Source organism: Ooceraea biroi, chromosome 9 (assembly GCF_003672135.1).
Source record: "Ooceraea biroi isolate clonal line C1 chromosome 9, Obir_v5.4, whole genome shotgun sequence".
Lineage (NCBI taxonomy): Eukaryota > Metazoa > Arthropoda > Insecta > Hymenoptera > Formicidae > Ooceraea > Ooceraea biroi.
Genome location: NC_039514.1, coordinates 15177057 through 15379556, shown reverse-complemented (window position 1 = coordinate 15379556; position 202500 = coordinate 15177057). Strand labels below are relative to the sequence as shown.

At 40.0% G+C, this 202500-nt stretch overlaps 23 protein-coding genes across 39 annotated transcripts; 8 read left to right on the top strand and 15 right to left on the bottom strand.

The window, feature by feature from the left end:
- The first annotated feature begins 14215 nt into the window (after window positions 1-14215).
- On the top strand, window positions 14216-25061 carry LOC105279466 (myc-associated zinc finger protein). 2 transcript variants are annotated; one of them, XM_026972283.1, is made up of 4 exons: window positions 14216-14737; window positions 18828-18884; window positions 23229-23946; window positions 24046-25061. In XM_026972283.1, exons 1-4 carry the CDS (start codon window positions 14362-14364, stop codon window positions 24683-24685), a joined length of 1791 nt encoding a protein of 596 aa, XP_026828084.1. In that variant the 5' UTR covers window positions 14216-14361; the 3' UTR covers window positions 24686-25061. The 2 variants fall into 2 exon arrangements, with proteins under 2 accessions (XP_026828084.1, XP_026828085.1); XM_026972284.1 differs by lacking the exon at window positions 18828-18884.
- Window positions 25062-50032: 24971 nt separating this feature from the next.
- Window positions 50033-66331, top strand: LOC105279467 (solute carrier family 26 member 10). 3 transcript variants are annotated; one of them, XM_026972113.1, is made up of 15 exons: window positions 50033-50155; window positions 51085-51112; window positions 57838-57951; window positions 58465-58626; window positions 58933-59043; window positions 59208-59383; window positions 60624-60791; window positions 61431-61535; window positions 61638-61771; window positions 62711-62873; window positions 63463-63639; window positions 63747-64019; window positions 64421-64594; window positions 64763-64889; window positions 65253-66331. In XM_026972113.1, exons 1-15 carry the CDS (start codon window positions 50108-50110, stop codon window positions 65429-65431), a joined length of 2139 nt encoding a protein of 712 aa, XP_026827914.1. In that variant the 5' UTR covers window positions 50033-50107; the 3' UTR covers window positions 65432-66331. The 3 variants fall into 3 exon arrangements, with proteins under 3 accessions (XP_026827914.1, XP_026827913.1, XP_011337568.1); XM_026972112.1 differs by lacking the exons at window positions 50033-50155; window positions 51085-51112 and adding an exon at window positions 55527-55664 and having other exon boundaries at window positions 65253-65431; XM_011339266.3 differs by lacking the exons at window positions 50033-50155; window positions 51085-51112 and having other exon boundaries at window positions 55592-57951.
- Window positions 66332-73150: 6819 nt separating this feature from the next.
- Window positions 73151-75375, top strand: LOC105279470 (signal peptidase complex subunit 1). Of its 2 annotated transcripts, XM_011339274.3 has the most exons (4): window positions 73151-73335; window positions 73620-73679; window positions 73770-73948; window positions 75242-75375. In XM_011339274.3, the coding sequence occupies exons 1-4, from the start codon at window positions 73162-73164 to the stop codon at window positions 75255-75257; spliced, it is 429 nt and encodes a 142-aa protein (XP_011337576.1). In that variant the 5' UTR covers window positions 73151-73161; the 3' UTR covers window positions 75258-75375. The 2 variants fall into 2 exon arrangements, with proteins under 2 accessions (XP_011337576.1, XP_026828239.1); XM_026972438.1 differs by lacking the exon at window positions 75242-75375 and having other exon boundaries at window positions 73174-73335; window positions 73770-74412.
- Window positions 75376-75709: 334 nt separating this feature from the next.
- On the top strand, window positions 75710-79683 carry LOC113561437 (uncharacterized histidine-rich protein DDB_G0274557-like). Its single transcript, XM_026972663.1, has 4 exons — window positions 75710-75806; window positions 76506-76585; window positions 79206-79270; window positions 79419-79683. The coding sequence occupies exons 1-4, from the start codon at window positions 75710-75712 to the stop codon at window positions 79681-79683; spliced, it is 507 nt and encodes a 168-aa protein (XP_026828464.1).
- A 170-nt stretch (window positions 79684-79853) lies between these two features.
- On the bottom strand, window positions 79854-81836 carry LOC113562607 (high-affinity zinc uptake system protein ZnuA-like). Its single transcript, XM_026972440.1, has 2 exons — window positions 80656-81836; window positions 79854-80542 (listed from the first exon to the last, which is right to left on the bottom strand). The coding sequence occupies exons 1-2, from the start codon at window positions 80703-80705 to the stop codon at window positions 80410-80412; spliced, it is 183 nt and encodes a 60-aa protein (XP_026828241.1). The 5' UTR covers window positions 80706-81836; the 3' UTR covers window positions 79854-80409.
- Window positions 81837-81852: 16 nt separating this feature from the next.
- Window positions 81853-84639, bottom strand: LOC105279468. Its single transcript, XM_011339272.3, has 2 exons — window positions 84347-84639; window positions 81853-84173 (listed from the first exon to the last, which is right to left on the bottom strand). Exons 1-2 carry the CDS (start codon window positions 84537-84539, stop codon window positions 83977-83979), a joined length of 390 nt encoding a protein of 129 aa, XP_011337574.1. The 5' UTR covers window positions 84540-84639; the 3' UTR covers window positions 81853-83976.
- A 262-nt stretch (window positions 84640-84901) lies between these two features.
- LOC113562606 (ctenidin-1-like) lies at window positions 84902-91431 on the bottom strand. Its single transcript, XM_026972439.1, has 3 exons — window positions 87485-91431; window positions 87006-87067; window positions 84902-86774 (listed from the first exon to the last, which is right to left on the bottom strand). The coding sequence occupies exons 1-3, from the start codon at window positions 87500-87502 to the stop codon at window positions 86498-86500; spliced, it is 357 nt and encodes a 118-aa protein (XP_026828240.1). The 5' UTR covers window positions 87503-91431; the 3' UTR covers window positions 84902-86497.
- A 1826-nt stretch (window positions 91432-93257) lies between these two features.
- LOC105279471 lies at window positions 93258-98186 on the bottom strand. The gene is made up of 4 exons (XM_011339276.3): window positions 97786-98186; window positions 96861-96910; window positions 95697-96029; window positions 93258-95154 (listed from the first exon to the last, which is right to left on the bottom strand). Exons 1-4 carry the CDS (start codon window positions 97795-97797, stop codon window positions 94332-94334), a joined length of 1218 nt encoding a protein of 405 aa, XP_011337578.1. The 5' UTR covers window positions 97798-98186; the 3' UTR covers window positions 93258-94331.
- Window positions 98187-106036: 7850 nt separating this feature from the next.
- Window positions 106037-109103, top strand: LOC113562605 (acanthoscurrin-2-like). Its single transcript, XM_026972437.1, has 3 exons — window positions 106037-106261; window positions 106577-106638; window positions 106758-109103. The coding sequence occupies exons 1-3, from the start codon at window positions 106220-106222 to the stop codon at window positions 107173-107175; spliced, it is 522 nt and encodes a 173-aa protein (XP_026828238.1). The 5' UTR covers window positions 106037-106219; the 3' UTR covers window positions 107176-109103.
- Window positions 109104-109141: 38 nt separating this feature from the next.
- On the bottom strand, window positions 109142-112604 carry LOC113562664. The gene is made up of 3 exons (XM_026972662.1): window positions 112525-112604; window positions 112457-112476; window positions 109142-110177 (listed from the first exon to the last, which is right to left on the bottom strand). The coding sequence occupies exons 1-3, from the start codon at window positions 112602-112604 to the stop codon at window positions 109378-109380; spliced, it is 900 nt and encodes a 299-aa protein (XP_026828463.1). The 3' UTR covers window positions 109142-109377.
- A 773-nt stretch (window positions 112605-113377) lies between these two features.
- Window positions 113378-114960, bottom strand: LOC113562608 (the record flags this gene model as incomplete). The annotated part of the gene is made up of 2 exons (XM_026972441.1): window positions 113378-114808; window positions 114893-114960. Coding segments are annotated over 2 exons (204 nt in total), but the record flags the coding sequence as incomplete, so codon positions are not given.
- A 2713-nt stretch (window positions 114961-117673) lies between these two features.
- Window positions 117674-121465, bottom strand: LOC113562663 (mucin-5AC-like). Its single transcript, XM_026972661.1, has 2 exons — window positions 121410-121465; window positions 117674-120614 (listed from the first exon to the last, which is right to left on the bottom strand). The coding sequence occupies exons 1-2, from the start codon at window positions 121463-121465 to the stop codon at window positions 117674-117676; spliced, it is 2997 nt and encodes a 998-aa protein (XP_026828462.1).
- A 1885-nt stretch (window positions 121466-123350) lies between these two features.
- On the bottom strand, window positions 123351-126436 carry LOC105279473. 2 transcript variants are annotated; one of them, XM_011339278.2, is made up of 3 exons: window positions 126331-126436; window positions 124513-124589; window positions 123351-123880 (listed from the first exon to the last, which is right to left on the bottom strand). In XM_011339278.2, exons 2-3 carry the CDS (start codon window positions 124570-124572, stop codon window positions 123617-123619), a joined length of 324 nt encoding a protein of 107 aa, XP_011337580.2. In that variant the 5' UTR covers window positions 124573-124589; window positions 126331-126436; the 3' UTR covers window positions 123351-123616. The 2 variants fall into 2 exon arrangements, with proteins under 2 accessions (XP_011337580.2, XP_011337581.2); XM_011339279.3 differs by lacking the exon at window positions 126331-126436 and adding an exon at window positions 126010-126309.
- A 1790-nt stretch (window positions 126437-128226) lies between these two features.
- On the bottom strand, window positions 128227-130132 carry LOC105279475 (palmitoyltransferase ZDHHC3). The gene is made up of 6 exons (XM_011339284.2): window positions 129998-130132; window positions 129710-129895; window positions 129464-129600; window positions 129308-129392; window positions 128916-129131; window positions 128227-128833 (listed from the first exon to the last, which is right to left on the bottom strand). The coding sequence occupies exons 1-6, from the start codon at window positions 130076-130078 to the stop codon at window positions 128672-128674; spliced, it is 867 nt and encodes a 288-aa protein (XP_011337586.1). The 5' UTR covers window positions 130079-130132; the 3' UTR covers window positions 128227-128671.
- A 521-nt stretch (window positions 130133-130653) lies between these two features.
- On the top strand, window positions 130654-137811 carry LOC105279474 (vacuolar protein sorting-associated protein 26B-like). Of its 2 annotated transcripts, XM_011339281.3 has the most exons (7): window positions 130654-130741; window positions 133683-133854; window positions 134000-134143; window positions 134651-135045; window positions 135132-135238; window positions 135395-135621; window positions 135754-137811. In XM_011339281.3, exons 2-7 carry the CDS (start codon window positions 133852-133854, stop codon window positions 136012-136014), a joined length of 1137 nt encoding a protein of 378 aa, XP_011337583.1. In that variant the 5' UTR covers window positions 130654-130741; window positions 133683-133851; the 3' UTR covers window positions 136015-137811. The 2 variants fall into 2 exon arrangements, with proteins under 2 accessions (XP_011337583.1, XP_011337585.1); XM_011339283.3 differs by lacking the exon at window positions 130654-130741 and having other exon boundaries at window positions 133685-133854; window positions 135410-135621.
- An 837-nt stretch (window positions 137812-138648) lies between these two features.
- Window positions 138649-147912, bottom strand: LOC105279476 (eIF-2-alpha kinase GCN2). Of its 4 annotated transcripts, XM_020031718.2 has the most exons (15): window positions 147635-147912; window positions 147168-147455; window positions 146898-147067; window positions 146526-146787; window positions 145901-146446; window positions 145420-145794; window positions 144772-145314; window positions 144460-144614; window positions 143826-144268; window positions 142579-142855; window positions 142349-142495; window positions 141976-142270; window positions 141349-141831; window positions 139050-139957; window positions 138649-138960 (listed from the first exon to the last, which is right to left on the bottom strand). In XM_020031718.2, the coding sequence occupies exons 2-15, from the start codon at window positions 147222-147224 to the stop codon at window positions 138834-138836; spliced, it is 4788 nt and encodes a 1595-aa protein (XP_019887277.1). In that variant the 5' UTR covers window positions 147225-147455; window positions 147635-147912; the 3' UTR covers window positions 138649-138833. The 4 variants fall into 4 exon arrangements, with proteins under 4 accessions (XP_019887277.1, XP_011337587.1, XP_011337588.1 ...); XM_011339285.3 differs by having other exon boundaries at window positions 141976-142495; XM_011339286.3 differs by having other exon boundaries at window positions 141976-142495; window positions 144793-145314.
- Window positions 147913-149999: 2087 nt separating this feature from the next.
- Window positions 150000-152162, top strand: LOC105279477 (eukaryotic translation initiation factor 3 subunit I). The gene is made up of 5 exons (XM_011339287.3): window positions 150000-150182; window positions 150814-151060; window positions 151138-151418; window positions 151507-151707; window positions 151859-152162. The coding sequence occupies exons 1-5, from the start codon at window positions 150180-150182 to the stop codon at window positions 152105-152107; spliced, it is 981 nt and encodes a 326-aa protein (XP_011337589.1). The 5' UTR covers window positions 150000-150179; the 3' UTR covers window positions 152108-152162.
- A 912-nt stretch (window positions 152163-153074) lies between these two features.
- Window positions 153075-168687, bottom strand: LOC105279479. Of its 5 annotated transcripts, none has more exons than XM_026972436.1 (10): window positions 168524-168687; window positions 164054-164285; window positions 161214-161313; window positions 158029-160362; window positions 157856-157944; window positions 156837-156974; window positions 155950-156126; window positions 155570-155692; window positions 155277-155381; window positions 154832-155146 (listed from the first exon to the last, which is right to left on the bottom strand). In XM_026972436.1, exons 3-10 carry the CDS (start codon window positions 161281-161283, stop codon window positions 154832-154834), a joined length of 3351 nt encoding a protein of 1116 aa, XP_026828237.1. In that variant the 5' UTR covers window positions 161284-161313; window positions 164054-164285; window positions 168524-168687. The 5 variants fall into 5 exon arrangements, with proteins under 5 accessions (XP_026828236.1, XP_026828237.1, XP_011337592.1 ...); XM_011339290.3 differs by having other exon boundaries at window positions 168529-168687; XM_011339291.3 differs by having other exon boundaries at window positions 168541-168686.
- Window positions 161320-167528, top strand: LOC105279478. Of its 2 annotated transcripts, none has more exons than XR_893939.3 (2): window positions 161320-162257; window positions 166071-167528. XR_893939.3 is itself a non-coding variant. In XM_020031723.2 (2 exons), the coding sequence occupies exons 1-2, from the start codon at window positions 163514-163516 to the stop codon at window positions 166203-166205; spliced, it is 444 nt and encodes a 147-aa protein (XP_019887282.1). In that variant the 5' UTR covers window positions 163060-163513; the 3' UTR covers window positions 166206-167528. The 2 variants fall into 2 exon arrangements, 1 of the variants encoding a protein (XP_019887282.1); XM_020031723.2 differs by lacking the exon at window positions 161320-162257 and adding an exon at window positions 163060-163822.
- Window positions 168688-169124: 437 nt separating the features above from the next.
- Window positions 169125-170149, bottom strand: LOC105279480 (uncharacterized protein KIAA1143 homolog). Its single transcript, XM_011339292.3, has 3 exons — window positions 169936-170149; window positions 169654-169786; window positions 169125-169536 (listed from the first exon to the last, which is right to left on the bottom strand). Exons 1-3 carry the CDS (start codon window positions 170044-170046, stop codon window positions 169358-169360), a joined length of 423 nt encoding a protein of 140 aa, XP_011337594.1. The 5' UTR covers window positions 170047-170149; the 3' UTR covers window positions 169125-169357.
- Window positions 170150-171150: 1001 nt separating this feature from the next.
- Window positions 171151-174604, bottom strand: LOC105279481 (RNA exonuclease 1). 2 transcript variants are annotated; one of them, XM_011339293.3, is made up of 10 exons: window positions 174399-174604; window positions 174146-174303; window positions 173920-174077; window positions 173581-173839; window positions 173192-173390; window positions 172848-173067; window positions 172629-172773; window positions 172299-172549; window positions 171697-172054; window positions 171151-171459 (listed from the first exon to the last, which is right to left on the bottom strand). In XM_011339293.3, exons 2-10 carry the CDS (start codon window positions 174269-174271, stop codon window positions 171193-171195), a joined length of 1983 nt encoding a protein of 660 aa, XP_011337595.2. In that variant the 5' UTR covers window positions 174272-174303; window positions 174399-174604; the 3' UTR covers window positions 171151-171192. The 2 variants fall into 2 exon arrangements, with proteins under 2 accessions (XP_011337595.2, XP_011337596.2); XM_011339294.3 differs by having other exon boundaries at window positions 174485-174604.
- Window positions 174605-177530: 2926 nt separating this feature from the next.
- On the bottom strand, window positions 177531-186242 carry LOC105279488 (6-phosphofructo-2-kinase/fructose-2,6-bisphosphatase 1). 2 transcript variants are annotated; one of them, XM_011339302.3, is made up of 7 exons: window positions 185969-186240; window positions 182090-182517; window positions 181593-181964; window positions 180555-180656; window positions 180250-180484; window positions 179665-179792; window positions 177531-178562 (listed from the first exon to the last, which is right to left on the bottom strand). In XM_011339302.3, exons 1-7 carry the CDS (start codon window positions 186045-186047, stop codon window positions 178506-178508), a joined length of 1401 nt encoding a protein of 466 aa, XP_011337604.1. In that variant the 5' UTR covers window positions 186048-186240; the 3' UTR covers window positions 177531-178505. The 2 variants fall into 2 exon arrangements, with proteins under 2 accessions (XP_011337604.1, XP_011337605.1); XM_011339303.3 differs by lacking the exon at window positions 177531-178562 and adding an exon at window positions 178705-179469 and having other exon boundaries at window positions 185969-186242.
- Window positions 186243-188420: 2178 nt separating this feature from the next.
- LOC105279487 (probable serine hydrolase) lies at window positions 188421-190537 on the bottom strand. The gene is made up of 3 exons (XM_011339299.2): window positions 190180-190537; window positions 189744-190041; window positions 188421-189659 (listed from the first exon to the last, which is right to left on the bottom strand). Exons 2-3 carry the CDS (start codon window positions 189892-189894, stop codon window positions 188809-188811), a joined length of 1002 nt encoding a protein of 333 aa, XP_011337601.1. The 5' UTR covers window positions 189895-190041; window positions 190180-190537; the 3' UTR covers window positions 188421-188808.
- Window positions 190538-202500: the final 11963 nt, after the last annotated feature.

Genomic DNA, 202500 nt, shown 5'->3' with positions numbered 1-202500 from the left:
TTGCCGAGCAACGGGTGATGGTCGGCGAAGCGATGTGCTCGAGTCGAATGGAGAGCGAGCGAAACGAATAATAACGAAACGGCCGACCCGGCCGGTCCTGAATTTCGCCACGGGCTCGTGAGATCTGGCAAAAGGCTCTGCTGGATTGCCAGATTATCGAGAGACGTCCCTCCGCGGAAAGGAATCGCTGACTTTCCAAGATCTTCACGTGCTTCCATGTTGCAGAAGCGGTTGATTACAGACAGTCGAGTCCCTCTTCTGCAAAAGAACGCCAAGATTCAGCAATTGCTTAAAAATGTCCGACTCGCTCGAAAAGGATAAAAGAGACCGTCTAGCGATAGTACGCAAGTTTTACAAAAGAACGTTGAATTTTCTTTGAACATTGACATTGATACAGAAATGATTTCTTTATTCTTATTTTCCTTATTCGTATTATATAAAAAAATAGAGAAAAATGTTGGGGCACCAATGCGTTCGAGGTGCCATTCCGCTGAAATTCGCCCCTGCGCAAACACGCGGAAAAAGCTGGACGTGCTCATGGCAGACAGAGAAAGAGAGCTCGCGGGTAACAATAATGTACGATACATTCCAATTTCGCTCGAGTGGTCGCCATTTTGTTAAGGGTAGTTCCATTAAGCAAGGGGGCGATTCCGAGCCGTTGTTCCGAATAGCGAAATGACGCGTACGTAAATATATATTACGCCGTCTCGCACGCGGCCAGGTTTGGTTCATACAGAGGGTTTCGTTCCCATCTGTGTTAGTGTTATCTCTGGAAACACCGAGAGGCGCAAAGGGTAAAAGTCGAATACGTCATAGCACGTGGGTAGTATGGATTTCATCTCTGCGAAGAAGCCATGCTGCTTTTCTTGCCAAGATTCCCTTATTTTAGCCACTAAATGAAAAATTGGAATGAATTCAGATGCAATAGGAAATCGAGAGACATGGCTTCCATCGAATTTAATCGTATTACGTCTATTTGGATATTGAATTTATCTTTATTTGATATAGAATTTTATTGAAAAGGAGGATCGTAGGTGGGCAGAGATTTGATCGGTCAGAAAACGGAAATAGCGATCCATTACGAAATCTTGTATTCAGCGCGAAATATATCTATTCTGTCATAATACTAATTGTAAGATAATTTTCATGTCGACGAAATAATCTCGTTTATTATATATACGTTTAAATACTATATATAGCTATCACACAGTTGAGAATTTACTAATCGGAAAAAAGCTTTTAGTAAAAACGGTTCTTCATTGATCACACTTAGCAGAAATCGTTTATTTATTCCATACAATTAAATTATTAAAGTAATCGATTATATTGAATAATCAAACGAGTTTTAAATTTGAAGTGAATATATCAATCTATATTAAACACCCGAGAGAAAGAGAAAGAGAGAGAGAGAGAGAGAGAGGTATTATTATGTTCTGTTTAACGTAATACTTTTTATTTCAACTCAAATCTGTCTGGTGACGTATACAAATGGCATATAAACATGTTGCAGAAATATAAATCATTGAATAAATAATAAAACGACGTTAATAATGATGTTAGCTTGCGGTAAACTTACAATTCTATTTCTTTTTCAAGCTTTTATTCCTTTTGTACTCATCACTTTTTCGCTGAGACACTCTCCCAAGTAGCGCCGTATCACGGGGATGATTTACCCCTGAAACTGTAAATTACGTTAGATAATGGCTCACCGTGAAACTCGGGACTTTAAAGTTGGGCCGTAAAATTTAAAACTTCATTTAAAACGCGATAATATGGAGATAATGATTACGGTCGACTAATCAAAGATCGCCAGTTGGTTCAAATTAATCCTTTTCGTGGACGCGTTTTAGCATAGCTATGTTAAAAGAACTGATTAGTTCAAACATGCGTGAAATGAAAAAGAAAATTTTCGTATCTATTTTTCGCAAGACTTGAAAAATACTTAATAATTTTGTATACGGAGATTAATATCTAATATCGTATCATAATTATATAAATAATAATAAACGTTATCATCAACACTCTAATTAAAATAAATTGAGAGCAAGAAGATATATATAAAATATCAAAAGAAATGGATTTGCTAAAGTTATTCAGAAATTTGTCAAGAATAAGAAACTTTATTGGAAATATGAGTTGATATGTTTTAAGAACCAAGATAATGACAGTCGGAAAGAGGGCTCTTCATCTTGAATATAATTATTCGTCCGCCATTTACTCCAGACAACGAAAGATTCCAAACTATCCCTGTCTTTCCGCCCTATAAAATTCGGCCACGATTATATAATGCATTCGCGTATTACGGTATGTTGTTAAAGACGTTACAGTGAATTAATTATATCATCAAAAATAGAATCTCTTGAATCAACAATTCTGTTACTTTTTCTGTTTAAATGTTGGTATCAAGGTGTTACAATGATTAAAATTAACATTTTGTAGCAAAATGCACTATCTTCGAAAGAAAACTGAAGAATTGTAAAAAATATTCTCCTTGATAAATTACTCGGCGCAAAGGATTATGTTTGGAAGTACGCGAAATCAATACCTGCAAATCCATGTAAGACAACGGGTCTTTAAAGGTCCTTGATATCCACGTCAGTATCTCGGATTATGACGTCAGAAGCATGGAAATACACGAACGATCTTTCCGACTTACATTCACGTAAAATGTTCTTATATTCCTCTATATTTGTCGTATCTTTCGCATACGTCGTACTTTGAGTGCGACATAAATTGAGTTTTGGGTAACGACGAACTCAAATAAAATACAAATGGAAACCGAGCAGCAGTAAAAGTAGACAGTTTGCATCTCTCCATTTCAGGTATATCTACAATGTAAGTAGATTCCTAGAAATTATCGATTTTTTAAAGTTTTTGCATATCGTGCAATATGCAAAAAGCTTCACTGTGAGATTAAGGAAACTAAACGATATAATAATTTATTATCAATCTTTGTTTCTTTCAACTTTCTTATTTCATTATTTACTCTACTCTAGTTCAAAGGATCGACAAATCTCGAATACAAAATGTATATCCAATGCAATGATACGCAAAGAATATTTTCGAAATAAACTGTCATGTGTCCAATAAAATGACATATCTTTTTAGAAAACTTAATTTTCGTTAAAGAATTGATCCCTTTGCGACTTATATTTCAAGAAAAGCTGCTCCGATGATACGCCACGTCTACGTGTACATCCTCGTACGATAAACTCGGGCGTTTCATGTCTCCCCGCCTGTTCTTCTAAATCCGTCCGATCGCTTATCTCTCCACCGCCGCATGACATTTTCCCCCGTTACCGCTATATCTCTCGCGGTCCGGCCCTCTTCTCTCCTTACGCATAAATTTATATCATCCGACACAAAGACCTGACCTCCTTCGACGGTACAAAGTGCGCGGGGCGTCGCATTATCGTCGAGGCTCGAGAACGGGGGATGATTCACCCTAGAACTGCGGAAGGGTGCTCGAGAGAGGGATATAGTCTCAAAGCGGCGTTGCCAGAAATGCACGATTCTCGTATAAAGATTCTTTGACTCGAAATTTCTCAACAGATCAAGTGCCGAGAACGTTCATCGTGCTTCTCTACTATCGTGACGACTGCATTAAACGTCTCATTATTTCTGATTTTAATATCTAATTTTTATAATTTGTACAATGAAATCTTTTCGTTTATTTACGCATATTTTTATTTTAATACTGTCTTAATGAACAATCACAGAGAGAAGTATTCTTTCTCTTCGAGACTGAAAATATCTGCATATCCAAAATTAAAATTGAGTTTGAAATTTAATCTGCACAAGGCTTTGAATGTGAAATTCGACGAATGTAATATTAATTCTTATGCTGCGCTGCATACGTTAGCGTTCGAATATCATTCGAATATCAGTTACAAAAATAACGCATCTGCCACGACTGTCGTGTGAAATCGATCATGGACGTGATTTGCACCATTCTCGGCAGTACAAATCACGAGCGCACGCACGGGGTTGACTTTAAAAACATCACGGGGAAAATACGCGCGCGTAACATCCAGCGGGATCTCAATTCCTATCCCTGTACGTTCCAGATTCGTAAATCGTAAATCCGTCGAGTATATATCGCGATAAAGCGCTGCAGATACGTCAGCGTTCCCCCGCGCTTGTATTGTTTTAGAACCCCTATAACAGTTGGTATGCGACACGGAAGGGTGGGACGCGCGCAGGGTGGAGACGAAATGCTCTTCCATCCCCGCTATTTAGACTCCTCAATATCTCCGACAGACATCTTGAATTACGATACCGGATAAAATTGTCAGATAATAATTGATGCAAATAAATGTCATATTAATTTCTCAAATAATATTATTAGCGAGATATTGTACATTCGATTTACGCGTTGCAGTGAAGCTTTTTGCATATTGCAACCATGCAAACGCTTTTTCGTCAACAAAACGCTCCGATTTGATAAAGCGAGCTGTCAAAATGTGACAGAATATGCGTCACAAAATAAGTGAAAAAAAGGTTTAAAAAAATAACGTGACATTAAAAATATTGTTTGAATAATTTTCTTTTTATTTCGAGGCGCAGAGTGAGCAGGTGCACGTCGTATAACGTGTTGAAAAATTAATCCTCGATCGTTTTAATTGAAAGAATCGATTCCACCTCAATTCGCACTGCGATATTTACGTTGCGCAATCATTTCGAATCAAAGGATCTTTGTCCATCATTAATGCCTCCGGCATTATTAATACCTTCGTGCATTACATTTAAAAGTGTAATGACTCACGTTTCCCTTCTTCTCTGCTCTTTCCTTACCGTCCTTTTAACGGGTTTCATCGCGACTCACAAAAGTCCGCGTATCCGGATTCGCCCCCTTGTCGTTCTTGATTTTGCGAGGAGAAGCCAGTAATGTATGCCGATCGATAATTCCAGACATTATCGCGATATCGATCCAGCGATGGACGTTACTTACCGTTTAGGAATATGAATATAAGCTTTGGAGTACCGTTGTTCCCAGAATAACAACGACAATTTAATACTTCAAACGGCAGATGCGTGCTTTTCTCGATGCGGAAGAGCCTCGCGTTCCATTTTTCCGGATAAGTAGATTAAGAGATGACGCAATGCAGTGGCAAACTCAGTAAGATAAATAATGCATAATGAAGCGAAAAGGAGAAGCGAAAGGTTTGCTCTCCCAAGATTTTACCAGGGAGAGCGTCATATTTAATGTAATACTCGGGAGAGGAAATATTGTCCTTTGGAAGCAAGGCTTCCGAGGACTCCCGTTCGCTTGTTATTCAGGAGCTATTGCTTTATCTCGATGCTTTTGTTATGAAAAAACCCACGAATTAACATTCAAATCAGTTTGGTCATGTCAGCTACGTGTTTCCCTGTTCCCTAAATTCTCCAGCATTACGATAATAATATTTTATGCGCGTACATTGATATAATACATTATTTTTGCCATATACTCAATGTTATTATATTTTAATACATATCAAAAAATTTTAAATGCATTATTTTTAATACAGAAATATAAATAGAATACACACTATAATAATAGAAATTAGTAAGACAGAGGAAAAAGTCAATAGTATTGTATACCATGTAGAGAGTATTTAATTCGAATATACAGACGTTATATAGACATATAGATATATATTCGAATAAATAGATATTAAAAAAGAAACCGCCTTTTAATACGCTTCTCGACAATTTCGTCACGAACTTTCCGTAATCGTTAAAACCACAAGAAATGCCCAAGACGCTCAAGCATCGTTCTTTTTCATTCTTGCGGAAGCATTTGGTGCTGAAGAGAAGCCGCAGTCCTAAACGATCAAAGGTAGGGAACCTAAACTGTCAAAGGCATGCACAAATTTTCGGCTGTTTATTGTTCTTTATCCATCGGACGAGGAGCAATGGCATGAAAAGCTAGAGAACGCAGAATAGAGTCAATCGCCAAACTATACATGCGGCCGTACATACACGAAGCGTCGGGCTTTTTTATCCTTTCTTCGATATAGCGGGACGTCAAAGTGTTTCGCGATTGAAATCACGCGAACCGTGCAAGGCAGCCCGTATAACGTGCATACAACGCCGGGCACGACGATCGATCTTTCACATAGTTACCCGAAGTTTGGCTCAACCCAGCAGCCAAAACCTTGAACGCCAAGTTACCCCGAAAATGCCCAGTTCAGCTGCAAATCATTCAATTAAATTATCGTCAAATGCATTGCCTATATATTTTCGATATTAAGCGACTTGTGTTGTTCAACAGATTTGATGACTGAATTTCTCGGTTTTCGAGATTTTGTAAAAAAGAGGCAATGATTTGCTAATGAATGATCTTCTAACAATAAGTAAGGAAATATTCTTTCTTGTAAATTGGACTGCTTGAAGATTCATAATTTGGTTGAGAGAAATTAATTAAATCGACTTATTATTCGTTTTTTTTCTATAATATTTTTGTTAATTTTCTATCGACACGAGGTCTGCCAGGATGTGCAGGAATATGATCGCGACGACCTGAAAGTTTACCGAGCATTGTTCGGAATAAAATGCTCGACTTTTCTGGCGCAACTTACGAGTCAAAACTTGAAATCCCCGTTTTTACATTTAAGCATCGAATGCAATGCAGTCGTGAAGCCAACAAAATCCGAACGACGAAATCAACTACCTGTAGATAGAATACAAGTCAAACAATTTGTTGACGACATCAATGCGACGACAATGCTGGTGCATCTCAGAGCATCGATTTTGATTCATTTCTGATTCAATTTTTTTCACAGAGCAATGTTACGTCTCAAGACACATCAAAGAGACTCAAAGAACAGTGCACGTATTATAACATTAGCTATTGTTTTCCTTTTTTAAAAGCAACACTGATATTTACAGACATTACTAATTCACAAGTAAAACTTGAAAGTTTTTCGTGGCAGCTATGACAACAGCATTAGTATCATTGTATGATAAAGGATCAAAATAATTAATCCTGTGTACAAGACGGCGATGCGAAATTTCGAAGCACGTAATATACAGGCCCTTTATCACACATCCCGAAGGGTAACCGTAATTGAAAAGGGCGCGTTAGTTACCGATCCTTCTAACGAGGGAACGAGCGGAAGCGTCAGGATAGAGAAATTTCTCCATGTAGAGAAATTTTCCGCGAAACACGCCGGACTGAAATCAAAATATTTGCGCAGCTTCAATTGAGGGTGGCACGTACAGGGAAGGGAAAGGGGAGCGAAGTATCGAAGTTCATATCTCGTTACCGGACGCTCTCTTCATAACGTCCGAAGCGAATTCAGTCTTTCACATCGATGGCCCGCCAGATATCTCGAAGGAGATTACGAGACACGAGCGAATGGCGTGTCGTCGGTATGATCAGTATCGCTTGGCGTGGGCGAGCTGATTCCGTTCGTTGCACAATCTCACCCCGGTTCGTGTACCCCCGCGGTGCGAGCGGCCGAATCGGGATCTAAATCGGTGCCTCGTAAATTATTCGTCGCACGCATACATTTCGCTCGATGTTAACTTACACGCGCACGGCGCGAAAGAGAGAAAGAGAAAGCGAAAGAGAATTACACCTAGAATTTGGTACAAATGTACTTTCTCTCCACGCATCGTACGGTGCAGCGCACTCACCACATTGTTTAAGATTGACAACCTAATAATAACGATATCAATAATACAGGATCAAGTGTGCACAAGCATTACGTAATTATGAAATAAAATTACATTAACAGTACAGTTACATTATAGCGCGATTTGTTCTTTATAATCTTCTGTATTATTGATAATATTAACTTCACTTTCTTTTTTTCTCTTTTAAGGAGTCAATAAAGTTATTATCGTTGTCACAATTTTTATTATTTTCCCTATGAAACTATACTAGTTAGTATACAGCGAATGTCACGGGGGAAAATGCGGGTAATCGCATTAACGTGCTTCAAAGTACCATGGTGGAGGTTTTAGGATAAATACCCTACGTGACCGAGCGAGCTCGCGTCCGTGTAAATAATTCAGGCACCTCGGTGTGACCCCAATACTTTACGATAAGCTGGTCTAATTAATAACGATTTCGCCTAACCCGTGTCGCGAGGTGAGAGGTGCGGCCATACAAACGATAAAGGCTTATCTGCTCTTTGTGGGCGCGCATCGTTTGGCGATAGATTAACGCTGATGACTCTCTCTCTCTCCGTTTGAAGCCTGTCCTGGAGCAAGATTTTAGCGGAATAATATCGCATGATAGAACGGCTAGAGAGAGGCTGTCGCGCGGTATTACGCGAGAGATAATGGGATCGCGCGATAGCTCCACGAGGTGGAAATAATTCTTTGTCTCAATGGAGAAGTTCACGTCGTGTCACTTAAGGGGGGAGCCTGCTTTAGAACGCTGAAAATAAGGTATATTTTACGAATTGTTTTTGGAGAAACTATACAGCGGATCATTATAAAACTTTGATGCATTTATTAGTACATGTTTAAAGATAAAAAAATTATTTTTTTATTTGAATATATCGCTTGTAGAGGTCGTCCTGGAGAAATCTTAGTGCAGCCACGTCGCCGGCATTGCAAATTGGTGAGCATTCTCCTGCCTCCAAATTTCGTCTAAACTGAAAAATTGAAATATCTTCTCGTTATTTATGAATTCCCATCGTCGATGAACCAAAGAGAGAAGAAAAAAGTTGAAAAGTGCCAAAATGGTGGAGCTTAGAACACAAAAGTACGATTTTTAGGCAAAGTTTTTGAACTTTTTCATGCAAAAATAATTGTTTAACTTAATGTTTTTATGAATATTAAAGGTTCATCAACCATGGGAATTCATAAATAACGAGAAAATATTTCAATTTTTCAGTTTGGATGAAATTTGGAGGCAGGAGAATGCTCACGAATTTACAATGCCGGCTGCACTAAGATGCCTCCAGGACGACCTCTACAGGCGATATATTAAAATAAAAAAATAATTTTGTTTATCTTTAAACATGTACTAATAAATGCATCAAAGTTTTATAATGATCCGCTGTATAGTTTCTCCAAAAAAAGTCGTAAAATTATACCTTATTTTCAACGTTCTAAAGCAGGCTCCCCCCTTAATTCTCTCGCTTGCTATGCGCGCGGGATAAGATCGGTGTGGATTTCTCCGTCGGCTAAATTTAAATTATAAATAATAATTGTTAAATCTAGATGTAACTAATGAGAGCAATCGTATTCTTGAATTGATATAACTGGGTTTGAGTTATTTTATTATATATTATTCCTGAAATCGAAGCAGACAGACTCGGAATAGTTTAAAACATATTACAATACATCATTTACACGCGAGGATTCTTAGATCAACCTGCATAGAAAAAGGATCCTTCTATCCGCACGAGACATCTCAATTATTCAAGAGCGAATTATTCAGCAGCAAATGTTATTCGCAACAGAAATATTTCCAGTCCTCTCCATCGAGTTTAAACATCGCGGTACTCTTGCGCATTTAACTGTGTCGACGGAACAGCGTCGAGAGGCGAGGATCTGCAGGGGATGAATAAATTCCACGGGCCGGAGAGTGAGGGGGTGGATCGGTGCTTTTATCCTCCGGGAAATAAGAGCGCGCCGCACATTCCTCGTCCCGTTTGTCCCCCGTTCTTCTTCTCTGTCTCTTTCTTTCGTCTAAATTAGCTTCCCCCGCGCTTCCCGTATCAACTCTCCTGCTCAAAAGAGAAGCGCGCGGTACGCGCCGCGATAGCTGCGGATCACAAGATCGGATAAAATTGCGTCGAAGGAAATGAGGGTCCATACTGTCATCTCCCTCTCTTGTGTGGTATCGCGACAAGAACGACTCTTGATCAATCTGGTGCATCGGCACAGCGCGTTTGGACGGAAACGCATTTTACGACGAACGCAACACCGCACGTAACACCGTTGCTACCCCACAATCGGCTGCGGATCCTCGCTTCGTATTGAAATTCCAATTCCGCGCGCGTGCTCCACCCCGAAAAAGGAATTCCGTCGTCGTGGCGCCGAGCATCCGCGGCGCGTGTATCCGCCGCGGAATTCGGCATCGACGAGAAGGACGCGCGTCTTCTCCCCCCGGCTCTCTCCACTTCTCGTTGTCGTGGGTCAGCAGCAGAGACGAACCGGGGGCCCCGGCAGCAGGGTTAGATAGAGGCCCGAGCGGGATGATATTCGATACCGTGAAGGAGGGGACGACGAGATCGCGCGCGCCGCGCGCGGGGTGGCGCTGGTGCCACCCTAACGTGGCACGTGGGGCTGCTACCAGGTGTTGCCTGGACGTCGGGTCGATGCCGAGTACCAGCGCGCATGTGCGACCGTTACCTCCCCGTTCGTCCTCCACCATCACCCCCATCTCATTCTCTTTCTCTCTATATTTCTTCCAAATCTCTCTGTCTTTCTCTTTTCCTCTCTCCTCTTCCTTTCCGCACTCTCCAACATCCTGCTCGCCCCTCACGTCGCTCTTCCCTCCGCACCTACGCCGCGCCACCCTCGTTTCTCCGCGTTTCCGCGCGAGGGGAGATACACCCCTGCGCTATGTCGCCCCCGACATGCGCCACCCTTGCACCACCACCACCACCGTCGCCAACAAGTAGACTACGTATATCGCCGTGGCATCACCACTATGCAGCCAATCTTTCGTAGGAATTACTGTCGACCCTCTCGCTTCCCTTCTGTCTTTCTCTCTATTTTTGTCTCCCTCTTTCTTTATCTTTCTCAAGGAAAAGAAGGGGTTTACGCACTCGTCGTAATATCAGGAACGAGGCTCGGGAACGTGGCACCCCAAGCAGCTGTTTCCCCCTTCGATTTTTTGCCGGGGTGTGTTTACGCGCGTGTGCGTATAACATGTATGCGTGCATGTTGCGCCGGAAGCGACGCGATGCGATAAACAGAACGGTGGAGTTTGCGAGGAAGAGATTTACAGATAGCTCGCGCGCGTTGCGTAGCGCGAGAGGTCATCGACCGGATCGAGAGTCTTTGCCGGTCAACCGGGGGGATCTTCGTATTCTCGACCGAAGCCTCCCCTGCGAAGTACCGCGCACATATTACGACTGTCTAGCAGCAGCGCTTTCATCTGTTTTGGATGTATTCTTGTCCGCAACTGTAGAAAATTACTGCAAATTACAGAGAATCATAGATAACGATAGCAAATGTTGCGGTGTACATTGAGACTGTCATCGATTCTCTGCGAGACAAACTTGCAACGATATGACTGATACGTTTGAAAAAATAAAATGTATCATTTGTATCGGACATTTCTTAAGGAAACAAGGAAATGTAAGATTCAACAATAGAATTATTATAATATATAATCATATGTAAGGTGCGATGAATAAAATTGCGAGGAGTCTCAATTCAGGAAGCCGCTCTTGTTCTGACATATAAATGCGATCACAGAGGGAGAATACAACGTATTGTGACTGCGGCTACCTATTTTACATTTTTCCAATCTCCTTTTTAAATCAGCCTAGCCGACCTAGTCTCCAGTAGCGAACCCCAAAAATACGCGGTGGAACATAAATTCAACTTTACGCAAAGCACGGTGGCCGCGTGTGTGCACTAAGAATACGAAATCACGGTTTATACGGTAAAGCGAAATATCGTCGTTACGATACACAGTTTATGCCGTTATGACGTAACATGCATTGCCATTTCTAGATCTGAGAGCAATTCAAAGATTCGTTTTTAATTCAAATAAAAATCAAACTTTATCGCCAATAAATTATCATATTAGACAAATTATTATGAATATCAACCAATGAAATAGCTCTCTTTATCAAAGTGCTCCTCAATTCACGGGAGTAGCACATGACTAGTACATAATTGGCTGCGATGGAATATAAATATAATATAAATCGGAGTTATATTCAGATGAAATATTCAACAGACAACCGTATGTTCTCTTAATGTGCAGTGTACGTTTCATTCGATGCATGACGTATCTTTTTAATAGAATGCATGCTATTTTTTACTTACAATCATTCGAAAAAACTTTAATCATTAATAATTATAAAAACAATAGAAATAATCATAAATAAAAATGATCATAAGCAATGCGAATTCGTGCAATACCGGTCATCAAAGCAATCACTATCCTCTCTGACTAAAATATTATATTAATAGCTATTTCGCATATACAGGGTGTCCCGGGTTTTAACCGACAAACTGCGGGAGCATATTCTACTAGTGGAAATAAGAAAAAATTCTTATATCGAGTTTGCTTAGAAATGCTTTATTACAAAGTTATAAACCAATATTGAAAAGAAATATCAGATAAGTAACAACGGAACATGGTGTAGAATTTGGAAGGTCGAAGACGTTTATGTTACGTGTATTCACATGTATTCGTGTTCACTATGTTGAAACGATTCAGTATGATTGTTACTTTCACAACAGTAGCCGTTAGATTTCAATCGTCGTGTCAACTAGCGATTACTATCAGAATGCCAAAAGTGTTTTCAAATGAGGAATACACCGATATTCATTTCGTGCACGGATTCTGTGACGGAAATGCACGAGCTGCCGTACGAGAGTATCAACGTAGATTTCCTAACAGGAGAGTACCAGATAGATTTAAAGCAACGAATTACTAATTCAGTTACTGAGATGCAACAAAATTTTCAGGAATGTCGTACCGTAACAAATTCTGTACTACGTCGATGTCTAGCTCGTATCGATGTGCAAGGACAACATTTTGAAACGCGTCACTAATCATTGCGTAGATAATTTTTATTTTTGTGAAAAAATCCGTTGTTACTTATCTGATATTTGTTTTCAATATTGGTTTATAACTTTGTAATAAAGCATTTCTAAGCAAACTCGATATAAGAATTTTTTCTTATTTCCACTAGTAGAATATGCTCCCGCAGTTTGTCGGTTAAAACCCGGGACACCCTGTATGTCTAGAAAGCTGTTTACATGGATTTCTTTTCTGTCCATTCCCACATTCCCAGGCCTTCGATAAAAACGTTCAACTGTGATATCGCGCGAGCGATTCACGTCCTACGCCACTGGCAACACACGCTCATTCTCGTGGCACGAGCGCGTGTCACATACGCACGACCACAACGAGCGACCTGCAGGAATCGAGAACCGACATCAGCACTCCCGAGGGGTGGCCGTGCAACCCCTCACGCGGACCGTCACCGTCAGCAGCAGCAGCAGCGGCAGCAGCGCCATCCCTCGATTCCGCCCGTAGGGGAGCCGCAACGGAGGGACGCCGGGGGTGCTGCTGACTGGTCGTGGCCGCAACGAGAGACGAAGACAACCCTATCAGAGCAACTAGGGCAGCAAGCACCACGGTGGAGGGGCAAAGGGACCGAGGGGACGGTAACGCAGAGCGGCAGCGCCACCGACTAAACAGTCGCACCCCGTCGTCGCCGTCGTATCCGAGGCCACCCCCTGTCACTGGCGAGAGCCGCGACAGGGAGCGACCGAAAGAGTAACGGACGGGCGGGCGGACGGACGGACGGACGGACGGTCTTCAGTCAGTCAGTCAGTCAGTCAGTCGGTCCACTCGGCAAGTCTAGGGGCGCAGGGGAGAGCCACCCCCAGACACCACACACCTACACATCCACATCTACACATCTACATACATACACGCACGCGATCAGCACGTCACAATAATATATACATCGTATACATATACGCACAGTACGTGCGTACTGTACACGCACGTACGCACGCATACATCCGCAAGTGGAACGCGAAACGGGTACGGCGGTCCGCACAGGAGTCTCTCGACGACCAACCCCCTCGGGCGGACGGAGGACACCAACGAGAAGCACGCAAGATCGCGAACCGCGCTGGCGGGCTGGCATGGTGGCGGTGGTGCATCCGCTTAAGGAGCCGCCCTCGCCGCGCCGATGACGAGGCCGCAGGTCTCGCACCAGCGCGCACCACCACGTAAGGCGAAGGCGAAGGCACGAGCGACCAGCGAACGGCCAGCCAGCGGCCGAGGCGGTCTTATCGTCCACCGGTCCGACGGGCCGCAGTCACAAACGGCCGGACCGGGCGACGGACGGTCGCGACGTAGACGTCGGCGTCGCAGCGACGACGACGACGACGGCGACAACGTACGTATACGAGGAGGAGGAGGAGGAGGAGGAGGCGGCGGAGGTGGCGGCGGAGGCGGCGGTGGTGACGGTGAAGGAAACGACCAAGGAGGAGACGCAGCGGCTAACCACGGGGACGTGCGCGCCGTAATCGCGCTCCGTGACGACGTCGGTGGTGCGGTCGGTGCCGCGGTTGTTGGTGTCGGTGTCGGTGTGACGCGCGGGTGTACCACCAGCAAATCGTCGTCCCTGGTGACCGGACGACGACCGTCATCGCCATCGGCGGCATCCGGTGTCGGACGCTGCGGGACAACGGAATCGCGTCACCACTATGCCACGCTGTCTCATGGCGAAAAAGTGGAAGTGGAATCAGTGGCAGGCCCGCGTGGACGATCAGCCGAGCGAGCAGAGAGACGCGACGCCCGGGGCCGGCCTGCAGGAGGCGCAGCAGCAGCAACACCAGCAACCGCAACCGCAGCAGCAACAGCAGGCACAGCAGCATCACGCGCTGCATCAGACCGCGGACGCGATGGAGAAGCGACAGCACAGGCATGAACCCGAAGACGAAGAAATCGACGTGGTCGGAGACGTCGATAATCATCAGGTCGACCATCAGCAGACCTGTTGGGGGCCGCACAGTCCCACGGCGGGGGCCACGGCCCCTAGTCCGCCGCCCCTGAACGCATCCGGCGCCCTTTACTATCACGGTGAGTGAGGGCCCTTGGAGATCCTCCCTCTTTCTCGTTTCCCAGCGGGAACGGTATGACCGCGTCGTGCCGATCGCCCGTTTTCGTACGCGAATACGCTTGTGGGTGCAGGGTCAAAGGTCGCGCCACGCCCTACACCAGGAGGTTTCCCTCGGGAACGTTCGCGGAATCCGCGATCGAAGGGCGCGCTTTGTCTCGACTGTCCTTATTCTTCTCTCCTTCTCTCTCGCTTTGCCTCGTTCTGCGATGGCTGCGGCTTCGAGATGGCACAGCGGAGTCTGGCCATGCGTCGAGCACGCAGGATGACACACCCGCCTATTAGACGGCCGCGTGCGCGCTACAGACAAATTGCGGCACCCGCTGAAACGCGTCGTGATTACCCGATGGATATGCGGAAGAAGATGGATACAGCCCGTCGAGGGGGAAGAGGTATCGCGCGCGATCGGCACGACACGGTATTTCCGCGACCTGTGGGAAACCGCCCGCCAAAGTCGGCCATGTGTCGCGTACATGTACATGACGCGTACATGGCGACACACCCCCGTTAGATCATCGATTACGCCGACGAATGTGCGGTATCCTTAACATTGAGTTATGATCCTGATAAATCCCGATGTGTCCTCGATATTAGGCCAGTTGTAGCAGCAGCTATCTCGCATCTATCGCGCTTATTGAGCCCTCAATCAGACGGGGTGGAAACTGGCTGCGTCGACGTCGACCCGTCGTGTTGTGTAACTACTGTTATCCAGAATGGTCGAATTGCTTTTGTGACGTAGACACACCGATGAACACGCCTACGACAGTGGATCATGCCACGTCGTTATTTGCCAAGCGTTCGTTTTTATATTTATACTTCGCTGTGCATAGTAACTTCGTGCAAACTTCACAGGAATTACGTAATCGTGCTAAATGTGAAAAAAGAACTTCTTTCGATCGAAATGATTCTTGTGTTATCGATATTAAATTAACCTCGATTGGGAAACTTTCTAAAAAAAGTGATAAAACGAACCTGATTTAAATCTTTCATTTACAATTTGTTATAAGGATTCTCACATCCGCATTATGTTCTAAAAAATATTATTGCCACATTTTCGCGTGAAACACGTGGAAGAAACTTTAATTAAACTTTAATTCAAAATTCAAAGTATAAAATAGAGAAAATGTATCGTACAATACATTTACAACGGTACTTACACGAACCTACTTTACAAAACTTGGACGTATGTAGAATTTGCGTGCACGAGTTCAATCGTTAAAGCTTCGATCGTCTATAGGTATTCTTGAAAGCCAGGACAACAGAGTAACAACCTCTTTTATCTCATTTATGCTGCTTATGGACAGTAAAGTGCACACCTGTTCGTATAATAGTGCAAATGACATTACGTAACAAGTATTCTTATCATTGCCATAATGTCTTTTATGCCATTATGATTACAATCGATTTATTACGAATTATGAATTTTACGAATTGATTTGTTCACCATTGTATTTAAGGGGGAAACCTGCTTTAGAACGTTGAAAATAAGGTATAATTTTACGAATTTTTTTGGAGAAACTATACAGCGGATCATTATAAAACTTTGATGCATTTATTAGTACATGTTTAAAGATAAAAAAAATTATTTTTTTATTTGAATATATCGCCTGTAGAGGTCGTCCTGGAGGCATTGTAAATTCGTGAGCATTCTCCTGCCTCCAAATTTCATCCAAACTGAAAAATTGAAATATTTTCTCGTTATTTATGAATTCCCATCGTCGATGAACCTTTAATATTCATAAAAACATTAAGTTAAACAATTATTTTTGCGTGAAAAAGTTCAAAAACTTTGCCTAAAAATCGTACTTTTGTGTTCTAAGCTCCACCATTTTGGCACTTTTCAACTTTTTTCTTCTCTCTTTGGTTCATCGACGATGGGAATTCATAAATAACGAGAAGATATTTCAATTTTTCAGTTTAGACGAAATTTGGAGGCAGGAGAATGCTCACCAATTTGCAATGCCGGCGACGCGGCTGCACTAAGATTTCTCCAGGACGACCTCTACAAGCGATATATTCAAATAAAAAAATAATTTTTTTATCTTTAAACATGTACTAATAAATGCATCAAAGTTTTATAATGATCCGCTGTATAGTTTCTCCAAAAACAATTCGTAAAATATACCTTATTTTCAGCGTTCTAAAGCAGGCTCCCCCCTTAAGATTTGACAATATTTTATGCATAATATTAGGTGTACAAATAAGGTTTCATCGTTCTCATCAAAATTTTCTTTATTAACAAACATTTAAGGAAGCAACATTATTAGTTAAAATATTTTCCTTTTGCATTTACAATCTTTTACCATTTCGGGCAAGAGATGAATTCCCCGACGAAAGAATGAGTTGTCTTTTAAGGCGATAAAGTCATCGACCCATTTTCGGATCTCAACCGGATTTTCGAAAACGTGTGCCAAAGAGGCCGTGCTGCATCGACCGGAACAAACGGTTGTCGGAAGGCGCAATGTCTGGAGTACACCGGATGCGACGGAACTTCTCATTTGAGCTCCATTAAAGTTTGCGGTCGCGACAGCAACATGTGGCCGAGCATTGTCATGAAGAAGGATGATTTTACGATGTCCTTGACCAGTAAATGGTCTCTTTTCGTCTAAATCAGCCAAATGGTTTAATTGTTGACTGTACTCGTCGTTCTGCTGTAATCGTTTCACCTTGATTCAGAAGCTCATAGATACTTCTTTCATATCCCACCAAATATATAGAGAAGAAACTTATGGCTATAGATATTGCGTTATGGTATCGATAAGGCTGGTTGGCCACAGTCTATCCAATGTTTTCTGTTTTTGGGATTGCCATGATATATCCGCTTTTTATCTCTCGTAACAATTTTCAACAGAAAACTCTTTTTCTCTTGTTTAGCAATCAACGAAAGACAGATGTTTGATCTGTTGCCAATCGCTATTCGGGCAATTCATCTTCTATATCTTTCCAACCGGTTTTACTCGATTGGAATTGCTTGTTGAGTTACTTCTAGCTGCTGCGCAAGCTATTCTAGTATTTGATAGAGTCTTTATTCAATAACACGTCCGATTCTTCATCATGCACCTTTTGAGACTGTCCTGAACGTTGGTTATGCTTCACATCGAAATCATCACTTCCAAGTTTACGAAACCAATCACAATATGTAGTTTCGGTCAGAATATCTTTGTCATAAATATCACAAATGATTTTCCTTGCTTCGGTAGTTTTATTTTATCCTGATGAAATAAAAGGCATACAGTATCGGATATGCACCTCTTCGTGCTCCATTTTCAAATAAATTAAAAAAAGTAGAGTTATGCTAACAGATATGAAGTCGTATGTCCAAAAGCAGCTTGGCTAATATTACTAAAATAAAAATATTGCTTGGAATAATTTACCACAATATTTTCTAACAGTATCTAAAGTTGGTGACGGAAACTTATTTGTACGTCTAATATTTGCAAAATAAGAAAAAATTTTACATTTCAAGTATTTATGCATACTTTATTAAACTTTACTGAACGTTAATGCTCACAAAATATTAACGTAAATATATAATCCCCGCAAAGAATTCCAAAAAAGAAATTTATATAAAAGTGACCACGGAAATAAAATTTCCAACGAGATAACAAATTGCAATCACGCAAGAAAGCCGTATGTCCATTAACAGGTTTTTTCGTCCTTGATTCTCGTATGATTAACGATTGGTTTTCTCTTTCTGGGTAAAGTAATGTGTTATATGATAAGGTCTCGCAAGTTCTGATCCGTGAAATCCGTGAAACAAAATGCGAAGCAGTTAACAATACTTCTTTCAGTGGAAGTTATCTTGAGAAGGAATCTATTTGAAGTATACGAGATTTGCTTTATCAAAGCTTTAGATGTTTCGTGTTACGTATTTTCGCAACATCGTAAACATGAAATGCTTATTTCAAAGCACGAGAATCAGAATACATTAACAAGTATTGTCAGATAATTTAAGACAAAGGTACGAGAATATAATTCTTTTTTGATTAGATGATACGACAGATGAGAAGAATGATTATTTATATATACTTGCTGTTTGTTTTGCGCTCGCAGGATCAATAAAGATCAGAGGCGATAAACCTACGGGAATGTGCGGAATGTTCATTCAAGGTATATTAATATGCTTTCTGGGCTATATCTGTGATCTGTGATAGATAACGTAGATATAGAATCCACCTAGAAGTCATAGATAATCCAACGCCACTTTACACCGCTCTATGTAATGATTGTATTATCTTCTAATTACAAGATAAATCAAATAGAGCTAGCAGTTACGTCATCAATCGATATAAATGTAATTTAATTGGACGCGGCTTCTTCAAACGTGACAAAAACAACTGATTCTCACTTTTATTCTCGACCAATAACGCAACGAGTTTAATTAAAGTTACCTATCGATAAATTAATGTAATTATACAATAATACTACAAGTATAAGAACGGAACTCTATAAAATACTTTTATTTATTTTATTTTTCATACTCTTTCTTTTAAAAATTATTTTGTCAATTTTGCGTTAAACAGATGATAATCGCGATCAATATACTATCGCCGTGTCAATTAATTATAATCCAAATATAAAAAGATAATAATAATCAATTATAGGTAATTAATTAAACAGCAAACCGTGAATTCTATCTGTTCCCCGTTTTAATGGCATCGCACATCCGGCACGTTTCCACCTTTTGACTTTCGAGGCACTCGAGAGAAGAGAGCCAGATCAAGAAAAGAAGCTCAACGTTCACGTTAATCGTAACGGAGATTTTTATCGGCCTTTAAAAGGGCCTCTAGAATCAACGGACTCGTAGGAGCGCGTGCGGAGCGTTCATTCGCCGTTATTGATTCCCCCCTCCGTCCCCATGCAAACCCCCCGGCACCCCCGCTAACCCTCTACTCTATCCGGCCCACCGCACAACTGCGCTCCTTCTGTGCCGTTGATGAAATGCACTTGCAGACACGGCCGCTCGCCTTTACCCCTGTGTTGACTTCCCTTTATTTCAGCCAATAATAGATACGCGCCAGCTGATCGATCGCATGCGCGCAGCACACTTCTCTGATTTATCGCAGTTCCGTGTCCTTCCCTTAAGACCCCCTTCCTCCTTGCGAGCTTCCAAGTTGAGAAAAAGTCTCGTCGAAAGAGAGCTTTCTGTGAGATACGCGTTCAGTGATACTCTTCGTCGAAATCTGAAGCGATCTTTCACTTAAAACTTCTATTAAATGATTTCGATATTCTTAAAAATTTTAATTTTAACGATTTAAAAGATATTGTGGTTCAAACATTTAATATCAAAATTTTGAAAACTCGAATAGAATTTCGATAACTTTTGTTTTGAACAGAGTTTGTTAGAGTTTTAATTTTATGACGCAAATATAGTAAATTCGAGATATTCTTAATCATTATAAGATTCCTGAAGTGTTACGGTGTCTCTTCGCGAATAAAATAATCACGTTTTCCACTTTATTTACAGGGAGATTTATTTATGTTCTTCTTGATCTAATTGAGATCGCAAATATAGAGTAACTTGACTAGACGTTTATATCGCTCAAAGATAAAATCGCTCATTAATTGCTTCCTACGTATGGTGCTCTCGCTGCTTACGGCATGGACTTTCGCGTTACATAACACTGCTGGACGGCACGCGTATCGATTTCACGGCGCAAAACGTCGAAAGTCGTTCATTGCGTGCTCTGCCGCATTATCAGAAGCAATAAAAGAAACACGAACGCAGTTTAAACGGTATCAATAACTAACAACGAGCTAACATTCGAGTGTAACAAATTGCGAGTAGCAACGGTTTAAAACTCAAGATGTGCGAGATGCCAAGATGCGTGTGAATTTTCCTATTATTCCAAATTTATTTATACATCGAAGTCACATGTTAATTTGTTTCTTTTCTTATATCATATTTGTTGTAATTTGATATTTAATATTTAATATAATAGCATCGAAAATAGCGATGCTTAAAGACGTCATTAAGTGCGAGGCGCTATTCTCGTTTTGTCTGGATTTCTCCCGTACCACCCCTACGAGAACTTCCCTCTTCATCCTGGACCACCCCGTGCAACAGTAAGCGACGCGCAACAGATATGCACCGCGTTATTATACAGCCCTTCCTCCCCGTCCTCACGTGTCGCGCTACCACCACCGGTGCACGTTCCTCCGGCACCCGACTTTTTTCCATCCTTCTTTCCTCCCTTTTATGCCCGCTAATGACCGTACACGGTAGAAACAGCTGGCGCACAACAGGAAATGAAACGCTACGCAACTCGTGAGTGATTCACGAACTGAAATATTCGTGCCGCCGAGAGAACGAATGGGATGTTACGCGTACCGCGCCCTCGCGCTACCCTTTTATACCTCACGGGTGGTTTCGCTTGAAAAACTTCTCGCGCGATTATTATAAATTGCAGATAGCAGCTGCTATCCAACTTATAACGCCTAACTTTCACCGGGAACTCTTCGAGAGACATATCTCTCGATACATGTAACGTTAAACACGCTCGTCTGGTTTTTTCGTGATCTATTGTACGTTGCTATCCAGCTTGCCACATAATAAATTACAAATAGAGATATGCATAGATATATAGAAATCGACTATTAGACAGGAATATCTTCATTAAGAATTCTCGAAAATGCATTAATGGCAATGTATATAGAGTATTGGCTTATACAGGGTGTTTCCTAAGTAAGTAGACAAACTTAAGGAGGATATTCCTTGGCTTATTTTAAGAAGAAAAGGTCATGTAAACATATGTCCTACACTGCTTTGTTTTCCAAAAAAAAGTACATTACTGTTTTCGTTCAATTTTCGTTTATTATAGAACAGTTTGTGTTATTGCAAATGAAACAAATGAAAAACAATAGTAACCAAAAAGAAAAATTATAACGAAAAAGAAAATAGTAACTAAAAAGAAAAATAATAACATCACAGTAACTGCTGAAAATGTTCACCTGCGGCCATGATACACGCCTCAACTCTCCTTTCCATTGATTGACGTACACGCTCAAAAATACTTGGAGTGTTACGTATTCTTTCACATCCATCTATTATGCGATTTCTGAGATCTTCTTCATTTTGAATAGGTGTAGCGTAAACTAAAGATTTAAACTGTCCCCATAGAAAAAAATCCACTGGATTTAAGTCTGGGGATCTTGCAGGCCGCGCGGCGCAGTCTGAAACGAGTGTTCGCTTGCGGCGCCGCGAGACCATCCCCACTCCATCCCCACCGCTGTTGACTCGTACTGCAAAAGCACGCTATCCGAAAAGTGAACGAAAACAGTGATGTACTTTTTTTGGAAAACAAAGCAGTTTAGGACATATGTTTATATGACCTTTTCTTCTTAAAATAAGCCAAGGAATATCCTCCTTAAGTTTGTCTACTTACTTAGGAAACACCCTGTATATATATATATATATATAGATTTCATTTTGCAATCATGATGCAATCTATTCTTAATGAATACTTGTTTTATTACGTTCAGGAGCAGAGCGCATTACTAAACCGCTCAATTTTTCTGTCACTCAATACGATTAATTCTTTCACACAAATAAAACGTAAAATTCTTCAAGAGCACACCCTAAGTACGCTATTACCTACATATACAGGGTGTCCCGGGTTTTAACCGACAAACTGCGGGAGCATATTCTACTAGTGGAAATAAGAAAAAATTCTTATATCGAGTTTGCTTAGAAATGCTTTATTACAAAGTTATAAACCAATATTGAAAAGAAATATCAGATAAGTAACAACGGAACATAGTGTAGAATTTGGAAGGTCGAAGACGTTTATGTTACGTGTATTCACATGTATTCGTGTTCACTATGTTGAAACGATTCAGTATGATTGTTACTTTCACAACAGTAGCCGTTAGATTTCAATCGTCGTGTCAACTAGCAATTACTATCAGAATGCCAAAAGTGTTTTCAAATGAGGAATACACCGATATTCATTTCGTGCACGGATTCTGTGACGGAAATGCACGAGCTGCCGTACGAGAGTATCAACGTAGATTTCCTAACAGGAGAGTACCAGATAGATTTAAAGCAACGAATTACTAATTCAGTTACTGAGATGCAACAAAATTTTCAGGAATGTCGTACCGTAACAAATTCTGTACTACGTCGATGTCTAGCTCGTATCGATGTGCAAGGACAACATTTTGAAACGCGTCACTAATCATTGCGTAGATAATTTTTATTTTTGTGAAAAAATCCGTTGTTACTTATCTCATATTTGTTTTCAATATTGGTTTATAACTTTGTAATAAAGCATTTCTAAGCAAACTCGATATAAGAATTTTTTCTTATTTCCACTAGTAGAATATGCTCCCGCAGTTTGTCGGTTAAAACCCGGGACACCCTGTATTTCCTTGCCCCCTTCTCCCCCCTCTCTGTTCCTCTCTCTCTTTGCGGATGAATCTATCATTTCAATATACGCTTTTTTCCTTTTTCAGGTTACACACACGAGGCATGGATCAACCACGAGGAGCCGCCCAAGTACGCGACGCTGCGCTCTGCGGCGGAGCTGGCGCGTCCGGTCGTGCCATCGCCGCCACCCCCGCAGCAACAGGAGCTGTCGGTTCCTGTAATGACCGGTCCGAATTTGCACCAGGCGACGTCGCATCAAGCAGCGAACCCGAATCCGTCGTCCTCGTCGTCCTCGCCGTCCGCGTCGTCCACGTCACTGTGCCTGCCGCCGCGCAAGAGTCTCTCGATGTCCTTCACAAGTACCGGCACGGCGCTTTCCTTGCCGCCCAAGAAGAAGGATATCTACCGTCCTTACAGCCTGCAGCCGATCTCAGAGATTCGCACCTCTGCCGAGGAGGACCTGTCGGCCGCGCAGGCCATCCTGGATCTCAGCGCGTCGCCTGCCGCGCCCACGCACTCCGTTTTCATTCATACTTTGTCACCGCCGCCGCCGCCGCCGCCGCCGCCACCGCCGCCACCTCCGCCGCCTGCCGCCGCAGCGCCGGGTGCAGCAACGCAGGAACAGCAGCTGCAGCCAGCGCCGACCGCGAGTGCGCAGTCCATACCGGTCTCCGTGCTCGTGCCGGTGCCCAGTTCGCAGATCGATCAGCTGCGCCAGCATCAGGAGCAAACTCCGCCGCAGCCGCAGTCGCCAGCGACCGCGGAGGCAACCAGCGGCGGCAACTGCAACGTCGGCAAGGACAGGTGAGTGCGCCGATCTTGCTTCACTTTACTTCCGTTTGAAAACCGACTTTGAAATTATAATTTCGTTAACGCTATTATAATTCTGTTTGATTCTGACAGCACCACTGGTAATAAGACTGTTGCTTACACTTACGAGGCCTTCTTCGTGTCCGATGGTCGTTCCAAGAGACGCGGTGGCGGCAGCAACGGCGCCGCCGTGCCCGAGAAGGAGGCGGCTCAGCCGGACAGGCCCAAGTTCACGTGCACCGAGTGCGGCAAGCAGTACGCCACGTCGTCGAATCTGTCGCGGCACAAGCAGACGCATCGCAGCCTCGACTCGCAGTCCGCTAAGAAGTGCATCCACTGCGGCAAGGCGTACGTCAGCATGCCCGCCCTGGCGATGCACGTGCTCACGCACAAGCTCGCCCACAGCTGCGGCGTCTGCGGCAAGATGTTCTCGCGGCCTTGGCTACTGCAAGGTCACCTGCGCAGCCACACCGGCGAGAAACCGTACGGATGCGCCCATTGCGGCAAGGCGTTCGCCGATCGCTCGAATCTGCGAGCGCACATGCAGACGCACTCGGCCGATAAGAACTACGAGTGTTCGAGGTGCCACAAGACCTTTGCCCTCAAATCCTATCTGAACAAACACCTGGAGTCGGCGTGCCTACGCGACGAGGAGATGCAGCAGCAGCAGCAGCAGCAGCATGTCTGTAACAATACTACGCAGCATCAACAGAACACCAATCGAGGCTTGTAGCAGCGCAACGAGAAGGAGAGCAACAACGCCACGAGGATCGAGGAAACGATAGAAAGCTAGCGGTGTCCTCCTTGATAGCCGCTTGATCGTCAAGGGGCGCGAGGGATACGAAGAGCGAAGGAGGGGATTAAGGTTTGCCGTAGATTTTAAGTAGAAAAGTGCCAGTAGAGACAGAAATGAGAGCTAGAGAGGGAGAGAAAGCGAAAATGAGCGAAAGGAAGAGAGAGAAAGGGAAAGGGAGAAAGAGAGGATGAAATCGAAAGGGAGACGAATATAGAATCTGGAGGAAAGAAAGGGAGCAAGAGAGTGGGAGAGTGTGAGATTACTAATAATGTCTAACATTAATAAAAACGTCCAGTAATGTTAAGAAGTAAAAGAGAAAAAAACCACGTCGAACGGTGACGTCCACACTGCAGAGTCTAGTCACTCTAGTCGATTATATACCTATTACATTATATGATATTATATTATATATATTATATTATTATATATATATAGTATATATATATTTACTATAGCGCGTACACGCGCGCGATTCTAGTCCGCGAGCTCGTTACGAAGACATTATTTATTAATACTTAGCTGCCTAAATTAAAGAACGGGGAGTCAAATTTAGGAGGAGATTCGGGATCCAGCAGGACGAATTCACGACGGATCCATTCGCGCGGTTCACGGACCATGCTCGTTCGATCGTCGGACGCGTAATGTGACCTCGATACTTCTCGCGTCTGCTACCGCGACCAATGATCGAGGCCAGTCACCTTAAACGTCGAGATTCACAGGTGTGATTGGCGGTAACTTATGATTAAACAGCGAAATATAAGATCGTTTGAAAAAATTGCGCATCAGTCGCAAGAAAACTGAATAACTGCATTGCGACATTATCATTTGAATAATACTCGCTAACCTTTTGATAAATGGCTCATGCACTAAATCTTTCAGAGCGGTTGATTTTGACGAAAAGTTACTTGAAACAATTTGCATAAATGTACCATAAAATAACAACTTGAGGTAACAATAAGTGTTATCAGTTCAATGGTGTAATGTATTAGGAGTGTGATTTAGTTTTGAGGGTTTTGCAATAAATGGCTGTAGTGTCAGTTTGTTCCAATAGCTGTTTCCGATAACTGTTGTTTCTTACAGCGTTGACATTATCCACGACATTTAGTAGCATTATAGCAATAACAGTCGTGTTTGTATCATCGTAAAAATGCAACTTCCGAAACAGCATTTTCGACATGCGTTGCTTTTGTTTTTTAATCAAAACAAAACTGCGGCTGACGGTTATAGAATTCTTGTGGAAACTTGTGGTGATTCTGCCCCATCAATTAAGACGTGTGAATACTGGTTTAGACGCTTTAAAAGTGGTCATACTGATGTGAAGGACGAAGAGCGCTCGGGACAACCAAGAAAGCTTGAAAATGCAGATTTGCAAGCATTATTGCACGAAAATCCAACAGAATCCACTTCAGAACTTGCCAGAGCATTAAATGTTGATCGTACAACAGTTACCAAACATTAACATGAAATGGGAAAAATTCAGAAAGAAGGGAAATGGGTTCGACATGAATTATCGGAAAGTGCCATTGCGAACCGGTTGAACATTTGCATTTCGTTGATCGCCAGGCAAAAGAAGAAGAGTCTTTTGTCTCGGATCGTTACTGGGGATGAAAAGTGGATCTATTTTGATAATCCGAAACGCAGAAAATCATGGGCGGATCCAGGCGAACCATCAACATCCACTCCGAGACGCAATATTCACGGTTCAAAAGTAATGCTCCGTATTTGGTGGGATAGTGTACTATGAGCTGTTAAATCCGCATGAGACTGTCACGGCTGATCGTTATCGACACCAATTGTACAAGTTGAAGCAAGCATTGGACCAAAAACGACCAGCAATTGCGAGTAAACGACGGAAAGTGATTCTTCTTCGTGACAACGCTCGACCTGACGTTGCGTTATCAGTGAAACAAACACTATTAGAGCTTGAATGGCAAGTCTTCTCCGGACATTGCTCCATGCGATTATTATTTGTTCCGGTCGATGCAACACGCTTTAGAGGATACACACTTTCATAATTTGGAAGAAGTGCGAAAATTCGTCGACGAATGGATCAACTGAAAAGAAGAGTCATTTTATCATCGTGGAATCCATCTCTTGGCAGAAAGATGGGAAAAAGTGATAGAAAACGAAGGAAAATATTTTGATTAAGGTATTCATTCATTATCATATTTAAATACATGCGTTTTTGAGCAAAAAAACCCTCAAAACTAAATCACACCCCTAATACATACTGATCAGAAAAATTGTTGGAAAAATGATTCCACATCTTTTTGCAGTTCTCACGTCGAATTGGATTGTCAATGCATACCTGTGCACGCACGATTGTACGATTTATGTGCTGAACGTAATTGATAAAGCACGTTTCTATCGATGAAACGAACGATCGTTGCATCGACGACGGAGGAGAGAAAACAACCGCTAAAAACGGGGGGAAACGGTCCCTCGATCGGTTACGATCGCAGATGCGAGCACACGTACGTGGTGTATCGCGTAAACGGATTCGCACGACGAGATTCATTCACACATACATGTACACACATACACACGTACACATGCCTACATACCCCACGTACTTAGAGCGAATGCGAATAATAAGCGCGTAACATTGTTATACACACATATTTTATAGAAGCAATATAAGGAAAAAAATAATACGACGACACGTACGGTCAAAGCAATGTTTCGACACAACGAATTATATAATTATACATATAGAGGCAAACATCGAAGTTTTAACGAAGTTTCTGGAGCAACAACCGATAATATGCTTCAATATAACGGACAATGATCGCTCAATCCACACCCCCCGCGTGTAATATATTTTTCGTATTCAACATCTTCAATCGAACATATTTATTAAATCAAATCAATATTTTCAGTAAATATGTTTCTCAGCTATTCTCTATGGTAGTTTAAAAAATAATTTTTACTACGATACGCAATTACGTTGTGATATAGTAGCCTAATTATTTTCATATATGAATCTATAGATTCAAATTTGCATTATAATAATAATAGAAATTGCTCCTATTGGCATTAATTGGTAATATTCAGGCAAAATTAATGAATTCCACGTAGTCTGCTAATTGCACAAATTGTGCTGCATTCAATATTTAATCACGTTTACGAAAGAATCATTAATCACGTCCGCGTGACGAATATGCACCAATATATATATACATATGCAAAATAAGTTTAGATATTGAATTATATTATCAGAATAATTTCATTTTACGCTTTCGTAATTAGATCATGGTACTGCAACACGTTAATAATCGCATGCTAGTCGATAATCATTAATTTCGCGGTGATGCAGTTAATTTCAACATTTAAAATCAATAGCAATTTAGGCGTGCGACATAATATGCTTGTTTCATCGTAAATTTACTATAATTTCATACGTTCCACCAACGTGAAGAAGAAACGCGACAAGCGCGGCCGATGGGGTGTGGAGCCGCGTTTCAGTCTCGCCCAGCCGAAACGAATAATTAAACTAATAATAATAATAATCAACGGCCGACGAGCACGCGGGCGATCGGCCCGATTTTTGTTGCAGCGATCGTATTATCCAAGTGCAAACACAACATATTTTGCATGTATGTACAGTAGAAAAAGATAAAGAAAGAAAGAGAGAAAGAAAGAGTAACCTCGCCGCCAAAAGTCGCAAGGAGGAAAGTACCAAGCAATATTTTTTCGCATTAGCTCGTTCGTGGCCAGATCGATCCTTAAGATCGATCAGCGATGTTTGACACGCGCGCAATCGGCAGCTTCGTTCAATCTTTTTCGCGCATTGCGCAGTACTAGCCACCGTTAAATAGACGCCACGCTGCTATTAACGCATATACACGTATAATTGTACGGCTGTAGGAAGAAAAAGAAAGAGAAAGAGCGATAAATGAGCAAGCAATATCGACTTACTCGCGTAGCACACAACGAAAACCCGTAACATCGCGCGCCACCCGCTCGACGTAATCCCGTAATTTCCTTGATCGTCTTGCCCACGCGGGCTGCATTCATTTTACGTTATTGTATTATATCATTTGCAGTATTATATTATTGTTGCATTACATTGCATAGTTTGTACCGCGCGTTTGTCTCTTGCATAGCGCGCGGGTGTCGTTAAGGCAGGAGCATAAAAAGATGCATAAGGAATTTGATTGGTCCATAAGCACGTGCATAAGGAAATGGACCAATCAAATTCCTTATGCATCTTTTTATGCTCCTTAACTTTCGATAAACAGCGTGATTGTCTTTTGTTCGCTGGCGTAATGATTTGTTCCTGTATTTTTATTACCGGGTTGTCAAGATATTGCATCGCGTGAGGATATAATGTTTGTAGCTTTCGTGCACAAATCGTGTTTTACGACGTGCGCGAGAATTCTTTCAGATGTACGAAAATGTGTGAATTTCGATTACTCTCATTTCTCGGTTTCATGATTCATTGCTGCGTTCTACGCGCGTCATTAATTTCTTGGCAACCTGTTTTATGTATTATTATGTATTAGTTTTATTATTATTGATATTATTTTTATCATTATTACTTATTATTATTTATTACTATCGCTATTAGCGTTATTATTATTGCGCTAGTACAACGACTCGATACAACGATCGACATCCATGTATTACAAGTGTAAAAATACTCAAGCAAGTGTGCAATTTCCGTTCCGATTTATAAAAGAGCAAGAACGCCGTCACTCCGAGCGACTTTACCTAAGCCTAGTCTCGCGTGTACAGTAATTAGTCGATACACCCAAACTTCCGGTTCGCGCTTATGTATATGCATAGCATACATTCATATATTATACATATGCGTATAAACAGAACGTCCTCGCTGATGGTGGAGATAAATCCCGAAAGAAACACATTTTCGACTTTATCAAAAAAGGCGACGCAGTTAATAACCGATCCTTTAACTCTACTCAAAAGTTGCCATTTTATTCCGTTCTGTTGCAATATTGCTAGCTGTACTTGTTTTAAAATTCTTCAGTCTCATAAATTTTGTCAACTGTATTCAATTTCTCAGCAAAATAATTATTAACAGATGGTCGAAGAAAGAATTAAATGAACAATACAACATATATTTTGTATTTATATATACAAGGACTTGTTTATAAAATTAGCCAACTGTGCACGAAGATTTACGTTTCTTTAATGTCGATTTTAAATGCGAATTTCGGAAACGTGTTGATTTGGATTTTACTATCGCGAGCAGGACATCCTGTACATAGTCCCAAGTCCATAGTTCGAGCGTGTATAAAGACAGAAAGTGCTCGTCAGACACTTAAATTATGCGAAGAAAAATAAAAGCAAACCGGAGCTTTTTAAAAGGGAGTTAAGAACGAAAGGGAGCATATCGACTTGTTTTCGCACGATTTGTAGATGAGCGTAGAAACCGAACAGCTGTGAAGCGCCGATTCCAGAATGACAGTCGGTGGCTATAGTCGCAATTAGTGGACGGCGAGGGTTCGTTGCGGGAATTGCGCCGGTTCGTTAGACAGTCGTCTAGTCAAGTTCCTCCTTTTTGTTCTTCTTAGTTTATTTTCTACGCGATTAATTGTTACGCGATAAAAGAGGAGGAAGAGTCATTTCCGCACCGCGGAATTCGGTCCCGCCGATTTATTTTTCTAGACCGTTTAAGCGTAGAGATCGCGACTGTAGGAATGAGATTTGTAGGAGAACAATTAAAGAATTTATTAAAACCACGAATACCTTCCCTCCCCGCCCTTTTCGAAGATAGGATGCTGCTTAATTCGAATTTAACTGTTAAGAAACTATTAAGAAACTAGAAATTATCCTGTGATCAACTCCATTACAATTTCTCCCCATTTTCGCTAAAATTAACGATCTCATAAAATTGTTCGTCGACGCTTACGCGGTTCTTACTGCAGAGTGACGTCACGTACTCAATCGAAACACCAAATCTTTTTCTATGATCTATACGAACACACACATTCTTATTCTTTCTATGAATCTTTAATCTATCTAGCGTATCTCAATTTTCTCGATTTCCTCTGGACTTTCCGAAAATCTGACGCGGCGATCGCCATACCTTGCGTTTCTCTCGCTGCACTTTCGCGAATATACCATTGCCTTAAAAGTGTCAAGAGAGAGAGAGAGAGAGAGAGAAAGAGAGCGGCTGCTCCTATAGCGGATTTCACGAGCCTCGCCGATAGTTCGGAGAGGAACCGTTCTCCGGTTTTCAAGCTCAACCCTGTTATCGTCGACGTTAGTTAGAGGTGCTCAAAAAAGTGTGTACAAAAAAACATAAAAGAGACAGAATATAGTTAAACGACACATTAAATTTGATGGTATATTTATTGATAAAAGAGAGGCAGATGCGGCGGAGATACTTATAGCAGTAGGGGCTCTAATCGGCCGTAGAACAGGAAAATTAAACGCGTCTCATTAGCCGACGCGATTGTAAATAATCTCTATCTTACTCTTGCGCTCTTTAATCGCGGGATTATAGTGATATACGTAAGACGTAAACTTCTATGCTGTTATACTGTACTATATCGATACTATATATACTCGATTGCGTCGGACGAAGGGCTCTTCTGCATAAAAGCGCACTATCGACGCATGTATGGTTATCTATTTTTTAACTATACTTTAAAAAATTGAACAAATAACATACCTAGTCACAGTTGATAAGATAATCGGTTACTAGAGTCTCTCCGTTTTGCAACGTTTTATCACTATTATTAATGATATACGAGATTTTCTTGAGAGATTCAGATGAAATTAAATCTTATATATTACATTAAGTTTATTAATTATCTATATTATAGATGTTAATCAAATTTCGTCACTAGTGGCGGTCGCACGTCAAAGCTCAAAGGGCTCTTATCGCTTTCGTGATGACGATGATGATGCAAGTAGATAGAACGCACGAGAAACGCGCGGGCATCGTCGCACAACAAGAGACCACTTAAAATTACATTTGTACAGTGCATTATGCATTAATGAGTATTACTACAACGTAATGGTAACGGTACCTAGCAGTCCACGCACCAAAGTTAGTCTAATCGCCCGATATATATCGTCTATAACGATTAGCGGCCCGGCAGGAGGGACGAAACGCGCGCGCAAGCGGAGAGCCCTTTCGTTCGACTCGGAACTTGAATCCTCCTCTTTCGTACTTCCCGCTTCGATCTGGAAAATCTTGGCTCCCGAGGGAAAGCCTTCTCATGGCGTGTTCGAGAGAAGTCGAGGTCGGAAAAACTCGACGTTGATACGTTACACTCTTCGTGGTACCACATGCATCCGCTTCTGCGGGTAACAAAACTGCAAGCGCGCGTGTGCGGATCTCGCGATTCGCGCAATTAATTCTTTTACGCGCGCACGCACATTGTACAACGAATACACATATAATACACACACACATTCACATTTTTCCACGCGACAGTCCTCTCGAGACTACTCTGCGATTTCCTCCTACTCTCCTAGCCTCAAGTCCTTGCACTTCCGTGATTTTAAGGTCGCACGACCGGGAAATTTCGGTCGAGCTGTCGTACGCTCCGATTGGCGAGCCTGCCGCGGCGGCGCGAAAACGGCTTTCCGCGCGCTTTCCCCGCTCGTACGCTTCGTTCGTTCATCGTGACCGATTTTCGCACACTCGTCACTCTCGTGGGATTTCCTCTTGTGAGTATGACCAACTCGTTTCCGCTTAATCACACCCGCGTCCCAAGAACCCGACGGAATTCCGGTTGCCGCCGTATTTTTTATCAACCGCTCTCAAATCGCCGCTTAATCTCAGCGTGATATAAATTAAAGCCCCGAATCTCCCTTATCCCCCATCCTCCCCCATCCCGCTGGTTGCCAATGAAACCCGACATTGTTTTAATTCACGGGCGCATCTCTCCGGGGCGAGTTCGCGCTCGCGCGTCATTTTGTGTTTTAATCTACTTTTGATTTAACTTTAATTTAGACCGCGCCGCACTCGGCCGTCATTTCGCTCCAATTTACCTTTGATTTAATTGCAATATCCGGCCGCGTCGCGCGCCCGCCCACAAGCGTCCTTTTATATATGTATATTTCGATTTACCTTTGATTTAATTGCGATTCCGTTCACGCCGTTTAGCCCGTTTTAATTCGCGAGGTCACGCACGCGTTTGTATGAACGCGCGTTTCCGTAAACGTTGTCACGAAACTACCCTTTTCCCATCCTCTCGTTCGCTAGCTCGCCGTATTGAGTGCGTTTTCGCGAGCGAGACGCAGAAATCGGATTCATCAAGCAGAGTCTTCGTCGAATTAAATGTTGCGCGATCATGGCATTTATTGTGATCGTTTAAGTATGGCATCTGACTAAAATTATAATAAAATAGAATTGAGAAAGATTTAAAAAACCACGCCTCGCAACAAAACCGGCGCGATAATAATCGCTCCTTTTGGAATCAAACGTTGGCGACGTCAAACTGGCGGAGGCTGCGATCTCGAGCGAGTTTTTTTTATTGAAAAAGGAATCCGATTCACGAATCCGACTTGGCACTCGCTCGGCATTGCCGATCGATATCGTCGCCGTCGATACGTGTCTCGATGCAATCCGTACTAATTGGCGGCGACTTGACAAGCTGCGTAATTTCCAAAAGACACGCGACACATGGATACGCGCACACGCACCTACACATGCACCATCCATCGTAAACGAAGATCGCATGACACGTGGCGCGCGCTAAACGACGAGTAATTCCCATGTCGTTTTGCTGGTGACGAGCTGAGCGGCGCGTATCCCGTAAATCGATACTTTTGTACACTACTACCGAAGGCAGAAGACAATGTAACATATTATACGATCGAGCGCATGCGTCAATGCTGTCCGTTGCGCTAACATTGAATTGAAAAATTTCCTGTAACACTGGAAAATTTATCCTTTCATTTTCAGAATTCATTGAACAGCTTACGCAGGCGAATCGTTATCGCTCTGTACCTTTTGCGGGGCGCGATTTAAAAATTCTTTTTTCTTTAATTAAGAATGAAAGAAATCGATGAGTCTCCCGAGTCGAAATTTTGCGCCTACTTTAATGCTTTTAGCAATCGCACGAACCTACTTTTAGGAAAATAGAACCTAGAACTCTTACATTGAAACTCAAACTCCTACAAACAGATGTTAAGATGCTATTTTGACCCTGCAGCATTCGGCTGTAATCTTGATCGTAACCTGCTTTGACGCTCTAGCGGCAAAAAAGGAAATTTCGGACATATTTTAGTGTTAAAGTAGTAGCTAAATAGACGCTGAATAACGCTTCGGATGAAGAATTCGAGGTTCAATGTAGAACTAAAATTTCGACTCGGGCTGTGTCACGGAATATCCCGAGTCGAAATTTTGCGCCTACTTTAATGCTTTTAGCAATCGCACGAACCTACTTTTAGGAAAATAGAACCTAGAACTCTTACAATGAAACTCAAACTCCTACAAACAGATGCTAAGATGCTATTTTGACCCTGCAACATTCGGCTATAATCTTTATCGTAACCTGCTTTGACGTTCTAGCGGCAAAAAAGGAAATTTCGGACATATTTTAGTGTTAAAGTAGTAGCTAAATAGACGCTGAATAACGCCTCAAATGAAGAATTCGAGGTTCAATGTAGAACTAAAATTTCGACTCGGGCTGTGTCACGGAATATCCCGAGTCGAAATTTTGCGCCTACTTTAATGCTTTTAGCAGTCGTACGAACCTACTTTTAGGAAAATAGAACCTAGAACTCTTACAATGAAACTCAAACTCCTACAAACAGATGTTAAGATGCTACTTTGACCCTGCAACATTCGGCTATAATCTTTATCGTAACCTGCTTTGACGTTCTAGCGGCAAAAAAGGAAATTTCGGACATATTTTAGTGTTAAAGTAGTAGCTAAATAGACGCTGAATAACGCCTCAAATGAAGAATTCGAGGTTCAATGTAGAACTAAAATTTCGACTCGGGCTGTGTCACGGAATATCCCGAGTCGAAATTTTGCGCCTACTTTAATGCTTTTAGCAATCGCACGAACCTATTTTTAGGAAAATAGAACCTAGAACTCTTACATTGAAACTCAAACTCCTACAAACAGATGTTAAGATGCTATTTTGACCCTGCAACATTCGGCTATAATCTTTATCGTAACCTGCTTTGACGTTCTAGCGGCAAAAAAGGAAATTTCGGACATATTTTAGTGTTAAAGTAGTAGCTAAATAGACGCTGAGTAACGCCTCAAATGAAGAATTCGAGGTTCAATGTAGAACTAAAATTTCGACTCGGGCTGTGTCACGGAATATCCCGAGTCGAAATTTTGCGCCTACTTTAATGCTTTTAGCAGTCGTACGAACCTACTTTTAGGAAAATAGAACCTAGAACTCTTACAATGAAACTCAAACTCCTACAAACAGATGTTAAGATGTTATTTTGATCCTGCAACATTCGGCTATAATCTTGATCGTAACCTGCTTTGACGTTCTAGCGGCAAAAAAGGAAATTTCGGACATATTTTAGTGTTAAAGTAGTAGCTAAATAGACGCTGAGTAACGCCTCAAATGAAGAATTCGAGGTTCAATGTAGAACTAAAATTTCGACTCGGGCTGTGTCACGGAATATCCCGAGTCGAAATTTTGCGCCTACTTTAATGCTTTTAGCAATCGCACGAACCTACTTTTAGGAAAATAGAACCTAGAACTCTTACATTGAAACTCAAACTCCTACAAACAGATGTTAAGATGCTATTTTGACCCTGCAACATTCGGCTATAATCTTTATCGTAACCTGCTTTGACGTTCTAGCGGCAAAAAAGGAAATTTCGGACATATTTTAGTGTTAAAGTAGTAGCTAAATAGACGCTGAGTAACGCCTCAAATGAAGAATTCGAGGTTCAATGTAGAACTAAAATTTCGACTCGGGCTGTGTCACGGAATATCCCGAGTCGAAATTTTGCGCCTACTTTAATGCTTTTAGCAGTCGTACGAACCTACTTTTAGGAAAATAGAACCTAGAACTCTTACAATGAAACTCAAACTCCTACAAACAGATGTTAAGATGTTATTTTGATCCTGCAACATTCGGCTATAATCTTGATCGTAACCTGCTTTGACGTTCTAGCGGCAAAAAAGGAAATTTCGGACATATTTTAGTGTTAAAGTAGTAGCTAAATAGACGCTGAGTAACGCCTCAAATGAAGAATTCGAGGTTCAATGTAGAACTAAAATTTCGACTCGGGCTGTGTCACGGAATATCCCGAGTCGAAATTTTGCGCCTACTTTAATGCTTTTAGCAATCGCACGAACCTACTTTTAGGAAAATAGAACCTAGAACTCTTACAATGAAACTCAAACTCCTACAAACAGATGTTAAGATGCTATTTTGACCCTGCAACATTCGGCTATAATCTTTATCGTAACCTGCTTTGACGTTCTAGCGGCAAAAAAGGAAATTTCGGACATATTTTAGTGTTAAAGTAGTAGCTAAATAGACGCTGAATAACGCCTCAAATGAAGAATTCGAGGTTCAATGTAGAACTAAAATTTCGACTCGGGCTGTGTCACGGAATATCCCGAGTCGAAATTTTGCGCCTACTTTAATGCTTTTAGCAGTCGTACGAACCTACTTTTAGGAAAATAGAACCTAGAACTCTTACATTGAAACTCAAACTCCTACAAACAGATGTTAAGATGCTATTTTGATCCTGCAACATTCGGCTGTAATCTTGATCGTAACCTGCTTTGACGTTCTAGCGGCAAAAAAGGAAATTTCGGACATATTTTAGTGTTAAAGTAGTAGCTAAATAGACGCTGAATAACGCCTCAAATGAAGAATTCGAGGCTCAATGTAGAACTAAAATTTCGACGCTGAGTAACGCCTTAAATGAAGAATTCGAGGTTCAATGTAGAACTAAAATTTCGACTCGGGCTGTGTCACGGAATATCCCGAGTCGAAATTTTGCGCCTACTTTAATGCTTTTAGCAGTCGTACGAACCTACTTTTAGGAAAATAGAACCTAGAACTCTTACATTGAAACTCAAACTCCTACAAACAGATGTTAAGATGCTATTTTGATCCTGCAACATTCGGCTATAATCTTGATCGTAACCTGCTTTGACGCTCTAGTGGCAAAAAAGGAAATTTCGGACATATTTTAGTGTTAAAGTAGTAGCTAAATAGACGCTGAGTAACGCCTCGGATGAAGAATTCGAGGTTCAATGTAGAACTAAAATTTCGACTCGGGATCCTTGGGGGAAAATGCGGATATGCTGGCGGCATTAATGCTAAACACCGTAACGCGCACGATTGTTCAGCGGCCGGAAGTGAAACTCGCCTAAGGCGGCGACGAATTTCGCACGGCGAGGAAAATGCCATTCACCCTGCCTGCGCCCCCCGCCGGTTTTTGGGTTCACCACCGAGGAAGGGAAGCGGTTGCGCCGCAGCGGAACTTCGCTCGAACGCGCGCGGAATTTGCTCGGCTAAACATTAAATCGATTGGGCAAATTACATAGTTACTGTGGCTAACTATCGGTCCACTCGATGATTGTGATTAATCCTGCAGCCGACTGACCAACTAACCGAGCAACAAATCAACGCAGTTTGTCATTGCGACGAACGTGAGCGATTTTGGCAGCCGCTTCCTTTTTCTCGGTAGATTCAGATTCCTCTCGCAATAGATTCTTTTCTTAATTAGACAAAGCGAGAGAGCAATGCTAGGCACGAATGAAATAAACGCACGACACACTTTGCGATCCTTCCAAAAAGAGCCTTGATCATTTTTTCATTTGTTAGCCGTTCAAGTTTTATAATTATTCAGAATATTAAGTAATAGAAAATATTGAACAGTGTGCGTGCGAAACATTGCAAGAAGAACAATGGACCGAATTCCTTAAAGGAAAAATCAAATATTTCATAGGAAATATTACAGCACAAATATTATAGTTATGGTGACCAAACTACGATTAATAAGCGGATTCGAGGAAAGTTGCTGCATTAGTAGCACATCTGGAAGAACTACTCCTCAGTTTACTTTCTCGCAATCAGTTTATTTTGAACGCCGTATGAGATGCGAGCACGTTACGCGTTTCGGTTGCATTTTACATCGCTAATTACACATCGTGCCATAATCAAGGCGTGAAATAATATTGTGTTAATTACTTCGCAGATATTCGCAAACACTGTGTCCGATAGTCGGAATAACTGAAGCACTAATGCGCGTTATATAATTTACATTGCATATTACTACCATCTATCAGTGTCATTATAATGTAATCACCATTTACGCTGACATTTCGCAGGATTACGCGTGCGATAGAATGGAATCCTGGCAAAATTGAAAGGCCAGACATAGATAGATCTGACTTTTGCATAGCGAGGAAACATCGAGGTCCAATTTAATCCGTAACGTAACAGGGATGCTTACATTCATGATGCAATATTGATAATGTTAACTATTATATGCTTGTTTCAAACGTGTCAATACTTTGCGATGCTATATATCATTTATAACAATGAACGAAAGCAACAATAGAATTAACGAGAAAATCCATACGTAACGTAAGTAAAACCTAATGTATAGTATAATTAATTTCAATGTATTTTAATTATCGCGTAACGTTTGTCAGTCGTTATTATCAGAACGGATTATTAAATATTAAATTAATTTTAGAGTATTTAATTTAAAAATGCTCAGCATATTGGCGACAGTTTGAAATTAGAAATGTATCGTAAGCATCCTTAGGCGCGAGGATTCGCGTTGCTCATCGAACTTTCGAAGATCCCGGGTCTACTCCGGGCCCTTCTCCGTTGACGGTAAAATGCGCTTAACAGCACAACACTTAGAGATCGATGTGTTCAGAATCTAGTTTAGTGTTAAGTACATAACAAGCCGCCGTAATCAAATCCCCCCTATTGATTAAGACGAGAACACCGAACAAGGCTAATCAGTCACATCTTAATTCTCAGAAATCCTAAAAATTCTGATGAATCCGGAATAAAGGCTGCTGCCTCTAGTTTTCTATCTGTCGGATTGTCAGAAATGGCTCGAAGATAATTGCGGCGACCGCGTCACATGGCGAACAGATTCTCTGTGCGCGCGAAATAAATTATTATTGCCCTCAATTAGATCCGGAAACTTGAAACTGATCAAATATAGCAAGAGAGATGGACTCGCTCGCTGCATTATTCAGTCTTCGCCAATTGATCCGCGAGGCGCGAGAATACGCTCGTCGTCGCGAAAATATAATAACTTCCGACAAAGAGGACGACGGATTATCGCGCGGCCCGAATAATCGATTCCGGGTAGAAACTTATCCAGTGACGGCGTTTCCGAGACGTCCGCAACGACGTACGTGGTACGATGGAGAAATTATTAGATTACAGATGTCTATCGCGATGGTGAGCCGTTACCTCACGCGATTACGCGCCGGAACGGAATATTCGCGTTATGCGATTGCGTGAGCCTCCTCGTCGCTCTATACGTTCGTTACGACATGGCACCGCGGCCACTTCCGGTTCTGGTGTTCATTTCGCGAATTATCGCGGCGAGTCGAGACGATCACGAAGGTGGAAATCGGAAGAGGAAACCGACAGAGGAAAGGAAAGAGAGAGAGACTTCATTTTCACGCGGGGTGAAAGTCACGGGCGGTGCGCCGGGAAAATCGAAAGTCGAGGCGATAATTATCCCACCGGGGATCGATTCGCGTTCTTACGCTCAATGAATACTGAGAGAGGCACCCGTGTCACACCGGAACATTAATGGAGAACGCGTTATTTCGCGGACATGCATCGCCGACGTATTGCAGCGACATTCAGCACACGATATACGCGTGGATTCATCCGATTATACATGCATACACGTACACTCACACAAACACAAAAAACATAGACGTACGTATATTAGGACGACTCGACTATAAAGATATCATCGATATCGCAAGAATATTATTTAATATCGTTATTATTAGCATCGGTTTCAGTCTCGTCCGCGTTTTCTTTCCGCCGCGTAATGAGAGAAGAATATGTATATAAATATATAAATAAATGAATATATATATAAAATAGGCGATATATACATACACACATACACACACAACGATATGTCATGAGTACTAGGATGTAGCGGTATAAAGGAATATTTAAACGAAATCAGCACTTAAAGCGTATTGTGTAAGCAGCAAGATGAAGTAAACTATTATAAATAATGTTATACTGGCGAGAGCTGGGTCCCCAGTCGGGCCAATATTCGATAAATATCGGCGTGAAGATCTTTGATTTACTTTTTCGTCGATTATATCCGATAAGTATACCGTATATGAGTTCATTAATGCGACATTAATCCGCATTTGTCGGTCAAACAACCGGTTTTGGTTATTCCTTATTTTTGTTGCTAGATGATGATGTTGATAACAATATCTTGCCCGTGTCGAGATCTTTTCCAGTAAACTCGAGAAAATGTCAAAAGTATGTCACATGTACATAAAAATATAAAGAAATAAATCAAATATCTCTTATCGGCGATGAAAAAACTCTAAATGGAGATACAATCACATGACATTTTCTTAAATGCACGAATCAATTTTCATTAATTAAGATACTGACAAAGCTTTTAAATTTGAAAATTCAAGAACGTCGCTTACGCTGACAAACTGAAATTACATATTCTGACTATCCGTAAAATTGACACATTAATAAAATAAAAATTTCAGGAACTGGAAAAGGTATCCCGCGCGAATGCAAATGGCAACATTAATTCGTAAATACCACAGTTTCCGTAAATATCGGGTTTTCGCCGGAACGTAGAAGACTTGTGAGACGAGACACATGAAAAATGGAAACGTCATTTATGGTGGATTAAGCTTCGAGAGAGTGCATTCGCCAGTTCGGTCATGCATTTCGCAGCAAAGGAAACTTTAAGTAGATAATGGGCGTTCGGTCGACCCAAGTTTCGGCGCCGGAAACTGCGCGATATTTACGAAAGTTCGTCCCTTATTTTCGCAAGAATGGTAAAGAGTGCATCTCCCACGCTCCTCGAATAGTCTGATCATTTCGATCATGCAGCTTCGCGACGAAGCGTGCCGTGTGTACGTAGTTTCCGACATAAACGCACCAAATGAACACCAAAGCAATTTTTATCCGAAACGATCGAGAGGAGTTTTGTTCATCGCGCGCGAGTCCACGCGAGAGACTCGATTTATCCTTCAGCGAAGCCGAGTAACTCGCGCGTCAAACCAAAAAGCAATAACGAGAATTAACGAGGGCGGAAGAAATGAATTATTTCGCGGTCGGTGACGTTCGCATTGCGAGAACGACGTTACGGATCACAATAAATATGTCTCGGCTGTTTGCGAAATTCCTCCCGATAAATTATGCCGATGAGAAACGCAGAACACCCTTTTGATACTCTTCAGAACGCGCGGGCGAGTAATTGAGAAACTCACGAAGCTCGTCTCGCGTCTAGTAGAGCGACCGTTAACGATCGCGCTCGAGAATCAGGGCAAAGCAATACTCGACCTAGAATAATTTTACGTGTAATGTCCAAGCGAATGTACAAATGCCTGAGCCAATCCAAAGCGCGGAATGTTTCGATGTTCGGTTACTTATCGGATTACTTTTTCGGCGATTGCGATTTAATTTGACGGCGCTAAGAAAGCGGCGTTCCGGCAGAGGATGTAACAACTATTCAAGTTGATATTTGTATATTATGAGAGAAAACACAATTTTTTAAATAATATATGAAATAGATCTCAAACTTTATACAAAATCTCTCTCGTTAATCGTAAATAATATATAGATAATTTATTCTCTGATATATTGTATTATATTTACCAGTATTTTCCAGCTTATGGAGCAACAATAAGCAATAATAAACGAGTATAAATTTTTGAGAATCAAGTGTGAGTCAAATGAATTTAATATGAATTACTACACAACGCGCCGTCAAATTATCTCGCGATCACGCGAAGTTTCCGTTGCTCTTGCGTTACGAAGAGCGCGGCGAATGCGATCGAGAGAAACCGAGATCGAGGAATGCAGATACAGAGAGGGAGAGAGACAGAGAGAGGAGAGAAAACCGTGATCGCTCAAGGATGGAGAAAACGAGTCAATACCGAGTCAATAAAATCTTAGTAGGCGACGTAACGAATAATAGTGATATTAAGTACAAAGAGGCGACAAGAAAGCGAGGACGATTCGCACGAGCGGACTGTTCCGATCCCCGATCTCGCGCGTGATCTCGATCGATTCGCGCGCGACTCCGCGCGAGGGGCAGAAAATAAAATAAATAAAATAAATAAATAGGAAAAACGAGAACGAGAGAAAGAGAAACGCGCGTCGCTCGCGCCGCGCTTTCGGGATGCCTTAAGCGAGAGCCGAAGATCGAACTCGGTTTCGAGAGTGTCCGGGACGTTGTCGGGGCGTTTTAATGTTATAATGTTAGATGATTAATAGGGCCGGTTCCTTGGAAATTGTCAAGTGATCACTTTTCGTACTTCGTGTCGTGGAAATGTCTTCTACACCTGTCGTCGTTTACTGTGCTGTCCACTTTGTCTGTTCATACGCGTGTCTGGTGCGTGGATATGCGCGTCTGTACGCACAAGTGTGCATGGGTGAGTGCGTGCGTGCGTGTAGATGTGTTTCAGGCAACGGCTGTTTGGCTGATCCGGAAAGCGCATAATTAAAAGGAACGTCGGGCGATTTGTGCCCGTCGTTAAAATTGCACGCGCTCGCGTACACGCGTGGTAACGCGTTTACGCCCGATAATGAACGGCCGCTCGAGCGCTCGCGCTGAAATTAATCGCGGCGTCCCTCGAATGACGGAATAAACGAGGGGCGAGAGATCGATGGTATCCGGATGGCGTACGCGTGGACACCAAAGGGAATTACAATGCGCTCGTAACTGAGTTACCGCGCGTGTCTGCCACGGTCTGAATTCGCGTTGCGAGGCCCTATCGTTAGCGCCCGGTTCCATTCCGGAAGTGTCTCAAGCGGATTCGCAAAGGATTAATCACGTGTCCAAAGTGTCTCAGCGCGCACTCCGACGCGCGATTATCTTTCGCAAGAGAAACTTAATTGTTTGCATCAATATGCACATGTACACGTTACATGTGCCTACATGCAGAGAAGATTCCACATATTTCTTGTTTTCGAAATTATTGAACATCTATGGACGATAAATTGAATCTGTCTATTGACTCTTAATATTGAGTTTGATTACTTTAATTAATTTGACTAAGTTAATATTAAATCTGCCAAGATTTCATTCAATTGAAGTTTATAACCGTTTCATTTAAACGCGAAAGAGGAATCTTTGTCATTCGACGCGTGGAACCGGGCAGGGCGCCCCTTCTGTCTATTACAATATAGCTTTGTCAACACGAGCCTCTTCTTCCAACTTTCATCTTCTCAACGCTCTTTTCTCGCATTACTGAAAGCTCACAGAGTTCGTGTTAATCCAATTAAACGTGATCTTACATTGTTGTTAGTGGTAAGGTACGGGAAGCAGATAACACAACGACTAGGAAGCAACAAATTCTACAGAGTGAGATTTTCCCTTACTCGCGTGAGGGGGACGGAAGAGTGAGAGGGAGAGAAAGGTGGACAGTGAGAGAGAAAGAGTGAATGTGTGTGAGAGTGAGTGCGCGCGCGCGCGAGAGAGAGAGAGAGAGAGCGAGTGAAAGAGCGCTAGCGGAAAAAAGAGGAAGAAGAAACAGAGAAAAAGTGCCTATACGCCAGTAAATTATTGTTTAGCGTGTTTAATGCGTTTCATGCGAGTACGGGCAGTGTCAATTACAGGTTTGAAGGAACTGCAGACGACGCTGAGACAAAAAGCAAAAGCAATAACACACGGCTCCCTATGCAAAACGGCAAATCATTTCGGCCATAGCAACAAAAAAGTAACGCGACTCTCAATTACCGGTTATCATTATCACCGTTATCGATGATGAAACCAATAATTACGAGCTGCTTGTCGAACGGCGCGAAAGAGGGACAAAAAGACACAAGTAACGAGGATGATCTTCCTGACCCCGTGATGTATCAAAACTATTTATGCTCCGTTATCTTTCTCAAATCTTGAACGATCTCGCACGATTTCATAGATGCACGTTTACGTAACAACAGTGAAACCGGATTCCGGTACAAAAACGTTTTCATGTCTTAAATTTCCGACAGATTTCATTCCGTCTTTTTCGCAATTTTATCCATGTATTTGCGTGACGAAATCTTACGTAAACTCACACAAGGCCGTAAAAAATATCCGAGTCGCAAATGTCATCGTGCTTCTTTGACGTTCTCCGTTTCGATTTCTCGCACATAAGAGAGTTCTCGCGCGTTTCGCCTGATTTCATCTTTCGGCTGATTGCAGAAAGTTGCATCGAGAAATCCGTATGAATCAGAAACGAAAATCACGACATCCTCCCAGTGAGGAAGGGAGAGTGGGATCGTCCTCATTGATTCGGCGCGATAACGAGTAAACAAAACGGTCGCGACACCTTTTCAGGATGGATGTGATATACAAGGTGAACCTTACCTTACGCATATAGATATTGATAATGTACGTATTGTGATAGCTCTCCGTGAACCTACATCGAAAAACCGAAAAAAAGAAAGAGAAAATAAAATTAATTCGCCAGTCCGAGTAACCCCGCGTTCCCCTCCATCCCAAGTACGACTGATATTTACAGGATATTGTTCCAATTGGATGCTCCCAAGGAAGCCGGGGTATTCAAAAGCAATAACTTCGTAGGCGGTCGCGCGTCCTCGATGAGGCGCGCCTCCGATATAATATAATTAATAATTAAATTAAAGAAAGGAAGGGAGAGAGAGAATGAGAGGAATGCCAGAGCGTAAGAATGAGCCAAAAATGGAAGAACGAATTTTGAACCCACAATAGTCTCCAGCCTACGATGGCACAGCCAATCACGATTACTCACGTACACACGCTTAAACGGTCGAATTAGCTGCTGGAAATGTGCGAAACAGAAAAGCAAGAGAGCAAACGCAATAATTAAGTAATAGGTCGCATAAAAAGCGGAATGAGTAAACGCCTGTGAACGATGAAGAGAACTTAGTGAGCCTAACGAGCACGATTAGTAGGGAACTAAAGAGTAATCGAATTAAAAAATAATTAAAAATAGTGTCGCGAAAGAGAGAGAAAGAAGCATGGATGCTTTGATTTCGGGGAAGAATGCAGGAAATGCGAGAAACGCGAGAAAGTCGAGGAAAAAATGACGAAGAGAACGAAGGAAGCGAAGAGAGAATTTGCACATGCGTGTATCTCTGAGAGAATGAATATGCGTACGTGCGTGTGCATGCGTGTACGTGTGCGCACAGGTATCCATATTTTATAGCTTTTACTTAAGAACCGCAGCACACGCGCAGAACATGTAAAGTTAACTATATATTTATAGAAATGCATTGGAGAGGTGCGCGGTTATTACTGACAAAATTATATTGAATTAAATAATAGAACGTGATTAAGTTAATCACGGTTTATTGCGTGCGCACGTACGCACGTGTGGGAGAAAAAACGAGAGAGAGAGAGAGAGAGAATGCGTACTTTAACCGCTATATAGTGCGTTCGACTGGAAGTCGCAAATTGAGAATTACGACCATTATTACGGTTATCATTATATACGGCAATGATAACGGCGAACGAAATTATTATTATTATTATTATCACACTACTCCCATTATTACGAGATTACTTATTACTTAGTGATGAGGAAACTACCAATAAAATATACCTTGCATGATTACGTAGGGCTATACTGCCGCCGAAGCAATACAAAGAGCAATATAAAGTTAAAACGAGCGTAATTAACGGCGTAAAGGTACTAAAGGTAAATTATATATACCGATAACGAAAAAAAAAAACATTTCGTAGATAACGCGCCTACAATCGACACTGTACACGAATGTACGTTGCACGTATTCGAACGTACACAGACGCACACACAAAGCACACGCACATGTACATGACACACGCGTATGTACACTGCGCACTCGTGTGCACGTATGTATGTGCATATGCAACGACACATATAAAAGAATCCACGGTACATTTGACACGTACAACACATACACACTGAACATACACGCAGGCATTAGTTATGGCCCTTAACTTATTCTGACCGTAGTGCTAATTGTACTTAGCATTTACGTAGATGACACTAATTGCCTAGATTGACCAGCCTGGCTGGCTATTATTGCCGATTGAGACTTCTTTCGACGGGAATAAACGTCGGCGCGTTTAGCACGTAGAGAGCGACGATAATAAACATTCCAGACGATTGTATTTCGCCTCCGAGGTAGTGATATAGAATTATTGTAGAATTGCTAATGTATTTCACTCGGTGCCTGTGACAGCTGGGATCGCTATCTGTGCTTATTGCATTCATTCTCGGGGACTTCAGTTTCGGCTAAATCATAAAAATAAACAAAAGAAAAGAACAATGAGACAATTGTGACATTTCGAGTAGACGCTCTTACTCGGCGAACTCGCAATCTCAGAATCGCGGCGGAAAATTGAATCGACGTCGTACAGCGGAAGCGCATTCTTGGCTTTTAACGAGGACGCGCGAAAATGAAATCCAATTGAACGCTACATTCGCAACGAAAGGTCTAATGACAAAAAATTCAAGATGCACGACCGAAGGACGAGCAAGGAGGTTCCGATCGTCCTTTCGCGGCCTTCGTAACCCCGGACCTCGCACGACGGCGTCGACTTTAACATCTCGGAGCTGTAATTCAATTACGGCGGACGAGCGACGGCAAATCGATAATATCCGACAAGAGTTAGTCTCCCGTTGGTACTTCGATAATGGGAGACTCGAAATTACTTTAGCCTCTTTAAAAAGCTCTAAGAAGCCGCGCCGCGTACGACGCGATTAACGTTATCGTCACAGGCGATTCGCCGCGCGCGCCGAGATACCCAAGAGACCCTTGCCTTGATCGGCAAGCCGAGCTGTTCATGGGTACCAGCTGGAACACGTAGTATTAGCATGGTGTGGAAACCGATAGTGACGCTAGATGAAAATTAGCTTTAAGCTTCTTTCTCGCTAAGAGAGAACCTATTATTGTAACGGATATTTACATACATTTGTATTATTTGTAAACTAGCGCTAATATATACAAAACTCCAATTGTGTGTGCATCGACACGCGAAACGAGAATCCTAAATTCACCATCCTTCTCCCTGTCCTCCTTCCTCAAGGCAACCTCGACCTTCAACCTTTTCCCACTCAGCTTCCTCTCACCCGTCTTTCCGCCACCCCCTGTAAACCTGCCCCTCTTACTGTTCGCCACGTTCTCTATAGCGGGCGCTCTATTCTTTCTTTTTGTATAAGACTAGTTCGGTTCCTTCGTTCTGAGATCTTGCTCTATAACGTTTCATCTATATAACTCTCTGTATATCGGGCCTTTTCTCCAATTGAAGGAAAAAGAATAAATGAAAAGAGGAAGAGAGACGAGAACACAATGACCTTACCTATCCCGACATGCTTCTCATAGTGTTGGATGGTAACGTTACAAGACAAAAGGAAAAAAAAACGTTAATTGAGCATTGTTATCTATGTAATACAACATAGGATGTTTTGTATTATATTTTCATAATAAATAGAAACGTAGAAAAAGACGTATTAACCACACTCGTGTCATTTGATCACTCACTCGACCCCCTTGCCGTCCTGATCCCTTGTAACTGTGTCTCTTGCAGGAGAGTTACATGGAATTGCTGTCTTATTATATTGTAATAATATTATATTATACTTATCATATTTAATCAAAATATGTTAATCAATTTAGATATCAATCAAGAGATATCTGATGCAACAGTTAAGAGTCGCGAAAAGATCTTTATTTTTAATTAAATTAAATCTAAATTTGATTAAATAAAACGTAACTCACTCTAAAGCAGTTACAATTAAATTGTGGTTTAGATGATTTAATTAATTACACAGAGAAAATAAGAGCATTCGGCAGAGTCGCAGAGCAGACATCTACCGCCATGTGGAACAATGTTTTATTTGCTAATTGTATTGTGCGAATGGAATATAAACTATCAGAAAACAAACAGTCTCGATCGTGCCACGTACGAAAAGCGACAAAAGAGACATGGGTTGGACAGGTAAGCCCGTTATACGAAGGGTTACGATCGATTTTGCTGTTCCGAGTCGACGGTGAACGCGCACGGTAACAGACGCGAAGAAAAATAGTCTGTATTTCCAGCGTTCACCGAGGTCGAATGGCATTTCTCAGAAAATTCACGACTTTCAACTGCAGCGAAAGAAATTAGGACGTAAACGACGACGTCAATATGCCACACTTCACGATACTTCTTCGATGAACTAGATACCGTTGATTGCGAATAAGAAATGCAAGCTGATTTCGAAACATCATGTATCGTAAGTATGTAATAAAAATGTATTATTTTTAGAAAAATATAGTCTAGAAAAACTTTCTATCCTTAGAGTTCTAAAAATTAAATTTTGCATGTACACGCATATATTATATCTTTACATGTTTTCTTTAATATTTTAAGATTTAGAAGCATTTACGAGAGAATTGGACTATGCGCGTATCTTTCGCGATTTTGATTACTGACATTAAGTATGAATAAGTGTAATCCACTGGTCAGTTTGTCAATTGTATTCCACGACATTCAAACGGGAGTTAAAAAAGAATTTTAGAGAGACGAAACTAGAACAACGCGCTTCTGGGCTCAACATGCATCGAGCTTGATGTTCAGGCACGTATTATTGGCTCAAGCTCGAGAGGCTCTGCGAAATCTATAGAACCGGTCACGTATCAGCTCTTTCATTATAAAGCAACAGCTTCCGTACCTTCCGATGGTGGCTAACCAGAACAAGTGCGCGAACGTGTTGTGCTTCGTTCGGCTTTCGCCTCGATTCGCGGCAAATTCCGTACGTTTGCATTTATATCCCGCTCGAATGTCATTGCGAAACGAAAATTTCTGCACAACTTCTGACGCCATGCATTCACGCCACAATTCGCAACTCATTGTGCGATCTGCGATAATAAATAATTATTTATTATTGCCTGAATTGATCAAATTGATTTATTTATAGCATTTCTTATTTTTTAACAATTATTGCAAATTCGTGACGTTCCAGTTGTCCCGAAATAAACATTTGTCCCAGATTCATTGCTCATGCAAAGTTTTCTGCACATCTTGTTTATTATTAATATGATTTAACTTAAAAAATTATATATTTTTTTATTATATTTTTTGGCCAGTGCTATATTATATGTAAGTCATACACATTTTATAGCTCTAAAAACTGAAAATTCACCGAAAATATGATAAAAGATAATATGCACTTTTCTCACTTCGAGTTTCAGATGCATCTCATATGACGCTTCCATTGTAAGGGCTTCCCTTGACCTTTCGTGCGCGCCTCGTTCCGGACAACGTGTAAAAACAAATTGCGCGCAGGCATCGGAGGCGCCGTGAAATTTATCACGGCTGATAAAAACGGCAAACAAGTACGCATAAATAAATCGCATTGTTGGCGAAATGAGGCGGCGCCGCTGTGCATATACGTAAACGCGATAAAAGCTTATATTGACTACCGAATATAGCGTTGCACCATATTAAACGTAAACTATTATGCATCACATTGTTAGTCTAACTAAAAATATGTCGCGCCACTTTACAATGTCACCACAATTTTTCCATTAGATGCTATCCTTGGTGTATTAATCAACGTATCGATTTATTAAACAATTCGATTAATGCAAAATTGCTGAGTTAACTCATATTACTAAATACCAGTTATCTTATTGTGATTAATATCTGATACAATTTCCTGCAAAGTACTTGTGTATTTATGATTAAAATATAGCAAAATGTTGAGATTGACGTATGCAGATCAAATAAATATACAAATAAATCTCCCGAGTTTTTCTATCGTGACCATTATGTCCGATCGCAAGAAATCAGGGCAAAGACGAATAATTAACTCGCAATGGAAATAACGTTAAAAGCGATGCGCAAGATCGAGTGAAACGTTCGTTAAACGAGAGGTCAAGCACAATCATCATCTCGCGGCTGTTCGCGCATTTACGGATCTTCCAATTATCTCCTTCAATGAGCATCGTGCACCGAACGCGCGCCGATCGGTGGCGCATAGTTTGCGACCGGATTGACGAGAGGAATTTATTTATTACCTGACGCAAAGGTGTACAAAGTAGGACAGTGCCATTTGTGACGATCGTTCGTAAATCATCCGGACGCTCGAAAGATCGGGCAACCGGATAGATCCCGAATGCCTATTTTCGTTAGACATCCCTAAACAGACACGGTAATTTTTCCGCCAACGGATCGTCCCATCGTACGTTACTATAAATAATTTGCGGTGCCGCTGCGTGCGATGCAACAGCCCAATGGGGATCTCCAAGAACGGCGTCAAGTCGATCAGCGAGGAAGATCTGGTACGTAATGCCCAGAAGGGCGACAATTCGAGCGCGAAAGGGCAGAATTCCGGGATCCCCGAAGTACGATTGACATGAACATCGCAGTCGATGACGATTGACGTAATTACGCGAATAACGGATAATAAAAAATAATGAAATATAAATGACTATTATATATCTGAATAATTTGAATAATTGCTTGTTCTATAAACGGCCCATTAAGCGCGACTTTCCGATTGTTTTAATTATATTTGTTCGTTACACGAAAAGGGCGTTCAATTGTTATCACAAGGTACGGGAATAATTATTATGCGGCGCAGGCCGCACACGGCCCTAAATCTGGGATATGAATATAAGCGCCGAAAAAGTACATAGATTTAGATTTGGATCACTTCTGTGTACAGTGACCAAATACCAAACACGCGCATTGCTCGTGTGTCCTCGCGTTAGTATTGTTTCAACATTTGAGTACAATTATCAAACCGATCATTTGCTCACGCAAAACGTGATGTCAGATCGAAGTACTGGTTTAAATATGCGCTTTCAAGTTTCGATTTAATTTGAAGCACAAACTAGAATTACGCCAGTGTCCGTTAGTCTGGTGTGCAGAAGGTTCGTCGTATCTGTCAAATACAATGTAGAACCAAATTGTATAATTTCTAATTAATTTTTGGCAATTAAAATATAGTCATCAGATTGAAAAAATTACTATAAAAGAAAATAGAATAAAAGAAGTGAATAAATCAGTAATTTGAAATAACGCAAAATTTAAAAGAAGCGACAAATCTCTGAACTTGATATTAATCTATATCAAATGATGATTCGTTCTTCGTTCATAATTATTAATTCGAGTTTTGCGAATTTATAGATTATAAATTTATCGAAACTTTGCCTCTACATTTGCACAATATGTTACCAGCATCTCAAAATATTTTTTTCTTTTTCAGCTGAGATGTACCATGGCAAACAAAGGAGGTACGTTCCGCTTGAGATTTCGCCGTGACACAGATATTGAGGGAAATTAGCTCTTCGATTAATCGCCGCAGGCAATGTGCATAGAAAAAAAAAGAAGAAACACTCGTTCGCGTATCAAACATTATAGGAAATACCTTGGCATTAACTGAATGCATACAAAAACAAAGAATTTCAAACCGTGATCTGCATAATTATCAATAATTTCTGAATTATCGGAAATTAGTCTATATACTAATCAGGAATCGTAGATTCTCCAATAGAGATTCGTTGGAACTTCCAAGTGATTTAAATATTAAATCGTAATCACGTTTTAATCATCATTTCAAGAATACAATACGTACAAAGATAGAATTCAATTCGCTCATTTAACGGAGCGCTTCAGGGAAGAACCGTGGTCAGTCACACTGCACATGTGTTTCCTCGTATCTCATGTCAGTGAACAATAAACCGCTTTACATATTCAAAGATAAAATATACATTTTTGAAAACTGTTCTGAAAATCCGTTTGATAACATGGTGTTTATGACATTATTTTGTTATTTCGGGCGTATCTCGCTGCGATTTCGCGACACCGCGGACGAAAAAGCTGAAATCCCCGGTTGTAATCGCGTGTTGCAATCGCTCTGTTTACCCGTGATCTCTCAAGATCAAGAGAAATCTGACCGATACTCATTGTTTCACGGGGAGTAGCGGGAACGCCTTCAGTACCGATTAGAGTAGTAAAGCGAGCGGCAGCGAGCGGCAGCGAGCGCGGATGCGGCCGACGAAAGATTCCCCCCAAATTTCTCGATATCACGAGAGCCGAGTTTCGTCAGGCAACAAGTAACGTACTATGAGATAAACCTGGCTGTTCCATAGTGTTCACCTAATTGTAAGCTTCGTCTGTGCTATTTGTGATACGGCGTGATCGAGAACGAGCGACACGCGCGAGCAGCTTCAATTCGGGTATGAATCGGCAAAGCGAGCTTTTGGACTGACGATAAACAATCGTATTATTTGGTTCTCCTCGTGGTATTTATTTGCTTTTATTACTTTCTTCTTTCTCAAGTACTTGATCGAGCTGTAATTACGGATTCTCGGTAAGAAAAGTATAATATAATCGACATCGATCCGATTGCGGCTTCTAAAATGAAGATTTGTTGCAACAATTCGTGCAATTTTTAATTTCTTTCGGTGAACATTCACGGTTGCTACAAGAAAGTAAGAAAGTAGCAAGATTGTTAAAGAATTACCCGGAGTTTCAAGTAAAATGACATAAAAGTCTAATAGCGATAAGAGGCTCTCGAGGTATCTTAAGATATCGTCGCGCGAAAATCTCATAATGTTCGTCACGGTAGTTAATGACAGCAATTTGATTTCACGTAGATAAACGCAGCGCAAACATCAATAGAAACGCGTTAGAGTTGATACGGACTAATATATTGTGACACAGACGCGACTATCGAAATTCCATTCTAATTATTGTACTTAATATATTTTTCTGCTTTAACTCGGAACTCCCGTACAATACGTGTATACTGTCAACGTCTGCACACTTCTGCGCCTATTGCCGGGTAATTATGAATATACAATTCTACATACATATTTATAAACAAGTTAGCGTATATTTCATACACGCATTTGGATATTTATGAGCGCATATTCGTTATCCATCATTTATGAATACACGATCTCAATGGAAATCACTGGTTTCGCCTATGCGTAATTCCGTTAAGGGGGGAGCCTGCTTTAGAACGCTGAAAATAAGGTATATTTTACGAATTGTTTTTGGAGAAACTATACAGCGGATCATTATAAAACTCTGATGCATTTATTAGTACATGTTTAAAGATAACAAAAATTATTTTTTGATTTGAATATATCGCTCGTAGAGGTCGTCCTGGAGAAATCTTAGTGCAGCCGCGTCGCCGGCATTGCAAATTGGTGAGCATTCTCCTGCCTCCAAATTTCGTCTAAACTGAAAAATTGAAATATCTTCTCGTTATTTATGAATTCCCATCGTCGATGAACCAAAGAGAGAAGAAAAAAGTTGAAAAGTGCCAAAATGGTGGAGCTTAGAACACAAAAGTACGATTTTTAGGCAAAGTTTTTGAACTTTTTCACGCAAAAATAATTGTTTAACTTAATGTTTTTATGAATATTAAAGGTTCATCGACGATGGGAATTCATAAATAACGAGAAAATATTTCAATTTTTCAGTTTGGATGAAATTTGGAGGCAGGAGAATGCTCACGAATTTACAATGCCGGCTGCACTAAGATGCCTCAAGGATGACCTCTACAGGCGATATATTCAAATCAAAAAATAATTTTTTTATCTTTAAACATGTACTAATAAATGCATCTAAGTTTTATAATGATCCGCTGTATAGTTTCTCCAAAACAATTCGTAAAATTATACCTTATTTTCAACGTTCTAAAGCAGGGGGGGAGCCTGCTTTAGAACGCTGAAAATAAGGTATATTTTACGAATTGTTTTTGGAGAAACTATACAGCGGATCATTATAAAACTCTGATGCATTTATTAGTACATGTTTAAAGATAACAAAAATTATTTTTTGATTTGAATATATCGCTCGTAGAGGTCGTCCTGGAGAAATCTTAGTGCAGCCGCGTCGCCGGCATTGCAAATTGGTGAGCATTCTCCTGCCTCCAAATTTCGTCTAAACTGAAAAATTGAAATATCTTCTCGTTATTTATGAATTCCCATCGTCGATGAACCAAAGAGAGAAGAAAAAAGTTGAAAAGTGCCAAAATGGTGGAGCTTAGAACACAAAAGTACGATTTTTAGGCAAAGTTTTTGAACTTTTTCATGCAAAAATAATTGTTTAACTTAATGTTTTTATGAATATTAAAGGTTCATCGACGATGGGAATTCATAAATAACGAGAAAATATTTCAATTTTTCAGTTTGGATGAAATTTGGAGGCAGGAGAATGCTCACGAATTTACAATGCCGGCTGCACTAAGATGCCTCAAGGATGACCTCTACAGGCGATATATTCAAATCAAAAAATAATTTTTTTATCTTTAAACATGTACTAATAAATGCATCTAAGTTTTATAATGATCCGCTGTATAGTTTCTCCAAAACAATTCGTAAAATTATACCTTATTTTCAACGTTCTAAAGCAGGGGGGGAGCCTGCTTTAGAACGCTGAAAATAAGGTATATTTTACGAATTGTTTTTGGAGAAACTATACAGCGGATCATTATAAAACTCTGATGCATTTATTAGTACATGTTTAAAGATAACAAAAATTATTTTTTGATTTGAATATATCGCTCGTAGAGGTCGTCCTGGAGAAATCTTAGTGCAGCCGCGTCGCCGGCATTGCAAATTGGTGAGCATTCTCCTGCCTCCAAATTTCGTCTAAACTGAAAAATTGAAATATCTTCTCGTTATTTATGAATTCCCATCGTCGATGAACCAAAGAGAGAAGAAAAAAGTTGAAAAGTGCCAAAATGGTGGAGCTTAGAACACAAAAGTACGATTTTTAGGCAAAGTTTTTGAACTTTTTCATGCAAAAATAATTGTTTAACTTAATGTTTTTATGAATATTAAAGGTTCATCGACGATGGGAATTCATAAATAACGAGAAAATATTTCAATTTTTCAGTTTGGATGAAATTTGGAGGCAGGAGAATGCTCACGAATTTACAACGCCGGCTGCACTAAGATGCCTCAAGGATGACCTCTACAGGCGATATATTCAAATCAAAAAATAATTTTTTTATCTTTAAACATGTACTAATAAATGCATCAAAGTTTTATAATGATCCGCTGTATAGTTTCTCCAAAACAATTCGTAAAATTATACCTTATTTTCAACGTTCTAAAGCAGGCTCCCCCCTTAAACGCGGTCTTTTTTTTATACACACGCACTGATCTTGGATCTAACGATTAAGGAGAACGAATACGAAGGACGATGACGAACTGGTGCCAACGACACGTGACGTAATCTTAATCGATGCTTTTATTAATCGCCACTTTATATCGCGTACGCACTCGATTTGACATGGCACGCGGAAGAAAGAGTCGCAAACAAAATATAAAAGCGCAAAGGCCAGCAGCGTGTCCCAAAGTCGTTAATTATCATTGACACTAATGTAACCGAATTGCGACAGTGTCGCTGAGAACAACACGTCTGCTGATTCTACGCGGTATCACGTGATATCACGAGGATAACAAAACAGCACGTCACACGGCGAACGAATCTTTTAATTCGTGACATATTGCACGATAGAGTACAAGTATCTAGGATAGCGTATATGTGCTGCGGGACGAAAGAAAGAGAGAGATCAGAGAGAGAGAGAGAGAGAGAGAGAGAGAAGGAGAAAGAGCCGCGTGTTGCATTACGCGTCCGTTTATCGCTACGTGCATTCGCGATCCGCGTAACCACGCGCGCGTTCGATTAATTGTCGAATCGGCGGCGATCGGCGCGCTAGAACCTGTACTAACCGGATCCCTAATTCGACCGTCGACATTCGTCCTCGCTCAGCCGCTCAGTGCCGTTTTTTATCTCTCCCAGTGAAAGCTATTAATCGTTATGGTGAGTGGACGTGGTCAATGATCGTCGAATAGACATGAGGCGAGGCTAATCCGGCCGACTACCGCGCGTCCGCGGCTTCTATTTCGTAAGAGACGCTGATATGTAATCACATATTCCGGTCCGTTTTACAAAAAATCGCCATCTGTTCATTAATTCAGCGCGGCATGTATCACGTCAAGACTGCAAAAATCACGCACTGTTTTGAATCTCTAAGAAAAGTAAATACCGTTAAATAATTTCGTTGTTAAAGACGTAATTTAACTGCATAAATGCAGAAAGCACTTTGTTAGAAAGAAACGCTTGTTAAGTACCCGCGAAAATGTTTGCACAGATTATGCGCTTATTGCGCGTATCTGAACGGTACCAAAAATTCAAAATTTTATTGAGCCTCGCGAGAACGTAAATAACAAAAATAAATGTGTGACACGTGTGAATTGCATGGTGCATAGTTCTTTATTTAACCTCACGTGATGTTTAGTGCGAGATAAGTTCTTCCCTCCCGCCGCGATTATTCGCGATTGCATAGCGTTATTTGGAAACCCCGAGACGTGTATCCGTTCATGCAATACTGATCGCCTCCCCGCAGCCGTAATCCGCTTATTTTAGCTCCCAAAGCGATTAGCCGCGCTCGGCCAAACTCCAATAAGGAACGTAAAGCATCGAGGTAACGAGCCGCACATTATCGTCAGAAAAAATATTGAATCTGGATGAATACCGGCTTGTAACTCGCAGAGACGCACGCTTAGCGAGATTCGGATCTCTTATCAAATCTAGTTGGTGCGAGAAAGTCCGCTTATCACATCGCGAGTAGACGCAGCCGCGAATTAATCGGCGGTTATTTCCGAGAAACGCCTCGAGAGACGGTTCCACGATGTCGACAGGTAGAATGTGCGACGGAAATGTATTAATTATTAATCAATTGGGAAGGACCGACGATCGTACGAGTGTAATGTGCGCGAGTAATCGGCAGCCACGATGACGACCGTTATCAATGAACGTATTGTGTTATCGAATTATTCGTGGGCAACCGTAATTTCACGTTCGAGACTCTTTCGTGACACAATCACGTCGCGGTTATCGGCCACTTCGTGTTGGCGGACTTCGAATTCGACTAATTTCTGCTTATGTTTATGATATTTTGCAGCTTTAAGTGATTTACGTGATATTATTAATACCTGCGTAGCTGTAATCTTTCAGTCACCCGCGCGTTAATCTCTTCCCATGCGAGCGCGCGCTGCAATTCGATTCTCCAAGAAACAATTGTCCCAAATATTTGCCGATATAAATTGTCAAGCAATCGGATCAAACAATCCCGTCACGTGATCCCGTCGCATTATCGTTTGCTCGATCAATTTCTCCGGGAAATGCCAGCCACGTGCCATGCGAATCTAATCTCCTCACAATACTCGTTTTGGTTTACATCAGGCAAACGGAATTTGCTTGCGCCAACCTTTGCCCGATGGAAAATGCGCAGGGCAGATTGCGCTCGCCGTTTACCGCTGCTTCCCTACCAATTAATCCGTGCGATTAAATTAAGTCTCGACGAAGCGCGCCTCATTAAGCACGAAAAGTACGCGACACCTGACACAACGCGCATGGATAGTGTATGCAGATGCAAAGATTTTCCGTTTAATCGGTGTAATCCGACAGCTCGAGTAAATATCACGTCGATATCGAGATATATTGAACATTCGTATTATATACTTTGTTATCTCTGATAGCTCTACTACGAGCAATCTAAAGTCATAAATTATTAGAAAAACATTTCCTGCGATTCTCTGTACAATTCTGATTTTGCCGTTATACAAAAAATATCCCAAGAATTAATCTAAAATGTGAGAAATATTTAAGATACTGAAACACAAATAAAACTTTACGTTTAATTCGGATTCAGTGCCCGTGATTCGTCAAAATAATTTCTCACCTTTTGGAAATGCGGCAAAATTGTTAAATATGGCGCATTTTATTAAAATAATTAATAGATTTCAAATTACAGCAATCAAGTTGGAGCTGTTTTGTCAGTCGTGTTGTTCGACTGTGAATGTTAGCAATGTTAATAACCCGTTTGCTCTCTAATTAGCTCGCATCTGCCGAATGATACGTGACGATAAAGGCTCGCGCGCGCACAAAAATCCACAAAGTGTCATCTCGCTCGATTGTTACTCGTTTGCAGACTACTTGAGCGACGACATGTCAACCACCGGCCCGGAATTATCGGTCAGGCGACCGGTCTACCTGCAAGACGAGCTTAATCACTTGTGCAAATACGTCAAGCCCAAGAGGATCCGTGAGTATTGAGGTCTATTCGCGCGGGAATGTAGACGCGCGTAGACCCGCTTATTTTCCTTTCACCGCGCACCCGACTTTTGCTCGCGTGTTTCCTTGGGGAAACCGCTTCTCCATTACTACAATCTACTCGAAACATTGGCTACATTTTATGCGTCAGTAGAACCGGTTAAAGTTGACAAATCGATTGCGAAAGAGCGTAATGAAGTTTCCAGACGAAGGCCGCCTTCGAAAAACTAAACGACTTCAATGTGAGGAAATCAAGAAACCTCAAATTTATGAAGTTTAATTACAAAATTGTAATTATCAAATTATGATTCTTTTTAATGATTATATTGATTCTCAATGTTAGTAGAGAATTTACAGTTACATATTTCCAAAGTCCGCGTTAAATTATATGTAAAAGATTTTTTTATCTTTTTTTATATTTTTGAAGACTATTAATCCCTATGGAAAAGTGAATGAGATATTTCGATTGCGTGGTCTCTTATTTGATCTAATTATTCCTTTATAGTCAAGAATGAAGTGTCAAGACGATGTAAGACGATCAAGCCGATCAAGATTTTGAAGAAGTCGATACCCCTCATTGATTGGCTCTCTTCGTATGACTGGAAAAACAATATTCTGGGCGATGTTGTCGCTGGAATTACCGTAGCCGTGATGCATATTCCGCAAGGTGCGTTGCAACGAAATGAATTAAAGCATTGTTACAATAACTAAAAATTAATTATTACTTCCTAAAAATGGTATACCATTAATAACTTACAAAAATTACAGAAAGCATTGATATGTTCTGTCTGTAAAATTTAATTTGCTGCATCTTTGCGTTAACTTGTCTATTTTATTAAAATAATAATCTCGTTCTTTTTCCGTAAAGTCCAAACTGCCTTATAATAATTTACTTTCATAAAAACAATGACTGTTGCATTATTAATAATGAAAGAATGATATATAATATGTCAAATCGGTTTCATTTTTACAGGTATGGCATACGCTATTCTGGGCAACGTTCCTCCGATCGTCGGCATGTACATGGCATTCTTCCCGGTTTTGGTGTACTTTTTCCTCGGCACATCCAGACACAATTCCATGGGTAGGTGTCGGGCATAGCGAGCCATTAACTGGCAAAAGGCCAGAATGCTATTTAAATTAATGTGAAGCTTTGCCGGCGCAGCGTTTATTACAAATTTTCATCTAGCTGCCGCTTCACTCGGAGGGTCTCATAATTATGCGGGATTGCCGCTTTTGTTAATTAAGGTACGTTCGCGCTTGTCTGCATGATGACTGGGAAAGTCGTTACGACATACAGTTCCGCTGCAATTTCGACAAATAACACATCAGCCGAGAACGGGACCTTAATTTCCGACGTGAACCATCAATACTCGCCAGTGGACGTCGCAACCGCAGTCACATTCACAGTCGCTATTATACAGGTAGCTGCATCGAACACACAATGCGCTTAAATTCATGTACTCTGCGAACATTACGATTCTCCTATACAGGGTGTCCCGGGTTTTAACCGACAAACTGCGGGAGCATATTCTACTAGTGGAAATAAGAAAAAATTCTTATATCGAGTTTGCTTAGAAATGCTTTATTACAAAGTTATAAACCAATATTGAAAAGAAATATCAGATAAGTAACAACGGAACATAGTGTAGAATTTGGAAGGTCGAAGACGTTTATGTTACGTGTATTCACATGTATTCGTGTTCACTATGTTGAAACGATTCAGTATGATTGTTACTTTCACAACAGTAGCCGTTAGATTTCAATCGTCGTGTCAACTAGCAATTACTATCAGAATGCCAAAAGTGTTTTCAAATGAGGAATACACCGATATTCATTTCGTGCACGGATTCTGTGACGGAAATGCACGAGCTGCCGTACGAGAGTATCAACGTAGATTTCCTAACAGGAGAGTACCAGATAGATTTAAAGCAACGAATTACTAATTCAGTTACTGAGATGCAACAAAATTTTCAGGAATGTCGTACCGTAACAAATTCTGTACTACGTCGATGTCTAGCTCGTATCGATGTGCAAGGACAACATTTCGAAACGCGTCACTAAATCATTGCGTAGATAATTTTTATTTTTGTGAAAAAATCCGTTGTTACTTATCTGATATTTGTTTTCAATATTGGTTTATAACTTTGTAATAAAGCATTTCTAAGCAAACTCGATATAAGAATTTTTTCTTATTTCCACTAGTAGAATATGCTCCCGCAGTTTGTCGGTTAAAACCCGGGACACCCTGTATATGTGGTGTTTCTACACATTATTAACTTTATTCCCGCGCTTTCTCTCTTCTCAATCAAATTACTTCAATTAGATTTATCTTATTAAATTTCAAAAATCAGATCAGAGACTGGCAACTCTTGTCAACAAAATTAATAAAATTACGATTCATTACGATTTATAATTAATTAGTTTAATTATGTAATCAGCCTTCTCACATAAGATACTTTAATTCAATATATCATTTCGCGTGTTTCAATTTTCCACCCGACGACATGTTTCTCGAAAAACGTCTAATTTCAGAAGTCGCAACGTGTTTAACATTTCTGGTCGGTGGCCTATTTTAATTATCGTTCCTGACGTATATATTTGCACAGTGCATTTCGTCCTTCTCTTGACCTCCCACAGCATCACTCAAAATCTCTCGTCTAGTTAGGAATGTACGTGCTGCGTTTGGGCGTAATCTCGTCTCTCCTCGCGGACAGCCTCGTGAGTGGATTCACAACTGCAGCAGCAATGCACGTGTTTACATCGCAAATAAGGGATCTCTTCGGGCTAAGCAACCTGCCGCGGCGTAAAGGTGCATTCAAGCTTATCCTCGTGAGTACAACTAAGTTTTATTTAGCGTTGCAAATATTAGGCGATTCTGTTCTTATTAGATACATATGTATTTTTTCTTCTTCTTTCTTCTTTTCCTTTCTCATCTCTTATGTCACCAAACGAAGTATTCGCTAAACATTTAGTCATGACAAACGCGATCCGTAATATAATTCCGTGTAATCTGGTTGTAATTTAAATGCCAGGAGAAAGTGTTGCGTAAGATATACGAAGATTATGCGACGTTGTAAAAGGTCAAGGCTGATATGCGCGTTGCGTTATATCTCTTTATAATCACTCCGTAAAGTTTTCCCCAAAAATAATCGATTATTAGTTATAATAAATATGTATTTATATAGAGACGTTATTGTGATAATGTCGAGAAAATAGTTATTAATATTAATCAAAAATTTTGTGAATAAAAATGACATCTATGTGCAAATGTAGATTAAAGTAAAAACGCTATTGCTAATTTAACAATATTAATAATTACTTGCATTTTTATTTATTCAAATTAAAACTTTTCATTGATAAGGCGAAAAATATTACTTGTTTCCATGAAATTCTTAAAATATCACTTTTATGGTGATGATCCGATGTGTATCTTGATTGATATTAATATTTGTTTTATTAATTTTTCAGACTTATGTAGATGTTATCAACAGTTTCAACAGCGTCAATACAACTGCTTTAATATTGTCTTGTATCACTATCTTAGCACTTATTTTCAACAACGAAATTCTGAAGGTTAGTAGTATTACTGATTACGTTTGACACATACTATACACGTCAAACGTAATATTTCAAAATCGAGAACATCTTCTAAAAACATATTAATTTGGATTTTAGCCAAGAATCTCAAAGTTGTGCCCGTTTCCGATTCCGATAGAAATGCTTGCAGTAGTGATCGGTACTCTAGTATCCATGCAAATGAATCTCGCGGAAACGTACAACGTGATAACAGTCGGTGATATTCCAGTCGGGTAAGTGTATTTTTTGTGCAGCATTCACTCGATTTATCTTTCACAGCTCTTAGTCAAAATTGTGATTTATTACACAAATATCGATGCCTTTGTTAAAACATTAATCATGATCGAACGAATGCATCGAACATCATTGAGTTCGTTAGAGACATTTTTTAACAGATTGCAGCAAGCTGTGAAAGTGAAATATTAAAGTAAACTTCAAATTGCGTCATAATATCACCTCTGTGAAGTTGGCCCCCCTTCTTCAAAATTTTAAAAAAATAAGCACAGTTCTGATTGCCCCCCGAAGAGTTCTAGAGTTCTCAGTCCTTTTTAGAAAGAGTTCTGCCATTTAAAGTAACGAAAACACCATTTGAAACACCGGGGGGGCTAACTTCACGAAACTGAAATTCAAACGGCTATAACTTTTTTGTTTTTAATTTTAGCGCTTTGAACCTTAAGAATAATTTGTAGAACTCTTTGGGGGGCCATCAGAACTCTCAATAGAACTCCGGATTTCCCAAAAAAAGTTCGGACCCAGAACTTTCAAAGTGCCAGAACTCTTTTGTTTTCGATTTCAGAGCATTGGTTCTTAGGGATAATCGGTAGAACTCTTTGGGGGGCCATCCGAACTCTCAACAGAACTCCGGATTTCCAAAAAATAACTTTCGGACCCAGAAAAAATTCAAAGTGCCAGAACTTTTTTGTTTTCGACTTGAGCGCATCGAGTATTAAGGATAATCGTTAGAACTCTTCGGGGGGCTACCAGAACGCTCGACAGAACTGCGGAATTATTAAAATAATTTTCGACCTGAGGAACTTAGAAATTTTCTTTCTTTCTAAAAAGGACTGAGAACTCTAGAACTCTTCGGGGGGCAATCAGAACTGTGCTTATTTTTTTAAAATTTTGAAGAAGGGGGGCCAACTTCACAGAGGTCATAATATCAAGATTTTCAGGTTGCCAGTCCCGTCGGTGCCGCCGTTGTCCCTTATACCCGACGTTTTAGTAGATAGCTTCGTGATCACCATGGTCGCTTACACGATATCGATGTCGATGGCATTAATTTTCGCGCAGAAGATGGGTTACGAAGTCGACTCCAATCAAGAACTAGTGGCGCAGGTAAATCTTGTACCCAACATCAATCGATGCATGCAGATTTCGTTACACAACACCAATCGACACTAATAGATATTTCTAAATGTTCTAAAACAGTTCTAGAATTTCTAAAAGTGGTCACGATCGGCATTCTTAATCAAAATACTAGTCTTTGCTTTTCATTGTGCATGCAGATTGCATGCTCGCGATGCTTCGTGTATTTTAACGTTTCCGTTCGAATAAATCAACATTAATTAACGTCTTTATATCTCTAAACATGTAGGTGTATTCGTAACAACCCAGATAACATTTTTTGCTAAAGCAAAGTAGTGCAATCTATTTGCTGGCAATTATTGCTGTCATGTTGCTACAATAATGACAGAAATTAACTTTTGCCACACTTTTGTTGACATAATGCCATAATTATATATTTTCCACCGCAGCTGTTGCCCCAAAGGTGCTGTAAAGTTGCTGCTTTCGTGTTTCTTTGCTACCAATATTGAAACAAATGAGGACTCACCTCGTTGCCATTTTGTTTGCAACATTTCTGAGCAATTCTTAGCAAAATACTTGCAAACTGTTACGTGGGAACAACGAACTGGAATGATTCCAGGGTCTGGGAAATCTCGTGGGCTCCTTTTTCTCCTGCATGCCCATCACGGCCTCGTTGTCCAGATCACTGATCCAGCAGACTGTAGGTGGACACACGCAGCTTGCGAGCCTGATATCGTGCGGGATCTTGGTCAGCGTATTGCTGTGGATCGGTCCGTTCTTTCAACCGTTACCACGAGTAATTATTCTTCTTTATTATTCCTGAGTTGATGTTCGATCGATATCGATGCAAGATTTAACAATCGGAAATTTAACTGAAACATTTATATTGCATCCGCTACGTAGTGCGTGCTAGCGAGTATAATCGTGGTGGCGTTGAAAGGAATGCTGATGAAGGTCACCGAGTTCGTCAGATTCTGGAGACTGGACAAGATTGATGCGGGCATCTGGGCCGTCACCTTCGTCATTGTGATACTCTTCGATGTTGAGTATGGATTGCTGGTTGGCGTGCTACTCTGCATCGGGAGACTACTCGTTCTTGCGGTGCATCCTTACACGTGCAAGCTCGCTCTTGCGCCCGGTACCGAACTTTACTTGGACGCCAAGAGATACAAAGGGGTACGAACTTATAATTCCAGCTGTTTTTCCCGATGTCGTTTTAGTTCCGTCTCATTCCTGCTGTCTCTTCGTGTTCTAATACGAACTTCTTGATTCCTTGTTCGATGATTTATTTCTTCCGCGAGGAGCATCATTTTTAATGACTTTTAAAAGTAAATTTTAGTGCAGTTTGGACTTTTAATGAGTCACAAGATTTAACAAAAATTTTCGTGCAATATATAAAGTTAGAACTTCCAAATACTTCAGTAATTTTGGTATTAAACATAATTTTACGAAATTGTTATTTATTAAGTAATTTAAGATCGTTAAAGAGTAATTTAAATTATTTAAACGATAAATGAATGATGAATAATTGTTAACGAGAGTCAGGTAAAAAACAAATATTACATAAATATTTTTAGACTGTGGAAATCCCTGGCATCAAGATCTTCCATTATTCCGGCAGTCTGAACTTTGCATGTAGACAATATTTTCGTGAAGAGGTTTACAAAGTTGCTGAGATCGTACCTCAGAAGGAACTCAACAGGCGACTGAAAGCTGTGAGCAACGGTATCGATGCAGAGGAAATTAAAAAGGTAAACCTACGTATAATTATTTTTTAAAAAGGCAAAAGAATATTGAACCGTATATCACAATTTTTACTATATTTACGATAATTAATTATCTTAGAAATAACTCATTGCATTGTCTAAGCGTCTTATTTAATGTATTTTACGATATTTTATTATATATTCGCTTTACAGCTACGTATTCTCATTCTGGACTTCACCGCGTTGTCGCACATCGACCTGGCGGGCGCAAACGCATTGCGAAACATCGTCGCCGAGTATAGTGGCATAGAAGTATCCGTCTACATAGCGGGTTGCTCAGGTGAGTCAAATTTGAGATCAATTTCCGCCGCTTAATTGATAAATGCGCAATATTCATAAATTTATGCACTATACGGAGTAAAAAAGCAAACTTACGATACGTTATCGTGCACAATATCCCCTCCTAATTATTGATTCTAATATCGATCCCTTTAATACATCCTATAGAAGAAAGACCAATTTCTCATATTTCTGTCATTGCAAGAAAGTCCACGGATGATATTTTTACATTTACATTTAGTATATCAAATATCTATAGTTAATACAATTTTGTATTTATTGAAATTACCAAAACTTCAGGATAATAAAACTGATAATGTCTGAAAATCTGATGGAAGTCCTACTAACGAAATTGCAATCGCAGGTCCCGTTTATGAGACCATGAGAAAGTGCAACCTGACTGAGCAGAACGAGAATCACTTCTTTGCCATGTTCCCGACCATCGCCGACGCGGTGCATTTCGCGCGATCCCATGGCGAGGTGCCGTCGACGCCGGCATGGAGCACCCAAGCCTACGACGAGAACTGCATTAGCAGACTTTGAGGACTTTCGCGGCGAAAGCTCAAGAACGTTTCACTCGAATACACCACTTTTTCGCTCGTTATCGCGAATATTTATACGTGCCTTGTCATTAATATTCACACGCTACCCGATGCGGTTTCTTTATTTGCGGGAGGTAGTAACATTCACTGAAATATTGACGATCCGATTACTACCCTCTGTGAAGCTTACTTAGCAGGATAAAATCGCCGAGTCTCTCGAATTTCGCATTCATGCAACGACATTGCATTGAACGTTCGGGAAAGCGACAGGAAACATAAAACTGATTTGCAGAGGAAACTCGAATATCTAAAGATAAAACTTGGATCTCATAAATTGAGATCGATGATTCACATATTTATATAAAAAGTAATACATGAACGCATTGTATCATTTTATAGACGACGTATATTTAGGAGGCTATTGCTGTTTTCTCATACGATTGTATGGAATGAGTCAAACTATTTTAGGAACTGTGAGAAGAATACAGACTGCAGAATTATTTGATATATTGAAACAGATTCTAAAGATTGTATTGGCAAGGTATAAAAATAAGGATTAGACATAATTTGATCGGACACAATGTTTCATTTGAAGATCTTACTAAAAGTCTAATTATAATAACTCATGGCTAAAACAAACCATATTATTATTACAATTTTCTTGTAACAGATCTTGTTATCGAAAATAGTTTAATACTAAACTTTTTATTGCTTGACGTTTTATTTGAAAGAAAGAAAAGAAACGAAAGCATGTGAATAATGTTAAATTAAATATTTTTGCTTGAATTGGAACGTATTAGTAAACATAAATGTGAACAACAGAAATGTTAGTTGTTTAACTGCAAGTCAAGATAAATTATGTTAAATATGAGATTCTGAATAAAGAAGTATTTATTCAAAATTGTCTTATTTTATTTTCTAAAATGCATCAATAATATAGATATGTAACAAGTTATCGTTGCTCATGAATATTCAGTTACTATCAGTATTAAGAGACTGCGCACAATTGCGTCACATACGTTCCAAAACGTGACATGTTGCAAGTTTTGAAGAGTTATTGCTTATTATGTGTCGACTTTTATCTGTAGAAAATTTTTTGATAACAACAATTTAAAAATAAGACAAACAAAAATAGCATTATTTGCATGTCCCATTACACGTTCTAAATTCATACACAATAACTATAAAAATTTTATCATTTGCACTTAATTTTGCGGGAATATTTATATAACTTTGCATAAATAACTGTGTATATCGTAAAATTAAAATATAAAGATAAATTAAAAATATATATTATAAAAATATATATATATATATATTGGTAGTTATAAATCAGTTCTATTGAAATTTAACGATTCAATGTTTAATGGCATCACGAAATATGCTAATTGAATTCAATAAGATTTGCGCTATTCTTTCATGTATTTCTTTTACCGTATTCGCAACGCATGGTTATATACGATTGGACGTAGTCCAATGATAAATACTACTAAAGACCAAGTGCAAGGCTGCACGGAGAACAACGTGTGATATATATCTTTCTTTCTATTACCTACCTTTCTATTACCTGTTTTGATTAATTTTCTGCTTGTATTATGCGTATGATAATGTTACACATGTAATATATATTACATGTATAATAATAATAATATTAAACATTTACATATACATATATACAGGGTGTTTCCTAAGTAAGTAGACAAACTTAAGGAGCATATTCCTTGGCTTATTTTAAGAAGAAAAGGTCATATAAACATATGTCCTAAACTGCTATGTTTTCCAAAAAAAGTACATCACTGTTTTCGTTCACTTTTCGGATAGCGTGCTTTTGCAGTACGAGTCAACAGCGGTGGGGATGGAGTGGGGATGGAGTGGGGATGGAGTGGGGATGGTCTCGCGGCGCCGCAAGCGAACACTCGTTTCAGACTGCGCCGCGCGGCCTGCAAGATCCCCAGACTTAAATCCAGTGGATTTTTTTCTATGGGGACAGTTTAAATCTTTAGTTTACGCTACACCTATTCAAAATGAAGAAGATCTCAGAAATCGCATAATAGATGGATGTGAAAGAATACGTAACACTCCAGGTATTTTTGAGCGTGTACGTCAATCAATGGAAAGGAGAGTCGAGGCGTGTATCATGGCTGCAGGTGGACATTTTCAGCAGTTACTGTGATGTTATTATTTTTCTTTTTAGTTACTATTTTCTTTTTCGTTACTATTGTTTTTCATTTGTTTCATTTGCAATAACACAAACTGTTCTATAATAAACGAAAAGTGAACGAAAACAGTGATGTACTTTTTTTTGGAAAACAAAGCAGTTTAGGACATATGTTTATATGACCTTTTCTTCTTAAAATAAGCCAAGGAATATCCTCTTTAAGTTTGTCTACTTACTTAGGAAACACCCTGTATATATATAAATTTCACATATATAAAATAATAATAGGTATAGACATTAACAAAAAGATCACATAATTTATATAATAATGAAAAAAATATTTATATGCAAATTATTTTATTGCGTTTATAAAATCCGTTTATTGAAGTGAAAACGGCGATGTACGAGAATCGTAAAATCGTACACACATCTGAAACTTCAATTTCGCGTAAACAGATAAACTGTTGATAGAATATATTCAATAAACGCATTTTATAATTCGAGGCGCAATGGTAACGGCATAGCTACCGGAATCGTTTGTTGGCTGGTATTCATGGTCGACTCTACACTCCCGATAAGCAACTGGGCTACTTTTCGCATTCCACAAGCTGTACACGAACGCTAGACGCGTTAATGGAATCGGTGTTTTCCGATATTACGCGCATACCACGCACTTTTCGCGGCGAAAATCTGCGAGGAGCACGGAAACGTCTTAACTCAATCATGACGCGATAAAAACTAATCATGGCGGCAATCTTCTCAATTCAAATCTGCCTCGGTTACGTTGCGATTCGATCGCGATATTAATTAATTCGCTAGAGTGATCACTTAGTGCTCGATTTCGATATTTGCGTAAATTTTGCGTATATTTAAAGCATTTTTAATGCGTATTATCATGCAAATCGTGCAGAACTAACTTCTCGGATTATTTTGCGCCGCCGCATTATGCATTAAGGCGCGCTACGTCGCGCGACCACGACATGCGACATCGAGATTCTTACGCCGCAGCGTCGTATCTGGAAAATTAAAATAAATGTATTAATATTAGTTTAACATGTTAATACCGTGATTAGAAATTAATTAACATACAATCAAAGAGTGAACCCAGGCAGCACATGTTAGCTTAATATATTGGGTCATTAAGTATGAAACTTTACAAATGTAAAAGCGCCATCTTCAACATTTGTTATCTCAAATTTGGCGCCAGACGTCAGTATCAGGTTAGGTTAGTGTGATAGATGTATGTTCGCTCTTCAAATGTCATATTTGTTTGTTCAAATATCTTCATTAGTTTTATTGGTCGATTCTTTTTTATAGAACTATGGAAAAGTCCAAAATTCGTGTGATTTATGAATATGAGTTCCGCCGTGGAACCACAGTGTCGGAGACGGCTCGTAATATCAACGCTGTATTTGGTGAAGGTTCAACTACTAAAGCAACGGTGGGCAATTGGTTCAAAAACTTCAGAGATGGAGATTTCAGCCTCGCTAATGAGCCACGTGGAAGACCAAAGACGAAGGTGGATAATGATCACTTGAGAGCCGTAGTAGAGTCCGATCCATCTCAAAGTACACGTGAATTGGCATCGATATTCAATGTTTCCATACCCACCATATTGGTTCATTTAGCTGCAATTGGTAAGATAAAGAAGTTGGATAAATGGGTCCCGCACGAATTGACCGATGCGCAGCAGGCGCAACGTCTAGAGGCTTCCCTTTCTTTGCTTTCCTGTCACAAAAATGAATCTTTTTTTAATCGAATTGTGACCTGCGATGAAAAGTGGATACTCTACGACAATCGTAAACGCTCACATCAGTGGCTGAACGCTGATGAACCACCGAGACATCACGCGAAACCCAACATTACACAGAAGAAGCTTATGGTGACTGTTTGGTGGTCCAGGCCAGGTGTTATCTACTACAACTTTATGAAACCTGGTACATCGATAACGGCTGAAGTATATTGCAAGCAACTGGACGAAATGATGCAACAACTTGCTATTAAACAACCGAAATTGGTCAATCGGTCAATGCCAATCCTGTTGCATGATAATGCTCGACCGCACACTGCACGACTGACCGTGGCAAAGCTACAGGAGTTGGAATTGGAAACTCTCCGTCATCCACCATATTCACCAGATCTATCACCTACCGACTATCACTTCTTCCGGAATTTGGACAACTTCTCGGTGGGAAAATTCTTCAATTCTCAACAGGCAGTCGAAACAGCCTTCCGCGACTTCAGCGATTCCCGTACTCCTGGCTTCTATAGTAGAGGCATAGACCAACTACCACTAAAATGGCAGAAGTGTGTAGATAACATGGGCGCATACTTCGATTGAAAATAAATCATGTCCACGTGCCAAAAAATGCAAAAGTTTATGTTCTATTTGTAAAGTTTCATACTTAATGACCCAATATGTTTCTTAGACGTATCTAATGTCTAAGAAACATAACGTACCATTTAAGAAACGGTTTAAATAGAAACCGTTTTTAGACCTCAATTTTAAAAACGTATTTTTCACCTTTCCACAGAAACGAAAAATGTGTTTTATTAAATTGATTTGAAATTATATAATTAATATAGAAAAAATAGTAATTTCTACTTACTTTGCGGGTATTAATTATTTTTACATCATACGTTTCAATGTACTCGATTATGGAACAAGAGACAAAAATCAACACAAGTGTGTGCGATTCCCACCTCTGATTCACCAAGCGACCGATAGATGGCCAGGCCAGACGTGACGTTCTCGCAAGTAACATTTGTGTTATCACCTTGTAAATAACCATCCGGAAAACCGATCCAATACTCTTTTCTTCTTCTTTTCTTATGAAACTTTTGAGATCACTGTTACTTGAAGTGATATTTCAAAAGAGTGAGATTCCACTACACGAAATTTAGAGAGTAATTCATAAAATATAAAAATCTAGTTTTTCACAAAAATGTGACTTAACTCTGTCTATCTTTGAGGCACTGATATATAGAATGATAAATATTTTTCTGATGGTTTCTGAAACGTTTCTCCTAACGTTTTTTCGTTGGACATTTTTCTGCTAAATAAACGTTTCAATAAAATGGTTATGAAACGTTACGGCAAAACGTTTATGAAACGGTTTTGAAACCAATGTGTGCTGCCTGGGAACCATCGTTTTCTGTCAGAAGTAAATATACTTCGCGCAAATAAGTGAGAATCATTAACGATGACAAAAGTTAGGTAAGAGCTTCGTAATTTCTTTTTTGATCTTGATTTCGTTTCGTCATTCAAGCGCACCGCGGCGGAAGCGGGGAAGCCCGGCGTTGCAGAAAAATTGATGTTTCGTAATTCGTAATATTGGGTTGGCAAATAAGTTGGTTCGGTTTTTTAAGGTGGAATAAAATACAATTTTTTTTATACACAAAATAAATTTTAATCAATTATATATTGACCATTGTTATTGATGACTTCTTGCCATCTTTCCACCAACTTCATTATGCCGCGTTCGTAAAACATCTGAGGCTTATCGGCGAAAAACCAATCCAGGTGTCTTTTGACGTTCTCTTCATCCTTGAAGAATTTTCCGTTCAAAGAGTTCTGCAACGACCGGAATAAATGATAATCGGAAGGGGCCAGGTCCGGTGAATACGCAGGATGAGGCAAAACATCCCAGCCAAGACTGAGTAATTTGTTCCGAGTTGTCAATGATGTGTGAGGTCTGGCGTTATCGTGGTGGAAGACAACACCTTTTCGATTATCAATTCTGGACATTTTTTGCGGAGTGCTTGGTCCAATTTTGTTAACTGCGAGCAGTATGTGGTTGAATCAATCGTTTTGCTTGACGGTAACAGCTCGTAGTAAATGACACCTTTGAAATCCCACCATACGGAGAGCATGATCTTCTTCGGATGCAATCCTGCCTTCCAGGTTGTTTGTGGTGGCTCGCTGCTGTGTCCCCATGATCTTTTCCGCGTTACATTCTCATAGACGACCCATTTTTCATCCCCTGTCACTAACCACTTCAAAAATGGATCGTTTTCTTGACGTTTCCGCAGCAAATCGCAGATGGATATGCGAGTGGCCAAGTTGGCCTCGGTTAATTCATGCGGCACCCACACATTGAGCCGAGAAACGTATCCCAGTTGGCGCAAATTGTTTTCTACGCTTGTATGAGACATATTAAGTACTGTAGCAATCTCTCGCACCGATTGGGATGGATTTTTATCGATGATAGCTTTGACATTACTTGAATCAATCTTGATCGGGCGACCGGAGCGAGGCGCATCATTGACGTCAAAATCTCCAGAACGGAATTTGGCGAACCACTTTTGACATACGCGTTCTGTTAAGGCATCATCTCCATAAACACGGCATATCTTTTTATGAGCCTTTGCAGCTCGTTTGCTCTTCTTGAAATAATAGAGCAAAATATGACGATAATGCACGTTATTTCCTTCCATTTTTACAGCTACGCAGCACACACAATATTGATGTTAGTCAAACCTAAATTTACAGAAAGGTTATGTGAAACATGTACTTTCAAATGCACTCTGAAGTTGCGCGATAGTGTCGAGAAAAACAAGAGTGAATTGGAAAGAAGTTGCACCGAAGCAAAAACCGAACGAACTTATTTGCCAACCTAATACAATGCGATTGCCAATGTCGCGGCGTTTCCATGCGGTGCCAATCGCGCTCATCGCCGGCGCGCGCGCGTCTCCATTAATTTGCTCGTTGCAAACGCGCGACTGCACCTCGGAAAAAGTGCGTCGACATGCACCGCGCGGTGTCAGGGTGAGTCGCTAATCGTCGACGACGACGAGAGAATATTTATAAGGTTTCGTCCGTGGAAAGATGCCGCGCGTAGAAACGCCGCAAATGCGATGAATGCTGGTTTTCTAACGGCTAACCTGCAAAGTGTTCGTTTTCGCCGAAATCAGCGTCGTCGCAGGATTCCGATCGCGCGTGCGCGCGTGATCGTGTCGCGTTCTCGAGCGCGTTGATCCTGTCCATCGATTAATTGATCCACGAGTTATTCACGATTTTAATTTACCTATTATTTACATTTACAGAAACGGGATGATTCATCCGTCGGGATAACAAAGCAGAAATAGTGTAAATTATAAATGGTGAGTAATGAGAATTTAAATATCTTCTGTATAATTAATGTAATCCAAGGCTCGTAATTCGCGATAAGCCAGCACGCAAGATAGTCATGGTGATATATGCGAGTCATAAGAAAGAAAGAGAGAAGAATATATTTTAATAAGATATGCATGGTTATTATATTTTACATGAAATATTTGTGTGCATATAAACTTTTTGTAAACGCGATAAAATAATTATGTCATGTCGCGCGAGATACTTTCTCGGTGGGAATTTCATGTATTCGACCGCTACACTAGCTGCACTCGTAATGTCAATGTGTTATAATGCAACGTATCTATGTATTACATCTCTAAACGCGTTAAAGTTGCGACGTGCGCTGCACAGGAAAGCACGCATTACGCGCTAATCGATCGAAGCGAGTCGAGACGAAGTTAGCAGTCTGCTTTTGCCGCTGCGAAAGCTATTTTTAAATTTGCACTGCTCCGCAGCCATGAGCGCGGCTTTCACAGCTGCGCGTTTGACGCGTGCACTTTGTACACACTCGAGCCCGAGCATCCGTGTCGGTGCGGTCAGTGTTCGGCCTTTCTGGGGAACGCCACGTCTGACGCGCTTATTTACGATGAACGCGTGGATGCAGTACTTCAAGTCCGTTCCGACGCATATGGTAAGCGACAAAATCCCCAAACGTTTATATCAAACGTGCTTAACTTTCGTGTCGTGCAGCAAACTCGAAGCCGCACGATTCAGAGGTTAGGTTGTCCTGTCCCGTATGCCAACGTGTAATTGCAACTCCCACTTCCAATTATTTAATAAAAGAATTTATTAAATAATGCATCATGTACAGAAGCGAATTTGTTACGTTTGATATTTGCGTTTAAATCTTCGTCACTTTTGCATTTGTGTCAAATATTCCTGACAAAACTGAGCTATTTGTGATATTTGTTTCAGGATTATGATGGCCAAGCCAGAGCGGAGAAGTTATCGAGAATCATAATAACGTTGTTTGGTGTAAGATGTTATTTTAAGACCTTCCGCAGCATGCATGCGTACATCAATCATTGCAGATAATTGTAGCATGAAAATTAAATGTTCTTATAGGCGGTTGGCTTGATCTGGGGATATGTTATTCAACAATTCTCACAGACGATATACATATTGGGCGCTGGATTTCTCATGGCAGCATTGATCACCGTACCACCATGGCCAATGTACCGCCGCAAGCCACTGGAGTGGCAAAAATCGCACTCTGAAGTTACCACCAAGCTCAGAAAGAAAAAGTAATTACGGAACATGTTCTCGATATCTGAAACAAAGTCTAATATAATAAACTGTACAATCTCGTTCTACGATGTGAATCTGATTGTTGAAAATGGAAATATCCATGCATATGTTTCAGAATGCGTTTTTTTACGCGTTTGTGAGAGACAAATACTTTTAATATGCGAACACAGTTGCTTAGCAGGACAATTATGAATGAAAGATTTAATATGTCTTACAAAATATCTTCAAATCTGTTGACTGTATAGACGCAAATTGCAGATTAGATAGTACATTTATATTTATTATAATTTATGTATATTAAGAAATTAGCAACATTCATATAAATACAAATAATGATCTTTAAAGTTCCAAAAGTTTGCTGACGAAAAAATTTTAAAAAATATAATTAACTTTAAAAATATATAATTTACTTAACCATAAAAAAGTTTTCTTTAGATACATTATACGCAATAACAACTTTCTTGTTGTCTTTCACTTATGTAATATACTCACAATACCATTTACCCAATCCTCTTCATGAAAATGATGAAATGATTATCTCTGGACATTTGCTATAATCAAATCGTCATTAATTTAATATAATTCAATAAAGGAACAAACAGAGCGCGCAATTTGAATTATGCAATAAAAGGACCGTACGCATGTAGGAAATCTAGTAATGACCTCAACGTAAAACATTTTAGTTCAATAAATAGTTGACGTATTCGGCAAGTTAATCTATTCGTACGAATCACATTCGAACTGTTTCTTATTTCTAAAGCGCTTGTAGTAATTACTATTCTAATACTATGTAAGCGCAGAAAGTACGAATCCGCGAATCGTATACATAATCAAATAATTACCCGGCATTACACCGCTTCAACCTCGGTTACAGTTACAGTTACATAAATAAAAAAGAAAAAACGAACAGGCATATTATCTGCAAGTATTTCGCGTCAGGCGGTACGGCGTTTCCCTTCCGCACAACGGAACCGCTCTTATATAACACCGCGCTCCAGAAAAAAGCGGTAGCTACGCGGATCCGGTATCGCAAATCGTCGGTCAATCAAAGTGTCCCTTGCGTCGATTACAGCACGCCACCGCCTCTTAATCAAGAATCGCTGGACTCGTTCCAACAGTTGACTTTCATCGATCCTGTCATCCATTTTCTCCGATCGTGGATTGACCGGGTCATCGTTTCTCACAAAGCGCCACGTTGATTACACTTTCACTCTCTCATTATTTGAATATTATAAAATAACAAGTATACGCCATGTGTACCGCAAATATATTGAATTTGCATTTTTCAGGTTTTGCTGGAAATAAAATGCAATCAAAATCTGCAACAAATTCACAATAGCTTCACAGCGTAAATTGGGACTTTAGTGTCTTCACTTTGAACATTATGTCACGACAAATCCTTATTAAATCATGTGTTACTGTGTGAATTATGTACTCCTTTTCACAGCAGGCAATATATGCGCATATTAGGCGCATATATTGCCGATTGTAAATCATGATGAAGAAGTTGAGATTATAAGAAAAGCAAAAGTCGCTCAGCACTTTTGCATTTCCATGGCATCTCTTACATAATCGGACTACTGACTGTGTGACTACCGACTGTGTTGGTGAATTCACTGAGCGACGCGAATGCTCGCTCTTCAATCGCTTCTTTTATTTTGATTTCTTTCTCTTGCTCGCGCGCCCCATACCGAGATACGAAAAGTTGCGCGTTTATGCGCGTGTAAGAGGGTTACGAAACGCTTTCTCCCTGTATGATGGATATTTTAAGTATGCAACTTGCACCACTTCCTGTAACACCAGTGGGCCCGCCGGTCCGCGATCAGAAAAAAAAGGACAATTACAGCGGAGCATGTAATGTACGACACGGTCTCGATCATTACCTTGGTCTTAACACTGAATCGGACATTTAGAGAATTTCGTAATTGCTCTGAAAGCGGAGAAACCAACAAGAACGGTAGTGATATTACGCACGTTACCGGTCTCGTGTATCAAGAAATCTAAGATTCTGGAAAGAAACGTACTAGTTACGTAGTTACTATTCGTTCAGATATCGTAATTTTTTATTTTGTTACAACAGAAAATTTTCGTACGTTAATTATCTTCAAAGATATAATATAATTAACAATTAAGATTATTTTCATCAAAGTAGAAATTTGATATACGATACCGAATGCATGTTCAGCGTTAATCGCGATAACGTTTTTCTTTCTTGCATCATCTGCAATTTATTCCGAGAAATGTCTTAATATAAATCCGTTGCGGAAGGGAACACCAATTTATTACGAGGAAATTCTACGTAGAGCGATTATGTGCGTGCAACGCGCCATTTCTGACGCATTAAGCAAATAAGACATTCATCATTATGCGTGCTCGCGAACTTTCGCTCGTCTAATGTCAGGTTGCATTTACGGTGTTAGAAATGGTTAATTATATCGAAATTTCTTCTAAATTTTCGATATTTAGAAAGATTCCGCGCGCATTATATCACCCGCGATTACGATGTATAATCGCGATATCATGTCACATTTAAATAATGAATTTGCATTTCAGACAATCCTAACTTGTTACATCGAAACCGACGAGAAGCGGGTTTCTCTTCGAAATCAGCAACTGTTCCAGCGACGCAATCCGTGAGTAAGATTAGCATAATTTACTGGTGCAGGTTCGATGACTTTCATCATGTTTCTATGTAGGATAAAACTAATGTTTCGTTGTACAAACCATCAGTTCCTTTCGTTAATCTAAATAAACTGTAATCTCTAAATAGACTGTAACAAAATAATAACGTAGTGCAATTATTTAAATTTCACTATAATTATAATAGTGAAGTTTTGTTCGTGTTGCATGAACTTTTCGTGTTGGTTCGTTCTACCAACTTCTATTCTTTCTCTTTTTCTCTCTCTAAGTATATACGTAGTGTAAAAGTCTAAAAAGTTCATGCAATACGAACAAACCTATTAATTGTAATGATGAAATGTAAAAACTATGCATAATGAAAGAGAAAGACAATATTGTTCTTCAATCAGCAATGGTATCGCCCTGATCAAAATCGTCACATTTCGAGCTTAACGTAACGAGAATTAATTCAGTAAAACAGATCCACAAATATGTGCGAGTTCTGTTAATTTGGAATAAACAGTTAGTGTAAACAGTTCGTCTAACAGGCAAGGCCAACACACAGCCAACTTTCAATGCCGTTAAGAGTTAAGCAATATGATGTTATCTAATCAAAATATACGACTTTTTATGCATTTCATAATACGGGCATGACAGATATTACTAGCATCTATTTCGCATCTAATTGTTTATTTAGGTCACCACTAATTTGTGACTCCCCAATTAAAGATTTACTTCAAGGAATTTTTATGCACCGATTTTCGACATTATTTGTGATTTTGGATACCTAATGGAAAAATACCCCGAGAGGTATCCCGGCATTGGTAGCATTAATTTACTCTAATTCTGTATCCTATTAAGACGAAAATGAGCTATATGAAAAATATGAGATAAAGACACTTTACAATGCATCCTTAACGCAATCAACTTTCATTTATGTTAATTATATATTAGCCATAAAACGTACACTCTGCGAGAATATATTCTGCACGGATCAATTTGTTTCGCTCGAGCGTGATGTAACGCAGATCCCAGATCAATTTTATAATATAATTTTGTATAATTCACCAATTTACAAACTAACAAGATGAAATTTATGTTTTCGGATCTCTCGACTTCGCACTCTCACTTATTTATTCACTCTTGCGGAAGCATTTCTCCCGCACACATATGTATTTTTATTATATCATCATAACGAATAATTAAGATATATTATGAACCTGTAATTATATTGACGACGAAAACAAATGATCGGATAATAATAATAGTCTAATACAAAACATTAAATTATTATTTAAATGATATTATTTTACTAAAGCATACTAGATATTATAATCAGCGATGAGCAATTCACTATACATCCTTATAATAACATATTTATATTATATTATTATTAATATCACACCGTATTCAAAAAGAGACCACTTAAGAATAATCTGAATCTAATAAACAATTTTGACAAGTAGAACAATTTTGCATTCTATCACAAGTCACAATCGTCGCAAATTGATGCACACAAATTTTTCCGGCAAATATCATTTCTCTCGAAGTGTGTATCACCAGAATGTCCGAGCAAAACATCCAAGACTTGTTTTTACATCGCGGAATTACGTAGGAACGCGATCGTCCCCGCGTGCGGAACTCGAGCGGATTTGCACGCACCTCGAGGCGAGACGCAGGTCGCACACGCCGTACGCACATCGGACAGTTACGCAGCTCCGAAACGAACGTAACGCGAGCCTCGTGTTTCCTTGCTTTTACGTAACCTGTGATCCCGAGCCACTTTGCTCTCCCACCCCGTGCAATTTCACCGGGTGGTTTTGGCTATCGCCGTGGACTGTCCTTTATAAGCGGACATCCCCGACGGTGGAAACGTCAGAAACGTATCGACCTCCGATAGTGAACGCAACGCACGGTAGTCACCGCAGTCGCGAATTTTTCCGGAGTTTTTACAGTTAGAAGACACAGGCCGAATCGAAGATGCGCTCCCACACTATCGCCGTGAGTGTATATTATATAAATATTATACGTACATACATTCGTGTATGTGTTTATACATGTAACATTACGTTTATCATCTTGTCTTATTTGGAAAATTTTTTCTTAACAATTTTATGGTCGCCAGTGTAATTTGATTGTAATCCTGCTTGTCGGAATATTCATTGCGTCATAATGTGCGCGGATTCTGTGACTTCGAAAATTACATTAAAATTTGAAATTATGCTCTAAAGATTTTCATATAAATTTCCAATTAATCCGTTTTACGCTAATCAAATGGTAACGGCTACCATCGATCACATTCGAATATTAAAAACTGCGAGGGAGAGAGACAGAGAGAGGGAGAGCACTTCTCTTGCAGCATTAAAAAAAAATTAATAAGAAAGAGAAAATTGATTTTATTTATAAAGTGTCTTGAATCTAAATGAACGACGCTTGTCGCTGTTTAAATTAGAACCACGAAGCTTTTACATCGCTATATAAAATACCGTTACGCATTAACAGAGCCAATGAGAATGATGAAACGCGGATAAGAAAGAAGAAAGGAAACATTGTGCATTTAAATGATGTGTGTTGTCATGTTACTACTACGCTTTCGATATTACAAACGAACCGCAATTCCCTTTCGTGTTGCAGTTGCTCGTGTTCGGAATAATAGCCGTGGCTTTGGCATCGCCGATACCAGGCCATCATGGTCATCAGTAAGTAAAATCTCAAACAATTTCTACCTTGCAATTCTTCACAAGAATTCTACTTCTCTCAAAAGGAGAATTGCACTCGCATAATTAAAATAAACGGATAAATTCCGAAATAATTAAATGTTACAAATACGTAAATACGTGATTTCAGCGAGCACCACATCATCCATGTACCTTACCATGTACACACAGTCCATCATCATCACGTGAAGAAGGTTCACGTGCCGGTGCATCATGTCGAAAAGGTGCACGTGCCCGTCCACATCCCGGTGCACCATGTTGAAAAAGTACCTGTCCCTGTACCCGTACACCATGTCGAAAAGGTGCACGTACCCGTCCCAGTTGTCCAGAAAGTGCCCGTACCGGTGCACATTCCTGTACATGAAGAGAAGGTGGAAACTGGTGGGTGGTGGTAGAGAGTGCTTTGATGTCAGCATCGATTGTTTTAGGTTTGTACTATTTTTCCATGACATGGACAATGTTTGCATTTAATCTTTGCGCGAATCGCAAATAGGAATTAGAGCGAGACAAAAGACGTTTTTACGCCAATTTGTACATCTTGAATATTTGTTATCGAATGGCTTCCAGGTTATCGTATAATAAGATTCCGAGTAACAGTTGATAAAATCCATTCTCTGTTGCGGATCCGATGATAAGAGGTTTCTCGTCGAATAGGAGAGGATGAAATCAATCAGTACAAAATCACTCGAGCCGCATCATGTACTTACGGCATTCTAGCATAAGAACCAAATACTCTGTATGCACGCGTGTAGTCAGAATGAAGATACTTGTACATACTTTTTCATCACGTTAAACTGTCATTATATTTTTATACAATAAACGTTTATTAAAAAAATAACTTGTGCGAATATATATACATATATATTTCCTTCGGTTTTTCACTTTTCGAAAGAATGTTACAACTTTTTAGAATATACAGATTGGATTGCAAAAGAATTGCAAGAAAAGAGAAAAGAGAAGTTGGAATGTGGAGAGTTACAGTTTATAAATATAATTTATTTTGTAAAATTAACAATGAATTAACAATTACAACAATGAATTAACAACAAACTGGTCGTCATCATCCAGTGGCATGATTATATAACAACTTCTTTAATCACAAGGTGATTGTACGATGTAATCTACCAGCCGTCGTGTTCCTCGTGCCCATGATGATCGTCATGATCGTCTTTTTTAACTGGTATGTAAATCTTCTTCACGTGCGTGTGATGATGCTTATGAATATGCTTTGGAACATGGATGATGAAGTGCGTGCTGAAAAAAATTTGCATTTCCTCAAATTCACCCTTACATTGAACCTTAAAACTGCATTATCTCCAAAAAACAAATGATGAATAACAATAATTCAATAAATAATAAGAAATTACTGTTCGTGATCATGATCGGGATGCGGGATCGCTGATGTTAACGCCGCCATGACAACCAGCAGGAGTAGTATCTAGAAAAGGAAACAGCGGTTGATTAGATGCAATTAATCTTCACAAATCGTGAATAACGCGAAAACAGACTAAGATGACGGTGTTTCGCGAAATATGACTGCGTATCCTGCGAAAACTTCTGCAAATCTTCGAACTTTTAAAAGAAAAGAAAAGATGGAGAGAGAAAGAAAATGATCACTTAGCGAATCGATCGACGCGTGTTCGAGGCAAATGTTTGTACCACGGATTGAACAAATGAGTGTCACTGAACCGTTATTTACACTCAAATTTCGACACCCACTCGGAGCTTGTTCATGTTTCCTCGCGTTCCGTGCACGGAGTGTCCAATTCTTCTGAGACTGCGGCCACGCGAAGACTAAAATTTCCTTTCTTGAGCAGCCTTATAAACGGAGACGTAATCAGTGAACGGTGCACAGAAAACGGTTCCTGGGTGTACCTCGCGTTGCCCCACCTGATATCACTCTCACTTGAACAGTTACACGAAACCACACGGCACGATCTTGCGGATGTATCGTAAGCGCGATTCTCGCGGACTTCCTGTCGCGGACGTCGGATATTTACGCTTCAGTTACTTCCGTGCCTTTCCTGCAAACGTGGTCCCCCCATTGCGAATAATCTGGTTGGTTCGGAGGCGTCGAAATGCAGACGCGGGAAAAAGCGGTGCCGGATGCGAAAGACCACAGAATTTCACCATCTAAGGGAAATCGGCGCGAAGTAACGCAAATTTCTCCAAATAATGAAGGCGAATGAACTAATTTAATTTCATGCCAAAATACCATCATAATAACAGCGTCAGGAAGTGAGGGCTACCAATGTAAAACCGGAAGAGAAACGCAACTCGTCTCGTGTCGCATCGCGACGCTACGAATTGCAATGATATCGGTACGAATGCACGCATCTCGTTACATAATCGCGATATTTCCAAGAATTCTTATTCAATTCCGCGAGTAGAGGGAATTTCAATTACCAACTCTTATTTAAGAATAAGAATATTTAAGAATAAGAGTTAATAACCTAAGGGTTATTAACTCTTTACCATGAATTTTTTGCGCTTGAACGGGTGCAAGGTCTATATCTACAGTTTTGTTCCGCAGTACATTAATGTACACGCATACGGGTGAAATCGCGCCTCGTTTATCACACGATTGGTTCTTTCACTTTCCGGTTACTTTCCATTTCGAACTAATCCGACGCGTCTTTACGATCTCATAAATATGGACTTTATTGTGACGTTAACAGATGTTGATGATTGAAGCGCTTCGGTAAATGAGCACTTATTAGGAAGTGAAATTTATATTCAACACATACATTGTGCACCAAATGATTATTACTCCCCGCTACACGAATGCGAATTAATTAATGTAGCGGTGCGTCTTGTATGAGAAGGAAGGTTATTCTGAAAGTAAGATTGATGCTTTCGATATAACTTATTTGAGAAAAAGCTTACTTTTACTTCAATTAATTGCTTTTTTGCCAGTTTGAAGAATAACTTTGCATCGAATATATTCTTAAGTGAAATCCTTTGTTAAAATGACAGGACACATGTGTCCGGATATTATATCTGGATAATCCTGTGATGTATTGAAACATTTTATGCATTCACGTACGATCGTGTTATTATAGAATAATATTTAATAAAATTGAAGTTTTGAAATATTAAGTACATTATCGCGTTAAATAAATGTTCTTTTATATCAGTGCAGGACGTTTATATAGCCGATGTATGATTATCAGTCATGTTTAGTTACCAGAAATGCAAGCATCACGGATTGAATATTGTCAGAGGCGGAATGCTTTATTTATTTTATTTACTATCACATTTTCTTTTATATAGAATCGTGTAGAATCTAAACCATATTAAATCATATAGAAACTAAATAAGAAACGATAACAAGAAGTTATTTAAACTATTCACTCAGGAATTTCAAACGTTTTCTCCAAACTATTAATCCATTCAAGAAACTTTTTATATTTTTTTAGTTTAGATATGACATTATACATATTCATACATAATTCTAGAAACAAACTAATTAATTTCGTCGATTCCTTTGAAGGGAAGATAAAACAGCATATTAAAAATGTACAAAAATTTTATTGGAGATAACACCATACATATAAAATATTCTATTTACAAAATATATTATATACAAATATATATAACATGTTACTTTGTGTATACATTCGAATCAGTGAATCGCAGTTGCATTTTTACGGGACACTAATTGCTAAGGTGAGCGAGGCACATGAGAATTTAAATTAAGATGCCAAATTTAACAATAAGGTATAAAAATATATGAACACGGTCACAAAATTATAAATTATGACGATGTGCACTCGATTGGTATCACAAACTGGCTAATTGCTTCATAATTTTCCTTATAGACCATTTTTTAACTCACGTTACATATTTCTATAGATATTCTTATACACAATTATTCATTTCTAAAATTTTTATCGACATTAAAATGAATAATTTAATATTTTAAAATCACGTGCCCTCAGAAAGTCGCGATTTAAGGTAAGCGAGCTCAAGTATCGTCAACTAATATTATGTAACGTATTCCTGCAATTTTATACGTATACCGTCATTAATTCATCGCGTAAATTAGTTAAATGAGTTATCGTCTATCAACAATTTATCGATTGATTTGTTCATAAAAATTTAAGAAATGAAATCGTCATAAATCGTCATGTCAAACGTATTTGTTCAGTTGTCGTCTCTTTGAATAGCAGTCTATAATACGATATCAAAAATGTTAACTTACTTTCTTCGACATCTAAATGTTCAAGAAACTATTTTTAATGTCTGTAGTCGTCACGTCCATGTTCTGAGGTTTCGCGAAAAACGTAAAATTTTCGCGATATGAGTATTAGTCTTGTTCGTCGTCATTAGTTACGTCCGTTTGTGAGTTTTCTATAAAATTAATATAAAATAATTGTATTCGATATATTTTCGTCTTCAGTATTATCTATCAACAATTAATGATTAAAAACAACCACAAGCCCGTAAAGAAACAATTACAGTATAACAAAGCTCGAAGAAATCAAAAAGATATTAAATTATCTTTCACCATGAATCGATTTCATGAATGGAAATAATTTCTAACGCGCTGATTACGGTTCACTTCACCTAATATCGTCTATCACATTTACATGATTGCTAAATCACAATTAAAGTGGTGACATTGCGATTATCGTTAAAGAATATTCGCGACAGTAGCTGTACCGATCAATAAAAAAATATCACGGCTACCGATATGTCCGTTGCACATTTTGCGCAACATTATTGGTTACAATATGATCATTCTTATTTCTTCTTCTTTTTGTGGTAACCGGAGAAACCTCCACCGCCACCACCGTGACCTCCACCGCCACCGCCACCACCATAACCGCTTGAATAGGAATCCAAGCCACCACTGGAACTATAACTGCTTCCGCCATGTCCACTAAAATATAAATAATTATTTACATATTATTTGCAATAGAATTATAACATATTATAATATAAACATATTGCTTTTTAATTGAAATTAATTAACTTATTAAACTAAATTAATTAATGTTAAATAAACCGCTGAATATCACTTGTAACGCGGAGTTGTTACAATATATCGTTTACCTGCTGCCAAAACCAGACGATATACTATTGCCATAGCCGCTGGAGTCAAAGTGATGATCACCACCTCCGCCTCCCCCAAATCCACCTCCAAAACCGCCACCGTGTCCACCGCCGTAGCCACCTCCTCCTCCTCCGTATCCACCTCCATGTCCACCTCCGCCGAATCCACCACCACTATCACCATGTCCTCCATGCTCGATGATTACACCGCCGCCACCACCGTATCCACCACCTCCGTGGCCACCACCAAATCCGCCGCCATGTCCTCCTCCAAAACCGCCGCCGTGTCCACCTCCATATCCGCCGCCACCGCCATGTCCTCCATGTTCAATGATTATACCGCCGCCACCACCGCCGCCGTGTCCACCTCCAAACCCGCCACCATGTCCGCCTCCATATCCGCCACCGCCACCGCCACCGCCACCGCCACCATGATCATCGTGTTCTATAATAATACCGCCACCGCCTCCTCCTCCTCCTCCTCCATATCCACCACCGTGGCCACCTCCAAAACCGCCGCCTCCACCATAACCGCCTCCGTGGCCACCTCCGAAACCACCGCCGCCGCCGCCGTGTCCTCCATGTGCAATAATGATACCGCCACCTCCCCCGCCGTAACCTCCACCACCGTGGCCACCTCCAAAGCCGCCACCACCATGTCCTCCGTGATCAATAATGATACCGCCACCTCCTCCGCCATAACCGCCGCCACCACCATGACCACCTCCGAAACCACCACCACTGTGTCCTCCGTGATCGATGATAATATCGTCTCCGCCACCTCCATAACCACCTCCATGGCCACCTCCGAAGCCGCCACCGCCACCGTAACCACCGCCACCACCATGGCCACCTCCATGATCGGATATGATGATATCCCCACCGTGATCACCTGTAAAAATAATTATCTTTTAGAATATCGTTGTGTCGAATGATTTTATGGTGATCGAATTGCATCAGTAACATAATTGCATTATCATTTCGAACGAAACAATAATAATTATTCTATCCGTACAACTCTATTAATTCGAAATCTAATTCATAATTAATTATGTTTTTGAAACAGTGCGGATAGAACAATGGGTGAAGCGAAAGTAATGAGAGTTTTTGAGATTTTCTCACCAATTCTCACCCAATTATATCCGCGCGCTAAATGGTAGAATAAACGATCTCGAGAAGCTCTGTTTCCCTTTCTTGCGCATATCAAGTCTTTAATCGACAAAGTGGCACGGTTACTCGAGGCACCTTCAATAACTTCGCGTTATAAGTGATAGTGAACTTTCTCGGTGCTCGAAAGAGAGAGGAACAGGCCCAAAAATCGCGGATTTCACGTCTGCTGGAAAATTTACTGCGGTGTAAAGAACCAAGAAGTTAATAACACGATTGCAAAAGCACTATCAATCTTACAGTCTTTGCAAAGTTCCTGCTAATGATTATTTATATACGTATAGTACATTTCGAACAGAAATGTTCAAAACAAAATACAATGTAATGAGATATATCAAAACTCACAAGAAATTATATATTAATGTAAAAATTGGTCGATGAGAACATAGGATATTAGCAATTATAGCATGTGATTGAAATCTCAAAGAACAAATTTTGCAATTTAATGATCGATAATAATTTATAATATTTTTAAACCTGCAATTTTTCCTTTTATTTTCATTATCTTTATTTATTCATTTGCATTTCTTTAATATATAGATTATTGTAACTCTAAATCGCTCATAATTATTCTGTTAGTATCAGCCATGAATCGCCATGATCGATAAATGATAAGAGCTTTCCCTTATATGATGATACATTTACATATATTCAAAGACATCGTTTCGCATTATAAATTCGTAGATACGAGAAAGTGTTCCATCAAGATTTCATCTCTGCATTTTCTCAATATAATCAGTGCATTTTATCGTGACTTATTTTTTGAATTATTATTTGTGTGTGTATATGTCTGTGTGCGTCAATTAAGACCTACTAATTTTATTTACATTCTTTCCTTGCATCATATATTTCGAAGAAAGTTTGTCAAATAAAATATTTACTTTTATGAATAAGAAATTTGATGCAAAATTTAATAAAGGTTTTATGAGAAGACTACGCGAAACTAAAATTCATCATCAATAAAGATGAAATCATTGAACTTTCTTATAATATAACATAATTATTATAATATAATATAATTAGTTTCTCACCTCCGCCTCCATGACCGCCTCCAAAACCGCCGCCCCCTCCGTAACCACCACCATGTCCACCTCCGTAACCTCCACCATGTCCTCCTATGTCCCCAGGACCAGTGACCTCTATGTGATGATCACCACCACCTCCTCCTCCTCCTCCATGACCTCCGCCGTGATCCTCGTATTTTATGATTTTTTCATCGTGATGTTGTACCATCTCCGGCAGGTGTATCCTTATATGAACACTGAAATAAGAAAAGTGTGTTTAAGCTAAGGGACGATGTACTCTTAATTAAATATCTAAAACGTCGTAATTATGGACGTACAGAATTTGCGATATTCTTTCGCGCATGTTAAGCTATACCTCGACGTTGAATCAGTTGCACGATATAAACTTTTAAATGGAATAAAATAAATCTCTTAGTAACAACGATTGTCTTATAGATGTGTATAAATATTTATGTGTCTGAACTTACTGTTCATGTCCGAAGGTTGCAAAGCCTACTGATAGGAGGCTGGCAAAAATGAGGACCTTCATCTGCAATTGAACAAAGTTTAATAATTTAATTTAATTTTGATCAACTTTACGTTTTCCAAGTAACTCAAGGCCGTGAGTTTTCAAAAACCTCCAGTTATTAATAATTATTATTTATGATTGTATCTGGTACCACAAAACGAGAAAAATCGTGCATAATTTTCTTCTTGGATCTTGGACGCTCTCGCACAAGCACCAATATGAACGAATTCAGATTAAATTCATATCGAAACGTCAATCACGGAACTGTCGATCGCGTGTTCGAATGAAAGAGAGAATCCACTGTACAGAGACTAGACAGAACAATTGCGTGCGAAGTTGCTCCTGTTCCCTGTACCAATTTCTCCCAGAGTTCATCTCATTCGACGAACCCGCAAATAAACCGGATTTTGACCCAGATATTTTACGGTAATTCCTTACGGCGTATTCGGGCACCATGCTGGAATCCGGGACACGGCCGCGGCCGCCGGGGGGATTCTCCCTGCGCCTTCTCCTTTTTTATCTCTCGCGCACAGCTCACCACGGCGAACCGATACACACTGTCATATATTCGCGACCGCGGTCTTACCTGTATATATACCGAACCGGTGAAGCACCGGAAGGAGCGAGTGGGGATCGAATGAAGATCGTGGTACCCGCGGTATGGAGGAGCTACGCAGGGGCAGGCGCAACCTCCTTGAAAAGAAATTGAACACGCATGAACCTGCTGATGGACACGCTCCGCACCCCCGGCATCATATCGGGGTCCACTATGCATACGGACGTATATAACGTATGTAACGTCCACTATGCATAGACGTATATAATGCGTTTCTGAGAGCGAGAACGACCGTGACCTATACATGCATATACGTACATACAGAGCGTGGTCCTAGAGAAATTAGCGCCTTGGGCTTTCACGACCATGCTACATGCCTGAGTAGCGATGCCCATGATGGTCGTAATTAATATCGCCGCCAGCTATGTTTTCGGTTAATGGAAGCAGAAAGGCCACTATGAGAAGGCGTGAGTTTACGATGGCATCAAAGAAGGTGCTTTTGTGTCGACACAGTGCTAAAATATAACGTCCTTCGACGACGCATTGACGCTCTGGTATCTTTGTCGATATAGGGATAAAACTTCTGACACATGGAATTTTGAGAATCTCTTATGAGATTTTGCAGGCTTAGAATATAAAAGAATGCCACATTTTTTTAATTTTTTATTTGCGCAAATTCATCATTGCTGCAGCAGTGATAGACGCGTTGCTTGAATGAGCGAGCCGATTTATGATCTTCACTCGATGAGTGCGAGCATAAATTAGATACAACTAGTATCGGATCAGAAGAATTGCCGCTTTGATGATTATACGCTTTCCCCCCGATTTCCAGAATAAAATTATCTAGAAAATATAAGCAGCGGGGCGCACCTCTGTTGCTCTCTCTGTTCAAATATTTCGCGCATAGAAAAATTGTAGCTTCCATGGTGGAAGAAACATGCAAGAAGCATGTAAGACGCAGTACAAGCTGCAGCATAAGCAATACATATTTGCATATGTTTTGTAAAAAACGCATTACGTACTTGTTTAATCTTTGCAAATCCACTTCTATCATGCACGACGATTTATATTCTTGAGGCACGAGTAACGTTCTTGTGGCATTATTTTTTCCTGTATAATTCGCACATTATTCCTAACGTTTGTCTTATTACAAATGTTTTACTACACAGATAGAATACATACAATCCACGCGCTACAAAGTATCTACAATCAAAGTATCTATTGTCACAGTAAACGATGATACATTATTATTTAACGTATTAAATTATAATTTATTAATTATCTATTGCCTTAATGCGCGTGTGACATGCGAGAAGTTAATTGCATCCATCAGTCGAGAAATTTGATTGAGGAATTGTGGATCAAACGAGTTTTAATCCCTCGCGAATATCCAAGCCGCAAACTGGCTCGAGAACGGATGTGTGCGTAAGTCACCGTGTCAATTATAACAAATAACGCAAAAACATAGATTCGAGAGCAACGGAGGTTCTGGTTTGACGTAATCGAGAATCACGATTCCCACACAATACATTTATATACTATATGCATTTGCATATATCGCGATAATTTTAAGTTCGCTCTCGCGATCGTTGCTTTCTCCGAGTTCAGAATCTATGAAGAATTTATGAAGAATTGCGCCGCTTTTCACGATACTTTATGCAAATTATTTTAGACTTCGTCTTTTTCCTTCTTGATTGAAAATATTCTCACAAGATTGTTAGTCTCTTGGAAAAGTCTCACTTTGCATGACGATGTACGCGAACCAATTTTCGCAAGCCGCAGTAAGCATGATTTAATGAAGGTATAAGTCTCGCTAATTAGACAGGTCATAATGAATTACATTCTCCCTGATGAACAAAAGGAAGGGAAAGCATTAATATCTTCCCGCGGAATGCATAATGCACGTTTATACGCGGCGTATTCTTTGCAAAGAGTTGACATGAGTTAATAAAAGTTGATCTAAATTAATAAATGAAATAATTTCTAGATATAATAAATTAATAACAATTATTATTTTACTTACTTGTTGAGTTCAATTAACTTTTACTTTGAAAGCTTCATAATTGAGGAACAAATCAACATTTGAAATGTCATAGGGATACGATAATCAAACTATCCTTGATTTCTAATCGGATTTACAATATAAATTCTCTTTCATTTCGTTCATAGAAATGATCGTTTGAGTATTATGGTGAAACGCGGTAAATAACGCTTTTCTTCAAATATTACTTTTAGTAATAAAAATTTGTTACATTACTCTCACCTTTCCCGTATATAAATTCCTCTTGCAACAAACAGCTTTCTTTCGCAAGTTTAAGTCTCCACTCTTGATCGAGTGGAACGCACGATGAGATAATTGAACCGAATCGTCGCTCCTTGCGCCGCTGCAAATTACAAAATAAATAATTGAAACTTATTGCGGTGATTTTCTCTCGTATAATGGTAACGATTACGGGCAATTGTTTGACTCACCTTAGCTTCTCTCATTATCGTTTACTTATTATCGATAAAAATTATTAGCTTAATGTTGCGGTCTTTTCTTATTCAAGGAATTGCTTAATCCTCGCTTTCGACAACGTTCAAGATTCAAATTTTCCCAAAATCGACATTTCTTGCATAATTTAGAAAAAGACATAGGATAAATACTGCTTCTAATCTAAAAGTAAAAAACTAATCTAAAAAACAGTTTATCTATAAAAATATATTTTATTTCATTTTCTATTGGATAGATGATTCGCGCTAAGACACCCTATATAACGTGGCGATTTTGCATTCGCGCATTTCAACTTGTACAACGCGTTAATGGACCTTGTACACACGCGTAGATCGACGTGTAACAAAATAGAAAGTAGCAGGAACACGGTGGACGCAGCAGGATAGGGCGCAGGGAAAGGGAGAGTGGGTGAAAATAAAAGGGTGAGAGCGAGCGGGAGAGCGGGAAGAGACGGAAATGCAAGCATACACTTACGCACACACACACGTTCTCGTCGGCAAGCTGAGAAAGATACGCGGCGCGTCGCTTGTAGATAATCGTGAGAGGCTCTCCCGCCAATAGTATTGTGCCGCTCCTTATCCTTTCACTCTTTTCCCTTATCACGTTCCAGTCTGTACGGTAAATTCCGCGACGGCATGCTCGGCAGGGGCTTCTTTTTGTCGCAGACCGTTGCTGACCTTGATTCCGTACCAGGAGCGGCATTGACACGGTATCCGTTACATCACCCGTTGATTTGCCGCGCGAGACCCGCGCTTTCGTGGTCCGATTTTTCTCACGAGTAAACGCTCCCCATTCCACTCGACGGACTCGGATTTTATAAGGAAGGATTTTAACGAGTTTCGCGAAGCGAACAATTGAGTTTCTTCACTTCCGAGAATGATCCGGGAGCCAATACCGATCTTTGAGGTCGCACGCGTTCGGTGGAGAAATTCCTCGTCCAACGTTTGTTCAGTTCTTTTTTATTATATTTTACTTTTTAACGTTCCGCGAACGTCCCGCGTCGATTGCATCGAGGAAATTTCATTACCGTCTCGCGAGTCTTCCTTTTACGTCGGTTAATTCGGTGCGGTCTTCGGCGATGCGACTCGCCTGACTCGGCCGACACGCGTGTTCCTTTCACAGACGCGTTTCCGCGAGAAACCATGCGAAGGTGCACCGAACGACCTTACCAGCCGCCAAGATCAAGACCAGCCTTTCGCGGTCGCAATTGAAATGCTTCGCTGCCGTGCAATTATTACCGTGTAATTAAACTCGGGATATCTAAACGAGGTGCCTTCGGCATCGTCATCACCCTCTCGCACTGTTAATTTCATGATTGTATTGTTACGCTTCATTGGAGACAGTCACGAAAGACAGTCTATCGATTCTTTGCATTATTCGAGTATTGTTATTAGATCAACTAAATAATCCAGATCATGTCTAGATTTCGGTAGAAATATTGTAGCGATTTTTGGAAAATTTTTTGTTTGTTTTTCAAAGTTGCTTATCTGCTATAAATTAATGTGCGACAAGTTATGTTGTCATAAGAATAGGTTTAATTCGATTCATTGCCACTTAGACATGACTACCGGGTTACTTAATGACCTAATATTCATCAAATACATACAGGGTGGCCCATTTTAATTTATACAATCGATTTTTTTAAAAACTAAAAGAGATACGAAAAAATGTTTCAGACAGACATGTCACGATTTCGAGGGGGACATAAGATGATACCATTGGTTTGACCTTGAATAGTCGTTTGAAGGTCACGCGAAGATCACCTTCAATTTCTTAAATTGAAACCCCAACTTTTTATTGCAGATTCTTATTCTCCATCGAAAAGTAAGTAACTTTTGTCTGAAACATTTTTCCGAAAAATGTCATCTTATGTCCTTAAAATGTCCTCAAAACTCATCTTGAAGATCATTTTAAGGACATAAGATGACATTTTTCGAAAAAATGTTTCAGACAAAAGTTACTTACTTTTCGATGGAGAATAAGAATCTGCAATAAAAAGTTGGGGTTTCAATTTAAGAAATTGAAGGTGATCTTCGCGTGACCTTCAAACGACTATTCAAGGTCAAACCAATGGTATCATCTTATGTCCCCCTCGAAATCGTGATATGTCTGTCTGAAACATTTTTTCGTATCTCTTTTAGTTTTTTAAAAAATCGACTGTATAAATTAAAATGGGCCACCCTGTATAATGCGTGTATTTTGTACATATTATATATATTTAATAAAATTATTTTTGCACGCGAAACTTGCTAATTATATTGTCAGCAATTTACAGCACAGGAAAACTTAATTGCAGATAAATGAAGATTTACCGCCCACATGATGTGTTGCTCCATAAGTTTCGGGCTTTTTTCCGCCATGCCCTTTCCCGATCCTTTCACTTTTCCTCTTCAGGACTCCCTGCTTACCGATTACGTTCCGTATGTGCGGCATCTGTGCAACGTATATCTGTGCAAACGGGATCGAGCGCGATCACGTCCCCGTCGTGGAGAACGTTGCTTTCACGACTTTCAAACATTCAACCGGTCATCGGTCTTCCAGTGAAAGTAACCCGGAGAGGATGCGATCTTTCGATGGTGGTGACCGTGATCTCGCGGCATTACTCTCGACTGTCGGGACAGGCCGGCCGATTTTTGCAGCCGCCTTCATGACCGTTCGACCATGGAAATGGCGCGCGTTTCCGACGAAGACTTTAACGGCCATCGCGCATGTATATTATTAGATACCCGTGGACGCCGGCGATTGCAAGAAGACCGTGTGAACGATTAGACAGCTATGCGGCGATGTGATAATTGCAATGGAAACTCATGATTACTGTCAGAACGATTAATATATGTTGCATATAAATCTTGGAACTCCCACGCACACAAATGTCATTTAATTATAAAATATATCGCAGAATTGGCGAATTATTTGTATAAATTAGTTGTGGAAATTAGTGGTTAAGTTAATAAAGAAAAAAAATTTCTAGCTTTTATTATTTACTATTTTAAATTACTCACTAAATTACTTAAATTAATTGAACTGATAATAATTACAGAAATATCTTTTCTTCTTTTGTTATTGAAATAATTATGTAACAATTTCTATATATATTTCTATATACACATTTATTTTTTACACATTTAATATGTGCTCCTGTATCATATTTTATAATTTTATTTTATAGTTAAATAATTGTCAGATATACGCGCGATGTACATGGTAATAATATATCGGAATGAATATTCCTCGTCCTTTACACACTGATAAAACGGAAATATATGCATGATAAATATTTTAAAAATTATTCTATCGCGAAAATAATCGCAATATTTTCAACTGGCATATTGGAATTTCGGAAATCGTCAGTGCTTCATGCAGGGGCACTATTATACCATCTTAGTAAGCTTCTTAATAACCAATATTATAAATAACATGACATAAATAACCTAGGTATATATAAATGATGTGAACAAAATACTCGACGAAAGTCACTCGAGGCGTCTATAATATTTCGCAAACACAAAGTCATGCTCAAACAAAGAAAAAGTAAAAGCTATTGTAACGTTAGAATAAGCATTCCTCGCACGTAACTTTGGATCACTCTCTCATGCTTAACAATCTAACACAATCATCTGATCTTATCTCTTTCATTAGCTTCTACCTTTCATAATTAGATTTCTGAAACAGATAGAAGTCTCTTTAATAATTAATTTACAACACCTAATTAATCAGATACCTACTTAATTAATTTGCAGTATTAATCGATCGGTCATTCGCAAATGTAAAACACTATTCACACGAGAGAGTGTGAATTGTCATAACGAGGACATTGAAACGAGGAAAGGAAAGATCATGATATTCGATGAGCTTCGAAAAAAATCTTAAGCGACATTGCAATCAGAAGTACTCCGGCAAAAAACGAAAATCACGCATGAATGCCATTACAACGCGTGCACCAGGATTACGCAGAATCGAAATCTCCCAGAGTCAATGTAGAATCGTGCCGAGTTCAGACCTTGACGTCTCGAGGACGTCGTGCGAGAGTCACCCCCGTGTTCCGGTTGATCATCCGTAGCAATTAACGTAATTAATATCGTGTGATACATCACGCCGTGTCTTCGAGAAGCAGAAAAGAAAAGACAGTGAAGAGAAAGAGAGACAAGAATCAATCTCGTCTAAATCGCATTAAAATCGGGTTTCGCAGGCCCGAGAGACGCCATCCCAATCGACCCTCTTCACCGCGCGAAGGCCTATCCGTGGAAATTCGGGGCAAAGGCCCGCGCCGGAACGACCGTGTTCGCGCCAGCAAACTGTGGCAGCTGCGGATAGGATGACGCGGCGGTGTGAATCGGCATCGTGCGGAAGTCGTGGGTCGTGGGATCGCCTTGATCCTCCCGCACGGCGTAGCCCTGCTTCGACTGGGCCTGAAGACCAGCGAGCCAATCGGCTCCGCCGGTCGGTCCACCGGCAAAGCCGGTACCGACGAGGCCGCCAGTCGGGAAACGACCCACCGCTTGCAGTGGCTGGTGAATCGGTGCCGAGGCGACGAAGCTGGCTGCCCCGTTGGTACCAGCCGACAGCACGCTCGGCCAGGTCTTCGTGAGCTCCTCCAGCTTTCTTTGGTATTCGTCCAGGGAAACAGTGTCCCGCAGCACGATGCCTTCCTTGTTTCCGGCGATGGTGGCCGGCGGTATACCGGCCGGCAGTATCACGGCGCCGGAAGTACCGGTCACGTGACCGTACGCCGCTGGAGGAGCGTCTTTAGGCAGAAAGACCTCGGTGCCTTTCGCCGACGGAGGATCCTCGCGTTCGGCGCCGCTGGCGCCAAGGGCCTGCTGGTTCCTCAGGGTGAGGTCCTTCTCGATGGAGCGCGCGGCGTAGTACTTGCCGGCAGTGTCTTTGAGGCTGTCGCTGCGTGTGGCGCTCTCCATGTCGGAAAAGAACGAGTCCACGTGCGGTCCCTCGTAAGACTGCGTCGCGGTCGCCGATGCCGCGTATTCCTGACCTACCGACGTGAAACCGGTCGGCGTGAAGTCCGGACCGACAGGTTGACGAGCGTAAGTGCCGGCATATCTACGGATAGAGATGGAAAATGTGAGTAAAACAGATTGCGCTAATAAGAACTGGATGGAAACTAGAGTGAACGATGGACATTGGTGAACCAGTAACCGGAGACCGGTCGGCAGTGGGACACCTGGTAACGCGGTGGCTGATGATGGGATCATTAAATGCCTCGCTAAACTACCAGCGATCTCTCTCGTCATTTCTTCGCCGCATAAAAGTGAATGGAAGTCACTTGAGTTTTTTCTTTTCTCTAAACCACGAGATAGCAACAGCTCTAAAACAATTTTCGATAAAATAGAAAAATAGATCTTGGTAGAAATTTTGAATAAGTCAAAATGAGCTCATCGAATATCTTGATCTTTTAAAAAAAGAATTTTTATATCATAGATACTAAAGCAGTAAATTATAAAAATTACTTGGAGAGAGAGATAGAATTCTGAGGGAGAGGAAAGACGAGGGATACATGCTTTCATTGTGCGTATTGTGATGCGAAATTATGAAAATGAAAATAATAAAAGCGTTGATGAAGAAGAATAAAAATTCAGATATACCTATCTTGCACGAACGGCAGACTGCTGCTCTTGAGGTTGTCGTACGGGATGTATCCCTTGCCGAAGGAAATGCCGTGACTGACGTCTTTGCTGTACGGTATATGCACGTGATTCACAGATTCATGGCCTTGATCGAAATCATCACCTCCGTGCGGATACGGCAACGGGCGGAACGGTTTTTTGCTAGTATAGTAACGAGTTGAAAGAGCACTACCGTAGTACGGGGGATGATGGAAATCATTGCTGCCATAAGGCGATTTCTTGTGAGGAGGGGGTCGCCATGGTGTCGCAGGACTGCGTCTTATCTGACGGGGTACAACGAGCACCACTTTCCTGAAACCGGAAGAAACACAGTCGAACGTTCTGCTACTGAGATCTTTATCGAGCTCATGACCTAAATTTGCCAAACTCGACAAATTTTTTAAAGTTGAAGAATATAAGGAATCGAATCTAATGCTGCTCGGAATTGCAAAGAACTTTATCGTACTTTCACAACGTACGTTTACGTTTCCGCAAAAACCACACGATCTACATTCCGCGGTATTCATGTTCCACTTCGAGGATCTTCTCGGATTAAAAGAAAAAAGTTGCCTATTCGTCGTAGGCATGGTGAAAGGAGTCCCGTTTTTCGATCAAAGATAGATTGTGCAAATCGTTACTATTGTCTACGTATTTGATGAAAACAATTATATATTATAAAAGTATGAAAAATTTATAAGATATATTTTCTAGTATGCAATCTTTAACTTTTGATGTTTTGAAAAAGAATTCTCAAATGTTACAAAATAGTTTTTACTTTGCAATCATTTCGTAATTTCTCATGATATGCTACTATTAATATATTAATATATTAATTTTATATATATATATATAAATTACTAATATATATAATATATTAATATATTAATAATAAACTTTTCTGAGCTATTTTTATATTTGTATTTTAGAAAATAAAGATTACAAGCTTACGAATTTCTCAAGAATTTCTCTAACTGTTTAGCATGTAATCTCTGTTCTTAATTCGAATTTAAAAGGATCTGAGGACTACTGCTCCCGGCGATGGATGAAGACTTACTCCTGCAAGTAGCCGCCAACTTTCGACCATTTCCGCTATTAATCTAACAAAATCACCTAGCCTTAATTAAGCACATTATGGGTACTCACGCGTGAATTAGAAGAGGCTCGCTGATCGCCAGCAGCAGAACGCAGAGGGCCTGCGAACATTAATTAGAACTGATTAGCAGTCGTTTTAACGGTAACGAGCGTCGAATGCGTGGTAAACATAGTGTCTGTCGAGTTGACAGACGGACTTTCACGGCCAGTCACGAAAGTTTCAGCCGCATGCATGTGTGCAATTCGCGTCTGCGAGTTACGCACGCCGATTCCGACACGCCACAGTTGTCATTAGTTTTTGATTTACGGTCGGGTGCTGGTAATTATCTGAATCTAAACCGTGGGCCGCGCGCGATTCACGCTGTTATCAGTCTCGCCCCTTCGTTCTCAGTTTTATTGATAAGTATGATTTAGGACTGTCGCACGATGAAAGTTAAATGCCGCAGCCAGATCCCTTCCCCCGAGCCGCGTGTGTCATTGCGGGCGGAAAATTCGAGCAATCTTGTTACGTTTTTTCATGTCATGTCCTCTTTGCCGTTTTAATGACAACTTTCTTCCCCGACGTCCAATTTCTGTACGGATATTCCGGAATCGTAAGAATAAAATTAGAACAAACGTGTGCGCGTTCTAGTTTATAATGATACATGGACAGACGCATGACTAAATTATTAATGTGTTTCTAATTGAGATATAAGCCTTAATCGATCTATAAAGTATCGTAATCAATCAGCATCACTCAAGTCATCATTCAAAAATCAACTTCCTTCACCCAGACACATTACTCGATGTTATTCTTGATTATAACCGACCCCGATATAGTTCCTAATCAAGAATCTCATTATCAACAAACGAGAAATGCAACCTTACACATCTCCAAATGAAAAAAATTTATTTAATCACTCGACGAGATCAATTGGCACCGAAGAAAAACGATGAACCTCGCGGACTTTCGAACCTCTTGAAAACTCTCACTCACCAAGCATCGCATCCTGCCGGCCCTTGGATTGCTCGCTCGATCGTTTAACAAGCCTGATAACGTGCTCCTATGCAACCCTGAGTCCCGTCACAGGCGAGTTGTCGAGATTCCAGTATCAACAGCAAAAGGGTGGTCTTCAGACTGCGTCGGGTTGCTGATCGACCAACAGATCCGATGAAGCCCAAGAAGTCCGCTCGTTCCCAAAGTGTGAAGAAGTGTGGTCCGGTTCGGCGTGCGCTCGCTCGCCGATCCAGATGTATTGCGGTTACCCGCTCTACGCCTCTTCGCTTTTATACAAGATAAAAAGAGCATGGAACGCGCGTGCTCGGCCGTCTCCCACCGTGGAAATCCGTCCGCGCTGTTGGGCGTGCTCGCCGCGCCGGATGAAAATGGAAAACGACCGGGTGCGAGGATCGCGGGATCTCCGCCGTTCGATGTAACCGGGGGTCCGTCGGTGGATTTTTGTCCAGGGAGAAATCGGCGCTTTCTTCGCTAGGGTCGAAGCAAGTGCTCCGCGCGTGCCAATGGGCGTACTCGCGGTATCGTCGTTTAAACGTGGTGCCTCCTCGTCGGGGTTCCCCCAATGATGATCCGAGAGTCCGGTCCGGCGACTGTCTCCGGCGATCCTCTCTATCGGTTTCTCAGAGATGAAGACAAAACGACCGATAGGATGCAATAAGATACGACACGCTGAACGGAAGCGTTTGCCGATCGAAAGTTGAATTGGATTGCTCCGGATCAGACAGAAAGTTGATGGTTCTTATCGCGTGGCGGAATTGTCGTAGGATTGTCGAGCATTGTAGTATCTAAATGACAATGTAAAGAAATAAAACGGTTTTTTGCCCAAAGTCGGATGCGAGACGAGCGTTTCTTCATGACGGTCATAGTGATCGCCAAAGCTTGACCAAAAGAAAGCGAAAGAAGCGATTTTAGAGATAATCGTTGAAATGGCTTAGGCGTTCTTTACGTTTCATGATCTTTACGCAAGCGCGAAAGATCACGAAAATAAATTACTGTGTAACCGAGTCGAAGTAGAAGAATAGTAAAGGAGAGGCGTGAAATGAAGAGACGAGGTATATTTCAATTAATAAGTCGTGCTCCAGAAAGCGCATTCAAAAGTAGAGCCGCATATGAGAATATTATCCTCATGCAGATTTTACGCGAGCATATAAATTGAGTAGCGAAATGATCTTGCAAAGTGGTCGAACGAAAGTGTGCGAATTCTCATCGTCAATCGCTTGAGATGGGACGGAGATGTGGTAATGCGTCTGCATAAGCCGCGCCCAGCGCGTTTACTTTCCAAAATGGGAATAACAAGAGAACGCAACTTCTCCGTCGATCCCACGGAAAGAGTGTTCTACATTTTCTAAGCTGCGCCTCTCCGACAGACGATCGATTCCCTCAGTTCTGCACCCGACTGCGAGGCGTTGCTAGAATAGCTTCGATATGCAAAGGAAACGTTTGCACCCGAAAGGCAAAACGAATCTTCGTAAGACGATAATAGTAGTATTTACAACGCAGACATAGTATAAATTTGTTCTTTACGCAATGCAATTTAACGTGTAGAATGCTGTTCCGAACGCCGCACAAATATTATGCAAGGAACGTAAATAGATCGTAACAGAAGAGATGAAGAAGTCTGTGATTATCGAGCATATCGCTGATAATGTGTATTACAAAATTAAATGCCCATTCAAATTATTGCTTCACGTACCATTGCACCCGCGAACGGTTGAATCATCGGCTTGATTCGTCCGCCGATAATCCGACGCTTTCTTTCGATTCCTCTAATTGCATCAGTCATTGCGTTTCGCGATTGCGAAGATTCATATCTTCAACAAACAGAACGGATTATTCGCAAGTTAATTGCGAGTTGCGAGCGCGAACTTGTAAACCTTGAAATTGATTTAATCCCATTGTTTTGACGCGATAAAATAATAAAATAAAAATTTCACTCCTGACGAAGAAGATGAGCATGTTTTCATGTCTTGCTCGGCGTTACGGTCCAGATATATGAATCCTTTCTCGGCGTGCCGGGACGCCAACGACTAACGTCAATTAGCTTATTCACGCGATGGACTTTCTTGCACCGAATTCAAGATCGAGTTTCCATCGCCATCATCCTTCAATCGAGGCTGGACAACGTCTGGTTTCTAGGTAGCAAACTATCTCTTGAAAAGCAACCGTAACAAGAAAACCTCTTGGCAACAGCTTGAAAATATCCATTAGTTTTTTCGAGCGCATGCATATTATTATTAATTTTTGAAAAATATATGTAGATCGGTCTCAACATATATTTGTATCTATTTCTATCAGAGAAGAGCAAAATCTAATTGAACAATAACAAGGAAAGAAATTTTCCTTGAATCTTGACAAGTTTTCACTTTTACGATATTTCTTCTTTTTGCGTCTGGCTTTTAAGATAATCACGCAGAATTACGCGCAGTCTAAACTGACAATCTCACGAACGATCCAGAGCGGTGGATTCTTGTGTAATAAATGCAATGCCTACGAGAGATTAGCAATGAAATGCAGTTTTTTCGTGTCTGCAGCTCCTGCACACAACGAGTGCTACGAGTCAGTGCACTCATGACACGTACCTGAAGATTAATAACCATACAGCTTGCAATTTTTAGCTGTTCTTAGTCACGCTTTCAACTAAATGATTTAGTAGTTATCTATGAAGTTGCATTTTTCATTCTTAGAAAACGCTAATAGACTCTTAATATGGACGTACGAAATCGCTTTTGAATACACTATACTAAATATTGGAGACGTGCTTAATACATTCTACATGCATACGTCGCACATGAGACGAATTAAATATATCTGCGATATTTATATTTATATTATCATACATTAATTATAACGTTGACAATACCTTTACTGATCACAAGCCTAATTATGGCAAGCTAAACTATGTTTAAGTTAAACGCTTCCTTCTCGTCGACGCACTCATGCGATATTGTGAAATATCGCGTTTTGGTTTTAATTCCTGGTCTTGCGGTTTTGATTCTTGTTGGTTTTATGGAAAACGCTCACTACTTATTTCTATTATTTTACAGCGCATGAACAGACATGAAAATAGATTATCACTTCCTGGTAACGGCACGATTATGAGGCTTCAACTGGGGCGTCTATCAACGAAGGTCAATAACTTGTAAGATCAATCATTAAATATGCTGTACAGCGCACTTTCTCAAATGCTACGTTGCATTATTCGGTGAATATGAGCGAATTGTACAGTACCTCCTTACTTATTTGATATTTGAAAGCAAATATGAAAAACGTGGATGTATTTTATTATCCGCATAAAACAGAAATAAAAAAACGTATGTCTACGTGATTAAATAGAAAAAATATAAATTAAAATTGAAATTCTTCGTTTAAAAGAAAGTTCTTTTCTAAACTTCGTTTAAATTCAATTTGAATTTTAAAGTAAAAACTTTCAAATTTTCATCAAATTAGATCTAAATTTGCGGATTAAACTTTATAATGTTGTTATCATCAATTCCACAAAATCGTTTTCTTTCATTTTTTTAATCCTATATAATTATAATATTATAATTTTGTACAAATATCATAAGATTGTTTTTATAATCGTACTTAATAATTATAATTCCTATCATCGGTGGAAATATGCAACTATCGACTCGCTATCGATTTTTCTTAACTTCTGAACATGCTTTGGAATGAAAATTTTCTCTGAAATGAAAATTTCGAAACATTTATTCGAAGTTTCACCATCAAATATCAGTCATCTAATCTAACTAATCGATTTCCCGTTCTTTTCGATTATTTTTGCTTGAATGGTAGTTAAAGTTAACCGGCCGTTTATGGGTGGCGGAACGGTGAAACCGACTTGAAACGGCACCATTCGACATTCGTCTAAATGCCCGGGCCCACGCATTTTCCCAAGGCGACGTACGCCAATCTAAGACGGATCGAAACGTAACACCCCGTACATTCACTCCGACCCTGGCCGGATTGGATTCCATCAGTAGAGAGTTCACTGTCACGGTCTCTTGCGAGCCGTAAGGAAAAGGATAAGGCCGTATCGCGTGTTACTCGTTTTTGTTTTCGCTCGAGCACCGCGGCGGCGTCTCGCGTACCACACAACTTACACACGGTGTAATTTGCTCCTGCTACGTTTTACGAGATCACTCCGAGATCGGTTTCCCTTTCTCCGGGTGCGTTCCGCGAAAATACTCGCGCGAACACTCGAGGGAGTGAACGGGCTCGCGCGGTCATCGCCTCTCGCGGGCCTCTTTCTGGTTTGCCTCATTATCAGCTCCATTTCGCCCACCTCTTCGGCAACGTACAAGGAGAACATGCTCTTCTTCCGTGATTAGCTTCCGTAATTCCGTAATTAGTGCAGGATCATCGATATTGATGATCTCGATATCAAGACGGCCAGATTCTTGCATAAATATCTTATTTATTGTGTGGGATTTCGCTTATAACGTGTTTTTAGAAAAATCGCATTGGAAAGAAATTGGATTTTAATCTTGTGTTCAATCTGAAAGTCTTATAATGCTTGCTTTCTGCTTTTCTTTGAAATCTAATATTAAATCAATTTCCGGGGTTTTGTCTCAAGATATATATATATATATATATATATATATATATATATATATCTGTAAACAGCGACAATAAACTCTTTACTTGAGCTCATTTGTATATGTATTGTTGTGTACATTGTTGTACATTTAACAGACTTTCCTTCTATTGTGTGAAAAATTAATGCGATCATTTTTCGGAGCAATTTAGCAATAACGTGTGATGACACGATGTGAAGAAGTAAATTAAGAAACCGCGCATCCAGGGAAAGTATGAGAGTAGATCATAGAAGTAACTACTTCCTAGCATTCTGAGCAGAAACCAGCAGGAGGGAATCAGCAAGTGACTTTATAATTTAGACACTGATTTTCACCTTCGATCCTATTTACAGACCTGCGTCTGCAAATTAAGGAAATAACATTGAGGTGAATATGATTACTATGAAACTTTGACACGATGACAAATAAATATGTTGTTAGTAGCCACGTGAAAATTGTACGATGAATGATGGAAACATTCTTGAATATTCTCGTGTGCGTGTACAATGTCTGTCACGTTTTGATGCCACGCGACGCTAATTTCTCTGAAATAACACATGAGACACAAGATACTGTAACTTTAAGGGGATGCTGGAGCTGCTAGTGAACTATTTTTTCACTATAGCGATGGTAATTGCAGTTTCGAAAATTCTCTTTATTGCTAGTGCAGAATAAAAAATCCTTTTCCACAAATGAAGTATAGATAGAAAGAAAGTCCGCTCTACAGGACTTTATACTCAAAATGGAAAAAAGTTAAAAACTTGCATTTATCTTTTCTAACTTTTTTCCATTTTGAATATAAAGTCCTGTAGAGCGGGCTTTCTTTCTATCTATACTTCATTTGTGGAAAAGGATTTTTTATTCTGCACAAGCAATGAAGAGAATTTTCGAAACTGCAATTACCATCGCTATAGTGAAAAAATAGTTCACTAGCAACTCCAGCATCCCCTTAAGGGGAAAAAAGTTAAAAACTTGCATTTGTCTTTTCTAACTTTTTTCCATTTTGAATATAAAGTCCTGTAGAGCGGACTTTCTTTCTATCTATACTTCATTTGTGGAAAAGGATTTTTTATTCTGCACAAGCGATAAAGAGAATTTTCGAAACTGCAATTACCATCGCTATAGTGAAAAAATAGTTCACTAGCAACTCCAGCATCCCCTTAAGGGGAAAAAAGTTAAAAACTTGCATTTGTCTTTTCTAACTTTTTTCCATTTTGAATATAAAGTCCTGTAGAGTGGACTTTCTTACTATCTATACTTCATTTGTGGAAAAGGATTTTTTATTCTGCACAAGCGATAAAGAGAATTTTCGAAACTGCAATTACCATCGCTATAGTGAAAAAATAGTTCACTAGCAACTCCAGCATCCCCTTAAGGGGAAAAAAGTTAAAAACTTGCATTTGTCTTTTCTAACTTTTTTCCATTTTGAATATAAAGTCCTGTAGAGCGGACTTTCTTTCTATCTATACTTCATTTGTGGAAAAGGATTTTTTATTCTGCACAAGCAATGAAGAGAATTTTCGAAACTGCAATTACCATCGCTATAGTGAAAAAATAGTTCACTAGCAACTCCAGCATCCCCTTAAGGGGAAAAAAGTTAAAAACTTGCATTTGTCTTTTCTAACTTTTTTCCATTTTGAATATAAAGTCCTGTAGAGTGGACTTTCTTTCTATCTATACTTCATTTGTGGAAAAGGATTTTTTATTCTGCACAAGCAATGAAGAGAATTTTCGAAACTGCAATTACCATCGCTATAGTGAAAAAATAGTTCACTAGCAACTCCAGCATCCCCTTAAGGGGAAAAAAGTTAAAAACTTGCATTTGTCTTTTCTAACTTTTTTCCATTTTGAATATAAAGTCCTGTAGAGTGGACTTTCTTACTATCTATACTTCATTTGTGGAAAAGGATTTTTTATTCTGCACAAGCGATAAAGAGAATTTTCGAAACTGCAATTACCATCGCTATAGTGAAAAAATAGTTCACTAGCAACTCCAGCATCCCCTTAAGGGGAAAAAAGTTAAAAACTTGCATTTGTCTTTTCTAACTTTTTTCCATTTTGAATATAAAGTCCTGTAGAGCGGACTTTCTTTCTATCTATACTTCATTTGTGGAAAAGGATTTTTTATTCTGCACAAGCAATGAAGAGAATTTTCGAAACTGCAATTACCATCGCTATAGTGAAAAAATAGTTCACTAGCAACTCCAGCATCCCCTTAAGGGGAAAAAAGTTAAAAACTTGCATTTGTCTTTTCTAACTTTTTTCCATTTTGAATATAAAGTCCTGTAGAGCGGACTTTCTTTCTATCTATACTTCATTTGTGGAAAAGGATTTTTTATTCTGCACAAGCAATGAAGAGAATTTTCGAAACTGCAATTACCATCGCTATAGTGAAAAAATAGTTCACTAGCAACTCCAGCATCCCCTTAAGGGGAAAAAAGTTAAAAACTTGCATTTGTCTTTTCTAACTTTTTTCCATTTTGAATATAAAGTCCTGTAGAGTGGACTTTCTTTCTATCTATACTTCATTTGTGGAAAAGGATTTTTTATTCTGCACAAGCAATGAAGAGAATTTTCGAAACTGCAATTACCATCGCTATAGTGAAAAAATAGTTCACTAGCAACTCCAGCATCCCCTTAAGGGGAAAAAAGTTAAAAACTTGCATTTGTCTTTTCTAACTTTTTTCCATTTTGAATATAAAGTCCTGTAGAGCGGACTTTCTTTCTATCTATACTTCATTTGTGGAAAAGGATTTTTTATTCTGCGCAAGCAATGAAGAGAATTTTCGAAACTGCAATTACCATCGCTACAGTGAAAAAATAGTTCACTAGCAACTCCAGCATCCCCTTAAGACACAAGATACCGTAATTTCTAATATTCACGGTTCTGATACGTGATTACGATCCACGACATAAAAATGTACGCACGTGCTGTTGGTAGCTCGGCAGGTAGCTTGGCAGGTAGCAGCAATTCCGTCAAAAGGAATGCAAGAGAAATATAGACGAGACTACCATCTTATCTATCAACTAAGCAGTCTCAGAAGTCCCGCCATTCGCAGTTGAATGAAAATTAAGCAACTGGCGGTTAAATAATCGGCGTCGATTATTCTACCTTTATTTCGAACGCTATACTATCCAGTGAAAGCTGTACTATCTTTTGGCAATTTGTCATTGCGATTATTTTGCGCAATGTTTATTGCTATCATTAACATCCGGTATCACAAATATCCGCTATATTCCGCAATTACGGAGTACCGCTACCAAGAGAGGAGAACATGCCAAGCGAGCCTTCCTCTCGCGCGCGGGCACGAAAGACTAGTGAAACGAACGGACGATTGGTGCGGCCCGGCCGTCGTAGCCGCGCGCTATTACGATTACGATCTTGATCTTGGCCGTTCACCCGGCAGTCCGCCTTTCATTAAAAGGAGGAACGGCCGCCGGCGGATCTCTTATCGAAAAAGAAGGAAATGCACAAAGGAAGCGAGAGAGGCGGCACGAGGGAGGAAGGCGCGCCGTTCCCTCCTTCCGTCGTTGCTCGCGATCGGTGACTTTTTGCCATGGGATGGCCATTGGGCGACTCCTTTCACGTGCGCACTGCGCACAGGTGGCAAAAGGACTCCCTTTCATTCTTATCCGGCTTCTCTATCACGTACGTGTGTATAAAAGCGGCACGCGTATTCACGGTGGTCGTCAGAATCAGAACCGCCGCCGTACTTGAACAAGAAGGAACAACCCCACGTGGTGCTTCCTCGTTGGTCACCAACCTTGCTGTTATCTTACTGGTTTTTTCTTCATCGCTTCGGCAGAAGCAACCCCTTGTTCCACCCAGCGGAACGATGAGAAGACGACGCGAGACGGCCATGCCGAGCCTTTTCCTGGTAAGTTCTTCGATGAATCATGAAAAATTACACGCATCACGGTTTGTACGGTTAACGAGATAGCGAAAGTCAGTGATAATCAAAGCTTTCAGAGTCAAACTGAAAGAATTCCTGCAAAATTTTATTCTTTTGGATAATGTTCAGATTACTACAGATACAACGGTTGTCCCAATTGCGAAACTATTATCAAACGAAACAAGTCACAGACTTGTCAAGCGCTGCAAAAAGACTTTTCACTTTTCGTTGACGGTACCGTTGAAATGAGACATTAATCTTGCACGCAACTTCTCATTAATCAGTTTTCATTATTTTCAGCCGAGTCTTCTCCTAGTCGTCTCACTATTTAGCTTGGCCAGCGCGGGTGGACACGGCGGACAGTGAGTATACAAAAACTCATCAGGCAAATTATGTAAACGATCGAAGGAACTTTACCAACAAGCAGCCTTCGTAGCTCGCGAATCGGAGGTATTTTCCACGTCTTCTTCCTTTTTTTTAGCAAGCATGTGGTAATTCATGTGCCGTACAAGATCAAGACCATTCACCACACGCACACGATCACGAAGCACATACACCACGGCGGCGGCGGCGGCGACAAGTACGAGGTACTCGGATATACCGTGGGTCACCCCATCGATTTAGGAGGTCACGGCGGCGGAGGCGGTTTTGGCGGACACGATTTCGGTGGCGGCGGCGGCGGTGGAGGACACGACTTTGGCGGACACGATTTCGGCGGCGGCGGCGGCGGCGGCGGTGGCGGCGGGGGACATGACTTCGGCGGATACGATTTCGGTGGCGGCGGCGGTGGCGGCGGGGGACATGACTTCGGGGGTGGCGGTGGTGGCCATATCGAGATCAGCGGTGGTGGCGGTGGTGGATTCGGGGGCGGAGGTCACGAGGACTGGTCGGGTCGTTAAGTAATAGTCCTCTTGCGTACAGTCGATAGTTTTCCGAAAATCGCGCTAAAAACAGCTTTAAAATAATCGGGATGTAGTGACCTTCCGAAGCGTATGATATACACATTTCCCGCAGTTGTCCATTCCACTGATAACGTCACTTGATAATTAGCAATCATTATTGCGACTATCGATCTTTATACAAATCAGTTCTATTTTGACACTTGCACGTAAGTAATATAAATAATGATATCTCTTTTCTGTTAGACAATTTTTTAAACATTTCGATGTAATCTTTTAAAGATTAATTAATGAGTTTCGTCTGCTCGAGAATTGCGTGACGTTGCAATTACAGACAGAATTTTGCATAGAAATACCCGCGAAATTGAATCTGCGTATTTCGACAATTTTAACGTCACAAAACGGATTTTTATAAATGGAAAGACAATATGATGCGGTTATAAGACACTTACGATGCACTTTTGCAATAACCTGTCTCAAGAAGAAAAGTTAGCATTCGCGGACGTATGTTTCAAAGAGTTGGACGCTCCCACGCACGGCACTTTGGCGTACATCGGTACAATGAACGACTCGATTTCTTTTCTTGTTTCTTACAATGCAAGTATTTGTGTAACAATGTGTCGACAGTGACATCGTGCCGATGACGCGTTTAGCATCAAAATTGCGACTGAAATTATACGTGTAATTATAGGTGTATTTACAGAATGCCCATCGACCCTTCGTCACTTTTGCCTCCTGATGAGCGTCTCGTCGAATGTCTTCTGTTTTTATCTCTAGTCTGAGTCACTTAAATCTTGTGAAATACTCGACACATTCTTTGAGCACAATGTGTACATACTGTTATTTGTTTTTTTACTCCTGTAATGTGTTGTTTTTTATATTACGTTTTTTTATGTACGTTATAATACATAATGAATAAATTATATACGTTTTTATGAACTTCTGACAATTTCTTAATCTTAAAAATAATTTATACTTAAGTTTGCGATGCATTTTAGGATTGAAATTATACTTAACATTTTTCTTAAATATATTAATTATATATTTCTCAAAATTTCCTTGATAACTTCAAAATATCTGATATAATGGAATGTTATATATATATATATCTCTCTTTCTCCTGTTACTTGTTTGCAGAACGCTTCTAAGTATAACGGATAGCATACCAACAGGCGTCGCGACGCGTCGCTGTGTTGAGAATATGTATGCTTGTTTCTAGAAACCTAATGTAAAATTATTCGCATCAATATCTAAAAAACTTATTTTTGAAAAAGAATGTTAACAAAATTCTAACTACATACACAAAAACAAGCTCAAGAAGCAAAGAGTAGCAAGACAAAGTTATTCTTAAAAGTAACATGTATGTATCTAAAATAAGACAAAAACTGCATATGAGAAAACAATCGCCATGTCATTCGCGATTATGTCAGGTTGCAATCCGGAAGGAATGTTCTCGTGCGGAAGCAACATTCTACCGCGCAACTCACGGTAGAACACGAGAACGCTGGAGGCGACGATAAGCAGACTGATCGTTAAGCATAATGATTGCAAATGAAGCTAATACTCATGAATGAGGATTTCATTGCCGCGTCGATGTACTCCCTATCATCAGTCTCGCGAGACGCCAAAGGCGAAACCTCGCACCTATTCTATCCATTCGTGATAATCACTTCCGACCGCTTTTGAATCAGTAGCGCTGTTTACAATATTAATTATCTATATGCGTTGCAATACTGATTATCTCATCGATATTGTCGATCATCGATTCATTAGATTCATATCGTGTCTATAATACTTCATGAATGTTCTATCTATTCATGACAATCATCTCCGATCGCTCTCGAATCAGCAGCGCTGTGAGTTTGCAATAGTAATTATCAATGTAATAATCACAATTGTACCAATTATAATAAAAATTAAAATAGCAATCCTGTTAATATTATAGGATTCATTATATCCATATCGCGCTTGTAATACCTCATGAATGTATTAAATACCCGAATACATTCCGAACGCATTAAAGGCGTGTCCATCGAACGCATAATAATACGTCTCTTAGTTAGCTAATTCCAGAATCATTTAATTACCTCGAGATTGCCTCAACCGTCATGACTTAATGCTCATTATTACCATCATTACCAGTCGGTTAACGACTCATTAAACAAATCAGCATCATCAGCATGATCTGTTCTCGCGTGAGCCTTACGCTTGCGAGCCAAGCGTTCCAGAAGACGAGTGCTTCTCTGCCTCGAACTTGCGCTCGTTGTCGCGTCGATATTCCGCGTCGTCGACGAAGTAACGACCTGCATGCGTCTTCTCCTTCGACTCGTTCGCGTACTCCTCCACCGAATGATCGCCCTCTTCGTGCTTTTCGTCATAGAACTTGGTCAGGTCGCCCGAGTAGATGTGTCCGCTCGCGGATTCGCCACCTTTTTGGTAGCCCTCCTCGTACGCGTGCATGTACGGCTCGATGCCATTATGATCAGTCTCACGTACGTCTTCCTGCACCGCATACTGCGGTGGATACGAGTATCCCATCATTCCGTCGCCGTGTCGACCCCTCAGATAATTCGGCTTGTCTTCGTGTTGCAAGCCGGGCGAGTAGGCATCCCTATGATGGGGAACAAAGGGTTTCTTGCTCCCTGGAGTTGCCTTCTTGTCGTTATTCTTGCTGCGATCTGCATGATCCTTAGACAATGCGTTCCCCGATTCGGCGTCGTGATCGCTGTGGTAGCCGTAGGTGCTCCAGGAACTCCAATTCTCGTCATGGCTCTCCTTGTGATAGGTCTTCGGCGCCTCTTCCTTGGGTTTAGGCTTGGGCCTCTTTGGTACCGAGATACCCGGCTTATGCAGGTGTATGAACACCGTCTTTGTGTGCACCTCATGATTGATGATCTCTGGCACATGTATCTTGAAGTGTATGCTGTTAAACAGAATTACGACGGTTTTAAAAGGGAATAAAAATCCAGTGAGTCTGTAACAAGCTTCCTGACAAAGAAAGCCTCGCGATTATTAATACGGTACGTCACAGCTCTAATTCGAGACAGAGCTCGTTAGAGCTGAGGAATAATTTTAAGGCGCGTTAGAGAACGTGAGAGGCTATGCCGGATTAATTATCCTCCTGCGACAATGCGTAATGCGAGAAAAATGAGCAGGCGCGTTCCTTAAGGGGGGAGCCTGCTTTAGAACGCTGAAAATAAGGTATATTTTACGAATTGTTTTTGGAGAAACTATACAGCGGATCATTATAAAACTTTGATGCATTTATTAGTACATGTTTAAAGATAAACAAAATTATTTTTTGATTTGAATATATCGCCTGTAGAGGTCGTCCTGGAGGCATCTTAGTGCAGCTGGCATTGTAAATTGGTGAGCATTCTCCTGCCTCCAAATTTCATCCAAACTGAAAAATTGAAATATTTTCTCGTTATTTATGAATTCCCATCGTCGATGAACCTTTAATATTCATAAAAACATTAAGTTAAACAATTATTTTTGCGTGAAAAAGTTCAAAAACTTTGCCAAAAAATCGTACTTTTGTGTTCTAAGCTCCACCATTTTGGCACTTTTCAACTTTTTTCTTCTCTCTTTGGTTAATCGACGATGGGAATTCATAAATAACGAGAACATGTTTCAATTTTTCAGTTTAGACGAAATTTGGAGGCAGGAGAATGCTCAACAATTTGCAATGCCGGCGACGCGGCTGCACTAAGATTTCTCCAGGACGACCTCTACGAGCGATATATTCAAATCAAAAAATAATTTTGTTTATCTTTAAACATGTACTAATAAATGCATCAGAGTTTTATAATGATCCGTTGTATAGTTTCTCCAAAAACAATTCGTAAAATATACCTTATTTTCAGCGTTCTAAAGCAGGGGGAGAGCCTGCTTTAGAACGTTGCAAATAAGGTATAATTTTACGAATTTTTTTGGAGAAACTATACAGCGGATCATTATAAAACTCTGATGCATTTATTAGTACATGTTTAAAGATAAAAAAATTATTTTTTGATTTGAATATATCGCCTGTAGAGGTCGTCCTGGAGGCATCTTAGTGCAGCCGGCATTGTAAATTGGTGAGCATTCTCCTGCCTCCAAATTTCATCCAAACTGAAAAATTGAAATATTTTCTCGTTATTTATGAATTCCCATCGTCGATGAACCAAAGAGAGAAGAAAAAAGTTGAAAAGTGCCAAAATGGTGGAGCTTAGAACACAAAAGTACGATTTTTTGGCAAAGTTTTTGAACTTTTTCACGCAAAAATAATTGTTTAACTTAATGTTTTTATGAATATTAAAGGTTCATCGACGATGGGAATTCATAAATAACGAGAAAATATTTCAATTTTTCAGTTTGGATGAAATTTGGAGGCAGGAGAATGCTCACCAATTTACAATGCCAGCTGCACTAAGATGCCTCCAGGACGACCTCTACAGGCGATATATTCAAATCAAAAAATAATTTTTTTATCTTTAAACATGTACTAATAAATGCATCAGAGTTTTATAATGATCCGCTGTATAGTTTCTCCAAAAAAATTCGTAAAATTATACCTTATTTGCAACGTTCTAAAGCAGGCTCTCCCCCTGCTTTAGAACGCTGAAAATAAGGTATATTTTACGAATTGTTTTTGGAGAAACTATACAGCGGATCATTATAAAACTCTGATGCATTTATTAGTACATGTTTAAAGATAAACAAAATTATTTTTTGATTTGAATATATCGCTCGTAGAGGTCGTCCTGGAGAAATCTTAGTGCAGCCGCGTCGCCGGCATTGCAAATTGTTGAGCATTCTCCTGCCTCCAAATTTCGTCTAAACTGAAAAATTGAAATATCTTCTCGTTATTTATGAATTCCCATCGTCGATGAACCAAAGAGAGAAGAAAAAAGTTGAAAAGGGAATTCATAAATAACGAGAATATATTTCAATTTTTCAGTTTGGACGAAATTTGGAGGCAGGAGAATGCTCAACAATTTGCAATGCCGGCGACGCGGCTGCACTAAGATTTCTCCAGGACGACCTCTACGAGCGATATATTCAAATCAAAAAATAATTTTGTTTATCTTTAAACATGTACTAATAAATGCATCAGAGTTTTATAATGATCCGCTGTATAGTTTCTCCAAAACCAATTCGTAAAATATACCTTATTTTCAGCGTTCTAAAGCAGAGGCTCCCCCCTTAATCTGACATCGATGCGACCGAGAGCGAGCGTGGTGACTGTAATTTTACGTCGAAAAAGCATAAAACTGTTACGACCACATTTTACGCGAACCAGATGCGATTTTAAACGGCCTGCGAATTAGATGATTTTAATGACACAGTGACTGCTATTATACTTACTGCTCTTTGCTGGCGCTTCCGCCGCTCAGCACGTCACTCGACAGCATGAGGAAGAGACTGACGATGAGCCTCTGAAACATAAAATCAGTTGTTACACTTGGCTCACCTGTAACGTCTACATCTACTGCGTTTCCGGAGCTAATCGACGTTCACGCTCGTTGATCACGATTAACCGTTGCGGTATAGCTCCTGATCTACGATCGATGATCTAATGATTGCAAGCGGATGCTCGCATGCGTAATTCTGAACTCGTACACCGTTAAAAATTGTGCGTCCATATGTTAAAATTTTCTTGTGTTGCCATGTTTTGATTACTACTTCAATGTAAAATTAACATACAACTGATATGTTATTATTTTTATAACAATTTTATATGTTAACTTCATAACTTAACATTTTGTGTATGTCTCTTAGAAATGGAATATTATTTGAAATGCTTGTAACACAATAATTTTAAACAATCAACATGTCACAAAGTCAGTTTAACATTCTAAAAGAAGTTAAAGTAAATCTTCAAATAATCATGAACTTTGACATATAAAATAATCAAATTTACTAAAATTAAATGTTTCTATCAAAAATAATTTAAGTTGAAATAATTACTATCATGTGTTAATATAACAAAAAGTAAATGTTCATATTGTATGAACGAAAATGTTCTATCAACTTTTCTGATGAGTTATTGTAACTTCTCTTCCATGTAGTTTTCAATTACTTTGTATGTTATTTTTACATCACACTTAAAGTTACAATAACAAAAATAAATGTAAAATATTGTGTTAATTACTTAACATTTCTAGTTTGTCAAGAAGTAACATATGACGAATGAGTTACTTTAACTTAAAATTTAGAGTGGACTTTCTGGGACATGCAAAAAATGTTAAAATTAACATTTTATTTTTTACTGTGTAGTATTCGAATTGCCGGTTACAGTAATCAGTATGTTTGATAATAGATACTTGATACAAGGCATCTGGAACTCAATATTTGGTACTTCGGAGCAGCCGTGCAGAAACGTTTAAAAATAAACGTTTCGGAATCTCGCGTTTACTTGGATACCGTATTGCGTGCACATGTAAATGTAAAACTTGAACTTTCACTCTCGATCGCGAAGAATGTGCGATATGAATAAGTAAATACGAATATAATTAATCCTGCACATTCCCGCACGCGTGAGTACACGCGTGGCTTTCGTCTGCTTCGTCGGTATTTTGTTAATTGCCATTCATTACCATGATAATTTATTTCGAATCGTTGCACAACTGATCGCCACGAACGCGATTATCGATAGTCAATCGTCGTTTGACATTGTCCACAACGGATCGCCGTTTATATGCCATTTTCTTCTCATCGAAGCGAATCCCGTGGTGTCGCGATGCAGTTCACGGCTGTTGATCACTTTCGCTTGATTCCTTCCTTCGATACGCTTCATCCACCGATTCATAACTGATGCTGTTTTATAAAAAAATTACGAGGTCAATAAACCGCGAAAATGTCAGTTCAGGCCAAGTTCAGTGTCACGGTGGAATGACTTGTTTTGCCTGCTTTTGACACTTTCACTTTCAAAGGACAGAAAAATCCGAAAGATTTAACAATTAGAACGCATTTGCAAAATCAAATAGAATTTCAGAAATCGTTTAATATTGTTAAATATTTATTTCACAGTATGATAAGAACGCATTGTTATAATTTTCAGTTAAAATTATTTAAAATAAGAATATCAAGAATATTCGTGTACTTGAATTATCAAATTTATAAGAAGAAATTATAAATACAAGTGTAGAAAGACGAAAATGGAATTTTAATAAAATATACCAGAGTGACTTCTCTCAAAATGATTATATTTTAATGTTAAAAATAAAAAGAATTTATTCATTCATATGCTGAATGTTATTCATTTACAATGGTCTAAGGTTATTGGAAGAAATATTAATTAATATTTATTTGTTATTTATATTTATAGATAAACGTGATAATATTACATATATATATATATTACATATATAATGTTACTTAATATAAAATAAGAAAGCGACAAAGAGCTAAGTGAGTCGGTACTTAATTACTATATAATACTATGACTTTTTTGTGGATTTGCTCCACTCGTATAAATAATAACTATAATATTACAATCTAGAAAAGTACGCATTATCGATAATCGTCGTCGTGTTCATCCTCATTCTCGTGTTTTGCTTTACGATAATCCGGCGGAATTATCTTGTAAATCGTATGTGTGTGTTTCACACTTTTCACCCGATAGGGAACGTGTATCACCACTTTCTTCCTGAAAATAACAATATAAAATGCAAACTTTTATATAAAATGTCCCTTTATTTTTATTCAAATTTATTTGCAATCGAATGCTTACGATTCAGTCGGTTCATGTAATAATAATAGGAGAAGTATCAGGCACATAATACTGCACTGCAACAAACAAAATATCGTTACGTTAGTTTAGTCACGTTATTAAATAAACAACTTCGATTAAATAAAAGATTAAAGCACCACACACAACATTAAGTTAAACATATTACATTCGATAATAAATAAAAGAACCGAGTTATGCACAACAGATCGGATTAATTAGATTCTTAATTTGAGGAAATTTAATTAAAACTTAAATCTGAGATGTTATAGCGAACGTGCCTTACCAGAAACCTGCAGTTCATTGTGAGAAAACAATTGTCGTTGTGCTCGCTCCGGCTCCACAAATATTTTCTTGTAGTGCTTCGACTAATCGCTAGGTATCTTCTGTGCGCCGACCAGCCATAAAGCGAACGTTTATATAGCGCAATCCGCAAGAAACGCATCGTTAAGCAAAGTATTCCGCGAGACTCCGCCCAGCATGCACAGGATTCAGTACTATCACTTGCGATTACTATTCGCGAATATTGCGATGCACATCCTTCTGCTCCGGATTTTTATTCTAGAAATTTTCGCAATTAGCAGTTAATCTAGGAACGCAAAATCATCGTTTTCACGTAGGTCTAATCTGTCATTTAAAAATTTGCATTAACTCGCCAAGTGACAACGTACTTCACCGTGATTATTTTATTCGATTAATCTGCTGGGTGATTTAAAGATAGTGATTTTAGTGTGTCGCGTGGATTCTCACGAGATGTACGTGAAAATTGTGTAAAAACTCCAAGCAGTTTTCCGAACAAGCGCGAGAAATTTCAGGAATCTGCGAAATCTCCAGCGATAAAGCGAATATCGAGAGGAGACACGTCTTTTTTCGGAGATTATAGCATCTTCAGGGATACAAACAGCACAAACGGGGGACTATTTCGTTTAATTAAATGCGACACGTGCAGGAGCCAATTAAAAGTGAAATCGACTGAAAAAGAGGAGAAAGAAACGTTCAGAATCGTGCATGTACATACGCGTTTCTGCGATCAGCGATGCGATGCACATTTTCCAGTGTCGATTCCGACCATAGTAAAAGAAAAACGAATGAAGAAATGGCGAAGATCGCCGCAGCGTGACCGCTCGGATCGTGATCGCGATCGTTAATTTCACGCATTGATCTCCGAGGAATGGAAAACCATTTGATAATCAATGCAAGGGCCGTTCCTTGAAAAGCGCGTCGCTTATCATTCGCTCTTTACTTCGTCGATAAATCTCTGTGACACGTTCGACATGTGGCGATTCGAATCGGAGTTTTATCCAAAAAGTGCATTACTATTTTATTTTATTTTTACTATTTTATTTTATTATCCATTTTACTCCGATTTATTCTCCAAACCTCCAAAAATTTGCAAAGCTACTGTTAATTTCGAAATTTAATGTAATTTCTAACAGAATGATTATATCTCTCGTATATGAACTTCTTCTAATAATTGCAAACATTAAACATGACTTGTAACTTCCGGATCTTAATTGATATATTTTCGTGGCAACATTTTCGCCGGCAATTAAACATGATACTTTTCGACAAGAGCACGCTTCGTCGCATACTCATGGCGTTTTTTATAACGGATCTTTTTCTCGCCTACTTTCATCGTGAAGATGTTAACATTTAAGCACTCATATTTAACATTATACTGTATTATAAATGTATCTAAAACGTACATCAGAGCTTTCTAATATTGCACGTCACATCTTGAGTGGATCTCTAATTACAGTATAATAACAATAACAGCCAACATGGCCCGTATTACTTTCCCAATCGTCATGCAAAATGTAACTTGCTACAATTAAAGCAATTAGAAACAAGCCGAATATAAAATATTATTTACTTACTATAAATATCAAAGATCGACAGATAACTTAAAAATATATGGTACAAGGATCTCTTGGCTGTCTTTATTTTTATGTACAACTTAAAAATAGTACAATAATATACAAGATGTGTGTATACAGAAAAAGCGATAAAACTTCGAAAAATGATATTAGTTAATAGCATTAGATAACTTAATATACATAAGAGATAACTCCCACATAACTATGGCTATGCCTTTCGTCTGAATTCGATGATTATTTTGTTCATATCATGGCAAAACTTTATTCTTCATTTAACTTTAACATTTATAAGATTTATTTAATCGATAAAAAATAATTGCTTTACTCGTTAAATGAAGCGTAATTTTATTAAAGAATTCGTAAATAAAATAAAAGACAATTTTGCAGTAGCCTGCATATATGAGTGAAAAACGCAGTGAGAGATAAGTAATGATATAATTATTTACAACGAATTCAGTAAAAACGCGACAAGTTTCGTGTAATTCCGATATATATATATATATATATATATATATATATAAAATCATTACACGGTTCCTTTTAAATCGTGAAACATTTGTCCCTGATGAAAAGCTCGTTTGAATTCTTCAAACAAATAATTTCGAAGATAGAGAATTACGTGACAGTTTGCGACATTAACTATGTATGATTTTCTCATGCATGGATTAATTATAATAATGATTGTTATACTCGATAATTGATTACTACGCAAGATGCAGGCTGACGTACGCATTCACACATGCACATGCGCACACGAATGATTTTTTCGTTTCTCGCATGAAACGTCACGATCCTTTCGAATCATGCTACTCATTCCACGCTATAACAAACGCATAAATGAATATTAATACGCGCGTTTGCCGCTGTTAGTCTTGCCCAGGAAAAGTACTACTAATTAACGTCAACATCAAGTAGTACTCGACTTCGTCCTCGCGATCGCGCTCCGGAATTTCGACTTCCTCGCAGTGAACGTTCTCTTCGTCGTCGTGCTACTCGTCGCCGGCTTCTGCGTCGTGTTGCCCAGTTCGAATCCCCTTCGATTCATTATAAGCATCGATTTCTTCATTATCATGGGCCTCTTCGGCAGCAGCGGCTTCATCGTGGTACTTCTCGGTGCAGACGTCGTCGTGCTTTTCCCTTCTGTCGTGTCGCTCGTCGATTTGCCCATCGCGGTCGATCTTACCTTACCGCTCGCTATGGGGTTCTTGATCGTTCTTAAAGACAATAGCTTTTCCGTTATACTGTTCGCCGAAGTACTCTTGGTCGTCTTGATCAGCAGCGCTGGTCTCTCCGTTAAATTGTTCGTCGCAGAACTCTTAGTCGTCCTGATCAACGGCGATGGTTTTACCGTTACGTTGCTCGTCGTCGTGCTCGTCGTCGGGATCTCCGTGCTGGCGTCTAGTTTCAACGCATCCGTCTCGATCACGTTGCTCGCCGCCGTCGACTCCGGGATGATTTCGGGGATCGAATCAGTGATCGATCGCGGCGTCTGCTCGTCGACGACGATCCTCGTTATCTTCTCTGGACCTGGCGTTGAAGTAGTCGTGGCTCTCGTTCGCTCGCATCCGTTACTCTCATCCTTGCTTGAGCATCTGTGACTTTGCGTGCTCGCGGCTTTCACGCCGTTCTGACGTTGATCCCGCCGCTTACCCCTTTCGCTCGAGGTCTTCTGCGGCCAATCGGCCGGCTTTTGTCGTGGCCGTTGCCGTTGCCATTGCTGCTGCTGTTGATGTTGCTGGTACCTTGTCGTCTCGCGATAACCATCACTTTCCGGGCCTATTAGATCGGCAAATGCCTCGTGCCAACCCGCATTCTCGTGCGCGTACACGACTGGTTGCCAGTTCTCGCTGCTATTCTCGACCTCGGCTGAGATCTCGAAGCTGTTCCGCAAGTTTGTCGGCGACTCGCTCTTTTGTGGCTTCGGCTTACCCCATGTCACCTGCTTAAGACGAGAAGACTCGTCGCTCTGCCCAACGCTGGAGATTATCTCATTGATGTTGCGCGGATTGTAGCGCGGTTGTCGCGTTGTCGTACGTTCGAACGATCGATCGGCATCCCGGTTCTCCGAAGACTGTCGAGGATAACCGGAGAAGTAAGGCGGATCTATGACGCGTAGCGCGTCGTGCGAACCCGGAGCAGTCTCACTGTTATTTTCCTTCTCGTACGAGGCCGCATAGGGCCTGGAGGTTGCCCGAACGCTGCTCTGCCTCCCCCGGAAGCTCTCGTAAGAGCTTGATGAGAGCGGAACGGTACCTCTCTCGTAGGAACCGGAGTACGAGCTGGGAGCGCTAAGGAGATCGTTCTGCCTCTCGGAAGAGGCGGAGTACGAGCTCGGCACGCTGCCAAGCTCATTCTCGTAAGAGGCCGAGTAAGGGCTTGGGACATTGCTGAACTCATTCTGTCGATAAGGAGTGGAAAAAGCGCTAGGCACGTTGTAATCATCGCTCGGCTTGCTGTTAAAGGGCGTCGAGTAAGAGTCCGGTGCGCTGTAATCCTGATGCTCGCGAGAACTCGAAACGAATCCCGACGCCGCGCTAGCATCGTGGTAGCGCTCGTAGCTCGAGCTCGAGTACGAGCTCGGACCAGTGAGGACGTCGCTCGGTACCTTGTACGTATCCGCGTAGGAGGAGCTCGAAGGATCGGTGTGCTTCAGTGACGTGAGCGGGTACAAGGGGGCGACCTGTCGGAGAGGCAATCGGTACGTGCTCAGCTGGTGCCAGGGCTCTGCGGGCACTTTCGTGCCACCATCGGCATTCCCAACGGTTGTCTCGTTTTCGACGCTCGTCTGATTTAGCAGATCCTTTACGATGTTCTCGGCTGATTGGAATTGATAATATGCATCCGAAGGATCAAACGGCAGTTGCTGCTCATTAGTCATGGGCCTCGCCCGCGTATTCGGCAGTTCGACCTTGTTAAGCACCGCCGCTGGGCTCCTTAAAGGCTCATCTTCGTCATCTGTGTCGCTTACATCTTCCACTAGATCCTTCGTGGGGCTCTTCAGAGGTGAGCTCGGGAAGACTATCGATTTGTCGTGCAACAGTGGAGTTTTCACTCCTTCTTCCTTGACGGGAGCATGGTTGAAGCTGATGTTTTGCGGCGGCGAATGTATTACGCGGTAGCGATTCGATGGTAGCGATTCAAAGCGGGTGTTACTCGCTGACAAGGTGTGGTGTCCGTGATGCGAGCCGTGAGCATGACGCAGAAGCACGTCCGCGGGATGGAGAACAGGCGGGAGTCTAAAAATGGGCTTGTTCTCCGAATCGGCCGTCGGCACCGGCACCTGCGTGATGAACCGGACCATCACGTGACTCGCCTCGACCGGCTCCATCAGACGCACGTAGATCTTACGTCCAGAGCCCGGTATCTGTATGGGCCCGACGAGCGGGCCCGGTTCGTCCTTTGTCGGGGAAAGCAGTTGCTGCACAATATCCACGATGGAATCGAAGATACTGTGCTTCTTGTTGACGCGCACCACGGGTTCGATGCGGATGGCATCTTCTTTGTGTACTTTGTGAATCGGGTCTGGAACCAGCTCCGACAGATGATTGTCGTCCACGTCCAGTGACGTCCCGAGGACCGAACGGGTCTTCAAACGCTTCATCAGTCGCTTCGATCGAGTACGGTTGTAATGATGATGCTGCTGCTGCTGCTGTTGAGTGCCAGGCTGCGACTCGCGGATCTTCTTGGGCTTTGGGGTAGCCTCGATTCGCACCGGCGTGTGAGACCCTTGTAAGGCGGAAAATACATTGGCATGGGGTTCAGGAATGGGATTTCTCTCCCTTTCTAGCGAAGCATCTTTGAAAGCCAATTCCTCTTGCGATCTTATTTTCCTTATCCTGCAAAAGTTGCTGATAAATTATGCATATTCGTGTTACTCAAACATGTTGAAACAAAGAGTGCGATTGAGGAACGCGAGGACAGTTATCGCGATAAATTTGATTACTCGATACTTAAAATAACAAAACTTTTGTTATTCAACCTGCAGAGTTCTACATTTACAAGCTTGTTGTAGAAATAACAAATTTTAATTTTAAAAAGTAATTTCTTGAAGATATAAATAACGTATAAAATATGTATGAAATATAATGAAATAGAGAGAGAAAATATATATCAGAAATAAATCAAAATCTTTACCTATTTAAATGTTTAATCTCGTCTGTGGATACTGTTGATGATAGACACGCGCAGACCTATATACAAATACACAAAGAGCATACATGTAAAATAAAATATATTAAGAATGTCAACGTTACATATCATTTTAAACAAATATTTGTGAATACCTCTCTTCTTGCCAAACACACTTCTCTTTGTACAATAACATCTTAGTCAAACGATTCTATGAAAACAACGTCTTTTCAATGCATAACGTCGTCAAATTAATTTTGTTCCTTCGTTTCTTAACATTGTTTGCACAGTATACACTAGAGTGTATCGCTAATTATCTCACCAAACTGGAAATAATAGAAATATCTACTAGTCTGGCCAGGTGTCGAACTGTCAGACTTGCTCGTGAACTCTCATCGACGGATATCGAACCAAATTACTAGAAAATCCGCATCCGGCCGTGGACCGTGAAAGAGTTTCGACTAAATTTGCGCTATCAGTCGCGTAGTTCGCATCTCATCGTTCACTTTTCTCACTTCTTCTTCACGGGGACAATCGGTTCACTCACCGTGATAAAACACGTGATCCTCATATTGTTGCTCGCACGAAATCCCGCTCACCTCACTGATGTACTGTGAAGACGACTGTCAGGCAGCGGGTAGTACCCACCTCTTTTAAAGCTTCTCCCATAGCTATTAGAACGGTCTCTGTGCGGAGGCAGACATAACGCATCCGTAGACACGTGTGTGTATGATCCCCTCACATGCCCGTACACCATTAAGCTCGCCGAGCGAGTATTGAGAACAATTTTCTAGTTTTCTACATTTCCTTATTATTACCGAGCGGAGTGATACATTACATAGTTTCTAAATCGCGATCAGGTAAACAAACCTGCACCATTAATTGATTAAATTAATGAGCAATTTGTAAACTCTTCGTTATCTCTTAAATATGTGCATTACACGGAAACAATTGTATTTCTTAAACAATTTATGATATTTACACATCCATATTTCAAATAAATTTCGAATTGTATCTTTTAATCAAGATAAATAAATTTTTTACTTACATTCTATTTATCCACGGAATAAAATGTGGTAAAGAATGGATCCTATCTTTATCTTTGCTTAACAAATTTTCTCATATTTTTAACTCTTTTCTGTTTTAAATAAAAGTTTTTACAAGTTTTTCTGTAATGTTTTGTCGCTCGTTAAACATAAAAAAGAGCCGTAATGTAAAACGTAACGTAACGTGTGTTATATCGTGAAGTCGAGTTTATTGACTCAGCAGAAAATTATGAAGAAGCATTTAACAGTACTAAGAATCTTTTGCTTGAAAAAATAGAGGCTCATTTACTTTTAATAACTGCGGAGATGAAAACATATAGATACGTAACGCGATTACATTAGAATTCTCAAGCATTTCTCCGCGTTTAAGTTCGATATTACTGTAACATTTGATCGTGGTTGCAAGAATACTCATCATCCAAGCCGAAAGTCTGCAACGTGCTCTTCGCTGCTCGCTCGTTAAGTTTCGATTTTTCAGCTTAATGCGAGAGTAGTCGCAGTTAAGGCCATTGGCTTAATGAAAGTAAAATCACTCGCACGGCGCTTTTAATTGCGTGTTTGTTATGAGTTTTCCATCTCAAGTGCGCAACGCATCACGTTTCTACCACGTCGTCTAAACGTGGAAAGTTGTTTGTCGATTCGCAAAACCGACTCGTCCTTAAAAACCGTGTCTATCTATCTTCACGTTACATCGGGATCTATAGATATCGATTCCTATTTAGGTGCTTAATCGGATAGAAATCCGTAATTAACACGGCATAGCGGTTCTGATAAAAAAGCCGCTAATGTGAGGCCACGAGCTGCCGACTAATCACACGTATCGCAGCAACTGATTCCGGTCGTAACGGAAGAGGTGTGGTCCGAACCACGGGAAATACGGGACGAGAATTGCGCAGACCAAGATAAAGAGAACAGGTTCTAATGACATTAAGTATTGATATCTCTTCGATGACAAGGTTCCCTCAAAAATTCCCGCGTCGGAGCTATTGGATATCAAAAACGAGCGCACATTACGCTCTCGCCTGTCCGTTTAGCGGCCAAACGACCGCGTATTCTTGCACATTTTTATAATGATACCCGCTAATACCGATAAGATCAACTCTTCCGAAAGTACCTAGCTTTCTCATCGCACGTATGATGCGTCAGTATTATGCTATTATTATAGTAATATGCTATTTTTTTATTACGATATCTTTAAATTCGCCGCTCGTCCCTCCTATCACAGGTTTTCTGGCTGATCTTTCTTCAATGAAATATTATAGAGAAAATTCATTGTTTACAATTTGAACATTTTTTTATATTACATATTAATGATGCCATTATGATGATGATATCTTTAGCGTCATTTTATTACGCTGGACTCGGAGAGCGTTAATGTTGATTACAGGACATAATTAAAAAATCTTGACAGTTTAGAAGATACAATTTATTCTTTCATATATCAAAGTGCCTATTTAAGACATCCATACTTCTTGTTCATTATTGAAGAAAAACGCTTAAATATTTGAAATTTTCTTTAACACTTTCGAATGATATGCTTGAGTGCGCAAAATAGTGCTAACCGCTAATCGCTAGTCGGACGTACTCCCTTAATGTTCACACCTCGACGGTTAAACCGCAATTCCGGTCGAAAGCGCCTAAGTATGTCTCAGTATTCGAATGCAATTCGCGATAATTTAATTGAAGTTGAAGCGGCGTTTTCCGTCGAAACGGAATCCGTAAGCTGCGCTGTTCGGTGCATCGACCAGCGCAGGGTTTCGATACTGATGAAAGGACCCATGGAGATGCGGCGGTCTCACGGCGTTCTGCTCCTCGTCCTGCGTACCTTTCAAATAGAACGCCTCGAACTGACCCTCGGGTAGGAGGATATCCTTCAGGGACTTGTCGTCCGGATCGTACGCCGATGCGAGGACAATTAGTGCGACGAAGCAGCATAAGATCTACAATAAACAATTTATCGTGCAACTATTAACGTCTTCTGCAAAATTACAAACTTGATGTCTTCAATCTCGCAGACTGATTCAATTTTAAATAAATATTCTTCTAATTTAATTATTTTTCTTTTGCATGATGATAGTCATTATTCAGTATCACCTGTCTGAAAAAGAGAACTGATGTCAAGATACTCGATAATCGCTGATGCCAGTGATCAAGGATTATTCGATCGACAATCAGCAAATCGGTGAATTCTCCTTTTTTAAAGATAATTTTGTATGAAAAAGATGGATGAAAATAAAGAGCATTAAACTACGTAAACTTTTCCTACATTTTTACGTTTCCGTATTACTGTCGCTAAAGAACGGAGTATCCTACTTTCTAGAGTCCGCCTTAATGCCAATCATAATTCTTCATATACGCTAACCATAACTCTACTGGTTTTATAATTAGTAAGTATTTATATATAGGTACATGTTAAACGTGTCTCTTTGAGACTTCTTGAGATTCTAATAAACTTCGAGATGCGTGTTTAAACACTTTTAATAAATCTGTTTACTCTCAACATGTTGAAACTTCTGGGCTGTAACTAGCATTTATTAATTTTTAATAAATAGTATAGCAATTATATACGTACCAATAAGATGCCCCGACCGTTCCATGTTATTATCAATTTCCGTTCCATTTCTCCGTCCATCTCGTGCGATCAAAATACTAAAATAATAACGTGATCAGTGAGCGAAATAATATGACTTACGATGATAAGTTGTTGCTACAATTCTCTCGGCTAATCAATGAAACAGAGAAAGCGATGAATCGGGTCATTCGTCGGATTAATCACACTGCTATGCTACGTGACATTGTCGGAAATGCGTTTGTAGTTGCGGCTAATGATGAGGTTTATAGAAAAAGAAAGGATCACGTTTGTTCGTAGCGTGTGCTCTTGCGTTAATGTCCAGGTTCTCCGAACGATACGTGAATTTAATGTTGCGTGTAATTCGCAAGGTAAACATAAAGTAAGATACTCCTATTAATAAGTGTCGCATAAAAAAGTGAATCCCAAGCAATAATCGAAGTAAAAGGAAATGCGCAGAGGTCGCAATCAGATTATTTATAACGAATCTTGTAAAAGTAACGCTCGAAGAAACTACAAAGCGAAATCAAATTCGTAGCTTTTATGTAAATTTTATGTAAATTCTCAATTACGAGTATCATAAGAAGTATTAAAATTTCCCAGAATCTTGTCCCAGAAATCGAAGAAGACAAGAATAGTCGGAAATAATGTAAAATAAAATACATATCAAAAAATCTGTATTTGAATATATATTATATATATTAATATATTATAATATATAATATATTATATAATATATATTGAATATATATTATATATATAATATAATTTATATATATTAACGATATAGACCTCGTGGAGAGTCAGTTATGCAACGGAAATACACAGGATATTACGAATCGCGAAGAAAGACTCGATCGCTGAATACTATCGAGCGGCATTACTGCATGTAACTGCCTTGACCGCTCACCCGTTGCGACATTAATCAGTTAACGAAATGCAGAACCTTTTAGTACGCCTGAGTCAACGTCGCGATGACAGAAATGAATCACATGAAATCTAATTGACCGTGAAGTTTTCACGCGATCCTAATTAATATTAACTACTAATCGCGAGAGGGGAATCGCGTTTGCTCGAAAATCAATTCTGCACTTTCTTTCTTCCTCGCGGTCGTGTACGAGAACCGTTAAGAGGCTCCGAATCCCTATCGTTCTCGCGTTAATGGTCTGAATTTAATATTTATATTCTGATCCAAATTGCCGATCATCGTATCAGATTACAGGCCTCGGTGCGAGATAGAGCATCAGTAAATAGCCATAAAATGACGAATTAGGCATCACGATGATCCGCGTGGCACGAGAGCGAAAGTGTTCAGGCAAAGCGTAACGAAGCACGCGGTTTGCCGAGCCGCTTCGCGCGTTAAACGCCTCGGAGGCAACGCTCGCGGGTTAATCGCACGATATCGCGCTCTGTCGAGGTACCAGAGGTACCCGCCTTTGTTTCTTGAGGCATGAGCGATTGCTTTACTTTATTGCGATCGCATATACATCTGCGTCCTACCTTCAAAGAAAATCCTACCTTCTCGTAAGAACGAGACTCGGTAGAGGGACCAATCCTTGCGAGCTCCTCTTTCGCGATCAAAACGATAGCGGTCACCATTTAAATCACCGTTCTCTCCACCTGGTCGAGTCGAGCAGCTAACGCTACTTGGAAAAAAAAAAGGAATCCACGCCGTGATCGAGAGGTCGCGCGTTCCGGCTCGATCGGGGCCCGCGGCCGATTTTTGCGTGCATTCCAGGCGCGCGTCCAGGGAACGTCTACGCGTGAAAAGACCTCCCCGACGCGGGCAATCGCGCGTGAGAAGCATTTCGCAGGACTCACCGAAGCAGCTCGCCAAGAAAAGTGAAAGCCAGCAACGAGCAGTCGCGACGACGGCGAGGACGGCGGCGGCGGCGAACGCTCGCGACAAAAGCGGGTCTCGAGCGTCCGCTGGTCCCCGCTCGGCGCGCGCGCCGAGCCGAGCGGCCTTGCCGCGTCCGTCGAGAAATGGACGTATCGCCATCCTCGTTCTCGTCCGTAAAAACGGAAGCCGATGAAAGTGGAAAACGCGCGGTACCGCGTCGAGCCGAGCCGGGCCGAGCCGAGCCAAGGCGGGCGCGCGCTCTTCTCTTTCTCTTCCATCACGAGTGCCCGGTCGCGTGTTTCGACCGCACGTATCACTGCCGAACGGAAAACGCGTTTTTTTCTGCACGGTTGCACACGCTTTTTACACGGCTTATCTCTACAATGTCTCTTTATGGCGGGTTAATTACTTTATTTAAAGTAATTTAATGAAACTATATCTCTAATATAGATATCGCTAATCATCGCATTTATCAAATAGTAATTTGTTGAGACAGCTATTGCTAGAAAATTGAAAATCTCGTTTATCTAGTCTTAATTAGTCGAAGAAAGTGGACTGAAATGATGCATTGACTGTTAATTATTCAGGCGATTGATTAAGAGAGAATATATAATGCAGCTTTTTGGAGGATTTGAAATTTAGACAATGGGACGCTGATCGAAGCATCAAAGACAGCAAGTAAATTCAGGCTAATTCCACAGGAAACTTAGAAAACGAAAATATATTATATAATAGCAACAAATGTGTACTAGATGTTAAAAGATTAACGAACAATTAACGCTTTGTCATCAGGGACCACAGTAATGAAGTAATTTCACCAGGTATATCATGACATTCAGTCATAGCGGATTAAAACACATCAGGTCGTTGTTATTAAATGCTAATTGCCGACTTTTACTTTCACGAAAGCGTAGTTTGGATAACTGAATTTACGGGATTACGAACGCATGAACGTAGGCGGTCGTGCGACTGCCGGCCGATTCGGTTGCGCGCGAGGAAAATCCGAATATTTATGATACACGCGCGTACGCGAAATATAGCGACCGAGGTCGTCTCGAGAGTGAGGATAGAAAGCGAAATGGAGAAATCACTACCGAGGATATACTCTTAATTATCGTCGATCTTTTTCGTAACTAACGGCCGGCATGGTATCATTGCTCGACTGATCGCTCGTCGATCCAAATCAAACAGAAATTCTGTTCACAAATCAATTTATAATTAAAAAGAAAACGAGGAACTAAAGCGAACGCGCTAGCGAGTTCGAGCGAAGTTTTCAAGCTTACTCGTGCAAATACAAAAAAAGATATAAAACAAGATACGACTCGTCTTGATATAAGACTGAAAACATCACACAACTATTGCTATTCAGTCAGTTCCGGTAGCAATCACTGTATTTATATCGATTATATTTCCGTTTCATTGGAATAGTTCTTTTAATATACGCTCTATTTTTAGAAGTATATATTATATCTCTTTGGATAAAGTATTATGATTATTATCAGAACCAGATTTATCTATAGGCGCGATTAAAATATGCTAATTGCGTTATTACGGAGAATAATAGGAAATTTCGTAAATTTACTGCCTTACGCACACACAAAATTTTATACATTTTTGCGTTCAAATTTACATGTATAAAGAGAAGTAGAATCTGGCTCTGATTGTTACTCGTTTCTTAAGTACTTCCTTAGCGTCATCATAAAAGAACTCGTACACTTTAGCGAGTAGTATAAAATTATAATATAAGTATAATATAAAATTTCACGATAGAGATGTAAATATATATAAGTATATATATGCAATATATATATATTTATATATATATATATATATATATATATAATATTCTATATATCGAAGACGTCACCTTATTCCGCTTACAATTGCATAAATCGTTTCATATATTACATGTATCTATACAAGTCGTGTGTATCAACTTTAAAAGAAACTTAAACATATGGCCGTGACGGTAATGAATAGAAATCTTACAAAAGATGTAAATGTACAGTTAATTACAACCACATGATAATAATATAATATTAAATTTCTTAGGATGTTCTTTCAGTATTTTCGCTATCACAAAAGATATGTGTTCTCTTCTCGAGTGTGATGAACAAAAATTCGGGAAATGATATAGATAAAATCCCATTACGCGGGACAGGAGATCATACAAGAGCATCGATGTTACGTAATCTCCCTGAATACAATACCTCCTTACAGAGTTACAGGCTGTATAATCTACTTATATATCATAATTAACTTTTATATATACATTAAATATTCCTCTGAGAGTCATGGTTACATGTATCAAAATAGTATTCAGACCGAATATAGATAAGAGTCTAAGTTCGTTTTTGCATTAGGCGGCGAGGTGAAAGGTGAAAACCAGGCTACCGAAAATCTACCGAACACCGCTTGAATAGATTTCCACCTGCTGTTGCGAACCCATCTGGCTTCCTCTTTTTTAAGCTGTTCTATACCCTGCAATACATTTTTCCATGAATATAGATTGTAACTTTCTTATGTAAGCTTGCAAGAAAATAACAACATCGTGTATACGTACGGTTTCATCGTTCCAAATGGCTTGCAGTTGCGTGCCTAACATCACAGCAGTAAATATGGCGAACAAAAGTGCTTCCAATGCCAAAAATAACAATAATACCACCGTGGCCGGCGGATTAAATGTAGAGCAGCTCTCTCTCCATTCTTGTCTGAGACACATTGTGAATTGTTGTATACTCAGAAATAGAGAATGTAACGATATGACAGCTATATAAAACTGAAATGCAAAACAGAAAGTTTTATGTTATCATACAAGGTATTTTAATAGATTTATATGAAATGAATTAGGATAACTCAAAACTCGTTGAGCTAAAAAATTGCACGCGAGAATATGTTATATAATTGTGCCTATTAAAAAGCAACAAACAATATTGAAACTTGCGAAATACTCACAGTAAAAAGTACAAAATATTTTTGATTATTTTCTCCCACGCAATTGTTAACCCATGGACAATGGTGGTCCATTTTCCTAATGCACCTACAATCGATCATAGTATAATGTATCGTCCTACAAATACAAACCTCAAGTTGGACATTAATTATATTTACCTTTGGCAAACGGAGCAATGATGCGCTCTCTCGGGTTTAATGGAACAACATTTCGGACACTTAAAAATGACTTGTCCCTGTCTGAACCCCATCTGTTGTATCATCTCCTTCGTTGCATTACCTTTGGGTACTGCACCCTGCGCAACAAGATACAATAAGATAAAATAAATAAAACAAAAATTTATATATCTTTCTTAGATGTCTAATTTCTAATTGTAAATAATACTTGAATATTAATTTGATTACCGGATCGGTAAACATGGTTCTCAAGTGCGACGCAAAGGCCAGGAATGTGAGAGATTGATAGATGGCCATGTTTAAGCTGGAATACACCGTGTTTATTGTAGGAATAAGAATCACTGCCATCACTACGAATTCTGCGTAAATAATCAGCAGCCATGTCAGTATTGCACATATGATTCCACATATGTCCTGTAAGTATTAATATATCAAGATTAGATTTATTAAGATACATAACAATATATATGACTTCAATAAATAATTGACAATAAAAAGTATGTCTGCAAAACTTGCCTTGATACACCAGAGCTTTCCGCCGCAACATCGATTATGAAAGTCTTTCTCCCTGTGAAAGGGTATATAGTCGTAATCCATCGTCAAAACTGTTATTCATCAAGTCGCTGCGTCTCTTTTCATGAGACATAAGGAGAATCACCTTGTGCACATTGAAGCCGACAATCACATTTCTCAAATGTACCGATTACAGTAATGCACCTCGGCGAGGCAATTCATTAACATTCCCAGAGCCAGAGCTACAGCTGCGTACGTCTACGGCTTGTTTCTCCGTTATGAAAATCACGTCTAATGCCAAGGTAAATGTTTACCTTGCAAATATCATTCATCAACGTTATTTTCCTCTTCGTTCTGAATACCGAATTTCTCAGCCCGCCAAATTTCTCTCACAAGATTACTTATTTCTTAATTGACTTATCACTGATAGTGCCACGATAAAAATTAGATTACTTATTAGATCGCTTCTAGTGCCAAAACGTACAATAAGAGGGTATGCAGCGACGGAGACGACACATGTCACATCCCGGGTTCTCTCCAGGGACGTATCATCTGATCGAATCGAACACTCGCGTCACTGTGCGCGGGCACGTATCGCTGTGATGAGCGATGTATGACGTTCGTCGTCGTGTTGTTCGTTGTGGCGTCGCAAACACGTACGGTGAACGCTCGGTATGAAAATTGATTTTTCCGATACCACTTAATCAGCAATGGAGCATAAAGTGTGCGTACGTGACTTGAAGATAGGTACATGAACGTTTGCCTCGCACGTCGAGCTGATTACGGATGCAACGCGATCATGGACAAACCGGCTCGTATTATCGAACGAACAAACCTCGCTCTCCTCTCCGCGACAAACTGTCAAACGGAAAGTCAATGTGCCGCGGAAAGAGGCGCGATCTGACGCGACTTCTATCATCACGTGCGCAGGATCTGTTCTCCGTAGCTGCACCGTGCTGTACTTCGTTGCACGTGAAACTTGTAATGTTCCGGTTAAGGGGATGCTGGAGCTGCTAGTGAACTATTTTTTCACTATAGCGATGGTAATTGCAGTTTCGAAAATTCTCTTTATTGCTTGTGCAGAATAAAAAATCCTTTTCCACAAACGAAGTATAGATAGAAAGAAAGTCCGCTCTACAGGAAAAAAGTTAGAAAAGACAAATGCAAGTTTTTAACTTTTTTCCATTTTGAATATACAGTCCTGTAGAGCGGACTTTCTTTCTATCTATACTTCATTTGTGGAAAAGGATTTTTTATTCTGCACAAGCAATAAAGAGAATTTTCGAAACTTCAATTACCATCGCTATAGTGAAAAAATAGTTCACTAGCACCTCCAGCTTCCCCTTAATAAGTGCGGACGCCGATGGAAAGTTATGCGTCAAACGTCTGTGAAATGACAGTTCATTGTTCAAAAGCAAGCGCAAGTATAAAATAGCAATCTGATAAAATATTAATAATGAAGAACAGGTTAAGGGGAAGCTGGAGTTGCTAGTGAACTATTTTTTCATTATAGCGATGGTAATTGCAGTTTCGAAAATTCTCTTTATTGCTTGTGCAGAATAAAAAATCCTTTTCCACAAATGAAGTATAGATAGAAAGAAAGCCCGCTCTACAGGACTTTATATTCAAAATGGAAAACAGTTAGAAAAGACAAATACAAGTTTTTAACATTTTTCCATTTTGAATATACAGTCCTGTAGAGCGGGCTTTCTTTCTATCTATACTTCATTTGTGGAAAAGGATTTTTTATTCTGCACAAGCAATAAAGAGAATTTTCGAAACTGCAATTACCATCGCTATAGTGAAAAAATAGTTCACTAGCACCTCCAGCTTCCCCTTAAGGTGATCCTGGAGTTGCTAGTGAACTATTTTTTCACTATAGCGATGGTAATTGCAGTTTCGAAAATTCTCTTTATTGCTTGTGCAGAATAAAAAATCCTTTTCCACAAACGAAGTATAGATAGAAAGAAAGTCCGCTCTACAGGACTTTATATTCAAAATGGAAAAAAGTTAGAAAAGACAAATGCAAGTTTTTAACTTTTTTCCATTTTGAGTATAAAGTCCTGTAGAGCGGGCTTTCTTTCTATCTATACTTCATTTGTGGAAAAGGATTTTTTATTCTGCACAAGCAATAAAGAGAATTTTCGAAACTGCAATTACCATCGCTATAGTGAAAAAATAGTTCACTAGCACCTCCAGCTTTCCCTTAAGGTGATCCTGGAGTTGCTAGTGAACTATTTTTTTACTATAGCGATGGTAATTGCAGTTTCGAAAATTCTCTTTATTGCTTGTGCAGAATAAAAAATCCTTTTCCACAAACGAAGTATAGATAGAAAGAAAGTCCGCTCTACAGGACTTTATATTCAAAATGGAAAAAAGTTAGAAAAGACAAATGCAAGTTTTTAACTTTTTTCCATTTTGAGTATAAAGTCCTGTAGAGCGGGCTTTCTTTCTATCTATACTTCATTTGTGGAAAAGGATTTTTTATTCTGCACAAGCAATAAAGAGAATTTTCGAAACTGCAATTACCATCGCTATAGTAAAAAAATAGTTCACTAGCACCTCCAGCTTTCCCTTAATAAACGCGGACGCCGATGGAAAGTTATGCGTCAAACGTCTGTGAAATGACAGTTCATTGTTCAAAAGCAAGCGCAAGTATAAAATAGCAATCTGATAAAATATTAATAATGAAGAACAGGTTAAGGGGAAGCTGGAGTTGCTAGTGAACTATTTTTTCACTATAGCGATGGTAATTGCAGTTTAGAAAATTCTCTTTATTGCTTGTGCAGAATAAAAAATCCTTTTCCACAAATGAAGTATAGATAGAAAGAAAGCCCGCTCTACAGGACTGTATATTCAAAATGGAAAACAGTTAGAAAAGACAAATGCAAGTTTTTAACATTTTTCCATTTTGAATATACAGTCCTGTAGAGCGGACTTTCTTTCTATCTATACTTCATTTGTGGAAAAGGATTTTTTATTCTGCACAAGCAATAAAGAGAATTTTCGAAACTGCAATTACCATCGCTATAGTGAAAAAATAGTTCACTAGCAACTATAGCATCCCCTTAATAGAGTTATTCTGTAGACGCTAATCTTTTCTTAAAACGAGATAATATATCTTAAATATATCTGTTAGATACTAACATAGCTGTCTGATTGGCTACAAGCCTTCACTGCTTCCGATCGAAAAGTGAGATAGTAGTACGACTCAACGACGAATCAAACAAATTATTTTCAAATAAGATTCAGTAGCGGATTTTAAATGGTAAAGAAAAAGAAGAGAAAGAAAGATTAAATAGTTCACATGGCATTAGCAGACTGAACTTTATCTTAAACATGCGTAGTTTGTTTTGGACAATGTATAAATTTCAGAGCTGCACTACTAATTGCAAAAGCGAAAATTCAGAGAAATATAGAAGCACAACTACGAAGAACGGACGTCCGACAGATTTCGCAAGGTTTTATTCGAAAAGGTGTGAGAAGAGATAGACTTCTTGCATCTCTCCTAACCTCTTCGAACTTCGAACTTCAGAAAGAATAACTTCGAAAACCAGTAGAGTGCCCGCGCGCGTACCAGATGGCACATCCTCCGACCGCAGTACGCGCCCCGTTGACAGTTTGACAGCCCGCGCGAAGCAGGTGGGGGCCGTGACACACGGCCATATTGGCTACTTGTGACTTTCAGGAGGAACGAGTAAAAAATAACCCAACTTTTCCTCGTCTCTACGTGAAGGAGGATGTCGCCCTGGAGGATTGTCCATTGATCCACAACGTCGCTGATCTGTTCACCGTGATTGCGGCTCCGTGCCGGGGCATTTGATCGCTCACACGAAAGCTGTCCCTCTTCCTGGAAAATGGTACGTGTTCAGCCGGGGGGCAGATTGTCCACCGTTATCGTATGCCGAAAGCGAAAAAGTCACTTCCAACTAAAACGCGAGGTGAACCTACACGTTTAACATTCGCGAGTACGTTACATGTTAACATTTTTTACTGTGTCTGCAGAGCTTCTTCGGTTTCGGTCAATCCGCCGACATCGAGATCACGTTGGACGGCGCTGAAACGCGGAAAAGCGCGGACATCAAGTCGGAAGATGGCAAGAAGGAACGGCATCTACTCTATTACGACGGCGAGACTGTATCTGGCAAGGTAGAGTATTCTCGAAACTAAATCCAGTGACGTCGAGTTGTCGTCGATTTAGGGTTAACTCGAGGAATCTCGGTGTACTTTGATAAGGCTGAGACGCTGCGTCAAATTGCTTGAGGCGTGCTTACATGTATGTGTGTTGCGATTCTAATCTCTATGAACCTCCCAAGAATATTATATTTCTACTATATGCAGATTTTTATTTATACTTACTGGTAATCATCAGTCATTAGAGGAATCGTATACACTATTTATTTTACATGGTAAAGATTGAGACACGATTCATCTTTTGCAGATAATTTCTTATTAATACAAATACATAAGAATGTCTATATTTTACGCAAGACATTGATATCTGCTCGATAAAAGTTATTTCCTGATATCTTCTTTAAAGTCCATTATATATTTGATGTATTTTACTTGTCGACATTGCGTTTTATTATACGATATATTTTTATGGCATAATTATCTTATTAATTAATATTTGTGTGTGTGTGTGTATATATGCAGATTAATATCAGCTTACGGAAAGCTGGTAAATTGGAGCATCAAGGTGTCAAGGTAGAATTTATTGGACAAATTGAACTGTATTACGACAGAGGTAATCACCACGAGTTTACGAGTCTTGTGAAAGAATTGGCAAGGCCAGGGGAGTTAACACACAATACAGCGTACACATTTGAATTTCCAAATGTGGAGAAACCATTTGAGAGCTACACGGGTTCTAACGTGCGACTGAGATATTTCTTGAAAGTGACAATTGTACGAAGACTCAGTGATGTTGTTAAAGAACTCGAATTAGTTGTGCACACGCTTAGTTCCTATCCGGATATGAATAATCCCATTAAGATGGAAGTCGGAATTGAAGACTGCTTGCATATCGAATTTGAATACAATAAAAGCAAGTAAGTTACATTACATTCGCGTCCATATTGTCCATACAACAAATTTCTGAATTCTTCTCTCACGACAATTATTGTTCCTTTTTCAGATATCACTTGAAAGATGTTATTGTTGGGAAAATATACTTTCTTCTGGTTAGAATAAAAATAAAACACATGGAGATAGCAATCATCAAACGAGAAACTACAGGCTCCGGTACGTTAAGCGACTTGTATAATCGAGAGTACGGAGTAGCGTTAGAATTAACTATAATTTCCGCGTTTTTCTATGCATGTGGCAAAATTGAGACGCGAGTTTTGGTTTTGCAGACGCATTTGCCCCCGATATCCCCGGTACTAAGGCAATAATCAGAATACATATTCGCAGGTCCCCATACGTTCACTGAGAACGAAACCATAGCAAAGTACGAGATTATGGATGGTGCACCAGTTCGTGGAGAATCCATACCCATAAGGGTATTCCTGGCTGGATACGATCTGGCACCCACAATGCGCGATATAAATAAGAAGTTTAGCGTTAGATATTATCTGAATTTGGTTCTCATGGACGAGGAAGATCGGCGATACTTCAAGCAGCAGGTGAGTCATACTTAAATCAAATTTTCTTTAAAGTATCTTTTTATATTATTCTCGTGTTTTATCCTTTACGTTTTCACAAGATGTGATTACTTGCAATCGCCCTTGCATTTTTATCTCACCTTCATCGTCTAGGAAATAACATTGTGGAGGAAAGGTGAGAAAAGCAGAAAATCGCAAACGGCCTCGCCGCACATGCCGTCGCATTTGGTGTCGGCTGAAACCGGATTCCCGCAGGGCGCTGCCCAGAACGGTCCGCCGTCGGAGCCACCTGACTCTGATCAACTGCCAACGAGCAACATCACCAACGAAGATACTCCAGCGCAAATCGAAGGCATGACGCGGGAAGAAGGCGATGGCGAGGGCGAGAAGGAAGCCGGTCCTGAAAGTGATTGAGTCTCCAAATATTATAGTTCTGTTGCTGGTGCCAGTTTACGGTCCAGATTAGTTGAAAACGTCAAATATGGCTGAGATATGCAGCGAAAGAGGAATTATAGTTTAAAGGAAGAAAAACGTCTCCTTTATCGCGTTAGATGATTTGTTTTTTTTAGCGAGAGGAACAGCGGGACGTATAGGAGACTCCCGCTTGCGAAGTTGTAAATATTTTGGATACCTTATATATAATTGAGAGCGAGAGGTTTATAACTAGCAGATTATCGATCAAAATTGTAACGTTGTTGAAAGGCAGATTACAAAGGAGAAGGGACTTCGTCGTTTGGAGAAGAAAGGTAATTCCGAGATTGTTCAACGAACCACGTTACAGACGAACGTATTACGCAAACGAGCAGCATAATATTCCTGAATGGACGGCTTACTAATCAAATATTAGCCAACGATATACATTTTGCAAAACATCTGCGTGTTACAGTGTTCTAAATGTTTTATACAGACAATTGCCCATTGACCCGCCCACTGTATAATTCTGAAAAAAACCCGAAATCTACGGCAGCATTATCCAGCAAGAGAGCGCGCGCGCGAGAAAGAGAGAGAGAGAGAGAGAGAGTTTATAAATACGAAATGGATACATACTCATAAAGGCTGCCCCATATTAATCCGTTCACTTAGTCTACGAGTACCGCAAGGTACGGAGACACGAGAAAGCTACTTATGTGTACGATGCATGTTTTTTGAAAATAATTTTTATGTAATTACACTTCGAGGGAGCGCGAGAGAGATCACACTTATTTTTAGAACGAGTTTGTACAAACGTAAAACGAGGAAAAAAAAAGATGTCGATTCTTGCACGACACGAGTTGTAGATTCTCTTCAGCTTTTGAGTTTGGTGCGACTGTTCGCACAGGGGTAATTTCGTAAAAGATGGACTTTTATACGCAGGGACGTGTGTAGCTTGCGTCACATCAATCTTCCCGACAACACGAACACAAATTATGATATCTGCTCAAATCGATATGCCTTTCCGGACACGAGAGTGGATTATGATAGATTAAATAATGGGGTAGCCGCCTCGTGTATTTATAAATATATATATATATACATACATACTAAAATGTACGTGTGTGCATATATACATGTACGCGACTTTTTTAATTCTGGCAATAACGACCGGATTATACAGGGCGTTCAATCGTATCATTTTATTGACACAATGCTTGGGAAAAAAAAGAAACGAATGAAGACTCACAGAACATGTAATATAAATTAATATTTGATCGTTTGCGCGGTTTTGAGAGCAGTGATTTCGAATGTGGGAGCAACGTGCTTCTACTTTACAGCGAGATGTCATCTCGAAAACTTTGTACGAATCTAACGAGACATTTATTTTACGTGTCATACTCGAGAGATTTTTTTCTACGCGAGATCGTCTCTTGCCACTTGCGTCGCGATGTAATCGATATCTTGTATATGTACGCACGCACGTACACACGTATTTGCATATTGTAATATCACCAACAGTCATGATGAGCAGACACACTTCCTTTTCTCGTTGCGGTATCGTGAAATGCCGTAGCGACGAAAGTGATGCAGCTGCGAGAGGAAAAACCTATCGTTTTGTACTGTTCTATATCACCGAGTTTAAAACTGTAAAAACAGAACCTTACAGAGAAGGAAATACATAATTTAGATAATATATATATTCATGTAAACTGACGCTCGAGATTTTGTTTTATGTAAGATTTGATTTTTCATAATTCACATATTTGTTATTCGTTGATTGTAAAGGACGAGCTGAAGTGAGAAGAAAAGATACGTGGAATGAGGAGGGATGATACAGAAGAAAGAGTAATGCGTGTATGTAAGAGGAGAGGAGAAACATCTATTTGTGAATTATTTGACATGTCAAATATTGTATATATACATACAGATATATACATACTATCATGCGGTATATACTAGTTGTATATTTTAATGCCTATATGAATATATTATATATTGTATACAGTGCATGTGTGAGAATACACACATATATATATTGAAAAATTATCAGGGATTGTTTTATCTGTGTACCCAATTCCTTAATAATCCGCTTAGTATATCATATTGAATAATTTTTAAAACAAAAAAATTAGTTATCAAATTAGATCAAGCATATTTAAATTATTATTAATAATAATTTTTTATTATTATATATATTATAAATATATAACAATTAAAATGCTTAAATGACTAAGTTTAAAGAATCAGGAGTAGGCCAGCATACCAAGTGAAGAGGTAGCATTATTACTGTCGGTGCAGGTTATCAGCTTTTACCATTAATACTAATACCGATTTTTTAAGTTAGGTTAGAGTAAAAAACATAATTACCGATAACACACTGCGAGATTCATGCCACCTCTTTGAATGTTTTCCTGTTCCTTTAATACTTTAACTTTCGAGATTTTCAACGGCTCAAACATATGATTCATAGTAACACATCTTCTCATTCTACTTTAATATCATATTCTACATTAATAAAATAAAATAAAAAAATTTAATACATTTTGTGAACCTTTTTAACTTTGCTATCGCGTTTAAGACCTATGAAATAATTTTAAATAGAACTGCCAGGATTTTCTAAAGAAAATACATACATTTCTTATCCTCTTTTTTTATTAAACTTATCAATGCTTGCAAATAGATTGCGGTACAAAAAATGCTATCTAATCTTGATCTATTAACATACATTTCGATCCATATATCATTTAGCATTATACAATAGTTTTCGTACGATTCTTATGAAAATATATTCTTTAGCGTCGAGAGATGCTTAACATTATTTATACTAGAGTCATATATCCGCTGTCTATCAAACTATAAAGTATCTCGACAGGCCGCGACTTCTCATTCCGTAATTCTTTCATTTCTTCGCATATTGTCTTGATATACTTTTTATGTCGCGGATGCCTGGAAAAACGGAAAAATACATCCCATTAATTCTAAATGTCCCAGAATTATTGGCAGATAAGAAAGTTATAAAACATAATTATACTCACTTGTCTATCAGGATTTGAATGCTCTTTTGAAAGACCTGCTCGTCCTCATCAATCTCCAGAAAACTGATTATTGTTCTAATGACGGACATGTCCAGAAAAACCGCAAAGATCTCTACTGGAACCTTGTGCGAGATTCGCTGCAAGTAGGACGACATTTGCGCTAGTATACTGTTCTTGAAACTACGTCTGCCGCTTCCGGAAAGTTTGTCCCGCTCGGAGAGAACGAAGTTGATGTTGGCGTTGACCGGATTACTTGATGTTGGCGCTACCGACACGTCGTTCGTGCTAACTTTGCTTTCGGATCTATTCAATATCGGCAACGCAGTCTCCGACTGGCGCTGCAGGTATTCCACGATATCCTGTATCGTGTTCCATTTCTTCTCCTGGAATCTGTCCCTCTCCCACGTTTGCACCCTTAAAGTACCGTTTCTCAGCAGTACTATGTGACTTATAGAATTCTCCTGGCAGTACTCCGGTATCTCCTCCATGGCGCACAGGTCGAGTATCGTGACTTTCAGTCCGAGCGACCAGATCTCTCGTAGCACGTTGATCATCTCCCTGTCTCGTCTTCCCTCGCCGCCCGGGCTTCCCTCGCAGCACACAGCGACGTCGATGCCGCATTTGCTCTCGCCGCTCGGATTCTCGCACATCTCCGCGACAGCGGTCACCAATTTATCCAATGATATGCTGATTCCGGCGCCGTACTGTTTTATCTCCTTACTGGCCATCCCGGTACGTTCCAAAACCTTCCTGAACGACATCAGCATTTTATCGTATCGGCCGCCCGCGACTATAACGTCCTGACCACCCCGCCTTCGTCTGTGCTTTAATTCGCATGTAATTTGATATATCACTCCGCTGTACTGTTGCACGTTATACGTGAGGAGAGGTACAACGGTAATGGGCCACTGTAACAAGAAATTAAACAAAGAGAAGTGAAAACAATTTTATCCTATATTTTTACGTCATTATATTTTATATATTGGGTTGTTCGGAAAGTTATTTCGTTTTTTCAAGGAAAAATGAACGGCGGTTTTTTCATATTTAGAATAAATTTTATTCAGTGATGTATTGGCCATTTTGTTCCACTACCTTTCGCCATCTTTCTGGCAACTTTAAGATTCCACGCTCATAGAAGTCCTTCTCCTTATTGACAAAAAATTGAAGCAAGTGATTTTTGACGCCTTCATTTGAATCGAAGTTTACATTGTTCAAAGAATTTTGTAGAGACCGGAACAAATGGTAATCGGATGGTGCCAGATCAGGAGAGTATGGTGAGTGTGGTAGCACATCCCATCCAAGCTGTAAAAGCTTCTTGCGAGTGACCAAACTTGTGTGTGGTCTGGCATTGTCGTGATGGAATACGACACCTTTCCTATTCGCCAATTCCGGTCGCTTCTGCTTGATGGCAGCATCCAATTCATCCAGCTGACGACAATACACTTTCGAATCAATCGTCTGGTTGCTTGGTAGTAGCTCGAAAAATACGATTCCCTTCCAATCCCACCATACAGAAAGCATGATCTTCTTTTGATGAATATCTGCCTTAGATGTCGATTGAGCAGGTTCATCTTGCCTGGACCATGATCGTTTTTGCTTAACATTGTTGTAAACAATCCATTTTTCATCTCCAGTTATGATTCGCTTCAAAAATGGTTCATTTTCTTCACGTTTCAACAATGAATCGCAGATGGTAATACGTCGAATCAAGTCAATTTCCTTTAAATTGTGTGGAACCCAAATATCGAGCTTTGAAACGAATCCAAGGCGTTTCAAATGATCGTAAACGGTCGAATTCGATAAATTTAACTTTTCAGCAATTTCGCGTGTTGTTATGCGACGGTTTGCATCCACCAGAGCCTTTATTTTCCGTCATCAGCTTTAATTGGCCGACCTGAACGTGGTGCATCTTTCAAATCGAAATTTCCAGTACGAAATTTCGAAAACCAATTCTGACACTGACGTTCACTCAATACATCTTCTCCGTACACGGCACACAATTTTTTTCTCGCTTGCACTGCATTTTTACCCTTTCGGTAGTAAAAAAGCAAAATATTACGAAAATGCTCACTTTGATTTTCCATGTTTGATGTGATGCCAAAGAAAAATTACTTGACAGATCGCAACACAATAAGATACTAAATGACGTCTGAAATGTCAGTTGTCAAAATATAAAACGAATTTGCCGCTTAGAGTAAAGTTAAGTATCGAGGAACGCGACTAACGACATCTCTTTGTGAAAAACGAAATTACTTTCCGAACAACCCAATAGAATAAATAAGAAAATGTATAATATTACCTTAACACCCAAACTTTCCACATTAGATATTACAGTTTCTATATCCTTCAATCCCTCCTTGGCTAGGCCCGCGGCATCTCCTTTCCGCCGCGTTATCGTTCTCAAAACGCTGGTGATCTTCGCAACAGAACTTTCGGTTTCGAGCAAATTGAAAAGCGTGTCCATAGCTTGATCAGTGAGGCACAAACTTATCAAATGCGTTTGGACTTGAAACTTGGTCAACTTTCCGTCGCGAGCGTCCTGTAGTATCGAATATATATCCTGATATTTATCCTTCTCCACGCCACAGTACATCAGCACAGCTTGCAGCAACGACGTGTGATTCAGGCGCACGATGAAATTTTGTTCCTTGATTTGCGGCAATTCGTTGAAAATCTCCCACACGATGAAGATCAATTCGGCCTCCGTCATCATATTATTGGCTATGGGGCTGATGATGTCGAAAGCGCATTCGTACAATTCTCTTGGATGAAATCCACGTGCCTGTAATAATTCGAGAGAAAAACATTCAAGACGCTTGTTCCCGCAGTAGAATAATGTAAGATCATTTTTGAATCAAGCTTTATCGCTTCTTTTACATAAAGCACTTAATTAATGCACCCAGACATTCAACGTGACGCGCGTTACCTTTTTATCTCTAAAGACGCGTTCGACGGAGTATCTTCGAAAGTGCGAAATATTATTCCACACAATATAACGTGCAAATGGGGTGCGAAGATCGTGCGGTATCGAGACGATACTACCGGTACGTGTCATCAGTTTCACGCTCGACTCGACGAAGTTCGAGTGCTGAACAGATTTCGGCATTAACAGGGGAGTCGCGAGATGTACGCCCCCGTGTTTCTGAAACACCTCGACGATCTTCTGCTTTACGTTTTCCTGCAGAAGTTGCTTTTTTGAGGAAAGGACACTTGGCGTTCCCCTAGCAGGCAAATTCATGTCATAAGTAATATCCTCCGCCGGCGTAACGTCTTGCGTGAAACACGACGCCACTAAGTACTTGTATGCTTTACTTTGGCTATCGGATAACGTGTGCCGCACCATTTCCTGCAATTCCGTCTCTTCTAACTGAGGTGGCGGCAAGTACTTGGACGAAAGTAATTCTTGAGCAGTAGGACGTTGACTCGGATCGTGATTCAGCAGCCAACTGGTGAAAGAACAAAGAAATCTTTCATTCATCTTGTACATAAAATCCTGTGTAACGTATTACATCGGATTGAATATTTCTACCGTATAATGTGAACTTGATGCGGCATATCAGTCTCTACTGTGTCGGCAGGAAAGACGATCTCCTTGGAGCGTAGGCTTAACAGAATTTTCACGCGCTCCATGCCGGTGGTTAACGGCTTGTACGTCATCTCGAAAAATATAATCCCCAAGCTATAGATGTCTACTTTTTGATTATAAATCGCTTTGGCAGCCTTCGCGCTAAGCTCGGGCGCTACGTACAAAGCTGTACCAACTTGGCCAGTGAGAGATCCCAGTTCCTCCACATCGTAGCTTCCCCCTAAAAAGATATAAATCACACAATATATATATATATATATATATATATATATATATACACACAGGGTGTCCCGGGTTTTAACCGACAAACTGCGGAAGCATATTCTACTAGTGGAAATAAGAAAAAATTCTTATATCGAGTTTGCTTAGAAATGCTTTATTACAAAGTTATAAACCAATATTGAAAAGAAATATCAGATAAGTAACAACGGATTTTTTCACAAAAATAAAAATTATCTACGCAATGATTTAGTGACGCGTTTCAAAATGTTGTCCTTGCACATCGATACAAGCTAGACATCGACGTAGTACAGAATTTGTTACGGTACGACATTCCTGAAAATTTTGTTGCATCTCAGTAACTGAATTAGTAATTCGTTGCTTTAAATCTATCTGGTACTCTCCTGTTAGGAAATCTACGTTGATACTCTCGTACGGCAGCTCGTGCATTTCCGTCACAGAATCCGTACACGAAATGAATATCGGTGTATTCCTCATTTGAAAACACTTTTGGCATTCTGATAGTAATTGCTAGTTGACACGACGATTGAAATCTAACGGCTACTGTTGTGAAGGTAACAATCATACTGAATCGTTTCAACATAGTGAACACGAATACATGTGAATACACGTAACATAAACGTCTTCGACCTTCCAAATTCTACACTATGTTCCGTTGTTACTTATCTCATATTTCTTTTCAATATTGGTTCATAACTTTGTAATAAAGCATTTCTAAGCAAACTCGATATAAGAATTTTTTCTTATTTCCACTAGTAGAATATGCTCCCGCAGTTTGTCGGTTAAAACCCGGGACACCCTGTATATATAAACTATATTAAATTATTAATAAATAATACAAATATAATAAAAATAAAAATTAATAAAAAATATTAAAATAAAATATATATTAATTATAATTATCATTTAATATGATATATGCGACTGCTGCTTGTGCTTTCCTTCCTTACCCTTCTCGACGCACTGCGACTCTTTATCAGCGTCAATGGTCTGAACCAGTGTCGATAATATATTGGTGGTAGCCAAACCAAAGTCTCCGATCTTGACGTGATCGTTGCTGTCAAGAAAGATGTTCACCGGCTTCAAATCTCTGTGTATCATACCCTGCTGATGAATATGTGCCAGGCCTTCGACGATTTCTCGGAACAATCTCCAGACACGCTCCTCGTCCTCGTACAAATTATTATCTATGGCAGTCCTTAACGTACTCTTCTCGCAGAACTCCATCTGTATGTACATGAATTGTATTTCCTTTACTGGCGCGTCCTCGCTCGTAGTTTCCGCGTCTTTCGTCTCGTTTGAAATGTCCGACGTTATCGCAGACTTTTGCGAGATACCGTCTCTTTCGAACTCGATGCTGTCGGAAGACTCGATCCGCAGCAGAGTTCGCATTCTGAAACACGCAGCTTACATTAGATCACATTGAATTTCTTCAACGATAAATCCTTTTGCGCGATCGCACACCTTCCTTCTTTGCAGATTGAATATAAAATCGTATTGATTACTCGTAACTTAAATTAAAAAATTAATTGTGGAATTATCTAATACTTGAATATTTTATTCTTGAAAAAAAAAGAATCTTACAAGAACGCGCAATGTTCTTCGCTGTCGGAATCGGTCGAAGCGTCGCTGTTATCATCATCACTGTCAACCACGTTCGCCACCGATTCGTACGATATATTCCACTCGACATCGCGTAACGGTGGAGCGAACTTTTCTATCTCGTCACTGTCCAATTGCTGAAAAGATTCAATATGTTTTTATCACACTCGTTCAATCTGATCGCAATTATTAACTAAGTTGTCCATTTAAATTAATCATTCCTAAAGAGCACAGCAGCATCAAAACTTTTTTTACAAGCTATGCCACTACGAAATATTCACAGTCGAAACTCACGTTGATCACGTTGATGTCTACCTTGTTCTGCGTGGTGGTTGTGTCTGACGATGTGGTAATCGGCGTAAACTGACTGTGTCTGGCCGAATCGTCCAAGGTAGCGCTTTCGATCCACGAGTTATAATAGCGCACCACGTTCTCGTGATTCATTCTAGACAGTAATTTTACTTCGCGCGTAATCTTCTTGTTCAGCTGCTTGTTCTTCGGGTTCAATTCTATGCGTTTGATAGCGTAGATCCCGCCGTCCAACTTGTTTCTCACTTTCAGAACGTCGCCGAACGCGCCCTTTCCCAGCCATTTCAAAACTTCGAACTCGTTCTGTATTCGCGACTGTCCGCCCATCGACGGTAAATGCAATTGCACGTCACTGTCCGGTTCCTCCGGCTCCAGATTCGTTTTTTTCTCATTGTCAACCGGTGTTAAGGGCGACAAGCCACGTTCTAACGGTATCTTTATGAAGCTGTGCTGCTGCAGTTGTTCCGCGGACCAACGCGTTCTCTCGTCGTCGATGAGGCATTTTGAAATGAAATCTCTTAAATGAAGCTGAAAAATTATTAAAGGAAATTAATTAATTTCTTATTCAAATTAGACAGTTATTAATTGACATCCGTGTTGGTATTTCCTTAATGCTAGAAAAAGGAAATTCACCTGTGAAATTACTGTTAAATCGAGTTCTTCGCCGGATATGATGGTTCCTTTCAGCAGTGAAAGAAGTAATATCCCATATCTGTATATGTCTGCCTTTTTACCACCTCGGCCTTGGATCGTTGGGAAATCGTGTTCAGTCTTTGCTAAGGAGTTTAAGTGATACATGTCGGACAACCTCTTGTCTAAGGAGAAATCTGACAATCTCACAACACCGGTTTGATCTATATAAACGCTGGTGTCGCGTAAATCTTTGTGCACTACGTTATTCTCATGTAGGTACCGCAGAGCTTCGAGCACACCAGTCGCTAAATGCCTCAGTAAGTCGATGTCGACCGGAATGTTTTCCATCAGGAAGAACGAGCACGTGGTTCCAACCTACTTTTACATACAATCGAATGTTATAAACGAGAAGACTGTTCTCCGCAAATTCGTTCAAAATCTGTCGGGGTAAACACGCGCGCGCGCGCGTGTATTTACATACCACAAACTCCTGGAGTATGTAGATTACTAAATTGTTGTTGTTCTGCAGATATTTTATATTCAAATAGTGGACGAGATTCGGATGATGCAGCTTGTACAGATGATTGAGCTCCTGCTCCAGACTGGCGATTTGCTTCATCGCGTGCTGTATGTCGATAGCTTCCTCCGTGGACTCGTTCGCCATCGTGCACTTCAACGTCCATTCCGTTACGGCCAGTAGTTCGCCCGTAGTCACATCCACGCCGGAGTACACTATGGAACCTTTCGCGCTGTGACCCAAACATTTTCCACGGTGCACCTGCCTTTCGCCCTTGTTACTGTCGAAATGGATGAACTTGGTGCCCCGATGCTCGCAGAGCGGTCCTTCCGAACTCTCCGACGTGCTGACGCACCTACGTCGAAAACGACTTGCGCCTCGTTCATGCGGAGACGATGGTATCGACCTAAAGACGTTGTCCACATCCGTCGCCAATCGGACCGTTTCCTTCCGGTTACGCTTCTCGGCTTTCAGAGCCTCCTGACGTTTTTGGATGGCATCTTGCAGTACCTGCAAGCGAAATAATCTTAACAATCGGCTTAACGGTACTGCATGTATTAACAAAACATGTAGAAATATCGATTCAAACCTGTCTCTCTTTGTCCTCCTTCATCTGCTTCTCTTGCATCTCGTACTGTATCCTCTCCTGGTGTCGAGACACCATTTCTTCATAAAAACTGCTGTAACCTCGCTTATTATGCTCGTGTAAGTATTTCTGGACATGTTGACTGAGCTCGAATATCATCACCTCACCCATTAATTTTACCGCTAAATCTTCAAGTTCGGATGACAGAACTGCGACTTGTTCATGAGATAGGCCTCTACTATCTTGCAGCCGAATAGTTGGTACTCTAAGATATCATAAATAAATCACACGTTATTCTAAATTCAGCAACAAATAGAATATAAACATAATACAACAAATATATTTAAAAAGCTTATTTAAGAATGTGAAACTTACTCGTCGGGATACTTGTCGCTGCATATAATACGCAGGTCTATCTGCGCGTAGACTTGTGCTGGTCCAGACATACCTTTCTGTGGTGTCAAGGTAACAATGATATCCAGCGGTTGCCATTTCTTTTTATTTTTGTTTTTCCTCAGGTCGCGTAATTCCTCACCAAAAATAGACTGTATATCGCAAATTGTAACACAATCATTAGAGAAATATATACCAATTTGTGGATATGAATTTATGTGTAGTGTACATGTACGTATTATAACGTAATACCTTTAAAACTTCCAACTCATTTTGCTGCCGAACCTTGCACGATTCAACGTGAGACATTTTGCAATGCTGCTATTCGCCCATTTTACGTAGATTAAATCTCCAAATATGGCAAAAGATTTTCATAAAATCCCATACTTAACCTCGTACACACATAGCACGATAGCGATGCTACATCCCGAGGACAAGTTTAACAGGAACAAGTTGCCACTGTTGATGTATCATAACAGCATGAACAATTTATTCATGATGTTTCGACGACGATGTCCGTGTAGAAAAACGAATAAGCGACTAAAACCAATAAATGCAGTTTGAATCGTATTCAGATTCACTCCCTATAAGGTTATAACACGTTTTTGTTGTAAGACTTTATTCGATGTTTCTTTTAAATTGTTATATTTAATATTATATTTTGATGTATTCAACTAGCTTCGATTCATCTTAATTTATTGCAAAACTTTAATACATACCGTGGTCCACGTGTAAAATAAACTAAAATAAACCGTCGGTTGTCGCCGTAGCCACGCTTTGTCAAAAATTACCGCCACTACTGCCCACCAAAAAGCAGTGTAGGTTAAGATTGAGGCTGAATTAATACCTAGACAAAGACTTTATCAAATAATTGCTTTTTGAAAAGCAAAAAATTACGAAATTTTATAGTTAGTCTGTCAGAACTATCAGATACGACGCGATTGATAAGAATCGATAAGAATTGATAAGAATATATAATACATAAGTGAAAAACAGTATTTTAAAAATTCGCGCTATGCGATTTGCAGTTAGCGCCAGGCACAAAGTACGCAACGCGTCCATAGGTCTGTTCTTTTTAGCTGCACTGCTGAACTAGTGCCAATACGTTAGACGAGTATATTTTTTCTCACTCTAACTTATTGCACCAGTTCAGCAGTGCAGCTAAAAAGAACAGAGCTCATGTGCCCCTAGTATTTTCAAATTCAATTCAAATTCAAATTCTTGCAACTTACTTCAGTTCGTTACCTCTTGTCGCATTCTGTTATTTTATTTCTTGTAGACTGGCAATTTCCAACGCATGCGCAAACGGGCCGAGGTGCCCTATCTCTACCGTAATGTTGTTGTTGCCCGCTCGTCCTACGGTGCTAGCAATATAGTAATATTATACAGGGTGTTTCCTAAGTAAGTAGACAAACTTAAGGAGGATATTCCTTGGCTTATTTTAAGAAGAAAAGGTCATATAAACATATGTCCTAAACTGCTTTGTTTTCCAAAAAAAGTACATCACTGTTTTCGTTCACTTTTCGGATAGCGTGCTTTTGCAGTACGAGTCAACAAATTTCAACAGATCTCAGAAATCGCATAATAGATGGATGTGAAAGAATACGTAACACTCCAGGTATTTTTGAGCGTGTACGTCAATCAATGGAAAGGAGAGTCGAGGCGTGTATCATGGCTGCAGGTGGACATTTTCAGCAGTTACTGTGATGTTATTATTTTTCTTTTTAGTTACTATTTTCTTTTTCGTTACTATTGTTTTTCATTTGTTTCATTTGCAATAACACAAACTGTTCTATAATAAACGAAAAGTGAACGAAAACAGTGATGTACTTTTTTTTGGAAAACAAAGCAGTTTAGGACATATGTTTATATGACTTTTTCTTCTTAAAATAAGCCAAGGAATATCCTCCTTAAGTTTGTCTACTTACTTAGGAAACACCCTGTATATATGGTTTCATGACGCACTCTCTATTCCGTACTAGAGAACCTCAAGTAAGAGTATGGACATCGTGGATTCGCACCTGATTGGTGGGATCGAAAATGGCGGATTTGAGGTTTATCAATTAAGGGACTCTACTACGAATAAAATACATCTTTGTTAGAAAAAGAAATTGCACCTAACATTAATTGTGAAAATAACAATATCTTTATAAAATAAATATTCCTGGTGGAAAAATTTATCATATTTTCTAAAAAAGTTGGAACGTTTCTCGGAATAAATCAGAAAATCTAAAAAAATTTGAAAAATCATTACTTTTTATTATGTTTTATAAATTTTCATACAAGAGATACTGAAAATTCTTATCCAGTCATTTCTGAAAAATATTGAGAAAATAATAATTTTTCAGAATTTTTCAGAAATAACTGGATGAGAATTTTGAATGAACATTTCTGTAAAATAGTAATAAGTTTTGAGAATATTTCTGATTGTCTAAGTTATGAGGAATAAGAATCGTTCCAATTCTAAAAAACATTCCGAGACATCCTGAGAAAATCTGAGAAATTTGTCCACCAAGGATATCCATACTGCTCGTTTTTCTGCATTTGTTGGCAAAGTTGCCATGTAACATCCTCTTTTATCCTTATTTGTATAACCTCATACACAACACCCAGCCATTTCGCTTACTTTTCTTAAGCCCGGTGTCCACGATGCTAGAAATCGGTCCGAGATCTCGGTCCGAGAAATATGTAGCCAATCAACTTGCACTTTTACGAAAAAGCCGCAAGTTGATTGGCTACATATTTCTCGGACCGAGATCTCGGACCGATTTCTAGCATCGTGGACACCGGGCTTTACACTAATTTTTTAACCCTAAAGTAAGGAAGGTTATATTGTATACTCCTCATAGATAGTGACCATACGAACGCCATTTTCGATCCACGATGTCCATACTCTTACTTGAGGTTCCCTAGGAAAAACTGGATGCTCGGGCGGCGCGGCTTGTATACCCCCACCACCGGGTCGTGGCCTGCGGCAGCCACTGCGTAAACGAACGCACCCTTCAGCTTTATCTGGAGAACCGCGAGCAAATTTTGATCCCAGTAATCGGCCAATCGTTTTGTTCTTATCCTGGTAGATTATTTTCGTATTGTGGCGACACTGATGCACGAGTGATGCATCACGGAACCAGTCTAGCCGTCTCGGAACGACGGGAGCTTCTGGAACCTCTTGGAGCCTTTCGTGAATTGTGAATTGTTAAAACGAGCGCTATGTGTGAAGCGTACACGTTTTAATCGATTGACTGATTACATCGTGATAACAAGATGGTTAGTTTTCTTTTCTGTTTGTATCAAGCTGTATATCATTATCTTTTTTCTCTGTGATCTTTATGACGGTAAAATACGTGGTATAACCTCAATGTAAGATGGTTCGTCAAAGCATTTTCTAGTACTGTGTAATCGACTTTCTGCAATTTGCTGCCTTCATGGAAATTGTTTAAATAAAATTATTTAATTAAAATATTTAGATATTATCTTTAAAACTTTCACTGCGGTGCGCTTCTATTAAAAAGTGCTCGCCATGTGCTTCACGATATTCGATTGTACGACGATAAGACGTGACCGAAAGTCGAGACCGAACGCGATAGTAGCATCTTGTTCAAGACTTATGGAATACTTATTAGGATATTATGTGTATTATGTTTTGAACAACTAACTAAAATCAAAGCTACTTTTTAACGATGCACTTATACATTATGCGCAGAAAAAGATTAATTAAAAATTAAGAGTTAAAGAACCATTGGAGTTTGTCGTCACAAATAATCAAGTGCCAACATTCCGTTATCGTCAAAAGATTTAAGTCTTTGATCGAATTTTTCATTAAAAAATCGAAAATATCAATCGGTCAAAAAATGTCAATGTTTTTTTAAATACCCAAGCAAGCATTTGTTCGTTGTAGAAACCATTGATGCTCCACGGGCACGAGCGTGCCACCACGAAAATAAAATATAGTAGAGAAGGAGACTTGCTATTCTCTGCAAGTAAGGACAAGCAGCCGAATGTCTGGTATGCCTTGAATGGTGAAAGACTTGGTACTTTCAACGGCCATAATGGCTCTGTATGGTGCATCGACGTTAACTGGGATACCTCACGTCTATTGTCTGGCAGTGGTGACAATACATTGAGAGTTTGGGATTGCCAAACCGGTTTGTGCATGGCAAAGCTAAAAGTAACATTGATTTACAGTTTTCACACAGTATATCATGTCTCCCCATATTTCTAGGAAAAGAAATAGGTCAATTACATACAAATAGCTCCGTAAGAACCTGCGGATTCAGTTATTCCGCAAACCTCGCTGTGTTCTCCACTGATAAAGCCTTAGGACATCAATGCGAGATGTTTATCATGGACATACGCAATGTCGATTCTACATTGTCGCAAGAAGATGCTATCTCCAGAATTTCGGTCAATGGCCCAAGGATCTCTGCCATATTGTGGGGTGCTCTGGACGAGACGATCATCACGGGCCACGAAGATGGCGAAATTAAACTTTGGGACGTGAGGGCAAGTGTTTCATTATTATGCTTCATTATTGTCTCCGTCATCTGCGGAAATGCGAATCTGTAATCAAATATTGTATCTTGCGATACAGACTGGAAAGAAGCTGACCAGCGTGAAGGGTCACAAGTCTCAGATAAATGACATGCAGTTCAACAAAGATGGCACCATGTTCGTAACTGCATCCAAGGATCATACAGCTAAACTTTTCGACAGCGAGACATTGATGTTGTTGAAGACGTACAAAACTGAGCGACCTGTAAATTCAGCTACGATTTCACCGATTTTTGATCACGTAAGATTTATGTACTTTATTGCGCTCATAGATTGCTGCTTATTACTTTTATGTTGTTAATGTTACTGTTCTTGCTTTCTTGTATGTTGAAATACGAAGAAATTGATTTAAATGTTACATCTGTCAAGCCAAAATAACATTTTTTTCACAGGTGGTACTTGGTGGAGGTCAAGATGCAATGGACGTCACCACAACCTCCGCACGACAAGGCAAATTTGATTCGCGATTCTTCCACTTGGTGTTTGAAGAAGAATTCGCACGTTTGAAAGGACATTTTGGCCCCATCAATTCACTCGCCTTTCACCCGAATGGTCGTAGTTATTCCACTGGTGGAGAGGATGGTTACATTCGAATTAATAATTTTGATCAATCTTACTTTGACTTCCACTTCGAATATTAAATTTGCTGTAATTGGTACACGCATGGTAAAATATATATTTCATTTTGTGAAAATATATCACCGTTCAATCATTTATTTTCCCAGACCAAGCAAGTTCAGTCTTATTATAGTAAACATAATCCAATAAGACATGCGACACCTTTATAAGAAATATATAGAACAAGATGTACTTATTTCAAATTTCTTCCTAAAATAAATAATCTGAATCTTTACAAGAGATATATAGAACAAGATATACTTATTTCAAATTTCTCCCTAAAATAAATAATCTGAATCTGAAAATATCTGAAGATATAACAACATAATGTTAGATATATAATCTTGTTGTTCTTAGCTGAATCATAGAACCTCTAAGAAGTAGTACCATATTCTGTTGACGCAGCATTCATCTAGCTTTCTTTCCTAGTGGTTTCAGTAATCACAATAACTTGGACTACCAAGTCCTGGGGCTGTGGCTGGGGAAGCCACCAGCTATTGCGTCCAGACGCGCCTCAATGTATAATAAGGAAGAGAGAGGCTAACAGTTTATCTGTTTGTGGATCAACGGTGCCTAACATCTTTTCCGAAATGGAGTTTTCCATACTCCAGTTTGCCGCATTACTCGATCTACAGAGGGCTTAGAATTTAGAATAAAATTCCTGTGATTAAGTAGACTTGAAGTTGGTTCCTCAGGATTAAATGTCTGGTGCTCCACTGTCCACTGTCGCTTAACATAATGATAGATATAAAATCTATTAATAGAGCAAAACTATATCTATCTAATAGACAAACATATATCTGTCAAAATATAAAATACAGTAAATATATGAAATGTTGTTCTATATGTGAGCAATTTCTTTCTTTCCTAAAGTTACATTTTCTCTTTAGATATACTTAAATACATTAATTACGCTCTACGAGTTTCTATTTGTACGAAAATTGTGTTTTTATGGTAGGTTTCAAAGTACAAGGCATACCTCACAAGAACTTTAGTTCAATGTTGGTACACTTTATTTTTGTAATCATATAATATTGTACAAATTATTACAATAAACTATATATTTCCGTAATTATGTCTGTTTCTTAGTTTTACCAACATGGCTTGCCATAGTAAGCGTTCGGCAAGTAGCAAGAATTAAATAATACAGCCATACAGTGCAAAAACGCACTATGTTATATTTTTCATTGATTACGATTTCTTCTAAAATTATATCCTACAATAACGTACAAAAATTATCGGGGCAAATTGAAATTACTAAATTAAACCCGTTACTTCTTTTAAATGACTATCTACATACTGATATAACCCTATGATCTTTCCGGAGTGTATACAAGAAGAAAATTAAAAAATGGATACGTTATGCATTTTTTTATTTTCCCATCTCTTCTTGTAATACACTATTGCTATACTATTATAATTTTACATATTTATATATATAATATCGTGAATGTCTATATTATATATATACATATATAAATGTAGATGTACGTCGCGTTGTGTGCTAACAGGATCAATGCTCCGTTTCATATTCACGTTTATCGTTTATCAGAAAAAATGTATACACGAATGTGTGCCATCCTATTTTATTGATATATTTCTTTATATTATACCCTATGTTAATGTACATTTTTGTCGTACTCATACGAGCGCAAAAATAAAACTGGATATTTTCTGCTTTATTATACAGTATACGCGCGACTAAAGGGTCAAACTTATAAGTAATAGATACAATTTACACAAGATGCGATTAAAAAAAAGAAAAAGGAAAAGTTACGCGTGTTACATAAATTATCTCGTAGAATTTTATGAAGTATCATAAATAAAAACCTATGACGATAATTTCACTAATTAATTTCATTGATTAAAAGAAAAAAAACATACGATGACGAAATAAAAATAGTAGTGTGTGCACGATCCACAGAACCGCATACACACGGTAAGCTAGTATACACTTGTCGTTAGTACCTGCGTACTGTAGATTCGCGAGACAGTTCGAGGGCACTCTGGTCAATTAGTACAACTTATCGCATCGTATGTTCGTTCGTAAACTACTCCGCAAACATGTTGTTCTTTTATCGTCCTATTCAAGTCGGACATTGTGTAAGAGGACAATCGATATACTCTCTAGGTTTCTCAAGTAGTCATATCAGCGTTTAATAACAAAATAGAATAAATTCGAATATTCATCTTAGAAAAAGAATTTACATCGTAGAGAATTCGCTATGTAAGGGAGAACAGGGGAGTAATTCGCACTGCGCGTGACATGTTACGACGCGTCACAATACCGGGCGTGAAAATACGCACGGGGGGGTATACCTTGCGCGAGAAGCCAGTCCGTGTTACACATAGGCGTTATATAGGTCGGGAGTATGCAGCTCTAGGATTAACCAAGGAGTCAGACTGAAGGCCACCCTTTTTAATGTTTTTACAGTCTATTTTATGTAGGTCCGATAACAACAATAAAAATTCTTAAATAAATATATCGATATAATCATTGATGGAATATTTTTATGCAGTCAACTAGAGGTTCCTGTTGCCGAAAGAGTCGTAAGTTTCTTTTCCTTTCCTTTCCTTTTTTTCTCTCTTTTTTCCCTTTAGATGTTGCGGTTCGCGTCTTAAGCATAGTATACATACACATGTACACGGCACGTTAATCACTGTTCGCAGCGATCGGCATGGAGTACCACAAAGTTATGCGAAATTCGATCGGACAAGGTCACAAGTATCACTCAAGCTCATCATTGCTATTTTCCTCTGCCTTGGGTCGCACCGGATCTGGTTGTGGGTTTCGCCGGCTGCGGTATGATCGTGATCTCGTCGTTGATCTTCAACGGCTTCAGCAGCGAATCGTTCGATCTGGACGAAGGCGACGCGGGCACGTTCTTCTTATCCATGACCCTCTTCGCCACGACACTATGTGCCGAGTATACGTGATTCTCGAACTGCTTGTACATTCCGAAAGTGGCAGTGCAGACTGTACACTTATATGATAGGTGTGCCGGCTTTAATGTCATCCCGTGATCTCGAGCAACGTGATTTAGTAATTTCCATTGATATACCTGGAAACCAATGTTCACAGCCTTTAGCAAACCAATTCTTCTCTCACTTCTGCTTCTCTATTTGTATTCTCTTCGAAGAGGACGCGAATAGAGAAAATATTTCATTTATTGACAGAAAGATGAAACTTACCCTGCCACAAGCTGGACAACGACCGGCATCCTTTCCTTTGTTTGCTGCTTCTTGCATACTGGATGTGACAAGCCCATGAGATCCTAATAAGTGTCTTTCCAAGCCCTATGAAAAAATAAAAAGGCTAATATTAATTCTCGTTATTAACAATTAATACTTTCTTCTCTAAGCACCAATATTGGAATAACCTAAATATGACTCGAGTTCATAAACTGTTAAGATCTCATGGCGCATAGAAAACTGTGAAAACCTGTGTATCTGCAGACTTGTTAATTTGCCATATAAAGATTTACCTGATCCGTGAAAAATCGGAATTGGCATTTCTGGCAGTTTAGTGGAGGTCTGTTGTAAATCATCTTTGGATGTATTTTTACTTTATGGATCCACTGCATGTGATTTCGTAATTGTTCTAGATCCTAAAATAGACATGACGGAATTGTAATGCAACATAATTTGAAGAAATCAAGTATGTAGCTATATGTTACTTTTGTACTATTTTTATAATATTTGATATAGGCTTATTTATTTTTATAGTTACTATTTTTCCAACGATTAATACAAATTAAAGCAATATCTTTTTCTCAGAAACGTAATTGAAAGAAATTAATAACACTGCGTTACTAGCACTAAAAAAAGGAATAAAACTCTACGGACTTTTATCATGTACACTTACTTTAATATATCCATCACAAATTTCACATATAACAAACGTATTCTTCCCTCCAGATTTCGAAGAACTTCCTGATCCTGGAATGGAAGTTTGAGACGTTGTACGTGGCAATGGAGTAATAGATATACTCGGCTGACTTAATAGTTTCGCTGTGGGATTTTTCGGACTGGTCGTTGTGTTCTGAAAAATATAAAATACTCGCATTATTTAGAGCACACAGACACGTCATTATTCATACATACTGATACTTTTAATTAGTAATGTCCACCTGAAAACAGCATTTTCAAAGTTGTATACATTTGTTAGATTGCTTTGTCCTCATTTAATGTCTAAATATACATGTATGTGTATGTGTTTATTGGATATATTTAAAGTGTCATGTTTCCTAATTCTAATGATCAATCTCTTTTCTTATGACTATGCCATAAGAAGCAATTCTATTATTCCTTTAAAGATTAAGACAAATATCCATGTTTTCTGTTAGTAAACTAATGTGCATTCCAATTGATAAAGATTGAATGCTTGATGTTTATGTCGTGTAAAGTGTGTAGATAGGGTGCTGTTATCCACATGAAAAGGGTGTACAACGTGAATGGTATGCGTAAATAGACAAAATGTATATTTTTTAAACGTTGTTACGTACACACGAACCATTAATTGATTATAGATAATTGGTCTGTAAAAGTAGATATGTGGGGGAAGTGTGTGCGGAATTGCTGTGCGTAGCGTTAAGTTCTCTAAGCGACTATGGAGTAGTCATTGGGTATAAATCAGAGAGACTTGGAGAATGTTAAAAGCCTTTCTTTTTTGCGCCTGCAAGACACATCACTCATGCGATCTCACAAATATCTCATGAAATCTCTCCCTGGTTACTTTCCAATATTATTTACCTGTGATGAGGACAACCTAGACAGAGAGTCGATTACGTTGGGTACAAGTGCAATTGGTGTGGGTTGACCGGAACTGCCGCCGCTACTGCTACTCACTCCCGAGACAGCCGACATGACAGTCCCAGAGCCACCCACCACCTGCCACCACCCATATATCTTTTTTACTAGTTCTTGGAGCTTCGGGTCTATTTAAAGTGTGATAGTTTACGTGTGTACACATTCACGAACGTCATTACGAAAACGAAAGTGCGGATACATCTTAAAGATTCGAATACTAAATAACGTAGATACATAAGTAACAAATATGTAAGAAAACTTGTGTACTTGGAAAATTTCTCAATCCTCTTTCTAAAATCACCCTCTTTATAAATATCTGTTATTTAAACGTGATTTAAACTATTTTATCTAATCTAAAAATTATCTTGTTTTGTTGAAGATTTTGGTGTGCAGACATCAATTTACGGTAAAATAAAAGAATCATATACACCTAGAAAATTCGACAGTAATATTATAGTGTAGCATAGACAAGTGCACAGAGATAATGCATACTCTATCGCAGAGAATGTTGCGATCTTTTCGAATTTCAGAAAGGGCATGACTTATCACGATTCTCATTGCCCTTAGACGCATCAGTATAAACACATCTGAATAAAGTGATAGACAGAAATATAAAATATGGCAGCCATGAAGATAATCTAACTATGCGGTGCATGTGCCAAGTCTTTCCACGAATATATATTTAGTGCGACCGCGTATAACGTACATCGTACGTGTTAAATTAAAAACTCATACACGGTCGCTCGTTTCTCAGTCTCTTACTCCAAATATGCTTCTCTCTCGATTTGGCCGTTTTACGAGTTTTTAACTTTTACGTTTCACTGGCCAGCCGCATTTTGGTCAAACATTACTTTATACCTTTGCTTCGCCGCTAAGTCTAATTGTTAGTATTATTTGCATACGCATGTAGTGAGGTATATAAGCTAAACGTAAGATCAATAATATAAATATGCCGTCATTACCTGGAATATTTGGTTACTACCAAACTGGTATGACGTGGGCACTAATAAACCAGACGATGTAGGACGATACATCATTCCTGCAACGTTGTCTGAAACATGAGGTACATTAAAATATAGCAAACATAAAGTGCGAGACATAAAAATTGGTCGTTAGTTGAAAGGAATCGTCTTACCTTGCCGCATTGTAGTAGCGCCTGGTCGTAGAGTCTTCATATCGGAGTATCTCGGCTGCATCGGCGGCCGCCCTCTTCCACGACCAGTGATCGGCGCGGGAAGTAATTTTGGTAATAACGGTTGTGGGCCTTTGGCGCTCATTGCCATTGCGAGTGCGCTCGGATTGGTTGGGCCGACAGGTCGCGCGCGATTCAATCTCGGTATCTTGGCGGGCGGTTCCCAATCCGCTGCTGGTTCGAGATTCCTCTCGGGTCGGAACTTCTTCGTGCAGGCGAGAATGTGGCGCGTCAACTTGCCCTTCTGATTATCCTCGAACGGGCAGTTCGGGCACTGATGGAACGCCGGGCCACGCTCTAGTCTGCCGCGAGTATTGTGCTCCGCCTCCATGTGGTACAGAATATCGTGCGGGCTGCGCACCTCCATCGAGCAGAAGTTGCACTTGTAAACATAATTGCGCATATGCGGAGTCTCTAGATGATGCTGCATGACTAAGGTTGATTCTGTTTTAAAACTACAGAACTCGCATTTCTTCATCTCTAAGTGGAATGGTTCGTTATTCTCTTTGCTAAACTCTAGATTCTTGATAAGCGAATTTATAGCTAATTGAGTCTCGGCCGACGTGCTACCCTTGCCCTGCTTACGCTTTTGAGTCCGTAAGAGATCGGTTTGCACATACTCCTGTACAAGGTTCATCCCAATTTGCATGAAGAACTTGCCCAACGGCTGCTCGAAGTACGTCGGTATTTTGCTATCCTGCCTTCTCTCATCTGCTCGCGCCTCGTACTTGTCACCTATGCTACTGAATCCGTGCTCGATCAAGTCTATTGAACTGTCACCGCTTCTGTCATCCCCGTCTCTTTTACCTCTGCCCTCACTTTCACTTTCCTCCGATTTCTCGCTGCCCTTCTTCCCGCCGTCCACGAGATCCTCATCGTTATCCTTGTTCTCCTCAGCGAGTTTCTTCTGCCTGTCCTCTCTATCTCTCTCCTCGATACTTTTCTCCAGTTTCGTAACGAACTCTTTCAATGGTCTCAAGGGCGGTTTCTCGTACACGTAAGGTACTATGAAAGATGGTGCCTCAACCACGTACATGTCGTCGGTCAATGTCGGTAAAATCGGCGGTACCGTCGGCGTGATCGTGGTGCTCATGCTGCTGGTCTTCGGGCTGAGCTGTGCTGTTTTTGAAGTCATCGGTACCGGCGTGATGGTCGTTCTCATGTTGGGATACATCGTCTGCGTCGTCATACCGGAACCTATCGGAACAACCGGAAAGGAGCTAGAGTTGGAGATGGAGTGGTGAGATTTGCTGTTGCTCACGGGAACACCACCGCGGCCCGACAATATCGAATTTGTATCTATTATGACTAACGTCGGTTCCTTCTTCCCGCCTTTAATCGATTTACTACCGGCGGCAATCTCTACCAAGCGTTTGGTATCGTTAACGACAATGGTAGTCTTGCTGCTCCTGATCGGTGATTTCAGTTTGGAGTTTTCCTTGTCCTTACTGTCGATACCGGCTAACGGATCCTCCGGTTTAATTTCCTCTATGTCAGATCCATCGTCATCTACCTCTTCCTCTAGCTCCTTCTCTATGTAGCTCGTTCGCTTGATGTTGCGCGAACTCCTTCTCGGCGTGATGTTACTAAGATCTATCTGCTTTCGTTGCTTCTTCTGCTTCTCCTTACGCTCCGCCGTTGACGGGCTGTGCCCATTCTTCCCATCTGTAATCTCCTCGATATCGGGACTGCCACAGCTTCCATTCTCCTCGCAGAGCTTATCGGATTTCTCCATACTGCTGTCAGCGATGTCGTCGCTGTTGCAGCTACAGTTTGACGACATGTCATTGTCCTGTTTCTCGATAGTTTTCTTCGAGATGAACACATCGTCGTTGTCCAGATGTATCTCGGTGATACTCTCGTCGAGGCACTCGACGTCGGAGTTGTTACTCTGTTCGTCTACCTCCATAGCCTCACAGGACGTATTTTTACACTCAGTTTTCGACACTTCACTAGAATTGTTCGTCTCACTGACACCGTCGGACGATTTGGATACTTCAAAGTCAGTTTTCGCGTCGAACATTTCACCATCCTTACTATTATTACCTACTCCCTCATTTCGCTCACTACCTACACCTTGCCTCTCTTGGCATTCGATCTCCATTCCATGATCATCTTCATCATCCTCTTCATCTCCGTCGTCCTCCTCTTCATCGCCCTCTTCATCCTCTGTGACAATCTCTTTTGATGCAGTCTTGCTTGCATTATCACTGGTATCCATGTATTCTTCGTTATCAGCGCTATAGTTGCCGTTGACACCGTTTGGAATAATCATATCTGCAAGCAATTATGAAATGTTTAATAGGTGTCTATTAAATAAATGGATTCTTAATAATTTCAGCATCAACGCTAATAAACGTATATCAGATAACTTAGAATAATTGATAAAAAAAATTGTACCTCGACAAAGACTCTACAATTTAAAAACTTATTTTATCTTTTTTAGCCTATATTTCTGTTATATTTATATTTATTCATATTATATATAAATGTAAAAGGGAAAGAGTTTTTTGCAACAATTGCAATAAATCATTCAAGACATTATTATATCTATACTATGCATATCCTACAATCTTTTGACCCACATCAAAAGTACACGAGAATACAGTATAAAATAAGATACTAAATACACAATACTAAAAGGTTTTCAAGTTAGCGATAAATAGTAATACATAAATAAAATATTATATAATTGTTAATTAGTGAACTTTAATCAGTCAGAAGTAAGATTGACAGCTGTATTGTTAGAGCAATATCAACGTTACCAAGATCTTATCACTAGGCAAGAAATAAGATACAAGATGTGTAACATCTCTGATGTAACAGAAGGATGTGTAGTTCGATACAGAAAAAAAAAAAACATCAAAAGCTTCTTTCCCATCAAACAATCAATGTTTTGAGGATAAAAATACGCTAATCAGTTTCATCTCATATCGATCATGTCTCACAGCTCAGCGTGATGAAGAAACAGAGGGAAACTCGGTGAGACAAGCGATTCGTGATTCAGAGGATTTAAATTCGGCGCAACCGAGGAGAAAACTACGAAAATTTCTGTCCGACGTGAGAACTCAAATTCCGGAACCGGAACTTTCAGCCACGAGCCTATCGAGGCAGACTACCATGCTTACCTTTCAGATGTTTGTCGGGACTGCTCCGTGACGAGTCCTTGGCGGCAGGCTCATCCAACGTGCCCTCCATGGGTTCACCACGGTTCGCCGCGTACTTGGCCTACGCAATTAACGAACACCGCTGATAAGAAAAATCGACGGCGCGAGGCCGAGGCGAGGCGAAGCGTTCCGCCGCACACGCTCTCCGCGGAGGGTACGACGGGTCGGGGGGGGGGGGGGGCGAGGGGGAGGGAATTTTTAGCGGGGGCCGAATTTTTCAAAATGGCGCTGCGAATTCCGCACTTGCGTCCGCTCTCGTTCCCATAACCAACAAACTTCCACAACCGAGCGGTCCGAGCCGGAGGTCCGCGGGGGTAGGGAAGGGGGCCTCAACGTCCCGCTGGCGCCCAGGGCGTCGAACGAACCGCGCTGACGACGGCGTCGTCCGAAGCGATTCAGCGTCCTCTCTCTCTCTCTATCCTGTCGTCTCTCCTCTCGATGCACGAGCGAGTGCACGATCCGCCGTGCTGCACGCGCGCACACAAGCTAACGAACGAGTGGTCGGACGGACGATTATCCGAGAGTCCTGGCCCGAGAGAGCTCGCGCGCGAACGGTTAGCGTCGTCCCGCAGTCAGTCACCCGCGCTCACTAGCTACCGCTGGCGTCCACGAGCGCCAGTCCGTCGTTCCGTCGGCCAGCCAGCCAGCCAGTCGTCAGTCTCGACCCTCTGTGCTTCTCTTTCTCCTTCTCTCCCTCCCCCCTCTCTCTCTGTCTCTCCTCTCCCTCCCCCCTGTCTCTTTCTCCTCTCTCGTTTCGTCTCTCTCTCAACCTTTGCAACCTATGCGAACCTTCCCCACCTACACCGAGAGAAAGACACCAACACGACGAGTCACACGTACGTGTGCACGCGCAGTCGGCGGCGGCGGCGAGATGCGCGCGCGCGCGCGCGCGAAGCTTCCTACGAAGCGCCGTGCATGCTGGACACGGCGATGACGATGACGATGATAATAATAATAATGATGCGGCAGCGATGCACCAGCTATATGTCAACTACACGACCGAAGGTACGTCGAATCGATAAATAATCGCACGTTCCACAAGCGAGTCGCCCGAGCGCACGAAGATCCGCTTCACATCGCCCGCCGATACGTCACCGTCCGCGAGCGCCGTGAAGCTCGCAACATCGCGAACATCTCGCGAAGTACGTCTCCGGCATCGACGAGAGGGAACGGGGCGGCGAATCCGCAGCGGTTGTCATCTCGCGCCGAGGGAGAGAGAGCGCGCGCGGGGACGAGAGGGAGGCCGGAGCGGATTCGGTCGCGACCGAGCGGCGGCTGCTCCGACCCGCGCGCGAGCTCGCAACGCGCGTTGCAAAGGTTATGTATGACGCGCGCGACGCGTCGCGAGTTGGCAGCCCGCGCGAGGTTAACCCGGAACGACGGAAGGGGATCTTCCCCGACGCGCCTCTGCCAGCCTGATTCCCTCGAGGTTAGGGAGCGCGGGGAGGGTGGTGGAGCTCTCCTCAACGGTGGACGCGCCGCGTCCCGAGCATCGCCGTCGGGTCACTCCCGCGTTTATCGACGCGAGCACGCTCGGTACCGCTACACTGGCGCATTCCGCCCGAGTTCGGTCATCGAGGTTCGGGCTCTCCCTCCCTCGCGATATAGTATCGCACGTACGACAGTCGCGTCGCGTGCACGCTACGGCTCCTCGCGTTCGTGCCTCTCGCCTCCGCACGGAGACGCCACTATCCAATGCACGCAGGGTGCAGAAAGCGCACGACGAGGGACGGAACGAACTCGCGGCTCCCGAACGAGCACTCGATCGAGGTGCTTTTTCATGCTGACGCTCGACGCTCATCTTTAGCGTCAAAACGGGTCACGTGATCAAATCGCGCCACTAAACTCAGCGTCGAATTTCCAGCGTCGACGTTCGACGCTGCTTTCGGCGTCGCGTTAGCACGTGAACGTTAGGTTACAGTATTTACTGGTATATTTCTCAACACACTCATTAGAACTGAATTATTGCGTATAATATCATTTTCGTAATTAACATATCGTTTTTGATAATTAATAATGAAAATCTTTTATCTTTTCCATGTTTCTTTCACTTTCGTTTCAATCAGTTGACGCTGTTTTTTCCGCTATCTTGACGCTTGAGGCTGAAATCATTCGACTTTTTCTCTGACGCTAGCGTTAAGTGACGTCACGTGACGACGCTCGACGCTGCTTTTCAGCGTCTCATGAATTAGCACCTTTAGGCGAGGCGGCACCTCGAGCGATGTTCACCCGGTTCACCGTCCCCCAACGACTTTGTTCCAATGGAACGTCACTCGAGAGCGAAGGAAACTACGTGTCTGCTGTCCCTCTCACAAGTGGACGGTTTTCGTCGAGACGCGCGAATTCGCGAACTCGACGCGATAACTCGCTCGTCATCGAGAAAATTTGGACTCTCACATGGTACACCGAGGACACGCGCTCGAAGGTGTAAGAGTGAATGGGAGGAGAAGCGAGGCACGATCATGAGACAAAAGTTCCGAATCATCCGCGGGATGACTCCGACATGTCAACGAGCGAAACGTCAAGAATTCTCGCTCATGTTCCTCTCCACCATCGTCGTTCGCTATTTCGTGAGTAAAACTCGGGCCGTCCCGAAGTGCAGGCAGGTGCAAAGAGTGCAGGCGAGGCGAGAAGGCGGTCTACCGCTGATCGCTCGGCGCTCCCGATCCCGGCGGAGGTTGAGGTTATTTTTTCTGGACTCCCACCCCTCTCCAGACGCGGTCGGCGTACGTTCCGTTTAACTCGACCGATCGTTCGCGCCAGCGTCCAATCGAACGATACAGTCCGCGATATATACGTACCTGGAGACGAAGCGCAGGGGGATGGAGATGATGATGACGACGAGGCTCCTATGCGAGCGTTGGACGGCGCGACATCATCGTGATCCTCGGCGATGTCTTCCGGATCGTTGCCGTTGCTACGCGTAGCAGTAGTGGTAGTAGTAGCCACAATTGTAGTAGTAATGTCCCGTAAGAGGCAATATCCCAACGATACTCGAGGGGGAGGCACGATTACGCGGTTTATTCACAAAACCTGTAAATAGTGAACATTTATCGCTGACGATTGGCCCACTAGAGGGCAGGCGCGACGGAATGGGAAGCGTTAAAAAGTTATGCCCAGGGCTGTGCGAGGAATCGCCGTCCCTCTCCGTCCCTCTCCCTCCGCCCCACCGCTTTAAGGGGAAGCTGGAGTTGCTAGTGAACTATTTTTTCACTATAGCGACGGTAATTGCAGTTTCGAAAATTCTCTTTATTGCTTGTGCAGAATAAAAAATCCTTTTCCACAAATGAAGTATAGATAGAAAGAAAGCCCGCTCTACGGGACTTTATATTCAAAATGGAAAAAAGTTAGAAAAGACAAATGCAAGTTTTTAACTTTTTTCCCCTTAAGGGGATGCTGGAGTTGCTAGTGAACTATTTTTTCACTATAGCGATGGTAATTGCAGTTTCGAAAATTCTCTTTATTGCTTGTGCAGAATAAAAAATTCTTTTCCACAAATGAAGTATAGATAGAAAGAGAGTCCGCTCTACAGGACTTTATATTCAAAATGGAAAAAAGTTAGAAAAGACAAATGCAAGTTTTTAACTTTTTTCCCCTTAAGGGGATGCTGGAGTTGCTAGTGAACTATTTTTTCACTATAGCGATGGTAATTGCAGTTTCGAAAATTCTCTTTATTGCTTGTGCAGAATAAAAAATTCTTTTCCACAAATGAAGTATAGATAGAAAGAAAGCCCGCTCTACAGGACTTTATATTCAAAATGGAAAAAAGTTAGAAAAGACAAATGCAAGTTTTTAACTTTTTTCCCCTTAAGGGGATGCTGGAGTTGCTAGTGAACTATTTTTTCACTATAGCGATGGTAATTGCAGTTTCGAAAATTCTCTTTATTGCTTGTGCAGAATCAAAAATTCTTTTCCACAAATGAAGTATAGATAGAAAGAAAGCCCGCTCTACGGGACTTTATATTCAAAATGGAAAAAAGTTAGAAAAGACAAATGCAAGTTTTTAACTTTTTTCCCCTTAAGGGGATGCTGGAGTTGCTAGTGAACTATTTTTTCACTATAGCGATGGTAATTGCAGTTTCGAAAATTCTCTTTATTGCTTGTGCAGAATCAACAATTCTTTTCCACAAATGAAGTATAGATAGAAAGTCCGCTCTACAGGACTTTATATTCAAATTGGAAAAAAGTTAGAAAAGACAAATGCAAGTTTTTAACTTTTTTCCCCTTAAGGGGATGCTGGAGTTGCTAGTGAACTATTCTTTCACTATAGCGATGGTAATTGCAGTTTCGAAAATTCTCTTTATTGCGCTTGTGCAGAATAAAAAATTCTTTTCCACAAATGAAGTACAGATAGAAAGTCCGCTCTACAGGACTTTATATTCAAAATGAAAAAAAGTTAAAAACTTGCATTTGTCTTTTCTAACTTTTTTCCATTTTGAATATAAAGTCCCGTAGAGCGGACTTTCTTTCTATCTATGCTTCATTTGTGGAAAAGGATTTTTTATTCTGCACAAGCGCAATAAAGAGAATTTTCGAAACTGCAATTACCATCGCTATAGTGAAAGAATAGTTCACTAGCAACTCCAGCTTCCCCTTAAGAAGCTGTCCGGATAGGACTCTCGTCGTGCAAACGCACATGATACTTGCACATGCACGGAAAAATCGACCAATCACGCGTCTAACTCAAGAGAGACAGCGGCATGGCATTCCTCGCATAGGGCACGTGATTATTAATAGCTGCTTACGCGGCCTACGCAATTTATCTGGACGAACCTTTCGAGTCTAGGATCGCCTCTTTTTATCCTTTTTCTTTTTCAGAGGGAGGAGGGAGAGAAGGATGTAACCGAGGGTGGAGACGGGAAGAAGCGAGAGAAACGGCTTTTAGAAGGGATCATTGCTGCGTCCGCTCGCGCGATTTCCGCATTGATCGTTCAGCCGATTTTACCTGAATAGTTGAAGATATGCCGCATCTTTTATTGCATAATAAAGAATAACGTAACGCTGTTACGCCATGGAAAATATATGCGATATATCGTGCACCTTTGAGTTCTTAGATAAAAAATGTCGTGTTCTTGTTTCTATGTCATTAATTGGAATTGCGTTTTTTTCGAGTCGAAAGCGTGAATGCCTTGATTGCGAGACAATTATTAATGTTTGTTTTTAACGCTATAATCAAGATTGCACACAAACAACTGTATGTTTAAATCTTCATTAGAACATACATGTCGGACAATCGTCAATTAAAAGAATGGTACATAATTTCTCAAGTCAGAATAGAGCTTTCATATCCGAGAGAAATACATGTATTGAGATAAATGAATTGCGTAATTGCTCCGATTGTTTTCTAGGGTTTGATGATCGTAGCGAGCAGTGTCGTGTGTCCAAGGTTGTGTGTGAGTTCGAAACCAATTTCGGGTTCTCATCTTGTCTGCATGACGCTTTTAACTGTTGAAATCGTTACTGTGCGCTCTGGCGGTACAAACAGTGTTGCCAAGTTTACACGCAAAATCAATGCCGTAATAAAAGTAATAATAAAGCCGTGATAAGCGTGAATTCCAGTGTGGAAAATAATTGTTTCATTCTACCGAAAAATATCATCAAAATCATTAATATAAACCTTTGAGTGCATCTCGCTTCAGAATTGCAATTCTAATCCACAGCTTATAAATAACGACCTGTGGATAAATAGTTTACACCTTTATCTTCAAAGAATAGAAGTAAGAAAAGATCGATGAAAGAAAATTTGAAATAAAACTCATAATTGCAGAAATGGTTTTAATCAATTTAAAAGAGTCATAAAAAATGAAGATTGCTAGTTAACATTTTTTAAATTTAAATTTAAACCAAAGTGGAAATAAAAGAATCTCTAAATTTTATAAAGCCCATTTTCTCGACGAGAAGGAGTACGACTTATAAAATATATACGCAACTTTATGAGAAGTAACGGAGAAGATAGCTAACGCGCTGTTGGGAGAACCGCGTTTCTCACGATTTCACCATATCTGTTTAACACGCGTAATTCAATCGCCGTTATACTTTTACCGTGGTTCACGAGTTTAGAATCCTCAGCGATGTTGCGCATCCAACTTTTTCTCTAATAACAAGATAAGTATTCTTGCGATAATCCGCCATATTTGGATAATACAAAGTCCGTTATCCGTTATACGTGTCAAACTTCCGAAAATGTTATCAATTCTGAATTTCAAGAAATTGGTTATAAGTATCGCTTGAAACTGTCAGAATAAAGATACCGAATAAAGAAACTGTGTCAACTAATTAAACAAAAGTATTTCTCGAAGTATTAGGTCATCTTATCAATAATATATTTATTGATAAGATGATTGATAATTGAATAAAATCAATTTATTCAATTATCAATTTTTGAAACAGCAATCCCTTAAATCACTTTAATATATGGATAATGAAATTCGATTAGTAATTGATCTTGGTTTCTTCAAAAGGCCACGTTTTTCATAGCAATGTTTCTTTGACGTTTTCTAACGCGAAAAGTGGCACGAGGCCAGTGTCCTGATTCTGCGGAATCTTCAGCGATCCGGGGATTCGATATCGCACAGACGCTACTGTCTAAGACCAAACTCCCTACCTAACCTCTATCTTGGGGTCTTGGCCAACGCCAACGACGTTCGCGAACGCAAGCGTCGTGTCGGTCGTTACGAACCGCAGCATGAGAAGGGAAGCTTGATGTTCACGTACCGACATCGAGACTTCGTGGACGGGCAAACGCACAGGCGGTGGGTTTTCATGCCGCGGCAGGGCTGTCGGGGAGGGAGAATTAGTAGTAGGAGCGGTAACGTATAGCAGTAGCAGTAGGGGGAGGGGAAGCATAGAGAAAATGAGGACGCAGGGCGCTCCGTGAACGCGCCACGGCCCTGATCGCGCCGCGCGCTCTGCCCCGTGCACGAGCGTGCACGAGAAGAGCGTGAAATCCGACGGATCGATCGCGGCGCGCGATCGCACGCGACGAGCCATGATCGCCCTGCGCTCGCGGTGCTCTCTCTCTCGCCACGCACACGCACATTTCCTCTCTCTCTCTCTCTCTCTCTCTCTCGCACACACGCGTCACTACCGTGATGCACGCGCGCGACGATCGGGCTGGTCGCGGCGGCTCCCGCCATTTCTCCGCGACCGCGACAGCTGCCGGCGGAGTGCGACTTGCCGACCCTCCACCGGGAGAGGGACAATGACGACGGCGATCGCTGCACGCACGCTGCACCGTGCGGGTTGCCGCGCTTATTTAAATTCCCACTGACCGTACCGTTCGACGTACCGGAGAACACCTGCGGCGGCACGCGCGGCCCTCGGTACCGCTCGCGACAGAGCGACGCTGCTCCCCAGGTGGTCCGTGCAGGACCACTCGCGCGCACTCGGTGTTTACTCGACGCCGCGACGCGACGTCACCGATCCGCACCTCTCACGCTTCGCCGTCGGAACTGCCAAGATGGCGCGCTCGCGGTCACATGACTCGTGACGTCGCCGAGCGTAGACGGGACCGCGAACGGTCCAGTGGCACTCTGCTGCGCCGCGTCACGTGACCGAGCGCACGTGCACGTCCAATGAGAGGCGCGCTACCCTAAAAATAAGGGCGAAACGCAAATAAAATGGCGTAAGTCGAAATGGACGCGCGCGACGCCCGGCATCCGCCCTTCATAATGCGAGATTGATGGGGACGTGCTTCCTACGAAAATTGAATCAATGAAATGATTTGAGAAAAGAAACGGTACGGCTTTTTTAAATCGTTATTACAGGCGAAATGTGCGAGTCGATTTATAATAATTTATGTTATAAATTTTATAATAAAATATTATAAGGGACGATGAATACGATGTTGCTATGTTCAGTAATACTTGAAAAACGCTTTTAATGCGATTTAATAATTTATTCTTACGCAATTCCACTCTTTCCACGTATGTTTTACTAACACAAAATTCATAATGCTAAAAATAATTTTTTATTGACATTTCTTTAATTATTTTAATAAAAATAAAAATTTTTCTCATAAACGTTGCACTATTTACAATACAAGCTTTTTGTACATATTATGACACAATTTATATAATATGAATAGGTACGAATTCATCAAAATGTTATCCAAATTCATTGTCATCCTCATCATCATCAAACGATAAGACTACTTTCTGCTTTTCCCTTTTTGCTTTCTTTTTCAAAGGTTTATCCGTATCAACTGTATCAGACTCCATTTCCGCTACTTTAGTCTTACGAAATATGATCTTTTTAGATAAATCAGCAGGAGCATTATTTTCTTCTGTAAATTATGATTTATTTTGATAGATATTAATACATAAAAGTTGATTTTATATCTATCGTATTTTATTATATATAATACTTTCTTGTTCGATAACTTTAGAAACTGTTTCCATACCTTTTTCTTTCTGTTTCTGAAAAGCATCCGCTTCTTCCGCTGTCAAGTCACCAGAATTTAATACCACAACAGTAGGCTTGTCATCAAGCTTTTCTTCTCTCTCATCGTCAGATATTTCTGGCAGGGCTTCTCTCTAATTTGACATACCATTCGAATGCGTTTTAACCGTTTTCTTTCAATATTATCAACAATAAAGTATATAAATCATAGCAAGTATGAATTATAAACAAAATAGCGCACTGTATTAAACTTGTGGCAATTGATTGTTTGCACATATATTACCTTTGTATCAACAGTGGGACCTTCTTTATATCCAATCTGCTCTTTCAACTGTTGTAAAAATTTCGGTTCATCCGGTTTAATGTACGATACATTGTGCTTTTTTCTTGACATATCTTCTGACTATTGTTATCGAGGAACAGCAATGTCAGGTTAAGTCGCTACAAGCGAGTTACTTGAGGCTCGTTGCGGAGTTTTTTAGTACTAAAGGGGAGACCGAATGTAGAACATTGAAGTGGCGGAATCTACTGCAATCTGTTGAAACTAATTCTTAAAATAAAATTTTAATTTAATTTAATTTTGTCTGTTGTTTTGTAACATTTAATTATTTCCTGATAATGCTTCTGATTCACAGAACATAACTTTGTCTTCCAGTTGACATTCCACGCTAATTCACCTGTGAATGATCACAGGGACATAGGAAAAAATCTGAATAGGAATAGCGAAAGGTGGTGTAAGCAATGAAACGTAATCAGGAGTTTTTGGACATATATTAAGAAGTAAATTTGTCTTTCAAAATTTACAGTTGTGAAAATACTACTATAAGGAATTTCTTATAAGAATACACATGTTCTGGAAGTTCATTTGCTATTCTATAATCAATATAGTATAAAATAACTGAAGAAATATAAAAAGAGAAAATCACAATTTGTACTACGAGTAGCAAATATATCTAAACTACCATATGTATTCAATATGTACATAGCAGTGTTCAAAATTAGTTAAACATCTGAGATGATTTTCATAGTCTACTTTCTTTTCCAAAATTAGTTAAATAATTAAGTAGACAGAATTATTAGTAGAGATTGTGAAACAAGTAAAATATTTTATATTATAATAAAAATGAAATAACAAATATATATTTTAAAACAAACTTGTAAAAGTTACTAGTTTGTCAAAAAATAGCAGATTTTCCCTCGAGGGTCTCTAGGAACGGTGGCGTCGATCCTAGCCACTGTGTATGCGATAAGAATGTTCGCCTCAAATGTTCAACTACCTCCAAGCATTGATATATATATATATAATCTGCTATTTTTTGACAAACTAGTAACTTTTACAAGTTTGTTTTAAAATATATATTTGTTATTTCATTTTTATTATAATATAAAATATTTTACTTGTTTCACAATCTCTACTAATAATTCTGTCTACTTAATTATTTAACTAATTTTGGATATATATATATATATATATATATATATATATAGTAACAAAGTATTTTCGTACAATATGCTATATTATAACAAAAACGACTACACTTCATGACACCTTGACATCCAAGAAACACGTTCCGTTTCCAATGTTAGTTAGTCCACCGAATATCACACATTGCAGACTGTTTATGGCGCTATATTTCCACAGCTTGCTCATTCGCTTGTTCACTTTTCGTAACGTTTTCTCTATTATTCCATCTTGCAATTCTTCGTCCCTGATTTTCATGTGACACAATATAAAGTTGTATTCCATTACTATTGTTGACGTTAGTTTTACGGCGTGCTTGTTGTTATCCGCTATCACGAAACGTATCTGCAAGCAAATTAACGTGAAAAATACCAATATTAATTATATTTCACAGAATAATATAAAACACAAAAAAATCGACACAAGATTTTTTAACGCCTTACGCAAATTATTATAATCGATATTGTAATTTTGTTTTTATCGTTTACATTATTCCTGTCATTTTAACTTGTTTCACTTATTGGTAGATATTCATGTGAGTCACAATTATTAAAATATTTTCCAAAGGAAAAGTATACTAACTTGATCATTTTTCAAGGAATCCTTGTTGTCCACAACTTTGAGGGACGAACTATTGAGATATTTAGCATACTCTGACGTGATTTCTTCACTGCCTACGATGGCGATAGTGTCTTTCTTCTTTGTAGGATTGGATATGGATGTACCATACTGTTTGTTTTCTGTAGACATTTCCAAAGTCTGCATTTTCTGATGTCTCAACGATACCGCGTCTCCATAGTTCAAGCTATTTGCTAGTTTTAATTTAACTAGTTTCATGGTGGCTTTCGAGTCCTCCACTGAACAATGTCCAGCCTTACCGTCTTGAATTTGCTCCCCAAGAAATTCTTGCACTAAAGTTTTTAGTTTCGACTTCATAAATCTGTGTTAAATAATATTCGTTAAATATTAAACGTTAAGTATTAAACTTTCTATGTCATATACAATACAATTATATTTAATTGACAAAAATTAAAAAAGAATATTGTATTATATTTACTTTAAATTAGCCTTAAATAATAATATGTATTAATATAATAACATATTAGATTTTAGATTTTAACATTAAATTGATATTAAAATACTATATAAAAATATTAATTTTAATGTTCGAGGTATTACGCTACCTGTATCCGCTGAGATTGAATATCACAGACGTATCGATGTTATAGGGATGCATCATTTTTAATGCGCGAAGATCACACTCAAGACTGTGCCCTATGAGAATCGCATCTGCGGGCAGTAAAGATTTCAAGGTTTGCTGTACGTCGTGCAGCGTGACTGCGACGTCCGCCAGCATCTTCTCAGTAATACCGCTATACTGAGTCAAGTAATTTACTATTGCGTTTTCCGGTTTGACTAGAGTGTTGTAGATGACCTGCAACGAAGATCAAGACGAAATTGATTATTCATGTTTCTTCAAGCATAAGCGCAGGCGCGCAGGTAATTGCACTCACGTTCATACTTTCGTCCACGACGCTAATTCTAGCAAGTTCTAGATTGCCGGTCGTCGTTAGACACATCTCGCAATCCAGAGCAAACATGGGCGACATTGCCGTGACTTCCTTGTAAGAATCCTTCGTCAATATATATGAACAGAACCTACATACGTTTTCATAGTTAAGTTAGGACTTTACTGCGGCAGTACAATCAATGTAGCTTGCGTAAAACTTTACCTCTCTGCCAACAGCTCCTTAAAAGGCACGGGATATTTGTGATCTATCATTTGTTCGAACGATAGAAGGAGGTTTTTTCTGTCGAATTTATCCGTAGGTGGTAGATTCTCCTTCGCATCATTATTCTCATCATGTTGCACATTGTTGATCGCCACCGGGAAGGTGGCACTTATTAGTTTCATAAAGTTCCTGTTCATTTGCAGAGCAGTCTCCTGTGAATCTGAAAATTAACAATGATTTAACAGAGATTTTTTATTTTAGATGAAATAAGCTTAAAGATAAATTTGTATTAGTGAAAAATATATTCCAGTTACATTTATTTATTTAAGTGTATATGTACGTACGGCTGATTAATTTATTGTACTGGGTTCTAATTGAAGGAACAGCTGCGAGCTCTTCCACTATCGATCCTCCATATATACCAGGTGTTACTATCTCTAAACGGTACTTTAAGTTATCTTTCACGTGGGGAAACATGCTCTCGTTCGTGATGAAATGATACGAAGAGAGCCCTTCAATGACGAGGACCACTGTCTGGCTTACCTTTGGAAAAAATCGCTTAATGTAAATTCTTGTATCGTATCACTTAGAATATTTAGAATACAATACTCCAATGCTGTATAATATTATTAATTTATATATAAATAAAAATCCTTAATTACTTTATTATCCTAATATTTATAAAATTCATTGTACTACTGTTATACTTATTCACTAATTACAAAATTATTACCTTTTTATACTTTTCCAGCTTACACCATCTTGGCGAGTTTTGTGCAATTTTTTGTCCAAACAAAGAATATAAGAGTAGATGTCGTACATCGTTGAAAAATATAGGTATTCTTTGACCTATGTTGTTGTCGTCTATAATAGCATTTCTACCGACGTCTTTAAGAGTAAGGTTCGGGATGTCCTTAAGCCTTTTCTGACGATCTCTTAGCTCTTGTTGCATCTTTAGGTAAGATTGCTTTAGATATTCTTCATTATTTAATCTAAACAAGAAGAAAAAAAGCTAAGAATTATACCTCATACATAAAATGCCACTTTCTTATTTATGAATCAACCAAGTTACCTGGGCTTTTTATTAGTCTGAGATTCTAATTCGTCTTCTTCCTTAATGCATGTTTCTGAATTTGCGTTATCAATTTCTTCACTATAATGCCGTTTGCAATTGGAATCTGCCATCGCTGTAACATTACTCACGGAATGGCTGGGTTTATTAGTACCTGACTGAAAATTGGTTTAATTAGAATGGTAACTGCAAGAATTTTATTTTATTTTAAAAATTAGATAAAAACCTGCATTGATGCTTGTAATTTAACTTCCTTGTCTTTATCATTGATTCTTGCAATTTGCAATGACGCTGCCAACTTTGCTCTCTTTCTCTGTAATCTTTGTAATTGTTTAGGCTTCAGTTTTTCCATGATATATTATTTTTTTCAAATCATACGATACTCTATAACAATTATTTTTATCATAATATAATGCAATAATTAACGTCGTAATAATACTAATCTGTAATAATATGTAATAGTGCAGGATAACACTTACGAAATATTATACAAATGTATAAAAACGGCAGAAAAGTACAAATCAATTTTATTTACGTTGATCTAAAGGGCACATGTAGTACATACGTTTAAAACGAAGGTTACATTCCTTTCATGAGCTAACTGGAGCTAACCACACTACCACTAGTCCACCACGCTACACTCTACACTGAATCAAACTAAATACAGCTGACTATCCAGACGCTAGAAATCGATCCGAGATCTCGATCCGAGAAATGTGTGGCCAATCAACTTGCACTTTTACGGAAAAGCGGCAAGTTGATTGGCCACACATTTCCCAGATCGATTTCTAGCATACTAGTTCTAAAAAATTCCACTATGAATCGCTGTTGCTCTGGGCATCTATCACGTAACTTTTCCCCTAGGATGAAAAATGAAAGATGAAAATTTCGCGTGAACTTTTACGTTATGATTTGCTACTGAGATGAAGAAATTTTCATTTTTCATTTTCCATCCTAGGGGAAAAGTTACGTGATAGATGCCCTGATTGAAAAATGAGACAGTAGTATAAATCAACAAAAAGTCGTACTTTTTACTTTGCGACAATACAGTTAATAAGCGTGTTATACAAAGCTTTTATTCGTAAATTTATCAGAATTTTCTATTCGTGAATAATACAGTTCAACGAGAAATTTAATAAACTTTTGCTTTCAAATAATAAAATCCCATGATAAAACGTATAAGTTTTTTATAATGCTCAAAAAACTGTTCACTCCAGTTGGTTTTGCTGTATTAATATTTATCGTAAATAGCATGCAAAAAATATAAGCAACAATATTTACAGAAAACTTCTTTAATTCAAAATCTACTTAAGGGGATACTGGAGTTGCTAGTGAACTATTTTTTCACTATAGCGATGGTAATTGCAGTTTCGAAAATTCTCTTCATTGCTTGTGCAGAATAAAAAATCCTTTTCCACAAATGAAGTATAGATAGAAAGAAAGCCCTCTCTACAGGACTTTATATTCAAAATGGAAAAAAGTTAGAAAAGACAAATGCAAGTTTTTAACTTTTTTCCATTTTGAATGTAAAGTCCTGTAGAGCGGACTTTCTTTCTATCTATACTTCATTTGTGGAAAAGGATTTTTTATTCTGCACAAGCAATAAAGAGAATTTTCGAAACTGCAATTACCATCGCTATAGTGAAAAAATAGTTCACTAGCAACTCCAGCATCCCCTTAAGGGGAAAAAAGTTAAAAACTTGCATTTGTCTTTTCTAACTGTTTTCCATTTTGAATATAAAATCCTGTAGAGCGGACTTTCTTTCTATCTATGCTTCATTTGTGGAAAAGGATTTTTTATTCTGCACAAGCAATAAAGAGAATTTTCGAAACTGCAATTACCATCGCTATAGTGAAAAAATAGTTCACTAGCAACTCCAGCATCCCCTTAAGGGGAAAAAAGTTAAAAACTTGCATTCGTCTTTTCTAACTTTTTTCCATTTTGAATATAAAATCCTGTAGAGCGGACTTTCTATCTATGCTTCATTTGTGAAAAAGGATTTTTTATTCTGCACAAGCAATAAAGAGAATTTTCGAAACTGCAATTACCATCGCTATAGTGAAAAAATAGTTCACTAGCAACTCCAGCATCCCCTTAAGGGGAAAAAAGTTAAAAACTTGCATTCGTCTTTTCTAACTTTTTTCCATTTTGAATATAAAGTCCTGTAGAGCGGACTTTCTTTCTATCTATGCTTCGTTTGTGGAAAAGGATTTTTTATTCTGCACAAGCAATAAAGAGAATTTTCGAAACTGCAATTACCATCGCTATAGTGAAAAAATAGTTCACTAGCAACTCCAGCATCCCCTTAAGGGAAAAAAAGTTAAAAACTTGCATTCGTCTTTTCTAACTTTTTTCCATTTTGAATATAAAGTCCTGTAGAGCGGACTTTCTTTCTATCTATGCTTCGTTTGTGGAAAAGGATTTTTTATTCTGCACAAGCAATAAAGAGAATTTTCGAAACTGCAATTACCATCGCTATAGTGAAAAAATAGTTCACTAGCAACTCCAGCATCCCCTTAAGGGGAAAAAAGTTAAAAACTTGCATTCGTCTTTTCTAACTTTTTTCCATTTTGAATATAAAGTCCTGTAGAGCGGACTTTCTTTCTATCTATGCTTCATTTGTGGAAAAGGATTTTTTATTCTGCACAAGCAATAAAGAGAATTTTCGAAACTGCAATTACCATCGCTATAGTGAAAAAATAGTTCACTAGCAACTCCAGCATCCCCTTAAGGGGAAAAAAGTTAAAAACTTGCATTCGTCTTTTCTAACTTTTTTCCATTTTGAATATAAAGTCCTGTAGAGCGGACTTTCTTTCTATCTATGCTTCATTTGTGGAAAAGGATTTTTTATTCTGCACAAGCAATAAAGAGAATTTTCGAAACTGCAATTACCATCGCTATAGTGAAAAAATAGTTCACTAGCAACTCCAGCATCCCCTTAAGGGGAAAAAAGTTAAAAACTTGCATTTGTCTTTTCTAACTTTTTTCCATTTTGAATATAAAGTCCTGTAGAGCGGACTTTCTTTCTATCTATGCTTCATTTGTGGAAAAGGATTTTTTATTCTGCACAAGCAATAAAGAGAATTTTCGAAACTGCAATTACCATCGCTATAGTGAAAAAATAGTTCACTAGCAACTCCAGCATCCCCTTAAGGGGAAAAAAGTTAAAAACTTGCATTTGTCTTTTCTAACTTTTTTCCATTTTGAATATAAAGTCCTGTAGAGCGGACTTTCTTTCTATCTATGCTTCATTTGTGGAAAAGGATTTTTTATTCTGCACAAGCAATAAAGAGAATTTTCGAAACTGCAATTACCATCGCTATAGTGAAAAAATAGTTCACTAGCAACTCCAGCATCCCCTTAAGGGGAAAAAAGTTAAAAACTTGCATTCGTCTTTTCTAACTTTTTTCCATTTTGAATATAAAGTCCTGTAGAGCGGACTTTCTTTCTATCTATGCTTCATTTGTGAAAAAGGATTTTTTATTCTGCACAAGCAATAAAGAGAATTTTCGAAACTGCAATTACCATCACTATAGTGAAAAAATAGTTCACTAGCAACTCCAGCTTCCCCTTAATTCGAGTAGGAATGTAAAATCAGTAAACAAACTCGTAAAATCGCATGTGTTATTTATTATGTCTCTCAATGAGATACATATGTATCGATAATCGAAGTCCGTAGTTCAGCTGCTTAATGTATGAGATTGTGACGTATACATTAGGTAACAGATTAAATTGTATTGTATCCGATACAGCTCACGCGAAAAAGCGAGCTGCTTATCGCACAATATCTATTGTACCATGTCCAAGGATCGTCCCATAGTCTTACGTAATCGAGTATTATTATCAATGTCACAGTTTATAATATTTGGACTTGCCTCGAGTCGCTTTATGGAAGAACGAGTACGAGTATTCTGACAATGAATCCGAAATAATGGTGCAAATACGATATGCATGTAAGAACATTAATGTACACTTGACTTCGAGTCCGCAAACAAGGACACCTTGAAGTATTTATCGAGCAATAATGGAACCTCTAATTTGCTACACGTGTGTATGTATGTATGTGTTTGTGTATATGTAACATGTATATTGTCACAACGTATGTTTCATACTGCAGGGAATAAATACTTTAAAGCGCGCTCATTGACCAAGGAAAGCGCGAGTAACGTTCACCGCATCGCTGATAACAGCAGAGAATTCAGCATCTGAACTGCGACCTAGAAGAGACGCACGTCTTACACTAGGCGTGTGTATGTACGTACATGCTCCGGGAATCCTCGACGATATCGCCGTGTAGTAGCACGTATACTCTCTACCTGAGACGCACCGATACCAAGAAATACAAAAGTCACAGATTACGCGCGCTACCGCAAAGCCCACCGCGTTAATCGTTACTCGCGATCGGCTCTCTCTCTCTCTCTTTCCTCGTCTCTAGGTAGTCGAACACGTGGGAAGAAAAGACTTCACGCGACGATATCTTACATACGCGGGAGGGGACAGCCAGTTGCCGAATCTATGCTGCTTCAGCGTCTCGGGTATATCAACGGTAGGAAATAGCTGCACCATGCTTACAAAATCGTTGCTATCACGTGCATAGCACCTTGCCTTTTCCTCGGAATCGTTCTTCCAGGTACCCCGGGATCTGAAAATTGAAAGTTTCACAATGGGTACTTTAGGCGTTTCGTTTGCTGCAATACGAGAAGAGAAGAAAAATAAACATACATCTACATACGCGTAGCTCTGGGAAGGATAGAGTCTTCTAATGAGGATATTCTACATGTAGGTTGTGTTGTGTAAAGAGACTTTATTTTCAGGTCAAATCAATTAGGATCTTTGTGCTACAACTTCAATCTTTGTTCCCCAACGAACAAGTCGCGCGGTCACCATCGGCGATTAATAATAAAAAATTAATAAAAATTAACATTACGCAAGTACGGGAATCCTACGTCATTTCTTTTGTACAATTCGTTTTGTAAGTAAAAATTACAATGTTTTTAAAGAATGCGTTATTCTACAATTCTGAAATATGTTACTTCTTGGTAACCTGAACGAGATGTAGCTATCTACAGAATTACCAAATCGTTACATTATGATACATACTAATTAGATAGTTATCACACTATGTCGCTGTGAATAGACAAGTTTAACATGAATACACAGAGCATTTAGTACCAATATTTCACAATATGCCGATGCTTATGCTATTCTGAGAATATCGTGGCAGAGATATCTTTTAAATGCATATTAACAATATTAATAAAAACGTAATTACATCAAAGCACAAGCAAATATGCCTTCACAATTCAAACGAGAATAGTTTAATACAATTCAAGCAACATAATTTAATTCAATTTCACAATTTAGATTAAGTCACTGGAATAAATACATTCCTCTCGAATCTATGTGAAGAAAATGCAGGCGACGTATTTTTAGTTCATGAAAGCGATTTGTGTTTTTTTTTGCGGATGCGGATGACTCTAGGATGAGGTTTTCGATTAAGTACAATAAAATGGTCCATTTTTCCACTACAGCTAACAGTGTCAGGCACTCTGAGAACATTAAAACATAAGCAACGCATAGGAATTAAAATCTTCCACTGGTGTAGCCAAAATTGCGTCAAGCGGACGGGGAGGAATTCGCTCTCGCCTATCTATCTCTAGTTTCGCCAAGCGAAGCAACGCTCGATGTGGTCGCAGGTAGGGGGAAAAAAGACACAATTACGATTTGACTATAATTACTTCTACCTTTGGTTTCGGCCGATGGGTGTCCACGGCTTCTATCGGCAATCGGATGTGCTCCACCTTACAGCCGTAAGCGACTGGCGTTAATTTTATGATGGTGTGCAGAGGTACTTGCAAATACGGTAACTCATCTGAAATTGCAAGAAGGATAATTCAAATTAATTATACAACATCATACGACTTGTTATATAATTTGTTTGCGAACGAACAAGCGTTTACAGTACCTATTACTTCTCGCGCGTACGTCAATGTCACTGTTGCGTCAGAAATAAATACAAAAAGCATCGATAACAAGATCGTACGAACATAAAAGAGCGCTAATATTTGCAGCGCAAATGACGGAATAAATAATTACATTATTCTCCGTTCATCATGCACTGCTGCATGCACGGGCGCATTTATCGTTTCTTTCTCCCGACACGGTTCAGTAATATCGAAGGTCGCCGTGCATGGCGTCTCGATATTCCAATACCTTCAGCATAAGATATTGTTCAAGCGTGTTATATTCAATCCTATACTTAGATAATTTTCTTTATGCGCATAAATAATCGAGAACGTATCTCGTGAAAGGTCTGACAAAGTACTGACCTGCGCTCTTGTCCAGGAAGTAAGCCAGCAAACAGCGAAGAACCGCCTGATGACTGACGACAAGAACGTTACCCTGTCGCTCTAGCTCCATTATCACGGGTTCCAGCCGCGCGACGAGGTCCTCGTAACTCTCCCCTCTCGGATAACGATAAGAGAATTTGTTCTGGTCTCTTGCGGCGAAATCCGTAGGATACTTGCTGGAGATTTCCTCGTAAGTCATCTCTTCACATATACCCTGATGATTCGTAAAGAAGATAGAAACCTGATCGATTGGATCTAAGGCTTTGTTTAACGTTTTAACTTACAGCATCAATCTCGTTGAGCGCCTTCCACCTTTCTTGCGGTGCCTTTACGTCAGCCGCGGTTTGAATGGTCCTTTTCAGCCAGCTAGTCCACACTCTTAAACCCTGTAAATGTAAATACTTGGTTTTTATGTTCGTCGTAATACGGGAAACTGCTTGCAACCAGTGCAAGATCGAATTTACAGGGAAAATCAATTAAACTATTTAATTGATATTACATAACGCACATTAAATGCGTATTCAATTATTATATACATAAATATTAAATCTCTACATTAAATATATGTAAATAAAGAGAGCAAAATGTTTATAGGTAATAATTTTTCAGAGTAAATTATCTTTGTCACAAGAAGAGATTATAGAAACAAAAATCTCAAAGCATTAATCAGTTAAATAAAAATTTTCATATACAGGGTGTTTCCTAAGTAAGTAGACAAACTTAAGGAGGATATTCCTTGGCTTATTTTAAGAAGAAAAGGTCATATAAACATATGTCCTAAACTGCTTTGTTTTCCAAAAAAAAGTACATCACTGTTTTCGTTCACTTTTCGTTTATTATAGAACAGTTTGTGTTATTGCAAATGAAACAAATGAAAAACAATAGTAACGAAAAAGAAAATAGTAACTAAAAAGAAAAATAATAACATCACAGTAACTGCTGAAAATGTCCACCTGCAGCCATGATACACGCCTCGACTCTCCTTTCCATTGATTGACGTACACGCTCAAAAATACCTGGAGTGTTACGTATTCTTTCACATCCATCTATTATGCGATTTCTGAGATCTGTTGAAATTTGTTGACTCGTACTGCAAAAGCACGCTATCCGAAAAGTGAACGAAAACAGTGATGTACTTTTTTTGGAAAACAAAGCAGTTTAGGACATATGTTTATATGACCTTTTCTTCTTAAAATAAGCCAAGGAATATCCTCCTTGAGTTTGTCTACTTACTTAGGAAACACCCTGTATTTATGGATATATATATTAAGCTTAATGTTAAAAAAAAATAAGAAACGCATCAGAGGGTTGAGGAAATTTACCTGTATATCTTGATTGGTGATGTAATCAGCCAATGCTTTGGCGTACTCGCGTCCCCGCTCGCTCAGGTCCGAATCGCCGCCTATCCTGCCGTCGAGATTCATCAGGCTCTCACCGTGCCTGGTCAAGTAAATCGTGCGTGGCACAATATGAATGTTCATGAGGTAGTAAACTATTCTACTTTGTATATGGCCTTCGTGCTTATGGACCAGCACCTTCTCGCCGGTGTTGTATATTTTCATAAACGATAGATCGTTCTCGCGCTCTTCATCCAACGGGTGGTATCGTTCCTGATAGTGCTCGATTCGCAGCATAAAGTCCGCGAGCACTTCCTCTTTGTTCATATTCGCGTAATCTGGACTACTCACTTTCACCTAGACAACAGAGAAATGTAGTTATCTCAAAGCTCTAAACTGATCAGCGTCATTAATCTCAAAAAGCAGGTCATTAAACAGCATGACCAGGTCGCTACCATCGACTACATTCTGAAAGCACGTACTTCCATAATGTTCTGCTCGACGATCTCCGGATCATTGCACACCGACTCGACGAAGAAGAGCTTGAAGCCCATCTTGCGGACGACGATGTCGCGTATCAGCTGGCGCCTCTCGACCGTGGAATTAGTGGCGTCGAAAACGGCCACCTCGCCGTCGCCGCTCTCCAGCCACTGGCAGACGTCGTTCAGGGCATCCTTCGCGCATTGCGTGCGTATTGCCATGGCCTTTATATTGTCGGGACGGAAAAACTCGTGGCACTGATAGGCCGTAGTGGCGTGTCGCCTGTACTCGCCCAGGTTGAAGACCTTCGTGCTGATGCCGATCCAATTCAAGTAACGACACAGCTTCTTCGATATGTAGGTCTTGCCACGGGCCGGTAGACCAACCATCGCGATCACGTGGGGCTTGTTCACGAAATTCGCGCGCTCACCTGCGACAAATAAGAAACGATCGGTATCAAGAAAAATATATCACAAGAATAAATTTGATTTGAAGAATCAATTTCAAGAATCATTGAAGATACATCATAACACAACAGATGCGTTGAAGACTATATATTAGGGGTGTGATTTAGTTTTGAGGGTTTGTTTTGCTCAAAAACGCATGTATTTAAATATGATAATGAATGAATACCTTAATCCAAATATTTTCCTTCGTTTTCTATAACTTTTTCCCATCTTTCTGCCAAGAGATGGATTCCACCACGATAAAATCACTCTTCTTTTCAGTTGATCCATTCGTCGACGAATTTTCGCACTTCTTCCAAATTATCAAAGTGTGTATCCTCTAAAGCGTGTTGCATCCACCGGAACAAATAATAATCGCATGGAGCAATGTCCGGAGAAGACTTGCCATTCAAGCTCTAATAGTGTTTGTTTCACTGATAACGCAACGTCAGGTCGAGCGTTGTCACGAAGAAGAATCGCTTTCCGTCGTTTACTCGCAATTGCTGGTCGTTTTTGGTCCAATGCTTGCTTCAACTTGTACAATTGGTGTCGATAACGATCAGCCGTGACAGTCTCATGCGGATTTAACAGCTCATAGTACACTATCCCACCAAATACAGAGCATTACTTTTCAACCGTGAATATTGCGTCTCGGAGTGGATGTTGATGGTTCGCCTGGATCCACCCATGATTTTCTGCGTTTCGGATTATCAAAATAGATCCACTTTTCATCCCCAGTAACGATCCGAGACAAAAGACTCTTCTTTTTTGCCTGCCGATCAACGAAATGCAAATGTTCACCCGGTTCGCAATGGCACTTTCCGATAATTCATGTCGAACCCATTTCCCTTCTTTCTGAATTTTTTCCATTTCATGTAAACGTTTGGTAACTGTTGTACGATCAACATTTAATGCTCTGGCAAGTTCTGAAGTGGATTCTGTTGGATTTTCGTGCAATAATGCTTGCAAATCTGCATTTTCAAGCTTTCTCGGTTGTCCCGAGCGTTCTTCGTCCTTCACATCAGTATGACCACTTTTAAAGCGTCTAAACCAGTATTCACACGTCTTAATTGATGGGGCAGAATCACCACAAGTTTCCACAAGAATTCTATAACCGTCAGCCGCAGTTTTCTTTTGATTAAAAAACAAAAGCGACGCATGTCGAAAACGCTGTTTCGGAAGTTGCATTTTTACGATGATGCAAACACGACTGTTATTGCATCTATTGCTATAATGCTACTAAATGTCATGGATAATGTCAACGCTGTAAGAAACAACAGTTATCGGAAACAGCTATTGGAACAAACTGACACTACAGCCATTTATTGCAAAACCCTCAAAACTAATCACACTCCTAATATATTAAATATTAAATATCGATTTTTTAAATTTTCTATTACTTTTCTGATCGGAAAGCATGTGCCATCCGGACGTAGATTCAACTTGCTACATCCGGTTTTAATTTCGACACGATAACCCTGAATCTATCTCATTCATCTCTCATCTTATCGAGCAACTTCAGGATTTCGTTTATAATTAATCGTTATCAACGGCGTTTTGCGCAGAGTCGCAGCTCTATGCGATTCGATTCTTATCTATATGTGTATAACGCATTTGCGTTAAATTTGATTAGAGGCTCTCCCTGGACGTCACGCTGTAAGTGACTTGGACACAACCTTTAGCTCTCTTACGAAACTGGATCTAATCGAACACTAATAAGCGAAACTCGGAAAAACAGTTTTTTCTTGGGATGTTGTGAGATTTTGTGCGACCAAATATTGTCTTTACACGTGATCCTTGAAATCTACTTATAATTATCACAAATTCCAAACTTCAAACTCCAATTGTCGAAATAACAATATTAAATTATGTTAAGTCTTATCAGTTATCTTATCATCGTCGACTACGATGATAAGATATTCTGGAATTCGATTAATCGAATAAGGCGCGCTTACTCAAGTTATCTTTTCACATATTGTATTTCAAATATTTAATCATTATTAAAAGAAATCGTCATGTCTGTTATCACACTTATGTTTGTCATAATCACTTATGCTTATCATGTGTTAACTCACATTTTACATACATATGTTTTATTGATATTATTCATGCATCATGTTAATAAATGCAATTGCGCTAGGTAAATGCTTTGCATCTGCAGTTTTGCATTTTATAAAAAACATAACATACTGGTTTTTCTCTGATGAAACTGCGCGATAAAACGGATTTAAATATTAGTTGCGCAAATTAATTTGGTACTTCTTTTTCTTTAAGTTGAGCCTTTACTTTTTATTATATAAAATCGACATGTTTATTACTTTTGCGATAGAGGCTCAATTTATTTAAAAAAGAAAACGAATTAACTCGCGCACCTAATTTATCTTGTCGAGATTAAAGCGTCGCTTTACAACACATTGTTCTCCACATCGTTCGTAAATAATTTAAACCCAATGACGTTTCACATTCTCCGATCAGAGTTCGCGCTTCCTTGAACGCGATAGCGTATGTACACGTGTCGTCGCGTTAAAATGATTTATCGCGCACGCAAAGAAAACGCGACGACTCAATATGTTCGGAAATCATAACGAGAGAAGATAATTTATCTTGCGATCCAATACGCGCGCGACGAGTGTTCTGTTTGCTTTGAACTCGCAAGCAATTGAGGATTTTCTTCCGGAAGCACAGCGATTCAAGAAAATACGCTTACTACGTTTGCGCTTTCTCCTGTCTGCGCAATTTAGTTTTTTACGCCTTACTTGCTCGCAAAAGTGCAATAATTAATCGGAATAAAAGCGAAAAATTGAAAAAAAAAAAAAAAAAAAAAACAGCGGAAGAAGCTAAGTGTAGTTTCTTCCACGATCGATCGAATGGGCGACTCGATTAAACCAGTTGATTAATAATGATTTTTTTTAAATTAAAAAAACCAAGAACGACATCGAGTTTACCGACCACGATGACGGAGATTCAACTGCGTCTATAAAACGAGATGCATTTGCGTGCCAGCTAACGATAATCGAGCTGTCGTTCCTGAAACATAGCATGTCCCTAAACATAGCCGATTCCGCAGGGTGTAAAAACGCACTTTGACCACTTGCGTATTTCCTCACGCAGGCTGCACGCAGGCTGTTCGGGCCACGTGTGGGTCGGGTTCTTCGGGGATTCCGTGGCGTGCCGCAAGGACGGGGGCGCGGAGACGACGAACGACATAATCGCGCCAGGAAGAAGACACCCGGTACGTTGACCGCGAGAGCGGAGACCTTGAACTTCCTCCGAAACGGAACCGCGGGGGCGAACTCACGTCCGTCGCACGTGTCGCTCGCGCGAGCGCAACGGACGGAGATGCAAATAGATGGAGAGAAAGAGAGACGGACAGAGAGAGGGAGAGAGAGAGACACGGTCGTCGGAGTCCCGTGCGAGAGGCGCTCGAAACGTTACCTCGGATCGGGAATGGCTTCGTCTGGATGGTGTCCGACGTCGGTGGTGTGTAATGCATTTCGATCTCCGGGTCGGCCATCCTTCGCCCGGTTGATTCGGTCGGCGGTAGAGACAGCGGAGAGACAAGAAGAAAGAGAGAGAGAAAGGCAGAGAAAAGGGAGAACAGCAGCGAGTCGCGTGCACTGGCGCGCAGCTGCGCGCACCGCGTCGACGTACTGGCCGACCGAGAACGAGCACGAACGAGCGACGGACGGGTCGTCGGCGACGACCGCGGGACCACTCGCCGCCGATGCGTCGCCTATCGGAGCGCGAGAAGGGCGGCGCGCGCGTGGGAGTGGGGGGGCCGTTGGGCCGCTACCGCGCCGCCACCTTCGCACCGGACTGCGTGCGATCGTGGTCGGACTTCGGACGCGTCCGTCGTTGGTACCGTCGCGCGTTGATTCGCGTTTGCGAACGGCGTCGTCATCCGCGGACTCGCTGGACGTCGTCACCTGCGAACGACGCTTCCGGGGAAACCCGCCAGATCTCGGCGATGAATTTAGACCTCCGTCATCGACACGGGAATATATGGACGGAGCCTTTTACGAGGGGAAGCTGAGATTGCGGTAAGGGGAGAGCACTGCACTTCGCGTAACTTCGGCTGTTCGGGTACGTTCGGTTCCGCTAGTGATATATACAGGGTGTTTCCTAAGTAAGTAGACAAACTTAAAGAGGATATTCCTTGGCTTATTTTAAGAAGAAAAGGTCATATAAACATATGTCCTAAACTGCTTTGTTTTCCAAAAAAAAGTACATCACTGTTTTCGTTCACTTTTCGTTTATTATAGAACAGTTTGTGTTGTTGCAAATGAAACAAATGAAAAACAATAGTAACCAAAAAGAAAAATTATAACGAAAAAGAAAATAGTAACTAAAAAGAAAAATAATGACATCACAGTAACTGCTGAAAATGTCCACCTGCAGCCATGATACACGCCTCGACTCTCCTTTCCATTGATTGACGTACACGCTCAAAAATACCTGGAGTGTCTGAAACGAGTGTCCACTTGCGGCGCCGCGAGACCATCCCCACTCCATCCCCACCGCTGTTGACTCGTCTGCAAAAGCACGCTATCCGAAAAGTGAACGAAAACAGTGATGTACTTTTTTTGGAAAACAAAGCAGTTTAGGACATATGTTTATATGACCTTTTCTTCTTAAAATAAGCCAAGGAATATGCTCCTTAAGTTTGTCTACTTACTTAGGAAACACCCTGTATATATGTACGATGAGTTATTGGTTGTGTCGGAATGTAGCAATCGCGTTAATGCAAAAAGGAAAAATTGGCAATAACGTATGAAAGAAAATAATGGCCCGAAAATTTCTTTTCATCTGTAAGTCAAACATACAATTGTAGGTTATACACAATGGCGGTAAAACGTTTCAGATATTGTTATGTGTTTATTATTATTTAAATTTATTATTATTGTGTTAAGAAAGAATTTTGGCTTGTTTATTATTATATTCATATATATATATATAGTCAAATCGTATATATTAATATTAAATATATGAATTATAATAACAACTATAAATGAAAAACTGTTATTGAACAATTATTCATATGAATATAATAATAAACACATAACAATATCTGAAACGTTTTACCGGCATTGTGTATAACCTACAATTGTATGTATTTTACTTACAGATGAAAAGAAATTTTCGGATCATTTTCTTTCATAAATTGTTGCCAATTTTTCCTTTTTGCATTAATGCGATTGCTACATTCCGACACAACACAATAACTCATCGTACATGTAATTTCAGCATCATAACTTTACAAAACTTTATCAAGCATCATTCGGGCGATGTCGAGAACAGCCGAACTCGCCCGATTTGCCAGCAGTCTCTCCTTACCGCAAATCTATAACCCCCCTTGCCTAAGTTCGTGGCATAGGCTCCGTCCATATATTCCTATGTCAATGGTCAGGTCGGTCAGGTTAGCCACGTGCGCCGCACATCCCCCTTCCTGCTCCAAGTAGAAATTTGTGCTGAACTTTGCCGGAGTTGTGAATCTCTAATCGAGGTCGCCAACTGTACGAGCAATTGGATTCCCTGTCTATATAGCAATCGAAAATATGATTCGTGGAGATAAATCGGTGTGATGACGCGCGATTAATTTTAGTCGAATGATAAGAAAGTGTCGAGGCGCTAAGTAAGGGCACTTGACTGGCGAGTCAGCCGCTCTAAACGGAAACGCCGTGTGAGTGAGGTTATGCACGTGACAGAGTTTTTCGATTTTTCTAGCGCACTCGGAACGATTGAAGCGATATTCCGGAAACGAAAGAGACTCGGGAGTCATTCGTCTTTTCTCTCGATTCCCCGTGCACGATTTCATCCAGTTACGCATTCCGTCATGCTGACGTCTCTAGTTATGGCTTGGTCGTGACTTTATCGAGTATGTTATTTACGAAATAGCTACTTTTTATTGCAAACAGAGAATTTCAAATCGTCGATCTTCTTTTTCTAACGCAATCCCTTATCGCTCTTATGCAAACTGGAATCCATAATCATATTGCACACGTATGACATTGCGCAACGAACCACTTCAGAACGATTAAAGTATAATTTGTTTTTTGTTACATCGCTTAGGAAGGAAAACTTATTCGAGGCGCATACACGTACACACATTTAATAACGAGAATAAAACTATTTTAAGGCACGTTTTGTATTCGTTTGCTAAATATATAATAGTTCGTAATAAATATTGCGTTATTTAAGTAGCGCCTACAATTCTTCGCTTCTATGTAGCAAACAACGTACCAATACATCCCTGGATTAACCGGATCGATCCACGATCAATTGTACTTCTCCAAGAAGGGATTGATGATGGCCGCTGTCTCTTCCGCGTGAGTGAGGTGAAAGTGATGCGTCGCTTTGGACACTGGCAGAGCTTTCAAATACACGTTATTATTAACGCTCTTCATGACGTCTAGTACCTCGTGAAACTCTTCTTCCTTCTCGATGTAAAAATCCGAACCCTTTATTATCAGATACGGGCACGTGATGGATCTCGCGTACTCCTTCTGGTATTCTTGCTCAATTAAGGAATGAATTGGTAAACCTCGCAACCTGGGATCCCTGTTGACGACGTACTTTCCGTCTTCCTCTTGCGTACTGCCTCTGCTCATGAGTATCTTGTACGCCGTTTCGTCCATGTCGGATACCGTGTTCGCATAGCCCGCCATCCCCTTCTCTATGAGCTCGTCGTACGTGTACCTGGGTTGGACGCCGCTGTTCTCTTCCGTCTTGAAAAACATGTTGACCCCGTTCTTGAACAGGGCGCAATACGCAGTCGCAGGTATAGAAGGGAACTTGTAAACGTCCAGAGCTATGACGTAGCGCAGGTCCTCCGGGAAGATCCCGGCGTACCAGTACGCCGTCATCGCGCTCAGGGAGTGCCCCATCAGCTTGATCCTCCGCCATCCGAAGTACTTCTGGATTCTTTTGATCAGTAGGAAGTACACGATTTCGGTGTACATGAGTCCCGGCGGCAGCCACGAGGACGGCCCGTGGCCGGGCAAGTCGATCGCCAGAACCGGCGCGTTCCTCAGGAGGAGAGGCGCCAGATTGTCGAACGACGCGGCGTTGTCTTGCCAGCCGTGCATGGCCAAGATGGGTTGCTTCTCGCGCGAGCCCCATAGTTTGCCTGGAGAAAAAGATCAGGTCACCTCGCGCTGTCCGCGATCAATCGCGCGACCGCTTTTATCCGAGGAACGATCGGTTTATTTACCAGTCACTTTGCCCCAGGGCACTGGGATGTCCACTTCGTTGACTTCGTGTCGCGAGGGTCGAGGCTCGTTGCGCAACGCTCGTGACGATCCGACGCGCGAGGTTACTCGTACGCCGCGAATCGGGCGCGTCGTAAACGGCCGAGCGAACATATCTCGAGCGTGGATTTACGTTATCTCAAACGCGTATCGAAGTTCCTTCGAAACACTCAAAATTTTACTCCTTGTCAGTCACGTCTTCGTAGAACCGTTACTCGCTACGGCGACGAGAGTCATTGTCATTCTCCATGCTGTTTCGTCCTAAATAATGTTATTAAGTCTTAGGAAAAAGGATGAAAAATGTTTCTTCGCTCCGAATACGCACCGGTGTGAAACGGACCTCGGTTTGTTTGGAAATGCGCAGCCAACTAAAATTTAAACAGTTGCGTGCAAACGTACCTGCGTTTGTTCGTTGAAAATTATCGCATCCGACTGACATGTCTGATCGCAACGCTTTCAAAAATATACCAAATATAATTAATTAAAAATGATTATCCGTTTGATTCTGTTCAAGTTTTATTTCACGCGTATATTTTGCGTAAAGTTTCAGCACTAAAGTTATTACTATGCTTTTTACTCGTGACGTTTACGGAAGAACGTTTGCCAAGATCACGAACGCAAGTGGGAGACGGATAACTCATGCTGACTAGAACCGACTGACGGCGAGAAAGAGCACCGAAAGACCGCTGCGTTATATCGGAGAGAAGCCCGAGAGCGGTCACGCTCGCGTTTTAACCGTACGCCTCAAACGTGGACATTGAAGTGATTGAAGTGATTCTGTCTTTATTGCTCACCGAATATTGAATAAAGATAGAATGACGCCGCGAGCGTTGGGAGCGTCAAGTGGAACGCACATGTCCACGTTTGGGCGTTACAGTTAAAACGCGAGCGTGACCGCTCTCGGGCTTCTCTCTGATTACATCCATAGACATATTGGGTCGTCCGGAAAGTTCGTGCCGATTTTTAATAGATGGCGTTGGAACATGTCTGAATATATCAATGTATTGAAAACATACGATTTATATACACATGCTTAAAGGTGACATTTCAACGCATCTTTAGGAAAAAAGTTGTTTCAGATAAATTGATTCGTGTCAGTTTTGTACTCTTTTCAAGATGGAAGAAAACAGAGAACATTTTAGACACTTGATGCTTTTCTATTACCGGAAAGGCAAAACTGCCTCACAAGCAACAAATTCGATATGTTCTGTTTACGGAGAAGGCGCTTTAGCTGAAAGAACCGTACGTAAGTGGTTCGCTAAGTTTAGAGCTGGTGATTTTAACCTTAAAGACCAAGAACGCTCGGGCAGACCCTCTGCTACTGATGATGACCAAATCAAGACACTGATCGAGAATAACCCGCGCTACACGACACGTGAATTAGCAGAGATACTGAAAATATCGAAAACCACTGTCCACGATCATGTAGTGAAGCTTGGTTACGTAAGTCGCTATGATGTATGGGTTCCGCATAATTTGGCCGAAAAAATTTAATGGATCGCATTTCCATCTGCGACTCGCTGTACAAGCGCAACGAAACGTACCATTTTTGAAGCAATTAGTGACGGGTGACGAAAAATGGATCATTTACAACAATGTAGAACGAAAAAGATCCTGGGGTAAGCGAAATGAACCAGCATTAACCGCTCCGAAAGCCGGCCTTCATCCAAAAAAAGTCATGCTCTGTGTCTGGTGGGATTGGAAAGGAATCCTATATTATGAGCTCCTACCACACAACCAAACGATAAATGCAGATAAGTACTGCTCGCAACTGGACGAATTAAAGACAGCGATTCAGGAAAAACGTCCAGAATTAGCTAATAGAAAGGGCGTCGTGTTCCATCAGGACAATGCCAGACCTCATGTTTCTTCGACTACCCGACAAAAATTGTTGGAGTTTGGCTGGGATGTGCTACCTCACCCACCGTATTCACCAGACATTGCACCTTCAGACTTTCACTTATTTAGGTCTGTGCAAAATTCCCTTAGCGGCAAGAACTTCAACTCTTTGATCGACATAAAAAACCACCTTGAGGAGTTTTTCGCCGAGAAACCTAAGAAGTTCTGGGAGAATGGAATCTTCCAGTTGCGTGAAAGATGGACAAAAGTTGTGAAACAAAACGGTGCATACATAAGTCAATAAATATTTATCGACATAAAAAAATGTTGCCTTTGAATTTTCCTTCAAAATCGGCACGAACTTTCCGGACGACCCAATAATAAGAATAGACCGAGCGTGTTTCAACTTGGCAGTGAATCACAGGTAGAAAAAGAGAGAAAGCAGGCGAAGGATTGCTCTCTCTCTCTCTCTCTCTCAGGAAAGAAGAGTGGGGGTAAGAGCGGAGAGTGGGGAAGACGCGACAGAGAGAGAAAGAGATCCTCCACCTACTTTCCGTCCTTTCCTAGCTGTGCTTCACGTTTTGCGCTTCACGCTCGGTCTATTCTTATTATGTCTATGATTATATCATACACGTTGGAGCCGGAACCCTGAGAAGATACACATGCGTGATGTACTTCTGAACAGAGAAATGTTTCACGCATGCGCAGTAACTCAATACTTAGCAGACGCTTTTTAAATTTCGGGCACTGTATTGGATTGAGCGAAAAGTCCGTGAGAATTTTTTTCAAACGTAAAATTGTATTAAGAATTAATATTTATTTAATTAAATGTTATTATAATTGGAGTAATTTTCATAACACGAGAAGAATTGTGAGGATTTGACCATTTAATTTTAATGTAATTTGACTTTGAATTTTTTCAATTTGCCAGTTAATCAATATATAAGCCAATGCGTTTCTCAAAATATTAATGTTAATTAAAACATTGTTTAATATTAATGTTAATTAATGTAAACAAAGCTTGAAACTTGATGCACTAAAATGTAAAATAAATTTTGTTGTATCTTATATGTTACGTTATACGCAAAATTTGAAAGGACATCCCTCAAACTTTTGTGCTGTACGGGTAATTTAAATATGAGATATAAATAATACAAATAGTTATATATCAGGCAACAAAAGCACATACAAATAAATTACAAGATTTCGTCAAGACCGTCTAATTAAACGTTTAATATTTAAGCGGGCTCGTCGGTTCAATCAGCGCACTACTATTGGACTATTCACTGTTCCGCATGCGCGAACGATAGAATCGCTGGTATGTCATTGGTAAATACTGCAGCTCGAAGAGAAATGTTATTGGCCAGTGTTCACGTATAACGTGCGATTTCATCGCACTTTATTGCAGCAAGTGTCGGGGAGTTTCTTATCTCGTTATGTACCGTGCCTTTAACATGGATTTCCGCCGAGCGCCTCTTTATCAGCTGGCTTCATAGGGGTAGGTGAGTAGTCTGTCACTCCTACATTTCGAATGTTACATTTATGAATTAACACTTGCCTGTTACGAAACACTTGCCACACACCAAGCTAACCTGTTGTGCCGCCATCGAAAATACATTTATATCAACCTCATAAGTATCAGGTAGTGTAAAGCTCGTTATAACAGCGGAATGTAAAAGCTATAGATCTAGTGTAAAATATTAAGATTATCTTTGTACAAGGCTTAGTTTTAAATAATTTTTTTCTTTAAATTATTATTTTCTTTATATGTAAGGTTGTATATTTGTTTTTAACCAAATTGATGATATATACGAAATTGATATATTTCTATGTAAATATATATAATTCTGAGAATTATAACTGCAAATCACCCTTTATCACGTAATCGTCAATTACGCAACAAATGTAACCTTCGCTTGCGTAATTTATCCGCACTGTGCTCGTAAAAAGAAAATATGCAGTGTTCTCGTCGATCTCAAACGTACATGCTTCAGCTTCTGCTACAGATTATGTACAAAGCTGGTCAATTATGTCAAAAACTGATATTTTACTTGAAAATTCGAAAAATCGACAAAATCAGCGATATCACGTGACAAATCGGCGGATATAAAATAATTTTTTATGTTCTTAAGGAAAAGTTGCATTTCCGGTTCCACGAGGCGCGGGTCGTAGAGGTTAGGTGAGGTTATCTTTCCGGCGCGCGGAGTATCGGCGAGAGATTAGGAATCGGGTATGTCGATTGATTTATGTGTCTGGACTTTTCTCTTTTCCTTGTGCTAACAATTTCGAGAATCAAAAAAACAGAATTATTAAAGAATCGTAGAATAGAATAGAAAAGAATGAGAACACGTCGACTTTGATTGAAATTTCTCGAAGTTTCTATATTTTTCATTGCAATTAAGGAAGCGGCAATAGAGACACTAAAGAAACGCTGAAGTAGGTTTAGTTCTCGGCGTTTGGAGCATCGCTCGGACACCTAGAGCTAAAATCACGAGAAAGAATTAGAGTAGGTTCTGTACAGGTTAAGTCGAACTCCCGGTCTTTCCTCTCCGTACAGAGTGTCTCGCAAAGTCCGCCATCGAAGAAACGTGACTGCAAGTGAACTTGGAACCGATCTCTTGCTCGCAAGAGGTAAAAGATTCAACATCCTCTTTCATTAATCTTGTATTCAATGTTTAGTAATCGACACGCGTACACGATTAACATTTGAAGTCCTAAAGTTAAACTCTTGAGAATCTCAATGATAGTTGAGATCACGTGATTCTTTTAAAGAAGTTACGGCTGGTTGGCGTTGATGGTGTGTTTCTGAATCGGATATCTAGTTTTTTAACAGGTAGGCCGCAGGCGGTGAGATTCAATAACGCGCTGTCGAGGGACGCAGTGGTTACATCGGGAGTCCCGCAGGGGTCTCATTTGGGTCCTCTATTATTTAACATTTTTATTAATGACATCAAACATGTATTTGAGAACTCGAATTTTTTACTTTATGCAGATGACCTCAGGGTATATAGAAGGATTTCTAACTCTGTAGATGCATGGTTACTTCAGTGTGACCTTCTGAGGTTGGATACTTGGTGTGAGGATAATGGCATGAGGCTTGATTTATCTAACAAGGGGAGGCCACAGGATGTACCTGGACTTTTTGGACGAAACTTGGTGAGTATTTAGAGAACAATATGTAGATAACGGTAAGAGGGGTCTCCACTTTCGGAACTTTTCGGAACCCAAATAAATAAGATTACAATAGTCATTTTTTATTACATTCAATTTTTCCTTTGCCGAACAAAATTGAGCAAAAATTACTTCTGCAATCTTCTTTTCTAATCAAAATGGAACAACCAAAATTATATGTATATACAGGGTGTCCCGTAAAGACCGGATGAACTCTTAAGGGTAGATTCCTGAGATGATTTTAAGGCGAAAATCCTAATACTAAAATGTCGAGGCTATGATAGTTTTTGAATTATAAGCATTTATAGTAAGCGAATCAGATCGCCTAAAGTTGGCGCGCTCAGACGTGGCACAACGCAAAGTGCTAAAGGCGAAAAGTAAATGTCGCCCTTCTTGTTTACAAAGATTACTTATGCGAAGATAAGATTACTTTTATTAATATTTCTGCAAACGCGCATTGCGCAATGTAACCTTTTACCGTTTTTTTTAAATATTGGAAGTGGATATTTTTGTATTTTTATGTGATACATAAAGCGCAAGCTGTCAGATGACATTTCCTTCAGAAATCCGCTGTCAATTTCATATTCTACAGGCAAAACTATAGTTATCAAACAGAATATTTAACAGAGTACTTTACTTGAATGAGTTTCATTTGGATATTAGCAATAATAGCTGCTTAGTTTGTTAAATAATTGTAAACTAAACGCATATTATTGCTAATTACATAGTTACTGTTTGATAACTATAGTATTAGGATTTTCGCCTTAAAATCATCTCAGGAATCTACCCTTAAGAGTTCATCCGGTCTTTACGGGACACCCTGTATATACATATAATTTTGGTTGTTCCATTTTGATTAGAAAAGAAGATTGCAGAAGTAATTTTTGCTCAATTTTGTTCGGCAAAGGAAAAATTGAATGTAATAAAAAATGACTATTGTAATCTTATTTATTTGGGTTCCGAAAAGTTCCGAAAGTGGAGACCCCTCTTACCGTTATCTACATATTGTTCTCTAAATACTCACCAAGTTTCGTCCAAAAAGTCCAGGTACATCCTGTGGCCTCCCCTTGTAAGTGTCATGTTGTTCACTTCAGCCGGAAAACCGATGGTTATAGGCATGGTTACGTTTTGAGTGGAACTGCTCTTACCAAGGTTGATTCCATCCGTGATCTGGGTGTGGCGTTTTGCAGCGGACTTATCCTTTAAAAAACATATAGAAACTATTACGAACAATGCGCTTAGAAGGTTGGGCTTTGTCAACCGGGCCTGTAAGTTTTTCAGTAATGTTGGTACCTTGAGGCTTCTGCATTGTTCCCTCGTGAGACCTCTGCTCGAGTACGCATCTACAGTTTGGGCTCCCTATCTGGTATATCAGTGCGACGCGATCGAGCGTATCCAGCACCGCTTTCTCCGCCGGGTCAGTTTTAGGTTGCTTAGACCGATGAACTTTTTTGACCACGATTATGATTACTCACATCGCGAATTGGGCTTGTTATCTTTGAGGGACAGGAGAACTCAGGCGGATCTGGTGTTTGTGCGGAACATGATTAGCGGTCGCATTGATTGCCCAGAATTGCTGGAATGCATCGGTCTGCATGTCCCTGGTAGAACCGTAAGGCGGGCTGAATTGTTTCATGTTGAGTCTCTTCGTTCATCGTGTGGTTACCATAAGCCATTAAATCGTCTCCGTATTGCTGCGAATACATTTTCCCCATATAATTGACTTTTTTTATGCTTCTCCTAATGCGATTAGAGCTGCTTTTCCCCGTATTAAGATTCAAGGTGGGTGATAACAATGGTTGTATTTTTTGTATTGACCACTATTGTGGGACTGTATATACTGGACTATCCTTGCAGCGAATTTGCTAATTAATGGAATGTCACTGCCCATTGATTTGTATCGCAATCAAACAACATCATGTTTTTTCGTTTTCGTTGTATCACGTGTCCCTTGGATTCTATGTACTCTTCATCTTCTTTTTTTTTTTTCATTTTCTCTTGTAATCTACTGTATACTAGAGGGTTTTTCCCGTTTAATAAAATATAAATAAATATAAATATCAGTGCGACGCGATCGAGCGTATCCAGCACCGCTTTCTCCGCCGGGTCAGTTTTAGGTTGCTTAGACCGATGAACTTTTTTGACCACGATTATGATTACTCACATCGCGAATTGGGTTTGTTATCTTTGAGGGACAGGAGAACTCAGGCGGATCTGGTGTTTGTGCGGAACATGATTAGCGGTCGCATTGATTGCCCAGATTTGCTGGAATGCATCGGTCTGCATGTCCCTGGTAGGACCGTAAGGCGGGCTGAATTGTTTCATGTTGAGTCTCTTCGTTCATCGTGTGGTTACCATAAGCCATTAAATCGTCTCCGTATTGCTGCGAATACATTTTCCCCATATATTGACTTTTTTTATGCTTCTCCTAATGCGATTAGAGCTGCTTTTCCCCGTATTAAGATTCAAGGTGGGTGATAACAATGGTTGTATTTTTTGTATTGACCACTATTGTGGGACTGTATATAATGGACTATCCTTGCAGTGAATTTACTAATTAATGGAATGTCACTGCCCATTGATTTGTACCGCAATCAAACAACATCATGTTTTTTCGTTTTCGTTGTATCACGTGTCCGTTGGATTCTATGTACTCTTCATCGTCGTTTTTTTTTTCATTTTCTCTTGTAATCTACTGTATACTAGAGGGTTTTTCCCGTTTAATAAAATATAAATAAATATAAATATCAGTGCGACGCGATCGAGCGTATCCAGCACCGCTTTCTCCGCCGGGTCAGTTTTAGGTTGCTTAGACCGATGAACTTTTTTGACCACGATTATGATTACTCACATCGCGAATTGGGTTTGTTATCTTTGAGGGACAGGAGAACTCAGGCGGATCTGGTGTTTGTGCGGAACATGATTAGCGGTCGCATTGATTGCCCAGATTTGCTGGAATGCATCGGTCTGCATGTCCCTGGTAGGACCGTAAGGCGGGCTGAATTGTTTCATGTTGAGTCTCTTCGCTCATCGCACAGTGGTCAAAACGACTGAAAACGTGGCCAAAATCCATTAAAAAAAATTGTTTTTATCGTCATTACATTATTGTTTGTTAGTTCTAAGTCCGTACTAAATTTCTCTAACGTTTTAGTCCAAACAAATTTCATTTATGAGAGCTATAAATGTATAAAGTTCATTATCGTAAGTCTCTAATATGATTTTGGCCATAATCGGTGGTTATAAATCAAACAGACTTTAAAATTTAATTATATATAAAAAAAATAAGAAAAAGGTTATCTGCGCCAAACTGCGCCGAAGTTTTTTCTCAAAATGCTTCCCTGAAGACATATTTCAGTGCAACTTTTAAAATGGGACACCCTGTATATATAATTAATATTATATTAATTACATTGCATCAGAATTATGGGAAAATCACTAAATTGCAGTTATATATACGATTTAGAATAATTTGAGTATGTACCGAATTTCGACCAGGTTTTTGGTAATCTTGACCACTGTGCATCGTGTGGTTACCATAAGCCATTAAATCGTCTCCGTATTGCTGCGAATACATTTTCCCCATATATTGACTTTTTTTATGCTTCTCCTAATGCGATTAGAGCTGCTTTTCCCCGTGTTAAGATTCAAGGTGGGTGATAACAATGGTTGTATTTTTTGTATTGACCACTATTGTGGGACTGTATATACTGGACTATCCTTGCAGCGAATTTGCTAATTAATGGAATGTCACTGCCCATTGATTTGTATCGCAATCAAACAACATCATGTTTTTTCGTTTTCGTTGTATCACGTGTCCCTTGGATTCTATGTACTCTTCATCTTCTTTTTTTTTTTTTTCATTTTCTCTTGTAATCTACTGTATACTAGAGGGTTTTTCCCGTTTAATAATAAAAAATATATATAATATATATATAATATATATAATTCTTCAATTACAAGCATGCTTCGACGTCTTTCGTCGCGAAAGGAGCCAATAAATCTCGCGGCGAGATACGCGCCTGAAGGCTCCATGCCAAATTTCTAAAGAAAATTTTGCGGCGAATGTAAATCCGTGGAGAAGTTCTGAATTTAGCATTCGCTCGCGCCGCGCAGTGTAAGCAATTTTGTCATTTGTTATTTAACCTTCGCGCGTCTCCTTCGTCGATTTGGCATGCGAATTACGCTCGTCCTCGCTCGTACGTTCCGCATCCGCCTCGCGAATAGCAATACACAGTGACACGAGATCGCGGACGCTGATGTTCGGTTGATTATGCGACAACTATTAATTCGTCAATAATTTTGTCTCACGCGGCCGACCGCGTTACGTAACAGCCCAGGTTAATCGTCGCGGCTGCAAAACAAGAGTTTGAACGATCTAATTTAAGCTGGTCGAGTGTTACCGAGGGAGCTCTCACGCTTCTCGAATTACACTGTTCAACAAAAAATCACTTTGTTTCGAACACCGGAACGAGACTAGTCGTTTCTTATAGTTTTTGGATGCTGAACACGAATCCGGTTTCCAAATTGGTCCATCGCGTCACAATTTTGAGAAATTTGCACTTAAAGGTACAAAAAAGGGCTTTTTTGACGAATTTCATCATATTATAGCTACAAAATGTGATGTGCTGGAGAAGTTTAATTACAATGAAAATAAAATATGTTAAGACTTTCAATCCTCAAAAGGAATTTTTGGTGTCGGTTATGGTTCATAAGATATCCATGGTTATATATGGAGTATAACTCGGGTCAGTTTAGTTCGCGTCTTGCCATGGAAAAGAGATACACTGGGAAATCAGTGAGGAACATGGTTTCCGACTATTGTTGGAATTTAACAAAAGAAACATCTACATTATATCACTATAATCGTAAATCGAGCAGAAAAACATTTTAATTATTTACGACGTAACAAACAATTAAACACACATTACATATATTTCGTATTCAGCGACTTAAGGGGAAAGCCTGCTTTAGAACGTTGAAAATAAGGTATAATTTTACGAATTTTTTTGGAGAAACTATACAGCGGATCATTATAAAACTCTGATGCATTTATTAGTACATGTTTAAAGATGAAAAAAATTATTTTTTTATTTGAATATATCGCCTGTAGAGGTCGTCCTGGAGGCATCTTAGTGCAGCTGGCATTGTAAATTGGTGAGCATTCTCCTGCCTCCAAATTTCATCCAAGCTGAAAAATTGAAATATTTTCTTGTTATTTATGAATTCCCATCGTCGATGAACCTTTAATATTCATAAAAACATTAAGTTAAACAATTATTTTTGCATGAAAAAGTTCAAAAACTTTGCCTAAAAATCGTACTTTTGTGTTCTAAGCTCCACCATTTTGGCACTTTTCAACTTTTTTCTTCTCTCTTTGGTTCATCGACGATGGGAATTCATAAATAACGAGAAGATATTTCAATTTTTCAGTTTAGACGAAATTTGGAGGCAGGAGGATGCTCACCAATTTGCAATGCCGGCGACGCGGCTGCACTAAGATTTCTCCAGGACGACCTCTACGAGCGATATATTCAAATCAAAAAATAATTTTTTTATCTTTAAACATGTACTAATAAATGCATCAAAGTTTTATAATGATCCGCTGTATAGTTTCTCCAAAAACAATTCGTAAAATATACCTTATTTTCAGCGTTCTAAAGCAGGCTCCCCCCTTAAAAAACACTTAAGTTTAAAGGAACATAATTGAAAGATAGTTGTCAATGACCTAAGTCACAGTTAACTTCTCTAACAATACACCTCATATTTAACCATAAATATCTTATGAACCATAACCGACACCAAAAATTCCTTTTGAGGATTGAAAGTCCTAACAACATACTTTATTTTCATTGCAATTAAACCTCTCCAGCACGTCACATTTTGTAGCTATAATATGATGTAATTCGTCAAAATAGCCCTTTTTTGCAACTTTAATTGCAAATTTCTCAAAATTGTGACGCGATGGAGCAATTTGGAAACCGGATTCGTGTTCAGCATCCAAACAACTATAAGAAACGACTAATCTCGTTCCGGTGTTTTTTGTTTGTCGAACTGTGTTATCAGTACATTTATACAGGGTGTCCCGGGTTTTAACCGACAAACTGCGGGAGCATATTCTACTAGTGGAAATAAGAAAAAATTCTTATATCGAGTTTGCTTAGAAATGCTTTATTACAAAGTTATGAACCAATATTGAAAAGAAATATCAGATAAGTAACAACGGAACATGGTGTAGAATTTGGAAGGTCGAAGATGTTTATGTTACGTGTATTCACATGTATTCATGTTCACTATGTTGAAACGATTCAGTATGATTGTTACTTTCACAACAGTAGCCGTTAGATTTCAATCGTCGTGTCAACTAGCAATTACTATCAGAATGCCAAAAGTGTTTTCAAATGAGGAATACACCGATATTCATTTCGTGTACGGATTCTGTGACGGAAATGCACGAGCTGCCGTACGAGAGTATCGACGTAGATTTCCTAACAGGAGAGTACCAGATAGATTTAAAGCAACGAATTACTAATTCAGTTACTGAGATGCAACAAAATTTTCAGGAATGTCGTACCGTAACAAATTCTGTACTACGTCGATGTCTAGCTCGTATCGATGTGCAAGGACAACATTTTGAAACGCGTCACTAAATCATTGCGTAGATAATTTATATTTTTGTGAAAAAATCCGTTGTTACTTATCTGATATTTCTTTTCAATATTGGTTTATAACTTTGTAATAAAGCATTTCTAAGCAAACTCGATATAAGAATTTTTTCTTATTTCCACTAGTAGAATATGCTCCCGCAGTTTGTCGGTTAAAACCCGGGACACCCTGTATAGGTGTTTGTACGTGTCGTGGGTTGTCTCACTTTTACAGCGGCAGAATTTTACGGCGATAATAGACTCCTGAGATTTAAACTTAGCGACGACTTTGGCGCGACGCACGCGCGATCAACAGCTGAATACTAATTACGCAGTGCGCGATAGCTTTCGTTTGTGTACCTGAAAAAAATAGTATTCACTCAAGAGACATTTTTTCTATTACATAAGTTCAGTTTTCAAACGAACAGTTCGCGCTTTCTATCAGACGCATTTTCGAGCTAAACACTAACGCTATATCTACCTTCGCCTCTTTATTAGAATATACGAATAGGCCTCGCGAGAATCTCGCACTGACTTCTATTGAAAGCGACGCGACGCGGGAAACACATTTATTAGAACGGGTATGCATCAAACTGCGTCGACATTGCACTTTTAATAAAACGATTTTCTCTGATAAGTCGCATGACGAGCGAAGGGCTTAACCCAAACGGCGCGTCTGAAAAAGCTATTCTTGTGCGTCATTAGATATCAATAGTCACCGAGAATTGCAACATCGCCGCGAGGAACAATAATCGAGCAATCTCCAGTTTGCTGGAGCTCGTGCGTCAGAAAATCATCGTGAATATACCATTCAAGCGTAAAAAAAACGAACGTTGAATAAAAGTTATAATACTTTTACGAGAATGCATTTTGCCGTATTCTTGAAGGTTTACCATAGTCAAAAATCTTTTGCGTAACAATATCTTTCTCTGAATACCAGTACAAGATTTTTTCTCGTGTATCGCTTAATCTTGACGTGCTCGTATCTTCATTCGTCATCGTCATTAAAACAAATCAAGGCAGAACGCCTCAAAAGCATAAATTGAAATAACGAGGCTCGTTCGTAAGT

What these genes read in the sequence shown, in the direction of transcription:
- LOC105279468 (XM_011339272.3), bottom strand. Translation starts at nt 84,539, where the DNA reads ATGGAGGACATGGTGATAGTGGTGGTGGATTCGGCGGAGGTGGACATG. An exon ending in TCGTCTGGTTTTGGCAGCAG is followed by an intron (nt 84,174 to 84,346) that starts GTAAACGATATA and finishes TTTATATTTTAG; the next exon opens with TGGACATGGCGGAAGCAGTT.
- LOC105279479 (XM_026972436.1), bottom strand. Translation starts at nt 161,283, where the DNA reads ATGGAGGGCACGTTGGATGAGCCTGCCGCCAAGGACTCGTCACGGAGC. An exon ending in GTAGTAACCAAATATTCCAG is followed by an intron (nt 156,975 to 157,855) that starts GTAATGACGGCA and finishes GGGTGGTGGCAG; the next exon opens with GTGGTGGGTGGCTCTGGGAC. An exon ending in CTAGGTTGTCCTCATCACAG is followed by an intron (nt 156,127 to 156,836) that starts GTAAATAATATT and finishes TATATTTTTCAG; the next exon opens with AACACAACGACCAGTCCGAA.
- LOC105279478 (XM_020031723.2), top strand. Translation starts at nt 163,514, where the DNA reads ATGGAACGTCACTCGAGAGCGAAGGAAACTACGTGTCTGCTGTCCCTC. An exon ending in CCATCGTCGTTCGCTATTTC is followed by an intron (nt 163,823 to 166,070) that starts GTGAGTAAAACT and finishes TTTCTTTTTCAG; the next exon opens with AGGGAGGAGGGAGAGAAGGA.
- LOC105279488 (XM_011339302.3), bottom strand. Translation starts at nt 186,047, where the DNA reads ATGGCCGACCCGGAGATCGAAATGCATTACACACCACCGACGTCGGAC. An exon ending in TCGAGCAGAACATTATGGAA is followed by an intron (nt 181,965 to 182,089) that starts GTACGTGCTTTC and finishes TCTGTTGTCTAG; the next exon opens with GTGAAAGTGAGTAGTCCAGA. An exon ending in CTTCCTGGACAAGAGCGCAG is followed by an intron (nt 179,793 to 180,249) that starts GTCAGTACTTTG and finishes TTGCAATTTCAG; the next exon opens with ATGAGTTACCGTATTTGCAA.
- LOC105279474 (XM_011339281.3), top strand. An exon ending in GCGAGACTGTATCTGGCAAG is followed by an intron (nt 134,144 to 134,650) that starts GTAGAGTATTCT and finishes GTATATATGCAG; the next exon opens with ATTAATATCAGCTTACGGAA. An exon ending in GGCGATACTTCAAGCAGCAG is followed by an intron (nt 135,622 to 135,753) that starts GTGAGTCATACT and finishes TTCATCGTCTAG; the next exon opens with GAAATAACATTGTGGAGGAA.
- LOC105279480 (XM_011339292.3), bottom strand. Translation starts at nt 170,046, where the DNA reads ATGTCAAGAAAAAAGCACAATGTATCGTACATTAAACCGGATGAACCG. An exon ending in GTCCCACTGTTGATACAAAG is followed by an intron (nt 169,787 to 169,935) that starts GTAATATATGTG and finishes ATGTCAAATTAG; the next exon opens with AGAGAAGCCCTGCCAGAAAT. An exon ending in TCAGAAACAGAAAGAAAAAG is followed by an intron (nt 169,537 to 169,653) that starts GTATGGAAACAG and finishes CATAATTTACAG; the next exon opens with AAGAAAATAATGCTCCTGCT.
- LOC105279477 (XM_011339287.3), top strand. An exon ending in AGTTTGGGATTGCCAAACCG is followed by an intron (nt 151,061 to 151,137) that starts GTTTGTGCATGG and finishes CCATATTTCTAG; the next exon opens with GAAAAGAAATAGGTCAATTA. An exon ending in TTAAACTTTGGGACGTGAGG is followed by an intron (nt 151,419 to 151,506) that starts GCAAGTGTTTCA and finishes CTTGCGATACAG; the next exon opens with ACTGGAAAGAAGCTGACCAG.
- LOC105279476 (XM_011339285.3), bottom strand. Translation starts at nt 147,224, where the DNA reads ATGTCTCACGTTGAATCGTGCAAGGTTCGGCAGCAAAATGAGTTGGAA. An exon ending in GAAGAACATTGCGCGTTCTT is followed by an intron (nt 144,269 to 144,459) that starts GTAAGATTCTTT and finishes TGCGTGTTTCAG; the next exon opens with AATGCGAACTCTGCTGCGGA. An exon ending in GTCGCAGTGCGTCGAGAAGG is followed by an intron (nt 142,856 to 143,825) that starts GTAAGGAAGGAA and finishes ATATCTTTTTAG; the next exon opens with GGGGAAGCTACGATGTGGAG.
- LOC105279466 (XM_026972283.1), top strand. Translation starts at nt 14,362, where the DNA reads ATGCCACGCTGTCTCATGGCGAAAAAGTGGAAGTGGAATCAGTGGCAG. An exon ending in CGGCGCCCTTTACTATCACG is followed by an intron (nt 14,738 to 18,827) that starts GTGAGTGAGGGC and finishes TTGCGCTCGCAG; the next exon opens with GATCAATAAAGATCAGAGGC. An exon ending in TGCAACGTCGGCAAGGACAG is followed by an intron (nt 23,947 to 24,045) that starts GTGAGTGCGCCG and finishes TGATTCTGACAG; the next exon opens with CACCACTGGTAATAAGACTG.
- LOC105279481 (XM_011339293.3), bottom strand. Translation starts at nt 174,271, where the DNA reads ATGGAAAAACTGAAGCCTAAACAATTACAAAGATTACAGAGAAAGAGA. An exon ending in CAGACTAATAAAAAGCCCAG is followed by an intron (nt 173,840 to 173,919) that starts GTAACTTGGTTG and finishes CTTCTTGTTTAG; the next exon opens with ATTAAATAATGAAGAATATC. An exon ending in AAGGAGCTGTTGGCAGAGAG is followed by an intron (nt 172,774 to 172,847) that starts GTAAAGTTTTAC and finishes AAACGTATGTAG; the next exon opens with GTTCTGTTCATATATATTGA.
- LOC105279467 (XM_011339266.3), top strand. Translation starts at nt 57,759, where the DNA reads ATGATACGTGACGATAAAGGCTCGCGCGCGCACAAAAATCCACAAAGT. An exon ending in TCACAGTCGCTATTATACAG is followed by an intron (nt 59,384 to 60,623) that starts GTAGCTGCATCG and finishes TCTCTCGTCTAG; the next exon opens with TTAGGAATGTACGTGCTGCG. An exon ending in CTACATAGCGGGTTGCTCAG is followed by an intron (nt 64,890 to 65,252) that starts GTGAGTCAAATT and finishes TTGCAATCGCAG; the next exon opens with GTCCCGTTTATGAGACCATG.
- LOC113562664 (XM_026972662.1), bottom strand. Translation starts at nt 112,604, where the DNA reads ATGTTTCAGAGGCTCATCGTCAGTCTCTTCCTCATGCTGTCGAGTGAC. An exon ending in GGAAGCGCCAGCAAAGAGCA is followed by an intron (nt 112,477 to 112,524) that starts GTAAGTATAATA and finishes TCTAATTCGCAG; the next exon opens with GCCGTTTAAAATCGCATCTG. An exon ending in GCCGTTTAAAATCGCATCTG is followed by an intron (nt 110,178 to 112,456) that starts GTTCGCGTAAAA and finishes AATAATCGCGAG; the next exon opens with GCTTTCTTTGTCAGGAAGCT.
- LOC105279471 (XM_011339276.3), bottom strand. An exon ending in GAGCCTCTTCTAATTCACGC is followed by an intron (nt 96,030 to 96,860) that starts GTGAGTACCCAT and finishes TTCCGGTTTCAG; the next exon opens with GAAAGTGGTGCTCGTTGTAC. An exon ending in CTGCCGTTCGTGCAAGATAG is followed by an intron (nt 95,155 to 95,696) that starts GTATATCTGAAT and finishes CTCTATCCGTAG; the next exon opens with ATATGCCGGCACTTACGCTC.
- LOC105279475 (XM_011339284.2), bottom strand. Translation starts at nt 130,078, where the DNA reads ATGGATTACGACTATATACCCTTTCACAGGGAGAAAGACTTTCATAAT. An exon ending in GAAAGCTCTGGTGTATCAAG is followed by an intron (nt 129,896 to 129,997) that starts GCAAGTTTTGCA and finishes TAATACTTACAG; the next exon opens with GACATATGTGGAATCATATG. An exon ending in CATTGCTCCGTTTGCCAAAG is followed by an intron (nt 129,393 to 129,463) that starts GTAAATATAATT and finishes GATCGATTGTAG; the next exon opens with GTGCATTAGGAAAATGGACC.
- LOC113562606 (XM_026972439.1), bottom strand. An exon ending in GCAACCTTCGGACATGAACA is followed by an intron (nt 86,775 to 87,005) that starts GTAAGTTCAGAC and finishes TTCTTATTTCAG; the next exon opens with TGTTCATATAAGGATACACC.
- LOC113561437 (XM_026972663.1), top strand. Translation starts at nt 75,710, where the DNA reads ATGGATATTTTAAGTATGCAACTTGCACCACTTCCTGTAACACCAGTG. An exon ending in GGACAATTACAGCGGAGCAT is followed by an intron (nt 75,807 to 76,505) that starts GTAATGTACGAC and finishes TTTGCATTTCAG; the next exon opens with ACAATCCTAACTTGTTACAT. An exon ending in CTGTTCCAGCGACGCAATCC is followed by an intron (nt 76,586 to 79,205) that starts GTGAGTAAGATT and finishes TTCGTGTTGCAG; the next exon opens with TTGCTCGTGTTCGGAATAAT.
- LOC113562663 (XM_026972661.1), bottom strand. Translation starts at nt 121,465, where the DNA reads ATGAGGATCACGTGTTTTATCACGGTGAGTGAACCGATTGTCCCCGTG. An exon ending in ATTGTCCCCGTGAAGAAGAA is followed by an intron (nt 120,615 to 121,409) that starts GTGAGAAAAGTG and finishes ATAATTTATCAG; the next exon opens with CAACTTTTGCAGGATAAGGA.
- LOC105279473 (XM_011339278.2), bottom strand. Translation starts at nt 124,572, where the DNA reads ATGGACGGAGAAATGGAACGGAAATTGATAATAACATGGAACGGTCGG. An exon ending in ACGGTCGGGGCATCTTATTG is followed by an intron (nt 123,881 to 124,512) that starts GTACGTATATAA and finishes TGTTTATTGTAG; the next exon opens with ATCTTATGCTGCTTCGTCGC.
- LOC105279470 (XM_011339274.3), top strand. Translation starts at nt 73,162, where the DNA reads ATGAGCGCGGCTTTCACAGCTGCGCGTTTGACGCGTGCACTTTGTACA. An exon ending in AGTCCGTTCCGACGCATATG is followed by an intron (nt 73,336 to 73,619) that starts GTAAGCGACAAA and finishes TATTTGTTTCAG; the next exon opens with GATTATGATGGCCAAGCCAG. An exon ending in TCATAATAACGTTGTTTGGT is followed by an intron (nt 73,680 to 73,769) that starts GTAAGATGTTAT and finishes ATGTTCTTATAG; the next exon opens with GCGGTTGGCTTGATCTGGGG.
- LOC105279487 (XM_011339299.2), bottom strand. Translation starts at nt 189,894, where the DNA reads ATGTTCGCTCGGCCGTTTACGACGCGCCCGATTCGCGGCGTACGAGTA. An exon ending in GCCCTGGGGCAAAGTGACTG is followed by an intron (nt 189,660 to 189,743) that starts GTAAATAAACCG and finishes CTTTTTCTCCAG; the next exon opens with GCAAACTATGGGGCTCGCGC.
- LOC113562607 (XM_026972440.1), bottom strand. Translation starts at nt 80,705, where the DNA reads ATGGCGGCGTTAACATCAGCGATCCCGCATCCCGATCATGATCACGAA. An exon ending in CCCGATCATGATCACGAACA is followed by an intron (nt 80,543 to 80,655) that starts GTAATTTCTTAT and finishes AATTTTTTTCAG; the next exon opens with CACGCACTTCATCATCCATG.
- LOC113562605 (XM_026972437.1), top strand. Translation starts at nt 106,220, where the DNA reads ATGAGAAGACGACGCGAGACGGCCATGCCGAGCCTTTTCCTG. An exon ending in CCATGCCGAGCCTTTTCCTG is followed by an intron (nt 106,262 to 106,576) that starts GTAAGTTCTTCG and finishes CATTATTTTCAG; the next exon opens with CCGAGTCTTCTCCTAGTCGT. An exon ending in GCGGGTGGACACGGCGGACA is followed by an intron (nt 106,639 to 106,757) that starts GTGAGTATACAA and finishes CCTTTTTTTTAG; the next exon opens with CAAGCATGTGGTAATTCATG.